The sequence below is a fragment of the Euwallacea similis genome, chromosome 23 (assembly GCF_039881205.1).
Source record: "Euwallacea similis isolate ESF13 chromosome 23, ESF131.1, whole genome shotgun sequence".
NCBI classification, from domain to species: domain Eukaryota; kingdom Metazoa; phylum Arthropoda; class Insecta; order Coleoptera; family Curculionidae; genus Euwallacea; species Euwallacea similis.
In genome coordinates, this window is record NC_089631.1 from 2,877,180 (window position 1) to 3,121,531 (window position 244,352).

The following is a 244,352-nucleotide window of genomic DNA, read 5'->3' on the forward strand; positions in this document are numbered from 1 at the left end:
TATAATTTTTAGAGGGTCGCAATTTTTTCAAAAACTTAAAAAAAACTTTTAAGTGTTATTTTTTCATTTTGGTTTTTGAGTGACAATTACAAATTTAATATATGTTATAATATGGTCCAAATTCTATCTCCTGTAAAAATATCAATTTTTAAAAAGTGTCGCAACACATTCAAATATATAAAAAACGATGAGTGCGTCACCAATTATTTGTATTCGTTAATGTTTCGAGTATAAAATAGAAACTAATACAAAATATAATTCTATTTAATAATTTATCAACTATAGACATTTAGTTTTCATCGCTATTTTCATTAATAACCACCGAAGTCCTAGTTTTTTTTTAATGTAATATTTAAAATACGTGTTAAATTATTATTATCCTTCCTATTCAGTTTTTTTATTGTATGACTTTGTTCCGGTGATATAGTATTAAATAGGGAACCGTTTGGTGCAAAATAAACAAAATGATTAAAAATTGAAGTTAAAGATTTTATATTATTAACCGACGATATGCTAAAATAAGCAAACCTTTGTCTGGAATTAGTTTCATTATTTTGAGTTTGGTACGGCTTGGGTTTTATTAGACCAACGTTTTTAGCCCTATTATTATTTACTTTAAATTAGTTTGTTTCTTAGCTATTAGACCCATGTTCCGCGCTTGTGTATATCCTTCAATCTGGCGATGTGATTGATCATAGCTAACACCACCGAAACCGCAAAAAAACTGTTCAATTTAGGCGAAAATCAGCTGATACTAATTATCGATGGTACATATATTCGGCATCAAAAAAGTAGAAATAATTATTATCAAAGAAAATCGTATTCCTGACAAAAAAAACTCATTTATGTAAGCCCTTTACTATACGTACTGTTGGATACCTGTCCAAATCATCTGTTATGCCTCATCTCAAACGAAGCGATAACCAATATACATAAATCGCTCAACTTGAGGGATGTTCTGGTTTGACCGTGAGAACCATTAGGTAAAAATATTCTCGAGTACACTTAACACACCGTGACTCTGTCGCCACTCACCAGTCCTTATCAGTAATTTGGCCCTTCGCAGAATCACATGTGTTAAGACGTTAATTGCAAAAACCTTTTAAGGTCTGTTTTTTCTCATTCAATCTAAAAATCCTAAGTTCGTGGGAACCTACCAAATTTGTGTTCTGATTGGTCAACTAGAACAAAATGGGCCGAAACCAAATTCTGCTCGTTTTCCCTGCGTCCTTTTTTTGGCAGATTGAGAGTGGAACTCTACGCATAAACAAAAATCCGACCTTCCTCCAAATTCATACTTGAGATTCTAACGCACCTAGTTCAGTAATAGTTATCACAGATTTTTAAATATAGACTTGTTGACGTTACGGTAGTGTTTTGTCTCGACCATCGTCCTGATTTGACGTGGCGGTACCCACGTACAAAAGAATACCTGGTGTCAGAAGCTTTTCCCTTAAGACTCCAACAGTACAACAAACGGTTTAGTAGTTAGTAGTGGATTTCGCTGGACCATTCTATGGCACTGAAAACGATGTTTCAATAATGAAAGTGGTTTTAGAAGATCCAGCAAGCATAAGTTCCATTCTGTTACCAGATGATATATTTATTGCTGATTGTTGGGACTGTTATTGGGTGTGAGTCTCGCGCTCTCTCGCGCACTGCACTCGCGTCACTCTAGCTCTCTCTCTCCACCACTGCCTAGACGGTACGTGGATCTTCCCGTGTTGTCCGGCGAATTCGAGAAGGGTCAGGCCCTTTTAGAAAACACAGCCAAGGACTATAAAAGGTCGCTGGAAAGTAGCACGTGCTCTCTTTCAAGATAAGTCAAGGGAGTACGGTACAGTGCAGTGGAGTGCTCTTGAATTGTTAGTCGCTTGTCTGTATTAGCTTGGGATTAAATAAATTAGCTCCCCAAACCCAACACTGATCGTGGATTTCGGGATATCATAGAGAATTTAACTCAAAAAGGTTTCAAAGTGTTTATACCAGCAATGAAAAGTAACCGAACTCAACTAACAAAGGAGGAAGCTAATACGTCACGTAAAGTCACTAAAGTCATATGGGTAATCGAAGCTGTACATGGTATTGTTGGTCAACAATATAGACTTCTACATCATCAAGTTCAAAATGCACTTTTGCCTAAAATGAAAGATTATGCAAAATTGTTGATTTGCTACATAATAAATATAATAAAAGATTAGGTTCAGACGGTGAATTGAATGACGTTATAGTGCAATATATAGATAATAGATTAAACATGCCTAATACATTGAGTTAAGAAGTTTCAGTAGAAAAATGGAATCGCAGAAAATCTAAATTCCAACAGTTCAATACAAATGACCTTCTTGATTTTGGCTGAGTTGATGGATAATGATAATTTATCAATAAAGTACCTAAAAGTAGCACCTAACATACTAAAAGCAGAAGTTAAATGACGACACATAAACAGAAAAATTTATCGTATTTACATTGATTATGTTCCAGATAAGACATACTATGAAAGTATAAGACGTTATTGCTGTGATTGTCCTAATGACAACCGTACTGTAGGATGTTTTTCCCATGTGATGGCCATTATTTACTATTTGTCTTATAGACGATATTTATCTCGTATTTTAAGACCAACCGCAATTTTATTTTATTTTATTAATATATATATATATATATATATATATAATATATAATATATATAAAATTGAAGATAAATATATATAATATATTTATCTTCAATTTTTGAAAAAACTGAGACTCCATTGATTATTAATGAAGATAGTGATGAAGACCAATAGTTGATTAAATTGTAGAATATAATAATATCCTGTATTAGTTATTAGTTATAATTTATAATTTTTTATTTGTATTTGTATTAGTTATTATTTTTTATTTGTATTTGTATAAGTTATTATTAGTTTCTATTTTATACTCGAAACATTAACGAATATAAATAATTGGTGCCGCGCTCATCGTTTTTTATATATTTGAATGTCTTGCGACACTTTTTAAAAATTGAAATTTTTACAAGAGATAGAATTTTAACCATATTATAACATATATTAAATTTGTGATTGTCACTCAAAAACCAAAGTGAAAAAATAGCACTTAAAAGTTTTTGAAAATATTGCGATCCTCTAAAAATTATAAAAAAATACATAAATATTCTTTAGAGTATCAGTTACAAACTGGTTTTTGAATTATTTTTGTATCTCTTTTAGTTCCTGAGATATTTGAGTTTAAATTAATAAAGGTACTTAAGCGATCTTTTTGGCATATTTCAAGGTCACTTTGAAAAATCGACTCAAAATCAAAATAAATGTTGTTTTTATAACCAAATACATCAATTTACACAAAAAATTTGAAAACCCTTTTATAAGCCGATTCGCCATGCTTATCCTGCTGTACCCTTTGTGTTTTCCTAGATGTTTTATGGAAAAAAGCTCCGTTGGCACATGTCCCTATGGGCATTCCTTCTTGAGATATTTCAAGTTTAAAGTTCACTACATGTCTCGAAAAGTAATTTTAAAGAACATATTTATTCGTACAGTTGAAACGAAAAAAATCAAAATTTAAAAATACATTAGGAACTATTTAAAAACGTAAAATTAATTATGTAAAAAAATTACACTTTTAGTAAGTGTTCGAAGTGACCTCTGTTGACCTACATACAAAGATTAATTCGACATAAAAAATTCAAATGTGCTCTATTTATCAACTCCTTGTCGTTCTTAAAAATGTTTACTGCATTCTGAATTCGTCCCCATAATTTCTCTTCATTATTTATGGCCGTAGAATATGGTTTTTAAAGGTCCCCATAAAACATAGTCTATCGGAGTCAAATCCGGCGAATGCGGGGATTAAGTTACCGGAACATCATTTCCTCTCTCGATCCATCTCCGTATGGGTACTGTTAATATAAATGGCTGCGAACATTTATAGTAAAATGTGGCGGAGCACTGTCATGCATAAGCCACATATCTTGCCGAAGATGAAAAGACAAACTTTTCAATAAATCTGGCAGTGTATTTTGAATATCTTCCAAATAACTTTCACCATTTAATCGGGGCGGCAAAATGACAGGACCAATAATAAAATTATAATTTATTCCTGCCCACACATTAATCTTAAATTTATGTTCATGATGTACCACTTTTGTAGTATGCGGATTTTCATCAGCATAAACATGTTCATTGCATAAGCTAGTAATCCCATTTCTTGTAAAACAAGCTTCATCCGTAAATAAAATGTTTGCAATAAAATTTATGTTGTGTTCTCTCTGTTCGTGGCAGAAATCCAGTCGTAGATCAAGATCCAGATGAAAAGTCTTTGACTTTTTGGATATAATATGGATAAAGAAATTGTTCTTTTAAAGTTCTATTAACAACATCTTTCGATAACTCTATTTCTAAATCTAAGTGCTTGGTGCTTAATTTTAGATGTTCAGCGATTCGTTCTAAAATTTCTTCTTCAATTTCAGGGACTCCCATCGTACGTTCCCGTCCATAATTAGCAGTTACAGGACTAAAATTACTAGTTTTGTGAAGTCGCCTCTCGATGGTAACAAATGTTTGGTGGTTTAGTATGCGCATATAATAACATATCTGTCATTTCTACATTTGTATAAGCTTCAGCTATCTTAAAAATTGAAATCACACAAAATTTGAAAATTTATCATCAACTTCGAAACATCTTTAATATTAATAATACCTGTATTCTTAATAGATACGAGTAGGTACAATCGAAGGAGTAAGAACCAAAAGGGTCTAAATGACATTTAAAAGAAAAAAGAGTTAAGTGCATATTCCTGTTCCAAAATCTTAAAATTATTGTCTGGCAAAACGAACTAAGTGAATTTTTGACATTTAACGCCGTCTTTTGGCGCCTGAAAACACCATGTTAACAGGTATCTTCGGTTGGTTTGTGGCATAATGGTCTAAGATCACTTATATTACTAACTCACCATTTGTCAAGACCCTTTTAGTTCTTACCCCTTCAATTTCATTCAAGCCAAATGAATAATAACAAATTGGCATATTTAAATAAAAACATGTAAACTTAAAAAAAAAATAATAGAAATTGAAAATTAAAATATCTCGAAAAGGAATGCACATAGGAATATGTACCACAAGATTTTTTTTCACAAAAATATGTCGAAAAATACAAATTTAGTCGTAAATAAATTTTATACCGGGTGATAAAAAAGTTATGCCCCTTTAAGGAGAGTTCAACTAGCGCTGAGAGCGTCCTCTACAATGTGCAGCGAAAATGTAAATGGATTTTGATTTCTCGCCTCTAGAAATCCCTCGATGTGATATTTTATTCATATAGTAGCAATACAAATTTAATTTTTTTTTTTTTCCTTTTTTTAATCTTCACTTTGACGTCTTGTATTTGAAAATCGTCCACTTTTGGACTAAAGTAAATTGGATTAAATCGTGGTGTTCTCACCTCAGAAATCTGTGGTAGAATTTTGTTCAGGTCTTTTAGAGACACCGGAAATCTTACGATTATGACCGCATCATTACTATTCCACGTCAAAAGAAAATAAAGACCAACTGAAGTTTTGTAGTTAATAGCTTGCAGAATTTTCTTGTACTAATGAATGCATCCTAAAAAACAAATGCTGTCGGGCCGGAATTTGTTCTTCTGGGGCGTGGACAAGGACTATTTACATTGTGAATATATCCAATCAAAATGCAAATCGACAGCAACTGTTTGGATGTGACCTTGAATTCCAAGAATCGAGGCGCTACAACGTGCCAACAACTGCAAAGCGTAAACAATCTTGGGGATTTTTATGTTAATTGTAGCAGATATTATCATTTCCTCTAAATACCTTTAGGATTACGTAATGGTATTATCGGAAAATTTTGGAATGGAACTCGCGAAAAAAGTCGAGTTTAGGGCTATAGTAAAATTACCCAGTGTTCTCACTACCTTTGTTTTATTATGCATTATTGGGTAAAACTCAGTATACTTCATGCTGTACTATACAAAGTAACCCCACCTATTGGGCTAATCTTCATTTCCATATTATTTCTACAAAAATACTACACTACAACTACGTTTGTTTTATATCAAAGTGGATAGTTTTCGTTATACAGAATGTTAAACATAAAATTATTTGTTCCAATTTCGGTTATAGTTTTAACGGCTTTTGAAATACACAAAACAAATAATTTCTCTTTATTTCTAGGGATTTAGTTTCTGAGGCGAGTAACCAAATGTCTTTTCGAAAATTACCAGGAGTACGATATAAAAATTACTGAAATTGGTTTCTCATTTTTTTTTATAAATTAGAGAAAAATTGATTTCGAAAGAGAAGCGACATCCTTAGTTTTGCGGATAAATTTCGCCGATTGTGGGTAGAGGTAATAATCTAGCGTCACACCCTGTATATAAATTGTTCTTTTTAAGTCCACTCTTGTTATTTATGAAATAGTGACAGTTATAAAATCGACCGAATGGGAAAAAATTGTATTTTTTGAAAACTTTTAATATATCGTAAACTGCATTAGTAGTTGCATTGTTGCTGATTTCCGAGAATTGAAGATATTTCAAAACCTCTCTATAACATAGGTCTATTATCTTACAACATATCGAATGATTTATCTAGCTTGTTTGTTAGAAAATTTTGAAAAATAAAAATGGCAATTTCCTCAAATCCATTGTTTACGACTGTAATAGGTCATATTCAGTCTTATACAGGGTGCCTCAATCGTACAAACAAGTATTGGATGCTAGTCAAAAAATTACGCGGTTATAAAGTTGCCTTATACAAAAGTTACTTGTTTTTATTCCACAAGATGTATTAGGTCGTGTAGTATGAAATGAGTAGATTCTCGAAATGCCACATTCAACTGCGAATAACTTCACTCTAAATCTATATTTGGACTTGACTTTTTTATGTGGAAAAGGCACATTCTTCCTCTTTCGATCAGAGTTTAAAGTGTTAAAAATTATTGAAAACTTTTATTTTTATAAACATTTTTGTGCAGCCATGCAAAATAGTGAAATTCGTGTGTTTGACACAATGAAATATGAGTTCCACCGTGGAACCACAACAGCTCAGACGGCTCGCAGTATTAATGATGTGTTTGGTACTGAAGTCACTTCACAGCAAACAGTATCTCGTTGGTTCATGAAATTTCGTTCTGGCAATTTTGACCTAACAAATGAACCACGTGGACGACCTGAAACTCAAGTGGATAACGATTATCTGAAAGCCGTGGTGGAAGCGAATCCACGTCAAAGTGCAAGCGAATTATCGTTAATATTCAGTGTAACCAAAAAAACAATATTGACTCATTTGGCTGAAATTGGTAAGGTGAAAAAGCTGGACAAGTGGGTACCGCATGAGTTGAGCGACATACAGAAAGAACGACGTCTCGAAGCTTGTTCTTTGTTGTTCTTTGTTGTGCCGGTATAATAACGATCCATTTTTGAATCGGATTGTTACTTGTGATGAGAAATGGATCCTATGTGACAATACCAGACCAGATGTTCATCGCAGTGGTTGGATCAAGATTGTGCGAAAAAAAATCTTCATCAAAAGAAGCTTATGATGTCCGTTTGGTGGTACAACGCAGGTGTCATCCATCACAGCTTCATGAAACCTGGTGAATCGATTACGGCTGATGTCTACTGCCGACAACTGACCGAAATGATGAGGCAACTGTCGGTTAAGCAGCCAAGATTAGTCAATCGAAGCGCACCGCTATTGTTGCACGACAACGCTCGGCCACACACCGCACAAGTCACCTTGGCCAAGCTACAGGAGTTGGAATTGGAAACTCTTCGTCATCCACCGTATTCACCCGACTTAGCACCCACTGATTACCACTTCTTTCAAAATTAGGATAACTTCTTGGTAGGGAAAACATTCAACTCCGACGAGGCTGTCAAAGCTGCCTTTCAAGAGTTTATCGACTCCCGGCCTGCAGGCTTTTACAGCGGGGGAATCAATGAACTTCCCGTTAAATGGCAGAAGTGTATTGATAATGGTGGTGCACATTTCGATTGACAATAAAAACATTTCATATGAAAAAAAAATGACTCAAGTTTCAATTCAATTCTACTCATTTCATACTACACGACCTAATACAAAGTATTTTGTTCATTCTGTACACTGGGACTAAATCTTACAGTTCTTGGTTTACGAACTTAAAATTTATTACTACTAGGAAAAACAAGAACATTTGTGTTTAGTTGTATTCATTCTATTGGAACATTTACGAATACGGACATATTTATTAGTGTGATTGCAACTACATATACAGGGTATTCCTAAATATGAGATACGTACGAAAGAGGGCAATTCTTTAGCTTCATTTCTTGATTAAAAGTTCGGTGACATATCACTTTAAGCCAATTCAGACGAATGTTTTTTTTTTATTCAGGACGCTTCCTTATAACCGTTAGAAGTTATCTAGATGAGGAAAAACTCGGAAAATTTTATTTTATACTAATTTCAATACTTTTTCTCAATACTAAAGTGTCTTATGGGACCGCGGAGTGAAAAGGGGTGCTGGGTGAGGCAGATAAAACGGGGTTTTAATGTATTTTTAGAAGTTTTCCAAAGGGTGACATCACTTGTATTAAATATGTTTCTTGCGCAAGAGCCACGCTAACAAGATAAGATAAGGAAAGGTAAAGTAAGTGTAATGGAAGAATATCAATAAATAAAGGTTTGGTTTTTATAAACCAAAACGTTGTTTTCATTTCTACTTTAAGGTCGATAAGTGGATTTTAAAGGTTTTTACAAATTGTATTATTTTAGGTTAGGTTAGATATCCTAGTTATATTCCACCCAGCACCCTTTTTCACTCCACGGTCTAGTAAGACACTTTAGTATTGAGAAAAAGTATTGAAATTAGTGTGAAATTAAATTTTCCGAGTAATTTTTCAAAAAATGTTTTCGGAAAAATTCGATATTTTCTCACGTAGATGACTTCTAACGGTGATAAGGAAGCGTCCTGAACGAAAAAAAAAACATTCGTTTAAGTTGACCTAATGTGTTATGGACCCAAAAGTTCAAATAAACATAGGTCCGTAAACGCTTCGTTATCGATCTACAGGGTGTTGAAATTTCAAAATGTTTTTAGTTTTTTCATTAGATTCCTTGCAGTTTTTGAGATATCTAACTTGAATTTGCAATATAGGTTACCCCATGGGACTAACATCTTTGCATATAGCAATGATTGTGACATTCTACAGGGAGATATTTTTTCAGGGGTCACGCCCCCTTTTCACCCCCTTAATTTTTTTGTGTTATACCTCTAGTGGATTCTAAAATGTAAAATTAATTTCATATTTTGTTTAGAACATTTTTTTTGTCTCTTGTAGTTTTCTCATATCTGCGAGCGTTATCATGTTTTCATTGATTTATCAGTTCGCATTTGAAATAGTAACTTCTGTATAGATATTTTTATAAATAAAAGATTTAAATTGTAAACTGTAAGGTGTCAAAGTGTTTTAAATACTCTTTTAAATTAATTAAGTAAATCTTTTAAATACTTTCGTAACAATGCCGAATTTAAATATAATGAAAAAACTTTAAAAAATTTGAAATTTCAACGCCCTTTAGATCGGTAACGAAGCGTTTACGGACCTATGTTCATATGAACATTTAATAATGAAATAAGCCAAGGAATTGTCCTCTTTCGTATGTACCTCATATTTAGGAACATCCTGTATTGTGATTGTTATTATTAGCATTCGTCCAAATCCTTAGTAAAAGAAATATGTTTTTCTTTTATTCTCAAATATAATAAAAGAAAAAGAAGTAGATTGTTGCATATCAATATTGAATAAGCAATTTACTTTTTAATATACAATGGAACTCATCTGGATTCGAGCCATTCCATTTGTCATGGTCAGTTCTCATATTATACCTCTACCATCATTTTTAACTTGGGAGAGGGATCTTCGTCACAAATAATGCGAGTAACGTATCTCACAAGTTTTTGGAACAAAAGGACACTCGATTATCCCAATTAATAGTTCTCGGTCACGAATATCTTGTTTGTCGCCGCGCTAGCACTCATTTGAATCATTCAAGAAACGATATCGATATGAAAACTTACAAAAATCCTACGATCTGCCTTTTGCAAATGTGCGAGTTATAGGAGAACGATAACAACGATACAATGCCTTCAAAACATTCAAAAAAACTTCTACAACTTTTTTGCAAACGTATAAAAAAACAAAAACCCATGAGCAACATCCGCCTTCTCCTGCTAAATGACAACTCTTCTGAACATTTGTAATCCGTCTTAAAAAAAAAAATTTTGTAAAGGTACAATTCATAAATCTGGCAATATACCAGGTGTATATTTTAAAACTTGCCACCCCTCAGATTTCTAGAAGCGTAAACTAAAATTAAAAGTGCTGAGATACGTCAACCTTACAATGGAGAAGGAAGACGAAGAATGAAAAAGTTTTCACCCCCGATCGATAATATCATAGGGGTGGTAACCCCTTCGTTTTTTTAAATAGGGAATATGAGTCAACTGACCTATCATTTTAGAGATCTTCAAATTCTTTAAACTACCACGCCAAAATATTAGTATTTTTATTTAAATTTAGTTGAAAAAATAGGTAATTCCATGAAACTATGGAAACAAGTAAGACTAGGAAAGATCGCTATGTACCAACTTAGGAGATCATTTTTTCATGACTTTTTTATTATTATTTATCAAAGCATGCAGGTATTTTATTATTATAAACCGTATCAATTCTAGTAAAATAGCATCATTGAGAAATAATTGAAGCAGTGAAGTTATTATCAGTGTAAAAAAAAGTTTATTCTTTGGAAGAAAAAATTGAAATAATTTTTTTCTATAGAGGTAACACTAAGGTGCCAGAGCAACGTCCAGGAAATTCAATCAAAATAGTCCTAGTAAGAATTTAAGTCACCAGCATGTTAAGACTTTAGTTGATATATTCACAAACACTGGATCAGTGTCCAATGTGAAATTAACAAATAACCGAATTTTGTACGATGACACTCAAATTGAAGTGTTAGGGGTGGTTCCGGCAGAACCTATCAGCTTTTTACGAAAGATTTCTTCAGTAACTGGGTTATATAACAGATCAGTTCATTAGGTGTTGAAGATGTAAAAGTTTCATCCTTACAAGCTTCAAATTCACCAATAACTTAAAGAAGATGATTTTAATATAAAAAATAATAAAAAAATCTAATTTTGTGAAGAAATGAGCTAACGTATTTATTAAACTTCGAATCTAATCCAGAATATTTGCTTCAGTGATGAGAGTTCTTTGTTTTTGAATGGGGACGTTAACCGATATAATTACCGTTATTGGACTGATAAAATTCTCATCAGTTCCTGAAAGAACATACTCAATAATTACAAAAACTTAATGTTTGGGTAGGAATTCTTGAGAATGCAATTATCGAACTAATATGCATTGATGGCAATTTAAACGAACAATAGTACTTCGATTTGCTTTAAGATGTAATCAATCCCTTAATCATCGATACTCTGGAGAATCAGTTGGACAGTAATGAACATCTAATGTTGGATTTATTACATTTTCAACAGGATAATGCCCCTTCATATTATGTTTTACCGGTTCAATAGTTTCTTGACAATAACTTTCTTGGAAGATGGATTGACAGAAGAGGTACCATCAACTGGCCAGCTAGATCTTTCGATCTTACTCCTCTCGACTTCTTCCTTTGGAGATACCTTAAAAGTGTGGCTTACGAGATTCTTGTACAAGATCTTTAAGTATTACGTTGAAGAATTGTAGAGGCTTGTCATAACATTCCACAACAGATATTTGAAGAAGTGCGACATGACATTGAAGACCGTTTGTATTATTGTATGGAGAATAATACACTCACTTTCACATGAAATGCACCACCCAGTGATAATAATAATTAAGTCTTGTAATTTTGGCAAAATAATGCTTCATAATAGAGTATCAAATGATCAGACTTTCAACAAAAAAGAAAGAATGCTAGTGGTTTTTTTGTCATCGACCTATTAGATTTTTTATTCAATTGTAAATAAATAAAATAATATTTACATGGAAATATCAGTTTATTTTGTTGTTGAACTGTGAACAAGACATCTCAAAATGCCGCCAGTGAGACAGCGTCGAAATTTTTCCCACGTTTCGGATTTTGATAGAGGGCGAATTATCGGCATGAAGGAGGGTGGACTTTCTTTTAGTGAGATTACCCGAAGAATGAATCGGAACCACACCACGATTGCGAGAATATGGTCTTCGTGGTCTGAAGAAAGGGTTCAGCGACATCGTCCAGCTGGACGTCCTCCTCGTAACAGCAACGCACGTGAAGATCGACTTCTTAGACGGATGGCCATTGGTGATCGATTTCAAACAACAATGTTTGTTGCAGTAGATTGGATGGGAGCTCTAAATCGTCGGGTGTCGATGGCAACAGTTTACAGAAGAATTTCGTCTTTTGGCCTGCATTCATACCGCCCAAATCTACGACTGCCACTAACCGCCCAACACCAAGCTTCCAGATTGGCCTGGTGTCAAGAACGAATTGATTGGAATCATGAGTGGAACAATATCGTCTTCAGTGATGAGTCGCGATTTTATTTATGGATCAATGATGGTCGTAGAAGAGTCAGACGATACCGAGGTGAAAAAAGAAATTTGCAATTTTCTGAAAGGCGCCACACAGCTTTAACACCTAGTGTTATGGTCTGGGGTGCGATATGTGTTGGCCGAAGATCTTCTCTTGTGTTCGTTCCAGGCACCCTAAACGCACGTCGCTACATTGACAATGTTCTGAGGCCAGTATTAGTACCTTTCATGCAAACTTTACCAAATGGCATTTTCTAACAGGATAATGCAAGACCACATAGTGCGAACATTACTCGAAGATACCTGGAAGAAACACAATTGGAAATACTGCCTTGGCTGCACGGTCACCGGACCTATCGCCCATCGAACATCTTTGGGATATGATGAATCGCCGTCTTCGAAATTTACCGAGGCCTCCAAACAATGTGGATGACCTACGACATCATCTTGAGATAGCATGGAATGAAATACCCCAGGAAGATATTGATCATTTGTTGCAAAGCATACCGCGAAGAATACGTGATTGCATTGCCGTACGAGGCGATGTCACTTATTATTAATTTTTTTATTATCAAATGTTGTATCTTTTAACTGAAAGTCTGATTATTTGATACTCTATTATGAAGCATTATTTTGCCAAAATTACAAGACTTAATTATTATTATTACTGGGTGGTGCATTTCATGTGAAAGTGAGTGTAGAATACATTTTGAACATCTCTTGAAAAATTAAAAATTATTAAAAAAATTAAATAAATATACTAATATTTTGGCACGATTATTTAGAGAATTGGAGGACCTTTAAAATGATGTGTCACTTGACCCATGTTCCCTATTTTAAAAAAGCAAAGGGGTTGCCACCCTTGTGATATTGTCGATAGGGGGTGAGAACTTTTTTCATTCTTGGTCTTTCCCTTGCATTGTAAGGTCGACGTGTCACAGCATTTTTAACTTTAATTTACACTTCCAGAAATTTGAGGGGTGGCAAATTTTTAAAAATATATCCGGTATATTTGAATTTTAATGTTTATATCTATTAGAGATATCGGTAAATGATAATCTAATTTCTTTGCACGGGAATGAAATGCTGGACATTGTTATCTTAGACACAATGCATTTGAATTTTTTAATTTCTACATATTGAAGATGTGGAGGAGTTAATATCAAAGACCACTTCAATCCTGATTCAAGATAAAACTGCAAAAAATCCCGTTTATGTGATACAAAGTTATCAGATGACGAAAATTTGCTAAGAATCACGAAAAGAATGTAAAATGAAACTACTGTGGAACATGATGTAGCTGTGAAATTAAAAAATCAATGCAAAATATATACAAGGTATTTTTGAATATGTATATAAAAATTTTAGTGGGTGAATCCTGAGCTAAATTTAAGACGAACAGTTCATATATAAACATGTAAAAAAATACTTTGTCTTCGATCTTTGGGTGTAAAAAAATTTTTTTTTTCGTTTTCTGTAAATTACTTGTTTATTTTTTATCAAAACATGCTGAAAATTTATACATATCATACGCCGAGTGTTTCCTACAAACAGAAATTTTCCAACTTTAAGTTCATATATGGTGTGCTAAGTATTACTAAGTATTACTTTATTGTTTAAATTGATTGATGTGAACATCTTGGCTATTATCGGGAATATTACCTAAATGGTCCATTTAAGCGAAATTTTGCGAGAAACTGAAAAGTGAGAAAACTCAATGCAGATTTCAATTTGTCTGAAAGAATTAAAATATTAATAGAGAAAAAATATATGATAAATGACAGCTCAAGACCCATTAATCCGCATCATCCCGTACATGAAATCAAAGTCCAAAAATGTTTGTCTGTAGGAAACATTCGGCGTATGGTGCCAAACAAAAATAAATTTTCAGCAAGTTTCGATAAAAAAATAAACAAGTAATTAAAAAAAACAAAAACAAAATTTTTAATACTCTGTAGATCCAAGATCAAGTATTTCTAAGCATGTCTCTATATGAACTTTTCGTCTTTAATTTGGCTCAGAGTTCACCCGTTAAAATTTTTAGCATCTATTTAGAAACACCCTCTATACAGAAATTGATTAGTTAAAACCGCATCTAGCATGGGAACCTGGACAATTTGGCGGATTTAAATTTTCTACTTACTAAATTACTAATATTTGGAGGAACAATAATAATTTAGAATTTCATAATGCGTTAAATATACTGTATTCATTCACAACTTAATTAAAATGAAGAAAAAGATATTACAGATCAATTTTTCACTCATTAATTGTCAGCTATACGGCACCCACGTTCAATCATTAAACGTCAGGCACACTAATAACGTAACTCACAAGTCTTTGACACAAAAGAACACCCCGCTATCCCGGTTAATAGTTCCGGATTACGAATATCTTTGTCGACGCTTTACCATAAAACTCAATCATCCAAGAAAAAGAAGAAACGACATCGGTACGAAAACTTGCAAAAAACTTTACAATCCGCCTTGTGTAAAGGTACGAGTCATATACCAAACGATGACGACGATACAATGGCTTCCAAACCACACCAAAACGTTACAGCCGATCTAAGCAAGATAACCATACGAAAAATGAAATAATATTCAATGTGTCTAATATAAAAATATACCGGATGTCAAAGATTTTCCAAAAATCGTTTAAACTTTTATCCACTAAATGACAGCTACTTGACGCACATTTTCAATCAATAAATGTCATTTAAACTAGTGACGTATCTCACGAGTCTGTGAAACAAAAGAACACCTGATTACACCGATTAATAGTTCTGGATTACGAGCATCTATTTTTAAAGATAAGTTTTTAAAGGTGAATTTAACGATGACAAATAAAATTTGAATTTTTGCAAAAACAACTCGTCAAAATTACTTCTGTGATAGCCAGTTGTAAAGGGGGTTTCAAGACCTTTAAAACTAGATGTCACATGACCCTTCTTTCTTATTCAAATTTGTGACGTTGTAATGCTACTTTTTAGGGGGTTGCTCGTTCAGGTGTCAAGTATACGTCAAAACATGTCCCTCAAGAAAAATCAATGGAATCGGAATATTATTCGAAACACGACAGCATAAGAAATATCCGGGGTAGCTCCTTTTCATTGGGACACCCTGTATACAAGGTGTTTGGTAGATACTACAAGATAGGGTATTAGACGAAGTCATTCTGAATTAATTAATCGACCATACCTATATACCAAGTCTTACAATTGTCTTGATATATTTTTTTAATAACGCACTAATTAAAGAATAACAATTTATTGTTTATATTATCAAATAGACTTAAATACAAATGAATATCAATTGCAGTAATGTCTAATGACATTCTACAACCACAACCAACTAAGAAGTTCATTTATTTTTCTTTTTTATTTTGTAAAAATCAACTAAGGAATCCCCGAATACTTCTTTTCTTTACATTGGAAAATAAAATATTATTTTATAGTATTAAGTATTATTTAATACGAATATGCTGACCGTGTTAAAAATTGTAAGAATCCAAAAACTTCGAAGGTCTGGAAAACTATCTTAAGATAATATAATAAATGGTTAGCCTAAGTTTTGACGAATATGCTTGGTGGATGCATAAAAGTATTAAAATTAATTGCTCTAATTTTTAAAATGTTTCTTAAGAAACTTTCCATAAGAACTGAAAGACCATTGCCTAAGCAAGTTTTTAAGAAATTTAAATAAACATACACATAAGCGTTCAAAGAAAATCCACGTTTAAATTTGACTCTTTGTTGTACTACAAGCTAGGAAAATCATGTTTATGAAGTTCTAGGTAAGTAACAAAGCTATTTTAGATTTTATGGCTTAAACAATTTAAACAATCCATTCATACATAACTAAATATTTTAGTACATTTTTATAATAAAAGGGCTTATTGTTTTTCTGCTTTTCAATAATTGTTGAAAAGAAGGGTCAAATAAAAAAATATTAAAAATTTAATTATCAGGAAAACTGTAACATTTGGTACATGTATAGGTATGTTTGGTTAAATCAATTCAAAATAACTTTCTCTGATACGCTATTTAGTGTCCTGCGTTACCTACCAAACGCCCTGTATATATATTTGAATTTAAATATTTCCACCTATTGGAGAACTTGAAAGTTAATTTGTTAAAAAAAATTAAACTTTAAAATAAACTTACAACTAAATTTGGCAACTTTTGGCAAATAGAAAGAAAATGATCTTTCTCATTATTGATGATTGAAAAGTTCCTCCTCTCAAAAAATTAATTTATGCCGATGTATTGTGAGCCCTTATGGTCCTATTTGAAACCTTCAAATTTTAAAATTTGTCTGCTTTGTATTTCATAGCGTATCGAAATAAAATATCAATGTAACTAGATTTAAGAGTAAACTATTTTTTTTTAATCTTGAACCCTTCTATTAATTTTCAAAAAATTGTTGATTTCTAAGTTCGGAACGTAGCTGAATAGAAAATTACATTGTAAATATACGGCCACTTTTAAATGTTTGAGGTGACTGTGATCGAAATTTCACGTTTGTTACTACCTTTCGTTGGAGACACTGTTTTATTTTCTGTTGTTTCCCTTAGGTTAAAAGAGAAAACATAAGGGCACCAATCAATTTAATTGATTATTTCTTAACTTAAACTCAAATTGTTAAATACCGTACACATTTGCGAATATTTGAAAAACGTAACCCAAAGTATCAAATTAAACGGCATCTGTACGGGTTTATTTAATACACAGTAAACTTTGTAAAAACGAGTAATTTTCTTTTAGAGTTGTCTTTCAATTCCAAATAAATAATGATTAACTGAAAATAATATTTACTCTTCTTCAAGGATTTGAACGAACACCCTTGTTAATGTTATAGTGACAAATCCATCACTGTATTCAAGACCTATGATAAAAGAGTAGAAGGGTAAACTAAAATATTTGAGAGGTGAACTTTAATTGGGTAAAATACTATGAAATTCCTCTTCTTAATGGCTGATGAATGATGAGCAAGAGAAGTAAAATGATGGTTTGAGGCTAATGGTTGGTGTTTAACTATTGTACCTTATTCAACATGTCCTTTTTTCTGTGTTGGAAATTACTTTATGTGATATTTGTTAATGTCTACTCTATTTTGCGCGTCCGAAATTGACCGTTTGCTAGTTAGATACAATAGTCAACGATTTGTCACCAAACGGTTAACAAGAGTGCTCGTCCAAATCCTTGGAAAAGACTACGGTATACTTTGGAAAAAGTATATATGCATCTGCCAAAAATATTCAACAAAAGCCTTCTTCTGTCTTCCATACTCCCAGCTTCGTTCCTCGACTCCAAAGCTCCACATCCAGACGCCTCTGGCGTGCGTCCCGACTTGCGCCCTCGCCCCAGCGCCGGAATCGGCAAGAAATAGGCCAGGGTCCGACTACTCTACTAGTAGTCAGTAACATCGGTGACGGCAATCGCAGGAAAACGCGACATCCTGGCCCAGTTTTCCCCGTAATCCCGTTCCTGCTCCCCGAATACAAACGTCATCGAGGGGGGAATCAGTCGAGTGTTGAACTGAGAGACGACGGTGAAAAAATGACGATCGGCCGACCGGACGATGATAAGGGGCGGGCGTCAATGGGCATTTGTTTTGGGATCGAGAAGGCCACGAGGAGAATTCAAGCCTAAGAATAGATTTGATTGGCCCGCCGAGTTTTAGCACTTTTTGGTAAGTTATTTTTGGTGGCTAATTGGGTGGATCGGCGGGTGATTAGGGAGGCTGATTGATTTTAATTGGTGCATTGCCGCTGAATTCGTCGATAACGCTTCAAATTATCATAATTTTCGCTTGTTGGGTTGGGGCAGGTCGCCCAGGACAATGCGTAGGAGGCGGAAATCAGGGGGTAATAGCTTAAAAAGGAAACGTAAGCCTATTTTCGTGATAACGGTTATTTCTGTCAACATATTGTCAAGGAATCAGCGCAACAAAATACCTAACGTCCCATGTTGAGATACATAACAATTACGTTTTTATAAATGTTGCTTATTTTTGCCGTTTCCTTATACAATTGTGCTCGACACAATTGCTTTGAAAGTCTGTAAAGAGACTATTCCGCTAACCATTGTTGTGGTGATTAACACAATTTACCTAGACTAAGGGGTTGAGATCTTTAAATAGTATGGGTAGTATTTTCTTTACAATACAAATGGATCTTCTAAAACTCCACAACTTAGTCGCTTTTACAATACTGAACTGTCAAGGATGTTTTCTTTGAAAATAAACCCGTTAGACCACTTTTTGTTTCTGTTTTCAAGCAATAAAATCGGACCCTTCTTGATATTGTTTTCCTTCCCTTATTCGAAATCCAATAAAATGGAAAAGCGACCGCGCGTATACTATCCTACTTCGATATTTATTTTAATGCTCTCTAGGAGGAACCTAATCCTAAGATGAAGCTCTATAAACAAGCCCTCAGTAAAGCCAATACTTTATCTAATTCCCGTATTATAAACCCCCGTAAGTAGACGTACACGTTCCAAGTTGCACTTCTATATACGCAGCAGCTACTAATTTTCTTGCGAACTCTATAGAAATTTAACCTTTTTAATATTTAAAACGCTGACTGCAAGCAACTCACCGCCCTTTTCTTTCGAACATTTCAAGTAGCCTTAACTGATGACTTTTTGAGTGGAAACGATGTATAAGGATTTTATTAAGTTTGCCCATGTATTTCCGGGAGAAATGCTGATTTAGCTTGGCTTTAGAAAAACCAAGTTTAAGGAGGTTTTTTTTTGCCGTGGAGTCGTTAAGGGTATTTATATCACAGAAAAATGAAAAATGAGTTTATCCTTTAAATGGGGGATTTTGAGAGCGTGTTTTTAGTTTCGTGCTATCGCAGGTTACAGCTGCCAATGTAAATGCCTACAAATTCAAGTACCGCTGTGCGTGTAAAAAGCATCTGATATAACATTTTAAAAATATATACACTTCATAATATATACAGCATACGGCAAAACGTCGGCTGCTAAAAATAGTTACTAAATTTTAGATTAACAAGAAGATTCTGTCAAAAAAAAACCTGTTCGAAACAGTAGGAAATCCCAAATATACAGGGTGTTGTTTCATTATGTAGCCAAACTTCAAGGGGTGATTTTTTAAGTGATTCTAAGACGAAAAGTTTATATAAGCGTAGATCCAGTAATGCTTCGTTTTTAAGATACGGGGTGTCAAACTTTTTTTTAAAAATCGTTATTTCAAAAAAATCTTAATAATTCTTTAGCCAATTTTGTTGAAATTTGGCAGTGCTATTTATGGTTATTATTGTTATTTAGGCGCCATCGACTTTTATAAATCTTTTATATTTTTTACATAAGGGATAAAAAAATACAATTTGATGCGAAAGAAATTTAAGAGATAAAAAATTGTCTTTTTAGTTGTCTAATGTAAAAAAAATATTAAAGTTTTAAAAAAATTAGTGGCGCATAAATAACAATAATAATCATAAATAACACTATCAAATTTCAATAAAATCGGCTAAAGGATTTTTAAGATTTTTACGAGAAAACGATTTTTGAAAAAAAGGTTTAACAGCTTGTATTTTGAAAATGAATCATTACTGGGCATATGTTTATAAAATTGTTTATGTAAATTTTTCGTCTTAGAATCACTCAAAGGATCACCCCTTAAGGTTTGGCCACGCACCTAAATAACACCCTGTGTACAACCCAATTTTTTTTATTTCCCTTAAGACATCGTTTACGTGGGAGCTCTCCCTAATTTAATAAAAGTTCATGCAAACGTGGAATTTTATTTTTATGTAGGACCTCCAGAAAAGGGCAATACGATCTTATATACATATAGCATATATAGTATATATATAGGTGCAAACCCTTGTGCTATATATCCTCTATAAGCTACTGGGTTACAGTAAAATTCATAATGAAAAGACTATTATTATAGCACCGACTTCGACCTAGCTATTTGTTTTGGGGCTAATATTAGATTTACGTAGGGTATTGATTGCAGTTCCGGTGACAAAATAAAGAAATTCATTCGATTAAGTACAATTATTATTGCTTAAATAGATTCCCTGTTTTGAATCGAAATCTATTCTTCTGTCTTGCAATGTCTGCATCTACGTGGTTTAGAATTGGGACACGACCCTCTTAATATTACATAAGCTGTTTGCTAAGAAGCGGGTCCCTTTGTCGAATCGAGTTTTAGGGCAAAGTTGACCAATTTGACGGCTCGGGTGGTTTCTATTAGGTTTGGAAAACCTGTTTCCAGAACCTAGAGCTCACAAATTTGCATTTCAAATGTTATGCAAAATGCTTTGGGAAACCAATATAGTCTCACACAAAATAGTTGAGTTGTGTAACTTCAACTGAATTTTCTCACTGGAAAGTGGTAGAAAGTCACTGGGTGAGCATACGATATAAGTATTAATTCTTTTCAGGGATGTAGTTGGATCACTCTTCTATATTATGAGCCAGCTCCAGTCAACCATAGAGTTTTCTGTCGAGCTTTACAAGTTTTACAATGTGGACCTGTTCCAAAGAGGGTAAGTTCATTAATATTGACAGTGGCGGATCTGGGGATAACTGGGCCTCGGTGCAAAGCAAATTCATGAGGGCCTTGGGTGCCCGGCTAATGTCCGTCAGTGATCACACTGCTCTATATGCAATCTGTCATAGATATACAGGGCGTTCCATATTCGACTTTCAACATGGCGATCTCGGAAACCGTAGAAGATGCAGAGTCAGTTAAATGGAGGCAAAGTTATGTCTTTACGAAAAGAATACTTTGCTTTTTTAATTGTTTGAAAATTTCGATTACTTGTGGAGATATCCGGAAAAAACCCAAAGATTGTTATTTTCTTTTCAATTCGTTTCTGCCTTAAAATAAAGAGAAACACGAAAATGGAGAACGCTTTCTTAAGGTACTTTTTCTCGCACTACAACATGAAAATAGTTTTTCAGAAATACGACGTTTCGATTTTCCAATACCATCATCAACTTTTTTTTCAAATAAGGATCTGACCTTTTTTACGAATTTGGCTAGTCATTAATAATTGAAAGACAACTATGTGTCGCACTTACCGATTTGCGACGTCTAGATCAAAAATATTTATTGCCAGGATTTTGAAAATAAATTTTAAACATTCTGGTTGTTGATTCAGGTCTGGACTGCGGGCAGGCCAATGAACCGCACTATGGTTATTCATCCACTTACTTGGAAATATAGGGTCTAGCAATAATAATATAAATAAAATAGACAAGAAGGCTGCGTCTGTGACATCGTATCTCTGAAAAACTATTTTCATGTTGTAGCGCGGGAAAAATTGCCTTAAGAAAGTGTTCTCCATTTTCGTATTTCTTTGTCTTTTAAGGCAGAAACGAATTAAAAAGAAAATAACAATCTTTCGTTTTTTCCGGATATCTCCACAAGTAATCGAAATTTTTAAACAATTAAAAAGGCAAAGTATTCTTCTCATAAAAACACAATTTTACCTTCGTTTAACTGACTCTGTATCTTTTACGGTTTCCGAGATCCCCATGTTGAGAGTCGAATATGGGACTCCCTGTATCTCAATATTTGAGGTCTTTTTAACTACTGACGATTTTACAACAGTCGGTATACGCTAAGTTGTAGCCATAGCGCAACTTTTTAAAATCTAGTAATTTTCCAATTTTTTTTCTTCCATTTGCACTGTTTCTTCTGGCTTTAAGGTACAGAGGACCCTATCTTACAGTTAGTGGCGGTGCTATAAAGAGTAAGAGTACCCCCTACAACACCAAACTGCCCAGTTATATGTCTGCCACCGATCACTGCCTCATGATATTCCTTTGATTGAATTTTTCCTTTGCAGCATTTACCAGATTCGTTGCTCCTTGCGCGTCGCATCCAAAATGGTGGCGGAGGTGGAAGTAGCCACACCGGATGTGACCACTGGCCTGGGGTCAGCTGTAGTTTTGGGGAACTACGGTGCCTGCAAACCCTTTAAAATACTCTACCGCAATGAGGAGATATCTTTAAAGGACGTGGTGTTATTCAGGTCAGAATTATTTCTCACTTCACTTTGAGCTTTCCCTATAAACCTCTTTGTTGGTGTTTTAAATCCGTGCGATCTTAATAAATGAAACAGAAAACGGGCGAGCAGAGCTGATCCGAGATTTCGGAAATACTGCCGGAAATTCCAGAGGATTATTGAGAGACGAGGGCCGTGTGACATCCGCAATAAGTCCGGATTAATTGGGATATTTGGGGCGGAAGACTATTTGACTCTCGTTGATATTGATATAATATTGAAAGATATGTAAATAACTCGGAGGGCTGCACTGGGGTAAAAGGTTTTTTCCATCATCCTCGTCGATATTGATGCCTTTTATGCAGAAGCTCTATTAGCAATACTTTGTTCTTAATTGTAGGTGTCATATGTTGGTGGACGGTAACAATCTTCGCGATTCCCTAAACCGAGCAGATTTCTCTTTGATCCTGGACCTATGGTTTAGCGATACAACCGTAAGTGCTATGCAGCTGGTCTCCTCTAGGACGCTGCAGCTGAACTTCTCTCCTGTGGAAGGCCTCCACTACCACCTTCCGGTGATGTTCGACTACTTCCATTTATCAGCTGTATCCGTTACTATTCACGCTGCCCTTACTGCCTTAGTTCAACCTCCTTTGAAGTGAGTTATACACTCAGCCACAGACGATTATAATACGTTTAACGTTTTTTTATGTGTTTTGTAGGAAAGGAATTTTACGTTATGTGCAAAGCTGGTAAGTGAGTTAGTAGCATCGACAGAAAATGTTATTAATCTTTTAGATTAATTTTTGTGTGCCATTTGCAGCGCTCCAAAAACATCAAAATCTTGGAGCAAGAAACGCACGAGCTATTGTTCTACGACTACACTAACCGATCCCGTCCCACAAGTGAGCAGTCAGAAATATTATAATAGGATTAACGAATCTCCCCGCGTATATTTAGAAGCCTACAATATTTTACTGGAATCGAGCAATAATCTAAAAACGACCATAAAGGAATACAAATTGCTTTTGCTGCAACGAGAGGAAATCGTTTCCGACAATTACGACACGCTTATTGTTAAGTATAACGATTACGACAACACTAAGGTGGGTCACACACGTCACTTTCTGACAATTTTTTTGGGCATAACGCCTCACAAACCAGTAAAGGTTGATGTCACTGCGGTGCAATTGCACTCTATTCTCAGGTAAATCTAACTGAGAATAGTGCGCAATTGCACTATAGCAACAAAAACCCCCCTACTGCAGCGTGACGCTTTATTCGCAAAAATAAAAAAGAATGACCAATACGCCCAGGACATATAGAACGTATCTTGTAGCTCTTGAAAAAAAATCCATACAAATCATCATCGTGCATGGACGACATTTGCGCAGAAAATACAAAACTTTGGAATTATTTCCTCCTGACGTTCAGTTGCAAAATCGTGATTCAACAATTGCTGAGTAAAAAACACCACGTTCTACGCGTGCGCCGCTTTGCAGAGTTGTTCTTCCTGGTACAAAACACTAGAAAGTCTGCCATGACTTGCTTTGAAGCCAAGTACCAAAAATATCTGGTCGTGTCCGAACTAACAAAGAGGCAAGATTGAGACAACTACGTGTATGTGTAAAATATGAATAAATTTAAATGGTAGATCGAAGTATATGCAGCTTTTGCCCCAATTGCCAGTGCACTGCAGCTTCCTAGACGGAGACTATGCGACGATGCCGATAATCTTCGAGGATCAGTACCAGAATCCTTTCAATTACGAGAAGAGGAATTGTGAGCAGTACGATATGCCGAAATCGAAAGGTGAATGTAAACAGTATGGTATAAAGATAATGCGTATTAATTTTTTTCACGATCATTATGGTACGCCTTGTAATGTTACCATTCCAGTTTTTACTTTGCCACAAATATCTCAAAACCGCGAGGACATTTACAGTGGCTCACAGCTTAAATGATGCAGTCCGCATTGAAGAAAACTACCTTGTTTCAGTGGCACAATATTTATTTTGAAAAAACAATATACTGAAATTAAATTAATAACACATTACTCAATAAGCCTCCGCTCTGACTAAGGAAATCACATGGGTCTGTCAACAGTGTCACTATATACCCTGTGTCAATTTCAAAACTTGTATTGCTTATAACTTTAAAGATTGATTTTTTTCAATCATTTAAAAACTGTTTCGGCAGAATGGAGGGAGAACCAGTTTAATAGTGATTGCAAGTTTCTACGTGTACCCCTATCCCAACTCTAAATTTTTAAATTGCACCACCTATCATATGACACCTCATTTTAAAGATCTTTATAAACTGCATGTAAAAAATTACTTTTGATAAAAAAATCAATTTTTGACAAATTACAACATTTTAAATACAGAAATATCATATTTAAAAAATATTCACAAAAACTGTTTAAAATGTTCACAGTTTTTTCTAAACAAAAAAAATAGTCGGAACTCAACTTCTGTCCTATTTTCAAATGTTTCAGTGGTAATGGATTGACATACTTCGGTAATTCGATGCTGTAGATCTTGCAGATTAACAGACTTGATTTTGTAAGCGACTGATTTGATGTGGCCTCAAAAAAAAATTGAACAGTGTTAAATCCGGTGATTGCGATGGCCAATCTATTGCACTCCTGCGATCAATCCATCTTCCTAGATAATGTTGATCTAACCACAGCCTTGTTTGTAAGACGTAATGCGGTGGAGCACCATCCAATTGAAAATGTAAAAGATTTTCAACTAATTGCAAGTCATTATCGATTTACCATTTCATCGATACATCGTTTTCGCAAATTGTTTTCAACGCAACACTTCTAATAGAACAATATTCGTCAATACCAATATTCAAACTAGTAATAAATAAATTGAGTTGTATAAAAAAATATATGATCATAACAAATTAAAAAAAAAAAAAACTTGTTTTGACAAAACATTTTGAACAGTTTTTGTAAATATTTTTTAAATAAGATATTTCTTCCCTAAAACTGCTGTAACTTCTCAAAAATCGACTTTTTAATGAAATTAGTTTTTTCTACGCAATTTACAAAGACCTTGAAAATAAGCTATCATATGATAGGTAGTGCAATTTAAAAGCTTAGAGTTGGGGAGCTACCGCCTTTAGGAGTACACGTAGAAATGTATAACCACTATTAAGCTGGTTCCCCTTCATTCTGCTAAAACAGTTTTTGAATGGTCTAAAAAAAATTTCAATCTTCGGAGTTATAAGCAATTCAAAGTTTTAAAAGTGACAAATTTATGTGTCAGACCGGAAACTCATCGAGTGATGTGTTATGAGTATTATGAAAGCATGTAAGTTAATATTTTACTCGGATGTGCCGCTCTTAAGTAATATTATATTAAATATTTATTGAATTTTTCGTGCGATTTAAATGGCATCGCTTAAACAATGTAATTAAGAAAAAACGGCACAAAACGTGTCAATTTTAATTTACGGAGTCAGCATTGATTTAGCAATTATTTTTTACTTAATGTGACATTTCACGGCAATATATCAATCAGTTAAAGGAAACTACATAAAAATGAGTCGTCAAACGACGGTCAGCGAAAGAAACTTAATTATGATCCACTGCAGAGATGGATACAGCCAAAAGGGCATAGCCAAAATGGTAAAGAGATGTCCATCAACTGTTCAGCACATCATTAGGCGTTACCGCAACGAAAATAGAATCGCGAATAAGTCTTCGCTGGCCCCAAATGAAATATTCACGAAACGCGAAGAACGATGGATTATACGAGAAATGACCAATAATTCTAAACAAAGTTGATCAAAATTGTATGTCAAGCTGGAACGACAATTTGAAAAAAGATGAAATTTGGAAACAACTCGACGCATTTTGAGAAAAAATGACACACGATCTAACTGCTAGAAATAAACCGTTTATTGTCCAAAGAAATAGGAGTGCACGATTGAAGTTCGTCGGAGAGCGCATTAATAAATATTTAAACTTCTAGAATTCAATAATATTTACTGATGAAACCAAAATCAACTTATTTGGGTCGGATGGAAAAATGTCAGTGTGGAGAAAGCCTAATAAAGAGGTGAACTTAAAAAATTTGAAAGCTACGGTGAAGCACACTGGAGGTGGGCTGACGTTGTGAGGTGTATGTCGTCTGCAGGAGTAGATAACTTGGATTTTATTCAAGGACTTATGAATTAATACATGTATGTATTTAGTTACAGGGTGGGCCAACGAAAACGAAATGATTCAAGTTTAGGGTTCTTAATGTCATTAAAAGAAAAATCGCTTGAACACGTAAATTTATTTGTCGAGGGGGAAACCTTTTAGACTTATTTCCAAACCCCTATCTTTAACCCCTTGAGCAGGGCGCTATTTCCTAAAATCTTAAATGGAAAGTGGGGTTGAGTGACACCTTGTTTGAAAGGTCTTTCAATTTTCTTTTCAACGATGCCTACTTTGTGACATGAGATGTCATTTTGATATTTTAAATTCGAAATGTATTCGTTTCATTTACATAGACGCTTGCAGTTTAATAAATGTTCAAACTGCTGTCCATTAACTTCCATGCAGTGGTACAGGTTCTCCTCAAATCAGTTTCTCACAGTATTGAGCATTTCTGGTGTTATAAGATGACACCCGTTAATAGTAAATCTGGATACAGATCATCAAAGATTTTCAACCAACGGCATCCAAACAAATATGTTAATCGAAAGTGTGTCCTCGAACTAGTGCAAAAATTTACCCAAACTGGTTCGGTACTTAACAAAAAGCGTGATATTGTAAATCCAGTAGTCAATGAAGCAGTAAAAGTAGTTGTTATAGGTCACGTAACTCAAGATCCAACATTAAGTACAAGGAAGTTTAGTGAAGTGTCATGTTTAGCGAACTAGTCTACGAAGAATATTATAAAAACATAAATGGCATCCTTATAAAATTCAATTGGTGCAAGAGCTGAACGAGGATGACTTCAACAGGCGACTGTAATTCTGCGAAGTTATTAGCGACCGAGCAAATCAAAACCCCTATTTACTATTTAACGTTTGTTTTTCTGACGAGTGCTCTTTTTTTGTCAATGAAACTGAAAACTGTCACAACTGTCGTTACTAAAATGATGTAAACTCAAAAATTTTTCACAAGACACATACGCACTATCCTGAAAAGTTGAACATGTGGGCTGGTATTTTCGGAGACCATCTAGTTGGACCCTTTTTTCTACACGGCATCCTAAATGGAGAAATATATTTGGATGTGTTGGAAAATGCAATCGAACCTGCATTACTCAAATAGTGGCAAACGATGAACGCTATTTACGGAATCGAATAATGTTCCAACAGCACAATGCTCCTCCGCATTATGCACAGCAGGTGGAAATGTACTTAGACCAAACATTTCCAGAAAGGTAGATTGGTAGAAGGAGTGTTATTGAATGGCCACCAAGATCTCCAGATTTGTCTCCGTTAGATTTCTTTTTGTAGGGGCACCTAAAATCTGAGATCTATGCTACTTAACTATCTTACCTACAAGATTTACGGCAGCCGATTATTAACGAGCGTCATCTTATAACACCAGAAATGCTCAATACTGTGAGAAACTGATTTGAGGAGAACCTGTACCACTGCATGGAAGTTAATGGATAGCAGTTTGAACATTTATTAAACTGCAAGCGTCTATGTAAATGAAACGAATACATTTCGAATTTAAAATATCAAAATGACATCTCATGTCACAAAGTAGGCATCGTTGAAAAGAAAATTGAAAGACCTTTCAAACAAGGTGTCACTCAACCCCACTTTCCATTTAAGATTTTAGGGAATAGCACTCAGTTCAAGGGGTTAAAGACAGGGATTTGAAAATAAGTTTAAAAGGTCTTCCCCTCGACAAATAAATTTACGTGTTCAAGCAATTTTTCTTTTAATGACATTAAGAACTCTAAACTTAAACCATTTCGTTTTCGTTGGTTTACCCTGTATTTTAAAACAATATCTTGTAGCAAGCGCTCAAAAATTAGAACTCAACAATAATGATCGTTTTTGTCACGATAACAATGGTTGTTTTATAATTGCTCAAATGTCATTAAAACACCAGTCCAGTCACCTGATTTAAATGTTATTGAAAATTTGTGGTTGACATTAAAATATAAAGTGTACAATGGACCAATATCGAACAAAAATGAATTAAAAACGAAAATTACCGAAACTTGGAACACCACTACCTCAAAAGACACAAGAAAGTTGGTAGAATCAATACTTACACTCTTACAGGGAGTCATTGATAACAAAGGACCCACTAAGTATTAGCAATGCCATATTAATTTATAGGAGTTTGTTGCCATCATTAATTTTGTAATTTTTTCATTTGGCGTTTCGCGTCATTTATGCTGTGACATTAAAATCTGACATAATGTCATAAAAGAGAATTATTTTATGTGATGGTGTAGCATATCTGAGGCTAAACATTAACAGCTTTTAAAATAGTTGTATTAATTCAATTTTACTATATTGTTTTTTCGAAATAAATATTGTGTCCCTAAGACAAGTTACGAAGATAGTTCTAAAAATATCCAACCTAAACCTTAAAGAAAAAAAATGGAAAATATTACATTATTTTTCAACATAATCTCCTTTAAGATCGATATACTTTTCCTAATGATGTTTCATAGTTTTCCACCTCTTCATTATTGGCAAATCTATTTCCACCAAGCTATTTTTTCAAGTTTGACGATAGAAAATAATCTGAAGGGGCTAAATCTGGCAAATAGGGTGGGTGGGAAAAGAGGTCGAAATTAAGTTGATTAATTCTGGCTATTGGGATGATGAAAGTATAGACTGATGCGTTGTCTTGATGAAACAATTTCTATTTCTTAATTTCTTTGCTCAAACGCTGCAATACATTTGTACAATACTCTCCGTTTGTAGTTTTTCCTTTAGAGAGATAATAATAAAAATATCCTACGTTCATATCAAAAAGCTGACGTCATTACCTTTCCTGAAGATGAAATTTTCGCCTTCTTTGGAACCAATTCTCCTCTTTAAATCCACTGTTTTAACGTCTCTTTCGTCTCAAGTGTAAAATGATAGACCCATATTTTATCCATGATTATGAATCAATGCAAAAACTCAGCTTTATTCCTGCAAAATTTAGTCAAACACTTCCTTTTTGTTCAATTGTCAGTAATCGCGGCACCCATCTTGCGCACAGCTTTCTTATATCCATCATGTCTGTTAACTCGCGCAATTTTATCCGATGATCTTCCAGTATGTAATTCTGTGAATTTTCACCACGATTTCTGGAGTGGTCGTCTTATTGGGCCAACCACTTTGGAATTCGTCTTGGCAGCTCGTACGACCGCGTTTAAACTCCGCCACCTCATATTTTTCAGTTATTAACGAAGGACCAAATTCCCCCAAAGTAGAGTTTAACTTCGCTTTGATGTTGGATGAACTAAGACCTTTCAAATAAAAGTATTGAATCACGTATCGGCGACCAATTTTTTCCATGTTCACAGAATCTCTAAAAACGTTCAACAAAAACGACTTCAAAACGAATACAAATCGACGTAGCATCCTCAAGCTTTAGACATAAGCTTTTTAAGGTTAGGTCTCTGTAATATAGGTAAATTTTTAACGAAAAAGTCGCCATCTATATGTCAGATCGGGTACTTCTGTAGACCATCCTCGTAGTTTCTCTTGATGTCGACTGCATCATTTAAGCTGTTAGTCACTGTAGGTGGGAACATTTCCCAATTTAAAGTAATTATCCGGATATGTAACAATGGCTATTTCCTATGCATGTCTTTATACTACAGTAAAATTCGTATTTTTTTTTAGATTCGGCAACATTCAGGCGATCAAGAACAACGGACAACACCAAATGTTCCTGCGGCTTCGAAATTTGGGAACCTCAAAACAAACCGACAAGTTTTAGTAATACGATCCCGACTCGGCATAGCAAATCACTAGATCACTTGCAGACACCTCCATCTAACAGTTTTCACATTTCCATGACAAATATTTTAAGCAACGACGTATTTTGCACCCCGAAATTTGAGGCCGTGCGAAATCAATCAATCAAGATAAGGTACAAGAGCGTGATGGCTAGTGATTACAAATTCGATGCCCGGGAAAATGGGCGGTCTAAAGAAGATGCAAAGAAGATTGAAAGTCCTGATGCTAGAAAGTATCAGAAAAATTGCAGTAAATTTGGCAATAAGATTAAATCCGCCAATCAGTCGACGAATAGCAACAGTTTGTTCCTGCCGAGATCTACGTCGATGCAAACTTTCTCCCCGAAACGGAGGCCTTGTAACGAAGATAGGAAATTTAGTTCCTTGATAAATCAAAAAATTAGAAAAAAAAGCGAAAATTTAGCTGTTATGGCTAATGGAGAATCAAAACCGACACAAAAGTTGAACTTATTTGAGATAGGTTCAACCAGTAGTTCAAACGAGAGTTTAGTAAGCGAAAGTAGTAACTTTAGGAAAACAGGGTGTTCAAACAGAACCGCTTTAAGCGATAGTATCATAAGAAAAGTACGGAGTACGTCGTGTATATCTGAGGAGCTACTCCCTTTGAGGCTGAACTCAGCTGTCGGGTCCATGCCTTCGTTGAATCCCAAACTGAAAAAACTGAGTGGCGATTTGGAGTATTATGAAAGCGGGTCTTCGACCACTAGCGAGCAAAGTGGGTGGATATCTTCCAGGTAAGATTTAAGTTGATTCAGGACGTTTATTTTTATGGACCATCAAAATCATCAAATCCAAAAGACGTTGTTACAGAAGTTCTATTTCTACGTTGCTATGGATATCAACTTGCATTGAAACTTAACAGCCCGTTAATAATTTGGCCTTAAATTGGAGGTATTGGTCTGATAATAAAAATTTTAATTTCTATCCGTTTTAGGCAACCACACGACAAAAATAAATTCCTAAGAAGTAAGGGTCAAAGGCTCGATTTATTTCAGATCGATAATGGCTAGGAGTTTTTGAATAATGACTCGTTAGATGAATCAACTCGAAGAGCTGGAATAAATACTCATTTTTCTTGTTCTAGGAGCAGCTCTTTAGGATCCAGTACTGACGTAACAAACCCCGTCATAAGTGCTATAGATTTAAAGCTAGATCGAATCGAAAAGGAGATTATACGCTTGTCTGAAGAAAGCAAGAAAATTAGTGATATTAGTAAAGAATCTAACAGTCGTAACAGTAGCGTTTTCGAAACTGATACGGGTTGTTTGACGAGTGCTAAGGGTGTTGAAAACGGTTTAATCGGACATGATAAAACAGGTATGAATTGCCAAAATAACATTCGAAATTCTGAGAATACTGAGAAAAGAAAACGTTCAGAAAAAACCCTCACAAAACGACACGTCGATTTGTGAGGAACTGGGGCATACAAGAAGGCCGCACAAGTATGATGAAATTGATGCAAGAAGCATCACTTTAAATTGTAACGAAAACCATTCTAGGGATTTCGGAAACGTCATAAAACAGAAATTTACCACCAATGCAAACACAAATTACTCATACAACAAAATGGCAAAACCCAATTACCTTTTACAGGAGTTAAGGAAATCAACTATTTTGTTGTTATTTATACAATGGCGAAAATATCATTATGCCACTATTTTTCTGAATGTTTTCTTTAACATATTCCACTCTTTATTTACACCCTATATAATTTTTTAAGACTGTGATCAGACTCAAACCCCATCTCCTCAAGTTTCTATGGACAATATTGCTTTGCCCCCACCAAAGCAATTTAGGGATCTTGTTTCGCCCTCCAGTTCCGTCACCACGAATGGTGAACACTTTTAATCAACGGTTAATATCTAGTTTAAGTGTGGTTTATTAATTTCAGTAGAAGGAGACAATATAAATGAGGACGAAGCCATGGAATGCGAAGACGAAATTAATGCTGTGGATAACTTATTGTACCACATGATAGATTTGCCCGTTACAAATAGTAAAGCTCATCAACTTGGGACTTTTAGTTCGTCGGATAAAAGCGAAGGCGAGATCAATGGTTTGTTACTTTTTTATCAATGTATCAAACGTATATATATGTATTAATATCTTTCAGATGAAGACCACTTTACCAAGAGCAACTTGCAGTCGCAGAAACCGTTCCTGAAAGCAAAGAAGGAGTTTAAAAGTCAATTAACTTTCCAAGGAATTTTTTATTCGGATTTAAACTCATTCGCTTCCCAAGTACCATACTTCCACATAGCTGATGAGTTTCGGATATTTTCCCCAGGTTCTCACTCCATAAAAAAAGCCAATCTTAATTAATAAGGTTAATTGCGTTTTTCAGAGGGAATGCATCTAGTTATATGCGTTCACGGATTGGATGGAAATTCTGCCGACCTGAGACTTGTGAAAACCTACTTGGAGATGGGTCTTCCCGGGGCTTATCTTGATTTTTTGATGTCAGAGAGAAATCAAGGTGACACATTTAGCGACTTTGATACCATGACTGATCGGTAATAACGCATAACCATTTAATAATAAACATTGTATAATGTTTAATGTTCCAGATTAGTTAGCGAAATCCTACATTACTTAGATACTAGCAGCATCAGGCCGACTAGAATAAGCTTCGTCGGCCATTCCTTAGGCAATATAATCATTCGGTCAGCGTTAACGAGACCACAACTAAAATTTATCTTACCAAGACTGCATACTTTTCTATCACTCTCTGGACCACATTTAGGAACTTTATATAACAGTAGCGGATTAGTTAATATGGGTAAGTTTTAATCTCCATCACAAGAAGTGTATCCATTGCACACTACTCCCTAGGACTACGAATTTATTTCTGATGTAAAAATATACAGGGTGTTTCCTAAATATTACATAAAAATTTAGGGGACTATTCTCTGAGTAATTTTAAGACATTTTTGTTCTTTGACGATTTTAGGAAAAATGCTTTGTTCCCTAGATACAAGGCCATAAATATTTATTGACTAAATTTTTTATTTTTTATTAAAATGGTTAAAATAAGTGTAACAAGATAGTGTGAATCTTGAAACAACACTAGTAAATCGTACCTTTTTGGAACAATCGCTTCCTGAATTCCTTGAAGATGTACCATTGGCAATCAGAAATGCAATGTGGTCGATGCATGATGGAGCACCAGCGCATTCTAGTAGGATTGCTCGCGAATTTTTAATTGGAAACATATTGAGATCTCTAGATTGGTCGTGGTGGACATCACTTATGGCCAGCTAGATCCCCAGACTTGAACCCTCTGGACTATTCCCTATGGAATCATTTAAAATCATTAGTTTACACTAATCCAGTGGAAAACTTAGAAGATTTAAGAAATCGCATAATTGATGGGTGCAATTCAGTAAAAAACAGTTCTGGTATTTTTGAATGAGTTCGGCTGTCAATGAGGAGAAGTTTAGAAGCACGCATCCAAGCTGGCGGCAGTCATTTTGAACAATTATTGTAGCTTTTAATAAATTTCATGAAAAACATTTATCACCTTGTATCTAGGAACCAAAGCGTTTTTCCAAAAATCATCGAAGAACAAAAAATTCTTAAAATTACTTAGAGAATAGTCCCCTAAATTTTTGCGTAATGCTTAGGAAACATCCTGTATATGTATAGTTTGAATTACTTACACACCACTGAGTGTATTTTCCCAAAAAATGGACCATTAAATAAAATTATTTGTTCCAATGATACAAGCTTACAATTTTAACAATAATGCATGTAGTCAATTCCATTGGCAAATTTATCCAAATTACATGCAATATAAATCACAAATAAACTCGTAGGAACCGGAGAGAGCGCTGCATGGACACTCTGTATATAGGAAATGTTACGATTCCAATAATTATTGTTTTCGCAGGCATGTGGTTTATGCAAAAATGGAAAAAATCCGGATCGCTACTGCAGCTCTGCCTTAAAGACGCTGCAGATCCGAAAATGACTTTCTTGTATAACTTGAGCCAGAAGAGCAACTTGCATCACTTCAAAAATATTTTGTTATGTGGGTCTGGACAAGACAGGTTGCTAATAATTACCTACCTATAAGGCCGTCTCATACCGGGCTTAAACGACACTCACACTCACACTCAAGTGAGCGCGATGTCCGTCTAAATGCATTGAGTCTGGTGCTCACTTTAGTATAAATATACTAATTACTTTTTAGAAGCCAATATTGATTTTTGCTTGAGTGATGCGTGAGTGTCGCTACAATATGAACAGCCTCGATATTATCATATACATTAAACCAATTTCAGATACGTCCCTTTGCATTCTGCTAGAATAGAGCTGTGCAAAGAATCCATAAAAGACGCTTCCGAACAGGGTACAGTATACAGAAAAATGGTCCACAATATTATGCAACCGATACTGGCGCAAAAGGAATTAAAACTTTTGCGGTATGATGTTCATCACGCTTTGCCTAACACCGCAAATGCTCTCATCGGCAGAGCTGCTCATATAGCAGTTCTTGATTCGGAGATTTTCATCGAAAAGTTTATGGTGGTCGTTGGTATTAAGTACTTCCGTTGATTACTTCGCTCTTTTCTATATTTTAAATAAAATTACTATAAAATAATTTTTTGTACCTATTGTACCTGTAATCAAAACCAATAGAAGTGAAGTTTTATTGAGGCACACTAAACTGAACTACAAAACGTTGCTGAGATAAAATTCTATATATTTTATTATTACATTTAAAACTGTGATCGATACATCTTACAATTACACCGTAAGTCAGATACGTTGTTGCCAAATTACAAAACAAAAATAAAACCTCAAAACGAAAACATCTATAACACCTGGAAGGTAACATGATTAGCACAGGTGGCTACATGGAATATCAAAAACAAATAACATCAAGATGAGTATTCTTAGGATCATTGTTTGCTATGGAATGCCATAGTCATCTGTTTGTTGAGTATTTGGAATAATGTCTTTGGTTACGGCCCTGCAGTCCATTCGACAGAGGCTGATCAGGGTTGTTTGAGAGACTAGGGCCTGGATCCTGAAACCATTGACATATTATAATAGTCTATTAAAATTTATAAAAAAGTCTTACGTCAGATGTATCCCCTGATGGTGCCTCATTTGAATTAGTGATTAATAGAAGCTTGTTCTCTTCAGCTTCAATATCAATAATCCCACCTCTGCTCTTTTGATAATTGAACAATTGTTGCATTTTCTGTTGCAGCATCTTTAAGTCACAAGTAAGTTCAAAGTTTTGAGCATTTTCTAATTCTTTGGGTGGCAGAGCACTTTTTAGCTCTTTTACATCACAGCAAATTGGCTCTCGGCATACAGGACAGCTGGCCTAAATTGTGTCCTATGTGTTTATTCCTAAGTTTAGGCTTAAATAATGATTTTAAGGTTACCTGGAAGCCATTAGTAGCTTTTTTCCATGCTGGTAACTTATCCTGTTCTTCCTTGAAATGCTTCTCAGTTATTATAATATGTTTGGCAAGACAATAATTATGGAAATAATGAAAGCATTGAGTTTTTGTGAAACTGTCCCCTTCAGCAAATCCATACAAGCATACAGTACATTGGCATGTAGGTAAATTGCTCTCAGTGAGGCTTTCTCTGATCAACTACAATTTAACATTGTTAGAAAAATATAGACTCAAGAAAATTATGGCTTTACCTCAATTAATTCATATATAACAGCTTGTCCCAAGTATTCAGCACACTTTTTCTCTATCTCCTTATACAAATGGTTAATAGTAGAATCATCCAATCCCCTTGGACTTTTCAGCCTTATCACAGGCTTGCAATCTGGATAACCATCAGGTAACTCGGCCTCTAATGTAACACGTACATACTGTTTCTCTACTTCATTGGCCGTAGAAGGGAATATTACACATTTGACTAGTTCAGCACAACCGCTAGATCGATTATCTTTAGATGAAATTCATATTTTAAAGGATCGACTGGGACTTACTATTCATTATGTGATATTGTGATATCCTCCATCAAAATAGCTTCCAGTGCCTCTAGCTCCTCCTGTACTCTACAAATTATGAATGAACAAAATACTAATTATTATTTGAGGAAATTCCGTGAGAATTCAGAAAATACCTTTCTTGTTGGGACATTATTCTCGCGGCGGTAAGCAAGTAGACGATCAATAAATCACTGGATTTTGCAAAAAAAGAACAAATTGACCAATAAATAACAAAACAATCATAGACCCTAATGCAAATGTCGAAAACAACTGATTTATGTTTTATATTGATGTATGTCAACGTCAAGGAAAATTAGGGAATACTTTAAAATAAAGTCGAGAAAATATAGAGTATATAAATGGGAACGTCGCTAATGGTGCTGCAGACATTTTTCTTGTTTATAATAGTTTAAAATTTACATATTTCGTAATAATTTGTTATTAGTTGCAGAAAAATAATATATACATCTCGTAAAAAAATCATATTGTCGACATTTGATGCTTGTTAGCCTTGGGCCAGCTGCGCCATCACCGATAGAGTACTTTATTTAACTCTAAACTCTTCGTATCGTAGTGAAAATTCTGCCATTTTGTAATATATCTCAAGAATTTTTAACCAAATCTACCGACAACACTGTAGGATACCGGTTAGGCTTTGCGGTGCGACAAAGGGAATAGCTGTTTGTGGCACTGCCGGTGTATCTCCATTTCCAGTATCCCAATTTGTCTTTTTTCTGCGATTTTATAATCAAGTCTGCTTTACGTTTTATTAGCGAACAGACAACACCCAAATTGCAATGTCTGAAGGAGATCTGAGCCATTTAATTCCCAGTCCTCTAATCACTAAGAGGACAAGATCCAATTCTACGTAAGTATAACTAGTTGTTTGTCTAATTCCAACCTTGGAAACCAATCAAACCCTGTTTAAACGTTTTCAATATACATCCAATTTTTTAAAATGTTTTGTAGTTGTGAGAGGATATTGAAAAACAATGTTTTATATGGGAACATCAAGCACTTCTGTCGTGCAAAAGGACATGGGTTTATATCTCCCGAAGATGGCAGTGCTGATATTTTCGTGCATATATCTGAGTAAGAACAATTCCTGTCGTTTATAATATTTCCTATGTCAGATCTACAAAGTGTCCAGGTTCTATAGGACATTTATTCCTAAAAATAGTACTTGTGTGCAATATAAATTGTATCCCACACACACTTTGTTATTAAAACAAGTTATAAATACCAGACTAGTACAATTTTTTGGTGTAGAATACGTAGCAAAATCTCTGTTACACAAAAGCCCAAGCCCTTATATATTATAATAGTTTTCTTTTTTTTGCAGTATAGAGGATGAATACATACCACTTGCAGGTGACAGAGTCAAATATCAGCTATGTCCAATACCACCGAAGTTTGAAAAATTTCAAGCAGTGCATGTTCACATTGTGGAGTTAAAACCTGCCATTCATAAAAAATGGGAGCAGCTGGATTAATTAGGCCAATTTTGATTTCTTTCTATCATATTTTATGGTTGTTAAGAGGCAATTGTTGCACTATTTAATCAAGCAGAAATGTTAACTATAATGATAAAGTATCTGTCTTAAAGATTTAGTTTTAGAAAACCTTACTCTCAAATGAAAGTATTTTTTAAACATTGAAATTTGGATTTTTGAGTGGAAGGGCAACTTCTTTCTTATACGTTCTTGAATATGCATGTGTAGGCTAGAAAGGTGCTATATTATGTTAATAAAATAAGCCACAGTAGCATTAAAAAAAATAATATGAGTACGTAATATAGTGATATGGAACGGAGATTTAAAAAATTAGACCCTTGGGTAAACAAAAGTTGATCTTTAAAAAAAACTTTAACTCAGTGTTGAGATATCAGACGATATATAATAACAGTAAACCGCCTAATTAACGCCCTACATTTATGGTTTACTTATTGTAAAGTTTTTTAATTGACCACCTTATTCCCTATGTTCACTACTATTACTTTCATACGTTGGATTCTTCGTTTTGGTCTCCATGCTTATTTATGAATCAAATCTTGTTTTATTAGTCATTATCATTGCAGGGGTAACACTAGACTTAATATAGTAATTCAGATTGGCAAATGCTCTAGTTTTTATTATTCTGCTTTTCATTAATATTTCAAACTAATCTGTTCATACAGTTAATAGCCAGTTTCAATAAAGATGCAACGCAGATATTTAAAGCATTTTAATATAAATTTGTATAAAACACAGTCAGCAAATACATATAAAGTGGACGGATTATGTGTTGATATCTTATATTGAGTATGAATTTAATAGAATAATAAAATGGGCTAATAATATGTTTTCATATTTCTTGTTCATAAGCCCTGTGCCGTAAGTATTCCCTGTTGTCAGAAGGCAAAGTAGAGTGTCTTACTTTGCACAACTTGGGGCCCCATTTCAAGAGCCCCATTATAGCCCCCATGACAAATATCAAGGTTACAAAGGCCATCATAGGATAATAAACATGAAACATTGTACTTAGGAATTTAAATCTCACTCTCCCTTTTGGTTCTTAATTCTAAAAATTCAGCAGCCTCTGACTGAGTCTCCTCTTGGGGGTGATGGTAAACCACCTGATTTTCAGAAGAAATTCCCTGTAGCTCTGAGGAATACTCAAGGGGAGGTTGTCTATGAGGTGTTGCAGTCCACAAAGAGACAATCCAGCGATTTCCTATAAAATCTATTTAATATTCAACCAAAAACTAAGTTCAACTTTACCTGTGTGTCTATCGTTCCAGTACTCAGAATATCTAGAGCAGCAACCCAAAGCAATGTTGAGAATAAAAAGTGTGAATCCAATAATAGTACAAATAGTTACAGCAATGTAAAATGGGGTAAAATTGCCAATGTGGTCTGAATTAGGCTGGAAATGCTGTTCGCTGACTGGCTGGTACTGATCGTAGGGATAATTATTAGGGTACCTATGGTCGTACTGATCCGATGGCTGGTTGAAATATGGATCTGGATTGTACTGATCTCGTGCGTTTATGAATGTATTACCATAAATCCGGTCTTGGCCTGTAGACATTTCCGTTGCTTAATTTGAGAGCTTTGAGCTGTAGAAAGGTGGAATAAAAGAATGAAAAACTGAAGGTGTGGCTGTTGTGGATGGGCGTTCTTGGGTTAATTGAAACTAATTATAGGAATTAAGACTAATGCCTTAAAATTAAAAACAGGGAAAATAAATTACCTGACCATCAAGGCACAAACTCAAATACAACTTAAAAATCGCGTTTTAATTTAAATACTTATTAGAAACTATAATAAACAACTAACGGGCGGCAAGTATATATCGTTTAAAGGAAATCGTTCAAAGCCACTAATATTCAACCAGCGACGAAGTTGCAACATTGGATGGAAGAGCGGTTTATACACCTGCTACCTTTGCACTTTTAGTTATTATGGTCATTATAATCAGTTATTCCAAAAGTACAAATAATACAAAAAATCAGGCGAGGTTTTTATTTTTGTGTATTAAAATTCAGGCCTCAATAGAAAAATTTACGTGTGAAATTAATTGCATTTTTCTTTTATAATATATATAATTATGTTATTTATTATAAATATATAATTATGATATTTATTATAAATATATAATTTATGTTTTTTTGTTATTGTATATGTTTTCAAACGTGTAAAACATTTACAATAATGTATAAGTTTTTAATAAGTCGAGAATAAATTTCGGTTAAAACCAACTCTTCAACTCAATCTGAAAAATGTTAAACTATAGTTAGGAATTACATAAAAATTTCTTATCTTGGTCACTAATTAATGTCTTAGAAGAGCGTTAGTAGAACAGTGCGCTATTGCCTTTCTGTTTCACTACTTGCCAAATATATGAACCACGATGACTAGACATTTGACAAATACTTAGAAGTTAAGATTACGAAAGTGGTAAGGTAAACGACGAGAAAGACTAATTATAAAATTCAACACATTTTTAAAATTGTGTTAAAAAAGTCTCTATATTAAAGACTTTTTCATCTGAGACCATGTCATTAATATGCACCTGCAACAGATTAACTATTCTTCATGAATTTGTCTGGCGTTCAACGTTAAATAGTTCGAAGTTCCACACAGTCATCAGTAAACCACACTCGAAATGTTTATTGGGTAAAATCCCCGTAGTAAACAAATCACCAAATAGAACGTACTTCTGGATCTTCAAGCGACGCACCAACCGAGAAATACGACTTGTTGATAATCCTCCCACAAACTATGAATTAATTTACAGATACACTTTTGACAACATGATGTTGAGTTTCCAACACTTAAGCTTGTACACTGCAGTTATTCTTGGCCTTTCATATTTGTTTAAAGGCAGGCAAATTGGTTTGCCAGCAGAGGGTGCTGAGAATAAAACCACAGAAAAGTATCAAAAAAACAAATTTGGTAATGTTGTACTGACAGTAGAAGATTGGGAAAGAACTATCTTCTTGGCAGGTTATATATCTTTGTTCTGCATGTTTCACATAATAATGATGAGAATGCCTGTTAGGATATATCGTCATCCCACTCATGGAAAATATTTGATGTATTTTTATGGCAGTATGCCAAATCAAGTAAAAAAAGTTCCAATAAAAGCGGGCGAATTAATTGAAAAACCAGGGACGTTTAATGTATTATTTAAAAATGATACATATGAGAACAAAAAGACTCTGGAAAAGTATATTTTGTTCGAGTATCACTTTAAATACCCTGCCGATTTGTATATTTTGTTGGGGGAGCAACAGTATCCAGAAGGTCCTGATAAGTTTAGTGACAAATATGAACAAAAATAGTTGTAATGTAAAGTGCTAAAATAAACTGAAAGCTAAGAATAACACACTTTTTATATCCTCCAAATGCACTATAGCGGAAAAGGGTTATAACTGACGTATTCAAAGCTCACTAATTATAGAAATTAAAGCTGAACAGACAGGCATCAAAACAAAACATTCAAAATATTTAATATTGGTGGCCCACATTTGCCTACCAACGCAACATTCATAAAACATGAAATGATAAAATCATCTTTTTCTAAATCTGAAATGTGGCTTGATAAATAGTAATAATGATAAACAATGGAATAAAAATCACATCGTCATTCTATTGACAAACCATATAAAACTTTTTAAACTATTAATTACTTAAATACAATATAATTGACTAACAACTAATTAAAATTTCAATCTTAAGTTGATAGAACATATAACATAACATTCAAGTTATTTAGTGTTTTTTCAAATTAGAGAGTCTACCTAAAATTTTTAAAATGAGATTTCGTATAAAAATAAATGCATCTTGTACTATTATCTTAAATCCGCATTCTCAGTGGTGCTTTTAAGGGTGATATGTATTAAAATGGAGGCTAATTCGAGGTCTTCGCTGTACAAGTTTTTCAGCCACACGCTTCGATAGCCGGAACGAATACAGGTTAACTACAAGAGCAAATTAATACTTAACTATCGAATTACAAGTTATGGCATCGAAACTTACCGGATAGGTGGCCTGTCCAATGAAATTCGGCTCACCGAAAACATCTTCACTTTGCACCACGAACCGCAGCAAAGCAAAGTGAGGATTATAAACGGTGAATTCACAGAATTCGTCGTTCCACTTGGGATTAAACCCGTTGTCCATTGTCCTTTTGGTCGTATGTTTCACACCAGAATCGAACGAGGCTCCGATGATTTCCACCTCGACAAACGGACTGGCTATCCCTCTCCTGGACCTAAAAATGTTCATTACATCATCGTTTCTAAGATTGCTGTTCGTTTTACTTACCTACACAAATGTCGACCAGCTACAATTTTTATTCCTACACTTACTGGTTTCACCACTCTATCCAAGCAGCTCTTGTCAAAAGGATCAAAGTCTGACCTAAAATATTTCTCTGGTGTGCCAAAAGAGTATTTCATGGTCAATTACACGAAAGTACCTGGTCATAAACTCGGGTTTCAGCAAATAACCGCTAGCCCCGTTGTCCCTAAACTTGGCTTGATTTAACTGCATGGGCTTGTCTCCCGTCTGATAATTCAATGCTACCATTTGTGAGCCGCAGTTCCACATGTTTATGGGATTGTAATTGGATGAATCAATTCTCAAACCGTTCGGATACACTCTCGATATTTGAGTCTTATGAAATAGAGAGAATCGTAATTTATAATTTAATTAACAGTCTGGCATATACTTGATGGTATTTCAGGAAAAATGTTCTCTCCAACTGGCAGATTAACTTCTCAGCTTTGGTTTCTGGGAACGAGCTCATTTCGTAGAAGACGAACCCTTTCTTAGCCCTATCCATATTAAACGAAATGGACCTGCAATAAATTATTATGTTGGACAGTTCCTTGGCTATGCGGTACGCCCTTTCCATCTCCCGATGTTGCATTTCCTGCTGCGTGGCTTTTTGGGTCACTTCTCTAATTGCAGACAACCATTCCAAAGCCTTAAATTACGCGAATTAAAAAAGCCACAACGTCACAATTGACATACATAGTCACGTGACTGAACAGCAACGTCGAACGCTATTAGAGCAGTTGCTGGGTTAATACGAATGACCCACTCCAGACCGGGCCTTTCCGCGTTCTGTAGAATCTCCACCACGGCTCCCTTCATATCTATCGATCCTTGGATCACCGAATCGCCCGACTGGTATTTAATCGACTAATGAAACTCATATACTTATTCTCTGCACAAGAGCTCACCCCATCGTCTTCCTGATTGGGTCCAGTCCTCTCGATTTCCTCCACGTAAGCAGCAGGAAAGTACAACTGTCTGGCACCGCCATAGTCACCACGCCACCAGTCTGCGCTATCTGGAGGCTTGGTTACGTTGGTGATGATAGCGTGACGGCAAAATGACAGTTCGTCACCACGTTGCGCCTTATAATCGTACAAGGCCTTGACAGTGATCTTGGGGGCAAAGGCCGATGGATCCATGTAGGAGGGGGCAGTATGATTATAAGCAGATGAATCGTCTTGTTCCTGAACAAATGAGGCTTTGAATAGCGAAAATTTGCCTGATTGTGGCTAACTATGACTTTAACATTTCTTTATCAGTGTTGAATTTTCAACTAACGATGAGATGATGAGAAAGGTTATCCTTGCTATGGGAAGCGGCGTAAAGACACAAATCCCGAGGACAAACAGTTGTTGGGGGGTCAGTTTCCAAGGAGAGTCGTAAAAGGTTGTGGCAGAAATTAATGTACATATTTTATTAGAGACTAATATATACATATAGAGGATTGAATTTGGAACTACGTAAGCCTATGATTATATTTGAACATTTTCCTACTCGTATTTAGCGCTTGCGGCGCTCACAATCTACTGACGATTTTCGGTACTCAAATAATTTTTCAAGTTAATGGAGAAATGAGTTTAGTGTTTTTATATAAATTTAAAATTGATCATAAATAGCGCTGCATTCATTGGAATCAAAATAATCGCGTTTATAGTTTTTTCTTTGTCCTTTTTATTCTTTTTCTCGTTAATTTTCAAAATGCGTATTTCAAACGAATACACTCTGTCGACATGTTGCAAGTACAGGTTGTCCTGGAAAATGTGGGCATACTTTCCGGTACATATACAGGGTGTCAAAATAACATGACAAGTTCCTATAAAAAATTATTCTACAGACCCTCCCTACCAAGATATAGGCTAAGGAGGAACTGTTGCAAAGATTTATGTTTCATTCCGATCAAATAAGAAACAATGCTGGGATTTTGTGGTGGGTGCAACAATCCTCCATTCGTCGTGCAAGAGAATGTATTAGACTACAAGGAACTCATGTTGAACCTGCTTCTGAAGTTTTTAATTAAACAGTTAAATTATCAATTCTTCATTTCGATTTCGAAAAGATTTAATTTCATTAAAAATTAATTTAAATAATAGGCGTTTTTTGGAAAACGGTTCATTTTATCGATGTCAAACGAGAGTACCTTTTTTTAGTTTAAGTTTCAAGCTTTCAAAAATATTTTTCTTATGTCTTTATTAAACAGGGTGTTAAAAATCTGAGTATTAATGTGTACAAGCTGCTGGGTCCCTGGCGAATTCAAACAGCAAAATGAGTTTCAAAGACACTATTTTAAGGGGCCTTAACTAGTATCTATTATACTAAAAAATTATCAAATTATACCTAGTACTTTAAATGTTATTTAATAAAAACCTATTTTCAAGGGCATCTTTTAGGAGCCTATATTTTGGTAGGGAAGGTCTATAGAAATTTTTTAGAAACTTGTCATACTATTTTGATACCTTGTATATGTGTCCGAAAGCATGCCCACATTCTCCGGGATACCATGTATATAGGGTATAACATTTAACTCGAGACATTGCAATATCTCGAATAATAAAGACTCTAAGGAAAAAGTGTCTATTATGCAAGTTTTATTATTCCGCGGGGGAAATACATTGATGCTAAAATTAGTGTCCTCCTGCCCCTCTTTGAGGGGTTGGGGGTTGATTTCATGAATGGTATCCCCTACTTTTTATTGGAGATTCGAATTCTACAGCAAAAAAACACGTAGAATTTGTCTGGAACATTTTTTTCGACTTACAATAGATGGCTTTGTAATCAACGAAATTTAATTTTTCTTTGACTTATGATTTACTGGAATATTTAGTGAAATCTGCTATATTGATACCGTATTTTTTGGAATATTTATGACAGTTTGATGGAAATATTTTTTGCAATATTCCTTCCTTATAAAACTGAATAATTCTGCTTCTCAAATTGAGTTAATATAATTTTCATTTTGTCATTGTTGAAAAATAGGCAGTAGTGTAAGTATGAAGAAGTTAAAACAAAATGGCCAAAAAAATAATAAATGAATGTAAAAAAAAGCTTTTAAATTATAACAAAAACAAATTTCAAATATTTTGTCAAAAACGAAAGGATGATTATTATCTTTTTCTATAAAATAATGCAAACAATAAAATGTTAATACTATATTTTTGTCGAACAATGATAAAGCATTTTTGTTTGAATGGATTTGTTCATATTAGAACAAGGTTATCTAGATAAAGGTGCAATATTCTAAGTTGCAAGTATTTTGGCTAATACTGTATATCCAGCAATAACCTTGATTTATTCCTATATCTATATGGTTTATTAGACCTCGTATTGTACAGCAACACGTAAATAACACGTTCGAACAACACTGGATTGATATTAACGAGACACTGTGCAGTGGCCAGGAAAGTCCTCTGATTTAACTCCCATGAACTTTTTCTTGTAGAGACTTCTTAAAAATAAAGTTTATAAAAGCCCTTGAAGGAATTTGGAATAATTAAAGGAGAAAATAAGAACTGCTTGCAATGAATAGACGCAAGAAATATTAAAAAAAAGCTACTGACATGGAAGTTAGGTGAAGACTTTAAATGTGTCTCACAGAAGCGGGAAGTCATTGAAAATATGTTAAAAATGAAATATAACATTTGTTTTATTCCTTTTTATTAATTAATTTTATAAAAATTAATTTATTATTGTTTGTTTAGTTGTTGTAAAATTTAATATTTTTGTAATAATTCCTAAGATGTTTTTGCTTCTAATTTTGAAACGATAATATATAAAAATAATTTTTTTTAACAAAAGTTGTGTGGAAAAATAGAATCAATATAATTTTGTTAGGATTTGCATATGTTTCTAGGAAAAATATCATTGATGACGTCATCACTCTTTACTCCGACGTTTTAGAAATGAACTTCTTTAGGTTGAAATGGAGGTCATCCAGCCCCATTGAAGACCCATAGTTCAAATTTTTCGTATTACTTTCCGTCTCTATAAAATAGGTATAAGAGCAGTGAGTTTGAAACACCTTGTAAGTTAACTAACCAAAATCATGTTTAATATTTTTACAGGATATTGATAATTTATAATAAACAACAAGAACCAAAAACTGATAGCATTAGGAATTTATATTATATAAAAAATTCACCCAACATAGTTCCTTTATCAAAATCGAGATCAAAATGAAACTCATACATTTTTGATGTCATTTGTTCTTTGCAGTATTAACTGCAATTGCATAGATGATTAAGTATAAAATTCAAAAAGCCCTTAGTTTCTTTGTATTTTTATATAGTGACTCACAGCTTAAATGATGTAGTCGATACTAAGAACAACAAACTTGTCTCAGTGGCGCAATATTTATTCTGAAAAAACGACATAATAAAATTGAATTAATATGACTGTTTTAAAGGCGTATAAACTGATACTCTGCCTCAAATGTGTCACACTTAAGAAACGAATTTTTTTCAATGAAATTATCCGATTTTAATGTCACAGCATACATGAAGCGAAACGCGAAATGAAAAAATTACTAAATTAATGAGGGCAACAAACTCCTATAAATTAATATGGCATTGCTAATACTTAGTGGGTCCTTTGTTATCAATGACTCCCTGTAAGAGTGTAAGCATTGATTCTACCAACTTTCTTGTGTCTTTTGAGGTAGTGGTGCTCCAAGTTTTGGTAATTTTTGTTCGATATTGGTTCATTGTACACTTTATTTTTTAATGTTAATTACAAGTTTTCAATGGTATTTAAATGTGATGATTGGATCGGCGGTTTAATGACATCTGGGCAATTATAAAACAACCATTTTTAGTGATAAAAACAATCATTATCGTTAAGTCCTAATTTTTGAGCACTCAGTACAAGATGTTGTCTTAATATATCTAAATACATACATGTATTGATTCACAAATCCTTCAATAAAATCCAAGTTATCTACTCCTGCAGACGACATACACCCCACAACGTCAGTCCATCTCCACCGTGCTTCACCATAACTTTAAAAATTTTTAAGTTCACCTCTTTATTAGGCTTTCTCCACACTGACATTTTGCCATCTAACCCAAATAAGTTGATTTTGGTTTCATTAGCAACTAGACTTGCGATACTATGAGTTGAAAAAAATTCAGCTTATTCATGTTAACGATTTATTCACGTTATCGAAATTTGTATGTAAAAGGTAATAATCATTTATAAATGTCAACATAAACAAAAAAAACTTATTAAAGTAAACAACAGTAAGAATCAAAACATTAACATAAAAAAGTTACTTTTTGTTAAAAAAATCCGATATTTTTGTATGTTCTTTATTTTTTGGATGATGGCGTTATGCCTCAATTTTTTTATAACAAGTAAGATTAAAGAAATCAACGTCACTCTCTTCTGCCCACTGAGTGATTATATTTAAATCGTTTATAGCACTATCCGATAAAATTTTATTGCACAGCGTAGAATTTTGTTCCGCTTCTTCATTACTTGAACATTCTTTAATATCGTCATCTCTAAATTCATTATCACATTCATTCCAGCACAATGCATCAAATTCTTCAAATCCTCCTTTTAAATAAATTAAGATCAATTTTAGAACCAAGAAGAGTTACCTGTGGTGCCACTTCGTCTGGTCTGTAAAAGTTCAAGCGATTTGGATACGGAGTTCCCATTATCCTATTGATGTTTCAAAATTGTGAGTAGCACGTTTTCGTCTTCATTATTAGATAAATTTGAAAGAACTTCATACAAAATGTCTTCCAAGACTTTAACCATTTTTGGATTAACGTAATTTCAAGCTGCCATTAAGTTGAGAACTGTGTCATTAAGAGTAAATTTCTTTATGGCGTCGGAAATATTCATGTGTTTTTGTGTTACAGTAGATAGAAGACCGTTCCTTTGGTATAAGTTCGTTAATCGAATAACGTTTTAGTCCATTGGTTGTATGAGAGATGTAACACTAGGGGGAAGATACAATGCTTGAAAAAACCCATTGTCGCTTTTTAATTCATCTTCAGATGAGAGAGATTGCGCGTTATCCAGTAAAAATAGAGCTTTTATAAGGAGACCTTTATCTTTTAGAAACAGTTTAGCCTATAAGTATATATGTGAGAAATTTTATGTAATTTAAGATGAAATGGAAATGGTATCTAAAATGGAGAAAATTAAACTATACCTGAGGTACAAACGAATAGTGAAACCAATGTTTAAAAATGGTAGTAGTCATCTAAGCCGATTTTGAATGCTTACAGTCGACAAGACAGTTGCAATTTTTAAATGATTTAGGTTTGGCAGCTTTACCAATAACCAATCGTTTTATTTTATGAGTCCCAGTTGCATTGGTGCATGCCAAATATGTTATTCGCTGTTTTTTGGTTTTTCTACCTCAAATGTTTTGTCTGGTAACAACTTCCAATAGAGTCGTGTTTCATCAGCATTGCAAAGCTGCTCCAATATAATGTCAAGCTCTTCTAAATATTTTGCTCTTCAATTGATTTTTAAATGGATCTACAAGTTCTGATTGAGATGATAATTTTTCCTCCGAAATGAAAAAAAAAATCCAAAATCTTTTTAAAGCGATGTAACTATCCATCACTGACTGTAAATAGTTTATTATTCTCCCTGATTTGGAAATGTATTAACTTTGCTTTTTACTTAATCATTTCACTTCTCATGATAAAAATTTTCTTTCGCTGCCTAAGAAACTACTTATACAATTTTTTTCTTTTTGGAAAATCAGAACTTCTTAATGTTCTCCTTTTACCTGGTCCGACATACAGTCAGCGGCAAAAGTGAGTACACACAATAGAAATTAAAAGAATAATGTATTTAAGATAAACTAAATAATGAAAAAGATTTTATAAACATTAAATATAGGTACATATGTGGTTACATAAAAACATGGTAATAATTGTAATTACCTAAATGGATTACAAATCGATTTATAGATGATTGCCTTATAACAGAGCTTTAAAATAGAGGCAAAAGTCAGTACACAATATTACAAATCGACGTATTCTAATGCATTTTGTTAACATTAACGATAAAAATTAATACTTTGTTGGTCCACCATTAGCCTTGATGATAGCTCTTAATCGTCTGGGCATAGAATTAATTAAATTTTGTGTAACAGTAGGTAAAATTGTATCCCATGCTTCAAGTAGTGCAGTTTTGAGAGAAGTTGCGCTTGTAATTTGTTTAGAACGCACCTTCCTGTCCAATATTTCCCACAGATTCTCAATTGGATTGAGATCTGGGGACTGGGGTGGAGTATGGAGTTGTTTTGGAACGTTGTATAACAACCATTCCTTGACCATAAGGGCAGTGTGCTTGGGGTCATTATCTTGTTGAAATACCCATGACCCTTGTAAACCTAATTTAACAATACTGGGCTGTAAATTGGCTTTTATGATATTCATATATATTGTTTTATCCATTATTTTGTCAATAAAAACCAACTGCCCCACTCCAGAGGCTGCCATCGCATCTCAAACCATTACGGAACCACCCCCGTGTCTGACGGTGCTCAAGAGATTTTTGGGATCCAGCTCAGAATTTTTTGTTCGCCATAGATCTCTTTTTTTGAGCAAATATCTCAAATTTACTTTCATCTGTACAAAGAATCGTGTTCCAAAATTCTAGTGGTTCTGATAAGTATTTTTTTGCAAAGGCCACTCTGAGGGTTCGATTTTTAGCACTAATAGCTGGCTTTTTACGGGGTATACGACCATGGAAACCTTGCGAATTGAGTGCTCGCCGAATAGTACTAACATTTATAGAAGTCCCCTTCTGTTCTGACATATCCGCGGCTAATTGCACTGCACTGGTTTTAGGATTTTTTTTAACCGTCCTTGTTATATCGCGTATATCAAGAGGTGTTAATTTCCGTGGACGTCCTGAACGAGGTTTATTGCGCACACTACCCGTAGCTTCATACTTATCCCAAATTTTTTTTATACTTCTGTAATGTCTCTTCAATATATTTCCAATTTCCCGAAAAGACTTGCCCTCTTGCCTTGCCCGCAAGGTTACAATAAGTTTGCGTAAATCTTCTGATATTTCAGTCCTTTTATGATTTTCATTACGTTTTGCCATGTTGTTACTTATTGGATATTGTATTAACAGCCAAACAATTAACAAATCTTACGAATTACTTCTTCACTGCATGCTACTTAGTTTTAACTGATCTCTAATACACAGACTGTGTACTCATTTTTGCATCGTATTTTATGGAGTTCTATGATTCCCCAAAGTCTACCTTGTTGCGAATTGTATATAAACATGTTTTTAAACGGTAATTATGAAGACAATAGAACAAACATTCTACTGTATTCATAACTTTAAATAAGGTTTTTTAAAAAATTTTTACTACGGGATAAATTGTACAACTTTTAAGTGTATACTCACTTTTGCCGCTGACTGTAGGTATCTCTCAATGCCATAGTCCCTGCCGTTTCTTTTTTTCTGTTTAACCTTAGAAATTGTAGATTTAGCAACACTATATTTTTCTGCCAAATATGTAACCGTTTGCCGGTAATTTAATTCTTGAATCACAAGCGGTTTCTTAATCAGACAAAATGTTTCTTTTTACACAGAAAATCCATATAACTCCATCAGGTATTTCCCCGACATTATGTCGGGAATATGCTCAACGGCAAAATATTGATTTTCTAAGAACAGGGCAATTGTTCATGTTATACGGTAGTCTGCACAAATTTTTACTTTGTTCATATTATCGCGAGTTTACTGTATTACCGAAATTCAGAAATTTAAATTTTTGCTAATACGTTAATTTACTAATTAACTAAATTTTACTCTCTGACGAGCTTCAATTGTGCCCTCCTATTTCTTTGGCCAATAAACGGTTTATTTCTGGCAGTTATATCATGTATATAATTTTTTTCTCAAAATGCGCCGAGTTGTTTCCAGATGGCATCTTTTTCCAAATTGTCTTTCCACCTCGACACACAATTTATAGTTCTTCGCGTTTCGTAAATATTTCATTTGAGGTCACCCGGGACTTATTCGCGATTCTACAAGGTCTCTTAACATAGTGCCATAAATTCAACCACATATTCTAGGTCTTAAAATATCAGGGAAACTTCATATAAACATATATCGAAACGCGGTTCGTTTTCGATATATCTTTATATTTGGTTAAGGTGGTTAAGGATGAATTTTTGTAACATTTTCAAAACGTTTCAAGATAACTTAATGAAATTTGATACTTTATTATAGCATTTTATGCTCTTTTTAAGTCTCTATAAAAAAATTGATAAATTTTTTCAGAGGTAGGTATTATAGGAGGGTAGCATTTAAAAAGTACCTAAATTTTTTTGTTCTTAGCTTTTTTGACAATTTTGTAAGAAAATATTAAACTTTAAGATTTTTACATAAAAAAGGTATTTTTGTTAAAAGACGAAATTTCCAACAGTTTTCGGGAAAATTAAGATTTAATAAATCGGTGGATACTATGTTTTATAAACTATATCAGATTTAAAACACAGTTGGCCTTAAGGTAAAACAAATAAATATTTTTGATATGAGAGTATTTATTGATAAAATCTGATTGTTTTTTATTGTCACCGGAACAGTGTTTAATTAAAATTATTGTTAAAAAAAATGAATAAAAAAGGATTTTAAATCTGATATTTATTTAATAAAACATTATCCACCGATTTGTTAAATCTCAATTTTCTCAGAAACTTTTAGAGGTTTCAACTTTCAACAAGATTACCTTTTTTATGTAAAAATTTTCAAATTTAATACTTTTCTATAAAATCGTTAATAAAGTAAAGTACAAAAAAGTTTACGTACATTTTAAGTGCTACCCTTCTGTATCACTCGTTTCTGGAAAAATGTTGCAATTTCTTTATAGAGACTCAGAAAGAGCACAGAAAATTATATACAGTTGTGGTCAAAATAATAAGAGTGGTAGTGTTGAATTTCAATATATTATCGCCAAATATTTAATGAATAAATTACATACTTTGTAATGTATCACCAATATAGAGTAACGTGTACTCATGAAGAAAAATATATAAAAAATAAAAATTATTCAAAACCACAAACTTTATAATATTAATAAAAGAGGATATGGATCTTTTTCCTGGCCAATAAAATAAGACACTTCTTTTGAGAAAAAAAATTGTAAACATGAACTTTCAACAAAAAAAACAAATATACTTTAGTATTTCGTAACGTGTCCCTTTTGCTTAATTAGGGCGGTGCATCGCTTTGACATAGAATCAATTAGCTTTTGACAAAGCTCTACCGGTGTGGCGTACCAGATTTTTTGAACCTCTTCCCACAAAAGCCTTTTATTCGAAGTTTTTTTATCTGCAAGTTGTTCTTTTAAATACTTTCATAGGTTTTCAATTGGATTCATGTCAGGTGATTGCGACGGCCAGGGCAACACTTCAATTTTATTTGTTACGAACCACTGTTTCACAACTTTGGCGGTTTGTTTCGGGTCGTTATCGTGTTGATAGATCCAATTTAGAGGCATATTAATTTCGGCGTAGGGAAGCATAACAGTTTCCAGTATATCCATATAAATTTCTTTAGTCATGTTTTCTTTAATCAGATATAGCGGACCTACACCATTATAAGAAAAGCAGCCCCACAATTTGATGTTTCCTCCACCATGTTTTACAGTTGGTAAGGTATTCCGAGAATTTAGTTCTTCATTTTTATATCGTCTAACATACCGTTTTCCATCGGATCCAAACAAATTTATTTTGGTTTCATCACTAAATAAAATGTTTTTCCAGTTACGATTGTAATTCTCATTTAAGTTGGATTTAGCAAATTCTAATCTTTGCTTGATGTTCTTCTTGCTCAAATGCGGAACTTTTCTTGCCACTCTCCCATGAAGATTCATCTCTTGTAAGCGTCTTCTTATAGTTCTTGTACTGAATGGTAGGTCCAGATCTCGTTTAATGCCAAAAGATGTAGAAAAAGGATTCTTTACTGCTTTTCTTACAATTCCTCTATCCATAGATTTGCTGGTTTTTCTTGGACGGCCTCTAGTCTCTGTTGGTATTTCAGTTAATTTTTGATCCCTCAAAACTTTGGCAATAACTCATTCGGATCGCTTGATTACATCAGCAATGAATTTGTAAGTTTTGTTTTCACTTCTCAGTTGCAAAATTATACGCCTTTCTTCAGCACTACAGTGCTTTGCACGACCCATGGTGATACTCAAAACTATACTAACGGATAATAGATAAACGAAGAATTGTAAACAAATAAGATTTACAAAAAATTGATCAACATTCGACCAAAGTAAAAATTAAAAATAGAACACTCTTATTTTATTGGCCAGGAAAAAGATCCATATGCTCTTTTATAAATATTGTAAAGGTTGTGGTTTTGAATAATTTTTATTTTTTATATATTTTTTTTCATGAGTACACGTTACTCTATATTGGTGATACATTACAAAGTATGTAATTTATTCATTAAATATTTGGTGATAATATATTGAAATTCAACACTACCACTCTTATTATTTTGACCACAACTGTATATGTATATATATAAACAATCTTTATTTCTCAAGGAAAGGGGCTATCGACTTCGACAGGGTCTTTCTGCCCTTTAACAAAATTAATCTTAATTCTAGACAATGCCAATAAGAGGAAAAAAAAAGAATTTTATTTACTGCAGGAAGTGTTCTAATAGGATGTTTGAGGGGAATAGGAAGCGGGACTGTCTAGTGAGTCTAGTTAGGCATAGTGGAGTCATAATAGTCCTGTTGTGCTGATTGTTTTTCCATTTTGCCTGTAGTTGCCGAAGTCTTTCTGTTATTCTCGTCATGTGTGTGCGTTCGTAGAGTAAATTGTTGGAAGGATTGTGTAAAGGGTTTTAGGGGTGTCTTATCTTTGTAATTAGTCTTAGTGCAATCTGTTCCGTCGTTTGTACGTATTTCTCTGTTTTTTCTGTTGCATTTGCCATTAGTACATGTCCGTAGTCTAGTAATGGTCTGCATATGGCTTTATATATTTTAGTTGCTGTTCTTGTGCTGATGCCTTTGTCTTTATACGTAAGTGATCGAAAATGTTTTGTCCGTTTAATGATGTCCCCTCTCGTGTTCCGTACGTGTTGAGTGAATTTTATTCTCTTGTCTATTGTAATTCCTAGCTATTTCACGTGGTTTGTTGACTCAGTTGTGTGTCCGTCTGCCATTATTTTTGGGGAGTTGCTTTTAATTTGGTGGTTTGAGAGTAAAAGTTGGTTTTTAGTGGCGTTTGGTGTTAGTCTCCATTTATAAAACCATGTCATTGTATCGTCCGTCAGAATCTGCAGCCTCTCCACTGCCCTCCCAGTAGTTCTGTCGTGCACTACAAGTGCGGTATCGTCAGCATATTGTAGTATGTATGCTGTGTGGTCTATCTGTTTTTTGTCCTGTAGTGCGTGGTTGTATATGTCATGGCAGTACACGTTATACAGCAAGGGTGAAGGAGGCAACCCTTGAGGGAGACCTTGTTCTGGGAAAAACGGGAAGGAAAGGGTGTTGTCTATTCGTACTTCCAGATGTCTGTTTTCAAGTAGATTTTTGATGATGTGAAGTAAGTATTGTGGTGTTCCAAGTTCGGATAGTTTGTATAGTAGTCCCTTGTGCCAGACGCTGTCAAAGGCTCTATTGATGTCCACGAACAAACCAGCGGTCCTCCCGCCGTTTAGATGTGTCGTTTGTATGTTGCTAGTCAAGACAAAGAGTGGGTGTATAGTTGAGTGATTTTGTCTAAAGCCAAACTGATACGCTGGTATATGTTTCCCAATAAGTTTTTGAAGTCTGTTTTTTATTATGTGTTCAAAAACCTTACTTAGTACCGGGAGCAGTGTAATTGGTCAATAGTTCTGAGTTTGTGTGTTGTCCAGTCCGTTTTTTGGAATAGATATTATTATTCCGTTTTTCCATACATCCGGGATTGTGTTATTTATGATGCAGTTGTTCATTTTGTTTCGTAAGACTTCGTGTGTTTCTGGTGACAGGCTTTTCAGAGTTTTACCTTTAATTTTGTCCTTTCCAGGTGCTGTGTTCTTAATGTGAATTAGTGCTTCGTCGTATTCAGTCTCTGTAATTAACTCGTATTTATGATTTGATGTGTTGTTAAAATAGTTATAGTGCCAGTCATTCACCTTGATCCTGTTCTGTTCGTCAAATTTTGGATTTGTAGTGTTGTTGAAGGGCTTCTGGAAGTATCTGGCAAATGCATCAGCTTTATCTTTGTCCATGTACCGTTCTGTTCCGTCCTCGTTTATTATGCCAATCGCATTTGTTCTCTTGTAGCTTGATAGTTTTTTTATTTGTAGCCAGTATGTTTTCCCTTTATTTTGTTCGATTTCTTGGCATGCCTCTAACCATTTTTCCTGTCTGTATTGAGTTCTTAGCGTTTTACCTTCCTGTTAAGGTTATTTAATGTTCTTTTTAATTCGTCGTCTTTTGTTCGCATATACAGTTTGAGTAGTTCCCTTTTGTGTTTAATAAGTCTCAGTATGAATGTAGGTAAGGTATGTTTATAGATACTGTTTTTCTGCCGAGGAGAGAATTCCTCTATTGCCGATGTCAGTTGTAGTTGGATGTTATCAAGGGAGATTGGCTGCGTCTGCGTCAGGATATATTCATGTATGCGTTGTTCACCTTGTCTGTGTCGGTTTTGTTTAGATTGAATTCCTGGACTTTTAGATTTACAGGGGGCCTTCCATATGTGTGTAGAAAGTCAATTCCAAAGGTCATAGCCAAATGGTCTGAGCCAAGTTCGTTAGTCAGGTTTACCTTGTTTATGTCCTTCTTAACGTTCCTTGTGAAAAGTAAGACATCTGGTGTTGAATCTTGGTTCTGTGGTATCATAAATGTCGGTGGTGTATATTGTTTTATGAAGTCCGAATTTCCCAAAATTGAATTAAGTTGTTTAGTTTTGTCTCTGTTAAGATTAAGGTCTCCGATAATGATTGCGTATTTGTATAGGCATGCCTTAGTCAAAATGTTTTGTTCAATGTTTGAGAGTGGATGTATGTATACTAGGAAAATATGTAATTTGTCGTCTAGGTATGGTATTGTAAAGTGAAGACAGTCGTTCAGAGGATTATTTAGGGAGGGAGGATTAGCTTTGCCTAGCTTTGCTTTTGGTCTCAACAAGACCGTTGCGCCCCCTCTAGCATTGTTAATACTGCTGCCGTGCTTGCATATGTATGTACTGCCAGTCTCTGTATGTCGGAGTTTGTCCCATTTTGGTTTTGGTTTCTACAAACATGCAGCAGTCTATGTCATTTCGTTCTACGTAGTTGAAAGTCAGATGTTTTTTACGGGTCAGTCCGTTGATGTTGGCGTAAAGTAATTTTAAAGTGAATGTTCTACATTTGTTACTGTTTGTCTTAGTTCATCCTGGTGGAGTTCAGTGTGGGAACTCCTGTCAGGCAGGAGCATATCTATCATTAGAATATATATATGATTTCCGAAGAAAACAACCGAGGTGTCAATGCTGAAATCCTCTATAAATTGTTTACGCATTTTTTTAATTAGTTCTTCTCTATTATTATTGTTTGATTTGTTGAATTGATGTTTGTATTTATTTAATATGTGATCGTGTGTTGTTATAGGCATGTGAATTCTATTTCCTTCCGTAATGGTTTTTGACACCTCGGCCGTTCTCCTGTTAAGGCACTTGATTTTAACGTTAGGAATACCATCGATCGGAGCCGTAGGTCTTTTTGGGCATCTCATGCTCCACGCGGCATGGCTCTCTGAGTTGCATGCAGTGCACTTCTCGGGGAGAGGCGATTCGCATTTGGATGTAGGGTGTGGTCCTTGGCACTTGCTGCATTTAGTTGGTGTCTTGCAATCTTCAGTCCGGCAACCTCAAAAAGGTTGCATCTGCCACATGGTGCTGGAATAGGCGCTGGTGGTTTACTCTTCACTATTCTGAATACCCTACCCAGGAAGTACACGGAACGGTCGTTCATTAGCTTTTCGTATGTCGCTAGGTCTCCTGTTATTAATCTCATCATGAGCGTAGGTGTTCCTCTCTGTCGTGAAATAATTCTCTTGCAGAATCTGATGTGGAGAGACAGTTTTTTCAGATGTTTTAGGAACATTTCATCTGTTATATCCAAGTCTACCCCTGTTGCTACAGCTGCGTACGACGGTGATATTAGGCAATCAGAACTGTACTTCTGCATTGCTGTAGTAATGCTATTACGCTGTAGTTTAAAAGATGATACCACTTTTCGATCGATGAGTAGTTGGAGGGATTCAATGGTTTTGATATCATCGTTCGTTTTGATGAGAAAGTTGTTTTCTTGTTTAATTATAATGTCCATATTGTTCGGATTGAGTTCTTCCCATTTTATGGCGAATTCCACTCTTGTAGTTGCGGCAGTTGTAAAAATGGTTATGGTGTGGGCGAAATTCATGTGGTGTGGATATTGTGGTAGTTGGAGTTGGGTTATTGGGTGCTCGGTCCATTGCTGGTCTTTTTGTTTGGTTGGTTGGAGTTGTAGGTGTTGTAGGGGCAGAATTAGGCTTCCTGCCCCTTTTCTTTGACTTTAGTTTTTGAAAGCCATCCTGAGAGTTCCGGTCCGACTCCGAGTCTTGCGAACTGCCGGGGTGCATCCTTTTTTACAAAGGGCCCCGGTATATTTATTAATCTAACGACGAAGTCCGCCCGAATCTTCAATTTTCGGTACACGTCCTATCCGCACAGAGGCTGCCACAGAACTCAGAAAATTATGATAAAGTACAAAATTTCATTCATTTATCTCGAAATATTTTGAAAATATTAATAATAAACCATCCTTAGGAACCACCCTTTCACACCCTGTACATCGAAAACGAAGCCTTTCGATATACAGTGTGACCCATTTGTTTTGAGGTTAATTTGGAAAAAGTTTATTAATTGTGCGATATAACACGGATTTTTTTTTATTGTAGAGCTTAATAAATTGCACATTTTCAGCAAAATGACTTAGTTGTGATATAAAATTCAAGGCCTACTATGACAGTTTCTAGAAGCAAAATTTTAATAAATTATATTAGCGATTTTTTAAGAAAAAAACCATGCACCCACTAGATAGAGCACCCCTCAAAACGGGCCTGTACAAAATTTTATCGAAAAATTTTAAGTAGTAACGATTGTGTAGAAGAATTAAAAATGCAAACTAGGTAATTATTTATTTAAAAAATTTATAGTTTATAACAATTTAGTTATGGTTTTAAGCTTATACAGACCAAATAAAACAAAAAAAAAGTGAAAATTACATCACAAGAAACAATTAAAGTTTTGTAACTTCTACCAACACACCATTTTCTCCAATGCACTTGTCATTTCTTTTGCGTATGTTCAAAGTTACATTTCGTATTTACTGTGGAGTAATTTCCACATAAGTACAGATTATTCTAGCTTGTAGTTCTTGTAAATTTTGGAGACTTAACTTATACTCTTTTTCTTTAAGTAGACCACAAAAAAAAATCTAACGAGGTTAAATCCGGGGATCTCGGAGGCCACTTGAAGAAAGAACTGTTTCGCCCTATCCAACAGTTTTCGAAATTTACATTTAGCCAGTTTCCTATCAAGCAAGCATTATGAATAGGATTACTATCTAATTATAACTTCAAATTAAGACGGTATCTTAATGGTAAATCATCTATTGCGTTTCTAAACTCATTTTTAAGAAAATTAAAAAACCCATTAAAAACCGCATTCAAATTACCGTCAAAGAAAAAAGGACCAATTATTCTGTCGCATAATATTCCATACCAAACATTAATTTTTTGAGAATATTGTCTCCTTGCATTTATAATGAATTCTAGATTTTGAGCTGACCAGTTACGACAATTTTGACTCGAAACCACCCCATTTGTGGTAAAGGTGGCTTCGTCAGTGAATAAAATTTCGTTTAAAAAGGTACCATTGTTTAAATATTCTCCTTGGAACCAATAGCAAAATTCTAATTTTCTTTCTTTATCTCCTGGTTCCAACATATGGAAAAAATTTAGCTTAAAAACTTATTTTGTTTTGTCTTAGGCATCTTCTTATACTTTATAATTAAGGTCGAAACTAGGCGTTCTAATATTATTTTCGGGATTGTTAACATATTGCAAAATTTGTTTGTTATTTTGAAAAAGTCTACGACGTCCATTTTGCCTCGTTTTAAGCAAAATTTTGGAAACCAATCGAGTTTCATTGAAAATATTATTTATACGCTGCACAGTACTTCGACTTACTGGTCTATCTGGATATCTTATGTTGAATTCTGCCGCAGCTTCTGCTGCCAAACGCACGTTGTCGCCATCAAGACGAACAATTTCTGTTTTTTCTTTAATATTTAAATTTTTCATAATTATAATGATTAATAATTTAATTTGTATTAAGTACTAACAAGTTCTAATATCGATTTAGACTTCATTTGTTTAACAGTTAATATAAACACTTAAATTGTTTTTCATAGCCAGCTATGAATTTTTGAAAATAAATAAGTACCTAGGGTGCATTTTTAATTCTTCTACAAACCCGTTATTACTTAAAATTTTTCGATAAAATTTTGTACAGGCCCGTTTTGAGGGGTGCTCAATCTAGTGGCGTGCATAGATTTTTTTTTAAATCGCTAATATGATTTATTAAAATTTTGCTTCTACAAACTGTCATAGTAGGCCTTGAATTTTATATCACAACTAGGCCATTTTGCTGAAAATGTGCAATTTATCAAAATTTAGAATTAAAAAAAATCCAGGTTAAACCATACAATTAATAAACTTTTTACAGATTGACCCCAAAACAAATCGGTCGCACTGTTTATATGAAGTTTTCATCATATTTTGGGATCTAAAATATATGGTTAAATTTATGGCACTATATCCAGAGACACCTTGTATTTTCATTGCGGTAACGCTCAATGATGTGTTGAGCAGTTGATGGATATCTATTATATTTACCATTTTGAATATGCCCCTTTGACTGTATGATTGTAGTGGATCAGAAATAAGTTTCTTTCACTGATCGTCGTTTAATAATCCATTCTTATGTAGTTTTGTTGAACTGATTGGCATAATGCCGTGAAATATTAAACTAAGTAAAAAGTAATTGCAAAATCAATGCCCACTTCGTAAATTAAAATTGACACGTTTTTTGGCGTTTCTTTTTAATTACATCACTTAAGCTGTGATATTTAAATAGAACGTAAAGTTCAATAAATATATAATGTTACTTAAGAGTGGCACATCTAAGTAAAATATTAACTTACACGCTTTCAGAACACTTAAATATATTAATTTAATATCAGTATATTATTTTTCCAAAATAAATATTGTACCACTGAGGGAAATTATCTTTTTGCAATGCGGACTACATCATTTAAGCTGTGAACCACCGTATGTTTCTCGAAATGGAGCGTTAACGTGGCCAAATAAGTATCATCAATCAGTGATTCGTCATTATAAAAAGGAAAATCTTATAGAAAAGTAGTTCCAATAATTAACAGAAGTTTTACTATAATTGAGAGTATAGTTAAACGGTTTAAAAATGACAACAGAGTGTCCAATAAACTTAGGGAAAGACCTAAAAAAAATTTTAATTCGTACGATGAATGAGGGATTTTACGAAAAATAAATGAAGATCCAAAGAGTCCCGAAGCCCGAAACTTACTGATGAAATTGAAAAAAATTAAAAAAAGAAAGGAAGTCCTTAAACGATGAGAAATTTATTGAAGGAACATAATTTTCATAGGAGAATAGCTCATAGGAAGCCATTTATTAGCAAAGTAAATAATAGTCAAACGTGTAAGTTTTACATAAATATACAGGGTGGCGCACTTCACCTCCCGTCTCCTATAGCTCGGTTATCATTGACAGTAGGATTTCGATATTTTGTATACTTTACCTGTGTCTTAGGACGTACTCCAGGAAAATATTTCTAATTATACAGGGTGTCCCAAAAAAGTGTGACGATACCGAACTTTTTTTTTTTAATGGAACACCCTATTTTTTTTCACATTTAAATGCTTTCTATGATTGTCTACATATTCCTAAAATTTTGTTAAGATCGGTTAAATAATACCAGCGAAAAAAATTAAAAACTGAAAAAAATTACATTTGCGCCTCTAGCTTGAAAAAATAATAAAAAATAGAGATAATGTCTATGTAAAGAAACTACTCAAGATGCTTATTAAGCATGGTTTAATAGTTTTATTAAAAAAGTTTCGATGATCGATATTGTACAGGGTCTTCAAAATTTAGCGTCACATTTTTCAAACTTCAAAGTGTTTTATTTTTCTTATTTTAAATTGGGACCCTCGTATATTTTAATTTAGTTCGATGCAGAATTCAAAAACAAACATTTTTCGAATTACATGTCTGTCGCAATTCTTAACCCTTCGAGAGTTGTTCGCGGAAAACCATTCCAATAGTAATTAAATTGATTAAAAAACTACGGTTGCTATGACAAACGAATTATTTATAGGACTTATTTTATAATTACAAATATCTTACAACCATTACACATCTAAAGTATGTGTTCGAAATTTTTTTTCGAATTTGTTCAAAGCCACCTTCGATTTTTTTATGAATTGCAGAAGGTTACAAGACCTTCCATAGTCGTCTTAATTTGTGTCTTCAACAGAACGGAGGACATTTCGAACACATACTTTAGATGTGTAATGGTTGTAAGATATTTGTAATTATAAAATAAGTCCTATAAATAATTCGTTTGTCATAGCAACCGTAGTTTTTTAATCAATTTAATTACTATTGGAATGGTTTTCCGCGAACAACTCTCGAAGGGTTAAGAATTGCGACAGACATGTAATTCGAAAAATGTTTGTTTTTGAATTCTGCATCGAACTAAATTAAAATATACGGGGGTCCCAATTTAAAATAAGAAAAATAAAACACTTTGAAGTTTGAAAAATGTGACGCTAAATTTTGAAGACCCTGTACAATATCGATCATCGAAACTTTTTTAATAAAACTATTAAACCATGCTTAATAAGCATCTTGAGTAGTTTCTTTACATAGACATTATCTCTATTTTTTATTATTTTTTCAAGCTAGAGGCGCAAATGTAATTTTTTTCAGTTTTTAATTTTTTTCGCTGGTATTATTTAACCGATCTTAACAAAATTTTAGGAATATGTAGACAATCATAGAAAGCATTTAAATGTGAAAAAAAATAGGGTGTTCCATTAAAAAAAAAAAGTTCGGTATCGTCACACTTTTTTGGGACACCCTATATACAGTAATGTTCGCTTATAACGAACCCCAAGGGACCGTAGTAAATAGTTCGTTATAACCGAAGTTCGCTATAAGCAATAAATGGTGTTATGATTGTTTTTTTAATTAATACATAACTCACTTTATTTACATACATATATATTTTAAAAAAGTCAACAAGTAACATTCTTCAACTAGTAACCAATTTAAATAATACATATTTGTTAAATTTAACAACACTTTTTAGGAATTAGAAAGAAAAAAATCGCTAATTTTGGTTTGTTTTATTGTGGTGAAATGAATTTCATTTATATGTAATTCCACATGGGCTATTCCATCGAGAACATTTTGTGAAGTATTTCGCGATTGAAGAAATTGACGAATACTAGAAACATATCGAAGTGCTTCTGTGGTTGTAGGAACGGATATTATTTCATTATTCTCATATGCTGCATCTTCGTCTTCCTCATCATCATCATAAGTGTCAGATGCAGAAGACACAGACGCAATAATGGCATTATCGTCTAAAAACTCAACGCTCACAAGATTGTCATCCACATGAACAAATTCATGAAAATCGTTGTTGGTTTGAAGAAAATCCTCTTGAATATCGGTTTTATTTTTGCATTGATTTTTTTTAAGCCATTCGACTAATGGTAAGTCATCATCTGAATCAAAATTCTCATTTTCGAGAAAACCGGCATGTCGAAAACAATTTCTAATCGTTTGCTTTGACACCTTTTGCCATGCCATATGAATAAAGCGTATTGCATCCAAAAGAGTAATAATAAATTTTTCCTTACCACTATCCATACAAGATATCATTTCCGAGAGGAGGAGTCGTCGATAATGACTCTTTAGACTATGGATAACACCCTGATCCATGGGTTGTAATTTAGAACTAGTGTTTGGTGGCATAAACACTAACGTAATCCACATCAAATTTTTAACATCGGGATGAGCCGGACAATTATCCACTAACAATATGATTTTTCTTTTTTTACGGCGTAATTCTTCATCCCATTCACGTAATGCATTTATAAAAATCTCTGAATTCGTCCATGCCCTTTTATTGGACTTATAAGTTACTGGCAATTGTACAATATTCTTAAAACATCTAGGGTTTCTAGATTTTCCAATTACCAATAACTTTCTTTTTTCGGATCCTGTCAAATTCGCTACAACAAATATAGTGATTCTTTCTTTGGAAAGCTTTCCACCTTCACAGGTTTGCCCTTTAAACTTTAGTGTTCTATCAGGTGTAAGCTTGAAGAATAAACCGGTTCCATCTCCATTGAAGATGTCCTCATCCTTAAAGTTTGACCTAATTATTGGCCATTTGTTTTGCAGCCAGTCATCTACAATGTTCATATCAACTGAAGTCGATTCTCCAGCAATTCTTCCACTCGTAATATTATGCCTTCTTTTGAACCTTTCGATCCAGCTTCTATTAAATTTCGGTTCCTGGTTTCCGGACACCTTACTTGCAAAATCTTCAGCTTTTGATTGTAATATAGCACCGCTAACAATTGCGTTATTATTTCTTTGTTGAGAAAACCATTTTAAGAGTCTTTGGTCAACTTCATAATTATTGGGCTTTTTGATTTTTTTTACATTTGAATGTTGTCCACTTTCGAAGGTTTTTAGGATTGTTTCTTTATTTTTCCAAATTGTTGCAACCTAAAATTACATATGTATAGTCAAATTTTAATTCGTATTAATACTATTTCAAATTACATAATTTATTACAAAGCCGGAAAATTACTGGAATAACAAAAAAAAATATCTGTGAACATTGCATATTTTATTGTTCTTACCGTTGATTTACTTAATCCCATTTCTGAACAAATTTCACTCTGTTTGGCATGTCTCTGCAACCGTTTAACAATGTCATATTTACAATTTAAAGTTAAAGCTTTACGTTTTTTTTTTTTAATGATATAACTCATGATTTTTTTAACGAACGAATTCTTTAAACGCTATCAATATACTGGAACAACTGTGTCGTTTGTGTCAGCAATTTGCTTCAAACGATTTTGGACTTTCCCCGAGAATTGTTTACTTTTCTTCTTTGGGATTTCGGTAAAATCCCGCGTTAAGTTCGTTATAACCGTAAAGATTTTCTATTCTTCTAAAAATTTAAGGTTCGTTATAAGCGAAAGTTCGTTGTAAGCGGGTTCGTTGTAAGCGGGTTCGTTATAAATGACAAAAATAACATACGTTTAAATGTACTTGAGTTCGTACTTCATAGATTAGTTCGTTATAACCGAAAGTTCGTTATAAGCGGGTTCGTTATAAGCGAACATTACTGTAATTAGAAATATTTTCCTGGAGTACGTCCTAAGACACAGGTAAAGTATACAAAATATCGAAATCCTACTGTCAATGATAACCGAGCTATAGGAGACGGGAGGTGAAGTGCGCCACCCTGTATAGAGAAAAGAATTTTAATTTTTGCAAGAACGTTATTTTCAGGGATGAATTTAGATTCACACTAACATATTCACATTTAACACATTCGGTTCCAATGTGCAACATGAGGTATGGAGAAAAGGGAATGAATGCCTTGAGGAAAAAAAGTTATACGCCACTGTGAAACACAATGGCGGTTCTGTTTGTGTTTGGAGCTGTATGTCGCAGCAGGTCCAGGAAAATTACATTTCATCGAAGGTATTATGAATCAAGACGTTTATTTGTATATTTTAAAACAAAATTTGAAGAGTGTCTTTCAGTTGGGTCTTGAAAACGCTTATATTTTATCAAGATAACAAACCAAGACTACAAAGTTCAATTCTAATTGTTCTATAACTGCCCAAAAGTGATAGATATACCTCAAGAAAGTCCAGATCTGAACGTAATAGAAAATTGTGATTTAAAAAATCAATCAGAAAAAATCACATTTCCAATAAAGAAGATCTTAAATAAGCCCTTCAAAAAGAATGGGACAATATCCAAACATACTTTTGTGGAAAATTAGTTTCTTTAGAGATTGCTTCGGGCGCTTCGGTGCGGGCAGGACGTGCATATCTAGCCGTAGCGGTATAAACAATCGTTTTTTATCCAATTTATCGCTTTTTGCCGGAATATATTCAAATATCTGTTTCTACAACACATACGGTCAGCTCGTACCATACGGGGGGGTGCCCCAAAAGTGGTATGTTCCTGGGGAGCTCGCAGGAGTCCGAGTCGGACCGGGCGTCCCAGGAGGATGAGTTCAAGAAACCCAAATCCAAGAAGAGAGGCAGGAAACCCAAGGCCACCCCATCCACACCCACAACCCCTACTCCAAACTCCAAGAGGCCCGCATTCGATACCAGCGCAACAGCTTCCTCAGCCAGACAGGACGAAGGAATAACATCACCAACAACGAACACACCTCCAAGACAACCAACATTCTCCTATACGTTTATGGTTCTGGCAGCTCCCTCAATGACCAGGGTCCAACTAGCACTAGAATGGGAAAAGGTAAATAACAAAAACAAGGACATCATCATTAAGCAAGACACAAGCTTCCTGGTCAAAACCAACGACGAGAGGAAAGCACATGAAGGACTCCAAACTCTAGTGCTACAGAAAGCTATAACCTCCTTTAAACTATTGAACACGCCCACCGCAACATCAAAACTAACAAGCACCATCCGTCACATTACACCTTCCTACTCAGTGGTTGCCACGGGGGTAGAGCTCGACATTACGGACAAGATGTTCTTGCGAAACCTCGAAAGGTTACAACTGAAAATACGGTTCTGCAAACGTATCATTTCCAGGCAGAGAGGAGCACCGACACTTATGATGCGGTTAATCACGGGCGACCTTAAGACGTACGAGCAACTGATTACGGATAGGATGGTTCACTTCCTCGGCCGTATCTACAGGATCGTGGAAAGCAAGCCCCCTGCGCCAATCCCCTCACCATGCGGCAAGTGCAGTTCGTTTGAGCACCGCACTGAGGACTGCAAGAGGCCCATAAGCTGCAGCAAGTGCCAGGGTAATCATCCAACAACGGCATGCACATCACCGCTTCCCATCAGGTGTGCCACGTGCAACGCTGCGGACCACGCGGCTTGGAGCATGAAGTGCCCGCGAAGACCGACAGCTCCTATTGAGGGTATCCCAAACGTTAGGATCAAGTGTCTCAACAGGAAGTCCGCCGAGGTCTCAAAGACTATAACGAATGAAAGCAGAGTTCACTCTCCTATTACCACACACGACTATATCATCAACAAATACAAACATCAACTGAACAAAACAAACAACAATAATCGAGAGGAACTTCTGAAAAAACTTAACAAACAATGCATAGAGGACTTCAACATTGAGACCTCGGTGGTATTCTTCGGGTCCCACATGTACATACTCATGTTTGACCTTCTCCTGCCCAACCGAATTTCCCCAACAGAACCCCGCGATCAACTTAAACAAACAATCACAAATACGGACCATTCAATCTAAAGCTAATATACGCCAACATTAATGGACTGTACCACAAAAAACACACTATATACAACTACATTGAACGGAACAAGACGGACTGTTGCATGTTCGTCGAAACCAAGACTAAACTTGGACAAACGCCAACTTACGGAGACTGGCAGTACATTTGCAGACATGGTAACGCGAATTACAATGCTAGGGGCGGAGCAGCTGTACTACTCAAGCCCAACATAAAATTGGGGAAGGCAAACCCTCCTGCTTTGAACAATCTCTTAAATGATTGCCTTCACTTTACAATTCCCTACCTGAACGACCTTATCCATATATTCCTAGTATACATACATCCTCATTCCAGCATTGAACAAAACGTACTGACCAAAGCGTGCCTGTACAAGTACGCAATTATTATCGGTGATTTTAACCCTAACCGTAGCAAGACTGCACAGCTAAACAAATTTCTGGAAAATTCAGACTTTGTTAAACAACAGACGCCACCTACATTTTTGATGCCTGGAAACCCAGACTCAACGCCGGACTTATTACTGCACACAGCCAACCTCACTAATATCATAAATGACGTCGACTTAACAAACGAATTGGGATCGGACCATTTGGCCATTACGTTTAACATAGACCTTGGACAGGCCCAACCTACGGCTATGTCGAAAGACACCCGGAAACTGGATCTACACAGAACCGACATAGAAAAGGTAAAACAACACATACATGGCTACATTCAAGCGCAGACAGGGACGTGTACTATAGGAAACTTTCAACAACAATTAACATCAGCTATAGAGAAATTTTCACCTTACGTAAAAAATACTTTCTTCCAACACACGCTACCCAAATTCATACTGAGACTGATCAAAAGGAAAAGAGAACTGTACAGACTATATACACAAACACAAGATCCTGATGTTAAAAGAAAGCTAAATGAACTCAACAGGAACGTCAAGACACTGATATACCAGTACAAACAAGACAAGTGGCTGGAAGCTTGCCAAGAAATCGAACGGGACAATGGGAAAACATACTGGCGGAAAGTCAAAAAACTTGCACGATACAAGAAAAACAGTACGATCGGAACAATACATGAGGACGGAGCTGAACTGCACACTGACAAAGACGTTGCGGACGCATTTGCCAGACACTTCCAAAGAGCGTTTTCCACATCGACAAATCCCAATTTTGAAGAACAAAATTGGACCTCCATAAATGACTGGTATGACAGATACTTTTCAAACAACAAAAACCACCCATACCAACTAATTACAGACGTTGAATACGAGGAAGCACTGACACGCAGCAAAAACACAGCTCCTGGAAAGGACAACATTAAAAGCAACATACTGAAAAACCTAACTAAACAGACGCACAAGCTCATACTGGAACTGCTCAATGACTGCATTAGAACGAACACGATACCGGAAAATTGGAAAGCGGGAATAATAATACCTATTCCAAAAACAGTACTGGAAAACACACAAGCACAAGACTACAGACCTATAACACTGCTCCCAACGTTAAGCAAAATATTCGAAAGCATCATAAAAACGAGATTGCAAAATTTGATTGGACAACATATACCAACATATCAATTCGGCTTTAAAATCATGCACTCGACGATACACCCACTTTTTGTACTGACCAACAACGTACAAACTACACATCTGGACAACAACAAAACTGCCTGTCTCTTTATGGACATAAATAAAGCCTTTGACAGTGTCTGGCACAAAGGACTATTATACAAACTACACAAACTTAACACACCTAATTACTTAATACACACTATAAGGAATCTAATAGAAAACCGACAACTGCAGGTACGCATTAACAACATCCTCTCCTTCACCTTCTTCCCAGAACAAGGACTCCCACAGGGATCTCCGCTCGCGCCGTTTCTCTACAACATCTACTGCCACGACATCTACAACCACAACATACAGGACAAAAATCATTTTAACAAAACAGCATACATACTACAATACGCCGACGATACTGCACTAATTGCACATGACAGAACTACAACTAAGGCTGTTGCAAGACTGCAGACACTAACAAACAATACAATGACGTGGTTTTACAAATGGAGACTAACACCAAACGTCGCGAAAAACCAACTACTACTAACACATCATCGAATTAAAGATAACTCCCCGACAATAATAACAGACGGACAAAGAACAACACCAAAACAAGAAGTAAAATACCTCGGTATAATACTTGACCAAAAACTGAAATTTACAAAACACGTACAAAACGTAAGATCGGAGGTTATTAAAAGAGCAAAGCACTTCAGAGGACTTACGTACAAGGACAAAGGAGTCAGTACTAAAACCGCAACCAATATATACAAAGCGATCTGCAGACCGTTACTAGACTACGGACACATATTGAGAGCGAATGCTTCAGTCAAGACAAAAAAACACATACAGGTAACAGAACAAATTGCACTAAGACTAATAACAAAAATTAGACACCCTCAAAACCCCTTGCACAACCCTTCCAACGAACTCCTGTATGAACGCACACAACTGACTAAAATAACGGAAAGACTAACGCATCTAGAAGCGAAATGGAGGGACAACCATCACAATTGGACTTTACTGTACCTCTTTTGCCTAACAAGACAGACGAGACAACACCGATTCCTGTTCCCCTCTAAAACCCTGCTGGACTACTTCATGGAGTGAGTTTTTCATTTTTCCGGCTGTCTAATTGTTTGTTTTCTTCCCTTCTATTAGTTTTAATACCTTTAAGTTGTATTTCACGGGCAGAAAGACCACATTGGTCGATAGCCCATTTCTTAATTGAGAAATAAAGATTATATATATATATATATATATATATACAGTGTGACCCACTTAAGAGCGGGACACCCCTGTAAAATTTTTATTTGTGGTTCGATTTTGATCATTTTTTTATATGTTGTAGGGCATCAAAAACTCTATTTTGTGACAAGTTCTTGTTACGCTCGCTTAAAATCTAAGGTCTACTTTGCCCCTTTCTTATGACGAAATTTTAAGAAAAGACATTAGGGAATTTTTTATTTTAAATTTAGCTTCAGTAATAACTTTAGAATTATTCAAAATGGCTGTATTTCAAATTTCGTTAAAAAATGTTTATCCATAAAAAAGTTGTAGAACAATTAAATTTTATTTAATTTAAATTAATTAATGATTCAATGTGAAAAAAAAATTGTAACGAAAAGAGATTTAATTCATTTTAAAAAACACTTGCTTCGATTAAGCTACCGTTCAACTGGATACATTTCTCGTATCTTCTTCTAGTATTACTCATTACTTTTCTGAGAGATAAGGGAGTAATTTCTTCACAGGCGCGTCTCAACCTTATGCATAGTTCTTCTCTATTTCTGGGGCGGTTTTTATATACTTTTTGCCCAAGAGTACCCCACAAAAAGAAATCTAAAGGGGTCAGGTCCGGTGATCTGGGTGGCCATTGTATTAATGGACTATTCCGTCCGATCCATTGATTGGGAAAGTTTGTATTTAGCCACTGCCGAACAATTTTCGCGTTATGTATAGGACTTCCATCAAGTTGAAAGTACATGTTACTTGTGTATAATAGTGGAAGATTGTCAATCGCATTGGATAATTCATTTCTCAATAGTTCTAAAAAACTTGCAGAATTCATATTGCCCTCAAGAAAAAATGGACCGATAAGTTTGTCATAGATTATTCCACACCAAACATTTACTTTTTGGGAATATTGACTTTTGCAGTTGATAATCCAGCGTGGATTTTCATGAGACCAAAATCTACAATTCTGTGAAGAAACTATCCCGTTAGTAGTAAATGTAGCTTCGTCACTAAATAGAATACATTTTAGAAAATTGTTGTTATCTTGATACTCCCCTTGCGCCCACAAACAAAATTCCAATCTTCTGTTCTTGTCTCCTTCCTCCAAAGTATGCAGAAATTTTGGTTTAAATGGCTTAATTTTATTCTTTTTCAGGCATCGACGAATCTTTTCCCTCGGTACATTTAAATCTAAACTTGCTATTCTTAATGTAGCATGTGGGTTATTAGTAAAATAATTTAAAATTGCGATTTCTGTATCACCTTCATTTCTATTTCCAGGACGGTTGTTTTTTAACAATTATCTATCAACGGCTCCAGTTTCATTAAATGTACGATTTATTCGATTCACTGTACTTTTAGTAATCGGACGTCGATTAGGATATCTTGTGTTAAATATTCTAGTCACTTCCCTTACACTTCTGTCATTGTCACCAGAAAGACGCACTATTTCAATTTTTTCCCTTAAAGTTAATTGATTATTCATATCTGAACTTTTTCTTCAATCAAAAACAGTTAAATTTTCTTCTAAACCACCAAGAACTGGTTTATTTATTTACAAAAAGACAATTGCATTGTATTTAATGACAAGGATAAAACAAGTGACTTAACTATGTTTATTGGATCCGTACTCAGCCAACTTGACCAAAAATTATTACATCCAGATGGTTCAATAAATTTAAAATTGGATTGCTCTACAACTTTTTTATGGATAAACATTTTTTAACGAAATTTGAAATACAGCCATTTTGAATAATTCTAAAGTTATTACTGAAGCTAAATTTAAAATAAAAAATTCCCTAATGTCTTTTCTTAAAATTTCGTCATAAGAAAGGGGCAAAGTAGACCTTAGATTTTAAGCGAGCGTAACAAGAACTTGTCACAAAATAGAGTTTTTGATGCCCTACAACATATAAAAAAATGATCAAAATCGAACCACAAATAAAAATTTTACAGGGGTGTCCCGCTCTTAAGTGGGTCACACTGTATATATAGTTTCTTTAATAAATTAAATAGATTAAAAGATATATATGTATATACTTATAGATTGACCAACCAATAGAATAAGAAACCAATAAATTAAAAGCAGTGTTAAAAAGCTAGGATTTGCTCAATGCTTATTAAGTTTCTTTGATTTCGTTTATATGATTTTTTTAAAATAATGCATGAGTTTCATTTTGATTATGAATAATTTGATATAATTTACTTTTTCATTACTATGTATTTAAGAGAATTTTTTCTTTATATTTGAGACAATCTCAGATTAAAATATAAAATTAAACAGTTGTTCTAACACAATATTTTTATTCTTTTAATAAAGTTAATGCATAATGTTGAGGTGTCTTAATTTTCCTTTGACTGACTGTACGTATCACTATCGCTCATATGTAGAGCAACTTTTTAAATTTGTTGTTTTTTCTATAATAACATGAATTTAATATAATCTATTATATTAATTATTAATTAAAAATATAAATAAATATATTAATGTTAAAGTTCATTTGTTAAAAATTTTTAAACTATAAAATAAACAACAAAATTCTAAAACATACGGGGCAAAAGTAGAGCAATTAAAACATTTTCTATATTTTCCCTTACAAACTAAATCTTTTATTTAGTATCTAGTAGCATATCCTTTATTTTTAATTACTGCCCAATATCTGTTGTTCATGGAATTTAATATTTTCTCAATATACTCTTCAGATATTGAGTTTCAAGTATTTTGCACTTCTTTGAACAAATCCACTATTTTTGTTATTCTTTTCTCATTAATTCAATGTCAATTTTATCCCAAAGGTTTTCTATAGGGTTCAGATCGAGACTTTGAGCCGGCTAAGTCATCACATCAACGTTATATACGGTGAACCACTCTTTGATAAATTTGGAAATATGCATCGGGTCGTTGTGTTGGAACGTTTACGAAAGGCTTATATTTTCTTCTGCCCAGGGTAGCATGTTGTTTTTCAGAATATTTTTATAAACATATCGCTCCATAATACCATTAATTTTTAGTAATGGACCCATTCCAAACCCTTCGAAACACTTTCAAATTATAATACCGCCACCTCCATGTTTAACCATCTATTTAAGATATTTTGGACTAAACCGTTCATTAATTGGTATGCTGACTCACCAAATTTCGCCTGATTTGAACAGTTTAAATCGACATTCATCTGAAAAAAAGGACAGTTTTCCATTTTTCATATCACCAGTTTATATACTCTTTCGCAAAATGCAATATAGCCCATCTATTTTTCTTTGAGATGTAAATTTTCTTTACAGATTTTCTCCCGTATAAACCAGCGCTTTTTAATTTTCATTATGTGGTACTCAGTGATACTAAAACACATAACTCTTGTTCTATGCGATTTGCACTCTTGAACAAATCCTGGATGGATAACATTTTAATTCTTCTCTCCATTACTCTATCAGTTTTTCGTTTTCAACCACACTTCCGAAGTTCATCTAAGGTTCCCCTATTTTTAAGGTTAGAAATCACCATTGATATTATTGATTTATTTAAATTTAAATCCTTTACAATTTTACACTGATTTTTACTACTCAAATGAAATTTTCCTAAGATTTTTTCTTTCAACTGTGTGATGTGATAAATAAACCCCTCTTGGCATCTTGAAATATTTTTAATCAATACTGTTAGTGGCAAAGTCGATATCACACAATAATATAAATAAACAAATTACTTGTTCTACATATAAACCCTACGAAAAACAAAATAATCTGAAAAAAGGGCATCAACAAAATATATTCAAAACATATTTAAAAATATATACAGGGTGTTTCCTAGATGTTAGACAAAAATTTAGGGGGCTATTCTCTAAGCAATTTAAAAAAAAATTTTGTTCTTCGATGATTTTTGGAAAAACGCTTTGTTTCCTAGATACAAGGTGATAAATGTTTTTCATGAAACTTATTAAAAGCTACAATCATTGTTCAAAATGACTGCCGCCAGCTTGGATGCGTGTTTCTAATCTTCTTCTCCCTCATTGACAGCCAAACTCTTTCAAAAATACCAGGACTGTTTATTACTGAATTGCACCCATCAATTATGCAATTTCTTAAATCTTCTAGGTTTTACACTAAAATAGTGTAAACTAATGAATTTGAATGACCCCATAGAAAATAGTCCAGAGGGTTCAAGTCTGGGGATCTAGCTGGCCATAAGTGATGTCCACCACGACCAATCCAGAAATCTCCATATGTTTCCATTAAAAATTCGCGAGCAATCCTACTAAAATGCGCTGGTGCTCCATCGTGCATCAACCACATTGCATTTCTGATTACCAATGGTACATCTTCAAGGAATTCAGGAAGCGATTATTCCAAAAAATTACGATTTACTAGTACTGTTTTTAAGATTCACACTATCTTGCTACACTTATTTTAATCATTTTAATAAAAAAGAAAAAATTTAGTCAATAAACATTTATGACCTTTTATCTAGGGAACAAATTATTTTTCCTAAAATCGTCAAAGAATTAAAAAAAATCTGAAAGTTACTCAGAGAATAGTCTCCTAAATTTTTGCCTAACATTTAGGAAACACCCTGTATATGTACCTTTATAATATTTGAACAAATAAGAAATATATTTTATTCATTCTAAAAAATATTTTTTGGAAACATGTTTATTTTAAATTTTTAATTAGCTGCTCTACATATGAGCGATAGTGTAGCTACAGCATAAGCAAAAGTTACATTTTTGTGTAATTACCCTAGCACCCAGATTATTTTAACCCATTATACCAATTACCATCCCATTAGTAAATTTTTGTTTGAAAGCATCTCAACAACTAATCCCCTGGCAGTCGACGTGCGACAATGGATCATTAGAACCTGTATCTTGTAGGACCGTGAATTATAGAACTTAATGGACGCTTATGGTTACGGGTTCGAAACAGGCGGATTACATCTCCATGTGTGGTTTGAATCATTTTACCAGTCTACCTACATGTAGTAAAATTGATAACCACAGGTGCAAGACGAAAACAACATAGTGCCAAGGTCCCTGGGAATGGGACATTAAATTTCTAAATAGTAGATCAGTCCATAATGTCCAGTTCTGTCGTAATATATATAATTCGCGGCCGGAGTTGTCTTTTTGTGAAGACTTTACTCAACCCATGTAGCCCCAATTCTAATGCAACGTTTTTATGTTTTCACACATTACAGTGTATGAAGTTGGCGGGAGGATTGAAGGGCCCGCTTTGTGATAATGACGGTTCACTTTATCAGGGGAAAATTAAATTGCTCTCTCTGTTCCAAAATAAGGTATATCTTTTCGATTCAAATTTGTTTCGAAATAAGATGTACAAAAGTTTTAGCAGATAACTTTAGAGTTTTGAAAGAATTATGAAGACATTAATTATTTTTCTTATCAACCTAATTAATAACATTACTGATAATATTTTGGGTATTTGTGAAAACGTTATCGGCGCAATGTAATGATGTAGGAACCCTGCCTTCACGGCGAAGTTTGACTTTACTCATATGAGAAATTAAATAATTGTTTTCACCTCCAACCGTCATTATTTGCTTTATATAACCTTGTGAAGTTAGGAAAATGTTTTCCAATTTATCTTTTTTTAATCGATCGAACGCCAGTTGCATGCAATAAATAAACTTTTCAATGCTTTTCGGAGATTATTCATATTGAAGTGATTGAATTAAGTTAAAACAACGGAGATCTGAAACATTCAAATTGGGCTATTTGGTGGTTGTGATCTGACTAATATTTCAACTATTACTAAATCCTTTACTTTACTGAACTTCTTAATCATTATTATTAAAATGAGGCTTTACATTATCTTGCTGTATACAGGAAAGAACCTTTCCGGACACCCTGTATAAATTGTTTTTTTTTTAGTAGATGTCGGAAACTTGACTTTAATTGCAGGAATAACATTCTTCAAAATTATTTTTTTGCATTCTGCAGTATTGACGCATTTAAAACTTTTTACTGTTTCGTTTTGCTTCTTCAGTAAAAATGATCAACCAAATTCTCAATTTTAAGTCCAAATTTTGTTTTCTATGGACATACCATTGAGGTCTTGCTACTGTAGGCATGAACATCATTTTTGTTACGAATTGCTTATTTTTGCTAGCTTTCTGGCAATTTTTCATCCAGACTAACATAATAGGAACGTTTTTCCTGGGTAAGGTAAAACCATATTTCGCCTATATGAACATAGTTAAACAAGCCTTCGAAATATCCATTGAGTTTAACCATCGAAATGCAATATTCTAAGCGGGCAAGCTCATTTTGATCAGTCAGTAAAAGTTTGCCTGTCGATGAAATGCGTTTAAAATCGTTACTCTTTTTAAATCTTTAGAATAAAGTTGATCTTGGATCTTTACTGCGCATGCCAAGTTGCAAAAAGTGCCCCGCTCAAAGGCACAGTTTTGATTTCTTCGTATTTTCTAAAAACTTTTTATGTTTTCGAGCACAATTTTTTTTAAATGATGGAAACATTTTATCATCAGAACATTGCTGTTTTGCTTTTTGTCACATTTTAGATATGGTTAGACGCGTAACGTAATTTTTTTTTGCAACTTGATTTATTGTTCCGCGTTGAAGTTTATTTGATTTGTCGGCATATTTTAGCAAACATTATAAAATACCATTTATTTCATTTTTAATTTCATATGTCTTTTGGGCAACAATTGAATTTCCATGGTAAAAAATTAACTTCTGTATTAACAGCGAATGCACTCCAAATTGGATCCACTTTTTAAAAAGTTCTGAACTGTCATTAACAAAATCAAAACCTAAAAAAACTGCTTAGCATTTGTATATAATTTTATTTGTAGATGAAAAATAAAACATCACAATTGCCTCTTTTTAAACAACGTTAATAATTTTTGCAGAAATGTATACCTTATTTTGGAACAATGGGAGTACACTAAATAATGGGATAAATACGTGATAAAGAATGGACCAATATTAAACTGGGTATAATAGACATCAAAATCTTATGATTGAGGTTAACATGGCTGATACCAATATCGCTGGTTTAAAAGACACATCGTGTTAAAAGTTTAAATATTATTTTAAAATTTCTGAATAATTAAGAAAGTTTTGATATTATAAATCTGAAAATTGACAGTTTTATATTTTTCGGTGTGAAAATTACGAGTTTTAAACTTATTTCGACGTTACTCCTAAACAGCGCTAGTTTCATCGTATTATTTAAGTAATTTAAAAAATATTTTGTTATCCGTTAAGGCATACTTAAAACAAGTCGAAAATTTAAAAAAAAACGAACAATTCTACAGTGAAAATGTACTCTTGCTTAAGTCGTCTGAATCTGTCGGCTTTTAAATTATTTGCATTTACAAGGTTCAATGTATTTTGCTATGATGTTTTATTCTTAAAAGATGGAAAGGTATGGAGAAGTAATCAAAGCAACAATAAATAACAATAACAATTATTAATAATAGTGATAATGACAAACATCAAAGCAAATATTGGAAGTGTCTATCACCTACCTCAATACATTTTAAAATACACTTTAATAAATGTCTCAAAATGTTAAACAAAATTTTACTATTATTTTCAAAAGGCTTCTTGTATTCTCTGTTACATCTCCTGAGAGAATGAAAATGAAAAAAAAATCATAATAAAATACATTGAACCTTTTAAATACAAAATAACTGAAAAAACCGATAGATTTAGAAGACATTAAGAGTACATTACATTTTCTCTGTAAAATCGAACGTTCTCTAAATTCTCGACTTGTTTTAAACATGGCTCATCAAATAAAAAAATATGTTTTAAATTACTTAAATAATACGGTGAATCTAGCAGCGTCCTCTAGGAGTAACGTCAAAATAAGCTTAAAATTCGTAATTCTCACACCAAAAAATATAAAACTACCAATTTTCAGATTTATACCATCAAAACTTTCACAATTATTGAGAAATTTTAGAATAAAATTTCACATTATTAGTTTTTTTTTGAACACGCTGTATTTTTTAAACCAGCGACATTGGTATAAGTTATGTTGAGCTCAATCACAACATTTTGGTTTCTAGTATCTCCAGTTTAGTGTTGGCATATTCCTTCTGACTCACTCTGTATAACTCTCACTGAATGTGTCAATGAGGCTTATAGGAATCTTGGAAACAATGCAGTTTGAAGAGCTACCAATGAGAGAAAAATGGTTGTAAAAACCTTGTTTAGCTATAAATATAAACACTGATTCTTCTGTTATTAGCCACAAAGAAAATAATGGAGTTGCCTGTCTCTCGTTCTCTATACTAACAATCGATGACAAATACCTCTGATTCTGGTAAGATTTATATTCTCGATGTAATTAAGTATGGGTCATACAAATCTATTGTTGCAACACCGGCCGAAGCAGTACCATAGGAGGTTCTCCGATATGGTGCACTGCATTCCTAACCAAGGGTTAAAAAACTCCACCGAGGGAGTTACAGGCAGTGATTTTCGTTTGTAACGCCGGTCGCGCAAGATGATCTAACTCCAAACCATTAGATCCCTTCGCGGTGCAGACAGGTTGAACGAGCGGAAAGGTAAAAAGGCATTGCACTCTGATCGCGGTAGTTCTGTGGGGTACTACGGCAGGTTTAAAGGGCTTTGGTCAGGTGTTCTTTTGTGTTTGATTGTGAAATGCCGCTGCGAGGTATGCGGGCTAAAGTGCTGTTTTTAGCGGTGAGTATTCTCTTGTGCAAGCTTACTTGAATGCACAATGTTAACTACAGAAAATTTTTGAGTTTTGAAGAAAATTAAATCATTTTCTGCGAGAAGCAGTTTCAGTTTGGAGTTTTTTAGCGTTTGCACAAAAGTAGAAGCAATAAAAGTGAAATACTTAATAAAAATTACAAAAAGCCATAATTTTCAGGCAGTACTCTCTGCGGTGAACCAATCTGCACTGGGTTTTCCCACTGAACTTCCCAAACTTCAGACTCAATCGACTTCAACAACGATCAACGGAAAAAACGATCTGGTAAATCAACATTACGAAAGTTTGCGACACATTATTGCTTCCGAGCAAGGCCAGCAGGATCACCATAGGTCAGTGAAAAAGGAGCCGATCATAGAAGGAGATGGAAAGATACTCACATTGGATGAATTGAGAAGCAAATGTCAGCATTTTTCTAGGTAAAAACATAGACAGACAATTTAATGTTTAGAGCAAGAACTTTTAATCTCTAGATTATTTGGATTGAATCATTATGGTAATACTTCAGAAAACCTTTCCGATAGTATAGACAAGCCCATCAGCACTACTGAAAGATTTACAGGCAGGCCACTAATTGAAGTCACACGTAGGCCTGTTTTTATCAAAAACCGACCCGCCTTTATTCAAAAGAATGAGGCGGGTTTCTACGTCACTGTTGCCCCATTGAGTGAAACAACTAAACGACCCTTTTGGGTTACCAGTCCCCAATACCCGAAGGTTTCCCAAGCGATGCCTTTGACCACTACAACAACCAATACTCCTATAACCACAACGTCGTCAGTTACAACTACTGTAAAGCCTAAAATTACGATTAAATATACCAAATACGAGCCAGTGATCCTTCAGAAAACAGTATTAACCGATGGCAGGGTAATGTACCACTGGCACAGGAGTCTACCAACAACACCACTTGAGTTAGCAGGTAAAAATTAAATAATAATATTAATTTCACAGTCTAATGAGGGATTATGTTTAGCTCCCCCACCAACCTATGAATATCCACTTCCGATGCCTATATCTCAGAGGAATTTCGACCTTTCCAATGAACACACCGTGAACCCAAATAGCACGACGAGTACAACAACTGAAAAGTCTAGTTGGTTATTTATGCCCTTTAGCAGCATATTTGGAAGTGCGCAAGAAGAGGAAACAACCACGGTAATTATTGCGCACACAATAACTCGTTGTGCTTTTATAATTTTAGTTTGTCTTAGGCCGAAACTATTACAACATCTTCTACTGTTATGGCAAATTCTGATGAAGTACAGAACATTGTGAAGTCGGTTGCATCATCTCATCCAAGTGCTGAAGATTTTAAGCCCGCTGTAAGTATATAAATAAAGTTGATTAATTGGCTTGCACGCCAACGCCCCTATTTTTTTGGAAAAAATGAAACACATTTTTGAGTTCACAAAAAACACTTACTGAGGAATTCCCCGAAATTCTTTGGCACATTTTCCTGCGCAAGAAATACTATATTAAGCAAGTAGTATTGAAAACAACACTTTTTACACGTGTTTCACACTATACCTACTTTTTCTACAACTGCAGGAAATGTATATAAGATTTCTTCTTGATTCCATTTAAATTTGTTCCAAGTTATTAAAAACTGGACTGGAATAAGTTGACTACATTGATAAAAAAATTGTTTGCTAAAAAATATTTTTATTGGTACTACTTGAGTCTCGCACACCCCTGGTTACTACAAAAGAAAAATAAACAATTATTGCAACATATCCAGTCCAATTCAGACAACCATTGATATATCACAATATTCTTAAAACCGGCACATTTCTCAAATTGAAAATCCAGAAAAGCACAATACATCGGTAGTGAAGCTCCTCAATGACCATGAAATTCTCGCAAGAATTGCGACGCACGTCTGCACATCAAGTGCTTTTTAACGAATGATTGACGTTGTCATTTGTTACTCGAAGTTCATATTAATGTAAGCGAAAAGAGTATCTATGGATTTTCGATCGTCAGCTGTTAGGTTTCGTTTCTGCTAATGTATTTTTTTTATTATTCAAAACTACATTTTTCCATTATATACAAATCAATATCAAACTCGAAATTTATTTGACTAGCAACTGAAGCTAGTAGTGCCAATTCACTACGATGACCTCGACTCGAACCTGGTGGTTCATAACAACAAGTTCACACCCCATCAAGAGGCTACTTCAGAGCTGCAGGTCATCAAAGCCATAGGAGTTCCCCAAACTGTCCCCAGATTTCATTTGGGATACACCGGTAACGGGTACGGGTTGACTTACAGCGATGGAATGCAATATGGAGGAGGATTGTATGGCCCTCCTTATATCAACTATCAAGCATATGAAGGAGGTACTGTAAAGCGGGAGGCAGACAAAATGGAGTAAGTACCATTAGGAGTAGCATTCCGAAGTTATACAGGAGTATGGTAGGCTTAGCTTAAAGAAAGGCTTTAGCTCGATATATTTCTCTCATGGCAAACAGCTAGAAAATTCACATCAAGGGCGATAAAATGGATTATTGTGACATCTCTGGTGCCACAAGTTGGATTATTACTGCGCCTGAGCAATTCAAATTTTCTAAACTCACGTTTAAAGTCAAAATCATGGAAGAAAGGCCACCATATTCATGAGTGCAACGACATCAATGATCTCTATCTCTCTCAAGTACTACGCTGTAGAAATATGTATGTAAGTGAGACAGAACATCTGAAAGCACATCTGAGCAGATGACGTGGTAGCCTATTTTTAGTTGATTTCGACTCTCCATATTTTTGTGGGCTTTTTTGATTATCTGACTGTTTAATATTGCCAAGCCTCTGTTCCTCAAGACTTTTAAATATTGGCAAGCGTTGATGATAGCAGTAAGCGTAATAAATAATCATTAATATAGCGTAATAAAGAAACTACTTAACTACCTCATTGTAAGACTGAAAAAAATAGTTTTAAGGTAGATTATTGCTCTGTACAATTGACGTTTTCTTGATTTAGTCTACTTCAATTTATGCTAATGCTTAACCACATAATAATAATATTCATCATTTAATGATGTTTTAATTCTGTAGCAAGGAGCAAAAAAATATTGTAAAGAATTATCAATTAAGTAAATTTACTTTGTTAGATGTTAAGTATGTACTCCAATAACTGTTAATTTTGGGCTGGATTGGTGCAATGTTATACGTATTATTCTGAAAGTGTGTAACTACTCGTAAGTTTATGAATATGTATATTTTTTTTAAATGAAAAAAGGATGTTTTTCTTACCAGCGCCAACATTCTGATAGCCTGTTCGGTAATGGGGTGGCTGAGCTTCACCCTCCTGTACAGGGCGTGAGCTTCGTAATAGTTGATCATATCCACTAAGCTTTCAAATTCGACACTACCGATCGTGTATAGTCGGCCCTCCAATTTAATTCGGCAATGTTTAATTTTTCTGTCAGCCCTTAAAAAACAAATTATCTTTAACGTTATTTCCAGTATCATTTACTGCTTTGTCTATTACTTTTGTAAATTTTACACACTAAAGCTTGTTCATTCATTCAATGAAAAATTGCTATATTGTTATATACATTTCTTATGGGTTGCTGGACAACACGTAGGAAATTAACGGGTGATCACACAAAACATAAACAACAATTACAAATATACCTTAATTAAGCGAAAAATATCAAGAATTCTAATTTCTCTTTTACCTAAAACTAATGGTATAGCAATTGGTGTCGTTCTCACTGGGTCTGACCAAAAAAGCGCCTTCCGTCTTGATACGTTTCAGCACGTCTTCGGCCTGTTGCTTGGTCGTGTGTTTGTGGTACCACTCTTCATTTTCGTGAAGGTTTGGCTGAGGCACTGGCTCTTGTAAGGTGATGGAAAACTCCGTGGTAACTAACGGACAAGACCTGCATCAAATTGATAAATTCAATACTGCCCAACAACACAAACAAGTACATACCTGTAATGCGTAATGAGACTATAAAGGCTGTCGAAGTATTTGCCATCTATAAGATAATATTTAGTTTGCTGCTTGTCCTGTTTAGAGCGTATACGACAGTGGTTCACCTGGCCGTTGCGCCAAAAAGACAGAGAATATTCGCCGACGAAAGTCACGCTGGCTCTGACGAGAAAAGTCCCGTCACCTAAAGATTTTATTTGAGACCACAGAACAAGAAAACCAGAAATTAAATAAACCTAAATGGGCATACATCCGTAACAAATGCTCAGCTTCCTCTCGACCTTTGGGCAATTTGCCGTGAAACCATTTTTCACTAAAATGCAGCTCCTCGTTAGGGACGTTTTTGTTAGGTCGTGAAAATGTGTTATTTTCTTCTTCCTCGTCCTCCCTGTAACTTTCTAATTAAACTAATTCAGCCTCAAACCTATAGCAAACACTCACCTTTCCGAACCTTCCCCATCCAGCTTATAATGACTAGTATAGAACAATTTGTTATCGTTTAATACGAAAAAATGCGGAGTCCACTCCTTATCGACTGGGTCTTCTAAGTACATTTCCCCACTTTTAACCGCATTCCTGAAACCAAAGGAATTGCTACTAGATGTGTATCAGCGCCTCAATTAGCGATTGGTTTTAAGACGGGAACGGCTTAGACAAAATTTTGAGAAGTTTTATTTAAAATTCCTCATTCCTTAAAAATTGATATTTTTATATAAAAAAGCGGCACATACAACACTACCTGTAGTGACGTTTTATAGCCTAAAGCCGATACAGTTTCTAACTTCGACATCTTCTATATTATAACATTATAGCGTTTTCATAGCGAATATACATCAGACAACCCAAGTCATAGAAAACTAACCTTAGATCCATGTTGTCGGTTGATTCCATTCTCATGAACACCGAAGGCATGTCTTCTTGACCTTCCGGTAATTTTTTGTGCTTTAAAATAATTTTTCGACGCAAATTATAAGGAGAAGGAAGAACGGCCTCATCTTTATCATAGGGTCGCACCAAAAGCATATCTCCAAAAATATCCTAAATAAACCACAAATAATTTTAAATGGTTTTGCCGTGGGCTGTTTTTTATCCACATAGAAAAATCTTACTCTTAAATTATTGGCCATCTTTCTCTGCTGCGGCAATGAACAGTTGTCTTCAATGGACAATATAACTGGATACTCAGACGTAACGAAAGCGTGTTCCTTAATGGTCCTCAATACGTCGATGAATTTAATTTTACTCGTTAAGGTATGTCCGTGAAAAATATATGGAGTACAATCGGGACCATCCCAACAGTCCAACTCTATACACCTGCAGCCCATTCGCAAGCAGCGAGCATACGCTTCAACCGAGGATTCTGAAGAAAATTGATCTCCCGTCAAGTAACTAAAACACCATTTATAAACGATCTTAAATGAATGCTTTTCATTAAATCCCTTCTTACGTATTGTGAGAGCTGGCAATCCAGTAGTGGCACAACGGACGAGTCATGTCTTGATAAACAACACTTTTACTAGCATCCCATAGATCATTTTGTTTGGAGAACAGAAAATCTATAAATTCAGGGACAGTGAAACAGGGTTCTTGCACCTCTCTGAAACATATATTCTCAATAAGTGCTAGGATGAAATGGGGAAGCTGTAGGATACCTGTGCGGATCTCGCAAAAAATCACAGATAAAGTTTCTGACCAGCACTTTATCGCTCGCAGAAAGGTCGTCCTGTTCCTGAGTAAAAAACTTTTGGAGTTCCTGAAGAGTTACTTGTTTCATATTAGAAGAATAAATTCGGATTTTGTCGAATAAATCACTGATAGCCTAGGGCAGAATTTTGCAAATTACATTTGTGTATGTTGCCTCTATACCGTAGAATTACATTTTCCTCCAGAATTAGCTTTTGATACAGCAAAGTAAAATCATCAAAACCTATTTCAGCTCTTCTCCTGGTGTCTACTTCATTGAAAATTTCTCTTAATTTACTAGTAGGAATTTTGTAATTAATTCTAGGAAGAAATGACTTCAGATCTTTCAAGTTAACCCTAAAAGAAACTATTTTGAGAAAAAGTTTGAGTCATGGATTTTAATCATACGTTTCCCTTGATCCCTCCATTTCATAAAATTCTCTTCGTAACCAACTTTGAACTTGTAAAGAATAAGGTGCACTAATACTATCTTTCACTAAATGGTTTAATCCTTTTACCCACAGCCTGCGTTCTTCATCAGAGAGAGCTGCAAGATCGGAAAACGAATTATTTCCATTTTAACATAGGATATTTGATGTACTTACCTGCAATACTCAGTGACCTTAATTTAAATTCAAGCCCATAAAACACAACAAAACACTTAGTTTCTTTCAATTTGGCCTCTTCAGGCCATTTTTCAAAATCCCTTGAGGCTTTCCCCACTCGGACTTCCTTGATTTCAGACAGATCAACTGTACCTATAATGCATTATTAAATGTTGGACAACTGAACAGAAATTAATTTTTTACCTTCGAAACTGGCTTTAGATGTGGAATTTGACATAGGGCGAGTCCATATTAGTTGTCTAGTTTCTCGCCTAATTGCAAGTGTTTTACTTTCAGGTCTTTTTCTCCATGAAAATTTTGTCACCAGTGTACCGCGTTCTAATTGACTAATAACTTGCTCCATTTCTGGGATGTAACCAGAACCACTGTGCAGTTGTTGAAACATTGCAGCTGTAAATCATTGATAATACATTTTAAAATGTTATTTAAAACGAACATCTCAAGGGAACACAGTCATACATTCCTTTGCATAGTTAGGAACAATTTTTTACTCCGCTATTTATCTGAGGTAATTTGTTGTTGAATGTGAATAAATTGCCCATACAGCAGACCACTAAAATTTTTATTTCCAGAGGAAAATGCTATCGTCCGTTTGAGCTTTATACCCTCGCGACAAAAACACTTACATCTATTCACAAATAATCATTAATGAAATGTGAACAAAAGAAGACAATGTTTTGGAATCTCATTTGTCTTGAGTCTCCATACATAACAATTGTTTCATCTTACCTAAATTTGTTACAGTTTTTGAGTTGTTCTTGTCATGTGTGTGCGTTAGTATAGTAATTAATTGAGTGCCTGAACTTTGTAATCAGTCTTACTGCCATATGTTCTGTTTGTCATTAAATTTTTTTTATTCCATAAATGGACTTGGATATTTTTGCTACAATTTTTGTAATGATCTTAATGCTAAGAATTTTGCCTTAATTTGAAGATTGATGGTGAAAGGACAAACCATGATACATGCACTTTACCAGCTAAAAATCTGAATGGGTAACTAAAATAGGTAATTTAGAAACTCATGTAAAGCCATTGAAAATTTTAGTTATTGGAATTTTTAATAAGATTATCCTTAAGCAATTGATAATGATTTTTTTATGTTCTCAAAAGTACAAGTAATACAAAAATAAAGAGATGGAGGGCCTGTATTTGGTGAGCTGTGTATAGTCATATAATCATCAGTAAATGGATTAGAAGGTAAAAAAGGACCCAAGGGACCAAATCGCAGGGCTTCAGACCTTAGTATCTTCCACTATTAGTACTACTCCTTTATTTAGAAGTGTAGTATCAAAGGGTCATAGTGCTAATTCAATTCAATAGATTTATTAATGATAATATGCTATTTTAATCCTCACAACTATATATTTAGGGTACTACGGCTTAGGAAATTAATGAAGCATTACCTGTTGGTGCCCAATAATTAGTTGAAAGCAGAAAACAGTTTCAGTATTCTTCTATGTAGTAAATGCAATATTTACAACAGCCAGAAAAACAAGAAAACGTTTATTTCTCATTTCTATATGAGAACGAACACAAACACTGGATAGGAACAAGGAAATTGGTAATAATCTCATTTACATTAACGCAATGTTAAATTAAAAAATAACTTCTTTGCGAAAAAAATAAAATAAACTTCGAATACAGAAAAAAATAATAATAAAAATTAACTTGAGCCATATGTCAAATTCCAAAACTATTTTATTAGACTTTTCGGAAACGACGATCCGGATTAGATTGATCCCTCTCAGCTGATTTTCAACCAATCGGGTTGATTCTTGATGATAACCTGCCAATCCTATTGGTTAAAAATCAGTTGATGAGTATCAATCTGTTCCACATCATAGCTTCTGAAAAGACCTATTGATGCATTTTTATGATTACACCTCAAGATATTAGAATTATCTTTACTTTATATTTATCTTTGAGCACTTAGAAAAAAATATAATATATATGATATGGTCTTTAGTCACTGCAATTTTGAGCAATTTCAGCATCATCTTCTGATAAAACACCACATTTTCCTACCTGTAAAATTACCTTTATTTCAGCAGACTTAACATGTACATTTGAAATATTACATTTACTTATTCCTTTACTAATTAATTAGTTGATTATGCCTTTATAACTTAAACAATCTAATTGGTTTTGCATCCCCACATTCAAAGAGATATTTCATACAATATTCTTGTAAACAAAAATGGATATAAGAAAACGCCTAAATAATTTTTGCATTTAGTGTGATTGCAGGAAGTTCATACAAATCCAGAAATTTCTTCAAAGCGTTGTTAAACAAACAATATGTAGCCCTCTAATAATGGAAATTAATAATAAGCAACTAGATTCTCAACTGACACACAAAACGGAAAACAAGTCACAAATGAGTAATCTTATTATAAAACTTCGCAGGTGTACTCTTCAGCATCTATATCCAAAAAACGCGACGACCCTGGGTGGACGTTCGGGACGCGACGTCTGGTTCCCCCCTCTTCTACACAGGGCTAGAAGCAACTACCCTCAGGAGGCTGGGCCAGCTTCATGTTCTCCTTGAGGGTCATTAAACGTCGCAATTCCTGAAGAACTGTTTTTAGAGTGTATTCTCTTTGCCATCGAGCTAGCACTGGTACTTGTCGATTATCAACCTGCAAAAGCACACTTTCAAATTTTGGCATTAATACTTAAATATAGCTTTGTTCCAATATATATTTACATCCACAATTAGATTAATATTCTTCCAAGAATAGAGCACTTGTGAATTAAAAAGCAAACAAGAAAGCATAGCAAATTAAAGTCAAACTTTATGTGAAAACTTTTTCAAACTGACCATAGTGATGAATTATATTGATATGGTTGGCATACATATCAAGTAAGAATGATATGAACCCAACATAAGAATAATACTCCATATCTTCCCGTCAATCAATTGTTGAAATGATAATTAACTCACCACTCCTGAAGTGGAATTAATACAATTCATGTTTATCCTAGAAATGAATTTAGCCATTGGTGGTTCATCGGGATAGCTTGATCCACACTCAATTTTAACAGAATACATTCTATTCTCATAAGGACTTCGAGGGGGTCCAATGATCATTCCCATCCAATGGGTAAGAGTCATATCATCATCATTTTCCAGTCCCCAGCTAATGGTACCATCAGACACACCTTTTTGACCTGCTTCCAGTTCCTCCAGAAGTCTGAAGTTCCTAGGAACAACTGTAAATAAAAATTATTACATTTGAGTTTTGATAAGAAGAGTAACTAAAGGGGAGTTGAGAATCTTACCCACACCGGCAGAAGGGGTAGCCATGTTTGCCAACTCTTTTTCGGCAAATGATATTTGGAATCGGGACAATTGCAAGCTCTCAGAGGCTCTCTGAAAGTTGTTTGGGAGCTATTCGCACACGGACTACCGAGACAATCTACAGTACAGTCTATTTTAAGCTCCAAATGTAACGTTTTAAATCTCTGCTCTCGTAGAGAGAAAATTCCGAAAAAAGACCAATCCGCAAACGGAACAAATGTCTTTCCACCACACTCCACAAACTTTCTTGTCATTCGAACATTCTATTCCAATCCAAACTTCAACTTCAATGTCAAAATAATTTTTACTTTGATCTTAACTAACAACGGAAAATACCGACAACATTGGGGAGCGAGACGCCATTTTATTTAATGTCACACTCCCTGCAATCATAAACGGCTTTCAATTAAAATTAATTGAATTAATTTTTCTTTACTTTCAGAAAAATAATCTTTCAGAAACTCTTTATTCAGGACCGCATTAATTATTAACGTGCTGTTAACTTTAACATCAAGTTCGTTTCCGTGTAAAGTCGGGTTCACATCACATCACCCAAAGCTGATGATGCTTCATGCTTTTTACTGATGCTAATATTATGTACTAGTGAGTAATAATGAATATGTAAACTGAAAAGGATGCGAACAAAACTATTTTACTTTCAACTGTACCCCGCACCACTAATTAGTATCAATACATTATTGCCACTTTTAATATCTCGGTTTTTATCTGGTGGATATATTTATATGCTTTTTGATAGCTGACATTGACAATATAAAAAGACAATGACAATATTGTAAACACTAAACACGTGTGTTTGCATTAGAAAGTCTGAAACTTCTAAAATTGGTGGTCTAGAAAAAGTGTAAATTTACTATAATTTGAAACAATAAGTTCAAGAAACAGTTATAAATTGATACTTTTTAAAGTAACTTGAAAAAGTTAGGTTAATTCATTCCCACAACAGCCCAGAGAAATTTACTGCAAAATGGGTAAATTAAATGTCAGTTTAATGAGATACCTCACTCCAGAGGATTTCAGAGTGTTAACCGCAATAGAAATGGGCATGAAGAACCACGAGCTGGTGCCTAGTCCTATGGCAGCTTCAATAGCTAACTTACAGCATGGTGGTGTACACAAACTTCTAAGAGAATTATGTAAACACAAGCTGTTAAGTTATGAACGAGGCAAGAGATATGATGGTTATCGTTTAACTAACTTGGGGTATGACTATTTGGCCCTGCATTCTTTGACAAAACGGGATGTAATAGCCTCATTTGGTAATCAGATTGGAGTTGGAAAGGAGAGTAATATATACACCATTGCAAACACAAATGGAAAAGAACTTTGTCTTAAACTTCACAGATTGGGGAGAGTATGTTTTAGGAAGGTTACTGAGAAACGGGACTATCATAAGCATAGGTATTTTTCTAAGTTATTTCCCTATCTCTAGATCTCTAGATTTAATAATAAATATGATATTTTTTCTTAGGAAGTCTGCTTCTTGGTTGTATTTGTCTCGCATATCTGCAACTAAAGAGTTTGCCTATATGAAGGCTTTGTATGAACGAAAATTTCCAGTACCTGAGCCCATTGATTATAACCGCCACTGTGTAGTTATGGAGTTGGTCAATGGTGAGTTATCATTGCATATAGTGTTGATAGTCTACAGATATTTGTGAGAAATTTTGGACTAAATTAGAAATACTCATGAAAGTTTACTGCCAACCTTTTGTCCAAGGATCTTAGAAACCATAAATGCTACAAAGCTAGTACTTGAAGGAAGACTAAACAATGATGTTAGTTCACATCTACTAGTAAAATGAGTATAATATAAATAGATCAGAATATTTTCAATGTTATTTTAACATGCCCATAAATTCACAAATATTTGCTCATAATTTGTGTCTTAGCTAGCCTCTTGTAGAAATCACTTGAAATTAGTGTCTTTTTCTTTAGGAACTCTTTTAAACCACATATCTGAGGTAAAAGATGTAGAAGCTCTTTATGATCAACTAATGAACCTTATAGTTCGTTTCGCCGATTCAGGTGTAATACACGGAGATTTTAATGAATTTAACATTATATTAGATGAAGATGAAAATCCTATTATTATCGATTTTCCACAAATGATGTCAACAGAACATGCAAATGCTGAGATGTATTATGAAAGAGATATTAACTGCATTAAACAGTTTTTCAAGAAAAGGTGATTATATAAAATTTCAGTATAAATTTATTTTTCCTTTCATTGTAGATTTAACTATGAAAGCGAAAACTATCCCAAATTTAGTGATATTGAGCGTATGGACGTTTTAGATGCTGAAGTTGCCTGTACTGGATTTACCAGACAAATGGCAAAAGACATTAACCTGGAATTAGGATTGGAAGATTTCTCTCATAAGAGCGAATCATTAGGTTTGTAATTGCAAATATTTGTACATTTGTTTTTTCTTCATTTCTTGTTACTTTTAACTGTATTGCAGATAGTGAAGAAAATTTTCACGAAGTTAGTAATAAAAATTATATTAGCAATGAATCTGATCCAATAGAAATCTCGAAGTACAGAACTTATCAAGACTTATCAGACACAAATTTATCTGAAGGAGATGTTAGTTCTGATTACTTTAAATCTGAAGATTTGTTCGAATTGGGAAGCGTCAGATCCACGGCCACTACAATTCATCCTGATGAAATAAAACGAAGAGTGAAAAAGCAAATAGCAGGCAAGGGTAAAAGGGACCAAAGGAAAAGATGCGTGGCAAAGGGTGAAGCTAACGCTACAACCAGAGTTAGACGCGAGAATAAGGATACCGTACGTCAAACATGCAGTGTATGGGAATAAACAACTAATTAAAAAGGAAATATATTTTTTTTATGTAACAGTTCCTTGATTATTGTTTTGATGAGAGGCGATAGTACAGAGATCCCCTCCCGCTATAAAATTATCCACGATCACGGTCATGTTCGCGCAGCACTATTGGTGGGAGTGTAGGGGAGTCAATGATGCCACTTTGTTTCTCCCCACCACATTCACGCCTTTCCCCTTAAAACAGCCTTCCCTTCCCCTCAATGGCGATCTGCATTTTCCGCTTGATACGGCAAAAGCAAGGAATTGAAAACTCGTGCTGTAAGGTTAACCTTTACGAGGGTGATTACTGATTTATGGGCTATTATTTAAGCAGTTCTACATTTGCGTTAATTTAAATTATCAGTACCAAATATTTTTTTAAAAGCAAAGTTTAGATAGCTGCGATGGATTGTCGATATGATCTATACGGAGGTGTAAATGATAAAATGACCGCTTTGCGCCTTATTCTATTGATTGGTTTTTGTTTCCTTTACGTTTGAATTCTTGCGTTGTTGCTTATTGCTGCATATACATACATATATCCCTGGTAAGTGGGTGGGATATCGATTGCCCTGTGCACGGCAGTGTTGTGATTGACTTAAGTTATTGATAATCTAAGGATTCAAATTTTATCTATGCAGTAAACAATTAGAACAGTACGTTTACCTAGGATAGGAGTAAACAAGACTGTTAACTTGCGGATCGGTCTATATTTGTTTTAAAACATGTTATACCTACCTCAAATGAAACTACCTTGTATTGAACTAATTGGTGTACTGACTGGCTAATTAGAAAGGGTAAAATTAATCGGATTGATTTCCACGAATTATTTTTTTATACTTCTCATGGGTTGCTAGGTAACACGTAAGAAAGTAATGAGCGATCATTAAAAAAATAAGTAAGCGATGAAATATAAGCATATTTTGAATAAATTCTTCAGTTGTTATTTGTTCTTCAGATATTTGATGGTAAATAGCAAATGACTTAATTAACGCCCTACGTTTAAGATTCACCGCCTGTTGCGAGTTTTTTTAACGACCACCCATTATATTTTATTATGCTACAGAAATCCGATTTTGTCATTCTTTACTTATTTTCCTAACACATGCGAGAGGGGGAATGAAGAAGAAAAAAATAATTCAGATTATATGAAAAAATAAATGGCAATTAATAAACATCTTTAAAATATTATTTTTATGATTGATAAACGTAAAACGCCTTTTACCAGAGAGGGTATTCAAAACTGAATACCTGTTATGAATATTACAAATTTCATTTATTAAAAGCAATAATTAAGTCATCATACTACAGCCATTATATCCCACTATAGGGGAAGTGCCTAAAGTAAACCGGTCATAGAGGCGATAATCGTGAAAGAACGGCGCTAACCTCAAAGCAAATGTTATTTTTTTGTATATCATATGACGCCGTCGGCTGACCAATCAGATGACGGCATTCCCTGCTTTTGCCCAGAGTGTGCCCCGACGCAACCCGTGAAGTGAAAATTGTAAAAGGTACGTAGAATTTTATCGTTTTACCCATGAAACTGTCGTAGACAGGATTCCCATAGCATTTATGCGGAAAAAAGGCTTGAAAAGGGCTCGTTTTTTCGCAAATGGCACGGCGGTGCTTCTGTCACTGTGAGACCTAAGCTATTTTTACGTATCCTCACCTTGTAACCTTACTTATGTATCGATTTTTTATATCGCATATTGTAGTGGCTGTCAATCACCGCATTAAAATTAATTATCTCGATTCGTTTAATTATTCGAATGAATGAATTATTGCCAAATTGGTCCATTAAACCAAGTTCTTTCGAATTTTGGCCTAAATTTAACCCCCTCCACCGAGCCACCCGTGTCATCCCCACCACAAATCTGATTTATTTTCATGGACGTGAAATGTTTCCTTTCATGGTGGGCGTTGAAAATTTATTGGTACAAAACATAAATTACTTAACGAGATTTGTTGATATGCCCCATGCGGTCGAAAAGTCACAAATGCGAATTATTTGAGGAAATAGGGGAAATCGTATGTGATGGATCGGTCCATTTTTAGGTCAGGGTGGGGGGACTGCTTTGATCGCCGATCCGTCGTTCGTAAGAACAAGGGACAAGAAAAAAGGAGCATCGTAAAATGTAAAAGATGGCGGCATAGTGATACCTATCTTGTTGCAAATTTGCAATTACCTGTTTATAAACAATGCTCGCACGCGTTATTTTCGTCGAAAATGTGTTTATTGGGGCCGGCTGAGATGTGAGCGAGGGCGACGTGAGTGTTATAAGGTCCGAAATGGTCATTGTTTTGAGTAAATTGCGAATTTGCTAGAGGTTATGTTTGGATTTGAGAATGAGATTTTCTTTCATTTGTTTCAGGTACAAAGGGGTGTTGCCGCCTAGACCGTCAGCGACAAGTGTTTGCCAAACTAAAAGTGTTTATTGTGTAGTTTTCACGAGTCCGCGACGGGTTTAGTGCGGTCTCCAGTGCTTTTCCCCATCATGATGCTCCTCTGGCCATTCTTCAAATAATGTTCTCTCGGTTCACGAAAAACTATATCTTCAACACTGAGATAATGGCCCTGTTCGAGTTTGGCTAGTATCTAGACCTACATATGAACGATATTATGAGGACCATGAAAATGGTGATCTTAACCCCTAAGATGGTTCTACATTCCAGGTGTAAATATTTTGTATAATGTACTTAAAACCAGTGATATAACTTTCCAAGACTATTGAGTGTTGTGAAAAATGTCTCAAACCCCTAATAAGTCTCTACAGAAGATGTGCAAGTCTCCGAAGAATAACAGTTTTCAAATCAAGCAAGAAAAAATTGATTACGAGAACATGAGCACAAACTGCACAGTTGTTGGCTCCAACAACCTCAGTCTTGTGAAGAAGCCTAATGTGGTGGTGCCTAATGTCTCTCCAGCCTACTCAAATCCTAGTCCCAGCTATCCACAATCTCCATACTCGTCACCAGTCAGTTTGAAATCTCCTTCACCAAGCTTGAAACCCCCTACTCCACAGCCCAATTTCCCTGTCATGCAAATTATCCATAATAATCTGATTACAAGGCCTATACACACATCACAGCCACAAAACATCATTAAGTTAAAACCACACTTGAACATTTTGCCAAAACCTAGTGCTAGCCCACAGCCATCACCAAAACCAAGTGTGAGGTAAGTTTCACTCTCATGATGTCTTGCTATATAAGGTTACTGATATGTTTAGTGCTGCTTTATATCTCAATAAGTATTCATGATATTCAATATCAGAATCATGAGGACTTCTTAAATACTCTTGCTCAGTCAAAATCCAAAGTAATATAAATATGAAACTGTTATCAGACTTATCAAGTGTCCTGCAGAAAAATGTAATTGCTCAAGTTTTGTTTATACTTAGCAAGTGGCAATTCAGTTATATTTTCAAAATTTTATATTTAATATTCCAATAATTATTTCATTAATTTGTAATGCTAGAGTAGAGATCTATTTCCAATACTAATTGGTTTTTAGTCCACAAATTGTGATTCCGGCTCCAAATCAGCAGGCCGCCGCTGCCACAGCCACAATAATGCCAACAGCCCAACCATTGCTCCTTAACCAGATGCCTATGTTGGCTGCTCCGGGAGTTCAGTTTATATTGAGACCTCAGGCTCCAATGGCAACCACTGGTGCTAAGCTGCAGGTAGAGATCATTTTGTCTTTACATTTATTTGTTGGATGAGACCTGATTCTCCACACCTCTAGTAAATTTGCCAGTAAGATAATTTCAGTCAAAATAAAAAAATTGACCAATTCTCTGCTCTGATTTTATAATGTCTATGAACATTGTCTTGCTGAATAAGTCACCATTAGTTTGAAGAACTTGGTCTAAGTGATAGAAAATAAATACTCTGATTACTTTACTAACAAGTGAGTTTCCATAGAAATTATGAGGTAATAGACATTGGTTATCTTATTTCTTAGTATTTATGGGAGTTATCTTCCAGGCAAACTTGCCAGAATTTTGATTTATTCACCTTAAAAAAAATTAAATTGGAGACGATTCTGCATTAAATTTTACTATGTTTGTTATTAGACATCTTCTCAAGCACATCAATCATTGATCCTTCAACCAGCCTGTGCAACACAGCAGTTGCTTCAATTAAGTGCCCCTCCCAGGTCACAACCAATGGTTCGAGTTTTAGCAGCCAATGGGGTTCAGTTGGCACCAACTTCTACCACCTATGTGACCACTCAGGTTAATATGTGTACCTAATAAGTTTATATCTTAAAAAGTAATAATTGTAGGTGTCCAATCAGCCAATCAATGCAACACAACATCAACAAACTATTATCAGTAGTACTCAACAGCAGCAACAACAGCAACACATTCAAATCCAACAACATGTTATCAAGAAGAAACCAAAAGTTAAGAAGAAAAGACTGGATTTAGCCAATATTATGAAGTTGTCAGGTAATTAGTATTCTTTGTAGCAGTAGTTCATTAAGTTACTATCAATAATAAGATGGTGCTGAGATACAAGGTATTAAAAATTTTAATTCAATTAAACTTTTTTATTGTGCGCCACTGGCAGCGTTTTTTGTTTTGTTTTTGTTTTACGACGACAAAAGTTTGGTGTTTTTATGATTGTTTTACGACCAGAATTGCGTCAGTCTCATCAAGGCTAAAGTTATAAGGGAAGAGTATTAGGTAGGGATTTTTGGTTTTGGGAATTGTATGTTAACAGTTATCCTTTCTGGTAGGAATTGGTGACGAAGACGACATTCAGTTCGAAAGTGATACGTCTCAAAGTGAAAGTGAACACAATTCAATGTCCACAACGCCACAGCCTCCGACTCAACCTCAACCCGTTGCCACGGGTAACGTTCATTCTTCGATGGCCTTTGTGCAGGCTGAACCGAAAAAGAATATTTCGAATATCCACATCTCGGCATTGCCTCAGCAAACTATAAATGCACCCAGTCCTGTGGTTCAGGTAGGAATATCTTGAAACATTTATAATTTATTACTTCTACACTTTGGTGGTTGATATTACCAGGTCTTGAATCAGAACTTTCAAAGCGGAATGATCTCGAATGGGAACTCTCAAGCTTCAACGGCCGCTCATGCCGGCGGAGGTTTACCATTCAATTCTACTTTTATCACCCCTAATTTTACCATTAACAATGGTTTGATGCTTCAAAGGAGCGGAGGATTTAAACTTACTGTTGGCGAAGATGGAAGGCTGGTATTGCAACATGATCCCACGTTAAACCAAGACTTGCAAAGTCAGCTGATATTGCAAAGTTTATTGGGTTTAAATGGGGGATTAGTATTACAACCATCTATGGACCAGCAAACTGTGCAGCAAACTGTGCAAACTATTCAGCAACAGTCAGTTCAAACTATTCAGCAACAGACTGTGCAAAGTCAGACTATACAGACTGTGCAGCAGCAAACTGTCCAGCCGCAAGTGCAACATATACAAGTAACGTCATGTTTAGTGGAATTTTATTGTGTCTTTGATCAAAATATTTTCAGTCAATACAACCACAAATACAACAACAAACAGTGCAACAGACCATTCAGCATCAGACCGTGAATGCACTTCAACAGCCTATGCAAATAGTTCAGCCACAACCAATCCACAGTATTCACTCGCAGGTCCCACCCAGCGTCCACGGTATATCACAATCTCAAGTGCACAATCTTCAGTCTCAAATACAAAGTTTGCTGCAGCAGCAAAATGTGCAAATGCACCAAAACGTACCGCAAAACGTGAGCATTACAAAACTCTCATTTGACTCGACATTTACATAATTATTACAGACTCTTCAGAATCTGACACAAAACGTGCAGAACCTTGCCCAAAGTTCCGTACAAAACCTGGTGGCGCAAAACCTCGCCCAAAGTTCCGTTCAAAACGTTGTCGCTCAAAATGTGGCTCAGAACGTAGCTCAAAACATGGCGACACAAAGTTCAGTAGTGCAGCAAAACTTGAGTCAGAGCGCGTCCGTGCAGAATGTAGTGGCTCAAAATATGACACAGACTGCTGCCGTTCAGAATGTGGTTGCTCAAAATGTAACTCAGGTCAGTTCAAATGCCCTTCGTCAAGGATTTGTTTGTTGAATTCAATGTTTAGGGTGTTCAAAACGTGCAGTCTGTACAGGCGCAGCCCATGCAGACTTCAGTTCACAGCGTGCAGGGATTCCAGCAGGCGCACACTCAAACCACTCAACCAATTTTAAAGGTAAATTTTTAATAACATTGAAATCGTGAGATAAAACATCAAACATCTAAAGTTCTTGTTTGATTGGTTTAAAATAAATTTTTTGCTGAATATATTTAGGAATCGGTCACCGATGTGACTAAAATCTTTGGTGGAATATTCGCATTGTCAAAAATAAAATGGACTTGGGCGACGCTTTTTCGGTCAATTTTTGAACTTTGTCAATTGACGTAGTCAATCTTTGCTATAAACAAAAAAATTTTGAATAATTTGGGAAAATGAGAACCAGAAAGTGATGGTTCGCACTGGCACTTAAAATTGGTGTGACAGGTGTGGATTTGATACGCGCCCTAGATCAATTTCAAAACGGCGGGTGCGTCGCCGTCAAATACAGTATGCGATTTCCGAACGAATTCCTGTATGTCGTGACGTCCCACTTGATATAGTATGAAGGATTATGTTGTCCATTATTGCGAAATGTTGCCAGACCTTTGTTTTGTTTAAATCATTGCACATTTGAAATATATTTCACTCCATTAGGTGCAACCCTTTCAAAAGAGCCAACCACCAGTGCAAACTGTGCAGCCGATTCAACATCAGTCCCATCAGCACCACAACATGACAGACAATCAGTCAAACCAGCAAAATAATCCCACTTCGTACGTTGTCAATTTGACACCTGAACAATTGGAGCAACTTAAACGGTAATACATTTGATTTTAGTTAAATGAAAATAAAGTAAAATGAAATTTATTTGTCGGTCAGAAATGGACAAGTCACTGTCAACGGACAAACGATATTTATGCAGCGTCCTAACAAGGAGCAGAGCGAGAAGAAACTGAGTCCAAAAATGAAACCCGTAAAGAAAATGAACGAGGTAACGTCAATTAAATATTATTATAGATTTAAAGGTGATAACTTTGAATTTTAGATCAACAAGATTCAGGGCGTGAAATCTCTGCTTCAAGACGGCATTCAAGTGAGTGAGAACATTATGCGCGACAGGAAACCGTTGCTTTCCACCCTCGAACAGATAAAATCTCCGCCCCCGCCGAAGTCTGTAAATAGTCCGTCCCCACAAGGCGCGAAACCGCATATGCTTCCGCATAACCACGTTCAGCCCATAACGCAAAATCATAAGAGCCATCAGCTCCAAGCAATGGTGCAACCATCCATACAAAATCAAGTTAAATTGGTAAGTGCCGAAAAGTGTAAGTTCTTGAAAATTTCCGTAAACGCTTCCTGAAATTCTCTTTTTAAATACAATTCGTGGAACGTTTTCAATACTCTTTTTGTGAATACATGGTATAACATTTAACCTAGAAAATCGAAATATCTCGAATACTAGGCATCCTATAAAGAAATGTTGTATCAAACTTTAATCACTCTGAGAGGGAAATGTATTGATGCTAAAGTTGATTTCCCTCCATCCTCTGTACGGGCTGGGTTATTTTTGAATTTCAAATAACGACTGTAATTTTTTTTAGATTCGGATAATACGGCTAAAAATAAGAAAAAATTGTCTGAAATATTTTTTCGATTCATGTTAGAAAACACTGTAATTAACAAAAATCAATTTTTCTTGTATTTATGATTTACTGAAAGGTTTGATGATATCTGCTTTAGAATTAATGGAAACACGAATTTTTGTATGGCTTTTATTTAAAGTAAATGTTCAAAATGATGTCCCCGAACTTCAATGCACTTATTTATCTATGTTTTAAAGAACTCTTCACATCTATAAAGTGTGTCGTCTAAAATATTGGCACAAGCGTTTATAATTCACAGAATCATATCCTCATGCGTCGTTGGTACTTCTTTATAAATCAGATCTTTGAGATATCGGTACAAAAAGAAATCCGGTGAAGTAAGATCTGGAGATCTAGCAGGCCAATTCATTGGACCAGATCTGTTCATCCATCGATCGTTAAAATTATGATTAAGAACTTCTCGTGCAATCGCAGAGTAGTAAGTTGGACAACCGTCATGTTGAAACTATCATACATGTTCTGATGCACTTGTAGGTTTAAGTCTTGGAATAATATGGGCAGTTCATTTTCCAAAATATTCCGGTATATTTCACTATTCAAGTTGCCTTCAATTATATGGGAACCGATAAGTTTACTGCCAATGATTGCACATCATACGTTGACAGTCCAAGGACGCCGGTGTTCAACTGGTTGAAGCCAATGCGGAATTTCAACATTCCAGTAATACATATTATGCCCATTATCTGTATCATGATTTGTAAACTGTGACTCGTGAGAGAATAGTACACAACGAAAAAAAAATTTGGATTTCGTTTTATTTGTCCAGATGCCCACTCACAAAAGTCTAAACGATTTTGAAAATCTTCCTCATGGAATTCTTGATGTAAAGAAATATGATAAGGATGAAATTTGTGCATTCTCAGCATTCTCCATACACTTATATGAGAAATTCCTGATAATCTTGATATTTCTCTTGTGCTCATTATGAGATTAAAAGCCACAGCACCTAGGATTGCAATTTGATTGTTTTCTCCACACATAGTAGCTGGGTGAATTCTTTTCTTCTGGTTTACAGTTCTTTCGTTAATATATTTTTTAATCGCACTATAGAAAGAAGTTCAGGATTATGAACTTTCAGAAAAACGCCAAGCGTAGAGATTGTCAGCATTATCTAAATGCTTACCAACTTCTTCATACACCAACACCATTTCGATTTTTTTTTCTTCGGTCAAATACACCATCGTGAAGCAGTATTAACAACAGAATGTTTAAAAGTAGATGTTTTATTTGTTTACGTTATTGTTTATCATATTTTATTACCATACATTTTTTTTAAAGTGGAGGTTGTCGTTTAAGATATGAATTGAATTTCGCTAATTACAGTATTTTCTAGCTTGAATCGAAAAAAGTTTTCGACTAATTTTTCTTATTTTTAATCGTATTATCCGAATCTAAAAAAATTGAGGTTGCCGTTTGAAATTAAAAAGTTAATTCCCACCCCACCCACACGGGGGGGGAAAGAATAAACTTTAGCATCAATATATTTCCCCCTCAGAGTAATGAAAGTTTGATACTAAACATTTCTTTATAGGATGTCTAGTATTCGAGATATTTCGATATTCTAGGTTAAATGTTACACAATAAATAACACATGTTTTATATCAATTATTGAGCCCAAAAAGCAAATTTTAGTAAATAATGTTAATTTGTTAGTCTTCTAACAATTTCAATGCAAAAACCGCAAAAAATCCAAAGAATTTGTCGTTGCTTATGCGAGAAATACAAGGGTCCTTTGAAAAGAAGGATGTATCCTGGGATCTCGCAAGAGTTCGAATCCGACCTTCTAAGACGGCGCTTTTCAAAAACCTAAAACAAATAAAAGAAAAGAGATAGAAAACCCAACTCTATCCTTATTGCTCCCACAATAAATGGAAAAATCTCCCCATATCGCCAATTATCTCTAATTTAACTGATTTAGTATCTAATGCAATTTCCGAAATCCACGTCCAGTGCATTCTTATCTTTGATACCCTGTATTTTTAGTCGTTCGATAACTTTATTCAAGTTTACCTTTTATATGGTAACAAATATAAACAATCTGTATGTTCAGAGAAACGGACTAACGACCGTTTGGCCTTTTTGCCCTTATGACAAAAACACTTAAATCTGTTCATAAATAATCACTCATAAAATACAAACAAAAAAAATTAAAAAGTACGTTTGGATATGTTCTAATAGAGTAATTGAAGGGAGAAGGAAACGGGATTATCTTGTTTATCTTGTAACGCAAAGACGATTCAGAATGGTCTAGTTGTGACGATCGTCTTTTCTTCTTGCCTGAATTTGTCGTTGTCTTCCAGTTATTATTGTCATGTGTGTGCGTTCGTATAGCAATTGGTTGCTCTTTGCAATCAGTTTTAGTGCGTTCTGTTATGTTGATTGTTTAGATTTATTTGTTGCATTTGCCCGCAGGATGTGTCCGTACTCTAACAATGATTTGCAGATCGACTTTTTGATTGTTTTTATATTCATTACTTTATTGTTGTACGTAAACGATTGAATTAGTGGTCCCTGAGAAAAAGAAAACATTTTTTAAAACTATTATATGAATGAAGACGCTTTAAAATAACACCTTGTATATATTAATGCTTTGAAAAATCGAAATCCCATTTGCTACCCTTAAATTTCTTTGAGCTTAAAAAATCTGTGGTTAGCGGACTAGCTTCCTTTTTTGGGGCACCCTGTATATTATAATTGTAAATAGGAAAGGCAGAGGAGCCCACTTTCGTCACCTAAACAACAAAAGGTCAGTCCTACGATACATTCCCTGCAAGATTCTAACGGCGGCAGCGTGAATCATGACGTAGATAAGCTGTTGGGACAAATTCTAGAAGAGACGAACGTCGTTCACGGTGGAACCACTCAAAATAACAACGTTGAGAGGCAAACGCAACAGGTACAAGTGTCGCCTACAGTTTTGTTTCGATTTTGCACTTGCAATGTTACAGAGAATCACGACGATCCAACTAACACCCCAGAAGCAACAGGCCTTGAAAACCATCCAGCTGCAAATACAAGCGTTGTCGGCACGGCTGCAGCCGGGCGATGCAGAGGTTCATAACACGTTAAAGGTGTTGTTCGCCGAGCAACAGAAGATTTTGGCTTCTGGAAAGCTTCTGCCTCCTGACAAGGTAATATTGTGTGGTGGTCTCTCATAGTTTTAAATAACTGCTTTCTCGTTAGTATTTGTGACTTAAATTTTGTTCCGTTGCAGGTATACTATTTGAACAACCAACTCACCATAGTGAATCCGTCCAGTTTAAACATGCCGTCTCCGTCGGGTTCGGTGAAGAGCGAGCCACCCAGTCCTGGCTTAAGCACGAGCCATCAAAATGTGACGAGAAGCTCTAGCGTGGACTCCTCGGCGACGACCACTCAAGTAAGTTTCTGTTTCTTTGTTTATCATATATTAATCAATTTTTTTGAAGTTGAATACCAGCATAATTGATTTAGATTGTGCACCTTGGAGACGACTTCACGGTGTTGTTTCTTTAGAATCTACTAGGATTTTCTTGTATTCAATTTTTAATAAATTATGACATCTGATTCTGGGGTTCCTTCAGAGGGGCTATGAATGGATTTTATTAAAAATTGATTAATTTCATTGTATAGAATCCTTCGGAATCTTAAATGTTTTGAGTGTACCTTCTTTGTATTTTCTGAACTTAGCGATGTTTGTCAAGAAACCTTCTGCAGTGCTCTACAAATTATGAAAATTATGTGAGAGATATGATTATGATTACCACATGTGGAAGAGGTTTGATTTCTCCTCAACAGAAGCTTTATATTTCGGAGGGGCGCATGCTGTTGTCGTATAATAAAAGCATATCAGTGGCTACTACTACCTTTTGACATTACCTTGTAGCTTTACACTATTTTTTGGCAATAAACATTGATGTTATTTAATATAATCTAAGTCAAGCAGTATATGATAGAAGGAATAACGCGTAAACTATAATGGAACAATTCATTTAAGGAATTTGAGATTAAAATAATTAAAAGTGCGTCACTATTATCCTCGGAGACTCGAGATTATTGATATAACTCTCATTGCGATAAGATAACGGCGTTGCCCACTTTGTGCTTTTTTCTCCATTTGTTACTATCTCTGCTTACTGCCAATAATAATGTTTACTTTGATGCCTAAATATAACGATTGATTCGAGACCAATAAAACGGCAAGATGCACCAAAACGTGTACCGATTTAATTACGTATTTGATTGTTATTGTCAGCTCTGTTGCACGTTTAGACTAGATTGTTTTGGATGTTTCCGTAATGTAAGCCTTAATGATTATAATTTTCGGTACTTGACTTTATACTTCTACATTGTTTACTTGTTTTCTAACGAACTTCGTTCTTTCAGTCTGTCACCAGTGCGTCGCACGCATCTCCAAGAATATCCGTGTCGGTGGCCACGTCCACCGGGGATTTGTCGACTCACTCCACGGTGCACCACCATCCGGTTTCTTCGCATCATGGACACCAACACCACGGTAGTACGGCGGGACATCAGGGACTGACGCAGCAGCCCCACGTTGTCGTTAGCCACGCCAATCATACGATAAACCATCAACGCTTAAATGCGATCGGGCAGGTAAGCTATTGCTATCTTTTGTTAAATTATTGCACATGCTTTCTTTGAGTAGGGCTCGCAGCTGCCAACGCTCTTTCCCAAACAGTTACACTCTCCTCAATTGCCGTCACCCAAATTGCACTCGCCCCAAGTCGGATCTCCGCAGTTATCGTCACCCCAACAGCATCAACTGCCAAATATTGGTACACAACAGAGCGTCAATGCGGGTGGAATTCACCTTCATTTACCGCATGCACCACACGCGCAGGTGGTTCATTCTCAGGTAATACCAGACTTAGGTAGCAAAATTATAACTCTTGAATTAATTTACAATTTTAGATACAAAATTCTAGCAATCAAAAAAGAAAATTATGAAATTTGTTGTTGTTCTTCTACGCTTTCGCATCTTTTAGTCTGTACTTACAACCATTATAATGTTAATAATGTTTCTAATGAGTTTATGACGTTTAAAGGATATATTTTTTCGAATGTGAAATGTTTGATACATTATTGAAATATGAAATTTTTAGATCTCAAAACCTAAGCAACCGAGCCCGCCCGCATCTCAGGCAAAACTTCAGCATTCCTCAGGCCAACCGCTAGTGTTTCCACAGCAACAAAGTTTCCAACAGCAGCTGCAGCCGACTGTCAAACAGCAAACTGCATCGCAGCAGCAAGTGCCATTGGCCAAAAAGGCGCATTTGTAAGTTCGACTTTATACCTCGCTTTCTGTAGTTCATAGTATTTTTTTATAGAATCGAGTCTCAGCTGCTTTTAGATCAGCAGGAGGCGTCTAAGCCGGACGTTCATCGGCCGTTTAGGCACAAACAGGACGCATGCGCTCGCCTTATTCGATACCATTGTTTCGATCAACCGGTGCTCTCTAGACAGGATTTGGACAAGGCGGACGAAATATTTGAGTTGACAGCGCGACATTTCATCGCCAAATACGATAAAATGACGGATAAGTACAAGTACTTGCTTATGAAAGAAAGCATGGTAAGTAACAAGGATTTAAACATCTAACTTATTCGTTGATTCGACTGTGATCTGAGGCTAAACTTAGGACTGGAATGTTCCCAGAGAAATGGAAAGAAATTCTAGAATTTATTAAAGGTGCCATTATTTTTTATAGAGACAAGTCCAAACATCAGAATTAATGATGTTGGATCGCATGTTTCTGGCCGACGAGCAGCAGTCCCTGGTCAAGCTGCGCCAAAATTTCGAATCGAATTTGATGAGTTTAACAGTGGAGACGCCTCCGCCGCCCCCCGCTCCGAACATAGTGCAAGAACAGATGCATCCACAGGTGACTGATCAGGATCCGATTACCGAGGAATATGATGAGTGGGCCTGCATACAAAGAGAGCTGGGCTGTCTGCCGGACAACACTAAGGAAACGAACAGCCACCACCATCCTTCTAACAACCATCACCACCAACAGCATAACAATTTGAAACGGACCTCGAGCAGCGATTCGCGCCTGGAAACGCTGAAGAGGTTTCGAGTGGATAAACACAGCAAAAGGCACGACGCGAGCGGAACTAACAGTGGCGTGAATTTGACGTCAACGCCCAGCCAAAGCTGTGGCTATGAGTCGTCGAAAAAGTGCGGTTACGAATCGAACACCTCCTCGCAAAACAATAGCAGCTACGGCAGCTGTAAAGAGGAGGAGTCGGAGAACAACAGCCTCGATGAGCAGGTGCAGAGCGCCATCAACAGTATTCTTAATTTGCAACAGTCGCAACTACACCAGCAGAGTGGTCTCGATTTGGACAGTATACTGTCATGACGTCGTGTCGTATAGGTCAGTATAGTTTAGATTTATCGGCGACCTAAGGAAACTCACAGTAAGGTGTCACATGGAAATCATTCATAGCGATCGTTATGTCCGTAAAAAAAAGAGTGTAGGGGGGTACCATACCGAGAACACCATTGATTAAGTTTAGAAAAATCGTAGCTTTCAGATTTTGGTTGTGAAGAAATAAAGGTATAATAAATTACAACTCTGTATGAGATAGATAAACTGCAAATAGTCATATTTTTTGTAGATACAATTTTTCCACAATAGATCAATGGAGTTCTCGATAAGACACTTATATAAACTCACTCATCTATGCATTTTGGTTTGAGCAAAAATCTATTATTTTATTTTTAAAAATCGTTCAGAAGCGGTGGATGATCAATTTTAACATATTATAAAGGTTTGATTCATTCCTTCAGCAAAGTATGAACCGAACCAAACTCCCTCTTGAACGATGGATGGCGGATTTGCGTTTAAAGGCAGCTGTTGGTACTAAAACTGATTTCAATTTGCGCGCTACTACCGTACGTACGAGTTACGTTTTTCGTAAATTTGTGATATTTTTTAGTGGCATTGTCACACGGTTAGCATTATTTATTTTATTTATTTTCTATTATTAGTTTTTACGTGAAAATTGTGCCTTTGTTATATTTTATACAAATCGAAAAGTTCTGTGTTTTGGCACTTTCGTTTTAAAGCCTCATTATGATAACCGTAGATTTTTATTTATATTTGGAGTTCGCTGCTTATTTTCTATTTTCACAATCGGCGAGAATAATTCTTATTTGCATAAGAGCCGTTTAAACCTCGTGCGTTTAATAAAAATCGACCTCAGCGCTGGAAATGTATCTCTTATTTGCTGAAATAGAAATAGAAACTTGAACTTGTCTTAAACGTGTACTTGCACTTCCAAGGCTAATTAGAGGTCGTTCTAAATTGAACGTACGTTACCTTCTAGAAGGATACAAAATTAAAATTATTATACTTTGTATTATGGTTTAAATATTGATTTTAGCGTGATTTTTTGTTAATGAAAAGACTACCATTTTTCTGTTTTTCTCAGAAGTTTCTATTTCATTGATGATCCATATAAGAAACGCATGTGGCAATAGTGTTAATTTGATTTCATTTAGTTTGAAAGAATAATTGATTATTGTAGAAGCCGTGAATATAAGAACATAGAATTGTGACGAAATGTAGCAATACGTGTATAAATCTAAATTCGTTATTTTTAGCGAAAAACTTAACATCCGACCGATTTCCGTTCTTCGAAACGAATCTCGTAAGTTCATCAAGACATGGCCAGTACTTTAGATTTATGTATTCGTATGTAAGTGAAATTTGCCATATTATTTTAGCTAGAAATGATATCTGTGACCCATCAAAATTATGTTATAAATTGAAAACGGTCGGAACTGTTCAGTACTGTTTTGCAAACAACAGTAGACTAAAGAGTTTTTCTTCAAAATTGTGAATAATTTTGTTCTGTAATGTCAGTGAGTGCGGGGAAGTTTTTCTTAAATGTGTTGGCCTAATTCAGGTGAAAACCGCTTGTGGCGTGATTTTTAATTTCAGCTGTGTTCAAATCTAACCATCTACATTAATAGCAATTGTAAATATACCAGTTGTAGTTTTCCTGTATAAAGTTAGATTCTATTGTAAATAATTTCTTAATTTATGTTGTACTTAGAAGTTATTTTTATTTCTTAAGTTTCTTTTTTTTATTATTAAGACTGATCTTTATGAAATTTTGGTTCCTAAAGAAGGGAAGTATTTCAAAATAAAAGTGATTGTTAAACATGTCGCTTTGATTTCCTATATTCTCAAAAAAATTCATAGGTACTTTATCATCAGTCTTTAGGGTAATCCGAATACGTGATACTTAAAACTGCACAACAATAAAACTTTGATAAAACTCTATTATGTTCAAAACTACACATAAAAGTTCTGGAGTCAACCACTATTTTAAAGAACATTAGTTGAAAAATAACAATAAGTATCACATTAAGTTGGTAACTAAAACAATCCTTCACACACTATTATTAGAATATGAATACTAAATCGTTTTAATCAACCACTAAGTAACTTTGACAACCCACTTGTATGTTCCAAAAGGTTGGTATCATGGTTTATCCTCATTGGAAGTTTGGTTTCGACGCTCCGAGGCGGAACTATAAATAATCACAATTAAAGCGTATACAGGGCGGTCAGTCTTATAATGCCCACCTTAGGAATATCAGAAGAATCATTTACACTCGCAGCAAGAAAGGCACACATTTATTGAAACGCATCTGATCGACCTTGTAAATCGTTGCTAGCCATGATCAATGGTGAACTTTTTCTTATGAATACCAAATTGGAATTTTACTGTATCATGTAATGTACAGCAAAATGTAACACAGGCAAAACAAAGGAAAACTAATTATTAGAATTTTTTTAAATTCATTAGTTAATCGTGTAAAATTCAAATTTGACATGTATATGAAAAAAGTAGACAATTTGTGTAGAAAATCTAAATAATTTAGAAAATATCAAATCCTAGTTTTATCAAAATTAGATTGGTAGTGTTCCTGATGTTTTTTAATTAACACTTTTTCGATTTTTTTTAGATAGTTTAGTAACCCTTTCAATATGAATTTATAATGAGCATTAGAATACACGACTTTTCTTCAATTTCACCGACCTTTTAACCCTTACCTTTTCGGGTATTCCCTACTGTGCGTATTATAAAAGTGATCACCCTGTACAAGAAAATGTAAAATTATACACATATTATATATGTATAATTAGACTATGAAACCTTTCACAGTCGGTCAAAGTACAATTGAAAATATTTTCCAGGCCTGGTACAATAAACGCAACGAATCAGTAGAGAAAATCACCCTAGTAATATGTCCAATTTATAAATTTATTTAAGTTGCACTAAATCTGTTTTCAAAAAGTACCAGATTTTCCTTCTAAAGTATGGTATAATCTGTTATTACACGCACCTCTGGTGGGAATGAGAGTATTTTTTATTGAAAAATATGTGTCCCTTGTAAGACGTTTCCCAGTTACTTAATCACCGTTTCAATTAAGTTAGAGAAACAGAGAAGATCGGATCGTCTCTTACCTTATTGCCTTGGATAATCTCCACTGTAGTTGTGCCCGAAAAATCAGGAAGTGATTCTATTAGACCACAACTTATGTGCCCGGAAAATATTTTAAATTGCATACTATGTATAATCAGAGCACTTTTCCAAAATCCTTCCACATCATTGTGGTAATGATAAAGTAATTCATTAAATTAAACATCCACTTTAGATCTAACATTTTGAAAAATGCTCTTCATCAATATAAATAGTGGATTAATGACTTACTTTCAGATCAGTAAGCTAGTAAACGTATGTTTGTTTTAATAGATCGGATGATTGCATGCTGTGGAAGAACGGTTCGGTTAGTAAATTATGAGAAATGTTTCACCAATAGATATTAAAAAGCCATTCCTTTAAGAAAACAACTAGACACAATACTAAGCATACAAATTATTAGCATAAAATCCCAAAACCACGTACCCCTGTTGCGGATGTTATTATTCAAGTTTATGCTCTTACATCACTGAAAGAGAAAATCACACACAAATAAAGCAAAGTCCATTAAAATACAGTTCGAATTCATAACGCAGATACTTGCCTGGAATAACTAATCGGATACACCCCGAGATTAGACTCAGCGGTCTCGTCAGCTATGTAGGTGTTCACAAAGTCGTACTTTAACAACCAAGTATTTCCCATTGAGATACTCATGTGGATCACAAGGTAGATGCAGAAGAAGATATAGCATATCCCCAGGATAGATATGATTGTCAAGGACAACCAATGCAAGTCAAATTCAAATACTGTAGTGATCACCGTATAGATGTTTATGCAGATCACTAATAGGCTGAGAAGGGTGGACATAACTTTGTTACCCCTAAAAAAATTTCCGATTAAGATAATGGTTGATATAATGTGTATGTTATGATCTACACTATATTTAGAAAGAACTTTTTTCAATTTTATTATATTTTATAACTTTTTGATTTAGAATTTTCAATGAATATTTATCATAAATAGTACCTGTTAACAGTAAGGTACCTTGAGTTTTGTAAGAAACTACCATGTTATTGTGGTAAAATGTGTCAAAATGTTGTAGGTGTGCTATACTTACAGTTCGTTAGTAAATTCTCCCATAATTTGAGGATTGCTGGTGAACGCGATAGTGGGAATTGCCGCAAATGGCAACTGAATGCTCATTACAGCGTTCAAAATATCGTTCAAGCTCGTTAAGTCGTCGATGGTACTGAAAAAGGCGAGCAAAAACGTTGGCACTATAGCGATGGTTCGGGTAAACAGTACTCTCTTCCAGCGAGCCCATTGCAGGTTTAAGAATCCTTCCATGGCGAATTGGCCAGCATATGTACCTAAAATGGATAGTTCAAATTTACTTTGGTACTCTCTTTTATTGTCTAAACTATTAGAAATACCAGTCATGGTAGAACTTTGGCCAGCAGCTAAAATGCCAACGGCCCACACATACAACGCAATCACTCCGTAGGTGCACCCCAAGAAGATACCCCCCTTGTAGAGATCAGCATTCACGTATTTGTCAGCATCCGGGCCAGTGTCGGGAAAGACCGATGCGTTGATTGATGGATAATTCAGACACTCTTGATGCTATAAATTATGAATGAAAATAAAGTTCTGATTTACTCGTCAACTACTCACAACTTGGGCATTAGTTTTTTGGTAAAGACCATGGGCGAATACTGCAACGACAAACACGTTGATTACGAAGCTGACGAAAAGGGCTACGCAAGCCTCGACGAAAAAATACAAATTGGCATCTCGCACCTTTTCTTTATTATTTCTGTCGATTTCCCTCGATTTCACTAAAGCCGAATGCAGGTACAAATTGTGAGGCATGATCACAGCACCTAAACGCAAAAGACTTGCCAATAACGAATCAGGTATGAATATTAATTATAATTCATTTTCCAATATGATATAAAATCATCTATTTTTAATAATTAGGATTAAAAACATATCGATAAACACAGATAAACAAGAACTATAATTTGTAATAACATCAAAAAACAAGCGAAGAAAAATTGGAGCGAGATATGTACAAAAATATTTAGAGACAATCTTACCGATGATCCCGACGGCTTGTATGAGAGCCCTGCTATCGCAACCACTACACCATGGGATAAACATGCCTTCTAAAACGCCAAGAGCGTTGGGCTTTGACGTAACGTACTCATACCCAAAGGTAACACCCATGACTGTAATTAGGAGGCCAAAGAAAGACTCCAACTTTCGAAGGCCATACTTGTCGAAAAGAAGAAAAGTGAAAGTGTCGATTATTGTTATGAGAACGCCCCCATATATGGGAATTCTGCACAAAAAAACATAGTTATATTCTTTAAGGACATACTCGTCTAATTCTAAGACCTTGTTCCTGACAGTAAATAAATCGCAATAGCTGTCCCTATCACTTCCTGCATGTCAGATCCTATAATGGCTATTTCTATCATCAGCCATAATAGCAGTCTAGGAATTTTCTTGTATTTTCGATAACACATTTCTGCTAGATGCAACCCTGTGACGACCCCTTTGAAAAACAACACGTTACTTTTTACATTTCTATTTGGCTGCAATGTGAACTTGGGATAATTCAAATGCCTCAAGCTATTTACATATTCACAACAGTGCAAGATTCCATTGTTTGAAAATGTCACTAAGGATATTTTCTAACAGAAACAATCAATGCCTTTTTTATTTGTAATTTGTATAAGTTAAGATGAGCAAGTAAGTAACTTGAATAGCAACTGATCTCCTCTCATGAATATTCCATTTATGTATGTACTTTTTATTTGCATAGCAGTAAGTCATTTATACTTCAAGATAGATTAATAATCCCATGGCTTACCATTGTGCAAATAATAAAAATAAGGTTGTAATACCTAATCTTGCAGATAATCTTTGCATAAGTAACCCTAAAATAGTAGCTGACAGTAGCATCCAAAGTAACTTGTACTGAGCTACAGTCCCTGATTGTAGGTCACTTTCAATATTTCCAGGATCCAAATATGCTATAGACATAAGAAAACCAGGTCCTGTGAATGCCCATAGCTTCTTGAAACTAAAGTGGTTCTGAAGAAACAAAACAAAGGTTTTCATCAAAATACACATGTTTTGTTGTGCATACACATACACACACAGGTAAACATGATTAATTTAGATTGAAATTATTATTAATTGACTGAGTATAATAATTACATGAGCCGTTTCAGGTATTTGAATCCTTTCGTCCTGGAAATAAGTTTGTTGTAATCCAGATAAAAGTGTGCTTTCACCAGGCATATTTGCAACAGGTTCACTTAAATCTGGGGTACTCTGGCAGTACTGTGAGTTAACATTTCCTTCTCTCGTGAGACTATACAAACGTCGTGGCATCTGAAATTGAGTAAAATTCCATAAAATTTTAGAATTTCATTTTGCAATTTCCCATATGTTGGATTATAGAAAAATTTGTCAAGAAACAATAACTTGCTAAGTATGCTTATTTCTATAAGGTTTTCTTTTGTGCAGGCTAAACTGTTTGCACATTGAAGCATTACATTTGAATGATAAAACTTTTGTGAAATTTGCTGTTTTCTTTTACTATTGTTGCAAAATTGGGCAACTCTCAACACAAATCTGTTTTTACCAATTCATTCAATTGTGATAATACTTATAGCTAGTTATTAAAAATGGTCTTTACTATATGAAGTTTATATACTAACCAGGACTAACCTCACCAGTTATGACACCCTTGTCTGATTAGTCTGAAAGAGTTGTAGTAAAAAATGATATGATGATCACAAGAGATAGTAGTCAAACATTTATAATAGGCAGCAATCAAAAATAGTTAGACAATCAAGTGCTAGGGTAAGAAGTGACAATGAAACGCATTTCACACTGATCATGTAGTCCAGTAAAGTTCTTGGTAAAGTTAGTCATAATGTAAAAACCAATATTTTACTTACCACAATAACTAAGTAGTCTTATTTATGACTAAATCTATTAAACAAAGAACAAATGAACTATTTTCTATCTATTGAGATGGTTTAAAGAATTCTTAATTTTAATTTCCTCTTAATTCCTTAGAAACATATCCTTCACTACAAAAATTCAATTTCGTGACGTTTTACACGTATGTATACAATGAAGAAACAGCCTAATTTATAAGAAATTTTTATAAAATAAAATCAACTTCATGATAAAGTAGATTACAAACTAATATTTATACAGGAACTTGATTTGGATCAAATCACAGGTTTAGATCTTTCTATTTTGATTCTTAAAGATTGTCATGTTTGACTTTGACACAAACTGATAACGAACTGTGAGTAAACCAGATTTAAATCTAGCTCACTCCAACTTATTACGAATTAGGGTAAAAAGTGATATAGAGGTCCACTCCGTGTCCTGTCCTATCGAACCGGGTGATTTTAAAGTATGGACCTCTACTTCAGGGGCGTATTTCATACATTAATACAAGATTCAAATTAAAATACTTTTTTCTAATCGTTTCTTAAGAAAGTTATGACGACTTAAAGATGGGGCCAGTAAAGTAGTTTTCTTTAACTCTGGTGAACAGGAAGACACAAAGTATTGAAATTTAGTAGATAACCATAAAATTGGATCGAACATTTTTACACGAAAAGATCGTATTGTAAAAAACAACCTATTTTACAATAAAAATGTATTTTTTTTAAAATTCGCTTAAACTTAGTGTTTTTCAAAAAAATAGGTTTTAAAAAATCATGTCCCTAATTTTATATTACAAAATATCAGAGATAATTTAAATTTCATATCTAGTCAGCTGTGAAGTTTGTTGAAGAAAAGAACGTATGTATGTCGATAAAAGTAATTAAAGCAACATAACCTCACTCGGCTCCTTTATAAAAAATTCATTAGAACGGCATTTTGCACTATATGATTAAGCTCTGACCTACTTTTTATCTTCTATTTCTCTTGTGTAAAATCCTACAGCTAGCTAGATATGAAATTTAAATGATCTCATAGTAGTTCTATCAAAAAATAAGCACGTGTATCCCCCAAAACTTCTCGTTACTGATTATTAAAACATTTTTTTTTTTTAATATTCCAGGTCCAATTTTATGGTTACTTATCAAAATTCAATACTTTACAGCTTTCCATTCACCAATTAGGGTAAAAAAATTACTTTACTGGCCCATATCGTCATAACTTTCTTAAGAAATGATTTAACAATAAAAAGTTTTAACAATTTTATCTTTTAATAATGTGTAGAATACGTCCCTGAAGTAGAAGCTCGTCCTTTTGAATCACCCTATATATTACCAAATAAAACGATGGTGATAGGTTTGGTGGATGTCAAGTTAATAAGTGAGGTTATAATTAATATATAGTAGTTGATTTTTCTTTTTGTTTTCAATATTTTATAAATAACCAAACCTAAATAAATTAATCAAAATATGAAAATTTCAAGAAAATAAACAAATGGAATAAATCCATACTCTTATAATACGTAAATTTTAAAAATTATGGCATCTGCATTTCCACAACAAGTTTTTGCTATTGACGCCAGATACAATGCCCTTCGAGCCATAGGTAACCCAAATTTCAGTAAGTAATTTTTACAGCATTCTTAATTAACCTACGTCTTACATTATCTAGTCACGTTTTTTAGGGACTCTCTATATAAGACGTCGCAGCCAGCTCTTACGGGAAACTCTAAGGTCAAATGAACAATGGCGACAATATTTAAAACTAAGGTCCATGCTTTTGCAGCAGCATTATGGTAGTCACCAGAAATTAGACTCAGGGTCCATGTCCAATTTGTCACAGAATGTTAGTGGGTTATTACAAGAAACTGCAAACAATTAAAATTACTATTTCAGGTAAATATTTTGTCAGATTTACCAAATCCTGCTCTGCTAATAGGCAAAGATGCAGTTGTTCCTACGAGACAGGCTGAGGCTTCTAGAGCTATTGTGGGAGATAATAGTATAGCTGAAAATTATGCTTTCAGTGGTGTACACCACATATTTGATCAAGTAACTATTTATTTACTTAATAATTTTTAACTCTAAATAATGATTATATTAGGGATGTGCCAATTTTGATTTAAAAGTTAAATTATTAGTTATTAGGCACATATGTTTTATCTCCGATTTTATGTTAAGGTTTTATTTGACTCATCTGTTCATGGACTGGCTGGCAAGGTGATCTGTCATTTTGACCAACCAAACTAATGTGTGCAGTAAAATCTTACATTACGTACTTATTATATAGGCCCTTATTATATAAATAACTTTTATAGCATTCCTCTGCTGTAACAATGGTTAAGTTTGCAAACAATGATAAATCCCTGTTGTGCTGCAGTTCTTTAGATGGCAATTTGTCCGTATGTGATGTATCTTGTAATCCACCATCAGTTTTGGCAATATTAAAAGGTCATTCTATGGCAGTACCAGGTAACAACATTCATTCGTTTTTTGCTAAAATTTAAATTTAGTTCACCCAACTCATTTTAAATTCCAGCCTTTGAGTGGTCTGCCAACAACGATTTTATTGCCAGCGTCAGTTTGGATGCCACAATAAAACTGTGGAAGGCCAATGACTTTACATGCCTGAGAACATTGAAAGAGCCCAACAATTGTCAAATTTTATGCTGTATATTCCGTCCCAGCAATAACAATTTGATTCTGATAGGAAATAATAGGGGAGAATTGCGAGTTGTTAATGTCTCAACAGGGCTCTTCTTAAAGTATTATTGTCGCATTGGAGGATGCATTTTAAGTTTGACTTCAGATACAAATGGCAATATTGTGTGGGCTGGTAAATATTTTGCAGTTTTAATTTCACTATCAATTGCATGTAACTCACAGGTAATGACCATGGAGAAATTGTGGCAGTTTTATGTGAAATCAATGGTGCTCTATATAAAGCAAAAAGAACAACCATTGATCCTAACAGCTATATAACCAGCCTTAGCTATAGAACTTGGATTAGTAGAGAGGCGCGAGATCCTACATTGCTAATCAACTCGACCAACAACTCTCTTTACTTATTCAGTGTAATTGATGAAGAGGGGGGATTGCAGATGAAAAGGAAGTTTGTCAATCGACATATAAAACACGGCCTCAAGTCCACGTTTTGTCCTATAATGTCTTTCAGGCAAGGCGCATGTGTTGGTATGTACATTTTTTTTAGTTGCAGAATTGAAACTTCAAACAAAAAGCCACTTGGATACTTTTTGTAGTTACCGGAAGTGAAGATGGCTGCGTTTACTTTATAAACGTTGAGAAAACCACCAGCAAAGCTGTAGTGAACACACTGCAGGGACATTGTACTACAGTGTTAAGTGTAAGTTTTAACTGTGATGAATCCTTGTTGGCCACAAGTGATCTTGAAGGACTTGTTATTATTTGGAAGCGAGCGGGTAAAAATAAATCTTAAAGTAACATTAATTTCTTGTTTATTATCAGTGATGCTAGTCGCAAATTTCATGTGATATTCATGTATTACTTATACATAGTTATAGTTTTTACCAATAATGAAATTAAATCTTTCATTTTATTTTAATTTGCAAATCTCTGAACAGTGTATAACAATTTTTATTTTAACTTGTACTTGACGAATCATTTCCTATTGTGAACTACCTAGAAGGTTTTCCCTTGGCACTGTAAAATTTTTCAATGAAATACGTACTGAGAGAATCAAATTCCTCTTACGAAGTGAGTTCTTCCAACTTTTTGGACAGCCTTTCATTTTCTCGACAAACCATCTCATGGTCCCTTTGTAATAGCTCCTTCGAATTGAACAGTTCATCATTCTTTGCCTGTAGATCTCCGTTTTCCTTCACGTACAGGCGCACCAGCTCCATCAACTCGTTCTCGTCCACTTTCGCGAGATTATCCAAATCTACTTGAGGTAGCGTTTTAGGTTTATCTATAAATAAAAGGTTTGTGATTTGTAAAATAAGAGTGCGAGAACGTGGTTCTTACTGGAATGTTTGTCGGGCGATGGTGTGGAAGAGGAGTAAATGTGTAGGGCCGTTTTTAGGTGTTTGTTTTCAGTTTCTAGCGTTTCAATTTCTTTCTTTAGCGTCAGGATTAAGGCCTCGCGAGGGTCCTAAAAGTTACTAATGTTAGTTTTTTCCAGTTTCGATGCATTAATGTCGTGCTTGTTTTTCATACCTTAGGCAAACACGAACTGCATTGGCGTGTCGCTTTGCCTTTGATATAGATAATTACGACCATTTTAGTTTGAAATGACCGCGACCTTGGTTATATCATTCAATATCAAGTATAATATCGGTCTAGCAAAAGATTTATATACAGGGTGTTAATGAAGTAAAGGAACACATTTTAAGGACTCATTTTACATGACATACATAATTGAAAAAAAATTTAGTATAAGCATGGGTTCGCAAAAGCCTTCTAAGGGAGCTACGACCTTCAAAGGTGATACCCAAGAAATATTGAATTTGAAATTGATTTTTTAAACTTTGTTATCGTTTCATACCTTCTATCAAAAAAATAAGTTTTGTTTTGCTAAACAATTTCATTACCTAATTTCTGCTTCTCACTTTGTAATGTTTCCTTTAAAGTAGCATACCTCTTAAACAGTTCATCCTACGACAAATTATCAAGAGTACCTTTTATATGTAATTTTAAACAAAGAAATCATATTCCAATGTCAAATTGTCATAAAAGTTAAAGAATAATAAATTAAGTTAAAAAATAATAAAAGTTAAGGAATATGCTAAGTACATGTAGCTCCCCGCATGATTCCGCACGCCATTCCACATTTCCTGGGGGCGACCCTCGAAAGGCCGTAGTTCCCTTAGAAGGCTTTTACGGATCCCTGTTTATATCAACTTTTCTTCATATTTTTAATCTAAAATCAATCCTTAAAATATGTCCCCCTATATCATTTACTTCCTGTATATTGCGTACGTAATGTAATAATTGAAAGGTACAGAAGACTGAAGTCAATTTAATATAATAGATAATAGATAAATTTTAATGTTCGCTTGTATATGTAGAGCCAATATCACGGAAGAAATGGTCACCACCGTCATCAATCCAATAACGCCAATGGTGTCTATTTCTTTCAGTCCCCACATTGCAGAAATATGTAAAAGTAACACAGAATTTCGAAGTGGTGACCTGTTCTTAATGATAGTACTCAACAGGGACACTTACCATTAATACCACTGGTTTCGTAACAATCCTCTTAGCCCTAGAGGCATACCGAAGTGTATTAAGCGTTTCGTGAACGTTAAATTTTGCCGGAGAAACACAAGCAATCTGAAAAAAGTGCTTAAGACTGGACCTATTTAAAACAGTTTTATATTACCATCAGTGTAACTCCGTTACCAGCTAGGGAATCTGCTAGCAATTTGGTCAGTTTCGAATCCCTGTAGGGCACGTGTTGCCTCTTCTTTTTGGGATCGCTCAAGGAGGATATGCAATAGCCTAACACCATGAGGCTTTTATTGATGTTATTGGCTTCTTCAAGCATTTTCCCCTCGCTGTGCGTCTTTTTGGTCATCTCACTGCCCGCCAAATCAACAAAGTTGACTTTTCCCGTTCTAGAGATAAACACCCCGTTCTCTGCAGGATGTTCTGAGGTGATGAGAACCGTCAAGATTGTATGACTTCGACTTGAAAATGTATGTGATTTAGATTCAAAATTTGTTGTATCTTAAGTGATAGCTAACCTTGAGTGATCGTTCATGTTGTGCTTTCCAATGGATCTGTTCTTTAAGCCTTCTTCGAGAACCGCTACCAAGTCGTCGAACTCTTCGCAATCTACTGTGAACAAATTTTCTACGAAAAACCCAGAGGCCTTTTTACTCCATCGCACCGCTAACGGTTTCTTAATAGAGCCTGCATTTAGTAAATCTATAACCTAGAAAAAAGTTCAACATCCCCTAAGAGCTACTTGGACAAATGAGATGATTGCCTTGTAGCAACGAGGTGCTCAAGGCGGCGGATATTTTCGATCGAAGCCAATAATAATTAACTCCGAGTTGGATACCTTTTCATTGTAAATTTCTAAATAGCTGGCCTTAAGAACGAAGTGGGTGTTGGATTGTTGTTGGATTTGCTGAAACAGGTACATGAACGAACGAAAGATCAGCCCATGGTTCTCGCTGTAGGGCACTCCCTTTGAGTCAATCTGTAACGTAGAGCAATCAAGATGTCTGACTTATTGAGCTAAAAGGAAATCTACCAGCCCAGGAGGCCCAGTTAGAGTGTGCGTCTTTCCACTACCTGTTTGTCCGTAGCAGAAGCAGGTGCACCGAAAGCCTTCCAGGGCCATGGAAATGAGCTTCTTCATGCCTATAATAGAGAATTGCGCCAATTTGATCAAATTTCAGATGGAGTTTTCTTACCAGAAAACTGGAGGACGTCCTCCTGTGTAGCTGCAGGCTCGAAGACCACATTGTATGAGAAAAGTTTCGGCTTTTGGCTGTCGTTAGGCCCGTTGGGCGGAGCGTGAACCTAAAAGCCCGTTTAGAAGAACGAAAAGGGAAATTAGGACGTGACCTTACCATAATCTGGCCATTTCCTGGGAATTCGACCACTTCAGAATGCCCATTGTCGATTTCCTTCTTATTCAGCGGTCTTACTCTTTTGAGATGCAAAAGAAATGCTAAATAGAAATTGTCGAGGCAGAACCAGATTTAAAGAGGTTTGGAACTGTTGGCTCCATAAGGAAATTTTCTAAATTCCTTGGTGAAGGGATAATTAAAATGTTTATTAAATACCCACCAAAAATTGATTGGTATTTTTAGTATGGTATGTGGCATTGTTTAATAGTGAAATAGAACATAATTTCATGCTTAATTTTATTTTTACTTACCGTACAACGACGTTGATGTTATCTTCGCTTTTATTGTAGCTGGTCGTAATTTTCCTAAAGCTGTTGTCCTCATTAAGTCGCTCAATACTGCCAGCCCTGGAAAACGGGTGAGAAGGGGTTGATTTGATTGAACCAAATTAATAATTGACGGGATAATGGATACGTACGTGTGAATGAAATTTTTGGAATGATTTATTTTCGATGCAGTGTCGTAAGTTCAACGACGCCATGATATTTAAAAAATAATAATTCAATTCAAATGCTTAGTTAAGCAGTATGAGCAACGTCCCCAGAAGCGCCGCTCCTTCAATTTTCTCTTAAACTGCATGTGAAGTGCTTTACAGTCAAAGTGTCTCTTAATTCCCGAGATGTCTCATTGTCAGATAGCTGCTGTTGCTCCTTAACTAGACATTAAGGAGCAGTTAAAACTCATAGAACATTATAATAATTTGGCCCGAAGATGTATGTGTTCATAGCAATGGATTGAGTGCAGAGGAGCAAAGCTCATAAAAAATTTATCCGCAGAGGCTCATGGATAAAAGGGGGCAATTTGACTTATTGAAGGTTTGTGGAGAGGTTACGAACATATTTTATTTACGTCGAATTGACTATTTAAATTTGCCAAGTGAATTGATTATTTGGTATTTTACTACGTAGGTGATTCTATTTATTTTATTAGACTGTTTTACAGACAACTGCTCGACATCTAAACGTAAGAGTTCTGTAGGGAATTTGCTTAAGATGCCGGTAGAGCTTTGCCCGTATTTTACAAAGTTGAGTATCTATGAAAGTCAAGCTTCTAGACATTATAACAGATCTGAAAAGACTAATATTTCAGATAGCTGGTTATAAAAAGCAATGACGAAGGTATTCAACAAGTTACAGAGCGAAAGACAGCAATTCGACATTAAATTTTTTTCAATTAGAAGAAAAACTTCATGAAGTTAATTCATATAGATTCAGAAACGACTTTGCTCTGAAGAAGGAGGTTTCAGGGTTCGTTTTAAATTGGTAAGCGCTTCAAATTCTGCTTTTTGAAGATAGAAAAACTCCTCATTCTTTTTAATCGCCCGGTAGTTAGTTCAAAAATGGAGTTGAGTCAAAATGAAAAAATATCCTAAAAATAATCATGGGTGAAACAAGAGAGCGATAAAATTTCAATTTTTGTAATGGATTTTTTTTACTAGTAGACGGGTATTTTTCTGCTGATTTCTAAAATACAAATAGGGTTTCGTGACCTTATCTCTAATCGTTTTCACTACTCATAATAGTATAAAATTAAGGTGATTTATTTATCGTACGCACTCTCTTTATGGAGCATAAATATTCCCTTTGGGAAAAACTATTAGAGATAATAACATGAAACCCTGTCCATGTTTTTGAAGTCATTATAAAGACGTCCATTTAATAAAACAATAATATACAAGATATTCCATTACAAAAATCGAAAATTGATATTGCATTTCTTTTACCTAGCATCAAATCATCTTTTTAACAATACGTTTAAATTCTACAGGTATCGATGGAGCAAATGGTCATATTTAGTTTTTGAAACAAATGCGGGGTGACTAAAAAACGGGGCGTTTAGTTCTACTTGAAATACAGTGTAATTAAGCAAGATAATTAATTAAAGTGTAATTAAGTGCATCTAAATCAACCCACATTTGCTAGTTACCACTTACTCACTGCTTCTGCCACTCTTATACACATTACTTTTAACGCTTTTATCCTGGCTGATGTCGCTAGAAGCTGTTGAAGGAACGCTGCTTATGTTGCTCGAATTTTGTCTCGATCTGACCGGCGACCCATCAAGGTCATCCCTCGTATTCTCTTTTGCTTCTCCCGACGTATCGTTTTTCTTTTTTTCCCCCTTATCAGGATTATCTTGTTCGTTGTTATTCAAGCCCTCCGAAACTTTCTCTTTCTCCGAATTCGTCCTCTTTGCCATTTTATTGAATAATGAAAACATGGTTTTATCCCTGCTATTTCTCTGATGATTGACGATAAAAGTGCGCCAAATTCGAAACACAGGAGAATGCGTGCATAACCGTCCTGTACGCGATAGGCCGAATGACTAACTCGAGACACAATGTCTTGGCCACGGGCGGGGGTTAGCGATGATATCATTTCTGTTGTCAGGGCTGCTGCCAATCGGAACTGACTTATACATAGAAACACTTTTCAACACCCTTTCCAATGCTTTTTTTAATGAAAACATCATTTATCATCAACATCGCCAGCGAGCAAATAATAGTCTTGAAGGGGTAATAAGTCGAGATTATGGTAAATAATTAAATAATTTATTCATAATTTTGATGAGTTTCACGAATTCGATTTCCTTCTTTTTAGTATGGAGAATGGACTTTTTTATCGATTGCAGCAATGTGAATTGGAACACCTGAGTTTCAAGTGCACACACGTCATAAACCCATGAACTGAGTAAAGTTTTCTGTCTTTGTTTTTGTTTCTATTTCTGACTATACTTCTCGGTAGTTCTTTTTAAAACAATTTATTCCTTTTGACCATTTATTCTCTTTCAATGCATATTTAATTACGTCCAACATTTTATACGTTTTTGGACACTTGAAACTGCTCTCACTTATTGATCGAAACGCACCAAACAAACTAATAAACATTCATATTAAATAGTTTTTTTCTAGATATGACCGTTTTTCCTCTATCCTCCGCCCACACATTGTTGAGCCACTCTTATACTCGACTCTGTTCACGACTCCACGCTCATACTTTTCGCAAACTAACTGAAAATTGCCTTTAAATATAATTATTCCGTTATAGGAAGCTAATTTGTCAAGGACTTTCTTGTCTCTTGGTCTACTTTTAAGACTTCACTAATTTACATATAATTAATTTCGTCTTTCAAGGCCTATTCCTGAGGAAGACACGGAGAAAGAAATATGTACTGGAGAAAAAATCTTTCAGTGAAAAATGGTGATTTTCATATGTGCCCAGTTTTGATGTTATATATCAAAAATGATTATGTATCATAGAAACCTTAAAAAACGAATGATTCGATGCGTTATTAATGACGTATTGTCCTTTCGAAGATAATACAAGATAAACGAAATCTTATCGGGTCTCTGCCATTACCAACCATCTATCGTTACTCAGTAAGGCGTGTGCATTGTCGCTTATGGTTAGTGTTGGTGCCTTCACTTTCTATATGCCAATAACGTCCCATTTCTGATAGGTGGGTAAGTTCGATATTTCCATCAAGAGGTTCGCTGATATGCTGAAATTTGGCAGTCCGCTCTTATGTACTAAGTATGTGAAATATATGTCTGCATTCTTAACAAAATGATCTTAACCTGTGAAGAAATATGAGGTTCAAAGAAATTTCAACCTGCGATTATCAACGTAACCGGCCTTATTTTGGCGTCAGCACTGCATATCTCGCTATTGTAATCATAATATGAATCGTATATTAATCAACAGCAATTCATACCTAACAGTGACTTTACTTATTCGCGATCGTGTGTTTGTTTCCGAAAAGTCAATCTGGGATTTACTATTTTTTCTACGGAATTCTGCTAGTGTTGTAAGTTATCGAAAAGTAATGCTACATGCCTCCTTCTAGGATGTATTTTGTTCCTCATTCTTGAGGAAATCAGCAAATCTAAGTGATATCATGGACACGTATACCTACTTTCGAGCTAAGTGATTCTAATCATTTCGTAGAAGATATACTTCTCAAAATATTTTAGGACTAAATTGTATTCAGCCATGACATTATAAGTGGGGTATGTGATAATTGAATTAGTTAATCCTGTATTTTTATTACTGATCAATTAATGTAATATCGCGGATTATTGCCAATAAACTTGGATTTATCAGTTATGAGTTTATGTTATCGCAAAGAACGAATTCCACAAAAAAACACCTTTTTAAGGTCGCATGTCTGCCAAGTATTTTGTTATTAATCTAATAAAGATTTTTTTTCTTGCATGGTTGGGTAATTGAAATATTGTCTCCAATTTCTAGAGCACTTCAAGCTGGCATAATATCTGGATAACTGTTTGTCGTTATGGTGTAATAAAAGCGCAATCTTATCTACAGAGTAATAATTAAATTATCGACGTGTAATTGATTGCATTTACAAATAGAAATTTTGCCACCAACATAATATGTATTTGATTAAAGGCAGTTTGTTCATTACCATATAGTCGTCTTGCTTCCTAGGAATTTGCCTACGATCAGATAGCGCAAAAATGATCAACAAGTTTAGAGCATATTTTAAGTCAGGTAGATGAGCTTTCGACACGATATGATGCAATATAAGTAATTTACGTTATTAATTGAGAGATAATTATTACGTTATAGCTAATTAAGCGAAATTCGCCTGCATAAACTGCTTGGTGGTGCTTCGTCCAAGCGAATGTTTTATTTTTAATTATTTCCATTTACGCGTACTTACATCGATGAAATAATGAAGGAGGAGCTACGCAGTCTTCTTCATTATTTCATTCCAATCCAAGTCAATGTAAACCAAATACATTTTGTGTTTTACAGTACCGACAATGGAGTCTCATCTGGAGCACCGACACAGAGTGGGGGTTGCCGACGCTGTCCTCCTTGAAGATTACACCAGTGAAAAGGCATTCGTGAATAATTTGCAAAAACGCTTCAACGAGGATGAAATTTACGTGAGCTAAAACCAAATTATGATCTACAGGATATTTGGTATAGGAAATTTAAATTATAGACGTACATTGGGCCAGTCTTAATCAGCGTGAATCCCTACAAGCAGCTTAATATTTACACCTCAGCAGATGTTAAAGCTTATGAGAGGAAGAATTTCTTTGAGGTTCCACCGCACGTGTAAGTCGTCTGTTTGATTATTAAATGCCTCTCGTCAACAGATGTTAATTTCATACTTTTACCTACTGAAATTAAGAATTTGGGACATAAAATGTGACTCTGTTTCGTCATTGGTGTGTCACCCTATTCGTTTAGGTTACAGTATGTGGTCTTGATTGCAGGTTTGCCATCACAGACACGGCTTATCGGTCTCTCATTGAGGAGAATAGAGAGCAGTGTATATTAATATCAGGTAAGTTTATCTGTCATTTATGCAAAGGAGAGATGAGTAGAAAAGTGTATCTCCTCCTGAATTCATCAACGATGAATAAAGAAAAGTTGATATTGAATGTAGGTAATACATACAGGCCATTTAGCTAAAAAAAATATTCATTTAGGCGAGTCCGGTTCAGGAAAAACAGAGGCATCCAAGAAAGTCCTTCAGTATATCTCGGAGGTAACGGAGCGAAAAGGCGAAATCGAGAGAGTAAAAAACAAACTATTAGATTCGAATCCAATTCTTGAGGCTTTCGGTAATGCCAAAACTAATAGAAACATCAACTCCAGTCGGTTTGGGAAGTTTATGGACGTGCAGTTTAATTTCGAAGTAAGCGATTTGTTTACAGCGTATCCGTCGCTGGAGCTCAAATCTTTGGGATCTCAGTAACCATGAAAGATACGAAGTCGGTTAAATTGGAGCAAAGTTAAGCAATTTGGAATTAAAAAATGTACCGTTTCTAAACGTGAACAATTCTAATTACTTTCGAAGGTATTTGAAAAAGACTGAAATTTTGCAACAAAGGTTAAATTTTTTCCTCAACTTAATTGCTGAGGATTGTTGAGCTCCAGAAATGGACACCTTGCATAATCTATGTCGAAACACAATAGTGATATATTTTTATATACAGGGAAATCCCGTCGGAGGCATCATTCTGAACTATCTTCTTGAAAAGTCAAGAGTCATAAGGCAGGCACCTGGAGAAAGGAACTTTCATATTTTCTATCAGATATTAAACGGCGCTGATGAGGATACCATATCCAAGCTTTCATTGAGTAGAAATAGTAGCGCTTACACCTATTTATCCAACGCGGTAGTATTTGAACATTTTTTAAAGACTCAATTATCAGTACTTTAGTGCTTTCTCTTGCAGAAGTCGTCCGATGCAACCATAAACGACAAGGCAGACTTCGCCGAAGTTAAAAAAGCTCTCACCACCTTGGAATTTTCGCAGGAGGAGCAGAACGAGATATTAGATGTGGTTGCTGGCATTTTGCATTTGGGAAACGTAGAGTTCTCAGAAGCCAATGGCAGAGCCGTCATTCTTAAGCCTGAGTTAATTGACACTATCGCTAAGGTCAGATTTAGTCATTTCATTGGTTGTCAGAAAAATCAATTCTCTTTATAATCCTGGTCAGTCTAAATTAACACCAGCTATTATCGTCGTAGCTCTTCAACTGTGACAATGAGAAGCTCAAATTGTCTCTCAGTCAAAGAACTATTGAGACAATCAGAGATGTAGTGGAGACTCCGTTGGACAAGGATTTGGCAATGTATGCCCGGGATGCCTTGGCCAAGGCAATTTACGACAGACTCTTTACGTGGTTGGTGAAGAAGGTTAACCTGTCATTGGTGCCTCGTGATAGCAGACGAAATTCCGTTTTAGGGATTTTGGACATCTACGGGTTTGAGATTTTCGAAAAGAACAGGTATTAAATACACGTGTCATTAAGGTCAGTGAATGTGAGCGTGGTACTGATTTCAGCTTTGAGCAGTTGTGCATAAATTTTTGTAACGAAAAGCTGCAACAGTTGTTCATCGAGTTGACGCTAAGATCTGAACAAGAGGAGTATGAGAAGGAGGGGATCCAATGGGAGCACGTGGTCTATTTCGACAACAAAATCATCTGCGATTTGATCGAGGAAAAACACAAAGGTGAGTGACTCATTTCTCTACACAAGGGCAATTTCCTTGACGTATCACAGAAGTAACACAAAAGTTTTTACTTCCCGGTACAAATGCACACTGTACGCGAACTTAATCATTTTCATTTTCACGTAGTCATAAAGCTCATTAAACGCCATTGTAGGTGCTTTTATGGCAGCAAGCTGTACCTTGAACTACATTCCATTATGCATATTTTTAGGTTTAATAGCGTTCATGGACGAAGAATGCCTGCGACCGGGGGAGCCCAGCGACAAAACATTATTGGCCAAGTTCGACAAAGAATTGGGGTATCACGAGCACTATATTAGTCATGAGAAAGCCGACATCAAACTTCAAAAAATCATGGGACGCGACGTAAGTTTCATGATGTTTTTATCAGTTTATTTGGTAAGATAACTCAAAATAATTGATACTAATTTAACCGACTTCGTTTCTTTTATGGTTACCAAGATCCTTATGGTTCAGCTTCAAAAAGAGACACCCTGTATAATATGTAGTGAAGACGTTATTTTTACAGGCGTCTGCTAACTCTGAAGTTAATGAATGTTAACTTTTCAATGTGAAATGTTGCTAAATGTATCTGAGATGTTTTCTATTAAGTGGGTAAAATTACATTTCCGATATAACAGTGTTCATTTTCATCAGGAATTCCGTCTAGTCCACTATGCAGGGTCTGTGACCTACAACATCGCCACTTTCATCGACAAAAACAACGATTTGCTTTATAGAGATTTAAGGGAGGCGATGTCTTCCTCATCGAACACCATCATCCGGGCGATTTTCCCGGAGTCGGAGCAAAAGAGCAAGAAGCGACCTGACACCGCTATCACTCAGTTCAAAAATTCGGTCAACAATTTGATGACCATTCTACGAGACAAAGAACCCTCGTATATTAGATGCATCAAGCCCAATGACTTTCAAAGACCTGGTATAAACAAAATTACTTCAAAAACCAGATTTAGGTAAAGTGATTACTATTATATTTTAGCCATATTTGAAAGTGACATAGTGAAACACCAAGTCACTTACTTGGGATTAATGGAGAATCTGAGAGTTAGAAGGGCAGGATTCGCGTACCGGCGCACTTACGAACTCTTCCTTCAACGGTACAAATGCCTAAGCAAAGACACGTGGCCAAATTTTCCCGGTAGTGCCAAAGATGGCGTACAGCACTTAGTATGCGCGCTCGCTTATGAGGCTGGAGAGTACCAAATGGGAAAGTACGCAAGTACCTTCCTAGAGATATTTTGATATTGTAAATAGAGTTGTCCTTTCTTCAGGACCAAAATCTTCATCAGACACCCTCAGACGCTATTTCGAACCGAGGACGCATTCCAACTGAAGAAACACGAAATTGCGGCCATCATTCAGGCCCATTGGAAAGGCTTGGTACAAAGGAGATGGTATTTAAAGACCAGAGAGTCGGTGATTATCATTCAGAAGTACATTAGACGGTATTTGGCTAGAACTAACGCCAAAAGAAGGAGGGAGGCCGCGAACACTATAAGATCGTAAGTTATTAAGTATTATACCCTTCGTTGGAGCATTAGTCCTTTGGCTTATTGAAATTGCTCATGTTGAATTCTTTGACAGCTTCATTCGCGGTTACATTACTCGAAACGACCCCCTTAACGAGGATAATAGACGATTTATTTTAACCACTAAAATTAATTGGCTGCGGAGGTTGGCCAAGAATTTGCCGCAAAACATTTTGTGCCGGACGTGGCCATCAGCTCCCAAAGTTTGCGAAGAAGCATCAAAGCTATTAGAAGTTATGTATGCCGCTCACATGTCCAGGAGATACAGGTATAAGATAAATTTCTCTTATTTGCTCATATTGATGGTTGTGTTTAGATTGGCCCTGACACCCGAAAGAAAGCGCCAGCTAGAATTGAAGGTGTTAGCCGAGCAACTATTTAAAGGTAAAATGGTATAAATTTAGTCATTGTATTATAAAAATCGCTATTCAGGGAAGAAGAAGAGTTACCTTCAGAGTGTGCCGGAATTCTTTACGTCAAACCGTGTTTCTGATCAAGCGGCAGAATCAAAGAAGACGTACACCAGTCAACTTAATGGGGATAAAGAAATTGTAAGCAGCTCATTATTATGAGCATTCTGTTTAATTATATTATTTGCTTTACTTTCAGTACTCTACTTCGGTCATGAAGTACGACCGCCATGGCTACAAACCCAGGGAAAGGATTATTATCATCACGCAAAGCAATTTGCATGTTTTGGACGGCAAAGGAGCCTCGGCGAAACTGAAGCATATCTTTCCTCTTCATCGGTTGAAGTTCGTCGTCACCCACGAGCAGGACAAACTACTGCTTGTCAGGATCCCCGACGATTTAATAAAGAAAGAAAAGGTTTGATTAGGGTGCTGATGTAGATTGTATCCGTTTCTGGAGCTCAACCATGGTGATTTTGGTAACCTCAATCTTTTAAGATTATCGAAATCCATTATCTTTATGACATTGATTAAATGAGACAAAGTTGCATGATTTAGAGTCAAACGGCATATTGTTCAATATCAAATTGCGTAATTTTGTCCCAATTTAACCGACATTATGTCTTTTATGGTTACCAATATTTTTATGGGTAAGCTACCGAAACGGACACTCTGTATATAAAAATATGGAATCTAACCTCATGACTTAATTTTAGGGCGATTTAATATTAGAAGTGCCTCATTTAATCGAAGCCATTACAATGTTAGTGGATGTTACAAAGGACCCGTCATTGCTGACTATAATTGATACGTCAACGTAAGAACTTATTGTATGATTGTTGTTGTTATAACTAGTTCTATTTGACAAATGCCTTTAATTATTGTAATTTTCGTCTAGTCAGAAGTTATTTTTTAGGATTGAACATCATATGAATGGTAAGAATGGCACAATAGAAATCCAAGTAGGAACGCCTGAAAGGATTCACAAAGATAAAAGTGGACATCTTCTTATAGTAAGACGTTTTCTAGAGGAAAAGTTCTCGCTGTTATTAACAATATTGTTTTAGGTTTCTGCTCCCTAAAGCTTGATAGAACTTTGGGCAAACCTATTTTGATTATATTTGGCTACTTTAATTTAAAATACATTAAAAAAAAGTAGAAAGAAGATAGAAGTGGATGTATGGTAATTTGGACAAAAATATAATGAAAGTCTTTGTTTACATCTTAGTTTCCATGGCGGAAACAGGTTTACGATCAACGGGCGATACATTTTTAGAGGCCGTCGTTCTTGGCAACGGGCCGCAAAAAACAACGCTTGTTAATTAACTAAATACCTAGGAATAGTATTAACCTACTTGTATGTGTAAGGTTCAAAAAATAACATTTGTGTATAAAGGTCGTATGTACCGTGGAATGAAAGAAGGATTACACCCTTGACCGATTAAATTCAGTCGCGGACGTAATTTTTTCTTTTCAACCCTTTATACGCAAATAACTATCATGAAGAAGTTATTTCTTCAGAGAACACTGTTTTAACATATGTTGTTCAGGATGGTCACTCTTACAATGCAGACTATCGAGATGTGAAGAACAATAAGAGGTGTATACTATTTAAGGAATCGTGATAAAACAATTTGTAAGATATATCCATAATGAGTATTTCAAAAACGCACATTTTTCTTAAATTGACGATCCAATATTTTAAATATCTAATAGCACGAATTATAAAAATGACCACACTGTATAGATCATACAAATATACAATTATATACAAAATTATACAAAAACAAAAACAAAAAATATACAAATTAAATATATATGTATATAGATCTACAATACTACGTGTATTATTATATTCAATTAATAATTTAAATATTTATTTTAAATTTGTAATATTTTTGCATGTATGCATTGCTTCTGGGGTTTTGTTCCTGTTAAAGCTCTCCGTGACGTATTCCGCTATTCTTATCACCTGTATATTTCGGTGAATCGCGCGATTGCCACATTTCTCCTTTTCAGATTTACACAAATTGATGGCTATACCTGACGGAGATTATACTTAAACAAAGACAAAAAGACGTGTGACATTTCGCAATTTACATTCTACATTTCACAACAAAACAAATTACCAAAATTGCTTGTTACAAAATCGAAGAGTTTTACAAGGTGTAGAATTTTTACACAATCGTTGAATTAACAATGCCAGCCTTCAGCTAAATGGCGATTTCTAAAAGAAGAGTCCAGCTTAAGGGAACCCCATTTACTGTGAGAATGAAAAAGAAGCGACCGACTTGCTAAATAATTCAAATGGCCGATATTAGTTGGTAAGTTTTTCCATTTTTGGGGCCCCATCTTCTTCGCAATCAGCAGATGTTTTTTAACATCCATACTCAGAGATAATGAGCTTGTATTTATTGCCCTGAGAGATATCAAACACCAGCAAATTGTCTATCAATTTAGACATTTTTGGCTAAGAAGTAAACATCTTTCAAGGTATAAATCTAATGGAAATAGAAAGGATTCTTACTCAAGTATGAGTGAAAGGGAAGTTATATTACATTCACTAGCAGAGGTCCAGTTAAGATTTTTATGTCCAGACGATTTAGATGAGGTGAGGGCATTATGTCAAGAATGGTTTCCAATTGAGTACCCTTTTTACTGGTATGAAGAAATTACTTCAAGCAACAGGTAACATTCTCTGTCTTACGTCCATTATCTCGTTATAGTTAAAATAAATTGTAGAGTCAATAGACTTAACATCTTTAAATTGAAATCATTAATTTATCCTTTATTGAATAATGATGCACCCCATTGTTCATGTAGGTTTGCATTTTATGACTTATTTCAGTTCATTTTATTCACTTGCTGCAGTATACAAGAAACAGATAATAGGCCTTATAGTAGCTGAAATAATACCACATTCCCGTTTGCATGAAGAGGATGCAGGGATTTTAGCAAAGTCATTTAGTGATTGTGATATTGCATATATTCTCTCACTTGGGGTACTGAAAGAGTATCGTAGGAATGGAATAGCAACACTGCTGTTAGATTCCTTATTAAAAAATTTAACCACGCCTGAAAGAAAGAAGGTAAAAGCGGCGTTTTTGCACGTTTTAACTACCAACTCAGCTGCTATTCGTTTTTATGAGAAAAGAAAGTAAGTAAATTTTACCACCTCAAGTTTAGGACATCAAGGAGGACTGTTTGCAGGTTTAAACTTCATACATTTTTGCCTTATTATTACTCAATTAAAGGAAGATGTAAAGATGGTTTTATGTATGTTTTGTATTTAAATGAAGGACATCCACCTTGGACTTTATAATATCCTTTTTGATTGTTGCAGCTGTAACATAGTATACATTATGTTTTTTAAAATATTTTATAACAAAACAAACCTCCATATATTTCAATTATTTCCATAATTTTCCTTAATACAGTGTACCGATTACATCAAATGTATGTGTGGCAGAGTAATGAAAGGAGCAGGATTTTTTCCCTGGGTCCTATTCAACATAAACAAGGCTTTAGGTTGGTTGTGGGGAGAGCACCATGAGTCAGCAACACAAGATCATCACTGATTACTAAAACTATTAAACTTCAGTACCTGTCATTGAAGTGTTTTACCAAAAATGTATAGGAAATTAATTAAATCCTCGCTTTAAATGAATTGAATTCATCGTTGAAGGTTGTTTAAATCGGCACTTAGTCAGTTTTATTATTTATTGAAATTAATGCAACAAAGTGATATATTATATGTTAAAATAATTTTTGTTGTTCAGTCTTTTATTATTTATGAAATAAGTCTTATATTGTGTTGATAATAAAGACCGAAATAAATTCTTTAACAGTTGTGCGTATGTGCACAATTTTAATTGTATAGTGTCTTTCAGGAAAGATGACGATCATGTGACAACCAGAATTTCTATTAGTTAAGCAAAGTACGCATATTCATTGTCTATCTACAGGTAGCACAAATCTAAATACATTGATATTTTTCTATAGATAAATCTACCGATTTTGCCAAAAGTTTTCTATACTCCAAAGTGATTTAATGTAATGCCAGAACGAGGATTCAAATTTGTAACCGCCAATGGCTAACGACTTCACTAATGATCTATATTGATTGTCTAGCCTTGTGTCGGATGTTCTAAAAGTGTTGTTTGAAAGAATGAGATCTCCTTTGTCTTGGTCGAAATACCGAAGACACCGAGCTCGTTGCGAATATAGCAAACTTCAGACGTTCGACACATGAGGTCCGTTGGTTTATGGCGATACGACTTGACGAAGCCATACAACGTTTAAAAATATTTAACGGATCGTGTGGCGCCGACTTGAGCAGATCCATGGATGGCGTCAAAATCAAACTACATTCCATAATAATTATTATCTTCAAATCAAAATGGAAATACTACATTGCTGTTTTGTATAATAGCAATTGTTAATCTTAACACAGCAGTTTCTCAATTCTAATTTTTTATAGTCTTATTCTAAATATGTAATAAAAAACAAAAGTCGTAATCCTGATCGCAAGTGGGATATAAATCAAAGCCACGAGAACAAGTAGTGTAATTCAAAACGAGCATTTTGCGCTGATAATTACAAATCTTAATCATATAACCGACACAAGAAGAAAACCTTAAGTAGACAATTTGTCAATAAAAGTCAACTATTGACAGTCAAAGGTTCGTTTTTCGCATGATAAATTAATCCATCACTCAATACGACAAGTTGAAAAAGCTTCATACTTTCGATCGCTTTTTCGCTATGGCGTCCTCGACAGCTTTCAATTGTTTTAACAACTCCTCTCTTCTGGATGTAGCCTTTTTAGACTTGGGATCTCCGGGAGGTGGCGAGCTAGCCGGTCGTTTTTTGGTCGTCACCTCAACTTTGGCAGCATCAGGTTTGCGAGGACCCGATGGGTTCTTTAAGTTTATTTTAATTTTATTTTTTTCAGGGGGCGCGCTTTTTAATGCGATCGCTTTGACGAATTCTAGAACGAAAGAAAGGATGACGACAAAGGGTGACAAGTTGTGCTATTATCGTTTCCGAATTAATACCCACCTGACGTCTTTCTAACGTCCCGTGTAGGAGGAGAATTGCTTCGGTTAGATGAGCTACTCGATTCGCTACTATCTGAGTCACTGGAACTGCTTCCGGAACTTGATCCTGAACTGGATCTAGATGAATGTCGCCTATTCTTTACTCTCGCGAGTGCCGCCGCCACAGCTAATTTGCTCCGTGTCCTGCCATAATCCTCTCTTGATGAAGGCGCGGGAGGATTGGCTGCCCCAGTTACCCGCATCATCCCTGATCATTAACGATATTGGTATAAATTAAATTATAATCGCTAATGTAGGTAATTGAGGTGCGTTTGGCGGGTGTCTCATTCATCAATTACGTGAGCAATGGGGAAGGCATTTTCCTCGCTCATAACTTAAGAAAAAATTCTTCTCTACACATAAAACATACAGTAAAAATCAGCCGACTAGGCGGATACGAAAATTAAGATGAATTAGGAAGTGTCCACTAAAATCTTTAGAAACAAACGCCAAAGCCAAAAAAACGATTTATGTTTTTTTCTTTTTGGTTATTGTTTTCGTTGCCGACGTGCATAAGTTCCACTTGATTTTCCTATCTACCTAGATGTGATTTTCTCTGAATACAGGATTACTTATAGAGGGCAAAATTTGCGAGAATAACATTTTCCAAATAACTCGATATTCGTTTAAGAATACTCGCAAATATAAAAAGGTTCTCTGAACGCCATATATTTAACACGACAGCCAAAGTGGTCACAAAGTTGCTTAATAAACTAAATACATCAAGGTGACAATGGTGCTTATATCATTCTTGTCAAACCACATTAACAATCCTGATTACCTTTCCACCGTAAATATTTAAGGAGCGTTGGATATTCTGTAGACGAAAACAAATTCAGTACACAGGACCGAGTGTTAAATGGCCACAATTCCTAAACCTCAAGACAGAAACCACATCTATCACTATCTGAAACTCACCTGGAGATGGCGCTCGTCTTCTGGGTGCAGGCGGGTTCATTAGCGCAGCCCTCTCATTAGCTGCCTTCCTCTCAGACACTATTACAGAAGGAGAAACCTGTCTCGCTCCTGGTTGTTTTGATCTTGACCTGTCACGCCTGTAAGCTGATCGAGAGCGATATGAACTCTTACTGCTCGCCGAGCTGCTGCGTGATGAACTGCTGGAGTACGAACTCGAACCTGAGCTGTACGATCGTTTTCTATCTTTCCTGCGGCTCGGAGATTTGGATCGCATCCAAGGGTCCTGCCATTCGTCACCTCTGGTTGGCCGCTCGTCCTTATTTTCTGTTCTCTGAACGATCACTTCTCTTTTTGGTTTTCTCCTTTCTCTGTCGCGCTCGCGGTCACGTGCTTCAGGACGTTCGAGAGAGCGCGGAGGAGGCTCTTCCTCGTACTTTGGATTGTAATAGTCGGGAGGTGGTCCTCGTGGAGGAGGCATTTCTCGATATGGCCTCGGATGCTCTCTACGTGGAGGCATGTACTCGTTTTCGTACATGATAGGCCGCCGGCCGTAGTATTCCTCGGGAGGGGGTCTAGCCACGTACTCCGGAATATGTCGGACATATCTGGGTTCTGGCGACGGGATCCTCCCGTAATAGCCGTTCTCTTTGTCAAACTCCTCTTGCGCTATACTCAAATTCATTTTCTTTTCCTCGAAATCGATGTCCTGCTCCTTTCGTCGCATAGATTTTTTCAGCATCTCCTTTGCGGTCCTCAGACCCCTCTCCCAGGCCGATTCAACATGGGGTGGTTCAGGCTTATAGTGTCTGTCGTCCCCCATCCTTCCCATACCATATTCGCCAGGAAGCATAGGTCTCACCATATCGAACATAGTATAATTGCCTACAAGAAAAAGTCAACTGTGCCGTTTGGTTTCGTTGAAAAAGTCACATTATGATTACCCTTGTCCGTAACCCCTGGATGCAAGAATCTACAGCTGGCGCCCCATGTGCAGGCACCTCGCGAGAAGAATCGACATATCGGTCTCGGTTCAGTCTCTTCAGGTCTTGCATCATCTTCATCAGTAACCTAAAGAAAACCAACTGCGTATTGAAACAAGATTTAAAAATGAACAACATTTTTTTGATCGAGGTTCTCTAATCTTCGCATTTTTCCCCTTACCTCTCCCTCTTCCAATTCCTTCTCTTCTTTGACAATTGCTTGATGATCTTCTTTATCTTCTTCGCCTTCTTCTTTTTCATCATCTTTAGACTTCACTTCCTCACATTCCCCATCTTCCGCTTCAAAATCGAGCTGTTCCTCGCCTTCGTCAGGTCGAGCATTGGTCAAGGATCCGTCCACAAAAGGCTGCAAAATCAATTCATATGAAAAACATATGTGCTATGGGTCGAAACACAACCTTTTTCTCCACATTACGCGATTTATCTTCCAAGTCCTCTCTATGGTCATTTTTCTCTTCAGTTTTCGGTTCGTTGTGCTTTTTTGGTTCAATAGGTCTCTCATTCTCAGAATGTCCCCCTATTGAATCCTCGAGATCTGACACGTCAGAAAGATCTTCATGTGTGATCGTAACTTTGCCCTTTTCCACCTTATTCCTTGAACTGCCGTGATCTGATTCCATATCGCCTAAAGTTTTAAATCCAAATAATCTCGATTGGTAACAAGACAAAATCCTTACCATCAGATATGTCCTCAGGTCGCGTGTCCGTCGCACGCGTAACATCTTTATTTTTTCTTGCAGAAGAATCAACACTGCCAATTGAAGAATCTGAAGCACTACCACTTTTACTTCGATTTCTAGACCCTCGCGAAGTTGAGCGGCTCGAACTTCTTCCTCTCAAATTTCTCGAGGCATCATCTTCGCTGTCTGATCCCTAATTTTTACACGTTAGATATTAAGATATTTACAAATGCTTAAAACATACTCTCGATTTGGGGTGCACTTTTTGAAGATTGCGTGGAACGCTAGGACTAAGAGAATTATCCCCTGAGCTTACTGGTGATTGTAATCCTCTAGGACTAGTTCTCGATGAGTTGGGTGTAGGGGGAGGAGAGACACTTCCATGAGAGAGTGTTGACTTGGGTGTTAATGGTTGGCTGCTGTGATTACTTCTTTCTGGGGACCTTCCATATGACAAAGCTGAGTTGGACCTAGTACATTTTATATTAACCCAAATTGCACTCATTCTGTTACTTTCTTAACTTAAAGAATAGTGGAACTGGGAAAACAAATGCTACTTCTTTTAATGTTCACTTACCTGCTTCTTTGTATTACAGGGCTCAATGAGTCGGCCTTTTCTGGACTTTGTGGCCCATTCAATATGGAACGTTCCGGGGATAAAGACGGACTTTTTGGTGTATTGGAGTGACTTCGTGACCTAGATCTATTTATACATCATTTTGAAAATATTATACTTCTGTGGTAGTCTGTGGTAGATTTTAGAATACCTGTTGCTGTCAGGACTTTGAGGTTCAGTACCTGGACTCTGAGAACGGCTACGGGGTGTTTGAGACCTAGAGTGACTTTGAGCATCCTCATTGTCACTTTCATTACTAGAAGACCCACTTCTAGAGTTGTCAGATTCCATGACTGGCATTGCCCCAACTGAGGACAACAATTGGGCAACTCAATTGATTAGAAAAACATGAACTAAACTATACTTAATACTATACATGTAGTCAATTAAATTCAATTATATTACCTGAAGTTTGTAAGACAAAGGCATTAATTAAAGGTATTTAGTATTACTTCCTGGTCTTCCAAGTTGGCAGGAACCAATTACTGAAGTTAATAACTAATACAATAATATAAGGATTCTAGTAATAATAAGAGTAGAAACTGCAGGCTCAGAGGTTGGCATATAGGCTGCTTCAAAAAAATGCACAAAGTGATTTTCCAACATTTTTTAATCAATAACAAACCACATAGGTTCAACAAGCTTACATCCATATCAATGTTTTTGAGCATTCTGTCATAAGCTATTAAGGAAATGATTGGTTAATAGGCCAATATTATATGTAATATTAGCCATTTTTGCTCTGATTTAGAAGTGTTGTGTTCAGTAAAGACTTAAAAGTAAAGCATAAAATCGATTATGTAAAGTTCGTATATAAATCTATAAAAAGACCACAAACTTAAACATTTCATAACAACAAATGTTGCCTCTTGCTTCTATGTGAACAAGTCATTAGGCTCCATTTCAACATTTAAATGGAATTTAATTTGTAGTTAAAGTTAACAACACAGAAAAAAAATGATCTCTAAGTGCCAAATCGGTAAAGTTCCGTAAAGTCTAGTGAGAATATAAAGTTCTTATTAAAATAATTAAAAGATTGCCATTGGTTCTTTTCCAAAACTTTTCCAGAAAAATAATTTCCATAGAAATTAGAAAAGGCCATTGGTTAGTTTCTCAGATTCAATGGAAATTATCTTCCAGATAATGTTGCCAGTACATGTTCTATTGGTCCTTATCTTAATATAATAAATAAACTCTGGATGGATCCCCTGTGAAGTTGGTCTTACCTGCGAAGAGCCGCAAACTCCCCTGTTACCATTTAAACACTTCAACTTCAAAAAGAATTTTGGTCGCTTCATTCTTCTAGTAAAACCTCAATACTACTTTTAAATGATTTTACTCGCGGCACAAACTACTAATTGTCTCTCGCGTATACTTTACATTACGAACTACATTGCGGACATTCGACTTTTATAACTGTATACATGGGCACATTTAGGATGGAAAAGAACTGTTATTTCCACTTTAAATGACACAAACTTGCCTGCCTTACCTTTTTAGGGTTTCGTTGATGTTCGGTATTGCTGTGAATAACTAATTGTTATTTTAATTGTTGGAGGAAATCCAAAAAATCCTTACAGCGAATTTCCCCAAACACGCTCTATGCTTATAAAGGAAAATGGCGGTCGCAGGCATGAGCGATAGATGTTTCAGGCTCGACGGATGACGGCTGAAATTGTCATTGTCACTTTAACAACAGAGACGAAATCAGCGCATCTATAAATTATAAGTGAAATAAATATATTGATAAATTGTTATTAACATTTTTCATTCATGTTGTACTCAGTCAGAATAAATAGGTGATTAAATACATATATAAAATAATTGCGTGTTGCAGGTTTCTTGTTAGCTTCCCGCCAGATTAAAATTTTAAAAATACCATCAATTTGAATTTTACCTAAAACACATATTGTATTATTGCCTTAACCTTCTCACAAATGCCTTGTTGCCGATTCTGAATGTACGGCCTATGAATTTTGTGAAAAATGTGATGCCGTGATGTGGTTCTGAGGGAGGAGTGCATTTATTAAAACTATCTGAATTTCGAAAAATAATCATTTTTTCGATACGCGGTCAATCATGGTAATTGCTTTAGGATTAGAGGGTAGTGCCAATAAGTTAGGCGTTGGCATCATTAAAGACGGTGTCGTTCTTTCTAATCCGAGGAAAACCTATATAACACCGGCTGGTGAAGGATTCATGCCCAAAGAAACTGCTCAGCACCATCGGCGACATGTTTTAACAGTTCTTAAGTTAGCCCTGGATCAAGCCGAGGTATATTGCTTAAGTCTCAAGCCCCGTTGCCGAATCATGGCTTAAGCTTGGTTTACTAAAACTTCCCCCTTGTAAAATTTCACATCCATAAGAAAAGCATTGCCGTCATAACAATGACCATCCAAGACAAACAAATTCTGTATGTGGATTCTTATACATACATGAGGGTTAGGTTTAACAGAACTCTGCTTAAACCTTGAAAGGCAATATTTTTAAAAATATTTCAGTGAAATTCAAATATGTTTTAATCTTCTAAGTCACAGTAGTAATGGACTATCAAAAAGTAGGTTGCTCATAAATTTTTATGCACCAAAACTCCTTAGAAATGCCATGAAATATATACATGGTAAATCACTATATTTGATACTATGCATATTTCTGTTATTAACAGTCCTACAAAAATCTATAAAATAACAAAATCTTTTAATTTTTCTTTAAATACCCCAATATTAATGTGTACAAAGCAAACAAAGCATTAAAAGCCAAATATCCTTTTCTCATTCAGATATCACCTCAAGATTTGGATGTAATTTGTTACACAAAAGGACCAGGAATGGGGGCTCCTTTAGCCACAGTAGCAATTATTGCAAGGACAATAGCTCAACTATGGAATAAACCACTTTTAGGTGTCAATCATTGCATTGGACGTATCCTTATACTATTCCCAATACCTACATGTATGGTGACCTTAGTAAGTGACCTATTCAAAATTCTGCATGGATTGAAGATGATTTAACCTATTACACAAACTTACTTGAGTAATAGTCAATAAAAATTCCTCCAATTAATTGATTCAACATTTTTTGGTCATTAGTATGTTTTAGATTCCATAAATTGTAAGATTTGAAATTTGTAGTAGAGTTTTGTAAGGAGCATTTATAGGTACCCTGTATAAGAAGTCTATAATTACCCACATTTCTTTAATACATGGTTAGATATTGAAATGGGAAGATTAATAACTGGTGCCAAAAACCCCACAGTACTCTATGTTAGCGGGGGGAACACTCAAATTATTGCCTATGCTAGAAAAAGATACAGAATATTTGGAGAAACTATAGACATAGCTATAGGGAATTGTCTAGACCGATTTGCTAGAATTTTAAAATTATGTAATGACCCTAGTCCAGGGTACAATGTTGAGCAGTTAGCCAAAAAAGGGTCAAAATATGTGCCTCTGCCATATTGTGTGAAAGGAATGGATGTTAGCTTTTCAGGTAGGTAAATAACTTTGGAAGTTATAAAGCTTATAGTGAACCAAGTTCTCAGGAATTCTTAGCTATCTGGAAGAACGATTAGACACTTTATTAGTACAAGGCTTTACCCCTGAAGACATGTGCTTTTCTCTTCAAGAAACCATTTTTGCAATGCTGGTTGAAACCACAGAAAGAGCACTAGCTCATTGTAACTCAAGTGAAGTTTTAATTGGTAAGTTTGCATGCTATTGAATAGCATGTGTGTTTCCTTAACTGTGTAGAGAACAAGCTGATTTTTAGTGGGTGGGGTAGGATGCAACCTACGTCTTCAAGAAATGATGGGTGAGATGTGTAATGAAAGGGGGGCTACCTTGTTTGCTACAGATGAGCGTTTTTGCATTGATAATGGGGTAATGATCGCTCATGCTGGGTATGAAATGTTTAAATCTGGGAATAAAATGTCATGGAATGAGTCATTTATTACACAAAGGTACAGGACTGACGAGGTTGAGACAACATGGAGGGATGATTGATGGAAGGTGAATAAAACTATTTTTGTAATATTTTTCTTCTTCAATAAATACATACATAATCATTCTCTTTTACATTTTTTTCAGTTATATACTATTTTTATTCTGGGTTCCATAAATTTGGTTCAATTAAAAACTATTACATAAGTAGATGATAATATTTTGGAACACTCTCCATTGAGAATTTAATTATCAACGAAATATTAACTCATCTCCATAACTTATCATAAATTATATTTATTACTTTCATTTCAGATTTTTGGCTCTGTAAATTTTGGGCAATTTTCGGTGCCTGCCAGATCCATTATTAAATAAATTCTGTTGAGTAGTGACCATTTCAATTATTGTTGATTCTTCGGTTTTCATAACTTTACTTAAAGTGTTTTGTCCATTGTAAGAGGCTATGATTGGAGCCAAGGAAAGTTTATCTGAGAAAAATAATATACACTAGATATACAGGTTATATTAAATACCCTCCTTTTACCAAGCATAATGCTTTGTTTTAAAACGAAATTGCAGGTGTTAGGCTTTAACACGGGTTGCCGGTAGATCGGAGTGTTATGTAATTTTGCAGAGTATTGAGGCTTAGTAAGGATTTTATGTCTTGGGATCTTGTGAGGCGCAATCCTGTTCAATGAAATTTCCGCTTGTTTAAAAGGATTGCCGTTAAGGGTAGTTTGGACGGAGAAGACGTCATCAAAACGCATCTCATTTTTCAGACCGAATCTCTGTTTGTTCTGCAGTTGTATCTAAGGTACATATATTGTTACTGGATTTTGTCTCTCCTGTAATAATTAAGATTTACATATTGTGCCCTCATTTCCTCAAGTTGTACCCTTAACACTTTTGTTTCCTCATTCACTTTTGAAATTGCAGTGTTTTTCTCAGAAATTTGCTTATGTAAATTATTTTTCACTTCATTTAATTGAATTTTTTTTTTTGCAATTGCCAGCACGTTATCGTCTTTAAGTTTTAGCTCTAAAACCAAAAAAATATTATCTTAAACAGTCCACCGGTAATAGGTTAAGACCTTGCCTATCTTGTCCCATTTTTCACTCGACTTTTGCAAGTCTTTAATTGCCTTTTCACACTCCGCCGCGTAAAATAACTCGATTAGAGATTCTTTTTCCGCAGCGTCGACTTTACAGGCTTCCTTTTTGGCTATCAATTGGAAAGTAAGGTTGTCCGATTTATCCTTGATAAGTTGTAGTTGTTTCTCGTAATTTTCGACATCCGCTAAAATCAATAACCAAATAAAGAAGCATTAAGTAATACCAAATATATGTAAATTTAAAATTGACAACTTCTTATTTCAAAGAAACTGCACGTGAAATTAAACAGTCTGTTTGGTATTGGGATTTTCGTAACCCTATTGATTGATTTCATAGTTACAGGTTGGTTTATTTAGCAACTTCATCACTTTAAACCAAAATTGGAATTCGTAATGTTTTAATCATTGTATATGTATAATTTCTATACCGTTCTATATTTATACAAAAAAAAGTTTATTATAACAACTTGTGTTTGTGTTATGAATTTCCCATTCTCTAAAAGCTAGAATATATACATATATCTATATACCGAATGTAATCCAAAATATAGTAATTAACGAAGGTATCGCGGTGTATCTTTTCTATGCGAACCCTTTATAATAGCTATTATTTCCTATGAAGTTAAATTGTCGCATAAACAATCTGTAAATCTCTTGTCAAATTGAACACATCAGCAGCGCAAATCTGTCAAAATGTATCTTTAGCCGTTTCTCAGATATTTAGGTTCAAATATTTGGTAAAATTTGTAGTATTTTGGTTAATTTGTCAGCTTTATTCTAACTTCCTTACCATTCTTGCAAATTTAAAGATTTTCGTGGGGTCGATAATAAGGGAAATATTTATTGGATGAAATGTAATAAATGGCTCTGTAGGTATTTATCTGTTGTCTAATTTTATTACGACTAATTCGGGTTATCCAAAAAGTGAGCATAGTATCCCCTTACCAGCAAAGTTTTCTCCGAAACTTAATCCCAAATCATGCTCCAATGTCATTGCCTGAATTTCCTTCAGCATCTGTTGATCAGCATTTTCACTGTCGAGGAAATTTTGCAAGAACCCTGCGTATTCGCTCATTAAAGGCGTCCCATATAGAGAACAAAAAGACTAATGAGATACTGAAACTAGATAAAAATATGGTAATGTATACTCACTTCAGTTATTAATTCTAACGTGAAAACGTCTTCCGACATTTTTCTTGTGGGAGATTCATTCATTTCTCTTTAATATATTTTTTAAAAATGAATATTTCAAATTTGTTGCAATTTGTAAACGTAATGGCAGTTCCCGGATCCAAAGCACTCATGTTTCAAAATGGCGTCAGAAAACAAACGAATTCTTGGCGTATGCGGAGACTTTTCAATTGCTAAACGGCATGCGGTAGAATCCTTATTTATGTTCTCCTCCTCCTCTTCCTTTGAGACATGTTCGAAAGATAAGTAAAAATGGTCAACGGCATACTTTCATGGGAACAAGAGAAGGGAATTTATTATGGTGTGGTGTGTGCCCAATATCTCCGTCCAGGCTGGTTTTTAATACTTAATTTATGGCCAACAATTTTAAGACCGATTTTTTTAATTTGTTAATAAAGTTTACACATTTGAAGTACCATACTTCTGATGAGAAGTAGTAGAAATCGAGGTTAACCGATTTAGGCAACCACCGAAACGTTAATTCTCATGTGTGCGTTCCCATGGAAATAAGGGCCTAGAAGACTGAGGAAGTAACGTATGTATACTGTATCTACGGGGTGACGCATTGGGAACGGCGTCAATTAATTATGGAAAAGTAGATGAAAACATTTTCAAGATAGAAACACTTTCGATTTATACCAGAAGTCGATGCTAATTTGCTTACTTTACATGGAACACTCTGGAATCTTACTCTCTTACTAGGAAAATACCTAAATCGCCTTCTGCTTAATGCGATTTAGGTATTTTCTATTCGTTCTTGAGACTTATTCTTGTATAGGATTTATTAGCAGTTAATTATTAGTCGTTGTCGTATGCAACTGCCTACTCGCTTATGACGTGAATTACAAACAAATCAGGTTTATTAATTTTTTATTGGCACATGTCAGAGGTCGTGATACGAATTGGCCTTTCTAACTACCATTTAAGCTCGCTAATTTCGATCTGAAAAAATATAGCGAAATTCGTTTCATGGAATGTATACAGGGTGCTACAGCGCGTTAATACATGAGAAGATGTTGGATCGGTTGAATTAAGGTGATCGCAATTAGTGCTGCAATCGCGTATTCTGTGTCGGAGAAAAACGGATCAATCGGTTTCAATCAGAGAAAAAATGATATTTTATGTGGCCTCGGCTTACTTCACAGTCTCACTTTGAAGTATTTCGTTTATTTTTTTAATTTCCAGTGCGATTGGAGACTGGAACGTCGCGAAATGAATACCGTGGACATACGACCTCTTCGCATACCGATCAAAAGACCATGCAGGATGATCCGAGAGGCGCCCATGGTCCAGATGTCGAAAAGCGAATTTTGGGCCGAGTCTGAAAACAAGCGAATAAATAAAAAGTGGACTTCGAATCGGGTGGGTTGAGTGTATTTTAAGACCCGTAATGCCTAAATTTAAGGTCCTCGAGTTATTTTTAGATATGCAACAAGTCGTTCCGCAACGGAAGATTAATAATCGAGATTTAAATCTGGCGTAAGAAATAAGTTCGCATTCGGGATACCATAAATTAAATTGTTGGAATGCAGAAGCAGCATCATGAAATAGATGCCCGGCTTCTTTAGCGATTTACTGCCGTTCTGCGGTTCAAAAGTGATTTGTTTGTTTTTATAGGCGCCAGAGGACGAGATGAAGCAACTGGGGCATTTGTCATTCGTGTGGAATTTTCGATTTAATACAGATCGGAATTTCTGCCTTCTAGACCTTTTTGTTTCTTCATTTGCCTGATGCTTTGTCCTATTTTATCGCACATGCCGTGCTATCCATTATGTTGGTTGAATGGTCAAGGATTGATAGGTCCTTAATTGCGGGCATACTCGAGGAGCCACCGAATAGCCTGGAGGCGGAGTTTACGCTTAATCAAGCGATAAATTTTCAAAACAAAAATATTTGTCTTACAGGCTTAAATTACAAAACCGAATAATTAATACCGCGTCGTGTACTTTAAAACAATTTCTGATTGGCATTTAACTACATGATTATTCAATTATAACAGTTTATCGCCGCCTAATAAAGAAAACATCGACTGCGTGAGACCGTTTCATTGGCGCAGCTAAGACAAAATCATTAAAACTGGAAATATCGGTTGACCACTTGGTTCAAATTCGATTTTGCAACAAAATGATGGAACGTATTTCATAATAATCCAGGCAGCGATTAGGTGCGAATGAATGAGCAACGGAGGCCAGTGGGGGCAGACCTTGATGCGAGCATTTTATTGCCACGTCCCTGTTCAATCAATGTAATCTCCTTCCGTGGCTCCAAAAAAGCCCTAAAATTTGAGTAATGACTTTGGGGGCCATAGGTCATCGTCATTAATAAATTGTTTATAATTTTTTATTAGGCGTAGATAAGGGAACTAGGCACAGGCAGTGATTGAACAAATTGTTATAAAAATTTTGATTTTCGACGAAGATGTTTGCATAAAAAGGCAATCGTTGCCTCAGGCACAAAATTTCGATATCTTCTTTCGAATTAATTGTAACCACTGATCACGTAAATCATGATTACAAGAGCTTCAAGACGTTTTTGTTGAAATCGTTTCATCTAAGCAGTATGCGTTAACTAATAAAAAAAACGTTTTGGCACAAAACGTGCATGCGTTGCTATGTTCCTAAATAAAAAAAAAGATATATGTAGAAAAGTTTTTGCTACATCAGTGTGTTGCCGGCCTTTCACTAGACTTCCAGGTATAGCTACTGCATCATCTGTCCATTGACATCAACAATATTTCCAATAACTTCTGTAAATGACATCATAATGAAATCGTTAAAATATTTGGCTAAATCTTGTTGGCATTTCAGCTCTTGTGGTTATTCATTTAGTGAAAAAGACGTCAAAGCTTGTTTGTCTTCAAAAACGCTTTGCAAGGGAAAGAATTTACAAAGTAGATAAAAGACACACACTGACCGAATTCTTTTTATTTGAATATTAATACTTGTGTTCGTAATCACTTATTATATTTATGTGGGTATACAGAAATATTGTTTTTTTCGGTATATGCGAAATAAGACATGCTCAGTGCGCGAAGTTCGAATCTTGAATTACTCTTCACCTACATAAAAAATACATACTTATGTAGATATTAGGTATATCAATATAAGCGATTTTCTAAATCTAGCCCAAGTTAAAATTATGTGGAATTTCGATGAGTAAACAACATATTAAATCCATTGCCAATTGAACAAGTATGCGAAATATGTTCATTTTTGTCATCACATGAAATGGCGATAATTTACTTTGTACGCAAATATTGTAATAGCTTGATCATGTGACGGACTTCATGCATGGCTATCCTAAAGAAAGAGCTGAAATTTCTTTAGAGGGTGAGTCATAATTATGTTTAAAGTTTTTAACAGTCGTCGACTAAAACCATTATCAACAGTTCCTATAGTTGAGTCAATGGATCTTTGCGTGCACGTCATCGACACACTGTCATTAATATTCATACGCAGCAATGTCAATGGTCATTTCAGTGCGGCAACGCAACACTAAGACCGTAGTTTTCTTGTTACGCACCTCTACATCAAGAATTTATGTGTAACAGAACATCATCTCAACATATTAATATTCTGTCAAAATAAAAAAAATACATTTTCAATCCTTTAGGGTCGTAGTCCTAGTATGTTAACTATACAATAATTTTCGTGAGCGTACTGTAAAAGCGCATTTAGACGTGTATTAAAGACTCGTAACGTAACACCTCCTCGTTCCAAGTATGTACGGCACTGGGCATTGCTTGACAGCGTCGCATAACACCATATCGCAACATTGAGGCGTCCCATCATTGAGTCGGTATTTCGCCGTCATTCAAAAAAATCATGCGCGCTGGTGTTTACCACTTTTTTGCATGTTTGGGCTTATCTTCGTAACTTTTTTCGGTTTTATTTCATTATAGCAGATGGCAGAAATTTTAAATAGGGATATACATTTTACGGGCATATCAGGAAAAATTATACCCTCTTTTCTCACTAATTCTCAGCTAAAGTCTATAGGAATTTTTTTTAACGTTTTGAGTTCAGAAATCGGTCTTTTATAAATACTCATATATGGCGTATCACGTAATTCCAGCATCACGTCCGTACGGTCATCCATCTTTTCATTTTTTTTTTAACTTTTAGGTTTGGTTTGGTAATTATTAATATCAGCCTATATCGATTTCGTCACCCTTCCGTTCCATAATCTCACACATCGGAAATTTACGGATTATCGTGTAGAATTATTATTTAGTGTGTCCATTAGAATCGTCGTCATCGTGGACGGCCGTTTTTAACTCCTGCGGCCGTTTTTAACGTGCCCGTCCATCGTCGTCGCCTTCTTAAGGTGCGACGACCAATGTCCGTCCATCTGAGCATCAGTATTGTCGCTTGTGTATCTGTTTCAGTGGCGCCTAATCTTGCCGCTATTTCCGCAACAGCAGGCGCCGGGGTGCTGTAAGATAAGACTCTCCTGCGGCTCGCCGATGGCAAAGTTGAGTTATTTCATGGAGTTGTCAAACGGATGAGAAGCCGGTTAGTAGTCTCTGGTTAGTAGTGAACCGGTGCTCGCGATAGATTGGGAAGCACGAAAGAGACTTCATCCTCCACCACGCGACTTCATTTTTATTTAGGCTACCTAGTATGGACTTTAGTGACCGCTCGCGATCAGTGATTTTTTTTACCGCTGCGACTTTTTGGATTTTTGTTAGCGAATGTAAGTTTTTCGTATGCTGTAATTTTGTTTAGTGTGTAGTTTATATTAACTTTCACTGATGCTCGTATTTGTTAAAATCTTTTAAAAAAGCCTCATATTGGTCAACCCTTTTGAGCCCAAGATTCATTTGCAGTCCGCTGTTGTTTCTATCTCCCAGTTATTTTCGATATAAAGTTTACTAACGGGTTGAAGCGAGTCGTGATACCACCAGCATACTTACTGAGGGTCCAATTATTAACAAAGAAAACAAGAAAACAAAGAATCTGACTGATACTATGTGGCTCTATTACAATGTTTTCGTAGGAATTAACTTTCAATTAAAGGTAACCGCACATTATCAGCTCATCATTTGGCCTTTAAGGCCAAATGATTAATGTGCTGTTAACTTTAGCATCAAGCTAACTTAGTTACTTATTTCATACATAAAATAGTAGTAAAAAACTAACTTTTTTCGACATTTTGTAAAAGAAACACTCCGTATGCGATTTTTTCACATCTAGTAAACATTTAAAGAATCTGACCTCCTAACTTTTCTAACAGTCATAACGCTTTTCTCTGGATCAAAGTTATCTCCTATATTAATATACATATAATATATCACATTTTACCATGCAACATCTTGTATAAGATTCTTTATGCAATGAAATTCAAAGCCTTAAGAAACATATAAAATTCTTTAATAACCTGGGCCTTAGGATCGGTTCGTGAGTGCCCAGTTACGGAACGACAACTGCCAGTTAACAATTAACTGGCAGATGAAGTGTTTTTCACACTGAAGTTAAAGATTAGCCAACAGTAGAAGTAAGAACGGCTATATGGAACGTCTTATTAACAGAGGCACTTTGACTGATGGTTAGCCTTGACTGCAAGTTGCTTCACGTGATGTTTAGCGGGACATTGAAGAACCGGCGCTAAGGCGCCACATTATTAATGTTCTGTTAAGTTTAACATCAAGCTAGTTTCCATAGAAACTTTAAAATCATGTCTCGGAATTAATCAGATTATTGGCTTCTATGAAATTTAGCTTGACGTTCAAGTTAGATAGGTCCGTTCCTGTATGCGATAAAAAAAGTGATAGTAATTCCTATATTGAGTTACTATCACTTCGATATTGAAAAATCTAAAATAACCGAATAATGCGTTTTTGAATGATATCTCTGTCTTAAAAAATGAAGGTGTTACTGCCACTTAAAAATGTGGGGAAATAAAATGAACAAACACTCTGTATCTTCTACGATTTTTTAATCAAATGAAGTCTGGATATCAAGGTGATGAAATAACGTAAACATCAACTTGTCACCTGGAGGAAGGAACTTCCATTTTTATTTATGGATCTTCAATCGAAACTCTTCAATTGCTAACCCATATTAATAACATACAAACAATACGCGTTTTTTCTCTATTGGAAATGCTCGTTTCTTATTTAGTTGGAACTCCACACGAAAATGAACAAGACACTGATGAGATTGTCCTTAACCTTGATGGTCACAGTGATGGGCGCGTCCGCAGCGATCAAGTGCCACATGTGGCGCGATATCCTCCCCTGCGACTGCCAAATTGTGGCTCCCCAAACTAGAACCACTAGCATCACGTGTGAAAACATGCTTAGTTTCACACAGGTAATTTCGAGATCAAAACCGAAATCAAAATGGGCAAATTTTAAAGAACTTTGCACGGTTTTCAGGTGGTGGAACTGCTTAGAGGCCACTTCCACTCTCACGAAAAGATCAACCTGAGGTTGGAGAGGTCGAATTTGCAGGATTTGCAATACCGACAGTTCCGGGAAATTAATGTTACTATCGAGAGCATCAAACTTAACCACGACTATTTGGGGTAAGTGCGATAAATGTAGGGATGACGCCATATAGACCTAAAACACGAGACTTAAAGAAACCGTCGTGAACCACATTCCTGGGATTTTCTTCTTCCAATGTAAACCGAACGAAGTCCCCTTGTTCTCGTACGTGGTCTGGCACGTGACAAGAACGCAGTCTATTTCTCTTGGAATGGCCAATTAACCAGTGGTGACAGCTCCTAACGAGACTGGCTTTCCCATTAAATGCATTATTAGAACGATTCATCGCGATTCATCTGGTTTGTTAGATTGAAATCGAAGAAGGTCTGTCGAATGAACCTGTGAAGTATCGGTAGATCTTTCTTTTGCAGCATGCGGTTTGTAGAGACGAAAAAAGAGCCATAAGTCGTGTCGGAAAATTATCGTTTTACTGGCAATTAAGTGGCGCCTCGATTTACGGCATCGAATAATAAATAGCCAAGCGATTAATTTATAATAAACGGGTACTCGTCAATTGTTTTATTAAGCGAAATTAATTAATTAATTGGGATGCTTGAGGCGAATTCTCACAGGTCGAACATTATGCGGAATTCATCTATGTAAGTAGGATCGTATTGAAAGGAGTTTGGAATAGAATTATTTGTATTACAAATCCCGTAGGTAATTTACGTGTACCATATATCATTTTATTTCATACTGTCATTTATTTTATAAAAAATGCATTTTAACTCAAAATACACAGTGTTTCTTGACAATATAGTGAACTAAAACTGTATTCCAGTTCAGTTAGAGAAATAACTCTTATAAACCAAACGCACTTAGGCACCGGTAGAAGGTAATTTTACAGTCGTTCTTTCCAAAATCGGGTAAGTTTTTATTTATTTATTCCATATTTTATCTTTTATTCACATTTCAAAACCAAATTTAATTTTTTGCTTCATTTGATCGTCGCAAAGTAGATTTGCATGTAAATTTCCATTTTGTAGTCTTATCATGTACTTTATAGTCATCATACTTAGATACCAAATTTATAACTAATTAGAGTTTGGTAAGATTATTAGCATTTCAATATCAGGTACTGCAATATTAAATGTATCAGTCTAAAATTAGCACAAAGTAAATAGATCTGTTCAGACAGTATGAAATAAAAGGTATTTGGAGTTTTGCACCTCTGTAGCGGATGTACGAATATTTGCCATGACGGCTCATTGCGTGGCGCCTCTCTTTCTCTTAGGCGCCACCGGAGGAGAAATCGCGCTCGGTTCCTTGGTACGGTCGTACGTATTCCCTTTTGGTGCCTACTACCTTATTACGCCCATTACGATGCCAATCGGCATAAAATCTACACCTAGCCGATCAATTAACTTGTTTCATTTATAACTTATCTGTCTTTAAATCAAATTAATGTCTCAGTATTCGGTACGTACTGATTAAATAATGCCGAGACTTGTAATGGCTACAGTTTTCCGGAGTTCTATATCAAAAATTTCATTGAACGATGTTTATTGACATTATTTAAGTTGTGTTTGTAAAAGGTTATGCTCTGCCCAAATAAACTTGCCGAATCATTATGAAAATCTACTGGAAGTTCCAATGTTAGCAACGTAATGCGAAAAACATACCTGCTTAAATTTTTGAAAAGTTCAGAGATAACCAAAATGATGTATTTTCAAAAAATTTTGCCTAGAACTTTTATAGTTTAACCAATTTCGAAACTTTTATCATTTTCGAGATCATAATACACGTAAGTTAAATCTTGGATACGTTGTATAGTAATGGCAATGAGACAAGAACGTTTCTCGTGCTTAACTTAATCTTTATAGATTTTTGGAAGAAAACACCTTCGCCGGAATGTCGAGGGTAACTTACGTAAGCTTCGCTGACACCAGTATCGATGCGATTCCGGGGCACCTTTGGAAATACATGCCTAACATCCAAACCGTCGATCTTGGCAGAACTAACATAAAGGAGATACTGCTAAATAGTTTTGAGGTAAGTAGTACTGGCCCGTCCCGTATCCTGTGCGGATAGTAGGTAAAAATAAATTTAAATCACATTTATCATACATGATCCTTAGAACCTGAATAGGTTTTAGGTACAATCGGGCTATAGATGTTTCATGTACTTGAATTGAGTTTATCCCACAGGGTTTGGCGGACATACGCACGATAGTTTTGCCGGGGAATCAAATATCCAAGATTGATAAGAACTCAATCCCGCTGCAGATACAGCGATTACACTTAGGACGCAATAGGATTTACAATTTGAACGGCACTTTAACAGGTAACAAGGAAAATGGGCAATGATGCATTGTCTCTAACTTCTGTTGCTCGTGTTCATCGTGTAACAGAATTATTACATTACTATGTCTACATTCCTACTGAACCAAAAAATATCCATTGAAAACCTCGGATGGTGTCTCACTTCCATTTTAAGGGTTATTTGATAAATACGCATAATAAATACTGCATCTTTTTTAGGTTTAAGAGACATGAGCTGGTTATTTCTAAACGCAAACGAGTTCGAAGATTTGGAAGGACAACTGCCCTATGAAGCTTCTAATTTAAAGATGATTCACGCATCCAACAACAGGTGAGCATTAGCACTTCACTTACTTATTGTCTTCGCGATGTTGTTGTATTTCAACGTTCTTCTCACTACCAGGTTAATGAGAATCCCTCAACAATTGTCAGATTACCCGCGATTGGAAACGGTTTTTCTCAACAACAATGAGATAACTTCCCTGGACGGTGCCATTGCAGGATGTAGAGCTTTAGAGCGGATAGACTTGAAATCGAACCAAATACATACGGTACGAACAGTACATAATGTAGCGTTTGACAGTACTGGTGAACGAACTGTTTTAGGTAACCGCGACGGATTTTCTGGAATGCGAAGTTTTGGACACGCTGGATCTGGCTTACAACCAAATCAGCACTTTGAATCACTCGTTGCTGCCACTAAAAAGTTTGGAAACTTTGAATTTAAGTAACAACTTGTTGTCCGAATTCTGCTTCAGCGAAATATTCGGTCTCGAAAGGCTTCATCGCTTGGAGTTGTCTTATAATCAAATCTCAAACATCGTAGGACCGGCTTCGGTAAGAAATAATCATTTGAAATTATGTAGTAGTAACAGGTCTGTAGCAATAATCTGATCTAGGGAGAGTAAATTCAAACAACAGTATTTGGCGGAAAACTGTTTTAACCCGACTAACCCAGATTGTCTCTTAAGATTTTCAAATATATGTAGCTTCTCCTGTTTTAATTAAGCAATCTCAATATTGTAACTAACTGAAATGTTTCGATCTTGTGGCCCTACTTATTAAATGACTTCTGAGAATAAAACTATCTTAAATAGGTACGATTTCAGAATCTGGTAGAACCCAATATCAGACTCACTGAACTGAAACTGGACCATAATTCACTAGAAGTGCTGAACGCGGCCTTGAGCGGCCTCTCGGAATTATTGCGGTTGGATCTGAGCTACAATAAATTGAGACGGATATCTCCAGACGACTTAATCAACTTGGATCAGCTCAGGTTGTTGGATATATCTCACAATCAACTGAAAACGCTGGAAGAAATGAGTAAGGTAAGCAATGCTTGAGAAGGTGTAGAATGGTTTATTGTCAATAAATAGTGGTGGTTCTATTTATGATGATAAACTACTGGTCGTAGCTATACGCGGTGTCCTGAAAGGTCATATACGGGGCAGTATTGCTGAAATGCAGTGTATAAATATTCAATGCTTGGCAAATATTGCGTGTATTATAAATATAATACTTCCATCACTAACATTTTATTGTTGCCACCAAGACAGTTTATACATTATGATTAAAATTAATTACTGAGATTTTTCTATTTGAACTTCGAAACCCTATATGTATATTCCTGTATGGTTATAAGCAAAGCAAAATAGGACTTTTTTGCATATAGTATGTCTGATGTTCTGAGTAATAATGAATGCTGCAAATATTGCAAAAACACTATGCAATTCGAGGTGTGTATCATACAAAGGCACGTTTCACGCTTCTTGTGTGTCAAGAATAACGGGGTTGGAAGTTACAAGTGATAGTAAAGGTCGTGTTCAGCGTACATGTAAGAGTGGTTTCAGCATTGTAGAAAAACAATTCAAGAAAAAATAGTCAGGTGTAAGTCGGACGAAAACTACATACATATATAGGGTGTCTCGTATTAGTAGGCTAATCCACTAACCGGAGATTCCTTGTACGAAAATAATTAAACTTTTATTATGGCACTTTTTTTTCTTTGGTGCTTTAACTCATTACACAGAGTGTTGCAGTTAGTAAAAAAAAAGACTTTTGTTAATAACTTCGGTGTTTCTCAACATATTTTAACGAAATTTTGCAACGATGTATAGTTCGATTAAGAGTACTTTTCCTATGATTTGGGTAAAAAATTTGGAGAAACAATAGGGAAAATAAGGGGTCCTGTATACGTTTTCCCTTCAATTTTTTTTGCACATGCCAATGGTGCAGTTGTTTAGTTATTTAAGTCAGTTGTTTCTTTATCGGAATTTCTTCATTCTTGTAAAATTTTGATTTACAACTTACTTTAGAAGATATTTCAGCTTATTGCTCCCCAATATGTGCTTCCATTTTTTATTTATGTCGAGAACGTAGTTCCAAAACACATGATTATGATGAATTAACAAATATATATATTGTTAAAAGAAAATTAACAAATATATATATTTGTTAATTTTCTTTTGTTGTATGGGTTAAGAATAAGACAGTTATGACAGAGTATATGCATATTCGTAAAAAAAAGTGTATAGTATACGCAAAAGTTGTAGAGTTAAAGATTGTCGTAAATTATATAGATTCGAAAGTGAAAACGTGGAATGGTTAGCGCACTATTTCCTGGAAGAGAACGGTGAAAGACGGGGAGCTTTATCATCATTAATGTAAATGAAGATTTTGTTGAGAAATATATCAGATCCTGGATATCAAAATTCAACGACTGAAGAGCTAAGCATTCATCAAAGCATAATCTGAAAAGCCAGTCAGTTTGTAATGCAGAAAGTTATAGAAAAAGCAAATATCTGGATTAAATTTCCTACAAATGGAAATGAAATTACAATTGCAAAACAACAGTGGCAGCAGCAATATTTATTCCTCGATGCCATTGGCGTGATTGACTGTACTCATATTAGGATTCCAAAATCACATGAATTCGGTGATGAATATATAAATAGGAAAGGATGTCCAAGCATAAATGTACAAGCTACATGCAATGTTCAAGAAATGTTTACAATCATAGATTGCCAGTGGCCTGGTTTAGTGCATGATAGCAGGATTTGGAAAAACAGTAGTGTTTACAAAACACTTAGAAATAGTACTGAAGACTGCTTTTTGTTGGAAGATGAAGGATATCCTTTATCACTTTGGATTATGACGCCTTTTCAAAATCCAGTTGACCCACCACAACGAAACTATAACCACATATTCAGTAGAGAACGGGTTTTAATTGAAAGATGTTTTGGACAATTCAAAACTAGATTTTCCATACTTCAATATAAGGTTCGCAAACCCCTCGATAAAATTCCTGCAACCGTTATCTGCTGTGTTATACTTCACAACATAGGAAAATACTTAAAAGACAAAAATTTTACAATTCCCGATACCGTTGGTGATAATGTACTTTTAGATCCATTACTACCCAATGTCGGAGGGCATGTGATTCGTCAATTGGGCCAGCAAAAAAGAGATGTTTTAACTGCAAGACTTTTTGATAATCAGGTAGGTAGTAAATATTCGATATATTACAGGACATTTATTTTTGACTCGTAACCTGACACCTTAGTAGTTAAAATATTATGACATTTACAACTTAAATTTGGTTTTAAAAATAAATTTTTAAGGATTATAATAATAATATAGGTATTTTACTTTAATTTAATATCCGAACTGAAATGTAATTTTATAAAATTCGTTATAAACTTAAAATTTAAATCATCCAAACCGCATCGACTAACTTCGCGGTTTTCAACCACTTCGTTTTTCTTCTCTATGTCTCGTTATTGCATTCTAAGTAATTTCAATTGTTCTAACAACACCAATCGCTGTAATTCCGAAGTGGATAATTTTTTTATTTCACCTGTTTCCGGAAGATTTTTTTAAATTTTCATTATTTTTGCAGGTATGACAGATGTATCGAGAATAGAAAATTCTATAGACAAAGAGGAACAAGGAGTAATACTTTTAGCACATTTCTCATTTGTACCAACGGACAATGTACCTAAAATATAGTTCGTTATGTAGTTTCTATATTAGATTTAATAATATGAAAATTATTTACTTACTTGGTATTTTTGTAAAAACAGGACTTTCTTGTATCACTAAAATTTCAAGTAATAATTTTTCCCATGATTTATATATTATGTATTTATTGCCTTTTCTGTTAATATTGATTTTTTTTCACCTCATTCTTCATGTTGCTAATCTTTGCTATCTGCTTTGGTATAAGTAATAAATGAAATATGTCTTTATATTGTTAAGTCAATTCTTCCAAAACAGCATCTTTTTGTTGTTTAATTTGAGGCATTTGAGACTTATTTAAAATAATTTTATTTTCTTTAATTTTTTTAACAAAAGCTGACTGTTTATCTTTTTCATATTCGTTCAAACCACAGTCTTCATCACTTGAACTTATGTTAACTTTTATTCTATACTTACAAATCATAACAAATACATCAACTAAATATCGAACTTGACGCACAAAAAATGATTTTTTTCTCTTTTGATGGTAAATAAAGCAATTGCTTCAAATAGACCCGAATAAAACAATAATGCCAGCAAATACTCGACATTTTATTCAATCCCCAATATAGCAGTTGCTTCTTCAGATAGCAATTGCTATTTTAGTAATTGCTTTTGCTAAAATAGCAATTGCTTACAGTATTTACTTGTCTTTTATTCATTACCCTCAATATGACATTTAAGATAGGTCTTACTCAATTACGTACATTTATTTACATTTATACTAATTGGACAAACGAAAATGACAAATAGACAAGATTTTTTATCATTTGCGGAAATGACTGATAAGGTTTTAATAATGGGTAGGTTTACAAAAAATATTAGAGTTCTTATTGTAGTATGTTTGATTGCATTATAGGACAATGCAATTCAAATACTAGTATGGCGGCCAGACGTTATGCTGCAGTATTCTCAAATCGCTATCATTCAACAAGGAAATTTTATTTTTACGCCAAATCTAAATGGAGATTGGTTATTAGTTTTTTTACAAAATGAATTTTCTAATTTACTTGATGATGTGCTTTTAGCTATTCACCAAAATATGTGGTTTTAGCTAGACGGTGCACCATCCCATTATGCGCGTAATGTTTGGAACTATCTAGACGAAATCTTTCATAATTGCTGGATAGGGCTAGGCCATGATGCTCTTATTTGTTGGTCGCCTAGTTCTTCCGATCTTAATCCATTAGATTTTAATTTCTGGGGTTTTATGAAAGATTTTGTTTACAGTGTTCCAGTATTTAGAGATTTGAAACAACAAATCATAGAAGGTGGACATCGATTTAGAATGCAACTACGTATTTTTCGAAATATTCGTTTCTTTTTGATAAAAAGGTTTTAGATATGTGTTTTGGAAGGTGGTAGACATATCTTACATTTACTTTAGATTGATTTTAATTGTTAATTTAACTAGAAATAGCAAGTAGGTAACGTAGTTGTCATTATTTTTTATTTATTATATTAATATTTGTTGTCACTTTAGTAGATTTATTGCAGTAATAATAATATTTAAATCTGAAATTGAATTTATTTCATCACAACATGATATTTAAGAGAGTTACGTCACAATGGAGTATTTTGGAACTATGTTCTCGACATATATAAAAAATGAAAGCCACGTATTGAGGGGCAATAAGCTGAAATATCTTCTAAAGTAAGCTACATGTTCAAATTTTACAAGAATGAAGAAATCCAGATAAAGAAACAACTAATTTAAATAACTAAATAATTGCACCATTGGTGTGCCCAAAAAAATGGGAAAAAACGTGTACACTACCTTTCATTTTCCTCATTATTTCGCCATTTTTTTTTACCCAAATCATAGAAAATGTGTTCCTAATCGAATTATGTTAATTATTTATCGAATTAAATTTCATTAAATATGTTAAGAAACACCCAAGTTATTAACAAAAGTAATGTTTTTAACTAACTTCGACACTCTGTGTAATGAGTATGAAGCGCCAAAAAAAAAGTACCTTAAGAAAAATCTAATTATTTTTGTATAAGGAATCTCCGGTTAGAGGATTGGTCTACTAATACGAGACACCGTAAATATTCGAATAGAATATCGAATCGAATAGAGATTACTTTTAACTTAACTTAACTATTAGGTTAAAAAAATGTGGAAAATTAGGAAGCGATTTAAGGAATATTTTTACAAAACATACACATGTAAAACGCTGTTTCCTTTGACATCTAAAGTCCTCCTCCTATATCAAACTATTAGCTTCTTGACGTCTAAACGAACACGACATCTGTAAAATAGTGAAGAATAATAACAGTGATTGAAGATTTCGCTCAGGGCTCCAAACTTTCTAAGACCGGCGCTGACCACACTTAAGGTTTATTGCTAAAAACTAATTATTTAGTACCAAAAAATATTGATAAATACAGCTAAGTGCCTAAAAAGGGTGTTTATGTATGACGGCAAATACAGAAGCAAAAAACATTCCACGGCGTTGACTTCGGTCGAATAAGACACATATCTTAACAGGAAAGTTTAAAAGACCGCTTAAAGCGCTCTACCTTGTCCCACAAGTAAGTGCCGTATTAGAACAGTATAAAAAGGTATACTAAAAGTCTGCCATTATTTTTAGTCTTCTTTCAAATCAAACATTCGAGCACGAAAAAATAGCATTTTTTCACTACAATTTGATTTGCACGACTGTTTATTATTAATGTTTATGCAACTAGTTTAAGTTATTCGGTTTGAATTTGAGTACGGTACACAATTTTATTCAATGTAGTATGGCATATCCCTTTTGTGCAGCCGTTAAAGCCGATATTTTCTCGAAAATACTCGTATATTAACATCAAAATTGTCAAGTGCATTATTAGGACTCTAACGTCAAATGAAGGGAGGAGGGAAATAACAAGTGATGTCACATTGTCATTGTTTTGCGAAATATGGAATTTTAACTTCTGTAACTAAATATCTTCAAACCATTGCAATCGATAAATTAAATATGTTTCAATTTAGAAAAACAAATATATTCAATTAAGTTCATAAACACATTTCTGACAATTTCCTACCACACACCAAAAAGTGGAAGAGAGACTGAAAGAAGAAATAAACAAATTAAATCTAAACGGTGACAAAAGACCCGCGCAAAAATTTCAAACACGCATATTTACTAATCGCTTCTAGTTTTTACCCACCATTCTGCTGCAAATAGTAGTTCCCTTTCATCCTCGTTACAAAATACCATTATCTCAATTTTGACAAAAATGTGACATTCCTTGTTTTTTCCCTTCACCCTTCAAGTGTAAACAGCGAAGCGTAGCTCTGAGAGACCTAATTTTTTCAGACATACCTTCCAAGATTATCAGAGCTGAAAGCCACCCATAATCAATTGACAATATTGGAGCACGATTTCCATGGCCTGCCGGTATTGTGCGACGCAGACTTATCCAGCAATCAAATTGTTGCTCTGGGCAGGGATCTGGTAACTAAGACCAGATGCAAACTTGAACACGGAGTTCACGATGGACCGTACGATACGTTAAAGATTGTTCTTTCGTGTAAGATGTTACCATTTGCATATTTTCTTTATTTATATAAATCCATTTCAGATAATCCTATTTTATGTGACGCTGCCTTGCCCGAAATCACGTCCGAAATGGAGACCAACCACACTAAAGTCACGGGAGTGTCCTATCATTGTCCGACGTTGGATGAATTACCAATTACGGCAAAACCAAATGCATATTTAGGTTATGTACCGGAGCAAGCATCACCGACCTTGCCTGCCTTAGCGCCGTTCTACGCAAAATCCCCGTACGAGCCTCCGTTGATCCGTAATAATGCCGAACGGTTGGACACTCCTAATCAGATAGAAACGAAGATTTATCCCAATTTAAGGGATACTCAAACTGACCAACGTAGAACCGGCGATCAGTACCAAACACAACACCTTCAGAACCTTGAAGGTAATAATGCAAAATAAAATGTGCAAATGTTGGGCACTGTAACTTCCACTTTTATCACAAAAGGAGGGACAATTTCACACCTTCACTTACCAAATGTCAGTTACGCTAGTGTGTTGTCTCATGAATCTTCAAAACGAAAGAACAGTGTTACTTTGCCCAGTAGTACTTTAATCAGTACAACAAACACTTCGTTGTTCTGTGCTAACACTTTATTGAATCAACCAAGTAATTATGTTGGTTTCATACATACAAATACCTTTTTCTACAAAAAAATTCTTGTGTCACCTGGCATGCCTCTACCCATGCATGTAAAGCACATATTGTGTTCAGAGCCTCACACTATAGGCCCACTCACATCGGAATAGATTTAATAATATACAGGGTTTTTCATTTAAAATAACCAAGTTGACATCCATTTCTGGCATAATCGAAATTTCCAGCAGTTTAAACACATTTCAGCCATAGTAGATTCAATTTCACAAATCAAATTTAGACTTGTCATTTCAGGTCATAACGCTGAAGTAATTCAATCTCTAAACGATCAACCGATCACTGCCACCCTGCATCAGACCGTCCACATTAATCAAACTCAAGAAACGACGCCGAATATCAACGTGTCTGGATCCATTTTAATTGATCCGATCACCCAGGGACAAGTCATCAACAAGCTCGCCTCCGATATTGAAGTGCTGAAGACGAGAATCGAGGCAATTAGTGTACAAAATGAGCGATTATTGAACAAAACTATCCTAGAGCTGGAACATGCCAATTTGACGGTCAAAGTGCCGTGATGCGCCGAATAGAAGTCGTTGATGAGGTTTATTTATTTTCCCTAGTCATGTTTTAGCAATTTTTGTTTGGCGTCCGGTTTAAAAGAGAACTTTTTGGGGGACGACATTTTATAGCATGAATCCACTTACACATGTTAGTAAGAATAACTGAATTTACTATGGCCGCCTGACTGATGAGAAGCAAAAACATTTTGCTTTGTCATAATTAATGGTAAGATTTATTATATCACATTAAATAGGGTCCTAAGGATTGTGCGATTATTTAAATACTTCGTTTAGGCAATTCTGGTTGTTTTACCGCATTCAAGGTGTTGATTTCATTAAGATTTTGACAGTTGCTTAATGGCGCTCAGTCAATGTTTTAATTATATATACATGTTATTTCAACTTTTGGCCTCTGTTAGATTTCTAAGCTCACTCATGTATCAAATTCTGCTGCTGTAACTATCAGTTATTTATATTCATCAGTTATAAAACAATTGATTTTCATGGCACCACCCGATTTTTAATAAGTTGGAATCAGATATATGAGATTTGTAAAAAACCAATCCTATTAATTAAAGCCTTTCCTTAGAAGAAAAGTTTAAAAGACCGCTTAAAGCGCTCTACCTTGTCCCACAAGTAAGTGCCGTATTAGAACAGTATAAAAAGGTATACTAAAAGTCTGCCATTATTTTTAGTCTTTTTTCAAATCAAACACACGAGCATGAAAAATGCTATTTTTTTTACTACAATTTGATTTTCACATCCGTTTATTATTAATGACTATGTAACTAGCTTAAGTTGTTCAGTTTGAATTCGAGTACGGCAGCTAGACGAATTAGGTGTAAATATTTTTTTAGGGACTAATTTGTTATACTTCATATGTATGTAAATTAATCAATAAAGGTAAATTGAAGGTCACAATTTGGGTCATTCTGCAGCATTAAAACTAGTTTTATCCCCGACGAAAAATAGTCATACTTTATTTGATTAACAATGGAACAAAAATTGAGAAATCTGTTTCACAAAATAATTCAAAATTTTAACCTATAAAAAGGATTAATACAATTGGGTTTCGTGGGCCTTTTAAGCAAGGGTTTCCCCGGTTTTTTGCTACTGTCCCATGGCACTCCAGGCGACTCTTTAATTTGCTGAATGTGATCATCGATTTCCTGAGACATGTTGAGCTTCGTGTTGATTACTACTTTCTTCGGAGAAACAGATTTTACCCCTTGCAATATTTTAGAGTGATTCAGATTTTTTGGTGTCAAAGCCAGGCTCATCTACGACAAAATATATTATACAAGATGGCTATATCTAGCTCATTGTAAAGAGTAATTGTTTTACAAATGGCATAGACCATTCATTAACATATTTAGATTTAAATACAGTTTTAAGATTACTTGAATATGACATTCTTCGGTTACCGGTTATTTGTCTTGTCGCTTCAGTAAACTGTCTATTAGTAAACTCTACGAAACAATCGTAGGTTAAAGATTTTATTTCTCAACTGTCTACTTCAGTCTTTGAGACATATATCAAGTTGGAATTTCTAATGTTAGTTACGTTCTTTTTACCTTCCTTTTTTTCTCTGATATCCGATTATCCCGTCATAGATTCACATTTATAACTGGGACTCACTGTATCTTGTAATAAGAAACTCTGTATCTTCTATATTTCAACGATCTTAAAAGAGTAATTATCGTTCAATCTATGGCTTACCTACCCGAGCTTTTCCTCGCAACTTACTCGAATCACGTTTACTTTTAGAATTCTTGAATGATTGAGCTGACAATTTATGAGCAGCTCCGTTATTGTAAAATACCTCGAAGCCCGCATTCTCGCTCTGACCTAGAGATTGCCTACTTAAATCTGCGAAAAGAATGATTTGGGAGCTATCCAAATCAGTCGATTAAAATGTAAATTTACCGTTTTTTCCGTGTATTTCCTGTGTTACATGCCATAACCCAGAATTTCTTTCAAAACAGCAATTGAACTCGTCAAAAGATAAATCTCCTTTATTTACTCTCTCAAGTAACTTGCTCTTTGTCTTCTTTGGCTTCATCTTCTTCTTCTTCTTAGCCAATATATCTCTTTCTTTTATAGCATTTGTCTTCTGCTCTCTCTTATTTATGTTCCTATTTTCACTAGGTTTAATTTCCTTGCGCATTTCAAGATCATTTATTAATAAGTCTGCATCTAACTTTTTCTTTTTAGGCTCAAACAATTTATCCTCCACAATGTCCTCTCTCTTTCTCTTCTTTTCTTTCACATTTTTAGCTAACAATTTCTGCTCAAATTTAATCAGCCTTTTGGCTGCCTTGGTGACGTTCATATCCACATCCTTCTTTCGTTTTTTGGTGATCAATTTCTTAAGTCCCAAAGGGTACATTCCATTGTGTAATTTCAGGAACCTAAAATTAATGTCCATTTATGTAAAACATTTACAGGTAATATGTACAGGGTGGCCTTTTTAAGACTGCACATTCCTCAGAGACTATACCAGTTACGTAATATCGTAAGGAGCACAGTTCAGTTTATCCTGACGCCTGATTAACCTCGATCAAATACAATCATAATGATGGGTGTTTTATTTAACTTAAGAAAGTTTTTTGCTGTCCAGCTTTTTTGCCACAGCCTATATAAAATACATTTCAAAAACTTAATGTATCTAATTACTTAAAACTTTTATACAGTGCTTTCATTTCAAAACGAACCACCCTAAACAACTCTTAAATTATCTATTGTTTTAAAATTTCCAAAAACACGTCAATTGAGATGTCGAAGGGGAAATTTTTTGAGCTTATATCCAATCCCCTATCTTCATCCCCTTGAGCAGGGGGCGACTCACCCCTAAAATCTTAAATGGAATGGGGGCTCGAGTGATACCTCATTTTAAAGGACATGCAAGGACCTTTTCATCTGCGAAGTTTCAGCTCATTCCGTTTAGCCATTCCAAAATGGCAGCCACTTGAATTTTGCGATTTTTACAACGAAAAAATTATTTTATCAAATGTTCAAAATATAACCCGTTATTTTCGAGACAATAACCCTAAAGAAATGCCAAATGCCTTGCATTCTTTTGATATCAAAGTAACAAACACTAGTTTTTAGGACTACTTAGTACTATATTAACATGGGATGGAGGGATAAAATGGGCAGGATGGAGCTCCCCCTCACTATACTTTAGCAGTGAGAGAATGGCTTAATGAACGGTTTTCTAGAAAATGGATCGGTCGTCGAGGAGCAATAGATTGACCAGCAAGATCTCCAGATCTTACTCCCCTCGACTTTTTCCTTTGGGGTTACTTAAAATCTAAAGTGTATAAAACTCCAATTCAAAATATTTAATAACTGAAAAACAGAATAACACTGACATGCAGAGGTATTACCAGACAAACTTTCATTACTGTTCGCAAAGAATTTGAAAATAGACTTTATTATTGTCTCGAAAATAACGGTTCGCATTTTGAACATTTGATAAAATAACTTTTTGGTTGTAAAAATCGCAAAATTCAAGTGGCTGCCATTTTGGAATGGCTAAACAGAATGAGCTGAAACTTCGTAGATGAAAAGGTCTTTGCATGCCCTTTAAAATGAGGTATCACTCGAGCCCCCATTCCATTTAAGATTTCAGGGGTAAGTCGCCCCCTGCTCAAGGAGATGAAGATAGGGGATTGGACATAAGCTCAAAAAGTTTCCACCTCGACATCTCAATTGACGTGTTTTTGGAAATTTTAAAACAATAAATAATTCAAGAGTTGTTTAGGGTGGTACGTTTTGAAATTAAAGCACTGTATAATATTTTTTTACCTAAGTAACATAGTTTCCGAAATAAAGGGATGTGTTTTTCTAAACAGGTCACCCTGTAATCCAAAAACAAAACCATTACTTTTCAGACCAAATATTTAAATGCATTCTAGTGTTCTTAGTGGTCTTCGGATCGCTTTTAATAGCCACAAATGCTTCAGATAACTCCTTAGCATTGAACAGAATTTGTGGAAGTTCAACATCTACCCTACCCGCTCGGGGATCTAAAGGTTTGTCCTCAAGGACTGACTTTCGCAAATCATCGTCAGAATATTGTTTTTCAGATTCGTTGTCAGGAACAACCACTTTCTGAATTTGATAAATAGAGCCCCGAAATCCTTGCTACATCAATTAATTAGATCATTAAAATTTGACACTTTTCTCTTACAAAAATTAACTTACCTCTCGCCAAACTTTGTATTTTTCTTCATATTCTAAACCCAATTTGTGCTGCTTCATTAGATGAGTAAAAATGAACTTGTTTATCCATTTTATAATAGAACTATTACTGGCAAATGCTAACCTATTGATAAATGGTTTTAATAATTCAGTTGTTCGCGTAGGTTGCAACACACCATCTGAAATCTAACAACGCTTGACGTTTTTGCTAATTTACTCTTTAAACCGTTTAACTGCTTACCTTTGCCAATTCTTCCAAATAAATTTCTGTAAAGTGCATAAACAAACCTAATGGTGTGTAGTTTATGCTTGACAGGATTGTATCTTCAAGTACTTTAGCAAATGTCTCATTGGGACGTTTTTTAAAATTTTTTCCTTTTAGCACTACGAGGGCTTGTCTGAGCAATCGCCTTACAAACTACAAGAAAGAATTTAAATAGAGTTCTTTCCTATCAAAATTACTATCTGACCATCAAAAACTTATCCAATCTAAGTTGATCAATACCAATCCATTCATTCTGTATTGTTATCAAGCCAATTTGAAAAAATTGCATCGATTCCTTAAATTCAAAACTGTGGATAAGTTTTGATATATTTTCTGCACATTCTTCTTGAATTAAAGGCTTGTCTGACATCCACATTGAATAGAATAAACCCTTCCATAAAATCTGCAAGCTCATTTCTGATATTCCTATAACAATACAAGTTTAGCAAATGAATTGTTTTAACATTAAAAATTATGTTATATATCCAACAGGGTGAGTCATAATTGAACCAACACAGACCAGGTACATGTAAAAGACCTCAAAATATGATGATTTGCTGATTTGTTTCTTCTACAATCAATAGTTAAGGAGATATTGATCTTCAAAGTTAGCTTGTAAATTTCTAAAAAATGGCATATTTCAGTAATACGTCAACACAACGCAACCTAATTTGAAACACGTTTTATTCTTATCAACATCTTAAATTTTTGTCCATTACATCGTTAATTGGTAGAAATGGGAAAGTGATGCTCAATAAAGGTTGGATTAGTGGTAAGGTAAGGTCTAAAAGAGTTAAGATTTTTTTATTTGTAAAATAACTAACAAACAGACAATACCACTTAATGGCAAATTTAATTCTAAAATTTTTATTCCTCTTCAAAATTTATCAGACTTTATTATTTTTGATAAAATTTTTGCAATTTTGTGAAATAAAATTAAACAAAATTTAAAGGGCTTTAAAGAGATTACCAGCAAAAACAATGCAGTTTTCAACTGGTAAGCTATTTGTAATTTACCAAAGTCATACAAGTGACAGCTATCCTAAATGTGGCATCACATCAACACGATTTTTATTTATTTATATTTATTTATAAGCCGACTTTGGAGGTTAATATCTCCTTAACTATTAACCATAGGAAGAAAAATTCAACAAATCGTCATATTTTAAGATCATCTACACATGCCTGCTCTATATCAGTTCTATTATGACTCATCTTGTAGATATCAGGCTATTTGAGTTCGGACATTGGTAAATACTCATTAAATACCATTGTCATATTTTAGTCATTCCTACACTGTGGGATCAATCTTTTGCCATTGCACTTGACAGAACCTTATCATCCCTAAACTGGTAGGTTAACAGTTAACTTTTAAAATACACTTAAGGTAATTTGGTCATTTACAGTACATTTATGTCATGCATATACCTCAAAAAGTGTATGACTTTATTTAAACATTGCTAATTTGTCATAATTTTGATGATTAAGAGAAACAAAAAAGGGGTAAAAGTTTTTGTCTCTCTACAAAACACATAAATCATGAGAATGTTTTGTGATTTCACAAAAACAGATAAGGCTATAAAAACAAACTAACAAGAGTTCACCTAAGCTCTTCATAAAATGTCACCACAATACACACCATGGACTTACTGAAATGTTATTTGTACCCATTGCACATGCTTTAATGAAAATAAGGTCTAAGCTTAATGATAAAAGTGGGCAAAATTCTTAACCTTTATTTCTAAGGATTAGGTATTGCTTCATTGATATACACCTTTATGGAATGATGCATAACACACTTTTGTAACATTTCTTAATTCTTATTCTTCTGAATAGAATTATAATATTTAAGCCAAATAAAGAAGTTTTATTGCTATTATTAGGGATTGAGGCTCAAGGTAGTTAGGTTCTTATTTACCAGAGGCTTTATATCTGTGTTCCAAATATTTCTTTAGATACTTTAAAGCCCTTCTCCTAGTCTTTTCATCATTATCAGCAAGTTTCCGACTATAGTTTAGGTCCTGGGCAAGTAGGAATGTGGACTTTTCAGTTTTCTTGTCATATTTCGGCGAAGTTCCATCTACAGTAGGCACAATCACTGCCATCCTCACTTTTTTAAGCTTGTCTAAAGGAACTTCTATTCTTTAACTATCTATGTGGTTACTTGAATGTCAACTTAGCTATTAAGCTCTTAAAATAGAACCGCATTTGGTGTTTACTAAATTAACTAAATATTTCTCTGAATAAGTAAAACAGTAAAATCACTGAAAGAACCACGAGTCTTTCTAACCAAACTTCCTAACCTCCTAATGCACAAGTATTCGACCTAACAACATTTAGCATTGGCATTAGGTTATCAATATTTTCATGGTACGAGCACTTTCAACGCTGCACCGCATAATTTGTAGGGCAGATGGCAGAACTGACAGGTAAATAGTGAGTGATAAACTTTGTAGATAATGTTGATATTAAGCTCAATTAGACAAATCTGATGGCTATACAAATTACATATCATTTCTTTCTAAGATTCCTCAAACCTATATGCATTTACTGTGTATATTATCTTGGGTAATATTTTAAACTAAAGTTTTAACAAAAAGCACTGTTGTCGATTCATGGACATGATAATTCACTCATTTTACTCTAGCTGTTGACAGCTGTCAGCTATTCTGTCTTGTCGAATGTGTCCGTGTCAGTGGTTTGTGATGTTCTTTTTGTTTTTATAGTACTTTTCTAGTAGTTGAATTGTTGGTCGTTCGGTCGGATTTGCCTTTAGGAATGTGAAATGGGGTAAGATTTATGGTTAAAAATTTAAAGTCACTAAGCGAAGAAACATTAATCTCATTATGATTCTGTACATTTACATCTTACCCCGTTTTGTTTCTTGCAAACGGAGAATCTACAAAATTAGGTATACCTATATTAAAACTGTAATATTTCTTTCTAGTGGAGTTGACATCAAAGGACACAAGCTATATTTGAGACTACCGGTGAAAATTGTCGACGAAAAGCAAATTTTAGATTTACATCCGCAAATTTCAGTTATTGCTCTACCACGACAGGTAAAGATAAATATTAGATGCAGATTTTTTCAGTTTTAATACTGTCTTAAGAATCCATGAGTTTAATTCTAGAGAATTGTTTTGTAGAAGTCTCGGCGTTGGTGTACAGTTGAATTTAAAGATAAATCTCAACTAGAAGAAGTCAGATCTGCATTAAAAAAGATAAAGATTAAAGGAAAGCCTATTATAATTAAGGAATTTAAAGTTCCCAATAAGAAAAAGTCTAAAAAGCAACAAGAGGATTTAAGTGTTCTGCTTTCCTAACCTAGTTTTAGTTTTAAAAATGAAGGAATTCATTGGTAGTCCCTTTGAGCAAGAGTCTGATAATGAAGAGGACTTTAATGAACTTGAATTTGTTGAAAACATCGTAAGTTTTTGTTAAAACTGATAATCTACATCCACAGTTACATAAAATATGTGTTCAAATAATATACATATAGTATGCAAAATACACATTCAAGAGAAATTAATATTTTAGCCTGATGCAGAAATATTTTTTGACGCACCACCTAATGAACATTTAAATGAAGACAATCTGTATGATTCCCATGATGATGATAGCTCTTATGATGTTGAGGATGATCCTGATTATATTTTAGAAGTATAATTTAGTTTTTGATACATATCCAGGATTGAGTAATTTAATTTTTAATGTTGCTTAGGACATGAACATTGATGATTCTAGCTCAGTTTCTAGTTATCACGATTTTCTTGATTCTGATGGTGGAGTTGTTGAAACAGACCAATCAGAGGAAAGAGAACTTTCTTCAACTGAAGCATATGGAGTTCCATTTAGTTCTGAAGATGAAAACTGGGATAAAGATGAATTAGATTATGTTACATTTCCTGTTGGTAAGGAATGATACAATGTCCACACTTGTAGCATTACTTATGTACATAAAGTGTACAACAAAAAAAATACATCAAGACTTTTTTGAACTCTCCCTATTTGTTAAATGCTTATAGCAAAGAATATACAGCTATCACACTAGAACACAGTGGACACATGCAGGATTTCCTTACATCCAGATTTCTCTGGACTTTGTTGTGGTGTTGAGAGATTTAGGAAGGCCTGTCTGAACATTGCTAAAAGGTCTAAAAAGCCGAACAATATAAAAATATCAGCATTAATCTTCAATAAAATATAATGATTAATTTGATCAACATGTTAAATCTCTAGTAATAACCAGCACTGTGTGTTGCCCAACTCTAATTTGTGACATGTCAGAGAGGTTTACTTAGGTTTACCAATCGGCGTTCCTAATATCATTTTAGTTAACAGAACACAAAGGCTCAACTCATATACATTTTACTTCTGTTTTTTTTTCTTTGTTATTCACCCAGTGTATAATTTGAGAAGATGCTTTCTTTTGTAATAAATGTAAAATTATTTATAACCTTGTCACATTAACATTATTCATTCAGTAGATTTTTTATGGATTCTTAGAAATCATACCTTGGTCAATTGCCTAATATTAAATAGAAGTGTGCTGACCAGATGTTGAAATCACGGTATTGCTTGTGTTTTCTAGTGAGATAGCTAGTATCGTTTTATCTATTTCACACTTACATATTCAGGTTCAGGCCCTTGAAGTGGCTACGCAACGCGAATAATAGACCCAATACTGTAGAAGCAAGTCAGAGAGAAATAGAAGTGTAGCCGCTTCGAGCACCTGATTCCGTCTATTTTTATATGGTAACAATGTTAGTCATATTTACAGATAGTCCATTATCAATTGAAGTCTCCAGTGACAGGCCAAATGGTAATTCCAGTACCACTCAGAATCAGGAGGAATAGTTATCAGTCATATTATATTTCCTTTGTTATGGGTTAATTCAGGTGCAGGTTAACTTTTTTAGTTCGTTTAATTAGCCTTACCTGTTTTGGGTTTAATAAACATTTCATAAAGTTTAGTATCTTATACTCTCTCAAGATAATGCCTATTCAAAATGTCCCAAAATTAGTACAAAATATTTTTAAAATTTTTGTTACATTTAACAGTATTGTGACGAACATGTCTCTCCATCACAATCTCAAATTTTGTTGTACATGCGCAATAAAAAAACATCACAAATTCATGACATAAGGTTTAAAATATAAAATGATCAAATATGAAAATGAAACTCATTATAACAGGTATGCAAGTCTGAAAGATCGGACCCATCTAAGATAAAAACTTTCAATCGGTCTTCTTCGGAATTTATAGAGGCTTTCACACGACATGAGCACCACTTGTCGCAGGAATGGCTTGAATTTAACACTAAATTGGTTACGGTTAAATTCCATATTTTCAACAGCAAAAGACGACGAAGCTCAAACAAAGTTCGTGGTCTATAAAGTCAACATCCGTGTAGGATGCTTGTGGCTAAACAACCAGAGGTCAGCAATTTGTTGAATGAAAAGCTAAAGAAGGGGAATGTAGAAGAGTCGTCTAGTCCGTAGTAGTTTGTCATAGTATTTATTAAGAAGGAACATGGTTCAACTCGGTTCTGTGCCGACAATAGGTAACTTAATGACGTAACCATAAAGGTCAGTTACCCATTGCCACGTTTACATGACACTTTGCCAACTTTATTACTTTGATTCTAAAAATATACAACAAAAAAAAATACAAATTTGAACAGATAATTTAATTAACAAATAACGTGACAACTGTTACGCACGATAAATCGAAAGAAAAAAAGGTAATTACATCTTTTCCCAAAAAAAGATTTCACTTACGTATGTGTACCATACTACAATATTTTGTATTTACAAATCCGTAAAATTATTATGCTTAAAAGTATGATGGTCTATAAGAGAAAACAATTGGCTAACAGTCACGTTGAGAGCTCATCTTGGAGCTTACTTTTCCTTAGGCCTAAACAGAATTTTCCTTGTCTTGATGCTTGAGAACTTGAATTTCATGGCATAATAGCTCAGTGCAAGGAGAATGGAAAATATGCCAATGGCCTTGATGGTCATTCTCTTACGATCGTCAAATTCTGGTTCGGACGTCCATTTTAGGAACGTACTGACATCCTAATTAAAGCAATAAGTTAAAATATACATTAGGTTTTGTTCCACTGATTCTACATTTTTTAAGATATTTGTCAGGTTTAAAATTTGAACTATGCATTGCCTATCTCATTCCCATATTTAAAACTTACCTTGGCCAACTGACTAGCACTAGCAGGCGTTCCATCCGAATATTCCATTGCTTCATTATATAAGGCTTGGGCCATGGAAATGGCTCCTCCTGGGAAATAGGGATTATAATACTGTCCGTCTCTTAAATTGATACCCGCCGGTGCATCGTAGTACCCAGTAAGTAAGGAGAATATATAATCTTCTCCTGAAAATCCAAAGCTGATTTAAAACTGATTTTAAGCCAATAAATTATACTAGAATTACCTCCATGTCTCGCCAATACAATATAACTTAAATCTGGTGGAAAGGCACCATTGTTTGCTGTCCTAGCAGCTTCTTCATTGGGATACGGACTGGGTACATAATCGGATAGTTTACCAGGACGTTGGAACTAAATGTATTTAAATATTAAAATCTTTATCATATATCTAATTTGTTAAGCTAATGTTAACTAACCATATTGCCTTGCTCATTAGGACCATCAGTAATCATTTGTTCTTCGGCCTCAGCTTTGGCTTCTTCTTCAGTGTGGCTAACACCCACTAAGTTACGATATGCAATGAATCTCAAAGAGTGACAAGCTGCACATACTTGTTTATAGACTTCATAGCCACGCCTTATGCTACAATTAAAATGAAAATACCAATTGCTTTGTGTTTAAATAGCACTTATTAAACATCACTTTGTCACAGAAATCTTAACTTAACTAACTAAAATTTTAGACAAAGTTTGAAAGTGTGGAGTTTAATGTTTATATTCTTTATGGTTATGGTAATCAGTAACAATTTAATATGAAATTTACTCTTTACATTTATTATATAAAACTTTTGTTTCTTTATTGGCAATTAACAATCTAAAAATCACGCATCTTTACAAAATTTTTTAGTAACATTAGATGAACCTTTTACAAACTGCTATGGTATTTGAGTAAATTGCATATACTTTGTCTTATAACTGAAGCTAAGAAATAAAACTGAATAAGTCTAGGTTTAATTTTTAAGTATTGAAATACTTATAAGTACTTATAACAATCAACCTGTCTCTAAGCTATAATACAATATGACATTTTAAAATATAAGACTTACCTGGCATGATCAAGTGAGCTAAACCAACCATTATGACTCCAGGGATTCTTTGGGGGGTGTAACTCAAGATCTGACGCCCTAACAGACTGATCTAAAGTGTAAATTAAAACTCCTGCACCTCCAGCAAGAATACCCAAACCACCAAGTAGCTAAAAATAGGTAATATCTACATGTTCTAGCCCAAATTGAAGGTATCTCAGAATAACATGGACAACAGGATGTCACTAATTTGTGAAGTGAAAATAAATGGTTGATAATAAAAGTTGAAGCTTTCATTGTGATACATGAGCTCCAATCTCAAAATGAGTACTAACAGAGTAAATCTATTATGCATTGCATTTGTTAATTGACATAATTTAATATGTTTAATATTTTATACAAAAAAACAAAAGGAACTTTTGTCACTCAATGAAATTTCTTATAAAAAAAATTACAAATGAGTAAAAATACTTACTGCTTTCTTTCCTGTGGTTAGCTCTCTTGCAGTTGAAAATGAGTTTATCTGCAAATGTAAATATTTTATTTTGATATTTGAAATACAACTGAAAATTGCATTATTTATTTATATCTCTCAGGTGGTGATATAACAGAGGAACATTAGTTCCAAATTTTCAAAAGGGAGACCTAACCTGTACTTGTCAAGTGCAAATCAATTTAATGCATCACAAAGCCCCAAACTGCTCCTTATGAAGCTACTGCAAGCAAAAGCTCACAACTAAAAGTTAAAAGATACTAGTTCTTTTTTAACTCACCTGTCGTAAGCAGTGTGTTGTATTGGACTTTAATATCCCAGCACCCCAAATTCTTCCCACTCGTGTAGCCATGTCAGAGTAAAGGCAGCAAAAGTAAACTGATAAAATTATCTAACGATCTTTCGGCCCTTGATGATTCTTCGAGTTATGTAATCTAGCGAATCAAAGTTCAAAAATCTTCGATTATTCTTCTCTCGAAGGAACGACCGAAGATTTTTTTCAGAATTTTGACATTTACGTAACAGCAAAAGGCCGACGAATCTCGATGTTTAATTTTCGTTTTGTTGGTGGTGGTGTTACAAAATTGCAAAGATTTTGTGGTTTTGGTAGCCCTGCTGATCGTCGGTGTTGCCGGATGTTCTCACTGAAATATGACATAATATGGACATGACACATGAGGCTGGTATGAAAAGGAAGTCTCATGTGTCATTGTTCAACAGCTTTGGGGGCTTACAAGTTTAAATAAGAACCATCCACGATTAGGTTCTAGCTACGGCTAAAATGAGTGAAAATGTGAATACTATGCTAAAACCAGGAATAGTGGTACTTCTGGGTATGTTAGTAGTTCCACCTTTGTATTCACCATTATGCCGTGATTTAAGCATTATCTTTTACGAGAATGTATTCCCAAAAAAATGCTGTTTTTTCTATCCTATGTGTTTTATTATTTCAAATAATTAAAAATAATAACAAACCAAATTCTTCGCTTTATAACATTAGAAGAAACAGTGGCTTGAACGAATGACACCATTCACGCCGATATCAATAAATAACATTGGACTTTTAAACATTCCAGTTAATCCAACGCAGCATTTTACATTTGACAACGTTGTAGAAATGTTTCGCGGCTTCTTTGACGTCACACTAACTTTTCTTGACATGGTGAACTTTTTGCAGGGAACCTTTAACATTTAACCTATATTTTCATATAAAATTTATATATTTTGTAAAAGTTGTTAGAAAATTATTATAATATAATAGAAATAAAATAAAGCTAAAAAGGGATTCCGCCCTCCATCTTTCAAAATTCTAAGGTTAAAATTTTGGTTATTGTTTTTCCTTGCAACTTGTTTACTTATTTTTTATTTTAGAAACATTAATTTACTATCTTTGAGGTTTGTCTTATCCAAAAGGATTTCTCTTTATGTATGTATATAGGAATTCAGATTTTTTAAAGGGCTTTAAGGAAAACCTCAAAGACTGTTTATTTAAGAGTGAAATTATAAGCACCTACTTGCAGTTACGATTTTCCAAGACCACTTATTTCATTTCAGATGAGGGTGTGGTATCAAATTTTATATATTATAACACTTATCATTAAATCTACCTCATCACTTCTTCCTCCTGACGATAGTAGTTGCAGTAATCAGTGTTTCCATCAATTACCTGAAGTGTGTCCTCCTCCTGAAGACACATGTAGATGTCATTTACTGCCCAATTGCCAAAAAGCAGCTATCTGTTGTGATGTTAATCATTTCACCCTTACCGAAGGATTGGCTTGTGTTAGTAAGTATAGTGTTTCTACTGAGTATACCTTGTATTACGATAGGTATTAGTAACTAATTTGAGAGGTATATAGATGTTGGTGGGGAATAAAAATAGTAGAGTAGTGTTAATGGATAGTAATGAATCCTACAAATACATACTTATGTTGGGGTTATTCATATATTTAAACTTCAAGATCATTCTACCAAACCTTAGACAGTGATGGGACAGATAAAATCCATGCAAACATTGCAATAAGACAGAATAGTGTTCAGTTTCATGGTTTTTATTGAAATTATTATTGAAGTAAAGTTTCATTATACCAATACCAAGGCTCTATTGTAATGCTTCTAAAATTGGGATTGAAAAGCCCTTTCCATTTTGATTTTATGTTTATTTCTTTATAGATATCACCTCTAACAATGGCATCGAAGCTCTTCATATTCGCAATGCAACCTTTGAGACATTTAATCTAACTTCCTCTCAATCAGTACTACGATTGATTAGGTACTTGACAATCACAGATGGAAACATAAGCAGGATTGAAGGAGAATTTGCAAAACACAGTAGAGTCTCCTGTTTGAATCTGTCCTCAAATCATATTAATGCCATTGAAGATCGGTCTTTGGTGACTCTGTACAATTTAAGTGTTCTAGATTTATCTCATAATAATTTGACTGAGGTACCCAACATTCGAAAGGATAGTGTCAGTTTAGATATATCTAGTAAGCAATTCATTAAATTCTTCATAAATTGCCTACATAGTTTGTGTATTTACAGATAATACAAATCTAATTTGTTCAAAGCTCAAAAATACCTTACTGATCCGTCCAGAAATAATCTTTAACAATGAAAATGATACATTCTGCATTACGTCTAAGGATTTTGTGTGGTTTCAAACAGCAGAGATTTTACCATTTTCGCAAGTAAAAGCGGTGCATGAGGTAAGTGTGTCATCAACAATTTTATTCTTATGTCTAGATTTTCTAATATTGATATTTATTACAGTTACAAAAAAACTGCCATCACAATTGCTCCTGTGAAACATACCGATTGAATCTCTCTCAAGCAAAGTTACCAACTATTGAAGTGGCAATGAACTGTTCTGGCAAGAAGTTTCGCTCTCTGCCTGTACCGCTGCCTGTCAATACCATTTATTTGGACGTGAGCAACAATAAAGTGAGTGAAAGATTGAAATGTTGGTTTGAGTAATGCGATCTAAGAATTGGAATTGTAGATAACGTCTATAAAGGAATTGAGTGATCCATCTTACCAAAATTTGAGGAATTTTATTGCTGATAATAACAGAATTTCTTCAATTCAACCATTAGAAGGGACTAAATTTATAAGTAATTTTGATACTTTGAGTCTTCAACGCAACGACATTAGAGTGGTATGTGGATCGATATGAATGATGTGTGTATTTATGAAATATGGGTGATCATTAAAAAAAATCCGAAGTAGGCGTATTAATATCACAGGCATGTCTTGAATAAATTTATCTGTTATTTATTTTTAAGGTCATTCAATAATAATAAATGGCTTAATCAACGCCAAACGTTTAAGGTTCACTGCCTACTGAGAGGTTTTTTTAATATTACTTATCAACTTGATCAATTATTGAACTTTTTAGTTGGAAACGTACGTATTAGACAATATTCAATTTGAAAGGAACTACAATCAACGGAAAGTGAAACTGGGTTTCAATAAAATACACTGCGATTGCAATACTATGAAACTCAAGGTAGACATGACAGAGCAAACAAATCGCATATTCACAGTTTTGAAGCAAATTCGACCTTTAAATGTTTGAAAACGGTTTGTTTGTTGTATTTAAGCAATTGTTAATTATATTTTACTATCGTTATGATTTGTTGCACTTTAAAAAACAAACCACTTATTCCCATTACGTCATTTTTTCCTGAGATTCAACCCAATTTTGAGAACAGACCCGTTTCCGTCAAAATTGAAGGGCAATGAATAATGTGACCAGTCACATATTATAAAACGACGGATTGTGGGAAACTGTAGAATTTAATTACTCATTTTCTAGGTGTGGTTGTTATCGAAACTTAGTCATATTCCCGACCATGATGACATAAAATGTCATAACATGAATTCTAAAGTTATTGAATTAGACGCTGCTAAAATGTGTCAAAGTCCACAGGATTGGACTGATTTCATTTATTACATTATAACTGCGGAGGTTTTACTGTTTGTTGGTAAATATTGTTTAACCTTCCTTTACATATTATCCGGAAAATGTGAACTTAAAAAAGTATTTATATTGTTTCTTTTTATGTATGTGCAGACTTACGGATTGCTTCCTTTTCACTGGAAATTTTTAGGTTTGGTGGCTAAGGTGTCCTATGACTATTGGGTGTTTAAAACTGCTGGATATCTACCGTGGCCTGCTAATAAAATGCCAAGACTACCCTGTGATTGGTTGTGCGAGTAAGATAAAGATATAACTGAAAGGGTAAACCCACTAACATCTAAAGTCTATTTATTTTCAATATAGACAAGATCAAAACAAGCATACACACAGCAATGCTATTTAACAGAACTCACTTAGACTCTCTTAAAATGTAATAAAAGCCGATATGTCAGCTTGTTGCTAAAATAATTTAATAACTTAAAAGTTGAAACATACGAGGATATCAACAAATCACAAACAACAATTAATAGTACATAAGTAGGTGTGTACAAAACCAACGAAAATAAAACTAATTGCAACTTTTTAAAACGATTTGTCGCCTGCAGGTGTAGACCAATCGACGGCTCGTCACGTAGTGGATGGCGCGTTTATTATTGTTTTGATCGTGTCTATCTAGAAAATAAATATAAATATGGGTAATGTTCACACACAAAGTGGAAAATGTGCTTTGTGAATGCTTTATATACAAAAAAAAATAATTAAAGGAATCTGGGCGATTTGAATTATTTTCAGTTTTAATATTTTTAATAATTTTCAAATCTATTTCAATGGATAATGGACAGTTAATATTAATGTCGTTAATTAATCATTTCCACTTATACGCTATGGCTTCGTTATCAATAAAAGGCTCGCAAGGACACAAGGTGTCAGTCGAAGATCAAAATTAAATACCTAGACACTGTGTGGCTCAATAATGACCGTTCCATTTTAAAATATTTTTTCTACCTCACACTTTATAAATTGCTCAAGAGATGATATTTTATTAGCAGTGTTTGATGGTTCGTTATGCAAACATTCAAATGAATCCTTGAACGGAAATCGGGAACCTGATTTTTTGGGTATCTAATTTGTGATCACGTTGGTAGTTAGTTAATAACAAAGAGAAAGCGTGGTTGATATTATTTTATATTAAATAAAAAAGTAAGCCATAAATTTAACACAAAATAAATTTTAATTTATATAGGTACCTATTATTGAAAGTGTTATTAAAAATCATTTAGATATGTAATGTGGCCTAAAAATCGATTTATATTTGTTTATTATTAAACTGACTTTGGCTAGTGGGTAAAAGAGACAACGATTAAACAGCTTTGCTATATTTATATACATATCTTCAATTTTGCAAATTCTGTTGGAGGATACGAGACAGATATTACAAGATCGTCAGGTAAATGTTTGAATTTCCTTTTACTTAACCGCAATTCATTATGTGATGCTTTAAATGTGTCTTATGGTTACCAGTGTTCCAAAAACTACATATCAGGTACCTATTACATACATAATAATCATTGGTACATGTATCCGCCTATCTATAGTGTTCTATCTATGGTACACTTCGGGTTTATGATACAAGTAGGTACAAAATTATTAACGTTATCACGATTATAATTATTGATGTAACACAATATTATAAGTGCATAAATAATTAAATTGTAATAGGCCACAAAACTTCGAAGTATGATGAATAACTACTTGTTTCATAGTATCTTATACACAAAGATTGTGAAATATATTATCATGACCCGAAGGTCAAGTTTAAATGAAAGATGTGACATGGAGGTCCTAAGTATTTCACCAGCTCGGTGTATATACAATTTTTTCTACTACTAAAAATTAATTATAAATTAAATCCGAATCACAATAAAAGAATGCATCTTGAATCATAACATTACTAGTGGTGTTTCATTTACCTTTCATTTCCATGTCAACTATAAATAAAACAATAAGGAGGCTGATGACATTGTGGCCGATTAGTTTGCTAGGTACCCGTCATTCAACTTAAAAAAAAAAGACAACATAGTTTACAGTCACTCAATATATCTAATAATGGTGTCTTTTAAAGCTAATAGTGGAAAATTATTAGGTGTACAACTTTGCTTCCGCCGTTTTTTTTCCGAATTTCGCGATTTTATTGTAAAAAACTAATTATACCTTTAGGATCCAAAGTATTGTCCACCGCTGGCCACTACTTTCTCCCATCTTTCGGGCAGCATACGAATCCCGTGTTGAAAAAATTGGACATCTTTTGAAGCGATCCACGATTCTATCCAATTTCTTACTTCTTCATAAGACCGGAAGTGTTGGTCAGCTAGCCCATGTGCCATGGATCGAAACAAGTGATAATCAGAAGGAGCTAGGTCAGGAGAATATGGCGGGTGGGGTAGGACTTCCCATTTCAATGTTTCCAAGTATTTCTTGACCACTTGCGCAACATGGGGTCGAGCATTATCGTGCTGCAAAATCACTTTATCATGTCTCTCGTTGTATTGCAGCCGTTTCTTTTTCAATGCTCGGCTCAAACGCATTAATTGGGTTCGATAAAGAGCACCTGTGATTGTTTCAGTTGGTTGTAACAGCTCATAATATATTACGCCGAGTTGATCCCACCAAATACAGAGCATGATTTTGGAACCATGAATAGACGGTTTGGCCGTCGACGTGGAAGCATGGCCGGGATATCCCCAAGTCTTTTTGCGTTTGGGATTATCGTAATGAACCCATTTCTCGTCCCCAGTCACAATACGATGCAGAAATTCCTTCCGTCTTTGCCTTGCAAGCAACTGTTCACAAGCGAACAGACGCCTGTCAATATCTCTTGGTTTCAACTCGTACGGCACCCAATATCCTTGCTTCTGAATCATTCCCATGTCTTTGAGGCGTTTTGAGATTGTTTGTTGAGTCACTCCCAATGATTGTGCCAATTCTTGTTGACTTTGACACGAGTCTTCGTCAAGTAATGCTTCCAAGTTCGCATCTTGGAAAACCTTCTTTCTTCCACCGCTATGTTGGTCTTCGACGTGAAAATCACCGTTCTTGAAGCGCTGAAACCACTCACGACATGTCCTTTCACTAATAGTGGCTTCCCCATAAGTATCTGAGAGCATTCGATGAGCCTCAGCAGCAGATTTCTTCATATTGAAGCAGAAAAGTAAAACCTCCCGCAAATGACGAGAATTTGGCTCGTACACCGACATTTTCAATTGCGAATAACTTTAGGATGAAGACACAAATAGACTAATATTTTTATGAGGTTATGTTAACAGGTGCCCAAGGCTCCTGCATGCCCACATGGGGTTATTTATTTCGATCATTACTTACCGCTACATACATCTATTCAAAAACGGCGGAAGCAAAGTTGTACACCTAATAATTATAGGTAAATATCTGATTCCACAAATAAAGATTTTTTTCTAATTTTGACAAGTAAGGTAACAATTTTCTTAATCAAAACAGCTGACAAATGGATTTCGTTTCTCAACTGGTTACATAATGAAAGTTGAGACTTTCATTTTATAACTTAGTCAGCAAATAGGGTCAATAGCAATCGATGGTTGCTGTAGTTCTACGCACAGGAGGAAGCACACCTTTAACAGCAAAATTAGAACGAGTTATGTGTGAAACTCATTAGAAATTGCATTTTTTCTATTAGTTCCATAGAAAATACATGTTTTTTGTCTTATTTAAGGAAGGAGTTCAGTTTCACTCCCTAGGAAGGAAAATACTTGCCTCATTACGCACCATAAATATACACAATACCTGAAACCTGATTTCAGGATATCATACTTATTCTTGTCTTTTAAAACTGAAATTTTGTTTTTCTCTGTATCTCTTGATGTTGGGAAACATCGTTAACCAGACTTAAAAGTTCACCTTAAAAATGAACTCCCCGTTAAACTTGTAACATATGCAAACTTGACTTAGGATTCAAAATTTAGAAAACAAAGTTTAATTACAGTAAGTACAGTGAAGCACATTTTACCCTGTAACATTTGACGTCAAAAGTATGATAAAAAGTTTATGTAATCAATGAGTTCGTTCCGGTTGATATCTAAAGAGAACATACTTTCCTGCCACACATAGAACAGGTGAGAAGTGAATACCATTTTAATGATTTGCATTGAAAAAGACTTAACCCGTGTCGAAATACATTAATATAAGGGGTGTGTTTGAAAAATCATGAATTGGCACATAGTTTTTAATAGACCTACTTATTGCATTTACTACATAATCAAAAATTAATTATTCAAATTATTTTATTACGGATCTGCCTATTGATTATTTTTCCGTTTGACTTCACTATGCATACTGCGTGTGTCCCCCCGGAGTGGCGCCGCTCGTACAAATTTAGTTTAGCAAGATCAGACTTGGGACTAACGAATTAGTTGTCTTCAACCAGCAGTCGCAATTGGAGGTGTCGAGTTCAGAAGTGTTAAGAAGAAAGTTGAAAGAAGTTTGTTGGATTTTACATTTTGCGAGAGCTACGTACGACTGTTATTACGTTTAACGTTCGAATTGTCAAAACAGCATTAGGTCAGGTGAGTGTTATACGTATACATCTGTGTACTGTGTAAGTACGGTATCAACAACTATAAGAAAAATATAGAATGTTATAGTTAATACACGCATCATATTACATACAGGGTCATCCAAATTTTTGGTGCACTGTCAAACATCTCCGTTATTTTTAGAGGAACTGAAAAACAAAAGTGTCGAGAATTTTCATTAGCTTTCTAAATATTTTACTATAATTGCGATCTAACATCTACCGGAAAAGCTGTGACCCTTTCAAAATTCAGACACATTTAGTAATATTGTGTAACCTTGGCCGCATTAGGGTGGTGTGCAGGCATTCCCATTATTCGTTAACTCAAGGTTAATATAAGGGTTGGAATACCTTCGCGTTGTTCTGGAGTGGCCAATGGGAAACACTATAGCTTATTAACTAATTTCGTTTTTCACCGGCAGCGCTAGAGCTATGTAAAAGTGTCTCTATCGTTCGTCAATTCAAGGGTAAGGTTAGGAACATTTTCGATTGCCTTGGTGCGGGCAATGGAAAACGCCGATACTGTTTTATGTTTTAAGCATAATTTACAAACCTCGCGTCCTTTAGATTCTCTAGTAAAAGTAAATAAAATGTTAAAATAGTACTTGAAATCGGTCGATCATTCTAAAACCGTTGTTTTTTGAGGAAACTTCTTATACAAGTTTGCCCTAGAATTTAATGTGGAATTCAAAAACGATTTGAAAACTACATCGTTAAAACTGTCGGCCAAAAAGACATTTTTACTCGTAACTCTTTCGGTAGATGTTCGTTTATAATTTAAGAAAAATATTTAGAAAGCTGTTAAAGATTTGGGAGTGCGATATAAAATTGGATGACCTTGAATGTACAGCTAATTTGATTTCACGTAAACATGTAACAAGAAGAAAGGACGTAAAAGCAATCTCTACCTGCTTCTGCAGTTCATTCGACTCCCAAGGAGAATTTGAATATTTGATATGACTGTCCTATTCTGTTACGAGGTACTGAGATTTAAAATGATAATTTTTGTATTTGATATAAATAGATTTTGACCTTTTTTTTAAGGATCGAACCTTTTTCTTTTACCTTTTTTCTCAATAATCTGATGCATCTAATTACCTTTTTTTATTAGCTTTCTCTTCTTGTCCTAGTTCGCATAAGCTTCAGGACATTTCGTTTTATCTCAGCGGTGTACATTAATGAGATTTTAATATATGCCAATGAAAGCCGTTTTTCTTCTATGAACACTTATTGGCACAACACATTTTTTATAATAAATTTTTCCTATTGCATGTTGGAACATTTGAAATTAAGAAAAACGTTTTATGTAGAATACTTTTTCATACATGAATGTGCTGCCGGGCTATTGGTACCTAAATATGTCATATTATCCCAAAGGCTTACAGGCGGACGTTGCATCAACAGCCTGGATCAAAGGGTGCCGCTTCGGCCATAAAACTGATAGCGGCGCGATAGAAGTACCAAAGACAATTAATCAGTTAGGGACTTTTTCCATTTTAGATTTGATAGATTCGCTCAAACTTTCAACCTGTTAAGATCACAGTAATAAAGTCCAAAATCCAAGAATTTTGAGTCACTAACTCTCACCAACCAAGACCCACAACATTCGTTATAGTAAAATATAACTAATACACGTATACATACAGGGTGGCCATTTAGTGTGAGAAAGTCCAATATCTCCGAAAATATGTAATTTAGAAGAAAAAGTTTCATACAAAAATTTTGAGTACGTAAAAAGTCCGTATTTTAAAATTGTTTTCAAGTCTATAGGGTCCGCCATAAACGAGAGGCAATAAAAAATCGATTTTTTTTTAAAAAGAACCCCCCTAATTTTTTGCCATTTTATGATTTCTTGTTAAATTTTAAGGTCAGTTTATATAAGGTACTCTATATTTAAAATATACCGTTACCGTATTGTTCAGGAAAATTTGAAAATTTTGGCAGTTGCAAGGTCCCAAAAAATTTGTGACTTCTTCAGTTGTTAATGTTGAATACTGAACACTGAATTTTGCACAGAATGTTGCCAACAGACAGTTGACGTCACCGATGCGACTATCAAAACATTTAGAAGCTAAAAGGGAACAATTTTCGGGAACTCAAAAACGACTGGGTTTGGGGATAGGGTAATGTTAACAAAATTTGTAGATTTTTTAATTCTGAACATGATGCCGTTGAAAAAATTGGGGCATTCAATTTAAAATAAGTAAATTATTAACGTTTCAAATAATGCAATTTCGGAGGCATATTTCGGTGATTGTGGAAGAGCTTTTCTCAAATTAAAATACGTCAAAACATAGCTTATTAAGTCCTTTTGGAGCTCCAGAAGACCGATTTCGAAATTCTCAATGGTTAGGGCACAGCATTAATTTTCGTGGGAACTGGCAGTTGCCAAAATTTTCAAATTTTCTTGAATAATTCGGTAATGGCAAATTTTAAAGATAGAGTATCTTATATAAACTGACCTTAAAATTTAACAAGAAATCATAAAATGGCAAAAAATTAAGGGGGTTCCATTTAAAAAAATCAATCTTTTAATTGCCCCTCGTTTATGGCGAACTCTGTAGAATTGAAAATAATTTTAAAATACGGACCTTTTACGTACTCAAAACTTTTGTATGAAACTTTTTCCTTTAAATTACATATTTGCTAAGATATTGGACTTCTTCACACTAAATGGCCACCCTGTATATAGGAGCTTTCATAAGGGTATTGCTTATCAATTCGTTTAACGTAAACGTAAAAAACATGATGTTTCATAAAGATAGTGTCGTAACTTATCCTTAGGCATATGCAGTAAGTTGCAAACACCTGTTAGAGTCCCATTGTATTTTGGAAATGGACTAAACTTGTGCTAGTTGGTTAAAACAGATCATCTGTCGTAAAAGATGAAGAAGGTCTGTTTATCATCTCGTCTAAAACATATGGAAGTGTGAAGAAAATAATTAAGGGGCGCAAGCGTGGGAAAAATGTGGGAGGTTTGATGTCTATTTTTTAGAAGAAAAACAGATGCACTCGGGGTGTCTCCGACTTATTGTGTGGAAGAGGTATTCGATTCCCGATTATGGAGAAGTAAAGAGGTATCGACTAGATTTGATTTTTTTATTTTTTACAAAAAATAATAAACATCTAGCATGGACATATCATCAGTTCGAGTGGAACATAGAGATTGTGGGAAAAGAACCGGACAAGGTTTAATATGTTTCCGATAAAAACCAACGAAGTGGGTTAAAAGACTAGCGGTTGAAGTGGGCAGTCAGTTCAGTGTTCAGATGTCTTACTGATGTAAATTCTAGTGATGGATTCATTTTTTAAATTTATTTAGATTGCTGCATATTGCTCTGATATTTTTGATTGATATTAAAAATTTCTATCGCCGCAAAAGCAGCGAAATTGATATTAACCTAAACATCGAAGTGGACGCGCCGGCTGGATTGACTCCGCACACTTTCTTGGTCTTTGCCGAAGGCATATTAAACCTTGTACGGTCCTTCTCCCACTTCCATAATTCCTATGTTTCCACTTGAACTGACGATACTTGTATAGAATGCTAATTTATTTAACCAAATTCGCAAAATTCAATAGGCAAAATTATGTAGAATTATATTTTTACTGAAGATGAACAATATCCAGGTGTTTGGACAGCATTAATTTGCTGTTTCTGATTTTCTTAATAATATCGTACACAGTTCATACTTAAATATCATATTCATATTTAAATATCTATCGTGTATAGACTAAATAAAAAATACTATTATGATTGATGACTTGTTTAAACGTAGTATGGGGTTGGTGCGTACAGGGTGTTTGTCAATTGTGTTGTCAAACTGAAATGGCAATGTATGGGAAAAAGTCCAATTTGATTAATAAATATCGTCCGCAAACTGGTCATTTTCGATGTACGCTTTCAAAAATTTTAAAGTATAAGGTAGTCAGGAAAGTACTGCTGTTTTTACGCATGCCAATGTTTGTTTATAATTTATCAGCTGATTATGTATTTAAAAGCCGCGCTAAAGACATTTTAAGGTTAATGTGACTGGTTTGCTCATTAATGGCCAGCCAAATACCAGAAGAGGCATTGTATGTTCTAAGTTCATATCTGGTGTTTTTGACATTTCCTTTTTACGTGATATGTTTAGGAAACACCCTATACTATTTTGGTAACAATTTTATATAGGCAAACTTACGCTGACAGTTTTTTTTAAACAACTCTTCATTAAATACCATTGACGATGGAGAGAACTTGATTTACCAAGTTAATTCGTTCGCTTATTACGGCGATTTATTTACTGGTTTAACTTTACCGCCAAATCGCTGGCATTCACAATGATCTCACGGTCATGTAATTTCAATTAGAAATTATTATTTTTAACGTTGCCGTTTAAATTCGAAAAGCAAAATGTGGATTACGTGCTAAATTCGATAAGAAAAGGTAGCTACCATAGATATGTGTTTATTTTCTTGTTATCGAGGTGGGTATAATACCTACATATAGGTATCGTTCTAATTAAGCGGATAATAATAAGATCAGCGTGAGATTTATGCAGTGACACGATGTTTGCGGACTATCTAAAATTGGTTTCAAGTTGACTTTGGTGTGTTTACAAAATGTAATACGTAGTTACACCAATTATATGAAATATAACAGTTTTGCGATAGTGTGACTCGAAAAAATTGAGCTTGTTCACGGTAACAATTTATTTACGTTTTCGAAATTTGTGTGTAAAAGGTAATAATCATTTATAAATATCAAAATAAATATAAAGAACTAAACTAAACAACAGTAAGAATCAAAACATTAATACAAAAAAAGTTACTTTTTGTTAAAAAATCCGATACATTTGTTTCTGAGGATTTCTTATTTTTTAGATGATGGCATTATGCCTCAATTTTTTTTGTAGCAAGTAAGATCAGTGAAGTTAACCCCCCCCCCCCCCCCCCCCAACCCCCATCGAGTTTCTATATTTAAAGCGTTTATAGCACTATTTGATGAAATTTTATTACACAGCGCAGGATTTTGTTCCGCTTCTTCATTACTTGAACATTCTTCAATATCGTTATCTCTAAATTCATTATCACATTCATTCCAAAACAATACATCAAATTCTTCAAATACTCCTTTTAAATAAATTAAGATATAAATTAAGATCAACTTTAAAACCAGGAAGAGTTACCTGTAGTGCCACTCCGTCTGGTCTGTAAAAGTTCAAGCGATTTGGATACTGAGTTTTCGTTAGCGTTTCAAATTGTTGTTTCAATTGATGTTTCAAAATTGTGAGTGGTACAGTTTCGCCTTCATCATCAGATAAGTTTGAAAGAACTTAATTTAAAATATCTTCCAACACTTTTTAATAGTTTCTGGATTAACGTGATTCCAAGCTGCCATTAAGTTGAAAACTGCGTCTTTAAGAGTAAATTTCTTTACGGCATCGGAAACATTTATGTGTTTTTCTATTACAGTAGATAGAAGACTGTTCCTGTAATACAATTTGGTCAATAGAATAACATTTTAGTCCCTTGGTTATATGAGAGATGTAATATTAGGGAGAAGATACGGTGCCTGAATGAACCCATCGTCACTTTAATTAATTTATAAGTGGATGAGATGACGCGTAATCCAGTAAAAGTAGAGCTTTCATAGGAAGACAAGACCTATGTCTTTTAAAAACAGCTGAATCTACAAATAAATACATATGTAAGCAATTTTATGTAATTTAAGATGAAATGGAAATGGTATCTAAAATGGAGAAAATTAAATTATACCTGAGGTACGAACGAATAGTGAAACCAATGTTTAAAAATGGTAGTAGTCATCTAAGCCGATTTTGAATGCTTACAGTCGACAAGACAGTTGAGATTTTTAAATGATTTAGGTTTAACAGCTTTACCAATAACCAATGGTTTTATTTTATGAGTCTCAGTAGCATTGACGCATGTTAAAAATATTATTCGCTGTTTTTCGGTTTTTCTACCCCAATGTTTTGTCTGACAACTTCCAATAGAGTCGTGTTTCATCAGCATTGCAAAGCTGCTCCAATATAATGTCAAGCTCTTCTATTTTACTTTTTAATTGATTTTTAAATGGATCTACAAGTTCTGATTGAAATGATCATTTTTCCTTCGAAATAAAAAAAAATCCATAATCTTTTTAAAGCGATGTAACCATCCATCACTGTGGCTGTAAATGGTTTATTATTCTCCCTGATTTGGAAATGTATTAACTTTACTTTTTACTTAATCATTTCATTTCTCATGATAAAATTTTTCTTTCGCTGCCTAAGAAACTACTTATATAATTTTTTTTCTTTTTGGAAAATCAGAACTTCTTAATGTTCTTCTTTTACCTGGTCCGACATAGGTATCTTTCAATGCCATAGTTTTTGCCATTTCTTTTTTTTTGTTTAATCATAGAAATTGTAGATTTAACAACACTATATTTTTTTGCCAAATATGTAACCGTTTGCCGACAATTTAATTTTTGAATCACAAGCGATTTCTCAATCAGACAAAATGTTTCTTTTTACACAGAAAATCCATATAACTCCATCGGGTATTTCCCCGACAATGTATCGGAAATATACTCAACGGCAAAATATTGATTTTCTAAGGACAAGGCAATTGTTCATGTTACATGGATTTTCCGTTACTCATGTTTACATCATCACGAGCCTACTGTATTTATTTATATTGAAGCCAGCTTCAAGAGAGGAGCATAAGTATTACATTTGCTTAAATAGACGTATCAATATGCAAATGATTGGGTTGTCCTAGTTATGAGTGTCATTTTATGCAATGACTTAATATTAATACTGTTTTCATGCGTCGTTTCTATATAGATTACCATCAATATGTTTGGGCATCACCAAGATATTCAAGAGGAAGCTAAACTTGATGTAATGCAGAGAATGTGGCAAAGTGGCAGACGCAACAACTCCACGACATTTTTTGAGGAAGCTAGCGGTACCGAGGATATTTTAACAATTTCCAGACAGGTAAGTCCCTAGGTTATCCTAAGAACGATCACCTATTCAAAACAAATCTGCTACAACGAAGTTTTATTTTTTAATAACAAAAAAACCTCTAAATTACATAAGGAATGTCTAGGGACATTTTTCCTCTGCACAATGAACAGGGTCGCCTAATTCACATTGAAAAATAAAGAATACTTTTTCTTAGAATTCAAATCCATGGATTAATGTTTGCGTGCCACCACCTCAAGAAAAAGGATGCAGCGATGCGGAAAGTGACAACGATTTCCTCGATTTTCAGGTAAGGGTTATTGTCCACAGTTTCTCGTGATCTATACAAGATGTCTCAGAAATAAATAGCGGCAATCCAAGGGTAATTAGACTTTAACTAAATATGAAGAAAATCACTATAAATATGGGTCCGCAAAAACTTTATTGTTGAGATAGTAATATTATTTATTATACGGATTAATGTAATTACATATTAAGAGGTACATTAAAATAGTTTTTGTTTTTTTACTCGAAAATGGTAGGTCTTACGAACAAACTCGAGTGAAACTTCTGCTTCTAAATTGAACGAGAAATTATAAATTTTTTTTATTTTCTAGATAAGCAGAAGTATGCTAATTTTTTTTTAATATCTAGCAAAATTACTAGAAAATCTGATTGAAATATCTCAAGTATTTTTGAATAAATTTAAAATTTCGCATTTTTTTACCTTTAACATTCGTATACCTTTTCTGATTCTTCAGTTGTAGCCCCACGTTATCAATATGGAAATAAGTTATGTTATTTATATGTGTTTAGGAATCTTTTGCCTGTTCTAAGGCTCTCCATCAACCAGAAGCCGTTACAAAACTTGATGCCTCTACCCTTAATGATCTTCCTGCTCATTACACCATTTGTTCTGTGCTTCCCCATCAATTTCCAGTTTGTGGAGTGTACATCGACAAGCGTATCGTCCCCGGTTTCAAGTACAAAGTTCGACCGTTGCCTCCTATCGGCAAAAAGTCCACCACCAATAAATGCCTATTCAAAAATAAGGCCTTGATGCTGCAAAGCATTGGAAGGGGTGAGTGATTTAGAGCTATGTGAATATGTAGTTGTTTGAATATCAAATATATTATGTATCACTTTGGTTTTTTAGGATTTGCTAGACGCATCACTTTTCAACCAGAAGATGGCAAAATAAACTCGAATGACAATTATTTCTACAGCGATAACAGACCCGACGGTTACGCTTTTGAAATGGAACTTATCTCTGAAGGAGACAAATTCACTATTTTCGATATAAACCGCGAAGCTCAAGGCACAGTCGAGGTCCTGAGTGTTGAGGTATGTTCGTGTTTTGATTTTTTGGTTTGGTGTTAAATATAGATATAGGTAGCTATTTCAGCGTCCTTGAGACAAATACCTGCGTGCGCATAACTTTTGAGTGGGATCGTGTGTTTGGAATTTCGTATCTAAACTTTATGAGGGAATTTTGCGATTATTTCAAATCATTAAGCATTGATTCTAACATAAATTTAATAATATCTCGTTATAGAAGGTAATTTAATAGTTAGAATTGTGCAGCTAAACATTTATGTATTATCTCGTTTCGCCCCTCAAAGTTGGAGAATATTCAGCATGACCATCAAAATGTTGACACACTGATCTTCGACTTCGACACGAGATTATTCAAGCTTGACGTAGTTTCTTTTAGTTTGCAAATTTTGGATCACATAAAATCTGTTGATTGATTTTTTTGGATGATATACCTACTTAATTGACTAACTAACTACTACATAAATATACATTCTGGAGCTAACCGAGGATCATTTAAGATCTCTTCCAACAACAAGAAAAATCGATCTCGGACCGTCAGAAATAGAGAGAAATATGCGCAGAGTACCATCGGTCGACACTCATTGCGCATATTTACGAGTGTTTCTGATAATCCGAAATTGATTTTCTCTCCTGTTGGAACAGAACTTTTGTAACAAGGTATTACATACATGTTGGCTATTCCGTAAAAAAGAATGATCGGGACGCTGAATAGAGACTTGGGGAACCATAGCAAAAATAGTTGTTTTATCAGAACCGTCCCCCGCTACACGTGCCTAAGAGTGCTTCGATCCAAACGTAAAAATTGTAGTGGAATTCGAAAGGCGCACCGACCGTAGTGCGTTGTCGTAAGTCTTTCATTTAAGAACATACTTTAAAGTGAACAGTTCCCCCCACTTATAATGCTCATTCTTTCAGGATGATCAATTAGAAATTTCTAGCTCATTCACTAAACAGGGCATTGAAAAACGGGCAAATGTAAAATTTACAGGCAAGGTTGAGTTTTATGATGTAGGTGTTGCGAAACCTATGTTGCTGAGTGGCATTGCCGTGGCCATTAAACCAAAGGGAAAGAATTTCGCTGAGGTGGTCAAGGTGGTGAATATATATATTAAGAAGCAAAGATTGCATTTGGTGCCAGGAATTAAGAATAATTACAGAAGAGTTACTGTGAGAGGAAGAGATATTAACGATGTACCCACTAAATATACGATGACCGGGTTAGAGCATTATGAATTGCCAGTTGTGGGTAAGTCGCAGTTTCAAATTGCATATGTGGGTGGTTCAGATTTTAATCGACGATAACTCGGAAAAATGATAATTAAACTACAGGACTATTATTTTCTAACGTCCGACCCCTTATTGCCACCTCAATCTTTTTTGTGGTGGAACAGCACTGCAATTTAGAAAGGGAATTTCTTAGTCAAATTTTTTGATAAAGTATTTTTTTCTTTTGATACACATTTAAATTACATTTTTTATTTAGGAACATATGTTGATCCAAGAATTATCCCAGGATTCTGCTACAAAGTGAGACCAAATAACAAGAAGTATCACTTATTTAATGGAAGAGCATTGCGTCTTATCAGCATCGGCATGGGATATGCAAAAGTAAGTAAAAAAATGACATAAATTGCAACAGTGTATTTAATACATCTCGGGTTCCTTTAAAACGCAATATTATAGAAATTGTTTCAAAGGATTTTTGATATTCCTTTTGTTCCTCAGATATAGCCATTGTAAGTTTTCAAAATTATCACCTTGTACTTATAACTGCTCTTTAGTAGTAATTCATAATAGTATACTAATTAAATTAGTATTATTAGTAAATTAGTAAGTAAATATTAGTAATTCGAATGTTTCATTTTTGCCAGAGATTAACCTTTCAACCTGATTCCCTTAACAACCCAAATAATTATTTGTGGTCTGATAACCATCCGGACGGCCTGGGTCTTGAACCCAGAGCTGTCTTTAAGGGCATGAAATTTTACGTGAAAGCCGGTGGACAAATAATAGGAGAAGCCACGGTCTTTCGGGACGACAACCCGCAGTTCGAAGAAAAAAGTCAGAAAGTAATGAAAACCTCTTCTGCTTTGTTTCAAATAAAAAATATTTACACATTCTCAATTTTGTAGGTGAAGATCGAATTTGGCCAATATGCCATAGTGAAACATATTCATATCGATGTCATGTGTCATATTCAATTGTCGCGACCTGGAGGTGCGTCCAGCGAAAAGGATTCGTACATGATGAGAATATCAGGTGTGGCCGTCGTCCGTAAGGAACACAAAGCCGAGGCTGCCAAAATAGTAGAAATCAAGAATATCGGTCTGGATTCCCAGCTGTATATCCTGTTTTCACAAATGCACGCAGACATTAAATTTATCCCTATGGAGACTTACACGGTATGATGAATATCAGACGAGATGACGTGCCCAATTTATTATTATCCATTTTGGCAAGTTGAATCGACGCACGTGATCTGCGGGATGTTTTTGTGCTGCTAAGCTATGTAGAATGATATCTTTATTTACTTAAACTGCAAACTCGAATATTTATATTTCTCTTCACTGAATGTTGTACCGTCTATACTTATAACATTACTGACGTAGAATAACTAAAATGTTGGGGTTGTAAACATGCAATTTATTCATAGTCTGTAGTCTCCGAATTGTATTGACATTAAATAGTTGTTTTTAAAGAGCTTTTACATTGATGTACGAATATATTAGCTGTGTTATTTTTAAACAAATGACCTTAAAAGAGTTATCTGAATTTGCGCAATACCCTCAGTAAATGCTTATTGAGTAGTTTATCAACATCTTTCGCCCACAGGAAGTCCATATGCGACCAATTATCGTAAGGCACTCTGTAGACGTCAACAACATTAGGAAGGCGGGTAGCTAATATCGCAACGTCCTGGCATATTAAAATAATCTATAAATCTTGCATCTAAGGACTTATGATATCATTAGTTACCTCTTTAGTGGTCAGTAGGTCTGCATCTCCGTAGAATAACGCCACAGGACACGTCACATGGCCCAAGTTGTATTCGGGGGGCACTGTGGAATTATATTTAAGTAGATTTTCTTTCGGACTCCAATCATATTTTATGAATTTTCCTGCAATATTATTCATTTCCATTAATTTTTTATTCATGTAACATAGGTATCCATTACTCATCTACCTGTGTTCACCAGTTGGGCATAGTGTAGAACCTGATAAAGAGAAGCACCGGCGGGTCCTGTTTGAATTATCAGCGGAATTGTATTCTGCAATACATGTATTATGGATGTCGAATTTTTATATTTGTAGTTGGATGTTAACAGGTTGTATAGTGGATTCGACGTTTGATTAATATTATAAACTATAGTGTGTCCACTGATAAAGTTCACGAGAAGAAAAATTTTGTTATCTGCAGATTTAGAAGGCTGGTTCGAAACTATGATTTGAGATAACACATTTGGAATAAGTATACAGAGTGTATTAGAAATAAGTACGTTAATTTTAACTGGCGGCAGAACTCTTCAAAGGCAACAACTTTCCCTAATATTTTTTTTCGATCACCCCTCATTATCAAGATAAAATTAAAAATAGTTTTAGACAAATTTCACTACTTGGCATTGACCTAGTCGACTGAGCGATAAACACATTCCAAAAACAACCGCAAAAAAGGTTGGCAAGTTTTTGTAGCTTCGCCAAATTTTTAACGTCTGAAATGTTTACGATTATTGGTGATTCGTTTTCTAAATTGTAATATATTTACTTATAAAATAAGTTCACATTGTCAAGTAGAATTTCATTTTAATAAAAAACGACACATTAAGCAAATACAAAAAAAATTTCGACTTACCTTATTCATAAAAGATGCTCAAAATAACCACAATTATTTTCAAAACAATACTGTAACAACATACGCGTATTAGCATATCAATCTTGGACCCTTTTTTCTGAAAATTAATGTTAATTTGACAACAAGCATCATTGGCGTGTCATGAATTTTAAGGAGGAAAATGGTACATAGAAAAAATGTTGCCCTTGATGAGATCTACCACCAGTTAAAATTAACGTACTTATTTCTGATACACCCTGAATAAGAAATATAACGTAAAAAATTATTTTAAAACAAATTTATATATAAATACACAGCAATTAAAAATGTAATTTTTGTGACCCCTTCATAATAATAGCAAATTTACCATTTTTTTAATGAGGACTTGTTTTTTCTTCTAAATTTACAGATAACAATGTTTTACCTCATATGAAGTATGTCTATGTATATGTACAAATATCTATGTGTGGAGATACCTCCAGATCTTGAAAATGAAGCGATTGGATCCTTTGCATACTAATGCTAATATCGATGGCTTAATGTTGTTACCCCCGTATCGGGAAAAACTAAAGTACTAAAATTTCGTTTTAGTACTTACCCCTTTGCACTCGAGAAGTGACTTTCACTCACTACTTAATGTGAAAACACGATAAGCGGTAATGAATTTATGTTTAGGTTATTTGAAATGGGTTCCTAAACTCTTTGTATATACACTTCTCGCCAGAAAGATAGCCCAGGTGTGCTATCTTAAATTTTTCACCAACGCATGTAAAGTTTTGAATTTGCGACGAATAATATCAAACCTTATCAGCTCAGAATATGCGGTTCGTTGAGAATAGTTAAAAATATTAAAAGATGTAGCGGGCAAAAAAAATTTTGTTTTAATTTGAAGTACGAAATGATAGCAGATTCCGTTAATACATTTCGAAATTCCTCAGTATTTCATTATCTGCCAACGAGTAACGAATACATTCTGATATTGTATAAATTTATATGGGACGCGGAAAAAAATTAAACGAGTCAGAAAAGAAGCAAATATTTGAATTCAAACAACAAAATTTATCAGTATCGAAAATATCGAAAGTAATAAAACGAAGTCGTAAAGTAATACATAATTTTTTTAAAAATGTTGAAGACTATGGGAAAAAGAAAAGTACTGGTCGGCCGTCATCGCTATCTGATTGTGATAAACGAGCAATTTTGCCTGTAGCTTCTAACTCGCAATTAACAACGAAGCAAATAATGGAAAAGTCTGGTGTTAGTGCTAGTGTTTCAAGTGTTCGTCGAGTTCTACTATCCTGCAAAAACATTAAGAGACTAAAATTGAAAAAAAAACCTCCATTGACAACGAAACACAAAGCAGAACGTTTAAGCTTTGCGAAAGAGAGAGTGCATTGGGAAAAAAAATGGAGGAGAATACTATTTTCGGACGAAAAAAAATTAAATCTCGATGGTCCTGATGGGTTCCAATACTATTTCCATGACTTAAGAAAAGAGACGTTGTCAGCAATTCGACGACAAATGGGAGGAGGCAGTGTAATGGTTTGGGCTGGCATCGGTTATTTCGGCAAGACAAGTATCAAATTCATTAATAGGAGAATGAATAGTGTCCAATACATAAATTTCATAAAAGAACAAATAAATAATCATGCAGAACGCATTTCTGGACCTGATTACATGTTTCAACAGGATAATGCAGCTATACATACATCAAAATTGGTTTAATCATATTTTAAGGAAAATAATATTTCTGTTTTACCGTGGCCTGCACGCTCCCCGGACCTTAATATAATTGAAAATTGTTGGGCAGAACTTGCCCGTGGCGTGTACAGCAATGGAAAGCAATATCAAAACATACAAGAATTTAAAAATGCGATTTTACGTGAATGGGATACGTTAAATCAAAATTATATCCAAAAATTATATAAATCGGTACCAAATCGTATGATAGAAGTTATAGAAAGCAAAGGGGGATGTACATATTATTAAAGAATTATTATATACAGGGTGTTACAAATTAGTAGGCCAATCCGCTAACCACAGATTCTTTGAGCGAAAATAAGTCGACTTTCCTTATGCGACTTTTTTCTTTGGCGTTTTATACTCTCTATACAGTGTTAAAGTTATTAAAAAATTAATTTATTTGGTTAATAACTTCGGTACTTCTTATCGTATTTTAATGAAATTTTGTAGTTATACACATTTCAAGGAGGCGTTCTTTTCCTATAATTTAGGTAAAAAAAAATGAAACCGGAAAAGGGAAATTGGGGGTTACGGACACGTCCCCCCCCCCAAACTTTTTTTTGCGCGCGCCAATGGTGAACGTGTTTAATTTTTTCAACTAAATATTCTTTTATCTTAATTTTTTCATTCTTGTAAAATTTTGATTTACCGCTTACTTTAGAAGATATTCCAGCACATTGTCTCTCAATACATGGTACCCATTTTTCATTTATGTATATCGGGAACTTATGGATTATTTATTCCGGTACAAAATGTACGTTGCGTCACTATTGAAAAATCGAGTAGATATCTGTGATGATGCGTCAGGTTACCAAGGCAACGATTAGCTTTTATTTATTAAACATTATTGAGAGTAACTTTTAATTTTTCTTAAAAATGAATTTATAGAAGGCGCAGAACAATTTAAGATGAAACCACAAATTTTTCAAAATATTCGTATCTCAGTAATAAAAAGAGCTCGGATGTGTATTGAAGAAGAGGGTAATTATATTGAACATTTAATTTAGATTCGTTCAATCCGTTTAATTGTAGTATTATTATTTATTTTTAACTTTTCAAAGTCGTTGTCCGTTTGTTGAAATTTCTCAATTTACATAAAATTGAATAAAATCTAGCAGAAATACTTAGGAAAAGGTCTGTTTTACTTATAACATTTAAGATAAGTATGTGACAATATATCGTGTATTTAAAGATACGTTTCCGATATACTAAACGAAAAATAATTACGATGTATTGAAAGGCAATATGCTGGAATATCTTCTAAAGTAAGCGGTAAATCAAAATTTTACAAGAATGAAAAAATTAAGATAAAAGAATATTTAGTTTAAAAAACTAAACACGTTCACCATTGGCGCGCGCAAAAAAAAGTTTGGGGGGGGGGACGTGTCCGTAACCCCCAATTTCCCTTTTCCGGTTTAATTTTTTTTTACCTAAATTATAGGAAAAGAACGCCTCCTTGAAATGTGCATAACTACAAAATTTCATTAAAATACGATAAGAAGTACCGAAGTTATTAACCAAATAAATTAATTTTTTAATAACTTTAACACTGTATAGAAAGTATAAAACGCCAAAGAAAAAAGTCGCATAAGGAAAGTCGACTTATTTTCGCTCAAAGAATCTGTGGTTAGCGGATTGGCCTACTAATTTGTAACACCCTGTATACATATATATATATTAAATTATTATTAATTAAGATTTATGTTGATTACTACATATTATCTTGTAGATGTGCTATCATTTCGTACTTCAAATTAAAACAAAAATTTTTTTGCCCGCTACATCTTTTAATATTTTTAACTACTCTCAACGAATCGCATATTCTGAGCTAATAAGGTTTGATATTATTCGTCGCAAATTCAAAACTTTACATGTGTTGGTGAAAAATTAAAGATAGCACACCTGGGCAATCTTTCTGGCGAGGAGTGTATCTTATGAAATGTAGAATGGCACTGGTTCAAATGGAGATAACATTTTTTATTTGAAATTAATTTGCAATCACGAATCAGACTGCATTTTCGGCTCTAGTTCGAACTTGACAATCTTGACAGAATAACTATTAGAATTAAAATTTTTGATTCTTAAGTATGGAACGTAGTAATAAAATAAGCTCAAGTGAAGATAAGGGAAGATGATTTAACGTTGCTTAACGAGGAAATTACATCTATACACAGAGCTTGACGATACAGATAACAACAGCAGTGATAGTGATGAAGTAAGAGGTTTAATAAGGTGAAAGATCAGAACAATAAACATTGAATGTGACAGCGATAGTGATACTGTAAAAGACCTACAGTCGGACAGTTCTGAATGGATAAGTTGTACAGAATCTGAAAAAATACCTTCGAGAATGTCGTTTCTAGCCGGTGACACTCCTGTAGGACCGCACGTACTCCCAATCAAAAAAGAACCGTTAAATTTGCTTTAATTGTATTTTACTAATGAACTCATGGATGAAATAGTTACACAAAAAAATAATTACACTAGAAAAAAGTTAGAAGGAAAGACATTATCAGCTTACTTGATATGGCGAACTTTGCGCAGTGTGACTATCGAAAAAATGTGGGCATTTATTGGAGTCATAATAAATATGGGGACAATGCTGTGGGCAAATCTGCAAGAGTACTGGTCGTGAAATGATGTGAGTTGCTTTCCTTTGTATTCAAATAAATTTACGAAGGATAGATTCAGCCAGATTTTTTGGATACTTCATCTAAAAACAATCCCAACACAAGATGCAAATCCAAGAACACGTTTACAGCTAGTAAGCTGCTTTCTTGATTTCATACATTCTAAATTTTTGAACTATTTTACACCGGGAGAAGAAATTTGTATAGATAAGTCCATTATCAAATTCAATAGTTAGATTTCTTTTATCACTTACAACCCGAAGAAACCAATCAAATAAGGTAGGTTTACAAGATGGCAGATTCAGATACTGGCTACATCTGTGGTATTTTTCCTTATTATAAAAGTTTTACAACGAATAAATTGATAAGGCCTGATCTTTCAATATGAACGAGAATACCGTTGCACAGTTATATGATGCTGCTGGAAAAAATGCCTGATGCTCAGAGGCACATAAGTTTACCGATCGGTATTATTCGAGCTTTATTTTGGCTCAAATATTATTCAAATTGAAATGTCACTTGGCAGGAACAATCTTGACAAATAGAAAACATTTGCCAAATTAAATAAAAAAAACAACATTCCACAAGAAATTAAAAGTGGCATACTGTAAAAGAAATACCTTAGCATTAGCATAGAAAGGGCACTGATAAGAGGGTTGTCACATGCTTTACCAATTAGAATAATGCAAGAATAACTCCAGTAAAAAGAATTTTATGAGGTGGTATTAAATTTATCGTCAAAAAGCCTAATGTTATAATAAATTACATAAAATATATGGGCGATGTCCATTGTAAAGATCAGTATGCCTCAATGTACTGTTTTTTATGAAAATTCTTGAAATGGTAACGTAAACTGTTTTTTGGAGTTTAGAAATGTGTTTAATAAATCTATATATTTTTTATAAAACCACTAAATAGCAGAGAAGAGAATAGCCGGTTAATCACTTATGTTATGTGAAAACCTTAGTTCACCAACTGATTAGAGATTTTCGCCAGAAACGTGATCGAGCTTCAATTTCAACTTCTGATTCCGAAGGCTTCCGTCTGAATGAAAAGCTGCATACCGTTTCAACAGGAATTACAAAGGAGTGCCAAGTCTGCTTTCAAAGAAGTAAACCCGACAAAAAACATCAAATAAAATACTATTATGATACTTGTCTTGACAAACCGCACATGCATCTTAGGGATTGTTATTGAAATATCATACAAAGCAAAATTACAAAAATGAATGTTTAAGAAATTATTTTCGTAAAGGTATAAAAATACACAAATGTTAAAATACAGGGTGATTCATTGGGAATGGGACATAGCGAAACCTGAGATAGGAGACACCAAAATATGACGATTGGATCCAATATTCCTTATATAAATATTGCGTGTTTCAGAATTATAGGGTGTTAAAGGTTAAAATTTTATTTTAAAATTCCGTAATAACTTCTTGAGTTTTAGTAGTATCAACATAAAAATTGGTATACTAAAGTTTTGTAAGATGTCAAGTAAAAATTTTGATTTAATTTTTATGTAGCTCCTAGAGGGCACTAGTTACGATTCACTGCTTCGGTATATTTGGTCATATTTTTGTATGAATGCAATTGAAATCAAATTTTATTTCACATAATGAAAGAACGTCTATTTTTTACTCAAAAAATGTATTCGTGTTTAATCCCGATATCTCTCTTCGTTTACGAGATTTTTACCCATAAGCTAGTTTGTGTCGTACCATTTCAAATAAAAAAATATTAAGATCTTTGAGGAAAAGAATAGTAAAGTGTATTGAGGTGAAGGAATTTTGAACAGCTGCTTAAATAAGAATTATTTTTCATTTGCTTTTAATGCGGCAAAAGATTTATTTGAAAATCAATAAAATCAAATTAATAAATGTCTTATTTATTTTTAAAAATAAAGATATGGTATTTGACCTTTAGATCTGGACTTTTCGCGGACCATGGAAATTAATTTCCACGATCGATTCATCGATGTGGAAAATATTGTTGATGTATTGACGTACTTGCAGCCTCCATCGTTTTTGAGGATTTGACATGGTACCACACGAAAAGAGTAAAAATCTCATAAACGAAGAGAGATATCGGGATTAAACAAAAATACCTTTTTTGAGTAAAAATTGATGTTCTTTCATTATGTGGAATAGAATTTAATTTCAGTTGCATTTATACAGAAATATGACCAAATATACTGAAGCAGTGAATCGTAACCAGTGCCCTCTAGGAGCTACATAAAAATTAGATCAAAATTCTTACGTGACATCTTACAAAACTTTAGCATACCAATAAATAAAAAAGTTGATACTACAAAAACACAAAAAGTTATTAAGGAATTTTAAAATAAAATTTCAACCTTTAACAACACCCTGTAATTCTCAAACACGCAACATATACAGGGTGTCCCAGATAAGGATGAACAGCATGGGGATCTCGGAAACGGTAATAGATACAAAATGGTTTAAATTGGGAAAAAGTTAGGCAATTTAAAGCAAATTAATAATCTGTTTTTATATCGACGAAATTCCGAATGGTTACGAAGATATCCGGAAAAAAACGAATTTGGCGGTTTTCGTTTTTTGCAAATAACTCTTATACGGTTATAGTTAGAGGAATAAAAGTTTTACATTATTAAAGCACTTTTTTGAGAACTGTTTAGCAGTGTTGCCAGTTTTCTTGTTACATCCTTACTTTCGGAGAAAAATGAGTAAACTTTTGATTTTCATATGGGCGTGATATCAATTATTTATATTTTCAAAATCGTCATAAAATTCCCTTTTCAGCCATGCATTACATTTAATATTTTTCTCAGAAACTCTATGAGTTATAGCCATTAAAGCATTTTTTGATAAGTAGGCCATGATTTTGACTTATAGTAATGGTGCACATTAAATAAATGAATGCTGTGGAAACGTCAACATTTGATTCGATCCAAGTTTAGCCGCATTGTTGTTATTAAATACATAATTTGAAACAATTATTTTTTTAATTTTAGGGTGATACCAGTAATATATTTATACTTTTAAATAATGTTGACGTTTCCACAGCATTCATTTATTTAATGTGCACCATTACTATAAGTCAAAATCATGGCCTACTTATCAAAAAATGCTTTAATGGCTATAACTCATAGAGTTTCTGAGAAAAATATTAAATGTAATGCATGGCTGAAAAGGGAATTTTATGACGATTTTGAAAATATAAATAATTGATATCACGCCCATATGAAAATCAAAAGTTTACTCATTTTTCTCCGAAAGTAAGGATGTAACAAGAAAACTGGCAACACTGCTAAACAGTTCTCAAAAAAGTGCTTTAATAATGTAAAACTTTTATTCCTCTAACTATAACCGTATAAGAGTTATTTGCAAAAAACGAAAACCGCCAAATTCGTTTTTTTCCGGATATCTTCGTAACCATTCGGAATTTCGTCGATATAAAAACAGATTATTAATTTGCTTTAAATTGCCCAACTTTTTCCCAATTTAAACCATTTTGTATCTATTACCGTTTCCAAGATCCCCATGCTGTTCATCCTTATCTGGGACACCCTGTATATAAGGTATATCGGGTCTAATCATCATATTTTGGTATCCTCTATCTCAGGTTTCGCCATGTCCCATTCCCAATGAATCTCCCTGTATAAAAGTTTTATATATTAATTTATATGTGTAATCATTTTAAGTTAAAGGTAAGAAATTCTCCAAAGATGCTGTGAAACATCTCAAGTGGCTGGTTTGTCCGGATGAAAAAGACCTCGAGTGCAAAGGATTGATACACATTCCGCTCATATGTTAGTACAAAGCGAAATTTGCATTTTATTCGTAGTATAGAAATATATGTTATACAGGGTGGTGCACTTCACCTCCCGTCTCCTATAGCTCGGTTATCATTGACAGTAGGATTTCGATATTTGGTATACGTTACCTGTGTCTTAGGACGTACTCCAGGAAAATATTTCTAATTATACAGGGTGTCCCAAAAAAGTGTGACGATACCGAACTTTTTTTTTAATGGAACACCCTATTTTTTTTTCACAATTTAAATGCTTTTTATGATTGTCTACATATTCCTAAAATTTTGTTGAGATAGGTTAAATAATACTGGCGAAAAAAATTAAAAACTGGAAAAAATTACATTTGCGCCTCTAGCTTGAAAAAATAATAAAAAATAGAGATAATGTCTATGTAAAGAAACTACTCAAGATGCTTATTAAGCATGGTTTAATAGTTTTATTAAAAAAGTTTCGATGATCGATATTGTACAGGGTCTTCAAAATTTAGCGTCACATTTTTCAAACTTCAAAGTGTTTTATTTTTCTTATTTTAAATTGGGACCCCCGTATATTTTAATTTAGTTCGATGCAGAATTCAAAAACAAACATTTTTCGAATTATATGTCTGTCGCAATTCTTAACACTTCGAGAGTTGTTCGCGGAAAACCATTCCAATAGTAATTAAATTGATTAAAAAACTACGGTTGCTATGACAAACGAATTATTTATAGGACTTATTTTATAATTACAATTATCTTACAACCATTACACATCTAAAGTATGTGTTCGAAATGTCCTCCGTTCTGTTGAAGACACAAATTAAGACGACTATGGAAGGTCTTATAACCTTCTGCAATTCATAAAAAAATCGAGGGTGGCTTTGAACAAATTCGAAAAAAATTTTCGAACACATACTTTAGATGTGTAATAGTTGTAAGATAATTGTAATTATAAAATAAGTCCTATAAATAATTCATTTGTCATAGCAACCGTAGTTTTTTAATCAATTTAATTACTATTGGAATGGTTTTCCGCGAACAACTCTCGAAGTGTTAAGAATTGCGACAGACATGTAATTCGAAAAATGTTTGTTTTTGAATTCTGCATCGAACTAAATTAAAATATACGGGGGTCCCAATTTAAAATAAGAAAAATAAAACACTTTGAAGTTTGAAAAATGTGACGCTAAATTTTGGAGACCCTGTACAATATCGATCATCGAAACTTTTTTAATAAAACTATTAAACCATGCTTAATAAGCATCTTGAGTAGTTTCTTTACATAGACATTATCTCTATTTTTTATTATTTTTTCAAGCTAGAGGCGCAAATGTAATTTTTTCCAGTTTTTAATTCTTTTCGCCAGTATTATTTAACCTATCTCAACAAAATTTTAGGAATATGTAGACAATCATAAAAAGCATTTAAATTGTGAAAAAAAAATAGGGTGTTCCATTAAAAAAAAAGTTCGGTATCGTCACACTTTTTTGGGACACCCTGTATAATTAGAAATATTTTCCTGGAGTACGTCCTAAGACACAGGTAACGTATACCAAATATCGAAATCCTACCGTCAATGATAACCGAGCTATAGGAGACGGGAGGTGAAGTGCGCCACCCTGTATATACATGTGTATATGTATATATATATGTATATGTATATATACATTACAATTGTGTGTCTATAAAATCGCCTATATTTATTCGGTCACTTAGTGATGCATTGCCATGTTTTTTTTTTCATGCTTGATAGATATTAAAATACAGGAGAAACGTAGTTGATTCTTCGATAGAAGGAAGGTTTTAATTATTTGTGTATCTGCACTTGCTAGCATATCCACCTCACTTAACTATACCTTCAGGCACTGCAGGAGTAACAAGCATTTATATTTCGATTAAGCCTTCGATATGCAAATCACTAGTTCCAGGAGACTGTACTTACTGGATCTAATTGTTCTTCAGAAAAGCCGGACATGGCCACGAATACATTCATGCAAATAATCCTGGTGGCAGATTTACTATCACAGAGACTGCTTATTATAGCTCTTATGGCTTCGTGTGACAACAATCGTTTCGGTACCAGCTCATATATCTCGAATGACTCGGCCAAGCTCTAATGAATATTTTATTAGATGTATCTCAAAAGTTTGCTTATCTTATAAAGTTTTCCATCGAATGTCAAAGTCCTATTAGTACAAACTGACTCACCAATATACGTACGGGGTGTCCCGAAAAAGAAGGCCAACTCGCTAACCACAGATTCTTTGCGCATGAAGAAATCTACATGTAGAAAATTGGATTCCTATATCTTAGCGTTTTGAGATATACAGGGTATTCCTTTAGTGTTTTGCTTGCCCAATCCAAATACGGAATAAAAAAACTTATGTTGCCATTTGCAAAAATAAAAGATATGTTCAGTTTTTGGGCCACCCAGTATACTTCCAATTTACATAAAAAACCTACAAATGAAAATATAAATGTATGGACGTTTTGTAAAAAAGTAGATTTACGTATAATTTATCTAGTATTAGGTATCTACTTTATGAAAGTTTGTAAGCAAACTAGTATTATTTTATATTGAAGATTTCGGTGGTTAGCTTTGGCCATATGATTTCGAGACATCCTGTATAGATATTCAGGATTATGTTTACGGGGTCGATTATATACCAATTACCTGTAAGTACCTATAAGTCGGAGCTAAAAACTTGAGAGAAGGATCTTTGATATGTTCCAACAAGGCCGACGGTGCCAAAGCGAGCATCACGTGAATTTTTTCATTGTACTCTGGCTTGTCGGCCATTAAGGCGAAAAATGTGGTAGTTCCTTGTGAATGTCCGATATAATGCAGCTTAGACTTCTGTGTAACGTTCAGTATATAATCAATAGTAGCCGGTAAATCGTAATATCCAATTTCGTGCCACCTGCATAAATAGCGTTCTAATTGTTCTTTCATACTTGCAAACTTGTCATTCTATGTGTACACACTTACGAAAATCTCCAGAATTGATGAAGATCTCTATCAGGATCCATGGTTTTGTGCTTTCGGGAATGCCAGCTACCACGGGCATTGCAGAACCATACGTCATAACCCTTGTCCGCCAAAACATAGGCCAAAGCTTTTGAAGGACCGCCTATGATAAAATTTTCTGCGGATCCCATCAAACCATGGTTTATTAATACTGGAAACTAAGGAAAGATTTTCTTAACAGTTACCAGATTCTTTATTAAACTTACGGAATTGGCCGATTTAGTCCCGATTTTAGGACTGCTGGGCACCCTGTATACATCCAAAAGATAACCATCTTCAGTTTCAACCTCGTGAATTTCTGTCGGGTATCCATGGGAACCCACTATATCGGTCTTATTTAAACATCCAAATCAATGATAATTACAATCCTTATTATCAGTATTGCAAAACTTACAAAATTCGCTACATTTGTGTCAGCTGCAAACGTTTGAAATTTTACCCATAATAATGTGCCGAGAAAAATTCGATACATGTTCTTTCTAGTTGTATCTTACAATCTTCAATGAAGTATATACTCGATGCTCTTTAATTACAACACATCTAATTTAAATTGCCCATGTCAGGATAATAATTCTTCATTATTACGTTGTCAAATCAGCCAGGGAAACATAGAAAAGCTATTTAGTTACTTACTTTACTATGGAATAAATGACCATGAATCATTATCCCTAACAAGTTGTATTGGATGTAAAAACACGAATTTGCAACAATAAATCGAATTATGTTTCGAGATTTTGTATTCACGAAAATAATCAGGTCACACAAATAATTTTTAATTTTATATTTAACACCATGCCCAAACATAGTAAAAGGCCATTAATATGTAATTTAAGGGGGTAGCTAATTAAAGTAAATCTAAAATAATTGTTCACATTCTCATGTCATATGATCATTTCCACTACCCTGCGAATTGCAATGGTTTAACTCTAAGTTACTCATTAACTCTATGGTGGCTTGCAATTCTTGGATGTCTTGATTTGGAGATTCTCGTCCACTTGTTGGACTTTGAGGAGTATTTGATGGTGTTGCAGGTAGTCGAATGGTAGTGTTTTCCAGATGGCTTTCACTGGCACTCAACAGATATGATTCCAAATGTGCTGAAGTTGAAGGCATACTGGTTCTAATTCCTGCAATACCTATAAAAGATTAACTTTTTTAGACAAAGTGGTCCATTTAAATGGTGTTTTAATCAGTACAAACATTAAAAAGGCAAATAATTAGATTATAACTGCGTGATGATTATTTATCTAACCTTTTTTACTAATTGTGGAGACATCTCTTTTGACTTGTCGCCTTCTTGAGGGATCATTTCGTCTTAGCTGTAACATACTTTCAAAATCTACTATGTAGAGAAATCCTGCTATTAACAATTCAATGCTCTTTTCTCCATTTTTGTAGGAATTCTCCAATTCCTTACTGGTTCTCTCGTCATATTGCCACCAACCTAGTGCAGCCAAAAAAGAAAACCTCACCTTCAAGGGGTTCTGTGGCTTTAGTGCACTGTTATGTTGAAGGGATATCTCGAGGGATAGTGACTGGACTTACCATTACATCCCTCATAAAACCACTGATAACCTCCATCAAAAGTTTCAGAAGCTTCTATTGCTGGTTCTAAGAGTTGAGGCTGATCCACAAAATCTCTAGGAATTTCTTGCCGACACATTGCACACCTCTTATTCTGATTAGCAAAACCTTTAACACATAGGTAACAAAAAATATGACCACAGGGCAGTTTGGCTGGATGGACACAAGTTTGTAGGCATACTGCACATTCAGATAGTTCGCCTAAAAACAGGTGTGTTTATGTAATAGTGGTTGCATTGTAATTATGTTCCTTGGTTTACCAATTTTGTTGGATTCCGTTTGGCTGGCAGGAGCCTCTGCCATATTTTAATTGCAAATGAAAATGATAAAAAAGAAATTTGTATGTTTCAATTTCTTCTCATTCATGGCCATAGCAAATGAAAGGAACAATAATTTCTAATGTGTCATTTTGAATAAACAGACTTGTTGGTCAGTGGTTATATTGAATTGCTTTGGTTTGGTGCCTTATTGTATTCGTACCTGTCAATGCTTACTTAATTTAAAATTTGGTAAATTAAAAAATACTGTATGTATATACTATACTTATGTAAAAACTTTTTTGTTACTTCAATTCTGTTATTTATTTAGATGTATTAATTTTTTTATTCTCTTTTTACTTAATTATTAAGTTAAGCTTTTCAATATTGTTTGCTTTGGGTTTCCAAATCTCATTTGTTTTGACGTGTTTTGTTTAGTTTGACAAAGTCAAATGGCAAAGGAAGGTTAAAATCAACACTTACACCCCTACCAATTCGACCAGCGGTTCGAGCTCGAGCAAAAAGTAAGAGCACTCAGATAGAGAGAATGAATCTTTGGGTATGGAAAAGTCGATATTTTTAATCTATCTTGGAGCATGAATCGATCCTGCAAAATATGTAAATTCTTTAGAAACCAACCAGCGATCTGTTTAGAAAGCTAGACGGTCACGTGAGTTAAGGGACGTGACCTTAGTCGGCAACTAGACGGCGAGGCGGTAAAAGGTTTGACAATTGTGACGTTGGCGATTGATTGATTAATTCATCGAAGTTAATCAGTTGTTTTGTTTTTTAATTATTATATTGTTGTGTAAATAAAAATAATGTATTAAAATAAGACAGGAGAAATAGGACCAGTGAAATTCTTTCCGAATTCATTATATCGTCATCGACACTTCATTACTTTGGAACCAATTTGGACTGCTGTTGTATAACTACATGCGAAAGGAAAACGCTCATACTCGTCGCGGCACGGGCACAGCGAACATATATGGAAGTTGTAAGTTTGAGGTTAGAATTAGTTGAGCGGGAATTGTTTTGCCTCTTGCGCTACGAGTCCCCGATCCCAAAGTTTTTGTTTATTTATTTTCGCGCAAACCTACAAATGAAAATTTATAAATGTGTACCTTATATTTCTGGTAAATTTATAATGAATGGGTTACACAAATGGAAAATGTACCGATATATAGCTAATCACTTCTGTTCTGAGTGGAATGGAAAAATTTACTGAAATAATATGGAAACTTGTTTGTCTACAGATAGGTACTCACCTTAATAGAGCATTCTTATTACACAAAAATTTTGGTTTTCCATTCTAAAACTTAAAACTTTATTAAAACAGAATTGCACTTTACCGCTATTTTTTGCATCTCCTACGCCAAGAATTATGACATTCCTACAATTTTTGCATAAATACATGGATATAGAATCTACTTGCCATATTTACAGCTCCAAGATACCACCATAGATACTAAGGAGTCCATAAAAGAAAAATGCTATTTATTATTAACCATCAAAGTCCGTTAGGATGAGATCAAGGTAGTTAAAAGTGTTTGTCACATTGAATTAGTCTTGATTGAAGTGAGAGATTTTTAAAATTGAATTTCTCAAGAAGTCTTTATGGTATTTATTTAGAAGGTGGAAAGGTGTATTTTCAAGTTACTAAGGCTAACAGAATCTATTTATCACTCTAAAAAGATAAGGAAATTGCTTACTTTTACAGACTTGAATTTTTATGGTATTGATTATTATAGGAGCTACCTACAGTAGTGGCAAGATGTACAACAACTTTTGAAAAAATACTATAATTAGAGTTTAGTTATTAGTATTGATTTTAATTATATTTATTCTAAGTGCATGGCATATAAAAATACATTAACGATAAAAAAATATCAACATTTATTTCATTGTGAGTTTTAATACTGATGATACTTTTCTGGGATGGAAAAAAGTAGAGCGACTTGTTAAACTATAAGATATATATAACTTATATTTGTTTCAATTATGAATTTGTGCTGATCGAAATGCTTAGAGAAAAACATTTGTTTGTTGAAATAAAAGAACATGTTATTTATTTATTCACAAGTGGTTAGAAGGAAACTAATATTGCAAAAACATTTAATTTAAATAAGTCCATAGCTCATTAATAGTCTAATAAATCCAGATAAAAAAATTATTTCAATAGTTGTTTTTTATAAACACTAATGTTGTAGCTATAGTTAGTGATGTAAAAATGTTATAAGTATTCTAAACAGTAAAAGTTTTGCTTGTCCTAGATAAATTATAGCCTTTGCTGGATAGAGCTTAAAATTTGTCTTTGACCAGTAAGGCTTAATGGTATGAAAGTTGGTTCAGCCAAACAAGAAGTGATACTGAGATAACATTAACATATAAAACTGACTGTTTATTTGTAAGTCTGAAAAATCTGATGATGATGCAGAAATAAAGATCGTATAGTCACTTTTGTAAATATCTTAATTTTTTTTGCATTTCAGGTAGGTCTGTTACAAAAACATTTTTCTTTCATTTATTGCAGTATCAGTCGTTGTATTCTTAGCACTAAAGAAACACTGAGCAGCCCGAAACCCAAGTATTACTATCTACCAACAAAGAATGTGCGCGGCGTAAGGGTACTTAATTTAGTACAATGGTAAGCTCACCCATAGACATATCCTCGTTAATTAAGAACAACTGATATGGCAGTCAAAGTGTAAATATATACATCACAAATGTTCAAAGATATTATTTTAACGTATTTTCTTAAAGATAAAAATAATAAATTGTGGCTCGCAATATAAGATAAAATAATTTAAAACCAAAACAACAATTTTTTATAAACAAATTTTTACAAGCCACAGTATTAACATATTTTATTGTTGATATGTATCATGGTAAATTCCAAATAAGTGATAAGGAAGGAATATATTGAATACTCTAATTTTAAGTATGCCCAGAAGGTGCCGGTAGTAGTAATAACCAGAGGGACACAGCCAAGGTATTAATTTTAATTTCTTAAGTTTTTTTACAATGTTTCAAACGAATACTGTTTGAATTATTTTTATATGAAAGAAACCTATCTTTTGTTTCACCCTTCATTTCTTTGGGACACTAATAAATCTAAGTTTTATTGTTTTAAGTAATAAATAAATAAATATATTTTATTAATGTATTAAAAGTAATCATTTTCAGAATTATTAATTAATTATTTCTTAAAACTTATAAAATATCCCTAGACATTTCCGATGTATGTCAGTAAATTTTAACGAATACAAAAAGTAGTATCAGTGTACCAATTTTCATAGAGCACAAAAGAATATGGAAATATTAATAGAGCTTTTAACTATATGTGTTTTAACGTTATAATGATTTTCAAAATTTTTTATTGGTATCTACCAAACATTAGGAAGTTAAACAATAAATAATCAATTGTAAAACGATTAGAAATTAACTATGGCTTTCACTTGCATAGTGATACGAAGGGAGAATATTCTCATTTGCATGTAATTGAGTGCGAGTAATAATGATTGCAGTGTGCCGTTCTGTACTGAAATTCAGCTTCAATACTTTTTTCCACTAATTCTCAAGTTCAAGAAGTAAAATGTTCAATCAGCTGAGCTCCAGGGGCGTACTTCCTATATTTTCGACCTTCTGGAAAAAATTTGTATATTTTCATTAAAAAAAAAAAAATTATAAGGAAATAAATTTTTCTTTAATGCTTTTGTAAATTATATACAAATTTAAGTTATTCAAATAAGTCTGGATTAAGTTGGTATTTCATTGTTTACAACCGTAAATTATAATTATAATTTATAATAAATACTGGAAATGCTGGCAATTCTGCTGGAGATTAACTGCTTCACTAATGGTTTCTCGTAATTCCTCTAAAGTATGTAAATTATTTTTGTACACAGTATTCTTTAAGTGATCAAACAAAAAATAGTTCAGAGGCATCAAATTCGGAGAAGGCCATACATTTTTACTAATGACTCTATCTCCATAAAATTGTTTCAGAAATGTTTTAGACATCCAATCAAATATGAGTAAAAAACGATCTGTACACATATGATTAATGACTATTGTTTGACAATGGATGAAAAAAGTTTTGATAATTTTTCAACGATAGGTCCATTATTTTCGATGAACCGGACACTTCAATCATTGTTGCTCGCACTGTATAGCAACATATTGAAAATTATCGATTAATTTTACAGTAATATAAGATGAAAAAGCCATGAATGTATGGGTGTTTTTTTCTGCTTTAGAGAGGATGAACGCATATTGGTGTGAATCTATTTGGAATTTTCTGTGTATGGGATATCTATATTTTTTCCATGTCTCAAGGAAATATTCACAGGAAATTCTGCTTTACTGAGAATATTTTTAGATATATTCTCACAGAGACCGTTCTCTACAATTTTTCACTATATTCCAGTAACTTTTCCATATTTTATAACGCTTGCAGTAAAATTAAAATTTGGGCGTTCTGAAATTCAAGTACCGATTTCTTTATCCGAACCAGTGCATAAAATATCATTTTAGTTTTCAAAGTCAGTCAACTTTTAAAAACTAAATATTCTTAAATTTATTGCCATACGTTGCTATTGTGGCTATCATACTTTCTTCAGTTATGAATGTCGTTTACACGCTTAAATATTTGCTTACATTTAGCATCACCATTGTGTAAATTTAGTTTACTATACTTCGAACATAATAAAAGTATCATCTTGTTAGGGTTTAATCATTAGAGTAACTCGAAATGGAGAAGGGCTGGGACTCAACATCCCTAAAAGTGCACGTCGGCTTCAAAACTTGGAAACGCAAGAGTGCCATGCTCGAGCGATATTCAGTTGTTATTCAATCGCCGAATACAGTAAACGCGCGTCGTGTCCACGGGCTACCCCGGGAAGACATTCGAACATCGCAATTTTAGTTATCCTTTAGATATTCTTAACCGACACATACTATTCTGATTATGTGAATGGAAGTAATGAAAATAGTACCTATATGGTTCAGAATGACATTACGCGAACGTTTCAGGCGCTTGTAGTGAATTTTTACAGTGACGAAATTTTTTTCTAGAAAGTGCGCAAAATGGTTTTCAAAGTTACGCAACGGGTTGTACTGTGTTTCCACCATCAAATAGGTCACACGAAGTTTTTTACTGATCACCACATGCGGTAAACCCATTGGGATCATGCCCCATCAATCCGATAGTTAGGCAATGGTTTAGATAATATTACTCATTATTCCACAATTAATTAGAAAATTTAATTTTAATTTGAATACGTCACCTCTCCATCCCAATGGCTGTTTTTAGAAACTACTACAACAGGAGAATCCTTAGTTGGACGGTCACGGTTTCTTGTCTTTACTTGCTCTGCAGCACAGCAATTGTCACAATATCCTGCAGCTTAACCAACGGAGAGAGGCTCCGCCATCAGCACATGAAACCTAGTCAATTAGAAAAAGATTCAATTGTAGAGGATAATTCTAAAACGACAGTACTAAGCTGTCCGAATTGTCTGTTTAAGCACAACAGAGATAGGGACTCGGTAGAGTCCGACGAATTACGGTTAGATGCTATCAAACAGCAGATTCTACAAAAATTAGGCCTAAAGGCGAAACCAAACGTAACTCATAGTCTTCCTAAAGAATTGGTGATGGCCACTTTGAGCCGAACACAAAAGGAGGAGTTTTCCAGAATGTACGAGGAATACCATTATTGGGGAGGTAGCAGTAACTTGGAAACGGTGGATGTGGATGATTTTTATGGGAAAACCAGCGAAATAATTTCTTTCGCTGAACAAGGTAACGTATGTATATAAAGTAAAGAAAGTAAGCAAGTAAGATACATTGTTGAGGGTTGATATAGAGAGGGCTAATGATTACTGGCTAATAATAATTGACCTGTTTTTTGTACCAGATATGTTCGGTTAAACAAATTTCGTATATGTAGTTTGAAGTTTCTGTTCCCTTCATATTTTAATTTTGTGGCTTCACAATCTGAGATGGTGATGGATTGTTTTCGTTTACAGCTCGGTATCGATCGCGTTTGCAATGTAAAAATATTGACAATTCCCGGTAGTAGTTGGACTTTAAACTAAAGACAAGAACCATATTCGCGTTATAAAGCAAATAACTGAAACATTCATCAGTATGAATAAGTCAGCTAAGGTTTTCTAGTTCAATCGATAAGACTCGTTTCACACGTCGATAATGTAGTACATATTGTTAAAATAGGTCAAATAATAATCATTATATTTTACTTATGCGATTTGCATAACAAAATATTAATGTAATGAATTTGGACATTTAAATCGAATAATCGTATTTGTCCAGGACTTTCCCTTTTAATTTGTGTTCATTAATATTATAAGTAATAACGTTTGCTAAACTGTTTACCAAAATAGCAGAAATGGCAATTTTTTCATTATTTTTGAGAGCTGGTATTTCGGAAACGTCTTATTCGTTTTTCATGAACAAAATATACTGTGAAAGTCTGTTTCTTTTAGAATTATTGGTCAATGCTCATCTTGAGAAAAAAGTCCCAATGTCATCCATTCTAATGAAAAATGTGATGTAAAATTATTCATTATCAACCCACTACATTTGGTGGAGGATCGTTTCAGAATTGTCGTTATAAGGGCATTCAGTGCCTTTAGTCGATATTTCGGGACATGTTTGGTGGATTTTTTAAATAATAAGAAAGTTTCCGATACAATTCACTTCGTTAGAATAAAGTTTTTTTTAGATACAGGGTAATTAAATAAAAGATCACAGCTTTTATAAAAATAAAATATAAACTTTTTTAATTGTTTAAAAAATCTGCCAAACCTATTTCCAGATACATAGCGACCAAAGCCTCTCAAAGTTCTAAAACAAGGGCAGTTACCAAAGAAAATAACTTGAAAGTTTATAATTTTGTTTGGCATTTTTTTACCCTGAATGTATCTGTTTTAAGATCAGTATTTATCAACGATTTCAGAAAAAACGTATTTTCAGAATCTTTTTTTAGTTTATGAAAATCAGTATTGTCGTTTCTGAAATATGTGCTATTAAAAATAACAAAAAACAGTTTTGTTTGGATCATTTTTGTGAGCAGTTCATAAAGTATGTACACACATATACAGGGTGTATCAAAAAATGTATACTGGCTATACATAGCGGGCTTCTACGTCTAAAAATAAACAAAATTATATCAACATGGGTCCGGAAATGCTTCCTAACGGAAATACAGCCTATTTGAAGACGGGGACTAAAAAGTGGTTTTTGTTTAATATCATTGGAATTACTTTCGACAGAGTTTTCAATTTTGGTATGATATTTGCTAGTATTAGAACCTAGTTTAAGCAATTAGTCACAATTTTCTATCATGTTCAGAGGGGGAGTTGAGGGAGGGGCGCTCTGAATTTTTACTCCTAAATTTTTCCACTAATGCTTTTTCACATTTTTTGTTACGGAAGATAACTTTTTGACGTTTTTTACGTCAAACATACTCTTATTTCAAAGCTTTGAGATGCACTGCTTTCGAGAAAAATTGAGTTGAAAATTTCTGTGTAGTACCGTTACCTGCACACCACCGTAGTTATGAAAAATTATTTCTGAATAATAATGCACTTTCAGGCCCATGTTTATATAATTTCTTTTCTTATTTTTAGACGTAGAAGCCCGCTATGTATAGACAGACTACATTTTTTGATACACCCTTTATAGCCTGATAAAAAGAAAACAGGAGCGCAGGAATAATGTATCTTCCTTTTCCTATAAAACTTAACGGATTAAGGAATTTTGCCCTTCAATAAATCATACGCCATAAGATAAATTTTAGAAGGGAATGAGGAAATGCAGAAAATCAGGGAAATGCACTCAGAGTGCAGGACGAAGTGGTCGAGTCATCCGAACATCGTCGATGGGGTACATCGCAATCAAAAGCGGGCGTAACGTTCGATAAATCATCAAGGACCCGCGTTCTTTGACTCGGACAGCAAAGGACTTTTACATTGGAAACTTGAAGGGGAACTTAATAATAATAATTGCAATTAGCGTGGCTCGATAGTAATTAATGTGATAGTGATCCGGTTGAAAGGACCACCAAATATATATGTACTATCGGCCACAAAAGTGGTTGACCACACTAAGGTTCAAAATCGCTTGACGCGTATTCCGAGCGAAGGTGCCTTATCAATTCACAAAAAATGATCCACAACAAAAACGTTGTGTCGAGTGAATAAATTTAGAATTTTACATCTAATATCAAGTTTGCAAGGATATTTTCAGGTTGCTAATTTCAAATAAATCAATTCGGTTAGTAATTGTATGAAAACATCACTATATTAACATTGAAGTTTGTAAATTGCAAAAGTTGATATGGCTATATAATTGTTTAAGATGAAAACTAAAAAAATACATGTTAAATTCAATTATAAACAAGACCAACAATTTACAAAACACTGTAGAACAACTTACTAAACTTCAAGACTTTTATTAACAATAATATTTTGTTGGGTATTAGGAATTAACTAGTCCGACTGTTTCCTACCTCTCACTTAACAATCCAGTGATTTCTATGTCACAAAAGTTCTTTAGACAAAAGATGACATAAACGGCGTTTTTTGTAATGTGTACGTTAAAAGGAAAATTTTCAAGACACATTTTTTTCGGAAATACAGTACGATCGAGAGAAAATAAATTTAAAATTTATATAAATAAATGACAAAATTAAAAATAAACAATTCTAATAGCGGATTACTCCCCCATTGGCGTCGATGACGTCTTGTAGCCTCCGGCCCATTGAACCCACAAAGTTTTGGCACGAGGGTGAACCTCTAACCGCATTTCAGATTCCAGTTGCAATGTGCCATCAAATCTTCGGTAGTACGTTTATTATTATTGTGCCACCTTTGAACCATTAGGCCCCATAAATTTTCTATGGGGTTTAGGTCTGGTGAATATGCAAGCCAAGGAAGACTATTAATGTCTGGATGCTCATGATACCAGTCCCTCACGATATTTACGCGATGTATCCTACAGTTGTCATCAACATAATTGATGACAGGCATTTCTGCCACAGGATGCAAAGTACGAACAGAAGGAAGCATAACTTCGTCGAGAATCCGAACGTACTTAATAGAATTCGCCTTTGTTTCAAAACTTGCCAGTTTACCGGGACCATCAGCAGACATCCACCCATAGAAGTTAACCCGTATTTGGCCGTACCTTCTGTTTGATACAATATAGCGTTCATCATACCGAGTATTATGAGGTCTCCATAAATGTAGCCTGCCGTTTTCGCTAGATAAAAAAGTTTTTTCGTCAGCAAAAATAGCATTTGGTCAATTGAAATTTAAATACTCTTGGATAAATGCTAAGTGGGTCTGTTTATGTTACTCTGTCAGAGCAAGTTTCATTGCTGGTCGCCGATTATGAAGGCCCTCTTTATGAAGAGTCCTTCGGATGGTCTCCATACTTACATCCCAACGTACAGCGTACTGGGATGTTCGTCGGAAACCACATTCCCGAAAATCGGCGACTAGTTCCTGCCGCTGGTCGTCCGATAACTTGGGGGATCTACCAAGCCTGAGTCGCTGGTCCATGTGACCCTCGACTCCATGACGGGTGATCCAGCGACGAACGGTCTCCCTCTGAAACGAGATCAAAACTGCACGGGCACAAAAAATTTTAAAAACCTCTGAAATTTGAGTTTTTGAACAGCAATTCTTTCTATACAGTATGTTCCAAATTCGATGTGCTATTATATATATCGATGCTATCTTTTAAACGGGAAGAGTTACAGGGTCGGTTAAATTGGAAGAAAAGTGCCAAATTTAATACTCTTCTAAGAACCGAAAACAATGTTGCCGAATGATTTTTAGTTTATGAGTTACTGTGAAAAAACTAAAATTAGGTTGAATTTAATTTTCTAAATGAATCGATAACTAAAGGTTTTTCATCAAAACGTTTGAAACAAGAACTTCGTAGTTTTCTTATGTCTACAAACCAGTAAATTTGAAAATTTTAAATGTTCCTTAGCTTTTGAGATAGACAACAACTTGAGTTTTCCAAATACGGACCTGTGCATGTTTCGGCGATTTTTAAAAGTTCTTAATAACCCCTTTACAACGATGTATCACAAGATAGATTTTTTTATGTTTTAGTTTAAAAGAAGTAATTCTGCATTTTTCTCTCAATGAGATAGGCCGGTCTTGGAGTGCCAAGCAAAAAATGCAATTATCATGCCTCAAAAATCTATAATCGTATAGCTTGATTGATAATTCATTTGCCTGCATAACATTTTTGAGGCATAGTAATTGCATTTTTTGCTTGGCACTCCAAGACCGGCCTATCTCATTGAGAGAAAAATGCAGAATTACTTCTTTTAAACTAAGACTAAAAAATTCTATCTTGTGATACATCGTTGTAAAGGGGTTATTAAGAACTTTTAAAAATCGCCGAAATATGCACAGGTCCGTATTTGGAAAACTCAAGTTGTTGTCTCATTATCTCAAAAGCTAAGGAACATTTAAAATTTTGAAATTTACTGGTTTGTAGACATAAGAAAACTACGAAGTTCTTGTATCAAACGTTTTGATGAAAAACCTTAAGTTATCGATTCATTTAGAAAATTAAATTCGACCTAATTTTAGTTTTTTCACAGTAACTCATAAACTAAAAATCATTCGGCAACATTGTTTTCGGTTCTTAGAAGAGTATTAAATTTGGCACTTTTCTTCCAATTTAACCGACCCTGTAACTCTTTCTGTTTAAGAGATAGCAATAATAGCACATCGAATTTGGAACACCCTGTATAACACAGCTGACATCTTACAGACTTTTCGCTCAACTCGAGATGAAATTCTTGCCAGAAGTAACAATATAAACAAAAAAACGTCCCCAAATTTAAGCCAGTGATAAAGTTACCTTAATTGAAAAAAGACAATGTGATTACGTACCGTAATATTCAACTCACGACTAATTTCGGAAATATTACGCCCTTGTTCATACAAAAGTACTATATTGTTTTTAATATTATCGCTTAGATTTGGAGGCATTGCAGCTGAACGATGAACTGAGAAAATACCAAAAAATAAAATTGTCTTAATGAATTGGGCCAGCAATACATGTTTGTGTGCAAAATATTGATGTATATACACAAAAAGGAGGATCCAACAAAAAGTAATCTAAGTCAAGTGTGACAAAAAAAGGTATCCGACCCACAGTACCGCAAGCGATTTTGATTTGAAACTGGTCGACCACTTTTATGGCCGATAGTACATATGTTGCGATGATTGGTTAGGATTAAGGGACCAGAAGTACATACGTAACATGTCTGATCCTTCTCATAGGGCCAAGTGAACTTATTCCGTAAAGGGGCCGTCAAGATAGTTAAGGATTGGATAATCACGTTCGAACCACTCTGAGTTAGCACATTATTTCGTGCAAAAATATCAAATGACCATCTTAACTGTTGCTATGGTTAGGTAAGGTAAAAACGAATGATTCACGTGTTAAAAATATATCAATAAATACGAGTAAAATGTGGTGCCAGCTAAGTTCCCAAAAAACGGTGTTTAGATATGATGCTAGATACATGAGCAAAAACATAATAAAAATATCGCCCTAAGACGGATAGCGCGGTTGCCACGTTGACTTGGGTCAAATAAGACCCAGGTTTTAACACTCATCTAAACTTAAATTTAGATAAAGCAAACGTCATAAAAAGCTGTCTAGACGAATAGCGCGGTTGCCACGTTGATTTGGATCTAGTAAAACATAGGTCTTAATATTAATGATCCTGAATATCTATAGAGCATTGTTTTTTTTGGGGTTTTTTTAGGTACTTAAACTTTTTTACGTTGAGCTATTTTGAAATTCCTCGTTTAATTAAGAAAATTTTAAATAACTTGCAAAAGTATCGAATAATGCATATGGTTTTCTTATAATTGACCGGAAATTCCTTCGATTTATTACATATGTATTTAGGTTGGAAAGCTTGAGAATACATGTGGAATATTAAATTTCGTATCGTATATTGTATATCAACTTTTAGATATTTCTAAGTAAATTCGGTTAAATCTTAAAATATTTTTACATAAGGAATTTGTAGTCCAGTTATGTACTATTAATTAATCTCCGGGTTAGAATAGAACACCCCCCCCCCCCCCCCCCTCCCCCCCTCTCTGAATACGAATTTTGTAATAGGTAAATCAATCGATATGGCTAGCGAAAGAAAAGAAGTGCTAAATAAGTTTTTGGCGACGTAGAGTACTTTGTTAAAATATTTTGCTCTAATATCGAGACCTCGGTATACCGCTTTCTTCTGTCATTTCGTGTCTATCTCTCCTTCAACCACATGCAACATTGAATACCAATGAAATTGTACAAAGTATAAAGTTGAGACCGGAGAGTAGTGCAGAGTGTATTTTGGGGAGAAAATTGGCCGTCAAGTAGCGGGTTACATCATCGACAACGGCACTCGTGCTGCGTCTGTATTTACCCACGTGGTAGCGTCTTCCTTCCAATCCCAGACGTTAGACGCCGCGTCGGGCTGGAGCCGGCGCCATCGATCGAGGCGTCGCGGCGTCGGCGACGGAGATCGACCTCACGTGCGGACCACGTGGAACTCAGGTGACAACCCGGACTGCGATTTTGCTATGACGTCATACCGATCATATGATGATGCAGGTGGCAAGAGCGTATTTTACTTTGGGCAATGTGTGCCGTGTCGCTCCCTACCGTGATCCAAATTAGGTAACAGTAATATTTTACAGTGACGAGGGCAACGAATTCGTTAATCGTCCTAAATATTAACCAGTCATGTATTCCTCATTGCTTATTTATTAAAATAATCGTCTTTGAGGTTTATTAAAAATAGCCACACAATAATTGATGCATTAAGATGCAAGTGTGAAAATATTAAGGTCTATTACGACTTTATGCTTTATTCTCTAGTTTTGCGATTAATTAATTCGAACACGAGGACCTGTTTCGACCCTGTTAGCTCTCTTCAGGTCGATTCATCTCAAGTCGATATAAACTTGGGCAAAAACCGACAATATCAAACAGCAAATATGTTGAGGCTGCAATAAAAAAATCCTACTAGCGCCCCCTGCCGTGTCCTTTTGCGGCATCTTGATTAAATCTTGGAATATAAGCAGTCAAACGTTGTGCACAGGGCAGAATTATAGCCAAAAAGAATTTGTCATTTCTTCATTAATTATCTTATATGTATGTTAAAAATGAGAGTGTCGTATTAAATCACCACCTTCTTAGCAATTTCAAGCCCATAATTCTTACATTCCTTATTTTGTCGGACGGTCGCATGTACATATGTATACACGTAGTAAAACAGAAAAATATGAATCTCCCAAACGATTTTAGATGGAGATTTGCTCTAATAGATGCTAAGTAGTTTTCGATGTAGGAAAATGTGCAACGTGGACTCAGAAGCATCACATAGTAATCTATGTACTGTATCTCAGAAACGATTTCAGAGACAAAGTAGCAAATAGAAACCGGTAGATATGTAATAAACTGAAATTTACAAATAAAAAAATGCGAGTAGACCCCATAGAATAGAAATAAGTAATTCTGGTACAAAGTTCTTTATACATTATCTATCAAATTTTTATTTTTATTTAGTTAAATGCAAGTTTTGGGGAAAAACATAAAAACTAAAGTGACCGTGAAAAATTGATTAAAAATATTTTTCAGTTTCCGAAATGATTTGTATTTATAACTCAATACATGAGAAACTGCCATTATTATGACTTTACCCATCGTTCAGTGAAGTCTTGCTCATATAATTGACCATCCTACATACATATATTACAAAATTCCTAGGCTGGAAATTTCTACTCACAAGCCAACTTAACTTATTTGTATAAGTTCGACTCCATAAATTCCCGAACGATATTAAAGATTTTGATTTTTCTTGAAAGCATTTCAGTTTGCGAAGTTTGAAGTTTCTAAGTTAAAGCGAGTTGCTCTATTCAATTTTCCCAACTTATATTTTAACTGGCACGATAGCAGCCGTGCCTGAACTTGATAACTTTTTGATGGATTTTTTGGACCTTTTGCTTCGAAAATACCTATTTATTGAAAAAATATATAGTGAGCGGCTAAATTATACAATATTTTCGGCATAAAATAACTAACATTGGTAATAAAGAACTACACCACTGAATTCTACGGCAAAAAATCTTATCAGAATTCGTTTTTTACTTTCTCAATACCTTATTAGATAAATGAAGTATAGAAGAGGCCCAACACGCAGAGTTTGTTTAAAACACTTTGTATATACGAAACTAAAGTAGCGACGACTTTTCTGGCACTGTCAACTTTCATTTACGATATCGAATAATGATGTTCGTGACGTTAAGAGGAGAAATGTAACAATGACCTTAATAATTGTTTTAGGATCGTGGGTGAATCAAAATAGGCTCCTCGAATTCCTAATTGCAGACGAAGGAAGCCAGCCAGGCCAAGATTTCAGAGTCAAACAAGCGAGTTTATGGCTGAAATCGGATTTTATCAAAAGATCTTCAAGTAAATGTCGCATAACAGACATATTTATTTTTCAAGTCATATCTAATAGGTTACCAGAGTCAGTTACGCTTAGTTCTAAGGCAAGTATTATATAAAGAATACCCATTAAAAGTATTTATTGTATTCTAACGTTTGTTATGCCTTTTCAGCAATTTGAGCGATTAGCAGGCGATCCAGTAGCAATAGTATCTCTAAACGCCTCCTCTAGCGGGTGGCAAAAAATAGACGTTACTCAAATGGTCAGTACGTGGCTTAGTGAACCTCTTCTTCTAAAAGACAAATTAAAATTGTTCGTGGACTGTAGCTGTTGTGGAAACTGGCGAATACATTTATTTAATCATAAGGACAACGAAAAAGTGATAAACCGTAATAGGCCTTTTTTAGTGATCCACACTGACCCAAATTCTGCGAAGAGAGTAAAACGGAGAGCAATAGACTGTTCAGGAGATTCAGGTAGGTGGGGAATTCAGGTAGGTAGTTAATATTACATCTACCTAAATTTGTATGTATAGAAACTTCAAAAGTTTCTGAATATAAGAATATGAATCAGAATAACCAATTGAAATTGCATTGGTTTCGTCCACTGAGCTTTTTTTTGTACTTCGATTTTGTTTGTGGAAAAACAAATAAACAACGAAACTAGTTTTTCTAATTAGCGTCACTACATTTTTAAATTTAGTTTCTTCGTAATTCGTTACGCGTTTTAGATGGCACGGATTTCACAAAAATTATAAATGTAAACGCGAAAATTTTTACATAAAACATAACAAAGAATCGCCCCCTTTTAAACTATAGTATGCCTTAATTAAATGTTCATCTAAAAATTCACTTAAAATACATTCCCCATTAAAGACGAGCAGTTATTATTAAAGGCAGGGGTTTCATTGTTGTTAAAAATTGATGTTTCCTATTGAATTCAGCAGCTATCTTACAGTATTTTTCTTTTTCAGGAAATCAATGTTGCAAGCAACGTTTTTATGTAAATTTTAAGGCTCTAGGATGGGAGGATTGGGTTATAGCTCCACAAGGGTAAGATTTAAAAATCCGTAACCATTTTGTAAAAAAATCTAAGGGATGTTCAAATAAAAAAATGTTGAGTGCCCTAGAACTCATTTATTCAATATATTTTACAGCTACTATGCCAATTACTGTAGAGGCGACTGTGGTCATCACCGAACCCCGGACACGTTCGTATCCTACCACACGCACGTCATTGAGGAGGTTCGAAAAACGCAACATCTATCTGGCATGACACCATGTTGCGCTCCCCTGAAGTTCTCCAGCATGTCTCTAATTTATTATGGGCCGGAATCCACCATAATCAAAAGAGACTTGCCTAAAATGGTGGTCGATGAATGTGGCTGTCCGTAAGATTGAAAATGCGCTTCCGTATTCACTGGACAATGATTTTGATGCAATTTCAATGCATCAGATTCGAGCGACTAGGTAAAGTTATGTGATAAAATGATTTGAGAGGAATAAAATCGGGTGACAGGTTTCGGATGTGTGTGGTGGATAATTGAATAAGACATTGAGAGTTTAGGGCGAATTAATGCAACCCGATATTAACAATTTTACGGGGATACCGTAGAAATCGGGGAATATTAGGTTTGCTTGAGGGCGTCAGTAAAACTTCTACTAGGATGTGTGTGAGTGGAAGATTGTTTTCTAACGGTTTTAGGATTATGGTCATGCAGTTATTACGAAATTTTTCAATACTTATCCATTACCAACATGTCTTGAGAATTTTGTTGATTTCAAATTTTTAATGTCTTTTAATTTTTTTGTTATCGCTTATTTATATTAAAATTTGACGTAGGTATTCTCTATAAAAAGTATTCTGGTCAATTATTATTCCACTACCTAGTTCAAAAATTTAAGCGAGGAAGGATAATAACAATTGTAGTTAACGTAGGAAGAAATTTAAAAATTCTGGAATATACCTAAGTTACATTCGTTCTTTTTAAGGTTTAAGCATTAAATAAACCAAGTATTTTTTAAAATTAATCTGTTGGTTTGTTTCGTACCACCAGTTTTGCCATTTTAACAGATAAATATGGGTTTGATTCAATAATTTATGAACTATAATAAACATACAATAATAATAATACTAAAGATAAGAAAGCAATCAAATCAAAGAGCTTTTTCACTATACTAATATATTGTAACAACCGAGGTGTTATAAGTTCGTTATTTATATAAGATACCTAGCTAGGTAGTTGTGTATAAATAAGTAGAGCAATGAATTATTGAAAATACATGAATTATTACTAAAATATCAATAAGAAATTACAATTCAGTATTACGGTCAGGTTCTACTGACTCCCGCTGTGTATTTTAAGCTATTATAGGTATATTAATAAAACCTTAAAATTTCATAGTAAAAAGTTACTTTTTATAAAGTGTTTAAAAGAAACTGTACAATAAAATTTAGCTTTTGCAAAATTAAATAAAATTTGATATTAACAGGCCATTGTAGCTGGAATAGAATGACACAATAATTTTTATCATAAAATTGAAAACAAAAATTGTTCCTGAACGATATGACACTATTATTGAAAATGCAGTCTATTAATAAAATCTTTCAAATATATCGAAAACTTTGTGTATATTCCACAATCCATGTCATGTTCAATTTTCTTTTCATTTTTGGCGCGGTAGGTACCAGAAAGCACTTAGTCACCCCTTCAAAATAAAATCACAAGACTTGAAACACCCTACATAAAGCTTTTTTCCGTCATCTGGTTATTGCCATGCTCCTTTAATGTATACAAATTAATGTTCAACTTTTTACATATAGTTGTTTCTCCAGGAATAAAAATCCAGTTACATATAAGTAGTTGTTCGCCCCTAGAATCTTTTAAAAATAGAAGTTTTGACTCGAGTGTGTCTCAACTTTTATTAAAGCCTTCGCTCACGCGTAAGAATGCATCGATTATTAATTGACGTCATTAATACACAAGTTTATTAAATAACTATAGAGGAGGTGCTAGACAAAGACTTAATGCTTTGTTCGCATCAGTCAGTAACTAAAGTCTATTTATTTTCAATAAAAATCAATGCACGCACACAGGTACAGCAAAATTATCGAACAGGACCGCACTTAGACTCTCTTAAAATGAAATAAAAAACGATATGTAAGCTTATTCCTAAAGTAATTTAATAAATTAAAAGTGGAAATATATGAGAATATGAATGAAACAAAAATAACAATACATAGTAATTAATAATACGCATGTGTAGATACGTATAAAAGCAACAAAAACGAAACTAATTGCAATTTTGGAAAACGATTCGTCAGTTGCAGGTGTAGACGAATTAGTAGTCGGCCACGTGGCGGCTGATGCTGGCATTATTTTGATCGTGTTTATTTTGACGATAGACTATAGACCTTTTTGAACAGACTATCAAGGGTGTTCTATATGAATTATTTTTTAATCCTCCACCAATTTAGTCCTGTATGTACATATTTCTTCTGTAATATAATAACCTATATGGGGATTTCGATCGTTTTTCCATGATATGTATTTATTAGTAGCGAGGGTAGGAGTGGTTTCGATTGTGACAAAATTTGTTAGTTCTTGTCGTGATTCATATGCGAGTAAAAACGTACTAGTATTTCAGTGGCAAACCAAACCTTTCAGTCTTCTGAAAATGTGCGGTCCAATTTACAGTAGTTTAAAGTGAAAATGATATACCTCATAAGTTGATAGATTTTGAATAATAAATTTGCGTCTACAACTTAACAAATAACTATGAACATTTCTATAATATGCTTTGAAATCTTATTCTAAATAATGTATTAAATGAATAATTAAACAGCTTTAAATAAATAATTACATTAATAAATTGACCGTGCAAATAAATATCAAAGTTAAAATGATACTTACATACTGCAGAAAAAAGTATGGAATGTATATACACTGATTTTGATTAATTTATGATGTTTTTATTGAAATTTAAACATTTAACTACCGTTTGCGATTGGTACGTAAGTATCTCATTCATTGTCAAGTCTGAATCGGATAAAAGAAAGCTATTTGAAGTATGAGCATCTACTATTCAGGAAACAGTAAGTAGCGCGATAAAAGTACATACGTCAATGTATTATATAGAGGGCATAACACTAAAAATACGGCCCTGTTAAGGCAATCCCCCGATGTAGAAAAATGGAGAAGCTCGACTATCTCATGTATTTATAAAAACTTTTGGCAAGGGGAAAAATTTGGCTCAGCGCCGGAGTTTAACATGCCCTAAAATATGTGCAATATATGAAGTTTTACGAGTTGTAAGTTATTGCCCGAGTATTGTTATCCATAGGGTCTTTTGTTATTTCAGCCACCCCGCACCATATTTCAATAGGTTTTCGTCAATGCGGTTATCAAATTAGTTATGGATATGACGAAAGATGAACATAAGCGAGACAGTTTTAATTCTTGACAGTTGATTTAAAGTTGGACGTGTGCCAAAATAGTGTGGTAAAGTGCTCATGTCGGTTCTGAATGAGAAAATTAGCTATTTGTGTAGTCAGTTAGGAAATGCATAATTTTTTGTAACGAGTGTAACCTTACCTAACCATTGTTGTCACCCATTTGTTAACCGTATCAGGAAATGAAACTGTTTTTTGATTATGTAGCTAGTTGTGAAATGAAAACCGTTAAATTGCCAGTTTTGATAAAGGAAAATGTCACTTTATTAGTTTAAAATAAGAAAATATATTTAGAACATCAAAGCAAAGTGAGCAAACGATTTCGAATGAGGCATATTATTCACATTTCCAATGAATATTACGTTTTAAATAGTTTTTCATTTACGAGCATATACATAGATGCAGATTTCACGTATCTGCATTTAACGCCTCTTTTTACAATATCATGCAGTATGTAAAAAAAGACGCGGTTACTTCAATTATTGCCAAACCCGAATCAGCCGACTGCTAGATAGAGGTCGACGCCTCGGCGTCGCCGACGACTCGACGTCTACAATGCCGTTGCCATCCGAGTATTCGCATACGATGTCGGGGATTCATAATTTCTTGATTCTTCTTAACATATTTGAAAATTCGTTGGTTTTGTGTGTTTTTATATCAGGACTTCTAATGCTCAGTATTTTGCCATTTCTGCACCCATTCATATAATATATTAAAAATCTTTTCGAGTTGGTTCATATAAAAGAGCGTTTCAATCGTTTCCGATGTCAGAAAGTGTGAGAGGTTGAGTAATATATGTATGGATGTGAATTAAAAAACGAACAAATTTATTAATGCTGTCGAATAATAGTTGATAAAACTGGGATTATTAATAGCTCTTTAATGTTCTTGTAGTTATAACATATTTACTTTAAATTTGAGACACTCTGCTTTAATAAATTTAACTTTTCATAAGTAACAGATACTGATCGCGTGCAACTACGAGATGTGTTGTAATTAGTCAGATGCGAGCAGGCAGGCGCATCAAACCAATTACATAACGCGTTCAAAATTATACATTAATGGCAGGTCATTAATGAATGATTTTATATACATTGAAATTGAAAGAATTTGTGAATACTCGGTCGACAGAAAATTATACGAATATTATTTGTCTAGCAACTTTGCCTTCAAGCTTCAATAAATCCGAATACTTTAGAAGCTACCAGAATAACCCTAAAAAGGCATTAAACAATTTTCAAATATAATTTAAAATTTATTACTTGCTCATTACTGAACTCTTGATTTTTACTTACCATTAATAGTAATATGACTTTATTTTTATACTGAACAATCAAAGTAGCGTGTGGGCCAAAAAATGCCCCAAAACCTTTGACTACAAAATTGGTTTTACATGTAATTTTTCTGTCTTTTCTAGGATATGATTTTTACCTAATTCTCAGTGGAAGTCAGAAATTAAGGACATTCTGTAATGGTGATTATTTCCTGTTAGTTTTTTTACCATCGAATCTAAATCGCTAAGTAACGTAACAACTCATATTTAGAAAATTATTCTTATTGTGAGAACTTCCCGCCTCAAACAAAAACCTTTATAAATTTGGAATGGTGAATACAGCAGGCGCTTTCTATTTTTTATGTCTCGGAGAAGATCAATCCTTTTAACCTATTTCTTTGTGTTTTTATTTTATGGTTGCATGAAAAAAGTCACTAATGTTTAGCTCTCTTTCTAATATTTGGTGATTGATTGTTTCTCTGATTGAGCTGAGGTCATTCGCAACAGTACCGAATAATTTAAATTAATAATTCAATGATGTTCGCCTTCAACATTGATATTACTCGTTTATAAAGTTTTCCATTCGTCACTCGCAGCGTAAATAAACATTTCATTTTAAGATTTCGTGTATGAATGTCAACTTTAAAAGTTTTAAATTAAATTTCTATCATATTTATTATTTGTATAATATCTGTAATTGATGTTCACAGTCCAAATGCAACTGGCGCAAGGGCAATAAATCATAAAAATCAAGTTTATACGAGGTAACGGTGACGGGTTCGAAACAATATTAACGGACACTTATGATCATTAATTGAATGCTCCATTCCGTGATGATGCTCGTTTTCCTTTTTTCCTTTGCTTTTTTCTTTTTTTTTAACTATTAGTAGATAAATGGGAGAAATATAAAAATAACGTTATCGATAGAAACCACAGATAGAAATGAAGCGTAAAACTGCCGACTATCGACGTACAAATAAGGCTCTAAGCAGAAAAGACTGCGCTTGCGTTTGATTTGATTAATCGACGTCAGCAAATGAGCCATTTTCGAAATATGAATTTCGTGTTCGATTTAAAAGCTTTTTGTCTCTTGCAGTGTTTAGGATGGAACCTTATATGATTTGCAGTTATTATCTGTAAATTTGAATGTCGATTCAAGCTCATTTTCATAATGGTGCAAACTATAAATGACGTATCAGTATTTAATATTGCGTGTAGGTGTAATTATAGTTTTCCAATAGAACATCATTTTATACAGGGTGCAAAAAATGTTAAAATAATGTGGAAAATGAGTTACATAGGTGAACAAAAAAACTTTTATTTTTCCGTTTGTACTTTAATGGTAAATTTCGGATTTTTATGATTAAAACCAACCATAAGCCTCATGTGTAATTAAAAAGTTCGCTTTTGCGTGTTTCACAATGATCAATAGATACATATTTCAGTTTTTATGCCTATTTAAAATACAGGTTTTTAGTGTTTAAGGATTTGGATTAGTGCGGAAATACACGTGAAATTTGTGAACTCGTGCAAGTTCTTGCAATACGAAATACCTACATATATTCCACAATAAGAATGTTAAATGGCCATTATGTGCTTATGGGAAACATTCCACAGGCGCGGAGTAGCTAGTAGCTACCTAGTAGTTTTAAAAATGGTCAGTTCTCACTTATTTTTTCTCATAATTGAATTTTTGTTTTTGGTTATTCATGTTCTGTTTACGTTTGTAAATACAAATTTAGCTTGTACGTTAAATAAGTGCACACAGCACATTAATTTAGCAATGAAATGCATTTTTTCTAATTGCACAGTGTGAGGTTGTTTGTTTTATTGAAGATGAAATTTTTAAAAAATGCTCTATGAGAGCGAGAACGTAGATGAGGCACCCTTCGTAAAATCTTATTAAATGTTTCGAATTTAGCAAATGCGAATAATATGTTACGAAGCGTCTAGCGATAAAATTAGCGAACTGCCACTCCCCCCCATAACTATAACATAAAATAGACTGTATCCGGTCTTTAGCGTATGTTACCCTAATTTTACCATGCTGTCTATAGTCCAACAATACATGATTTCATTCGGAAACCTAATGGATATACATTTTGGCAAGTGATCGATTTCTAAATAAAGAGTACATTTTTGAAGCTTAAACGATGAAGACCAATGACTGGCTTTCCTGGAATTGCGTTAAGGAACATTTTAAACCCGCATCTAACCAACCGATGCCTTCTTTCTCTAGAAGATTCTGCTCAACATGCTAAATTGTATACTACGTCTTGAAACGTCATCGACACGTTCTCCTACCATTTCCTACCACAAAGCCGTAAGTGAAGACAAAGAACGAAAACCTCTCGAGTCTTCCGTTTAAACAGGTATGAAAATAGGTAACAGCTACATATGTACCTACATATTATCACAGTGTCTCGAACCAATCTACCTGTCTTCGTAAAGTTTTAATTCATATCTATTGTTTTAAGTAGATATTTTTTTATCGCAACTAAAGAAACTAAATTCAGGTAAGTTATCAAGACGTGGGACGGCGATACCGTTATTTGAACGCTTGTATCAAATGGATCTAATGATGTCACAGAATTATTTACATATAAGTAGGTTAAGCTGGCAAAAAATGTGTAGGAATACGATTCTCTTTAATTGTGCATTTTTGTTATTACACCTTTGGTGATCCATTATTTGGAAACTTTTTCAGGAAATATAATATTTTTTTATAATTTAATAAAATACTGTTGAACTCATATCTTAGTAGTTAAAATACAGGGTTAGTTAATATGATAATGAATATTTCTCTCTCAGTTTTGTCTTTCTGCTTATAGTATTAATATACATTTACATACAGTATGGCCCATTTAAGACGGAAACACTTCTGTAACTTTTGCATTTTAACTTGATTACAAAGAACCAAGGTCCAAAAGATAGAAAATAAAAAGCTTTATAGAGTAAAAATTGTTTTATAACTGAACCGACCAAGGCCTACTATAATTTGTTTCCTATGTCAAAAATTGGAAAAAAGGATCAGGGTGTTTTTTTTGGAAAAAATAAGTACGCCATTGAATTCAGTATTCTTTAAAATAGATATGTGCCAAAATTAATAAAAAAATAACAATTATTAACCATTTCAGAGGAGCTTATTTTATAATTACAAACGATATTATTTTATTAAAATAATCATAAAAACAAATAGAATATAAAATAAATTAATTAAATTTTGGAAGCTTTCACTAGCCACACATTTTGAACTTTATGCTCTAAATTTAATTGAAATTTCATAACTACTTTAAATGAAACATTTAAATGCAATACAGATTTTTATAAAATATACAAAAAACCACCAATAACATTATATATGACAAACAAATTGAATTAATTTGACTTTTATCATTCAATTTAATTCGTTTGAATTTGCTTTTATGGCTATCTTAATAAAATAATATTGTTTACGACAATACAATAAATTTCTCTAAAATCGTTAATAAATGTTATTTTTTTATTATTTATTTATTTTATATTATATATTATATATTATTTTTTATGATTTGGATATACCTTTTTTAAAGGATGCTGAATTCAGTGGCGTGCTTATTTTTTTCAAAAAAATACCCTAATCCGTTTTTCCAATATTTGACATAAAAAATAAATTATAGTAAGCCTTGATCGGGTGAGTTAGTAAACAATTTTTACAGCATAAAAAGAGCTTTTTATTCTTTATCTTTTGAGTTTTGGTTCTTTCAAATAGAGTTATAAATGTAATAGTCACAGGTTTCTATCTTAAATAGGTCACACTGTATATAGGTCACAAAAGCGGAGCACTAATAAACTTCATTTCTTCAATCCTAAAATGTCGATTTATTTTAATTTCGTGTTATTGAGAGTGATTTTTTATTTTAACTTTTACCAGACACAATGAACGTGTTTAGCGTGGCAATGCTCCTCACTACACTTCTGAGTGTAGTTTGGGGTATAAAAGATATGATACGGAAAAGCATCGTTTACGACAAGAACACGCCAGACGTCTTCTACTGTCCAATTCACAAACCTATTGGCATGGATAAGTTAATTGTCAAGTAAGTATTGTGAATAACATTTGACCAAATAGCAGAATAGATAAGTGGAATCAAAACTGTTTACAAAATTTAAGGGCAAAACCGTTAGAAAAACTGTGTGAATTCGAAGGAGAACCGATTCCTGAAGACTACAAGAGTGACTGTTACCAAGATGTTGATGAGAGTAGCTACGCTTGCAAAGAAAAATATAGAATAATGGTAAGAAATCGAACTAACTAACTTTTGAAGCCAGTAACTTAAAAGATTAGATTCGATTTTGGCTGGTAACTGGTAGGCGTCTGACACATTAAATTTTTAATTTTTAATTTTTAATTTTTTTTTATTTACAGAAACGTTTTAAACGGGGCTCAGAAGACAACCAATCACTCGGCCACTCAAAACTAATCTGATAATTTTATCAATGCCGAGATTCTCATTTGCGACACGATAATTATTATTTCTTGACTGTTATTAATGGCTTCATGTTTCTAGTAGGCTAATAATAATTTGGAAACTTTGAGCTAAGATATCTTAGAAACATGTGACGCAATGCCTTAAAAAATAGCGCAAACTAATTGTTTTGATGTTATATTTCTAATGAGGCACAAATATGTTATTAAATAAAAATTACGAATTCCGGACAATTTGGTGGCAAAGACCTCGTCTTTGTAGAAGCGCGGCAAGATGCTTACAGCTTCTATTCATAAAAGAATTAAATTTAGTAGATCACATACAATGAGGTTTTTTATCTCTGAACATACCATGTTATTACCATATGTTCAATTTAAAAAAAACAAATCTCAATGCATAAAACGCAAGCAACCAACATTACAGAGCGAATGTTTAAAATCTCATATTTTTTTAAAATGTAATATCAAAGTCAATAATTTATTATTAAAAAGTTACTCTTTCTCTTTCGTTTAACGGCATTAAGCTACTAATAGGTTCAAAATAATGTTTATATGATAAAAATTCAAATTTTAATTGAAACAACTATGTTTAAAAGTGAAACAAATTAAAAATTTACAATAAATGTTCGAATGCCCTCTTTCTCATTTCAAATAATAGGCAAGGCGATTTTCAAATTCTCGCACGAAATTCCTTAGAAAAACAGGATTTATTTCGTTACAAGCGTTACGTATTCGCTGTTTTAATTCTTCCTCATTTTGAACTTGAACGTTACTATAAATATTAGATTTAATGTAGCCCTAAAGAAAGGAATTATAGGGGGGAGGTCTGGAAACCTGGGCTGCTATAAAATTGGTCCAAATTTGCCTATTCACCTCTTCGGAAACTCTTGATTTAATAAATCTCTAACAGCATTTGTAGAATGGGGAGAGCACCATCCATTTGAAACCACGGATTTTCAATATTTAAATTCGCAATTTCTGGCAAAATTTGATTTTGAAGAAGATCCAAAAATTTAGTTGCATTGAGATTTTCTTGAATAAAAAAGTCATCAATTATGCTGATCCAAACGTTGACTCTCGCATTATATTGTGTATGACTTAAATTTTGTACGTGGGCTTTTTTTTTACCAATACTTAAGGAATAATGAAAAATTTAAATGTGTAGATACAACAGAATCAAAATAAGTTCTTTCCCGTAATTTTAAGAATTTACACAACCATTTAGGGAGAAGGATACTTTATCAGTAAAACAAATTTTTACTAAAATATCCCCATTTTCGTTGAGTAAATTTTGTACATGTTTGCAAAAATCTGTTTTTCTAATTTTATCTTTTATGCACAATAATTGATGGTTAGAATATTTGTAAGCTTTGTATTTGAACCTTTTTAGGGTTTTACGTATAGAAGATTTTGAAATTGTAAAATATTTAGGTATCTGCTTCAAAGATGCTATATGATTTTCTTCCGCAAAACATAAAATATTTAGCTTCATTTCTTTAGTAAGGACATGTGAGATTTTAAGTATTTTTTTATGTGAAAGGACTACATAACCTTTGGAGTTAAACGATCTTACAATATACTGAATGGTTCCTCTGACAGGTATAAGTTTTCCTAGATATTTTGCTGCGAATAAATACCGTACATTTCTGAAACTATTGCCGCTTTGGTATAAACTGAGCATTTCTATTTTTTCTTCTTTATAACGCATAATTTTTGAAAAGTTCGAACAGAAGAATGACTTTGACGTTTTAAATATTCGCTGTGTAATATTGGTTGCTTGCGTTTCAGTGCGTTGAGATGTGCTTTTTTAAATTGAACATAAGATAATCACATGGTATGTTCAGAGATAAAACAACTCACTGTATATTATTCAGCCTTTAAAGTTGTTGAGTTTTTAATAGACCTAGAAAAAATGTTACGGATGATAGGATAGTGCTTCTATCATTATTATATTATTTATGTTAATGACGAATATGACATATTTAATGTCGTAAGAAACTTTAAATTAATATTGTTTTTCAAAAACTTCTGATTTTTTCTTTTTTTAGTTAATTTCTGATTGAAATAAAAAATGTAAAGTTTGTCGAGAAACGAAATTTTTGGAGGCCATCGTATCGTTGTTATCGTTCGACCAATTTTGTTTTGATTAATGCAATTTCGTTTTATACAAAGAATTTTATTCTACAATTCAAACGCAGGAAATTACACTAATTGATGTTAATACAGCCAAGCGAACTTAATGAACTGACTAAACTTATGGAGGTGTTACTTTATATAACATAATTTATTACGGAGCTAGCTTTGGTCTACTCTATGGGCTATCCATAAGAAAGACATGAATCGGGTGAAGTGGCCATATAACTCTTCCCTCTTTAAGACTGAAAAAATGGAGTTGCATTTGCAAGAGGTAGCAATTGTACATCCACTTATACATTTTGTCGATGTTTTGTATAATAATAATAAAAACTTACAAGTATATATAACGATTACGATAGCAATTATTAATAAAATTAGGGATGAATTGGTGCTGCTAACATTGAATTTCTTTAGAGGATGGATTACCAATCTTTTTGCATTTTCCAAATCTCCTTGTATATTGTTTAAAATTGAATTCTTATAATTCAAGGGGTTCGATTTCTTGCTCAAGTTTTTCTTTAATAGTAGGGATTGGTAATTTGAATCGCAAATTAATAACACAATGCAATCCGCTTATAATGGATTTAAAGGGACCGAGAGATTTAGTTCATTATACCCAAGTGTCTATCTTATAAAAATCAAACAAATTACATACATAATTTTTTTAAAATGTGTTTTAATGCCTAATAGAACATATCATTTATTAAGATAATCATTTAAATACATTTAATATATACAATATTGGACAAAAGTATATAGACAAACGAGTTTTGTATAAAAATCTTCCTGCAGGAATTTTGATCAAAATTTTAGTTTAACTATAAAGTTTATGACAAGACATACGTAGAAATTTAAAAGTATATCTTCTCATTTCATTAATTGTGAAAGATACAAGTTAGTTGAATAGTATTGGAAGGACAAAAATATGTATTTAAACAAATCATAAACTTATTAATATTTACTTGATAACTCAACTAAACTAATTGAAAAACGTTTTGTTTGAACAACTTCCCCCTAATATTTGGTTGCATAACCATTATTATTTATTACAGCTTGGCATCTTCTTGGCATGGAGTCCAGAAGTTTCTTAATGTAACCCATGTCTATATGTTGCCCGGATTCTTTCAATTGTGTCCAAAGTTCATCCTTGTTATTATAGTTTTTCGTTCGAATTACTCTATTTACATGGTCTCACAGATTCTCTATAGGATTTAAATCTGGGGACTGTAATGGCCACTCCAAAACCCATATTTTTTTATCGACCAAAAATTGTTTGCCGATCTTGAGGTGTGTTTGGGGTCGTTGTCGTGTTGAAATATGGAACGTAATGGCATATAGTCTTCCATATAAGGCAACAAGACATTGTTAAGTATATTTTTATACATAATTTTGTTCATAATGCCTTCAGTTCGATGCAACGGACCCATCCTAAATTCTAAGAAACAACTCCAAACCATCACAGATCCTCCTCCATGTTTAAAAATGGATAACATTTATTTGGGATCCATCCTTTTATTACAAAGATGTTGAAAGTAGTTAATTCCATCATATCCCATTGGATTGAATTTAGACTTATCGAAAAAACAAACCCTTTTCCAATCATGGAAAGTTCAGGCCAAGTAATTTTAATCGGGCCTTCTTGTTCTTTTTACTGAGGAATGGTTTTTTAATAGGACGACGTGCAAATAAATTTAATTCGTCTAATCTGTGTCTAATAGTCTTAGTTGAGACATTGGGAATTCCCTAGGTGGAAATTTCATTTTTTATTTGCTTAGGTGTTTTGAATGGGTCTCGAGATGCAATTGTTTTTATTAATCTGACAGTCCTTTCATTAAGTTTCCTAGGTCGACCATTCCGAGGGGCAACTTCAGTGGTGCCCTATTGATTGTATTTATGGAAAATTGCCCAAACTGCCTTTCTTTTCACATTCAACCTTCTTGCAATATCCGCTTGGTACATACCATTATTAAAAAATACAATAACTTTTTTTTATTTCTAAACTTATTTGTAGACCAATGGGCATCTTAGAAAACTTAGAACTGAATCTTCTACACTGCAATTTCTATAGCAATTAACGTGTTAGGACATGAAATACTAAATTTAAAGTGGGAGCCTATATACTTTTGTCCAAACAAAAACGAATAATTTTCGAAAAAAAATGTTTTGTCTATAAACAAATGAAAAACCTTCCAAATATATTTGTATTTAAGGCAATAATATTTATATTTCCAACAAGGAATTCAAAATTTATTATCCATAAAATTTATAAAGAGATTTTCATTTGTCTATATACTTTTACATTATTCATAATTATATTCTCAAAGAAATCAGTTATTTTCCTTTGAATAGAGATTTTTTTAAATGTAGGTCTCCTGCAAATGCAGTTTAATTTTATATATTAGGTGTACAACTTTGCTTCCGCCGTTTTTTTTCCGAATTTCGCGATTTTATTGTAAAAAACTAATTATACCTTTAGGATCCAAAGTATTGTCCACCGCTGGCCACTACTTTCTCCCATCTTTCGGGCAGCATACGAATCCCGTGTTGAAAAAATTGGACATCTTTTGAAGCGATCCACGATTCTATCCAATTTCTTACTTCTTCATAAGACCGGAAGTGTTGGTCAGCTAGCCCATGTGCCATGGATCGAAACAAGTGATAATCAGAAGGAGCTAGGTCAGGAGAATATGGCGGGTGGGGTAGGACTTCCCATTTCAATGTTTCCAAGTATTTCTTGACCACTTGCGCAACATGGGGTCGAGCATTATCGTGCTGCAAAATCACTTTATCATGTCTCTCGTTGTATTGCAGCCGTTTCTTTTTCAATGCTCGGCTCAAACGCATTAATTGGGTTCGATAAAGAGCACCTGTGATTGTTTCAGTTGGTTGTAACAGCTCATAATATATTACGCCGAGTTGATCCCACCAAATACAGAGCATGATTTTGGAACCATGAATAGACGGTTTGGCCGTCGACGTGGAAGCATGGCCGGGATATCCCCAAGTCTTTTTGCGTTTGGGATTATCGTAATGAACCCATTTCTCGTCCCCAGTCACAATACGATGCAGAAATTCCTTCCGTCTTTGCCTTGCAAGCAACTGTTCACAAGCGAACAGACGCCTGTCAATATCTCTTGGTTTCAACTCGTACGGCACCCAATATCCTTGCTTCTGAATCATTCCCATGTCTTTGAGGCGTTTTGAGATTGTTTGTTGAGTCACTCCCAATGATTGTGCCAATTCTTGTTGACTTTGACACGAGTCTTCGTCAAGTAATGCTTCCAAGTTCGCATCTTGGAAAACCTTCTTTCTTCCACCGCTATGTTGGTCTTCGACGTGAAAATCACCGTTCTTGAAGCGCTGAAACCACTCACGACATGTCCTTTCACTAATAGTGGCTTCCCCATAAGTATCTGAGAGCATTCGATGAGCCTCAGCAGCAGATTTCTTCATATTGAAGCAGAAAAGTAAAACCTCCCGCAAATGACGAGAATTTGGCTCGTACACCGACATTTTCAATCGCGAATAACTTTATGATGAAGACACAAATAGACTAATATTTTTATGAGGTTATGTTAACAGGTGCCCAAGGCTCCTGCATGCCCACATGGGGTTATTTATTTCGATCATTACTTACCGCTACATACATCTATTCAAAAACGGCGGAAGCAAAGTTGTACACCTAATAATTTAGAAAAAAACTCATTGCTGTTCTCCTGTTGAAGGAAATATTATTGTAAAGTGTGTATACAATTAAGAGCCTCTTCTGTAGTAATAACAGTTTCCTCTTCAGTATCATCTTCAATATCTTTAGTTTCTTCTTCTTAAAGTCCTTGATTTACTAAACCTGTATCAGCTAATTCTTCTCTTACAACAACATTGTCATCAACATTTACAAAATCATCAAAATTCATGGAATTCATTAATTTGTTTTGTTTTATTAATGGAGCCAATGGAATATCATCCTCTGGATCAAATTCCATATTAGAAGATATTGTTTTTGATAAGTTGAAATGGCGAAAACAATTATTGATAGTTTGTACAGAACCCTCATCCCATGCTACACTTAATAAATTTACAGCGTCTGAAATAGTAATGCTTTTGATGTTAGTATTATCTTGAGTCTCTAAAAGTTTAATACACATTTGTTTTTTGTAAATTTGTTTTAAACTCCAAATTACACCCTGGTCTATGGGCTGTAAAATTAATGTCACATAGGGTGAGAAAAAAAAAAAGCTTTATGTTATGCAGTTTAATGTCCGGATAGACTGGACAGTTATCAACTAACAATAATTTTTTTTTCTTGAGAAGTTCTCAATCCCATTTTTAAAAATAATGTGTAAAAATTGACGTCATCCATGCCTTCTTGTTTCAAAAATAGTTAATAAGAAGACTTAATGTTTTTAAAACACTTAGGATTTTGAAATTTTCCTAAAATACCGAAGGTCAAATTCTTAACGCTTAAAATAAAAATATTAACACGTTTCACTTTCCTATAATGAGTAATTTTCGGTTCTCGGTTCTAAAAGCATTAGCACAAATTATGGCTGTGATGCGTTCTTTCGCCTTTTAACTTGTGTGTTTGATCTGGCAACATTTTATAAAAAATCTCTGTTCCGTTAGCGTTAAATATATTTTCTTCTGTATAATCATTACTTATCAGAGGTCAAACACCGACCAGATACTCATCTGTAATATTTCTATCTTCTAAGACCGACCCATCGCATATTTTTCCAAACACAATATTATACCTTTTTTTTAAACAATCAAGCCATTCAGAGCTGCATTTGAAGTCATCACCAATCATTTTTTCAAATTCCTCTGCATTCATTTGTAACATTAGCTATTTATTGGGAAATTATTCAGTCTTTTTTGTTGAAACCACTTAAATAACATTTCGTCGACCCGGGAGTGTAAAGGCAAACGCATTTTTTTTTGGTCATTAGTTTTCCAATCATTTTTAATTTTCTCACGATTCTTTTAATATAACATTTGACACTGTAGACTTTTTTAACCCAATTTTTGAACACACAAATGATTGAGACAATCCTTTCTGAATATCATTTATTATTGTCAGTTTTTCGTGTAACGTAAATGTCTATTTTACATTTTTATAATAGCTTTTTTTTTAATTTTAAGGACAAATAAGACGTACCGCCTAACATACACAGATCAATTGTAAAAGGTGAGTTGAAATAAAATCTTGTTTACACCTGCATTAAAAACGATCATACCGAGGAATTCTCAAAAAACCTCGTTATGATAGAAAAAACAAAAAATTTTGGTTCATTATAAGCGAAAGTCTATTATAAACGAATCTATGTTGTCCGAGGGTTTTACTTATGATTTTAAATATGGTTAATCTGGGATTTGAAAACCAGTTCATTATATGCGAGTTTCCATTACATGCGAGTTCATTATAAATGGATTACACTGTATTTACTTTCTGTGACTCGTAGATTTTATTATTGATTTCTGTACTACAATCTGAGGGTAAAATTATCGAGGGATGACTTATCGTTTCAATGGCACTCTGACGTGGACATTTGAAATGAACAATTTGTTTCCGAGTTGGAGTCATAATGATAAACTGATCGTCGAGTTGGGTTATTGAGGATTTGTTTACCTTTATGGGTATCATGGGACAATGATCGGTAAGATTGATTGTTCGCATGACGCAAGGTTCATTTAAACTTAATAAAGTTTCTAGACATAAGAAAAAAGTTTCAATTTTTGGACAGATCTCTTTTAGATTGAAAGAGTCATTAATGGATGTTAACAAGAATGAATGATCTAAAGTCATAATGTGATTGTCTATGGGAATCGATTATAAACACTTCACAAAAATGATCGCATCACTAAAATTTATCAGTATTTTTATCATATTAAATTTTTTGTGATAGGTTTTTGCATGTTTTCTAAATATACCGTTCTTAACTGACAAATTACAATAAAAAACATTGTTTTTGTTTATTTATTTTTTACTAGAATAAACGCCGATGGATACTTGTTCTGATTTGCAATATTAGATTTCATTCTGTATTTTCTGACATGAAATTTATATAAATTAAACTTGTGTCCTAAGTATTAATGATGGGTATTCCACAACGTTTAACACGTCATTTGGCCAATGAGGAAGTCGTTACCGTTATTGCGCTAGTAAAAGACGGGAGAAGTCAAAGATACATATATTTAAATAAAAAATATGTACTTTTTTCTTAAAGCTTCTATAAAGCTTCTTAAATAATTATGAATAAAGATTCATTAAAAAAAAACAACCTCAAGGTTCGTATATTTGATTGAATTTAAAAACAAATTAATTTACGAGGAAACTGTATGGAATTCGATCCAAAATCAAGAGACATAAAATTTAGGCAATAGATTGAAGAACGCAAGGAAAATATTAAAATTTATCAGTGGTGTACGAACAAATTTTCCTAAAGGATTTTATGATCAAGACCTCAGAAAATACACTACCCTGTATAGTAGTTTGAGGCAATTTACTCTTGTATTAAGCAGCACCTATTATCTAATATGCATATAAAATTTGAAAATTCTATCTGCAGTAGATCAAGCACAATAAAATGAAAATCTACCCCCTCTGTCCTAAAATAAAATATGCGTTTCTCCAAAAATCACAAATTATTGTCATTGTTTAAGAAGAGGGAATTTTGATAATTTATTTCTTTTAGGCATTAAATTATGTATGTACATAATTTGATGTACAATTGTACATACAATTATACAGGGTGTCCCAGATAAGGATGAACAGCATGGGGATCTTGGAAACGGTAATAGATACAAAATGGTTTAAATTGGGAAAAAGTTGGGCAATTTAAAGCAAATTAATAATCTGTTTTTATATCGACGAAATTCCGAATGGTTACGAAGATATCCGGAAAAAAACGAATTTGGCGGTTTTCGTTTTTTGCAAATAACTCTTATACGGTTATAGTTAGAGGAATAAAAGTTTTACATTATTAAAGCACTTTTTTGAGAACTGTTTAGCAGTGTTGCCAGTTTTCTTGTTACATCCTTACTTTCGGAGAAAAATGAGTAAACTTTTGATTTTCATATGGGCGTGATATCAATTATTTATATTTTCAAAATCGTCATAAAATTCCCTTTTCAGCCATGCATTACATTTAATATTTTTCTCAGAAACTCTATGAGTTATAGCCATTAAAGCATTTTTTGATAAGTAGGCCATGATTTTGACTTATAGTAATGGTGCACATTAAATAAATGAATGCTGTGGAAACGTCAACATTATTTAAAAGTATAAATATATTACTGGTATCACCCTAAAATTAAAAAAATAATTGTTTCAAATTATGTATTTAATAACAACATTTAAGGTTTTACAACTTTTAAATAATGTTGACGTTTCCACAGCATTCATTTATTTAATGTGCACCATTACTATAAGTCAAAATCATGGCCTACTTATCAAAAAATGCTTTAATGGCTATAACTCATAGAGTTTCTGAGAAAAATATTAAATGTAATGCATGGCTGAAAAGGGAATTTTATGACGATTTTGAAAATATAAATAATTGATATCACGCCCATATGAAAATCAAAAGTTTACTCATTTTTCTCCGAAAGTAAGGATGTAACAAGAAAACTGGCAACACTGCTAAACAGTTCTCAAAAAAGTGCTTTAATAATGTAAAACTTTTATTCCTCTAACTATAACCGTATAAGAGTTATTTGCAAAAAACGAAAACCGCCAAATTCGTTTTTTTCCGGATATCTTCGTAACCATTCGGAATTTCGTCGATATAAAAACAGATTATTAATTTGCTTTAAATTGCCTAACTTTTTCCCAATTTAAACCATTTTGTATCTATTACCGTTTCCGAGATCCCCATGCTGTTCATCCTTATCTGGGACACCCTGTATATACATACAAGGGGAGGTCATTTCACTTACGTCAATAGTATGGACTCTAATATGGAAAATAGTGTGGAGAAAGTGACCGTATATTCAATTTTATCCTCTTATTATTTATTGATCTATCTGACGTTGAAGCCGTCGTCACATATACAGAATGGTTATTAGACATTTTTTAAAATCAATCGAAGATTAAGACCTTAAATTGTTTACAAGTAGTTAGGAAACACCTTGTATAATACAAAACACCTAAAAGAGGAATGAAACGCAACCTGAAATTCCTTTTTTTTTATTATGATGGCCTTTCGTCAGAGCACTAACGTTCAGGCAAACTTGAAAATCGATTAACCCTTCATTTCACGGGTGGGGCCTATAAGTCCAAGTAAAAATTAAATTTAGCTATAAGTCTGAAATTATTTAAACTAAATTGTTCATGTTCAATGTACCTTTCATTCACCCAGTGACATAAGTTTACCGAAATTTTCGTAAAGAAATATCATTCGGTTTTTGAGTTCTTGCATTGCATGTCCCCATAGGCCCCACCGGTGCAAAGTGGTAATTTTTTTTATAGGCACTTATTCAAAGGTTATAGTTAAATTATCGTACTATTCATTATATTTTGGCACAATAATCCAGCTAACATAATGTATATACAGGGTTATTCAAATGTCCCACATAAAATCCATATCTTTTTTATGAATAATTTTTTAGAAAAACGCCGAAACACGTAACTTCATTGAAATTACTGTTTAACTTTTGGTAATAACATTCATCCCTTATTTACAATCCCTTCATCCCCAGCTACCTCATCTTGTTTTTCAAATAGCAACCTGGGTCATATGGAAGTTCTATGAAAAGGTCTTCAAAAACTACATACTATATTCGGTGGGACCAAAAAAATCTGAATTTGCTTATTCCGTTTCGATAAAACTCGCATAGTATATTTTTCCTAAATACTTGCTATGACTTATCAGAAAGCTAAGCAATTTATAATAATTTATCACAGCAGAAGTAAAAAATTATGTTTTTAATCTCTGGAGTTAAAAATAAATTCTTTTTACACCGATTTTTGGTTCTTATCATTATTGATTGTCACGATATATGAGTATTTTTCAAAGTTTGACGAAAGAAACGTTTCTGCGTATCTTAATAAAAGTGTTTCTCCATAATTATGGCGCTCTCAGAAAGGCAGAGAATTGAAATTTAAATGTTGGGTTCCGAAGATAAAGTACAGAGTCAAAAAAAAGTTTGTGTGTTATTTAATGCAAAGTGTCCTGATAATCCTATTGTGCAATCGACTGTTAGTAGAATATTTAATAAATTTGAAGAACATGGAACCGTACGGGATTTATCTAAAACTGGCAGACCACAAGCTGTAAGTGAAAATAAAAAACTTAATACACTCCTAGCAGTGAATGAAAATCCACATTCGTCAATAGTCTACCTCTTAACTACGATACTAGTCAGAGTTTGGTACAGAGATTGTTAAAAAATGAGGATTATCACCCCTATCAAATGCATGTTGTTTAGGAACTTCTTGAGGATGATTACGATAGAAGATTACAATTCTGTGAAGAAATGATGGCAAGATGTGATTACGACAATTTCTCGCATAATATTATCTTCTCTGATGAAGCTACGTTTTATTTAAATGGCACTGTTAATAAATAAAATAGACAGAATGATCGATTTTCGTTCGCTGAAAATCCATACAGAATACATGAAGGACATACACAATATCCCCAAAAAGTCAATGTGTGGGCTCATAATTAATAACAGAATTTTAAGACCATATTTCTTTGATGAAAATCTTACTGCTCAGCGATACTTGTATTTTCTCCCATTGGAATTAATACCCTAGTTAGCAGTCATTTTTCCGAATGAAAGTGATCCAGATATTCCCCATAAAAGAGTATGATTCCAACAGGATGCTGCTCCGCTACATTACGATTTAAATGTTCGAAGATACTCAAACCAAATTTTTCTAAATCGCTAAATAGGTCGACGTGGTCCTATTGAATGGCCATCAAGGTCACCGGATCTTACACTATTCAATTTCTTTCTATGGGAGTATTTAAAGAAAAGGGTGTATTAAAATAGACCCAAAAACATTGAGGACTTTAAACATAAGATAAGGATGGAAATAGATAATATTCCAGTCGAAAATATTCGTAGTGCAGTAGATATTATTTATTCTAGACTTGGTCCATGTTAGGTGGGAGGTGGAGGTCATTTTTAACATTTATTATATTAAATCAAATTAGGTAAGTGGTAATTATCTAATTAGAATAACTCATTTTATTAAAAAAGGTATTGTCCTTAAAAAATAATTAGCCCTTGTTTTATCGAAACAGAATAATCAGATTCCGATTTTTTTGATACCATCGAATACAGTTTTTGGAGACCTTTTCATTGAGCCCCATATGACCTAGGTTGGCATTTGAAAAAAAGTTGGAGTAGCTGGGGAAGAAAGGGTTGTAAATAAGGGACGAATGTTATCACCAAAAGTTAAACAGTAATTTCAATGAAGTTACGTGTTTCGGCGTTTTTCTAAAAAATTATACATAAAAAAGATATGGATTTTATGTGGGACATTTGAATAACCCTGTATAATATTTTACTTAATGCAGATGTAATCCATGTTCATAAAAGCGTAATTTTTTACTTCTTCAATATTGGACCTACCATAAAATTTTCTAGTAAAGACTAAGTTAAGTTAATACCTATCATAACATAAACATATTGCAACAAATATATTTGCCTCAATTTTAATAATTATGAAAACACGTTTTGCTCATTATCTCAATTGGAACAAAATGCTACATGGATCACTTTTATTCTTAACTAGCCATATATTAAAATGATTCTGACAGGCGTCACCTGTGAAAACGTATTAAAAATTACCCACTCCTGAAACGAAGGATTAAATGCACCGAAAAGCGAATTAATCCCACTGCTCCATCCCACTTTGTGGCTGCTGTCACATAGAGCGGAATACACCTGAAAGTGCAACGAAAGGAACTTGAGAATTTAACGTATGGCCACTCGTCAATACAATAACGTTCAGCCAAATGTGAAAATTTAATTTAAATGAAATAATAAAACGAAACCATGACATGTTGACGTTTTCTTTTTTTAACTTGATGAAATTAACTTGATTGTTATTCTAATAATAATAATTGAATAATTTTTTTGATTCTCAATTGAGGTGAGTCTTTAATTGTCTTGCTTTCTGAATTTCTTCTTTTTAAGGCTCTAAAATGTATTTATTACCGCTTAAAACTATATCATTCAATATTGATAAGGAGCAGCAGCAATAGAGTCAATCGCCCTGCTAAGGGCTTGTGGGAATGCTACAGGTGAATCTAGCAGCATTTTCAACATTTACTTCGGTTGATAAGCAATAAATATGATTTTGAGTGAAATATTAAGACTGCCATTCAGACTTTGAGCCAAAACCAATACATTGATTCTAAGCCTCAGTAAGTTCTCACTTTTTTTTAATGAAATGCAATAAATGTAAATATTATACAGAAAACTGCTTAATATTTAGCTACCTTTCATTGACAGAAATCTGGGAGTATTTTATAGAATATATGATCAAATCAAGTAGCACCTTGTAATGCTTTATTAAAAAAAATGTTGTGCTTAAAGAGAAAATAATTATTTTGCTTTTTTAAAATACAGAAAACTTTTCTAACCTGTTTTTCTCAAGCTGAAACCAGCAATCATAACTTAAATTTATTAATAATCCCAATGAGAAGCCAACTAATGATCTTCAATGAAAACAACTTAATTTATATCCATTTTTTAATTGGTGTCAGCTTTCAAGTGACTTATCATGACCCAAGTAAATACATGAAATTTTATCGCTCCCTGCTCAAAATATATTGTATTCATATTGACCGTTTCAGTATCATTTCCTTTAAGTTGTTAATGTTTTCAGCATTTATAACTTTTTAGACCTTTGCTTTATATCTTTTGTCACAAACAGCTATCTATTAAGTGGATGAATTTGAGTTAC

At 34.3% G+C, this 244,352-nt stretch overlaps 28 protein-coding genes and 1 long non-coding RNA gene across 48 annotated transcripts; 17 read left to right on the plus strand and 12 right to left on the minus strand.

Moving 5' to 3' along the window:
* Positions 1-17,962: 17,962 nt before the first annotated feature.
* Positions 17,963-35,133, plus strand: LOC136416573 (protein FAM135A). Of its 2 annotated transcripts, none has more exons than XM_066401819.1 (17): positions 17,963-18,272; positions 21,001-21,105; positions 22,414-22,599; positions 22,973-23,230; positions 23,295-23,324; positions 23,396-23,678; positions 23,912-24,171; positions 24,227-24,384; positions 30,394-31,264; positions 31,615-31,847; positions 32,251-32,364; positions 32,422-32,586; positions 32,644-32,817; positions 32,875-33,043; positions 33,098-33,309; positions 34,420-34,579; positions 34,814-35,133. In XM_066401819.1, exons 2-17 carry the CDS (start codon positions 21,029-21,031, stop codon positions 35,085-35,087), a joined length of 3,624 nt encoding a protein of 1,207 aa, XP_066257916.1. In that variant the 5' UTR covers positions 17,963-18,272; positions 21,001-21,028; the 3' UTR covers positions 35,088-35,133. The 2 variants fall into 2 exon arrangements, with proteins under 2 accessions (XP_066257916.1, XP_066257917.1); XM_066401820.1 differs by having other exon boundaries at positions 32,425-32,586.
* Positions 35,134-35,214: 81 nt separating this feature from the next.
* On the minus strand, positions 35,215-36,758 carry LOC136416574 (E3 ubiquitin-protein ligase RNF25). Of its 2 annotated transcripts, XM_066401821.1 has the most exons (6): positions 36,633-36,758; positions 36,496-36,564; positions 36,199-36,439; positions 35,930-36,145; positions 35,617-35,868; positions 35,215-35,562 (listed from the first exon to the last, which is right to left on the minus strand). In XM_066401821.1, exons 1-6 carry the CDS (start codon positions 36,647-36,649, stop codon positions 35,461-35,463), a joined length of 897 nt encoding a protein of 298 aa, XP_066257918.1. In that variant the 5' UTR covers positions 36,650-36,758; the 3' UTR covers positions 35,215-35,460. The 2 variants fall into 2 exon arrangements, with proteins under 2 accessions (XP_066257918.1, XP_066257919.1); XM_066401822.1 differs by lacking the exon at positions 36,633-36,758 and having other exon boundaries at positions 36,199-36,452; positions 36,496-36,558.
* A 431-nt stretch (positions 36,759-37,189) lies between these two features.
* On the plus strand, positions 37,190-38,673 carry LOC136416434 (cold shock domain-containing protein CG9705). Its single transcript, XM_066401599.1, has 3 exons — positions 37,190-37,366; positions 37,468-37,590; positions 37,841-38,673. Exons 1-3 carry the CDS (start codon positions 37,296-37,298, stop codon positions 37,989-37,991), a joined length of 345 nt encoding a protein of 114 aa, XP_066257696.1. The 5' UTR covers positions 37,190-37,295; the 3' UTR covers positions 37,992-38,673.
* A 2,938-nt stretch (positions 38,674-41,611) lies between these two features.
* On the minus strand, positions 41,612-86,349 carry sl (small wing phospholipase C gamma 1). Its single transcript, XM_066401705.1, has 21 exons — positions 86,148-86,349; positions 84,928-85,134; positions 84,724-84,876; positions 84,527-84,665; positions 84,313-84,475; positions 84,088-84,254; positions 83,883-84,032; positions 83,545-83,824; positions 83,298-83,473; positions 82,877-83,011; positions 82,672-82,823; positions 82,436-82,619; positions 82,179-82,382; positions 81,751-81,928; positions 43,232-43,510; positions 43,020-43,175; positions 42,715-42,972; positions 42,463-42,659; positions 42,309-42,404; positions 42,021-42,255; positions 41,612-41,962 (listed from the first exon to the last, which is right to left on the minus strand). The coding sequence occupies exons 2-21, from the start codon at positions 85,127-85,129 to the stop codon at positions 41,834-41,836; spliced, it is 3,633 nt and encodes a 1,210-aa protein (XP_066257802.1). The 5' UTR covers positions 85,130-85,134; positions 86,148-86,349; the 3' UTR covers positions 41,612-41,833.
* LOC136416514 (tigger transposable element-derived protein 4-like) lies at positions 62,542-64,482 on the minus strand. Of its 2 annotated transcripts, XM_066401707.1 has the most exons (3): positions 64,335-64,482; positions 63,321-64,197; positions 62,542-63,041 (listed from the first exon to the last, which is right to left on the minus strand). In XM_066401707.1, exons 1-3 carry the CDS (start codon positions 64,464-64,466, stop codon positions 62,761-62,763), a joined length of 1,290 nt encoding a protein of 429 aa, XP_066257804.1. In that variant the 5' UTR covers positions 64,467-64,482; the 3' UTR covers positions 62,542-62,760. The 2 variants fall into 2 exon arrangements, with proteins under 2 accessions (XP_066257804.1, XP_066257803.1); XM_066401706.1 differs by having other exon boundaries at positions 62,542-64,197.
* LOC136416501 (uncharacterized) lies at positions 65,674-66,969 on the plus strand. Its single transcript, XM_066401697.1, has one exon. It carries the CDS (start codon positions 65,674-65,676, stop codon positions 66,967-66,969), a length of 1,296 nt encoding a protein of 431 aa, XP_066257794.1.
* Positions 77,988-81,124, plus strand: LOC136416502 (uncharacterized). Its single transcript, XM_066401698.1, has 6 exons — positions 77,988-78,466; positions 78,657-78,916; positions 78,971-79,419; positions 79,474-79,655; positions 79,712-79,822; positions 80,585-81,124. Exons 1-6 carry the CDS (start codon positions 78,425-78,427, stop codon positions 80,873-80,875), a joined length of 1,335 nt encoding a protein of 444 aa, XP_066257795.1. The 5' UTR covers positions 77,988-78,424; the 3' UTR covers positions 80,876-81,124.
* A 411-nt stretch (positions 86,350-86,760) lies between the features above and the next one.
* Positions 86,761-88,295, minus strand: Uev1A (Ubiquitin-conjugating enzyme variant 1A). The gene is made up of 3 exons (XM_066401589.1): positions 88,027-88,295; positions 87,689-87,957; positions 86,761-87,383 (listed from the first exon to the last, which is right to left on the minus strand). Exons 1-3 carry the CDS (start codon positions 88,049-88,051, stop codon positions 87,243-87,245), a joined length of 435 nt encoding a protein of 144 aa, XP_066257686.1. The 5' UTR covers positions 88,052-88,295; the 3' UTR covers positions 86,761-87,242.
* A 600-nt stretch (positions 88,296-88,895) lies between these two features.
* RIOK2 (RIO kinase 2) lies at positions 88,896-90,907 on the plus strand. Its single transcript, XM_066401637.1, has 5 exons — positions 88,896-89,464; positions 89,535-89,677; positions 90,002-90,251; positions 90,300-90,460; positions 90,529-90,907. The coding sequence occupies exons 1-5, from the start codon at positions 89,031-89,033 to the stop codon at positions 90,885-90,887; spliced, it is 1,347 nt and encodes a 448-aa protein (XP_066257734.1). The 5' UTR covers positions 88,896-89,030; the 3' UTR covers positions 90,888-90,907.
* A 1,892-nt stretch (positions 90,908-92,799) lies between these two features.
* On the plus strand, positions 92,800-106,838 carry LOC136416489 (uncharacterized). Of its 2 annotated transcripts, none has more exons than XM_066401685.1 (21): positions 92,800-93,178; positions 93,269-94,074; positions 94,411-94,582; positions 94,976-95,137; positions 95,188-95,353; positions 95,644-95,876; positions 95,940-96,368; positions 96,422-96,658; positions 96,710-96,970; positions 97,023-97,130; positions 97,650-97,813; positions 97,875-97,986; positions 98,041-98,304; positions 101,364-101,555; positions 101,608-101,790; positions 101,874-102,038; positions 103,025-103,255; positions 103,308-103,517; positions 103,765-103,937; positions 103,990-104,233; positions 104,370-106,838. In XM_066401685.1, the coding sequence occupies exons 2-21, from the start codon at positions 93,641-93,643 to the stop codon at positions 105,024-105,026; spliced, it is 4,797 nt and encodes a 1,598-aa protein (XP_066257782.1). In that variant the 5' UTR covers positions 92,800-93,178; positions 93,269-93,640; the 3' UTR covers positions 105,027-106,838. The 2 variants fall into 2 exon arrangements, with proteins under 2 accessions (XP_066257782.1, XP_066257783.1); XM_066401686.1 differs by having other exon boundaries at positions 96,710-96,961.
* Positions 106,839-106,929: 91 nt separating this feature from the next.
* LOC136416490 (protein Malvolio-like) lies at positions 106,930-112,308 on the minus strand. The gene is made up of 10 exons (XM_066401687.1): positions 112,087-112,308; positions 111,338-111,514; positions 111,022-111,211; positions 110,510-110,669; positions 110,209-110,453; positions 109,784-109,992; positions 109,543-109,732; positions 109,227-109,479; positions 108,711-108,989; positions 106,930-107,209 (listed from the first exon to the last, which is right to left on the minus strand). Exons 2-10 carry the CDS (start codon positions 111,512-111,514, stop codon positions 107,161-107,163), a joined length of 1,752 nt encoding a protein of 583 aa, XP_066257784.1. The 5' UTR covers positions 112,087-112,308; the 3' UTR covers positions 106,930-107,160.
* A 1,161-nt stretch (positions 112,309-113,469) lies between these two features.
* LOC136416586 (WD repeat-containing protein 13-like) lies at positions 113,470-115,557 on the plus strand. Of its 2 annotated transcripts, none has more exons than XM_066401841.1 (7): positions 113,470-113,710; positions 113,775-113,935; positions 113,986-114,141; positions 114,408-114,561; positions 114,629-114,925; positions 114,976-115,285; positions 115,350-115,557. In XM_066401841.1, exons 1-7 carry the CDS (start codon positions 113,629-113,631, stop codon positions 115,360-115,362), a joined length of 1,173 nt encoding a protein of 390 aa, XP_066257938.1. In that variant the 5' UTR covers positions 113,470-113,628; the 3' UTR covers positions 115,363-115,557. The 2 variants fall into 2 exon arrangements, with proteins under 2 accessions (XP_066257938.1, XP_066257937.1); XM_066401840.1 differs by having other exon boundaries at positions 113,471-113,710; positions 114,976-115,281.
* Positions 115,558-115,656: 99 nt separating this feature from the next.
* On the minus strand, positions 115,657-121,457 carry Klp54D (Kinesin-like protein at 54D). Its single transcript, XM_066401838.1, has 12 exons — positions 120,646-121,457; positions 118,964-119,059; positions 118,653-118,731; positions 118,494-118,602; positions 118,331-118,440; positions 118,136-118,276; positions 117,816-118,006; positions 117,452-117,758; positions 117,298-117,402; positions 116,095-116,221; positions 115,822-116,038; positions 115,657-115,770 (listed from the first exon to the last, which is right to left on the minus strand). Exons 1-12 carry the CDS (start codon positions 120,930-120,932, stop codon positions 115,746-115,748), a joined length of 1,794 nt encoding a protein of 597 aa, XP_066257935.1. The 5' UTR covers positions 120,933-121,457; the 3' UTR covers positions 115,657-115,745.
* Positions 121,458-122,068: 611 nt separating this feature from the next.
* Positions 122,069-129,464, plus strand: Myo61F (Myosin 61F). The gene is made up of 20 exons (XM_066401514.1): positions 122,069-122,171; positions 123,491-123,624; positions 123,684-123,799; positions 123,961-124,031; positions 124,177-124,385; positions 124,687-124,869; positions 124,915-125,133; positions 125,226-125,485; positions 125,542-125,711; positions 125,923-126,077; positions 126,369-126,651; positions 126,712-126,943; positions 127,004-127,234; positions 127,317-127,529; positions 127,578-127,645; positions 127,694-127,812; positions 127,871-128,089; positions 128,388-128,488; positions 128,588-128,684; positions 128,739-129,464. The coding sequence occupies exons 2-20, from the start codon at positions 123,499-123,501 to the stop codon at positions 128,751-128,753; spliced, it is 3,087 nt and encodes a 1,028-aa protein (XP_066257611.1). The 5' UTR covers positions 122,069-122,171; positions 123,491-123,498; the 3' UTR covers positions 128,754-129,464.
* A 292-nt stretch (positions 129,465-129,756) lies between these two features.
* On the plus strand, positions 129,757-131,538 carry Naa60 (N-alpha-acetyltransferase 60). Of its 2 annotated transcripts, XM_066401625.1 has the most exons (6): positions 129,757-129,995; positions 130,165-130,359; positions 130,414-130,490; positions 130,543-130,828; positions 130,882-130,985; positions 131,107-131,538. In XM_066401625.1, the coding sequence occupies exons 1-6, from the start codon at positions 129,979-129,981 to the stop codon at positions 131,247-131,249; spliced, it is 822 nt and encodes a 273-aa protein (XP_066257722.1). In that variant the 5' UTR covers positions 129,757-129,978; the 3' UTR covers positions 131,250-131,538. The 2 variants fall into 2 exon arrangements, with proteins under 2 accessions (XP_066257722.1, XP_066257723.1); XM_066401626.1 differs by lacking the exon at positions 130,414-130,490 and having other exon boundaries at positions 130,520-130,828.
* Positions 131,539-132,040: 502 nt separating this feature from the next.
* Positions 132,041-137,631, minus strand: LOC136416439 (zinc finger CCCH domain-containing protein 18). Of its 3 annotated transcripts, none has more exons than XM_066401606.1 (11): positions 137,478-137,631; positions 136,137-136,293; positions 135,947-136,072; positions 135,614-135,839; positions 135,367-135,562; positions 135,088-135,314; positions 134,850-135,035; positions 134,630-134,756; positions 133,689-134,570; positions 132,733-132,978; positions 132,041-132,661 (listed from the first exon to the last, which is right to left on the minus strand). In XM_066401606.1, the coding sequence occupies exons 2-11, from the start codon at positions 136,283-136,285 to the stop codon at positions 132,411-132,413; spliced, it is 2,616 nt and encodes an 871-aa protein (XP_066257703.1). In that variant the 5' UTR covers positions 136,286-136,293; positions 137,478-137,631; the 3' UTR covers positions 132,041-132,410. The 3 variants fall into 3 exon arrangements, with proteins under 3 accessions (XP_066257703.1, XP_066257701.1, XP_066257702.1); XM_066401604.1 differs by having other exon boundaries at positions 135,085-135,314; XM_066401605.1 differs by having other exon boundaries at positions 135,085-135,314; positions 137,212-137,619.
* Positions 137,632-137,994: 363 nt separating this feature from the next.
* On the plus strand, positions 137,995-140,373 carry Tcs3 (Probable tRNA N6-adenosine threonylcarbamoyltransferase Tcs3). Of its 2 annotated transcripts, XM_066401595.1 has the most exons (6): positions 137,995-138,259; positions 138,765-138,906; positions 139,195-139,473; positions 139,526-139,684; positions 139,753-139,991; positions 140,238-140,373. In XM_066401595.1, the coding sequence occupies exons 1-5, from the start codon at positions 138,065-138,067 to the stop codon at positions 139,983-139,985; spliced, it is 1,008 nt and encodes a 335-aa protein (XP_066257692.1). In that variant the 5' UTR covers positions 137,995-138,064; the 3' UTR covers positions 139,986-139,991; positions 140,238-140,373. The 2 variants fall into 2 exon arrangements, with proteins under 2 accessions (XP_066257692.1, XP_066257693.1); XM_066401596.1 differs by lacking the exon at positions 140,238-140,373 and having other exon boundaries at positions 139,734-139,938.
* Positions 140,030-141,213, minus strand: LOC136416432 (uncharacterized). Its single transcript, XM_066401597.1, has 3 exons — positions 140,788-141,213; positions 140,467-140,731; positions 140,030-140,410 (listed from the first exon to the last, which is right to left on the minus strand). Exons 1-3 carry the CDS (start codon positions 140,800-140,802, stop codon positions 140,229-140,231), a joined length of 462 nt encoding a protein of 153 aa, XP_066257694.1. The 5' UTR covers positions 140,803-141,213; the 3' UTR covers positions 140,030-140,228.
* A 2,186-nt stretch (positions 141,214-143,399) lies between these two features.
* LOC136416446 (uncharacterized) lies at positions 143,400-143,928 on the plus strand. Its single transcript, XR_010752706.1, has 2 exons — positions 143,400-143,586; positions 143,649-143,928. It is a non-coding gene; the product is annotated as an uncharacterized lncRNA (long non-coding RNA).
* Positions 143,929-145,448: 1,520 nt separating this feature from the next.
* On the plus strand, positions 145,449-160,622 carry ltl (larval translucida). Of its 3 annotated transcripts, none has more exons than XM_066401608.1 (13): positions 145,449-145,553; positions 146,612-146,919; positions 148,347-148,538; positions 148,604-148,752; positions 150,538-150,706; positions 150,862-150,997; positions 151,195-151,306; positions 151,379-151,526; positions 151,582-151,812; positions 152,085-152,306; positions 158,304-158,517; positions 158,569-158,925; positions 159,433-160,622. In XM_066401608.1, exons 3-13 carry the CDS (start codon positions 148,365-148,367, stop codon positions 159,714-159,716), a joined length of 2,196 nt encoding a protein of 731 aa, XP_066257705.1. In that variant the 5' UTR covers positions 145,449-145,553; positions 146,612-146,919; positions 148,347-148,364; the 3' UTR covers positions 159,717-160,622. The 3 variants fall into 3 exon arrangements, with proteins under 3 accessions (XP_066257705.1, XP_066257706.1, XP_066257704.1); XM_066401609.1 differs by lacking the exon at positions 145,449-145,553 and adding an exon at positions 146,535-146,550; XM_066401607.1 differs by lacking the exon at positions 145,449-145,553 and having other exon boundaries at positions 146,571-146,919.
* Positions 160,623-160,653: 31 nt separating this feature from the next.
* On the minus strand, positions 160,654-166,507 carry Nnp-1 (Ribosomal RNA processing protein 1 homolog Nnp-1). 4 transcript variants are annotated; one of them, XM_066401610.1, is made up of 8 exons: positions 166,091-166,507; positions 164,378-164,598; positions 164,149-164,325; positions 163,911-164,093; positions 163,591-163,850; positions 161,628-162,112; positions 161,425-161,570; positions 160,654-160,981 (listed from the first exon to the last, which is right to left on the minus strand). In XM_066401610.1, exons 1-8 carry the CDS (start codon positions 166,275-166,277, stop codon positions 160,733-160,735), a joined length of 1,908 nt encoding a protein of 635 aa, XP_066257707.1. In that variant the 5' UTR covers positions 166,278-166,507; the 3' UTR covers positions 160,654-160,732. The 4 variants fall into 4 exon arrangements, with proteins under 4 accessions (XP_066257707.1, XP_066257709.1, XP_066257711.1 ...); XM_066401612.1 differs by having other exon boundaries at positions 160,805-160,981; positions 161,421-161,570; XM_066401614.1 differs by lacking the exon at positions 160,654-160,981 and adding an exon at positions 161,276-161,384 and having other exon boundaries at positions 161,448-161,570.
* A 324-nt stretch (positions 166,508-166,831) lies between these two features.
* Positions 166,832-169,143, plus strand: LOC136416372 (uncharacterized). The gene is made up of 6 exons (XM_066401507.1): positions 166,832-166,962; positions 167,120-167,234; positions 167,322-167,601; positions 167,713-167,835; positions 167,897-168,086; positions 168,956-169,143. The coding sequence occupies exons 3-6, from the start codon at positions 167,518-167,520 to the stop codon at positions 169,030-169,032; spliced, it is 474 nt and encodes a 157-aa protein (XP_066257604.1). The 5' UTR covers positions 166,832-166,962; positions 167,120-167,234; positions 167,322-167,517; the 3' UTR covers positions 169,033-169,143.
* A 701-nt stretch (positions 169,144-169,844) lies between these two features.
* On the minus strand, positions 169,845-172,460 carry Cyt-c1 (Cytochrome c1). The gene is made up of 7 exons (XM_066401486.1): positions 172,202-172,460; positions 171,904-171,951; positions 171,450-171,598; positions 170,821-170,986; positions 170,629-170,755; positions 170,385-170,569; positions 169,845-170,256 (listed from the first exon to the last, which is right to left on the minus strand). The coding sequence occupies exons 1-7, from the start codon at positions 172,271-172,273 to the stop codon at positions 170,080-170,082; spliced, it is 924 nt and encodes a 307-aa protein (XP_066257583.1). The 5' UTR covers positions 172,274-172,460; the 3' UTR covers positions 169,845-170,079.
* A 586-nt stretch (positions 172,461-173,046) lies between these two features.
* Positions 173,047-176,150, plus strand: hfw (leucine-rich repeat domain-containing protein hfw). 5 transcript variants are annotated; one of them, XM_066401482.1, is made up of 9 exons: positions 173,047-173,083; positions 173,476-173,707; positions 174,094-174,411; positions 174,467-174,630; positions 174,695-174,865; positions 174,924-175,079; positions 175,320-175,430; positions 175,740-175,908; positions 176,035-176,150. In XM_066401482.1, exons 1-9 carry the CDS (start codon positions 173,081-173,083, stop codon positions 176,142-176,144), a joined length of 1,434 nt encoding a protein of 477 aa, XP_066257579.1. In that variant the 5' UTR covers positions 173,047-173,080; the 3' UTR covers positions 176,145-176,150. The 5 variants fall into 5 exon arrangements, with proteins under 5 accessions (XP_066257579.1, XP_066257580.1, XP_066257581.1 ...); XM_066401483.1 differs by lacking the exon at positions 173,047-173,083 and adding an exon at positions 173,129-173,235; XM_066401484.1 differs by lacking the exon at positions 173,047-173,083 and adding an exon at positions 173,259-173,347.
* Positions 176,151-180,219: 4,069 nt separating this feature from the next.
* Positions 180,220-191,446, plus strand: LOC136416442 (uncharacterized). 2 transcript variants are annotated; one of them, XM_066401615.1, is made up of 9 exons: positions 180,220-180,439; positions 187,281-187,436; positions 187,621-187,713; positions 188,220-188,484; positions 188,560-188,747; positions 189,657-189,987; positions 190,225-190,349; positions 190,613-190,810; positions 190,874-191,446. In XM_066401615.1, exons 2-9 carry the CDS (start codon positions 187,293-187,295, stop codon positions 191,147-191,149), a joined length of 1,620 nt encoding a protein of 539 aa, XP_066257712.1. In that variant the 5' UTR covers positions 180,220-180,439; positions 187,281-187,292; the 3' UTR covers positions 191,150-191,446. The 2 variants fall into 2 exon arrangements, with proteins under 2 accessions (XP_066257712.1, XP_066257713.1); XM_066401616.1 differs by lacking the exon at positions 187,621-187,713 and having other exon boundaries at positions 180,221-180,439.
* LOC136416443 (lipase 3-like) lies at positions 191,444-204,279 on the minus strand. Its single transcript, XM_066401617.1, has 8 exons — positions 204,139-204,279; positions 203,951-204,076; positions 203,706-203,902; positions 203,391-203,637; positions 202,659-202,829; positions 191,926-192,010; positions 191,718-191,860; positions 191,444-191,657 (listed from the first exon to the last, which is right to left on the minus strand). The coding sequence occupies exons 1-8, from the start codon at positions 204,214-204,216 to the stop codon at positions 191,505-191,507; spliced, it is 1,200 nt and encodes a 399-aa protein (XP_066257714.1). The 5' UTR covers positions 204,217-204,279; the 3' UTR covers positions 191,444-191,504.
* Positions 204,280-204,561: 282 nt separating this feature from the next.
* Positions 204,562-205,923, minus strand: LOC136416444 (E3 ubiquitin-protein ligase RNF146-like). The gene is made up of 4 exons (XM_066401618.1): positions 205,589-205,923; positions 205,290-205,529; positions 204,997-205,188; positions 204,562-204,880 (listed from the first exon to the last, which is right to left on the minus strand). The coding sequence occupies exons 1-4, from the start codon at positions 205,629-205,631 to the stop codon at positions 204,621-204,623; spliced, it is 735 nt and encodes a 244-aa protein (XP_066257715.1). The 5' UTR covers positions 205,632-205,923; the 3' UTR covers positions 204,562-204,620.
* Positions 205,924-210,448: 4,525 nt separating this feature from the next.
* On the plus strand, positions 210,449-222,719 carry Actbeta (Activin-beta). Its single transcript, XM_066401633.1, has 5 exons — positions 210,449-211,390; positions 219,998-220,206; positions 220,276-220,579; positions 221,077-221,155; positions 221,260-222,719. The coding sequence occupies exons 1-5, from the start codon at positions 210,886-210,888 to the stop codon at positions 221,495-221,497; spliced, it is 1,335 nt and encodes a 444-aa protein (XP_066257730.1). The 5' UTR covers positions 210,449-210,885; the 3' UTR covers positions 221,498-222,719.
* A 5,473-nt stretch (positions 222,720-228,192) lies between these two features.
* On the plus strand, positions 228,193-233,002 carry LOC136416396 (uncharacterized). The gene is made up of 4 exons (XM_066401536.1): positions 228,193-228,344; positions 229,742-229,907; positions 229,982-230,105; positions 230,237-233,002. Exons 2-4 carry the CDS (start codon positions 229,747-229,749, stop codon positions 230,294-230,296), a joined length of 345 nt encoding a protein of 114 aa, XP_066257633.1. The 5' UTR covers positions 228,193-228,344; positions 229,742-229,746; the 3' UTR covers positions 230,297-233,002.
* Positions 233,003-244,352: the final 11,350 nt, after the last annotated feature.

Excerpts from the sequence above, each read along its gene's own strand:
- Myo61F (XM_066401514.1), top strand. The coding sequence starts at position 123,499 with ATGGAGTCTCATCTGGAGCACCGACACAGAGTGGGGGTTGCCGACGCT. Across the intron at positions 123,800-123,960 it reads TTTGAGGTTCCACCGCACGT|GTTTGCCATCACAGACACGG; the intron begins GTAAGTCGTCTG and ends TCTTGATTGCAG. Across the intron at positions 126,652-126,711 it reads CAATGACTTTCAAAGACCTG|CCATATTTGAAAGTGACATA; the intron begins GTATAAACAAAA and ends ATTATATTTTAG.
- Uev1A (XM_066401589.1), bottom strand. The coding sequence starts at position 88,051 with ATGGCTACCCCTTCTGCCGGTGTGG. Across the intron at positions 87,958-88,026 it reads TACCCCTTCTGCCGGTGTGG|TTGTTCCTAGGAACTTCAGA; the intron begins GTAAGATTCTCA and ends TTTTATTTACAG. Across the intron at positions 87,384-87,688 it reads TTAATTCCACTTCAGGAGTG|GTTGATAATCGACAAGTACC; the intron begins GTGAGTTAATTA and ends GTGCTTTTGCAG.
- LOC136416501 (XM_066401697.1), top strand. The coding sequence starts at position 65,674 with ATGTTCCTGGGGAGCTCGCAGGAGTCCGAGTCGGACCGGGCGTCCCAG.
- hfw (XM_066401481.1), top strand. Across the intron at positions 173,708-174,093 it reads CGAAGGATTGGCTTGTGTTA|ATATCACCTCTAACAATGGC; the intron begins GTAAGTATAGTG and ends ATTTCTTTATAG. Across the intron at positions 175,431-175,739 it reads GCAATACTATGAAACTCAAG|GTGTGGTTGTTATCGAAACT; the intron begins GTAGACATGACA and ends CTCATTTTCTAG.
- Nnp-1 (XM_066401610.1), bottom strand. The coding sequence starts at position 166,277 with ATGGCAGTGATTGTGCCTACTGTAGATGGAACTTCGCCGAAATATGAC. Across the intron at positions 164,094-164,148 it reads ATTTGGAAGAATTGGCAAAG|ATTTCAGATGGTGTGTTGCA; the intron begins GTAAGCAGTTAA and ends AAGCGTTGTTAG. Across the intron at positions 160,982-161,424 it reads AGTTGCGAGGAAAAGCTCGG|ATGAGCCTGGCTTTGACACC; the intron begins GTAGGTAAGCCA and ends ATTTTGTCGTAG.
- LOC136416574 (XM_066401821.1), bottom strand. Across the intron at positions 35,869-35,929 it reads AAGCTACTAATGGCTTCCAG|GCCAGCTGTCCTGTATGCCG; the intron begins GTAACCTTAAAA and ends GACACAATTTAG. Across the intron at positions 35,563-35,616 it reads CATCAGGGGATACATCTGAC|GATCCAGGCCCTAGTCTCTC; the intron begins GTAAGACTTTTT and ends CAATGGTTTCAG.
- Naa60 (XM_066401625.1), top strand. Across the intron at positions 130,491-130,542 it reads TGATGCACCCCATTGTTCAT|TATACAAGAAACAGATAATA; the intron begins GTAGGTTTGCAT and ends CACTTGCTGCAG. Across the intron at positions 130,829-130,881 it reads CGTTTTTATGAGAAAAGAAA|GTTTAAACTTCATACATTTT; the intron begins GTAAGTAAATTT and ends GACTGTTTGCAG.
- LOC136416439 (XM_066401604.1), bottom strand. The coding sequence starts at position 136,285 with ATGCCAGTCATGGAATCTGACAACTCTAGAAGTGGGTCTTCTAGTAAT. Across the intron at positions 135,563-135,613 it reads AAGTGCACCCCAAATCGAGA|GGATCAGACAGCGAAGATGA; the intron begins GTATGTTTTAAG and ends TGTAAAAATTAG. Across the intron at positions 135,036-135,084 it reads GTAATGTGGAGAAAAAGGTT|CCTTTTGTGGACGGATCCTT; the intron begins GTGTTTCGACCC and ends TTGATTTTGCAG.
- LOC136416432 (XM_066401597.1), bottom strand. Across the intron at positions 140,411-140,466 it reads AAAACAAAGCATTATGCTTG|ATAAACTTTCCTTGGCTCCA; the intron begins GTAAAAGGAGGG and ends TATTTTTCTCAG.
- Cyt-c1 (XM_066401486.1), bottom strand. The coding sequence starts at position 172,273 with ATGGCTACACGAGTGGGAAGAATTTGGGGTGCTGGGATATTAAAGTCC. Across the intron at positions 171,599-171,903 it reads TAACCACAGGAAAGAAAGCA|CTACTTGGTGGTTTGGGTAT; the intron begins GTAAGTATTTTT and ends ACCTATTTTTAG. Across the intron at positions 170,987-171,449 it reads AGCTCACTTGATCATGCCAG|CATAAGGCGTGGCTATGAAG; the intron begins GTAAGTCTTATA and ends TTTTAATTGTAG.
- LOC136416514 (XM_066401706.1), bottom strand. The coding sequence starts at position 64,466 with ATGAGTTATATCATTAAAAAAAAAAAACGTAAAGCTTTAACTTTAAAT. Across the intron at positions 64,198-64,334 it reads TGGGATTAAGTAAATCAACG|GTTGCAACAATTTGGAAAAA; the intron begins GTAAGAACAATA and ends ATGTAATTTTAG.
- LOC136416444 (XM_066401618.1), bottom strand. The coding sequence starts at position 205,631 with ATGGCAGAGGCTCCTGCCAGCCAAACGGAATCCAACAAAATTG. Across the intron at positions 205,530-205,588 it reads AACGGAATCCAACAAAATTG|GCGAACTATCTGAATGTGCA; the intron begins GTAAACCAAGGA and ends ACCTGTTTTTAG. Across the intron at positions 205,189-205,289 it reads GTTTTATGAGGGATGTAATG|GTTGGTGGCAATATGACGAG; the intron begins GTAAGTCCAGTC and ends TGGCTGCACTAG.
- LOC136416443 (XM_066401617.1), bottom strand. The coding sequence starts at position 204,216 with ATGTATCGAATTTTTCTCGGCACATTATTATGGGTAAAATTTCAAACG. Across the intron at positions 192,011-202,658 it reads CTGAAGAACAATTAGATCCA|AATACAATTCCGCTGATAAT; the intron begins GTAAGTACAGTC and ends CATGTATTGCAG. Across the intron at positions 191,658-191,717 it reads ACCTACTGACCACTAAAGAG|GACGTTGCGATATTAGCTAC; the intron begins GTAACTAATGAT and ends TTAATATGCCAG.
- LOC136416489 (XM_066401685.1), top strand. The coding sequence starts at position 93,641 with ATGTCTCAAACCCCTAATAAGTCTCTACAGAAGATGTGCAAGTCTCCG. Across the intron at positions 96,659-96,709 it reads ACCAAAACGTACCGCAAAAC|ACTCTTCAGAATCTGACACA; the intron begins GTGAGCATTACA and ends TAATTATTACAG. Across the intron at positions 103,938-103,989 it reads TTGGCCAAAAAGGCGCATTT|AATCGAGTCTCAGCTGCTTT; the intron begins GTAAGTTCGACT and ends ATTTTTTTATAG.
- Klp54D (XM_066401838.1), bottom strand. The coding sequence starts at position 120,932 with ATGTTTTCATTATTCAATAAAATGGCAAAGAGGACGAATTCGGAGAAA. Across the intron at positions 116,039-116,094 it reads ATCGCCCGACAAACATTCCA|ATAAACCTAAAACGCTACCT; the intron begins GTAAGAACCACG and ends TTTTATTTATAG. Across the intron at positions 115,771-115,821 it reads AAGTTGGAAGAACTCACTTC|TGCCAAGGGAAAACCTTCTA; the intron begins GTAAGAGGAATT and ends AAAATTTTACAG.
- LOC136416502 (XM_066401698.1), top strand. The coding sequence starts at position 78,425 with ATGCCGCTGCGAGGTATGCGGGCTAAAGTGCTGTTTTTAGCG. Across the intron at positions 78,467-78,656 it reads CTAAAGTGCTGTTTTTAGCG|GCAGTACTCTCTGCGGTGAA; the intron begins GTGAGTATTCTC and ends CATAATTTTCAG. Across the intron at positions 79,420-79,473 it reads AACACCACTTGAGTTAGCAG|CTCCCCCACCAACCTATGAA; the intron begins GTAAAAATTAAA and ends GATTATGTTTAG.
- LOC136416573 (XM_066401819.1), top strand. The coding sequence starts at position 21,029 with ATGAGCCAGCTCCAGTCAACCATAGAGTTTTCTGTCGAGCTTTACAAG. Across the intron at positions 23,679-23,911 it reads ACGATTACGACAACACTAAG|CTCTTGAAAAAAAATCCATA; the intron begins GTGGGTCACACA and ends CGTATCTTGTAG. Across the intron at positions 33,310-34,419 it reads TAGCGGATTAGTTAATATGG|GCATGTGGTTTATGCAAAAA; the intron begins GTAAGTTTTAAT and ends TTGTTTTCGCAG.
- LOC136416586 (XM_066401840.1), top strand. The coding sequence starts at position 113,629 with ATGGCATCTGCATTTCCACAACAAGTTTTTGCTATTGACGCCAGATAC. Across the intron at positions 113,711-113,774 it reads CATAGGTAACCCAAATTTCA|GGACTCTCTATATAAGACGT; the intron begins GTAAGTAATTTT and ends CACGTTTTTTAG. Across the intron at positions 114,926-114,975 it reads TGGCAATATTGTGTGGGCTG|GTAATGACCATGGAGAAATT; the intron begins GTAAATATTTTG and ends TGTAACTCACAG.
- sl (XM_066401705.1), bottom strand. The coding sequence starts at position 85,129 with ATGTTTCAACAACTGCACAGTGGTTCTGGTTACATCCCAGAAATGGAG. Across the intron at positions 81,929-82,178 it reads TGCTATACCATTAGTTTTAG|GGCTGACAGAAAAATTAAAC; the intron begins GTAAAAGAGAAA and ends TTGTTTTTTAAG. Across the intron at positions 42,973-43,019 it reads CTGTTCAGTCACGTGACTAT|GCTTTGGAATGGTTGTCTGC; the intron begins GTATGTCAATTG and ends GCGTAATTTAAG.
- LOC136416434 (XM_066401599.1), top strand. The coding sequence starts at position 37,296 with ATGTCTGAAGGAGATCTGAGCCATTTAATTCCCAGTCCTCTAATCACT. Across the intron at positions 37,367-37,467 it reads AGGACAAGATCCAATTCTAC|TTGTGAGAGGATATTGAAAA; the intron begins GTAAGTATAACT and ends AATGTTTTGTAG. Across the intron at positions 37,591-37,840 it reads ATTTTCGTGCATATATCTGA|TATAGAGGATGAATACATAC; the intron begins GTAAGAACAATT and ends TTTTTTTTGCAG.
- LOC136416442 (XM_066401615.1), top strand. The coding sequence starts at position 187,293 with ATGTTTGGGCATCACCAAGATATTCAAGAGGAAGCTAAACTTGATGTA. Across the intron at positions 187,437-187,620 it reads TTTTAACAATTTCCAGACAG|AATTCAAATCCATGGATTAA; the intron begins GTAAGTCCCTAG and ends ACTTTTTCTTAG. Across the intron at positions 188,748-189,656 it reads TCGAGGTCCTGAGTGTTGAG|GATGATCAATTAGAAATTTC; the intron begins GTATGTTCGTGT and ends TCATTCTTTCAG.
- Actbeta (XM_066401633.1), top strand. The coding sequence starts at position 210,886 with ATGGCTGTTTTTAGAAACTACTACAACAGGAGAATCCTTAGTTGGACG. Across the intron at positions 220,580-221,076 it reads AGACTGTTCAGGAGATTCAG|GAAATCAATGTTGCAAGCAA; the intron begins GTAGGTGGGGAA and ends TTTCTTTTTCAG. Across the intron at positions 221,156-221,259 it reads TGGGTTATAGCTCCACAAGG|CTACTATGCCAATTACTGTA; the intron begins GTAAGATTTAAA and ends TATATTTTACAG.
- LOC136416490 (XM_066401687.1), bottom strand. The coding sequence starts at position 111,514 with ATGCCACGACGTTTGTATAGTCTCACGAGAGAAGGAAATGTTAACTCA. Across the intron at positions 110,670-111,021 it reads AAGATTATCTGCAAGATTAG|GGGTCGTCACAGGGTTGCAT; the intron begins GTATTACAACCT and ends TGTTTTTCAAAG. Across the intron at positions 110,454-110,509 it reads TATTTACTGTCAGGAACAAG|AATTCCCATATATGGGGGCG; the intron begins GTCTTAGAATTA and ends TTTTTTGTGCAG.
- RIOK2 (XM_066401637.1), top strand. The coding sequence starts at position 89,031 with ATGGGTAAATTAAATGTCAGTTTAATGAGATACCTCACTCCAGAGGAT. Across the intron at positions 89,465-89,534 it reads CGGGACTATCATAAGCATAG|GAAGTCTGCTTCTTGGTTGT; the intron begins GTATTTTTCTAA and ends ATTTTTTCTTAG. Across the intron at positions 89,678-90,001 it reads AGTTATGGAGTTGGTCAATG|GAACTCTTTTAAACCACATA; the intron begins GTGAGTTATCAT and ends CTTTTTCTTTAG.
- LOC136416372 (XM_066401507.1), top strand. The coding sequence starts at position 167,518 with ATGAAGGAATTCATTGGTAGTCCCTTTGAGCAAGAGTCTGATAATGAA. Across the intron at positions 167,602-167,712 it reads TTGAATTTGTTGAAAACATC|CCTGATGCAGAAATATTTTT; the intron begins GTAAGTTTTTGT and ends TTAATATTTTAG. Across the intron at positions 168,087-168,955 it reads TTATGTTACATTTCCTGTTG|ATAGTCCATTATCAATTGAA; the intron begins GTAAGGAATGAT and ends TCATATTTACAG.
- LOC136416396 (XM_066401536.1), top strand. The coding sequence starts at position 229,747 with ATGAACGTGTTTAGCGTGGCAATGCTCCTCACTACACTTCTGAGTGTA. Across the intron at positions 229,908-229,981 it reads ATGGATAAGTTAATTGTCAA|GGCAAAACCGTTAGAAAAAC; the intron begins GTAAGTATTGTG and ends ACAAAATTTAAG. Across the intron at positions 230,106-230,236 it reads AAGAAAAATATAGAATAATG|AAACGTTTTAAACGGGGCTC; the intron begins GTAAGAAATCGA and ends TTTTATTTACAG.
- Tcs3 (XM_066401595.1), top strand. The coding sequence starts at position 138,065 with ATGGTAATTGCTTTAGGATTAGAGGGTAGTGCCAATAAGTTAGGCGTT. Across the intron at positions 138,907-139,194 it reads TGTCAATCATTGCATTGGAC|ATATTGAAATGGGAAGATTA; the intron begins GTATCCTTATAC and ends ATACATGGTTAG. Across the intron at positions 139,685-139,752 it reads CTCAAGTGAAGTTTTAATTG|TGGGTGGGGTAGGATGCAAC; the intron begins GTAAGTTTGCAT and ends GCTGATTTTTAG.
- ltl (XM_066401608.1), top strand. The coding sequence starts at position 148,365 with ATGAACAAGACACTGATGAGATTGTCCTTAACCTTGATGGTCACAGTG. Across the intron at positions 148,753-150,537 it reads CTTAACCACGACTATTTGGG|ATTTTTGGAAGAAAACACCT; the intron begins GTAAGTGCGATA and ends TAATCTTTATAG. Across the intron at positions 151,813-152,084 it reads ACATCGTAGGACCGGCTTCG|AATCTGGTAGAACCCAATAT; the intron begins GTAAGAAATAAT and ends GTACGATTTCAG.